This window comes from Pleurodeles waltl, chromosome 6 (genome assembly GCF_031143425.1).
Source record: "Pleurodeles waltl isolate 20211129_DDA chromosome 6, aPleWal1.hap1.20221129, whole genome shotgun sequence".
Classification (NCBI taxonomy): Eukaryota; Metazoa; Chordata; class Amphibia; order Caudata; family Salamandridae; genus Pleurodeles; species Pleurodeles waltl.
This window is the reverse complement of record NC_090445.1, coordinates 213,724,371-214,012,728: the sequence shown is the minus strand read 5'-3', so window position 1 is coordinate 214,012,728 and position 288,358 is coordinate 213,724,371. Positions and strand designations below refer to the sequence as shown.

General features: G+C 45.8%; 2 protein-coding genes across 4 annotated transcripts; one reads left to right on the top strand and one right to left on the bottom strand.

Annotated features, from left to right (window-relative positions):
- Window positions 1-1,319: 1,319 nt before the first annotated feature.
- SLC25A39 (solute carrier family 25 member 39) lies at window positions 1,320-84,945 on the top strand. 3 transcript variants are annotated; one of them, XM_069237886.1, is made up of 13 exons: window positions 1,320-1,670; window positions 45,605-45,751; window positions 50,537-50,642; window positions 62,439-62,498; window positions 63,736-63,786; window positions 63,966-64,075; window positions 64,964-65,031; window positions 65,682-65,806; window positions 67,748-67,921; window positions 69,402-69,511; window positions 73,867-73,948; window positions 79,200-79,283; window positions 80,966-84,945. In XM_069237886.1, the coding sequence occupies exons 2-13, from the start codon at window positions 45,740-45,742 to the stop codon at window positions 81,082-81,084; spliced, it is 1,101 nt and encodes a 366-aa protein (XP_069093987.1). In that variant the 5' UTR covers window positions 1,320-1,670; window positions 45,605-45,739; the 3' UTR covers window positions 81,085-84,945. The 3 variants fall into 3 exon arrangements, with proteins under 3 accessions (XP_069093987.1, XP_069093985.1, XP_069093988.1); XM_069237884.1 differs by lacking the exon at window positions 1,320-1,670 and adding an exon at window positions 41,479-41,607; XM_069237887.1 differs by lacking the exons at window positions 1,320-1,670; window positions 63,736-63,786 and adding an exon at window positions 41,479-41,607.
- Window positions 84,946-116,150: 31,205 nt separating this feature from the next.
- RUNDC3A (RUN domain containing 3A) lies at window positions 116,151-234,665 on the bottom strand. The gene is made up of 11 exons (XM_069237883.1): window positions 234,272-234,665; window positions 180,343-180,458; window positions 161,392-161,525; window positions 160,517-160,602; window positions 159,545-159,634; window positions 157,913-157,993; window positions 152,418-152,583; window positions 147,321-147,478; window positions 145,081-145,218; window positions 127,115-127,221; window positions 116,151-122,730 (listed from the first exon to the last, which is right to left on the bottom strand). Exons 1-11 carry the CDS (start codon window positions 234,376-234,378, stop codon window positions 122,588-122,590), a joined length of 1,326 nt encoding a protein of 441 aa, XP_069093984.1. The 5' UTR covers window positions 234,379-234,665; the 3' UTR covers window positions 116,151-122,587.
- Between the last annotated feature and the right edge of the window lie 53,693 nt (window positions 234,666-288,358).

The window sequence follows — 288,358 nt, the reverse complement described above, 5'->3', positions numbered from 1 at the left end:
AGTAGATTCTCCCAGAAGGGAAGCAGAATCGGATGATCGCAACTCAACTCCATCGCCAACGGAAACCATGCCTGTGACCTCCAAAGAGGCGTCACCAGAACCAGATCCGCTTGCTGACGTCTGACCTGGGCCAATACCCTGGGGATCATCAAGAAGGGGGGGAAAGGCGTACCCCTGTTCTTGAGACCAGTTCTGAAGAAAAGCATCTGTGTTCGCTGCTTCCGGATCCGGCCTCCAACTGATAAAACGTTTGATCTACCGATTGAGGCAAGACGCAAACAAGTCTATCGAGAAGGGGCCCCACCGAGCAGAGAGTGCCCGGAAAATTCTAGGGTGTAGTCTCCAATCGCTGTAATCACTCAGGTGTTGCGATTTCCATTCCGCCACCAGATTGCTGGTCCCTGGAAGGTACTCTGTGACTATTGAAATCCTGTGCTGAAGGCAAAAGTGCCAAAATTCCTTGGCGATCCCCGCTAAAATGCGGGAACGAGTTCCCCCCAACTTGTTGACATATCTCACGGCCGAGATATTGTCCATGCGTGGAAGGATACAACAGTTCGCCTTGAGGGGGGAAGAGTCTCTTGATCGCAAATGAGCCGGCTAGGAGCTCCAAACAATTGATGTGAAGGTTCAGCTCCGTGTGGGACCATCTGCCTCCCTTGGAGACTGATCCGCAATGGGCTCCCCAGCCCCAATGACTGGCATCGAGCTCTATCACTACATCCGGGGATGAGCTGAAAATAGCTCTGCCGTTCCAAGCCTCCATATGCTCTAACCACCAAATCATCCCTGCACGAGATTCCTCCGAGAGGAGAACTTGGTCCGCATAACTGAGAAACATAATCCTCGCCTCAGTGTCCTTAATAGAATTGAAAACATTTTAACACGAATGCTAGAATTTTTTTTATTCTGTGTCAGCCAACAATAGGTCTTTTATATGTTTGGTAACAGCCCTGCTATGTTTTCTAGATCCATGTGTGATTTGCTTCTCCAGTCCAGGTTTCCCTATGAATTCTGGGGTTTGTAGTCTTGTTTAGTCCACTATAACGCATCACTCCAAGTCCCAGAATTCAATACAAAAAAGCCTGGACTGGAACAGAATGTAACGCATGGACCTGGGAAGCTTGGCAGCTATGTTGTAATGCTCGACCTAAAAACGAGCCAAATGCAACAAAACGCAAAGTGCTTTTAAGCTACGAAGCTTGGAATGACTAAAGGTACCACGAAACTTCAGGGCTAAGCTTACAAGCTTTCTTGTGTTTCAGACGGATTCGTCCAATAAACGTTCAGTTTAGCTCTCCAGCCCTTGAAGGGACGTTGTCCTTTTTTTGTCGACGTGAACGTGATGACGAATTGGCGGTTCTCCTCCTGCACAAACAAACTGTTTCCCAAGTCAAGGTGGTCGCTAAGTTTCTCAAACAGGGGGCGGTGGGTTGTAACTTCTGTCGAAAAGTATAGTGTTTTTTAAAAGAGTACATACAAACATACGAATGGGCACTATTAGCGTTTGTTATTTTTTAAGAAAAAAAAAATGCGGTGGCCATCTTCGATTGGGTTTACTGGGACGACACGAGGCGGTGCTAGTCCTTCGTCCTTGGTGGTGACACATCCCTCACTACTGCCCCTGGCGGCGGTGATTTGTTTCTCTGTGCTGCAGGAACGCTCTCAGGGTAAGATCATGGTCGGCCCTTCTTCCTCGTGGGTTCATGCGTGGTGGTGGGTTTAAGTGTGTGTTTTAATCGGGTGGGGGGAGGGAGGTGTTAATAGGGAGGAGGAAGTAATCGCAGGTTGCATTACCTTCTGAATGTGAGGGTGGTCGTGTGGTCAAAGTAGGTTAAGTGTTTCTAGGAGACTTCAGCCGGTTAAATCAAAAAGGTCAGGCAGGGAGTAGGGGAATCAAGCAACAGGCTGCATGCTGGTTGTACGGTGCAGATCTCTTACACAGAAACCTAGAGCCCGTCATTTGTATTTTGTCTTTGTTCCTAATAAAATCGAGAATACTCGTGGTCTTTTTAAACTCTTATAGTTTGGTATTGTCCGAAAAGGTCAGGACATCTGGAGAAACTTGGATATTACAGTCATGATATAACCAGAAGTACGTGCCAGTTCTCCATATTTTTTTTATCAAAATGTTTTTTGTGTGTTTAACACCTTTTCGCTTCAGTATGTAAATACGAAGTTAAACTCCCCCATTTTATATTTCCAAATCTAGATGGATGGAAAGGAGTTGAGATGAAGAATTGGGAGGTGTAGGAAAATGGGACTAGTTTAAATTAATTAAGTGGAGGGAGTGGAAGGGCAATATATGGAGTAAAAAAGTGACTGCTTAAACGAAGACCACAAAGTACCACCATGTCAGAAATCTTTATATCTGGGTCAAATCTTACAAAGTAATCGACTCCGTACCCGTGGCTAGATGTTTGGGGAAGGAGAGTAACACCAGAGAGACAGAAATTAAGTTAAGATATCATGTCTGATGGAGATCATAGGCTACTGAAAAATCCCCTTTTTTGTTTGCTCTTGCCTGGAACGTTGAATAGTACACAACTTTTCGGTGGAGTCCCATCGGAAATGCAGACTACACATTTTTACTGATCTACCTGAATTTCCCACGCATGGTATGGCATTTGAATAAGGTAATTTGTAATATAAACAGGAAACAGCTGGTCTCTGTTTAGCAGAACCTTACATTCTTAGGTAAAATGAATGTGCGATTTCACGACTCAATTGAAATACTTGCTAGAGATGTTGAAAACTATAGAGTAGTGTTTCATAAAGGTTCACAATGAGAAAAATATACATTGATATATCAATTTGAGAATGAATTTTCCTTGTGCTCTCGAAACACTCCTCATTCTTCCCTTAGTGAAAACGCCTTTTTCTGAAATAAGGACCCTGGAATTTACTGCCCACTCAGCTAACCTGCTGCTTGCCAAACCCAGTGAAACAGCACTGGCCTTCCAACTTAATCCCCACGTGGAACATTGTCATCTCTTCATACCTTATTGATCAGGTTTTAGGCCTAAACCTGGAATTGCCTTCCTTGAGGTTTGGAGTAAAGCTGTTGAGGAACCCGATTTGGGATAATCTACCCTAAAACATCTGCTTGCTGTATTCTCTACATGGTGGAATGTAATGTACTAGAGAGGTTAGTCACTGTCGGAGGCACAGATTTCCGCCATTACATGGTTTCAGACCTTCTTGAAAGGGAGCCCCGAGTACATTCGTTATGGTTCCTTCAGGTCTGTCTGCCCTTTAACTTGCACAGAGGTCACCACTGTTGCCTCTCCGCTTTACTATTTTTCTTTACCCTCTTTTTATGGCCGTCCCCAAACACCGGGTGCAATTTCATATGCCAAGGAAACCCAGGGTAGATCACCTTCCAGGCAAGGCACATCAGCTTGTAGCCGTAGGCCAATGTCATCAAGAGGTTATAAAATAAATAGTAAATTACCACCTTCTATCAAACCAGAGTAAGACTGAACTCCTAATATGGGTCAATAGCAACATCTTTGAAGCGTTACCTTTTTTAGTCCTTGATTCACGCACCCTAGGTGTCCTCCATGGTTCAGTTCTGAAATTGATTTCTCGGATCAAGCAGCTGTCAAACCAGTCTTCTTCAGGTATCCTTGTTAAAACCTAATTTTTACCTTGAGCCCCAAAATACCATTGTTGTGTAGTTGGAGCACTGGTGAGCTCACACCTTCATTACCCATTCATCGGGAGCGAGGCTTCATCAAAAACGTTTCCAGAAATTCAGTTAGAAAGCAGCCATCTAGTGATTAGTCTGCTAAAAGGGGCCATGTGAGGAAGAGATCTGTACATTGGTTGGTAGTAATGACTAGAGTTAATTTTGGTGCTCTATTTCTCATTTATAAAGGTGTATTCTGAATGATCTTCCAACTGTCCTCACCCAAATGACAGTCCATTATCGACCTATTAGGTCTTTTATGCTCCTTCAGAGTAAACTTACTGTGTATTCATGAAAGATGGTGGCAAACTATTCTACGTATGGGGATCTCAATTGAATTGCTTTTTTAGTGCATCTGGGTGCAAAAGTAGCAGCAAAAATTTATGAAAGCAATAAAAGATGTCCTGTTTTGTTAATCCAATGTGTATATGTAATAGATAGGCAGGCTAGTGATCAGTGGCAACAAGACAGTTTGGTCCTTGGTATGCGCTAAATAAATCTTCTCACTCTCTAGCTGAATCCTTTGTGGCACAGTTATCAATACTATTGTTAGTACAGAGAAATTCTCATGTCTCTGCTTCCTGATCACACCTTTAAATCGAGGGTCGCAGTTGCTGTATCACTCTTGGGTCTTTCCTTACGTTGGCAACTGGTCACTGTTCTCGTGCCGGAATTACACCCCTTAGTCATTGTAGGGCCTTCAAGGTTGTCCACTTGGTGCCTTTTTATTCTGTCTCACTGCACCACTTCCCCTGTGAGCCACACACACATTAGGTTTTTTCATGCCACATATTTGAAAGTGACCAAGCACTTTTGTCTTTCTTGAATCTCATCCCCCAAAGAGAGAGTAACAAACTGTCTTGATGCTTTACAACACTGCATTTTTTTTAAACTAGTTAATGTAGGCCCATTCTAAAGTGCGAAGTCACCAGTTTCTCTCTTCTATAGTTGCCACTGCCATCCACACCATTTTATTCACAGCCATGTCTCTTCAATTGTCTTCCATGCACATCTACAAAGTTTGTCATACTCTTCCTTCACAACCTGTCCTTCCTGGTTACTCCTTTTCAATATATACACGATCCATCTGACCTTCTTTTTCTCTTTGCACACTCAGCTTCTGTGACAGTCCCCTCCTGTGGGCCTCCTTTTTCCGTATACTATTGCCCATCAGATTGCAGAGGTTAATGAGAATGCCCTACACAACATCAACCTCCAAAACTCTTTGCGTTGGCCTTCCATTAAGAACCTTGAATAAGCTCTACCAAACCAAACCATTTGGTGGGCCTCATTTTCAGTCTGAATTATTTTGACCACATCACCCCAGTGGTGAAACTGCTCTTTTGACTTCTGGTGAAGAAGAAAGTTGAATTCAGCACACTTAAACACATAAAGCTCCACATGTCTGCACCCAAGGAAAAATCTTGCTACCATACCTTCCAGTGAGACACCTATGGCCAGCCTTTCACAATTAGCTATTACATTCTCTGGGGTGATGCAGACATTTTTGGGGATTGTTACACTCCAGGGCTCATCCCCGTCAACTCCACCCCTTTCCCTCTTCTTTATCAAACCGACTTTGAAGAGTTTCATAATAGCCTGCAAACGTAGCACTTGGTCAAAAATTCGAACCTTTAAGAGATCACTTCTTGGGCCGTCATAAATAATTTCCAAATTGTGCAATAATGCCTGTTGCCACACATAACAAAATTTGTTTTTTGTGACTTCATTGCACCAGATACATACCATGTGTAATAAAAACCACAACCCCAGTAACTGTTTGGCATATTAAACCTGCTGGAATTTTGAATATGAGATAAATGGCTAGTAATTAGGGATATTGATATCTGGTGCTTACAGCATCAAAATTAGAGTTTTGGCAGAACTCATAGAGTTTCACTTTGCGGAGTTACATGAAAACTCCGTGAGATGCGGCGGAGTTCTGCAAAAGGGCGGAAAAAATCACTCTGTGCTGAGTTTTTAAATTTTTTATTTTTTAAGCACCAGGAGCTCGTTCTGCGCTGAAAAATCAACATTAACAGCACTATGCTGTGAGCCAAATGGTGCTGCTTCTCAAGTTGAGTTTACTGCAGCTCAGGTAGATTTTCTATTCAAGCTGCAGCTTTCTGACTAATAACATACAGGACTATCTGTGTTGTGGAAATTTCATGGGGTGCCCTCCCAGTGACTGAAAATTGCTCTAGGGGGTGCCAAATCTCACTCGCCACCTTACCATTGGCGAGTTGCGTGTGAGAAGAAACCACCACAAGCATAATGCGGCGTGGCCAAAAATCTGCCAACTCCACTGGCAGAGTGAAATTTATCACCCACCCCTAATTAAAATCTTTGTTAGGCTTTATTTCATGGGCAGAACTCTCGATAGTTAATCATCATGGCAGGTAAATGCCAAACTCCTTGGTGGATTTCATAGTTGCAAAAATTCAGCTACCTTACCTTATTGGCCCTGTGCCAACCCCTTCATTGTAAGTTTGCTGAAGCCAATGTCTGACCATTTCACAGCTATACAAAAAACAATGGATAAAACAAATCGATCGCCTGTATAGCATTCAATATTCCATTCTAAAATGTCTAGAAAGACCTACTGGTTTGTAAGTTGCATTTATTTTTAATTTGATGTTGAAGAATTTTCTTGCACCGAGCTACCGATGTCCTGCTGCATTAGCCAACAACCTCATAAATTTTGTATTTGTTGTATGTTGTTTACAAATAAACAAAATCGAATTTACTAGGACGTCGGAGTGCTGCATGGCATTTTCTAATTTTCATGGGACATTTAGTCTCTTATCACGGTCCAGCCTTTATTTTTGCATTTGTTTATATTTATTTACGCAAGTCTTTGTAGACCGTGCCCCCAACGCACTTTTTTTTGCCCCACCTTATTTTTTTTAAATTTAAATCAGGGCTCATTCAACTGGTTGGAACACATCCTATCGCTTGCAAGGCACACTAACAAAACAAAAAAAGTCTCGCATCCAACACTTTGTTGTAAAATAGTGCTACATACAGAACTTCTGCTGTTTCTAAACATATAAGAGATGCGTTTACCCGTGTTGTGATAGTCAGATTACAGTTCGTGGGAGGATGAAGGTTGAGTTTGTCTTGCTGTATGTTTTGAACTTTGACCCCCCCCAGAACACTGCATTTTGTCACCTGCGAGAATATCATGCTGATATCGACATATAATTATTTTGTAATCCCTCTGGCATATCACTTGTCCATCTGTTGTGTTTTTGTGTCTGCCATTACAACCATTTTTTAGGTCGAGCGTGCAAGCGCTTTGACCTGTCGTAAGTATTGTGGGCTTTTAACCACACCCATCACTTGCACTCGTTTGTGGGCCTGCCTTTCAAAAATCACTTGATGTCATCCGTAAATGCTTTACGTTTGTCCCGCCTTGAGGCTGTTTTTGTCACGTCTTGCAGACTGCCATTACATGGATTATTGCACGATTGCTGATATATTTCAGTGTGGGTGAACTATTTTTTTCTTTTGTCTCTCCACCGTGCTGCATGGCGGCCATGGCTCTCACAGTACGAACAGGCACAACAGCGTGAACTCGATCAGCAGTATTGGAGTGCTGGTCGGATTGTTCAGTTAACTAATTAGAGCCATTTCTTGTGGCTCTCCCCTTAAAACACTTGAAATTGGTAAATGCTGTAAGTAAAAGAGAAACCCTCAAAGTGAAAGCGGCTCTCCTGGCACTGCGGGAGAGCTGATACTACAATATTCATTGCACTAAGGAAACTCGCCCCTTAATGATTTGCATGGCATTACTTCTACAAAACAGTTTGGCACACTCTTTCTGTCTAGGTCATCTCTGGGTCCCCACACTAGGTTAGTGGTGACCCCAAAATAATAACCCCTCCCACCAGTTCGTGTCTTTTAAGCTTTCTCATGGCTAGAACTTTTGTTTTACAGCTGGGAGAAGTTTTGTTTTAAAGGCCTCATTTGTAATATCATTAAAGTAGGCCTGCTAGCCTCAAAATGCCACCTAGGGGCTAAGTATATGGTTACACTGCATTACTTTCTCCTGTTTTTTCATGAGGTTGTGCCCTCTAGGGTCTAACAATATGGTTACAGGACCATGTTCCTTACAAATTATATTTTTGTTATGGTGCCCGAGGGGTGTGGGATTTAATAAAATATCTACTTGTCCATGGGACAGGTTGCTTCTTAAATCTACTTGTAAAAAAACGACTTGTCCCTTTGGTGCCATGTAGTAGGATGACAAATTATGGCAGCAATCTCATTATGTAAGAGCTCTGATAATAGCCTCTCTGATTGTGCCAGGTTCACTACTATAGTAGGGATTGAATATTTACAATTTAAATAATCCCTACTATAGCAATTTCCTTATTTTGCCACCTTACCGCAGATCTACATACTGGGACTGGAGGAAGCAGTAAGCAATAGTTCCAACGCTGGAATGCCCTTGAGTCTGCAAACCTACTATCTTGCATGTTTTAAGGATTTTCACCAGCTTTTCTCTTTCTTTTCCCATAATGACAAAGGTTGGGAATTACTCCTGACAATGGCTGAAGTAGAAGTTATTCCATGGTTGGTAAAAAAAAAAAAAAAAGTGGTTGGAGGGAAAGTGAACTTGTAAACGCTCAATAGATTTTCACATGAGCAGATCTACAAATGCGTATTTGCTCGTGCTAAACTACAGTTCACAGGTATTTTCTATGAGTACAATTTCCTGGTCTACTTCTGTAAGTTCTTGTGAATTAATGGAAGCGACAAATTCAGAGACATTTACCATGGGTGCACTTTTGTGACAGCCTTTAAGAATTTGGTCCCTAATCAGGCCTGGCATTAACAAAGACATTTGGTTGTTATTACATTTCTATTTCTCTCTCTGTCGGCTGGCTTTACTGTGAGTGCTAACATTCTGCTCTTCCACAAGGAGCATATTGGCACACAAAGTAGTTTTGTTCATTGCCAGGAACTACTGTGGCAATCTGTGGCATAACAAAACTGAAGGGAGCCCTCCTGCAAAGAACATGGATTCCTTCCCCTCCTGACTCAGGGCAGGTGCTGTGCTGAGGGGGACCTGTTGGGCGAACATGGGCTACGGGGCCTTTGTTACGCCACTGTGTGCTTTTTGAGACTAAAAATGTTTTTTCTTTTTTGCCAGTCTTTGTTACAGTGGTGAGGTCCTTGCAGCTCCCACAACAATAAAGTGTTACTAAAGCCGTGTCAAAACAAGACATGCATTGACTAAACTAAAAGACTCAAAAATGTCGTATCGGTTGGCTTTGCCAGTGCTTGTTTATGTTCATGCTGCCCATAATCTTGTTGAAAATGGGTGATCTCATTTTTCTATTAGGAATATTTTTTGGAAATATTAGCATGCATCAACACATTTACTAATGACGCTTCGAAGAAAAAGCACCTAAAATTTCATAGTAGCAAAATGTTTTTTTTTGGTACTTGTATTTTCTTCTGAATATTTTATTTTGAAAGCAAATGATCATCACTCTTGCTTACAATCTTCTGCAAACAATTGTATCCAATCAAAGAGCATTCTGGGAGCAATATACTTGGCCTCATATTGTTAAACTTCAAACGTGTGTACACTTTTTTTTTCCTTCTCTGTAAACTGGCAGCTTAAGGGTTTTAGCTGTAGGGGGTTAGGCCTACTAGTCCCAAGGACAAAATAAACATGAAAACTTGTTGCCCTTGACCCCAAACAATATGTCCCGGGCACTGGGCAATAGGACTTCCACATCCCTGGTGCCCTCTAGGGGCTGCTTTGAACATTACAGTCTAATGCCAAAAGTTTATTTCTGATAAAGGATTGTATATGTTTTACTAATCTTTCCCTATTACAGTTATGACAGTGGTTCAGGCCTTATTTCACTATACCTGTTTGAACAGTCCTGATATGTTTGGGTGACCCTTGTAGTTTATTTTTCCTCTGTGGCTGGTCTTGTGTCTGTTTTGGGGGAATTGTGTTAGCCAACCAGCAACTCTGATGGTGGTGAAAGTGGTTTTATATTGGAATTAGCATGGCAGATTCAAATTAGGATGCTAAATGGCAACATTTTCTTTTTTGTTGCAGATAGAGGAAGAAAGTAAATGGAAGTGCTTTAGTTATATGCAGGGGCACTGGAATTATATGGCAATTATGAGGCAGGGTTGACCAATTTATGTGGCAAGAGAAGTCCAGTTATACATTTACAATGCCAATAGGTCTAACTCAAGCGAATGTGGGACCTATTGCATTGCAAATGCTTGTTATAATATGCAGTCTGAAAACATGTTAGCAGGGCTCAAAGTGGGATGCAAAAAGTGGGGTGGGGCCTGAAAGGGGCAGGGCCTAAACATATACACTAAAATTCGCTTTACATTTGCATAGAATCCAAGCTGCAGATGACATTCGTAACCATTACTCTGTGCTTTACAGAGAGGTCAAGGATTTGATGAACTTATATTTAAAACATCTTTTTGCCACTGACGAACTGTGAAATGGTACCCCCTGTAAATACCAAGATGCAACTCAAATTAAGCACTAGGCACAAAATTAACCCAACATCCTGGCAAAAGTAAACATTCATAGGGAATGCAAGATTAAGTAAAGTATTTGAAATATAAACAGGAAAAATATGGATTACCTAAACAGTTTTAGCACTCAATTAATTAATATCTTTATTTTGGGCTATATGACCATAAAAGCACAAATAGTTGAGCACAATAAATGTAATAACAAGCAGCCATATACACAGCGATAATTAGTTAAAACCACCATTTGCAAAAAGGACGCTTGATTCAAGGAAGTGTGTAAAAAGGTAGAAATGACATACAATTTATTAAAACAACATTGAATTGTGATGTTTGACAGCTGATCAAAAAGAAAAGGGCCCATTCTAGACCATATTTCTCCTACCTAGGTAGAAACTGAAATTAAATTAAGACAGCTCTGCAATTTTTTCTGTGCCTTTTGGATCATTGGCATAAGCAGGTTCTTAGTCGAATCTTTATATAATCTACAGAAAATGCAGCAGGCTTTGATCAGATGTTTCATCAAAGGGACAGCGGCTGATGTTGACATCATACTGACCAAGTGTCAAACACAGTTTCCATCTGACTGAGCTCAGACGGATTCTAGTGAGGAGTGGCCTCTTCCAGGAGTAGTTAATCCACTCCAAATACAGTTCAATCCCAGGGCACATTTGAATCATCGTATAACTTCTGATGGTATCCAAAATGGACATTGCAGCTCTTCATCCCTGACCTGCTTTGTCAGAAATGTGTCCTTTACCCACAGCTTGACCTCCTTAATGGAAATTGGGTCTTCCTAGGTTTTCCTGTATATTAGCCCATGGCACGTGCCAAGCAATCTTCAGTTACATCTCTAAGGGAGGCCCGAGCATTATACCAGATGGAACACTAGAGTAAAAGAGGATTCCATTTTATACGATCTTACACATAATATAAACCGAGATCCTCGTACACCATAAAGTTATGGCTGCTCGGGGCAACCCCCAATAATCTGTGAAGTTCCCTATTTCTTCCGCCTGTAAGTTATCCTTTTTACTGCAGCACCATATACTAAAACAGGGATACACCTGCGCTTATAAATCTCCACAAGCGGGCGAATGGGCTTATTCCCTATGTAAGCTGAGGCTTTAAAAGTAGAGCTAATGAATGGCACATTAAAAACTGGTACTCCTAGTAACCACATATATACACCATCTGAAGTTTTGCACTTTGTCGATACGCTCAGCCTTAATGCTGAGTGTTCGAGTCTTCACGATCTTGGGACTGCAAACGATAAAAGGTTTGGACCTTTTAGTTTCCTGGTTACGATCTCCATGAAAGCCACAAAGTTATCAATTATGGCCTTAAGTCCATTGGGGGTTGTGCTTAGCAAAACAGCATTGCTGGCATGGAGAAGAACTGGCACGGTCAATGGTTGATTATTGGGACTTCAGTTCCTCTACCTTGCAAGACAGACTCTAACTTGTTAATAAATAGCAAGAAGAGAATCGGCGCCAGCACACATCTCACTGGAAGCTAAAGGGGTCTGAGCATTCGCCATTGTTCCTATATCTTACTGTGGCAGAGAGAATAAAATCCAATGGTCTTAGGAACTGTACTAGATGCTTATCCACCCCCATAGAAGTCATAAGATCCCAAAGTTTGGACTGTTAATGCTGTCAAATGTGCTAGACAGATCCATAAGTACGAGGAGGATGGTACTCCACTTAAGCAATTTATACTTGCTAATAAGGTGCAAGTTGAGACATTGTTCAATGGTGCCCAACCCAGGCTGGAAACCATACTGAACCCCCGAAAGGACATTATTATCATTAATCCAGATTCAAACCTGTCCAAAGTTATGGGTCCTACAGTCCTAACAGAGGAACCTAGGAGAGAAATAGGATGGTAACAGGCTGGGTTCTGCCTGTTCCCTTTTTCAAAAACTGGGCAATAGTTGCAGACCTCCAGGACTCTGGGAACCCAACCACATAAGACTGGTGGGAGAGGCAATTTTCTCCTTGTACAGGTCCATTAGGACGCCACTGGGGCCAGGGGCTTCGTTGGCTGTGCTTTGCAGGTTAGACTATATAACTTCTGCCCGGGGGAAGGAGATTTTGATGGGGAAATTTGGTTGGGCAGAGTCGGCCCCACTATGCTCGCACCCCTTCAGGTCGGTAATATGTGGAAAGAGATTCACCCATTCCTCTGGAGCAGTATTGCAGTTAAGTGCCTGCTTAGGTGAGTCAGCCAAGGTAATTTTGTCAGAGCAAGATGTAGTTTCCTACTAGGTCGACCTATAAGCTTTGTTAAACTAAGGGGAAGCCTTTTTCATAAGAATTGTTTTCATGGCAGATCCCAGGGACACACAGGATTCAACTACTAATTGTCTATCAGCTTCTAAGGAGAGACAATTTAAAATGATGATCTGATTGCACAAGTTTTTGCCAAGCTTATGGTTGGCAATGTCAGTGTCCTTAACCACTATCAATGATATACCCAAGATAACCTCCTTTTGCCTTTTACAGGATGACTAATAGAGAGTTGTGGGGGGGGGGGGTGGGGTGGTCACTTACTACTGTTGAGATGACCCCACCATTAACAATTCTAGTGGACAGGTTTTGTTTAATGAAAACATAGTCCATAATTGAACACTGACCTTTACCAATGAATGTGGCTGCCTTTGCAATATCGTGGTCTAGGGCAGTGGTCTTCAAACTTTTTAATGTTGCACCCCCAAGTGAAAACAAATAGCATTGGGCCCCCTCCCAATTTTTTATAATTATTGTATTCAATTGGCAATTTTTAAATATGTCTAGACTTATTTAAACATTGCAGTTAAGTCCTGATACTGTTTTAAAAATGCATTCAAATACATGATGCCAAACATACTATTCTGATCAGGCAGGCCTTACTAACGAGTAAAAGTATCCACGGTGTGAATATTAAAGGTATGGGCGGGGTTTTGGAGAGTATTTGGAGCCCCTCCCCTTTAGATACATATTACCAGCTTGGCTATGAATGACAAAACATGTTATTTATGGCCCCTTACAGAGTTGTTGCTAATGATTACTTGAGGCCCCCCAGCTTGAAGGCCCCTGAACTAGGGACTCAAAGACATTGCACAAGTTATGATTCACAAGCACAGGAAGGAGCTTAGTACCCCCTGACACTGTGATATTTCAAGGGGTTGGACCTCCGAGAGGCACAAGGTATCCCCCAACTTCACTTTAAAATCTCCTGATACCAGCAAATTAAGATTTTCACCTTTATGCAGAGAGCTGGTATACAAGGAATCAATAAAGGAAAAATAGCAATTAAATTATTATTGTTCCTAACAGGCAATACATTGTTATAAACATTCACAACAAAGAGATCAATATTCTTTGACCATTTTAATTTAAAAAAAAGCCTGAAAAAGTCTACTTTTCTGTGTTTATACTTGGTGTAGAGCATTCAAGGGTGACCCTAAACCAGTCTAGGAGGCCTGCACTAACCCACCCTAAAGGTGATGGCAAGGCATGCTAGACAAAGCCTACAAAAAGTCACATGGCCGTGGCCCATGTCTCCTGCAACAAGACACTATCAAACTGCTGGAACAGATCCAACCAAACCTGAGACCCCATCTTGACATTAACCCCTGCAATATTCCAGCTAAGAACATTGAAGTTGTGGATGCTGGCGTCAACTTTATCGAGGGGTTTAATACCACTGGGGCAACCCAGCATGGGCTGAGGAACAATTGTGTAAATTGATGAGCCAGTCTGAAATCTCTCTAGGCCCTAAGGAGTGTTCATAGGAAGGGGGACATCAAGCTTAATTTTTACTACCCACAGGTTCTTGAAGTCAGTCTACCACAGGCAAATTGGAGAGTGGCTCAAAATGATTATGAAATGGGGAACCCAGGGTATTGTGGCACATTTGTTATGCCATACTGGGGGCCAGATTGGTTTAAAAAAAAAAAAAAACGGAGACGAGAGCTTAATCATATTCGACTTGATCATACCTTTTTTAGCCGGGCAGATCAAACCATCAACAATCTTGGGCTGTTTAAATTTGACAACAGTGCAGTCCCTGTCAAAGCATTTAAGTTGGTGAGCCTACCCACCCAACTCTATGCACCATTAAGATGCCACCAGAAAAGCAAACAGGAAAATTACTGTTAAAGCTTAGTCATTGAGTAATTGTGTTTCTTAATTTGGTGCTAGACTCAGCAGATCCAGGTATCAGCGTAGGGACATTAGCCAAGATAATCACTTAAGGGCATGATGCAGGTGCAATACGGGCTCCCCCTCCAGAGTTTGTTGCACCCTTGGTTCCTGTATCTGGGAGTTGCCTAGTGAAGCAGTGTACCTATCCCTTCGAGATCTGCCCTCTGAGGCCACGGGTCAAAAAGAGGTTCTTTCAGCAGAAACACTACAACCTGCTATGGCGTCAACAGGGCACCCAGAGTCAAAAGTGGGGTTAATCTGACTTCCCATTTTGTCCTGCCCAGGTGCAGCAAAATTGCTAGGCCTTACTCCATCACCTGCCAGAATTTTGTTAAATCTGGCTTCAGTGGATGCCAATCTTGAGATGATGGAGTCAAGCTTAACACTTAATACGGCATCGAGCTCAGCCCTTACTAGATACACCAAGTCATCCATTGATTTCAGGCCTTTCTGTGGGGCACTCATTGTTCAGAACTCAATTAGTGTTTTTGGATGAGAAGTTAAGAAAATGGACATAAGCCACAAAAAGGACTCATTTCAATGTCTATTTTAAATTATTACCAGGGCTGACTCCCGGAGGGACCCAGCTTACTTGAAGCCCTACTTGTTGGGGATGAGAGAAACTTTGAGATGTGCTGGTTGAGGACATAAGTTTGCTTTTGGGAGAAAAACAAGTTGCACTTTTTGACTTGCTCTACTAGTGGAGCAATTACACAATACATGTCTAATTGAATCAAACTGCAAAAATGCTTGTACCAAGCTGGATTCTGGTTGTAGTACCCCCTACTTTTTTGCCTGGTGTTAGTATGTTTTGGACTGTAGTGCACTGGAATCCTGCTAACCAGGACCCCAGTGCTCTCTTCCCTAAATGTAGTTACTACTAACCTTGTTACACCCACAGTTGGCATACTGGTGCACCCTTGTAAGTCCCTAGTATAAGGTACTTAGGTACCCAGGGCATTGGTACACCAGGGATACCCCATAGGCTGTAGCATATATTATGCCATCCATGGGAGCTCATGCAAACAGGGACTGCAGGCCTGCCATTGCAGCCTGCGTGAAAGGGTGCATGCACCCTTTCACTGCCAAACCAAACCACTGCACTTAAGCATTATAAGTCACCCCTCTGGTAGGCCCTTCGGCCCAAGGGCACGGTGCATGTCTCTAAGTGTGAGGGTTCCCCTGCATGAGCAGGGTACCCCTATATATCCCAGGCCAATTCCTGGACTCTGTAATTGCGGGGAAGACATCTTAAAGTATATAGTGGACACTGATCAACACAAGTGGTCCAACTACATAAGGGCGACTCCGAACCGAGGCATGTTTGGTATCAAACATGTTGGAATCATGCAACTACACCAATTCCAGTATTAGTTGCATGATACCATGTACACTGGGGGTTCCCTAGGGGATCTCCCAGTTCTGCCTGTGCAGCCTTACGGGGTCTAACTGCCAGCCTGCACTGCTGCTGATCCCAGACACTGTTCTGCCCTCCTGCTGGTGAGCCAGGCTCAGGTCGGGGAGCAGAACAAAGGATTTCCTGAAAGGGAGAGGTGTGACCACCTCTCCCTGTGTATTTGGTTTCTAAGGGATGGGGTGGAGTGGAGTGGCCTCTGAGCGCCACCAGACCGCTTTGAAGGGCAGATTTGATGCCCTTCCTGCATAATCTGTTTTGCACCAGTTCAGGAACCACCGGTTCCTGCTCTGGTGTGAAACTGCACAAAGGACAGGAAAGTGACCACCCTCCTGCCAAGCTCCTCCCCTAGGGAGGTGCACAGTGCTCTGCCAGGTGACCACTTGATTCTGCCATCTTGGAAATATGATGTGCAGAGGCTCCTGGGAGCATCTGATTGGTTAGGCCAGGTAGATGACGTTACTGACCCCTTGTGATGCCCCACTCTAATATGCTCCAATCCAAAACAATCTGCTCCCATCCAAAACAATCTGCTCAGATCCAAAACATTCTGGCCCACTCCTTTCTGCCACAGTCTTATCCAAAACAATCTGCCACGCTCTTATCCAAAACAATCTCCCCCTATCTAATCCAAATCAGCCTGGCCCTCTCTAATCCAAATCAGTTTGCCCCTCTCTAATCCAAAAGAATCTTCCTCACTCAATATGCTCCACTCCAACCAAAAACAATCTGCTCCAACCTACTTCAGTCTGCCCTACTCCAACCTGCCTCACTCCAACCCAAAACACTCTGCCCCCACTCCAGTCTGACCCACTCCAATCCAAAACAATCTGCTCCAATCTGAAACAACCCATTCCAGTCCAACCTGTCCCACTCTAATCAAAAGCAATCTCCCCACTCCAGCTCCAGTCTGCCCCACACCTATCCAAATCACTCACCTCAATCCACCACACTCAAGTACTCAAAACACATCCCACTCCAGTCTTCCCCACTCCAATCCACAACAATCTCCCCCACTCCACTCTGCCCCACTCCAGTCTGCCCCTCTCCAGTCTAGAACGGTCTGCCCCTCTCCAATTTGCCCCACTACAAAACAGTCAGCCCAACACCAGTCCAAAACATTCCGCCCCAAACCAAAAAATCTGCTGCACTCAAATCCCAAAAAATCTACCCTACTCCACCTGTCCCACTAATCCAAAACAATCTGCCCCATTCCAATCCAAACCACTCACCTCAATCCACTAAACCCCAGTCCCCCAAACACATCTGACTCCAGTCCAAAACAATCTGCCCACTCCAATCTAAAACAGTCTGCCCCACGCCAGTCTTTCCCACTCGAATCTAATACAATTTGCCTCACTCCAATTTGTCCCACTCCAGTCTAAAACAGTCTGCCCCACTCCAGTCTAAAACAATCTGCCCCTACTCTAATCCAATCCACCTCGCCCCAGTCCAATCCACACCACTCTACCACATTCTATCCAACTCCGATCCAAAACAATCGGCTCCACTCCAAACAAATCTGCCCCACTCTAGTCCAAAACAATCTGCTCCACTACAACCTACCAAACTCTAATCCAAAACACTCTGCCTCACTCGAATCCAAAACAATCTGCCCCACACCAATCCATCCAACTCCAATCTGCCATACTCCAGTCCAATCCATCTCACTCCAATCAATCCACCTGAATACATCCCAATTCACCTCACTCAAATACACCCCACACCAATCCAGTCTACTCCGCTCCATTCCAGTCCTCCTCACACCAGTTCAATCACCCCACTCCAATCCACCCCACTCCTGTCCACCCCATTCAAATCAAAGCCACCGCAACCCAGTCCACCCACTCCTGTCCACCCGCCCCACTCCAATCCAGCTTAATCCACCACAATCCAATCTAGCCCACAAGCTACTTCAAATCCACCCTCTCCAGTCCAATCCACCCCACACCACTTCAGTTCATCCGTCACCAATTCAGTTCACCCCATTCCAATCCAATTCACCCCACTCCAATACATCCTACTCCAAAAACCCACCCACTCCAAAATGTCCACTCCTCTCCACTCCAGTCCAGTCCACATAAATCCAATCCATCCCAATCCAGTCCACTCAACTCCATTCAACCCCAGTCTAATCTAATCCACCTAACTCCAATCCATTCCATCCTACCCCGCCCTATTACAGTTCACCCCACCCAACCCCACTCCTATCCAATCAACCCCTCCCCAATCCAGTCCTCCCCTCCCAATCCATTACACCCCACCCCAATCCAGCCTGCTCCACTCAAATCCACCCCACCCCACCCCAGTCCACCCACTCCAGTCCCCCACACCATCCTTGCCTCCCCATTTCAATCCAATGCACACCATTCAGTCTACCCTGCTCCATTCCAGTGCGGTCTACTCCAGTCTAGTGCAATCCACCCCACTCTAGTTCAGTCCACCCCAATCAATTCAATCCAGTTCTCTCCAGCGCAATCCATCCCACTCCAATCCACGCCACTGTAGTCCATTGCACCCCACTCCAGTTCTGTCCCCCCAATCCAATAAATCCAATCCAGCCTACTTCAATTCATTCCACCCCACCCTAGTCCTATCACTCCAATTTAGTCCACCTACCCTGGTCTCCTCTAACCTACCCCACCAAATTCCACTCCAGTCCACCTCACCCCATTTCAGTCTACCCCATTCCACTCAATCCACCACACTCTACTCCAGTCCAGGCCACTACCTCAATCCACTCCCACCCTATTGCACCCCATACCACTTTACACCACTCCGTTCCACGACACTGCACTCTATAACACTGCCACTGAACCTCTGAACTATGTTCCCCTCTACAGCATTCTACTTCCACTCTACCACACTTTACTCCAACAAATCCAGTCCAGAACACTACTTCAAGACACTCCATGCCGCTATTTTTTTTTAGCCATGCTGAACAGCAGCCACGCTGATGTACAGAATGGCAAAAACCGAGTTGAGACCCACTGGCTTTGTCAATTCTTTTTTTTAGGTCGATGGTTAAGTCCCACAGTTTGCAAAAGCGGTGTTAAGTTGGATAAAATTCGTAAAGTTTTTCTGTCCGTTGATAGATCATTTTTAATAGCAGCAAAAATCCTCTGCCTCTGTTTTTGTGCTAATTTAGGGATAGGATGCATTTCTAGTGTTGCTGTAAACTGCACATTAATGCCCGGTGCCCACGTTGCGGATTTTTCTTATTGATCAGAGTCGAAGGGTCCAGGGCACACACTCTTTGGTTGGCCCCAGACCTGCATCATTCTGCTGGGCCTCGGCACACACCGAGCCCTCCCCATCTGTCATTCCCCGAGCAGTCAAGGTCTCTCCGGCAAATCAATATCCTTCAGCCTATCCGAGGGAAGATTAATATCGACCAGTGTAAATAATGTCCACGTGCAGGGCACTGGTTTCAGCATAAATATTATGTTGTAAAGAGGTATCAGGGGACATTTCTAGCCGGGCTGATAGCTATGTTGCCTGCCAGATCAGGCGCTTATGTTGGCTAAATGACTGAAGCATTCGTTACTGTGCTGACTGTATACGCCAGCTCTGTGTACTCATTTGCCTCATCTAAATGCAGTGTTAAACAACTATTTAGTCAAGTTTATGGCGACAGAGGTTTGTTCAACACAGGATCGGGCTGGCCGAATCCATGCCAGAGTTCAGGAAATCTCATGAGATCAGTTTGCTTTCAGTGACTGAGTATGAAAATGTGGCATGCATCTGCCCTCCAGGAGGTACTAGGACACCTCGTGAGGATTATAGTTTATCGGTTTTTAAGCTTCACGTGGCATAGGGGGAAACCGCTAGCTTTTGCTCCAAAACTAAAAGTCCTGGTTGCAAAAATTGGCAGAACTAAAATAAGAAGGGCTTTATATTGCATTTTGACCGGCGGGCTTTACTGTCTTTCCTTCCTGTGTTCGCTTCTCAAAAATGTGATACACGTTGTTATGTTTATTTGTTGGTACAGAGAAGAAAAAGCAAAGTACTGAATCTGACCATCTCACTACATGTCAACACGGAGCTGTTTCTAGTCCTGGGCTTTTACGTGACAACCTAATACATTGTAGTCTTGTTTTGCTTCCATTAAAATAATCAGAGTAACACGCTGCGGCAAAGTCTTGTGGGTGAAAAGCCCTAGACTTGAAAGATTGTCCCATATGACATGGAGTGAGGTGCCCCACCCACATGCCAGCCATGCTGGCAGAGATTATCCCATGGCCTGCCTACCATTACTGTTCCCACAGCTTCCCACTGCTGCAACAAACCTCAATTCACACTGTTCCATCTTCCCCCTCCTGATGGTTCTTTTGTGCCCCTGTGAGGCCACTCTCATCAACATGGATAAAACATTGGAATTGCCACTCCACGGAGTGCCCTAGCCTTCCTTTTTATCGCTTACGCATTCATTATTTCATTATGTCTTAAAGTATTGCTGCTTACGCTTTTTTCACGTAGTTCCTGGTTCCTGATAACATTGTAACATGGTAAATTTGTTTTTAATTTTCCCTTACTGTATATCATGCAAGGTTTAAATTTGCTGTCCTAATTCAAATTAAATTAGAAGCTTGTGATTGTAAATTGTCCTCTTTAGGTTGCAGTCTACCAGAGAGTGCAGCTGTCTGGTTTGCTAAAGACATCTCAATGACTTTCAGAAAGCTGACCACGGAATGCATTCTTCTAGCTAATTACCATTGGCTTTGTAGTTTGTAACTCAGACTTTCTGGCTTTCTATTTGCTGGCTTTATTTGATTTAGGCTCTAAAGAATCAGTTTGCCTCTGCTATCTTTAAACAGCCTTTTAAATCTTGTTCTTGTCACATTTATTGTGCATTTAGAGTCAGCGGTCCAATGTCAAGCTGTGTCTTTGAGAGAGCTTGGTGTTTATTTTTCTTTCTTTGACTTCAAAGTGAGAGAATTTATGTGACAACCATGCTGAGTATCCATGTAAGATGAGAAGGATGTTCATTTTATTTTAGCACTCTACAAAAAAATAACTGTGCTGCTGTTTCATAATATATCAGAATTATTTCAAATGAAGCACATTTTCTTTGTAATTCTAAAGTGTGGTGGAAACAAATATTTGTCTACAATCAAAAAAACACGTCAATACCCTAGGTGATGACATTTGCACACATTAGCTCTTATGTGCAGCAAAACCATATTTCCGTGCAAATGTAATAGTAATTTCAATTGAAATGTGCTTCTGTAATGGCTGTGCACTACCACACCATGTATACTCCACCCTACGCCACTTAACTCAATCTCAGTCAACGATACCCCACTCAAATCTACCCCACTCTGCTCCTATCTACCCCAGTCTACTCCACTCTGCTACAATCCACCCGATTCCAATGTACCTCTGTCCAACCTACTCTAATCTACCCAAATCCACTCCAGTCTACTCCACTCAACCCCACTCCACTTTCCACTACAATCTATCCAACTCCTCTCCACTCTATTCTACCCCACTCCAATTTAGCCCACACCGCTCTCACACTCCACTGCACCCAAATCTACCGCACTTCTATCTACCCCACTCAGGTCTAACCCATTCCACTCCAATCTACCTCTCCCCAATCTACTCCACTCTCACCCTTCCAACCTACCCCACTCCAATCATCCCTCTCCAGTCTACCCCACTCCAAAATACCCTACTCTAATCCCCCAGTCTACTTCACTGTACCACACCCCAATCTACCCTACTACAATCAACTACAGTATACCCCACGTCTCTCCCTTCATACCAGTCTATCCAGCTCCGCTTCACCCCACTTCACCCACTCCAATCCACCCAACTATTCGACTCCACTGTTATTCAGTCTACCACACTCCATTCCACTCTACTCACTCTACCCCCTATTTGACTCTAATCTACCACATACCACTCCAATCTATCCCACTCCAGTCTAACCCACTCCACCTCAGTCAACCCTTCTGCAATCTACCCTGCTCCACTCCACCCCAAACTACCCATCCAATCCACCCTGCTCCAATCTATCCCACTCCACTCTACTCCAATCCACCCCACACAGTCCCACTCCTCCCTGTCTCACGTCAGTCTGCGCCACTCCACTCCAATCTACCTAATATATTTCTGCCACTCTACCCCACTCCACCCCAGTATACGCCACTCCACTACAATCTCATCTACCCAACTCCACCTGAGTCTACCTAAATTCAATCAACTCCACCCCAATCTACCCATCCCCTCTGGTGTACAACATACCTAAAACACAATAGCATAGACCATTTTATCAGTTTAGTTTGTAATGTGGTCTAAATTAACGATCTTGTTTGAATGCATTAAAAGTCTGATGGCAAAGGGCATTGAAATAAAACTTCTCTGGGGGCCCCAATTAAAACACTCTCATCTCTGCCTTTACTGGTTTGTCTAGCCTCAGCTATATCAATCTAAAATACTATTCTCTTACTGAGAATTGATTATCTTTTATAAACCGGGCTCTAGGCCAACTCGTACATGTAAGCAAACACTTGATGCAATATTTGCCTCTCTTCTCAAAGACTGACAAGTATACTGTCACACATACCAACCATCCTATGATTTGGGGTAACATCTCCATCCCCGAGGAGGTGGCTGCGTGCCTGTCTGCTTACCAAGTTGGCTGCCTAAACTGGGAGCTTCAGTCCCTGGCCATGTGAAAACCTGCATCCATCTGCAATCCTGCATAACAAAAAATGGCAAGATGCAACGGGCAGCTGTCTGTCGGCGACAGTGCTGCTTGGCTTTTTCTGGTCTAGGGATCTCCGCGCCCTGCTGTGAGCATCACTGCTGACTGACACTGCGGCCTGCGAGGTGTGAGGCACGCCAGGCCAAGAGACTGCTCCGGGCGAGGCTGTGGGTTAGGCGGTCAGCAGTGGGGGGAACTGAGTGCTGGTGGGACCAGCGGACGACTGCTATACTGCTGGTATCCTTCTGTGCCCAGTGAGAGCGCTCCAGACCTGGAGACGCTTCAGGTGAGCTGGATCCCTGCAGGCGGTGTGAGGTGGGCAGGCACTCTGAGAGTCATTTAAGGGTAAGGGTTATTGTAGTATTTAAGGGTGGACGGAGGTAGAGGTGCTATGGATGAATTTAAAGTAAAAGAATGGATAAAGGGATGAAAAGATACTTTAGGATTTTAAGGGTGGGTAGAGGTAAAGGGACGTAAGGTTATTTTAAGCATTTAGGGGTAGGTAGAGGTAAAGGAAGGTAAGGGAGATTTTTGGGTTTAGTTTGGGTTCAACATAAAGATGCAATGTAGGGTAAAAGAATGGGTAGAAGTAAAGGGATTGTTAGGGTTTAGGGGTCGGTAAAGGGAGACAAGTGGGTTTAAAGAAAGGAGGTTCGTTGGGGAGGTCAACCCTCCAAAACAATACCCCCCCACCCCCCCCCCACCCCCGTAAAAGGTGCGCGCTAGCAGGGTCCTAAAAGAGAGAAGAGAAAATCATATAACAAGTGTTGTAACGGCCATGGAGTAATGGCATGTGGAGTAAAGCCCAGCATTGTAAAGACTGATATACCCTTGTGGCTCACTGTCTGAGCGTCATGATGAAAACATTATAGGGGGTGGGGACTTAAACTTAGTTTTAGATCCCTCATGGACAGACAGCCGGATGCCCTGATGCTGTTGAACAATCCGTCACACTGGTGGCATGGCAGATGTAGGGAGTGAATTAAAGTTCTGTTCCTCAGCCACAACACTCATTACCCATTCCGTATAGACCTGTGGCTCATTCGAGCGAGGTACTAACCTGGGTGGACAAGATTGTATATTTCCCTGATACCTTGTTGGACTGTACCCTGGACTTTCTTAGTGTTAAACTGCTTGGCTTATTGGCGCAGAAGAGAGTGGTGCTTCCCCTCGAAAGCGCTTTAGGAGCCATTCTTAGCAACAGTTCTGCAGTAACGGATATTATTTTTTTTATCTAAGTATGGGGTCTGTTCCTGCCTGCTTGACCATTTGTAAAACCTTTAAAGTTTACAATAGAGGCATTTCGGTGAGCAAGCTGCAGGCGTATTAAAGGCCAGCCAAACTCGGTTAGCTAACCTTGAAAGTTCCTGTGGGAAGCAGAGGCGAAACATGAGGCTGGACATGATTCTAAGGCTCTTCCGGAGTTTACTGACCTTCACTTTTAATTTAAAGAGGTGGCAGAGCAAGAGATTGCATATGCCAGCAAAAATGCAAGGGCATGGGCGAAAGGCCTAGCAGGACCCTCTCCTGGTTAGTTAGCCGTCCACATTTACGGGTCAAAGCTGCAGAGAGAGTATCTGGTAATGAAAAAGGTTTTCGTAGCTTTGCTGAGTACTACAGAGATTGATATAAATCTAAACTGTCCAATGAAGAGGAGCAAACTGAGGAATATTTGACAGATATTGAGATAGCATGGATCGAAGGGGTGTGCAAGAGTACATGCTAGAACTTATATCAGTGAATAATATTAAATAAATGTGTAACAGATAACATTGCTCGGAATAAGGCCTCGGGCATGGGTGGGATGACTGTTGAGTTCTTTAAAAAAACTTTAAAGACCCTTCGGCATCACCATTGCTAGAGTTCTGCCACGAGTCCCTGGAACAGGGCCCTCAGCACCTAACTACATGGGTAGCTCTCATCAAAACCATCTTAGGCAACGATGCTATAGAGTCATATCTTATTGGCCGCTCTCACTGTTGAAAAATGACAAAAAAATTATTGCTCAAGATCACAAGTATGCTGAACCCGTAAATTTGGGAGATTGATCTAGCTTGATTTTGTGGGTTTCATCCCTCGTAGGACAACCCAGAATAACCTGCGTCCACTATTTGTGCTACTGCTCAGGATCCATCTTGACATCCAGGCTGTGGCAATATATTTGGACGCTGAAAAGACATTCAGCTCCCTCAAAATGGCATTTTTTATGCGTGATAATCCGCAGGATGGTATTGGACAGAACTTAGAAAAGCTTGTTGATCTACTATATACTGTACCTCTAGTGCCAGGACTTGTTATTAACAGGTATGTCCTCATTTGAGGACTTTAGAGCGTTCCTCCTGTCACCGCCAACTATTTCCTTTCACTGTGGAATCTCTAGCCTCTTTATTACGAGAGAAACCTATGGAAAGCCGAAAACCTCCCACACATTATACAAGATGCAGTTCAATTTTGGGAATATTCTGGTATGTTGATGAATTGGAACTAGTCAGATTTTTTTTTTTTTTTTTGTTTGCAGGTTTATATAGCGCCAAATCGATCCAAAGGTATTTGAGTCATTTACATGCATGAGCACCAGTTACATTGCACAAGGACACGTACATTTTGCCACACAGTTAACCTGGGCTATACACTGGCTACAGGCCGGATAAAACAGCACCACACTTTCCCATTGAGTGGGACGTTGCCAGTTACCAGTGCTGGTTGGGACGTTGTGTACTGTGCTGGAGTCTAGGATATCTAGACTGGGCCACCTCCGAGGAACAGTCAGCTACACGCCCCGAGCATGCTGGACTGCAGCTAACAGTAGGGAGGGAGAAGGTGTACTCCCCAGAAACGCCCATTGCTGACAATCCTGCACTGCCCCAACAACTGACGCGTCAGGCGAGTTATAAAACCACAACTGCGTAAATGAAGGCAACTGTTGCCTAACGGCAGGCTTCTATTCCTAGAACAATTTTGTGATGTGGGCCCGGTCAACACCCTTCTCATATTTGCATATTTCTTCCTTTGGCAGCCTGCCATGGCCTACTGGGAGTCCTTCCACCTTGAGCCGGAGGACTTCTAGCAGATAACTAAATATATTGCATCATGACTACTAGAGGGTGGATTGCCAGGCTCTACAAGTACGTGGGGCAGGTGTCACCCACTGGTTGTATCGCCAAAGCATACCAGGAGGGCGATCTGCATGAGGCGATTTCCCCCACTATTTGTACATTTTGCTGTAAGCAAATTAAGTTGGAGTCTTTCAATAATAGGCACAAACTTATACATTTGAATTTCTTAAGTAGACTTTACTACTCCCTGGCCATGCTGCATAGGACTAGTCCCATTTGACCATCTAATTGCCCCAGATGCTCCACTGATCCTGCTGACGCCTTGCACATGGTATGGTTTTGACACATGGCTGTTAATTGCTTCTGGGTGGAAGTTACATGCACACTTGACGACAACCTTCTTTCCGATGGCGCGCAGACTGCTTGTCATGGTGCTAGTTGGTATGTGAATGTGTCTAGTAATGTTAGTAGACAGGTAGCTCTCTTGTTTGTCCTGGCGAAATGCAGAATTTCCTGGCCTTGGACAAGGCCCCAAAAACAGGCCTGCTTAAGGATGCAGCGCTGTGTAACAATCTTGCGCTATCCTGTTGTGTGGGCGCAGTCTATAAATAATCAAAAACCTGAGGCATGCATGTAGTACCTACTGGTGGTAATATGTAACATGCCTGCATGTGCATGGGGGAGGGGATAGACTTATGATGCATTAGCTCAATCATCTTGTGTCTTGGATGTCTTACGAGGACTCAAGCTGGTGATTCTCTATAAAATGTCATTGACAATACCCATGATGTTTTGCCCCACCACTGGCTAACTGAGTGTGAAAGTATTTACTTATGTGTGTTGTATTCGGTGCTAATAATATGTACCCAGGGACAGACATAGCTAATCCTTGGCAGGATAGCTTCAAAACTATGGCTTTGATTAGCGTTTTGTGCTCCCATGCTATATGCCAGTGCTCTGCCATGATGTTGTTAAACTCTTAATAAACAGATAATAAAATAAAATCTCGATTTCATCAACACAGAAATTTAGCAATGCCACAGACCATGTAATGAGTGAGGACGTGGGAGAAACTTGGAAACTTGGCCTACCCTTCTTGTGCTCCCCACTGTCTGCTTACTTACCAGCCCAGTAGTAACATTTAGCAGGTCTGAAGATATATATGAGCTAACGAATTGAATAATTGGGGTTTGAGTGTATTTTCCAGATGTAAAATAGTCTGCCGGGCCTTGCAGTGGAAGCACTCCATAGAAGATTTAAGAATACAGCAAACCGCCAATGATATGTTGAAAGGGTAATTGTCCTCGTAGGCCATTGTATGTAATTTTTTAAAGAATTAGTTGTAAAATGTTCACAGCCATACCTAAAGAAAAAAAAAAAGAGATCCTGAAAGGTATGCACACGTTTATTGTAAGTGTCCACAATACCTTCTTGTTTGCAGTATATCTTTGAACCTCTCTCGCTTCAGCCAGCACCTCACATCTTCAACAACTTACATCCAACATCATTTTAACAATGCATGCTAAAGGGAGGCCAGGAAGCCAGTGGGAATCGGAGTCAATCAAAGCCTCATCGAGGGGTATGAAGCGCTATATAAATTTTGCAGCACAATGATAGTCAGTGTAAGAGGCTCACTCTTCCAGGTGTAGGCAGTGGGGAAGCTGGTACTCAGTGGGCAGAGCGAGAAGGACACTGCGTGATGAAAATCAGCTTTGATGCAATGAACTGGCACCTTCAGCTTGAACCAGGTTCACATACTTCCACCTCCCTAGTACATGGAGGACATCTGGCTCACGTCAGTAGTGCAAAAATAAACCCTTTCATGAGGAATCACCGATGGTGGCCGATGTGGGTCAACGATAAGTGCTGAAGCGAAAACTGTGGCAGCACACTGTCACATATAAGTCAAAAGAAGAGCTAAATAATGGATAATAGGCAGCACGCTGCCATGAAAAAGACAAGTGACTCATTAACTGGCTGAAAAGGTTGCTAGAAAGTTAGGTGAGCGGTTGCGAGTAACTGTTTGTTGAAGGCGTCAAGTGACTGCTTCAGAAGCTGGACTCCTCCATGAATCAACAAACCCAGTAAATCACCACAGCAGCAGCAAGAGTGGATAGGAGTCACACGATTGATGCAAAGATTCACCTGCATGCGCGACTATCCTGTCTGTCCTCCATATCCGCTGAGATGATTCTAAAAGGAACAGTTCCTTGGGAGCCTGCAATGCTGCTAGTCTGGTAATAGCCACCACTGCAGCACCAGCACTTTGGTCACAGCCATTTCTCTTTCCCTTCTAATATTTCTGTTTCTACTGAGATTAAATCTGCTGGTAATTTCCAAAATGTCTGACATCTGCAGAAAATTAGCAAAATGTCAAAATCTATGGGGAAGTAATAAGTATAGGATTTCTGCAGAATATTTTGTGGCACGTTAGGACTGTTCATAGAAAAGAGTCTTCTCTCAACCGCCCTGAAATGTCAGAAACTCACTCCTAACTCTGAAGTGATATTTCAGGCTCCATTCTCATTTAATGCTTGCCCTCTGCTCAGATGGTCGAATAGGGATGGCAGAAGGTGGAAGTCTAGCATGTACACACTCGCTAGAATTGAACTGAGGCTGGCAACTTAAGAAATGTCAAAGGACAAAAGTTTGAGCAGCAACCTCCAAGTTAAAAGTTCCTTTGTAAGCACAAGCCAAGCTCCTTCCTTCTACTCTGCCTTGGCCCCACTGGAAAAGGGTCAGAATTTCTTCTCCATCGTGGCATAAAGACTTGGGTTTTGGGGGTGCTGGTGTTGTGAACAATGTTCCCCTCCAGGGCAGTCCCTCAATATTGTAGATAAGATGCCTAGGCAAGACCTAGGTAAAACACCACTAAAACCACCTCTCCAAGTTTTGGTTAGTGGCCACACTGTCTGAGAGTTGTTAATTGAAATTTTACACCTTTGCGCGGACACTAGATTATATAGGTCTTGAAAGCCCATATAATTTACTGCAACTTTCAATTACTTAAATCTAGTTAGAGGATCTGCTTTACTGCGACGAAAACACAGTGCTTAATTTGTAAAAATGGAAGTGCCGGGGCTCTTGTCAGGAGGCCACTGCTACTTGTACCGCCCATTGCCCCTACCATCGCTGCCACTGACAACAGTATCAACAAAGCTGCTAACCACAACTCTCTTGCAAGTGTGACAATCCAGACTATTCCAGGCCCCCACTGCTATAAGAATTGCTTAGATGGCAGGTGTTAGTCAGTTTTAATTTAGATTGAATTAATAAACAAATTTTGTTGTGTTCATCTCTAAATAAAACAGATAGTGTTGAGAATTAAGACCCGGGGCCAAGCACCGTAAACCAGCGGCTCAAAATATGCACGGTGAAAACAATTTGCCTTCCTTGTAGTGCAGCCAAGCAGGAAGTGGCTCCTAAGATGTCTTGGAAAACTGTGCATTACGTTAGCATAAAGTTAAAGGGAAAGTTTCACCAAACCCATTTTAGGGCATTGGATGAGCCACAGTGCAAAATTTCCAGACTCCTCCAGTCATGTCTGGGGTAACAGTTAAGTGGTCACCAGACCTTATTTAGGTGATCACCATTAAGAGAGCTTTCAGAGTCCGTACAGAGAGAGGGGCTTGCTGATGTTCCTTTCTATAAAAATTTTGTTTGGGTGGAAGGTCTGTCCTTTCACAGTAGAACTGGGCTACTTTGGCCTTTTGAGTGACAAGCCAATAATGAAAGCAACAGGCCTGGTTGGTTTATTTTAGGAAAATGTATGTTGGATACCATAGTTCTAATTCATTGTGAAAAGCATATATTAGAGTCAACAAGCCTTTCCTTGTGGGTTGTTATTGTGTTTTACCTCTTTCTACAGGTTATTTTATTGCATAGAAGGTGAGAGATTACAGTAGCAGACAATGGTTTTGGACACCCCTCTAACAAACCCTGGGTGTAAAAAATTACGCATGGCTCAGTGGGACCGTCCACCTCAGGCACTGGCTATGTTGCCCTGTAGGTGGCAGCATTTCTCATTATCGCAAGTGTACATCCTCCTGAAAATGAGGATTTTTGCTTGTTCCCGTTTCTCCTTTTGTAGATCTTCGTTGATTTCTTTCACTCTACGTTATTATTGGGATTTGTTGGGGCGCAGAGCAGCTCCAGAGACAGTACTACAAAGCCTTGTTGCTTATTTCCTCTGTGGTGCGCCTCATCCAGCATGGCTCCTGCTTCTTAACAGTATAAGTGACTAAACTCACCAATCACTGGCAACCCACTTTCAGTTATAAGCCAGGGATATTGGCATTGCCAGTGCTTGTTTTATTTTACCGTTTGAAACGTCAGTCACACTAGCTGAAAGTTAACACTTGGGTAACATTTAGAAGTCCCCATCTGTCTCTCCCCTTGCTATCCTCGGATACATTGTGGAAGAGAGACACGTGTTACTTTATGTGGACGCCCACGTCAATTCATTCACACAAAGGAACACAGTAACATGTACTCCCTTCTGCTTTAAATCTTTCAAAGGAGTCTGGGATGGAGAAAATACTTTCTGTGTTAACCTTCATGTGTTAAAGTTTGAAAAGAGGTAGACATTGCATTACAGAAAAAATCAAAGGACTGGATAATTGTTTGTGTTTTGGGCCATTCAATGTCCAAAGCATTGTGTTGGGTGAAACTTTCCCTTAAAGTGAAAACGAAATGATGGATTTTCCAAATTACTACGTTGACGTGAACAAAATGTATCCTAGAGATGTGCATTTCTGTGAGAAGAGTGGCTAAATTAGTTCACAAATTTCTATCTCTTCTGGGGAAAAGGTTTTGGTGCCCTTAGTTGTTTGTTCCCTGGTTGTGCTAGAAGTCAAGTGTTTTCAATATCCACAGAAACCGTATCTTTCCACATGAGAGTCGGTCACTGCACAGGGGCCAAGAAAATAACCTAAGCAAAGGCTTTCATGTCAGAGCCCAAAAGCATGTTAAAAAGCTGTCATGCCAGCTAAGCCGTAGTTGTCCTGGCTGCATCCGACTCCTGTAGGCATCGGGAATACCTGGTGCTGGATGTGGGGTGTGGCAGATGCCATAAAGTCCTTTCAGATTGCTCCTCCTTCTCTGACCAAGATCACAAGGCCAACAACAAATGGTTTAAGCGTGTTTACACCTCTCCATGCAGATGAAAATGCATTTTCATTTGTATGTTTGTAGTATTTGCATAGTGCAACCTTTAAGAAAAGGCAGCAGAGCACTGTACAAGGGTCAAAGGCAAAGCTTCCAGGTGACAAGTGATAGGAAGAGTAGCTGTTTACTGGATTGTTACTGCTTTACGATGTAGTGTTCTTTAAAGAAGTGTGCTTTCAGGTATTTTCTAAATTGGAGCAGTATTGGTGTGATACTGATGAATACAGGGATGTTGTTCCACTTCTGGGAGCATAGAAAGAAAAGATCTGCTCCCTTGTTCTTTCTTGTTCATACTTCTTAGTCTCCAGTCGGACAGTGTCCTGGCAGCGGGTGTGCTGTTAGGCACCAGAGATGGTTGGCCTGTGTGCCAGAAAAGTGGGGGTGCTGGCCATGATTGCCTTGTAAATTATACTGCTTGTTTTGAAGGTGTGTGGGCTGACAAGGAGAGCCATTGGAGTTCCATCAGTAGATCAACAATGCAGAGGCCAGGATGGAGGCCGTTCTTTAACAGAGCTCCGCATCGCAATCCCTATCCTCCACGCCGCCTGCCATCGACCTCATTCGAGGTAACCCCGCTATCCACAGAGCGTGCTGCAGCAGTACCTGTATTCCCGAGGCTTCAGCTTTATAGGGGACTCCCGTGTGAAGTATGCTACCGTTGTGGCATGTCACCTAAAGTGGAGGCCTAGGACTAACGCTGGCAGCTGTTGCCTGCTGCGCTGAAAGCGTTCTCCCCCTGGTCTGCTGCCTACATGGGAGAAGGTGCGGGGGGCCTTCCAGCTGCTGCTGAGGCAATTTAGCAGCAGCGTACTCCTGTCTCTGCCCCCCGCTGCCCGGCCCTGTGTTATCTTATAGGGCACTGATATGCGTCGTGTACTTGCCTGATGCTGCTACCTACGTGCCATACTTGGCGCTAGAGCCTGGTGAGGCGTCTGCACTGGAGGCGAGTCCAGCGCGAACCCTATGTTGTTGTGCTGCCTGGCAGCGAGGACACCGTGGATGGCCACATCAGTGTGGCGGACTGTAGCCGGAGCGCAGCTCTGACTCTACATTAGGCACTGGGCTGTGGCACCAGGAGGACATAAGAGTATGGCTTACCCCTGCTAGGTTTCAGGCCTCTTGGGACTAATCAGCAGGGAGGGGGAGACGCTGGGCCCTCAAGCTGCTTCAGGCCTCTGTCTAACTTGAAGACACTTCACATTCCTGGTGTAGTGGATTATCTCCTGCGTCGGATTTGATCCTGCAAACACCGACGAGGGATACGTTACTCATAGTGGGGCCCCACCTTGACTTACGAGGCCTGGGATCCTGATCCATTGCGACTGAGACCCCGTCAAACTAGGGGTGTTTCAACAGTTGCTCTTCTTCCCCTCCCTTCATATTCCCCCCTTTGGTTTGGATAGACTGCTCTTGAGCGGCAACTCAAATGCGTCTGCTTATATATAAATAGAGCATGGGCACACTGTGTCTGCGGTTTTGGAGACTACCATATGCATCTGGGTGATGCCCTCTCTGGGCTGTTGCATTACCTCTACACCACCGTTTTGCGGTGGTCTGGACATCCACAGTGTCTAAAAGTTCTTGTGGTGGAGGTGCACTGCTGTTACGACCACCACCTCCTGAAGCTGCACATGCTGGACAGCTTGTATTGTGGCAACTGAGAGTGGGCCCCAGAAACCACTGACCTTTCTGCTGGATCTATTGTTCCCCGGGCTTGTGATGCTCGATTTTTGGGCCAGTACATAATGACTTTAACACTACCACTACCCCGAGGATAGGCGTCCTGCATGTCCACACAGCAGTAGTTGCCTAGCAGAACTGGAGTCTGGGCTGCCTGTGCTGCTGTGTTGTGCTGTACCTCTTGACACGCAAGTGGGCCCACTTCCATATAGACTGAGTTCTGCCTCCTTGGCTTGCTATGGCAAGTCATATTTTATCATGTTGAGCTATTTTTAGGACCTACTTCCCTTCTGGAGAGTTGACAAATAACACCTGTTCTGCCTTTAAATCTTGTTTGTCACATTTGCTCTGTGTTCAGACAGAGGCCAAAAGTCAGTTTGTCTTACAATTAATTTTCCTTCTGACTGTAGAGTTCCAGGATTATGTCAGTTTCTTTCCTAACACACAACATTTAAATAGCTAAGTCAACTGTACAAATATTTCAAAATACATTTCAGTAGTTGTGGAGGTCCATTGTTTGCACTTCTGTGTGTTTCATCCTATTACAAATATTTTAATAGGATGAAAACAAATCAGAACACTTTACTTGGTGTTGTGCAAAGAATAAATGTTTTCTGAAAAAATGTTTTTCACAGATTAATACATATATTGTGTTCTCAGTAAAGCTGCAAGTTAGTGGGAAGGTTTTTGGACATTTCTTGGAATTTTTCTGTCTGTAAATGACAGTGTGCGACCACATCATGCTTTAGTGATATATTTATTAAACGTTAGTGTTTAAACATAAACCTAGAAACACTCCTGCCATGGTAGCATTGCTATTAGTAAACTAAGAGGCAAGTAATGCATCATGTGTCCCCTGTATATGGGTAGATTGTTTTAATACGTGGAACAAAAGTTTAGTCTATTTAATCAAACATATGTTTTTTTTGTACAGCAGAAAGGCTGAGCTCACATATTTGAAGGTATACCCATGTTGGAGAGTAAAGAAAAAGAACGACTCTGTAAAGTGAAATATTTTCCTACCATCACGCGTATGGGACGGGTCAAATACATTACAGTTATGGTTGAGTAGATCATTCAAGTTACTTGAACTGCAGGCCTAGTAACATTTTTATGATTTTTCAAGGCCTGTGTATGGTTTGGACGGACACCTGTTGTCACTCTGCCCCAATGGGGTTATCAGTTTGGTTTTCAGTGTTCTTACTTTTTATTTTAGTTCTCCAATCCATATCCCACACCCACCCCAAACGCACTTTGTTCAGGAGTTAGCTCTTTGCTTCTTGGGCAGTAACTGGTCATTGCACACGTCCCAGTTAGAGGTATGGCCTATGCTAATAGTTTGATGTGGAAAGTGCAAGGCATGCATGCTTCTTGATGTAGATACGCTGTCTTCTCCTGTTTGTGCCGTCCCACTACGCACTTTACATATCTGCAGGAATCGCATTTAATTAGAAAGGAAGCTGAGAAATTGCAACCACATTGGAGAGGCCAGGTTTTCCTTACTAATTATTCTACATATGCATGTGGCATACTAGTATAGATCAAGGCAGGTGTCCCTTTGCAGGCAGACACTACAAGCATTGATCTGGATGGCAGATACATTTTTATTAAAGGCAGGTTGGATGGCCTTCATGTTGTGGTAGGGAGCATATATGCCTCTAATACTGACCAAGCGGCCTTCCCTACTAAGTTGTCTGTGGTGCTCTCAGGTTGGAGCGGCTTATCCTGGCTTCTGGGAGGAGACTTTATTAGCATATTATGCCTCGATTTGAATCACTCGTTCCCTCCTCTTCCCTGCACAGTTGCCTTATCTAGTGCCCAGAATTTGACTGACTGACTAGGACACTGACGCGTACACAAGGCTAACACCAGGATCTACTTCATTTATTCCTGTTTGCATGATCTTTATATCCACATTGATCGCCCTGTTGGTTTACGTGACATACTCCCACGTATCACTCATATTGATTGATTATTTAGGACGTACACGCTCCAATCATAATTCCCAATTATTACATTTCAGTTATGAATAAAACCCTCCTCCCATCTCCACATGACAACTACAGCCAAAGACATTGGGAGACCCCCCACCCTTTTCTTCATTTTTAGGTATGGTTATTGCAGAGTATTTTGACATCAACCCCAACACGGCATAGTCTAGGCTGATTGAATGGGATGCTTTTAAAGTGGTCATTGGGGACTGCTTAGGCACCACTTGGAACATGCGCCGACAGTTAGACAGGGACATTGCTCTGGTTGAGTGTGACCTGCTGGGTCATGAGACCCCAGCCTTGCATAATCATGCCCTTAGAATTCACCTGGTAAGCGTGCAAAAAGAACTTGCTGCTTTGCTGGAGAGGCTGCGATGTCTCAACTATGCAGCTCACTTAGCTTGGACGCATGCTGACACAGATAGAGCAGGATCATTGTTCACGCGGCTTATTCGTCAGGAGCAGCCATGACACCTCATTATGGAAGTACCAGCTACTACTGGGACTCTTCTCCACACACACACCAATATTCATGCAGAAAGGAGTCTTTTTATCACTAAGGTGGTTTACTACCTATGGACCAGAGCTCCCACTGGTTGGCATGCCGCAGGCGGGATCAACTCACTTCTCTTCCGGAACTGGCTCCCTGGTAAGGGGTGGGGGTACACACGTTGGGTGGTATGTGTCAGGATGGAGTTCTTCTCCCTCTAGTGTCCCTGACTGACAATGAAGGATTGCCTCCGGCTCAATTCCTTCTGTACAATTCTTTGATTGGAGTGTTGGGAAATCAATGGGGTGATATGCACCTCACTATTCAATATCTCTACGTCATGGGTTTGGGGAAACAAATGACACGCTGGCTCTCTGCGAAATCATGCAGCTGTGATGCTCTTCCCCCTTCTGTAGACATTGGGGAGCAGACTTTGGTCACCCCTGCACGGATCGGGAGTGGTGCTCAATAATGGAATGCCCTGTCTGAATCCCACGCATTGCCTGCTTTCATTCAATATAATATCCTTCACCGGGCCTATCTTATCCCATAAAAAATTAACAGTTACTTTATATGCACAGATTCGACTTGCCCCCCTTGTTATCTCTCCAGAACTGATTGGTTAAATTTGTTGTGGTCCTGTCCATCACTTCACCAGTGCTGGCATGGCGTTACTTTACATTCAGTGAATGGTTCATTGCACACCTGGGAAGTATGTGAATTAGATCTACGCTGCCGCGGCAAGAAACACAGGGCCACGGATAGGTTCCTTGATCTGGGTCTTTTGCTCTCCAAGCACCTGCTCACGCACAAATGGAAGTCACCTACCCCTCTTCTAATTACTGCTTGGGAACAATCCATGTCTGTGACATATCTACGTGACTAATCAGCAGTGCAGAGGCCTGCCTGAGCCAAGGAAAAACAACCTATGATAGTTTCGAACTGCAAACGAGGAGCAATAGGGCGAACATTCACATATGGACAAGTGCAGGCTGCAAGGGGAAAGATGTTGGAGGAAGAGTACAAGCACAATTTACAAATCAACATACAAAGAACTAAAAGGAAAGTCTATATATACAATATAATCATCCACATATTATTTACACAGACAGAATAATTTGCTTATTAGGTGAAGAACATCAGATATGGAAATTTAAGAAGTTGGCTTAAGTTAGATGTGATATCATGAACACAAGGATCCGTACTTAGTTGGGGAGAGGTATTTTTTGGAGGAAAAAATAAATTTTCGGTGAGAAAAAGATGCTGCAGTCAATATTGCATTGCTGGGTCCCTCAACGTGAGATTTTCCTCAACGCCACCAAAGCTTGACTGCCCCTGGCCTTCACAGTCTGGCACCAGGAGTAATGCAGAATGCTTGGACCTCTGCCATTCTATGCTGTGGGTTATTAAAACCAAATCTGCCAAGGGGCCGCATTCCAGTCCTGCCTTGTTAGCCAGTAAAAAGTTGCATGCTGGGAAATTTAAGCCCATGCTTATAATTTGGAAAAAGGGAAACTAGCTTGCAAATCGCTGTTCAAAATCCAGTGCTGTGTGGTGGTGTAACACATGACATGGACCTACTGTGCAGCTATGTTTCAAGACAAGGCTGACAGTTGTCACCGTGTGCCCCAGCACTGCAGCTGTTTGCCTTTCCAAACAATAGATGTGTGTAAACTGACTCAGATGTTTGTAAACTGTCATAACGGCAGTAAACAAACAAAAAAAGCTAAAATGGTCTTAAAGCCCGCTCATTACTTACCATTGGTTGGCTTCCACTTCACTCATGTTTCCTTGCTTCTTACTTGTAATGCATCTTGCTTCCTGCCGGGTGCTCGTCTACTCCTAGATTCTTCTTGTTGCTTCTGTGCCTGCCTAAGAGCATGGACTCAGCACTGCTTGCTGTTTACGGCCAGTGTCCTTCCACTGGCTGTGTGCTGATCCAATTTTTTAAAACTTTTGCCCATGGCACATGTACCGCCTCCTCATTGCTCCCCACCACTGCTGTCCTTTCTTCTACCACCCCTCCGTCGACCATTTTAGCCCCAGTGCCCCCCTGCTCTCAGTTTCACCCACTTGCCGTCTGGTTTCTCCCACTCCCAATGCTTTCCATTTTCACCCCACCACCCCCTGCTGTCTTCCTTGTGTTGCTTAATCACCCCTCTCCCAAAACACTGTTTTGACACATATTGCACAACAGCATGAGCTGCTGTGAACATGTCTTAAATGAAAAAAAAAGAAGAAAAAAAAACATTGACCCGATCAGTGCTGGCCTGATGGTGCTTATTTTTTTATTTTTATTTTTTACATTTTTTCTACTTTAAGTGTTGTCTTAACGGGTCTTAAAAACCACTGACAAAACTAGTAGATTTCTTTGCGGCGAAACCGATTGGCTTTGCCAATGTTTGTTTGTGACAGGAAGGCTCTTACGAAGGGTGTAGGCATGCCCACTCACCACCTCCTAACAGCTTGGAGGTCTGATCCATCACATTTCGTACTGGGGCTGAACTGTTTCTTATAAGGTAAGCAGACTGCCCAGGTTTTGTACAGAACTTTCAGGAAGAAGAGGGATCTACTATGCATTTATTTATCTTGTTATTAATTTTTTTCACATTTCAGACAGTTCTACCTATTGGAAGGAAATTCACAATTATATACCTGTTCTGCATGTATTTATTTCAAGAATATCTGCAGTTAAACATGGCTCTAAAAGCTTAGTGTGTAGTCACATTGACTTCCTGTTGTTCATGGAGATGTGGTATTCCTCAGGACTGCGCCAGCAGGGCAGCAGAATGATCTTTCCTGGGTGGTTGATTCTGATAGTGTAAGTACGCCGTATGTTGCCAAGGGCCACAGCATCACCTGAGAACCCCAGGGAAAGCAAAGAGCTCAAAGCAGGGGCCTTAAGAATGACCAGCATGGACATCAAATGTGGTCTGTGTAAGGAAATGCCTCCTTGGCATGGTTACCCCCTGACATTTTGCCTTTGCTGATGCCAAGTTATGATTTGAAAGTGCGCTGAGGCCTGCTAACCAGGCCCCAGCACCACTGTTCTTTCCCTAAAACTGTACCTTTGTCTCCACAATTGGCACACCCTGGCATCCAGGTAAGTCCCTTGTAACTGGTACCCCTGGTACCAAGGGTCCTGATGCCAGGGAAGGTCTCTAAGGGCTGCAGCATGTCTTATGCCACCCTGGGGACTCCTCACTCAGCACAGACACGCTGCTTGCCAGCTTGTGTGTGCTGGTGGGGAGAAAATGACTAAGTCGACATGGCACTCCCCTCAGGGTGCCATGCCAACCTCACACTGCCCATGGCATAGATAAGTCACCCCTCTAGAAGGCCTTACAGCCCTAAGGCAGGGTTCACTATACCATAGGTGAGGGCATAGGTGCATGAGCACTATGCCCCTACAGTGTCTAAGCAAAACCTTAGACATTGTAAGTGCAGGGTAGCCATAAGAGTATATGGTCTGGGAGTCTGTCATACATAGGAACTATAACACCTGGCGGTGAGCCTCAAAGGCTCACCCTCTTTGTTACAGCGCCACAGGGCATCCTAGCTAGTGGAGATGCCCGCTCCCTCCGGCCACGGCCCCGCGTTTGGCGGCAAGGCCGGAGGAGATAATGAGAAAAACAAGGAGTCGTCACTGGCCAGTCAGGACAACCCCTAAGGTGTCCTGAGCTGAGGTGACTCTGACTTTTAGAAATCCTCCATCTTGCAGATGGAGGATTCCTCCAATAAAATTAGGGATGTGCCCCCCACCCCTCAGGGAGGAGGCACAAAGAGGGTGTAGCCACCCTCAGGGCTAGTAGCCATTGGCTACTAACCCCCCAGACCTGAACACACCCCTAAATTGAGTATTTAGGTGCTCCCAGAACCGAGGAAGATAGATTCCTGCAACCTAAGACGAAGAAGGACTGCTGACCTGAAGCCATGCAGGGAAGACGGAAACACCAACTGCTTTGGCCCCAGCCCTACCGGCGTGTCTCCCCACTTCGAGAGAAACTGCAACAGCGACGCGCTCCCCAGGGTCCAGCGACCTCTGAAGCCTCAGAGGACTACCCTGCATCTAAAAGGACCAAGAACTCCCGAGGACAGCGGCCCTGTTCCAAAGAAACTACAACTGGCAACAAAGAAACAACTTTTAAAGGACTGCACGTTTCCCGACGGAAGCATGAGACTTTCCACTCTGCACCCGATGCCCCCGGCTCGACCTGCGGAGAAACAACACTACAGGGAGGACTCCCCGGTGACTGCGACCCTGTAAGTAGCCAGAGTTGACCCCCTGAGCCCTCCCAGCGACGCCTGCAGAGGAAATCCAGAGGCTCCCCCTGACCGCGACTGCCTGCTTCAAAGAACCAGACGCCTGGTAAAGACACTGCACCCGCAGCCCCCAGGTCGTGAAGGATCCGACCTCCAGTGCAGAAGCGACCCCCAGGTGGCCCTCTCCCTTGCCCAGGTGGTGGCTACCCCGAGGAGCCCCCCCCACCCCTTGCCTGCCTGCTTCGCTGAAGAGACCCCTGGGTCTCCCAATGACATCTATTGCAAACCCGACGCCTGTTTGCACTCTGCACCCGGCCGCCCCCGTGCCGTTGAGGGTGTACTTTTGGTGCTGACTTGTGTCCCCCCCCCCCCCGGTGCCCTACAAAACCCCCCTGATCTGCCCTCTGAAGTCGCGGGTACTTACCTGCTGGCAGACTGGAACCGGGGCACCCCCTTCTACATTGAAACCTATGCGTTTTGGGCACCAATTTGACCTCTGCTCCTGACCGGCCCTGAGCTGCTGGTGTGGTAACTTTGGGGTTGCCCTGAAACCCCAACGGTGGGCTACTTTGGACCCAACTTTGAACCCTGTAGGTGGTTTACTTACCTGCAAAACTAACAAATACTTACCTCCCCCAGGAACTGTTGAAATTTGCACTGTCTAGTTTTAAAATAGCTTATTGCCATTTTTGCCAAAACTGTACATGCTATTTTGCTGATTCAAAGTTCCTAAGATACCTGAGTGAAATACCTTTCATTTAAAGTATTGTTTGTAAATCTTGAACCTGTGGTTCTTAAAATAAACTAAGAAAAGATAGTTTTCTATATAAAAACCTATTGGCCTGGAATTATCTTTGAGTGTGTGTTCCTCACGTATTGCCTGTGTGTGTACAACAAATGCTTAACACTACCCTCTGATAAGCCTACTGCTCGACCACACTACCACAATATAGAGCATTAGAATTATCTCTTTTTGCCACTATCTTACCTCTAAGGGGAACCCTTGGACTCTGTGCATGCTATTTCTTACTTTGAAATAGTACATACAGAGCCAACTTCCTACAAGCACATATTCCTATGTTTCTACCCGCCACTTTGTGCGTTTTGTATTGATTGCAACTAGCAACTGTTAGTAACTTTATATCTCTTGTAATAAAATCCGTTATTGTAAAGCGCTCTAACACCTTTGGGTAATGTCTGCACTTTACAAAAATGCAAAATAAATATATATCTTTGGGAGCGGTTTGAGAGAATTTCAGAGAGAGGTGGGTATTAGTATAGCGCGAGATGGGGAGTTCCATGTAAAGAATGAAAAGCATAGATAGCATCCACGTTTCTCAGGTCTATGTGATGTGCTACTCCAGTTCAAGATTTTTTTCCCCTGTGTGTGTTCTGGGACTTGTAGTCATGCTCTATAATGGCATAAAGAGGGCTCAAAGTCTCAGAATTCAAAGAAAGAAAACTGAACTGGACCAGTAGCCTATAAAACTTGACAAGCCTGAAAACGGGCCGAGAAGGGGCGTAATGGTGAGAGCTGCCGAAGTTTGATTGCGCCGGCTCAGCATCCTGTGATTCTAGCCAAATCCGGTGCCCAAAGCCCTCCTCAAACACGCGGTTGCTGCTATTAAATGTGTGAACACGGAATACTCAGGCAGCGTAATCCTGAAGCCATCTCCAGCCTCTTCAATCCATATAAAGCCACTCCCTGCCCATTCAGCTCACTGTTGCAGCTTTCTACTTTCTCTCTTTGTGACGCTTTTTCCTTTTTCCCTCTTTCCCATGTGTGTCTTCATCCCACAGCAAATGCTTGAGGCAGAATAATAAGCACTGGCCCTGCTCAGCACCGGAAACAACGAGCACAAAGTAAGCACTGGCCAAATCACTTAATCTCCCCGTGTCTACCTAAAATGTATGTGTCCTCGTGTAATGGTAACTCGTGCTCCGGTAAAGCGCTCCAATACCTTATGGCCGAGTTCGCGCTATATAAAACTTGAGAAAAATGTATACTGGCAGAAGGCGTTGTGAAGTGTCAGGAGAGAGGCGGTTTTACGACTTGGCGGCGGTAATACGACGAGCACGCATCACCCTGTATCTCTTGCCCAGACATGCCAGTCTGGCGAGCGCCCACCCCTCGGGCCTAGGCCCCGCCACACTCGGCTGCTGCTCCGCCTCTCCAGCCGGGATAAGCCCAGCCTCCTTCCCCGCTGCAAAACAACCGCCGTCCCTCCCCGTCGGGCGTGGGCTGGCGCCGGGAGGCGGGGCCGGGCCCTCGGAGGAGCGCGCCCAGGGTTCCCTCCTGCTCGGCCCTGGCGGAGTGACATGTTTTTGTGCTGAGCGCCGCAGTTCCAGTTGAAGCTGGATCCAGCAGCGGCAGCAGGGCCGGTAGCCTCATGGGGTCGGGGACCCGGAGGCCGCCGCCGCCGCGGCAGGTACACGCTCGGGCAGAACAGGGGAAGTGGGGGGGACCGGGACCTGGGGGGCGAGGGGGGAGGTTAAAGATACCTTGTGACCTATCACCCACTCGGCGGGCTGCCAGTCCGACTTCTTTCATCGGCCAGGGAGTACCAGCGTATTTGCCTTTGACCCAAAAATACACGAGGACGTGTTAGTCTCCTCTTTTGTAATAGCATTGTTTCTTCTGTTCTGTGCTTTTTGTTACCCTAGCGTTTTATCCCCCCCCTGTGTTATCTCTGAGGATTTGATTTTTGTTAACACCCGTCAGACTCGAACCACTGTTACGGAAACGTGGAATTTGTTGGCAGCAAAATACAATCGTCCAAATAGAGGAGGGGTGTTCACCCCATTACTGAGCGCTCCTAATCTCGGATACGCGTGTTTGTCAATACGCCCCTTATCTGCAAGGTCTCACTGTCCTTTTCACTCGTCTTCCACCGTCTTCTTCAAATGCTCAGTTCGCCTCCGTTGTTTTCGATGGCATCACCCCCCAAAAACTCCCCCGCCTTTTTTCTTGGAGACTCCAGGTTGAAAGCCTTGGTATGGTGTGCAGAGATTTTCCGGAGTCCCAGAACACTTCCTGTTTTCCTGGAAATGAAGGAGATCGGTTTTTGAAATCTCCTTGTGGATAAACAACAAGCCCAGCATCTGGCAGTCCCGTGCAGCTGTGAGCTAGGTGGGGGGAGGGAATCTTCTAGTTTCAAAACAACTTTGAGCGGTGAATTGTCAACGGTGGACAGTGTTGGCGGCTCCCGGTATTACTATGTCTTCTAAGTAATTATTTAGAGAACTTAGATACTTGATTTTGTTAATATATGGTTATATTGCATTGACTAGATCTGGAGGGAAATCTCATGATTTAGAACGGAGAGTTGGCATATTAAGCGCTACAGTAATCGGGAATGCACGGTTTAATTTTACCAAGAAAGTTACATTTTCTATAAAGCGCTTCCTGTAGTGCCAGTTGCCTTCTCTTCACAACATATCAGTTTGAACATAATTAAACCATTCTATTTAATTGCTTCGATGTCAACAGGTTTCTTGTCCGTCCAGTGCATGTACCTTTATAAAAACCAGAGCGGACTGCCAGGTTTGTCAAGTTTTTAATATCGCCAACGTCATGAAGTAAACTCACTTATAATTGTCATACGTATTTATATGTTGCATAACGACTGTACCAGTCTGTCTGAAGGTATGTTGTAAATTAATCGAATCTAAGATTGTAGTTTTGCGGTTAGGTTTTAGTTTTTTACTAGTGTAATAGAATGGTAAGATTCGAGTCAACATACAAGTGTGGAAAGTGTTTATCTGTTGACCATCATTCCCGGCATTGGTGGTGAATAAGTAGTGCTTTTCGTCCATATTTTCGTGGCTTCTCTCTGCCTTCTCACATTCTGTGTGTCATTCTTTGTGGTAGTTACTCCTTTCGCTGCCTCTTGTGCCAGATGTTAAGGACCTCGTGTCTTTTTCCAGATGTGCTGGGCTCCCTGTAGTGTCTTGTGGCCCAGTGAGTTCCCACCCCGCCTCTTGTCCATGCTTCTGCCCCTGTGTTGGCTCTCTGATGTGTAGTCCGTCTAACTTGTGTACTTGGTGCTAAGTCCTTGAACACCACAATATTTTTCAAAGCGATAGCCCTCGCTTGCCCTGTGCCTTGTCCCCTGGCACCTGGTTAGGTACTCTGTGTACCTAAGCTTTGTTATCGCTGCTCCCCAGTGGGTCTGTTCCTGTACAGGCTCCACCCGTAGCTCCCGCAGGGAGTTACAGCATCTCTACTTCTCTTATGCTGCCTTTGCGGCCTGTCTTCTATTTGAAACTGTTTCTTTCATCTTTATATTTTACTGTTCTTGAGTTTTTCTCTGTTGGTCGAGCTTCTTTCCTAGCATTCCCTTTCTCTTTATCTGTTCACAGGTTCCTGCAATGCTTGCTTTAACTGTCTCCCTGCCATTTTATCATTCGGCCTTGGCAGCACCTCTTGCTTTCCTTTTTTTCTGATCCTCGAAAGTAGTTATTGTTTTCCATCTGCACACTAGTTATCCTTCATCTGCTTATTTCTAGAATGGGAAACCCTTCTAGTCCTGTAATCTGGTTAGTAGCTAGTGGTGAACGGCCATTGATCACCTGTGTGTTGTAGTGAGGTGAAGTGTTAGGTACTGGGCAGGAGGTGTTCACAGCCTGGCTGTAGAGGTGGTGCTCTTCTAAGACTCGTTTACATGTGTTTAGGGAATTGTCATACCGAGAAAGATTCCCTTGTCTGATGGGTTGACAAGTTGCTTCATAGACTTCTTAAGTCAGTTTAGGAGTCGCCCTTGATTATTGTACTTAGTTTGGTTGGGAGTTTACGTGCAGGTTGACATAGTAAGGTGGATTTATGAATTTCCACGTGGAAGAAGAATCTATGCAGTTAGGGAATCTTTGTATTAAGAAGGATTTTCACCCTTGCGTGGCAGTTGCAGCATTACCGTAAAAAGCTGCTGTATAGTTGTTGCTGTTTTTTCGGGTGGGATAACCTGTAGCCATACAGTGAGGAATTCTAATTATTAGGTGAGTTTGAAAGTTGCAGTACAGTGAATGGTTCTCTTCTTTGGGTGAGGTGCCATGTATGGGTGCTGTAGAATTGCCATGCTGTAAGTGATTCTCTTGCTAAGAGGTGGTGGGAAGTTGTTTTACATCGCACAGTTCTCCTCTTTGACGACTTAGTTGTGTGTGTGTGTGTGTGTGTGTGTATGTATGTATGTATGTATATATATATATATATATATACATACACACACACACACAATCAGTCACATATGGTAGTATATGGTGTATTAATCTATTTTAAGAGAACTGCCTGCTATATAGCACTTCCACCAACTATCACTCTCTAAGCAACAGGCAATACCACCCTAAGTGAAACACTCGTGAAAATTCTCAAACCGACCCAAACAAATGATTTGCTAAATAGATCATTTGTCTGGGTGGGTTGAGAATAGTCACTCAAGTGGTTTGTTTAGGTAGGTATGCCAGTTGATTTTTAGAGAGTGAAGTGCACTACCACATGCGATTGCTGGCATTAATGGGTTTGGGAATAGTCATATTGTTAATGTCTGCCTTCTTAAGGCGGTTTAACCATTTTCAAGACAAGGAGTTGCTACAGTGTGTGTGTTCTAAGGGTGAGTTCAAGGTTTTGTTAACCAGTGAGGAGTTCTCTTCTTAGGGTGGCTTGGTTTCTGGTGTTACTTAGCATCATGTGTTTTTTTTCTCATTAGGGTGGGTTGTGTAGTTGCCGTAGGTAGTGTGGTTCTCCCCTTTGGTTGAATCGGAGTTGCCATGTACAGTGAGTAGTTCCCTTTGGATGAGTAGTTCAGTTAATTGGCTGGGTTATGAAGTAGCCTTGCATTTTGTGGCTCTTTATTTTACAGTTTGTGAAGTTACTTTGCAGTGTGTGGTTTTCCATTGGATAGATTGTGAAGTTGCCTGCCAGTGACTCATGTGATTCCCTCCTTTTGGATTGGTTAAGGAGTTGCCAAACAGCGAGTGTGATTTCTAATTTTTCTCTTTACGTGGGGTAGGCAGTCAGCATCTAGCCAGTTATTGATTATTTTAGGTTGGGTATGAGTTGCCTTGCAACTAATGAACATGGTTTAGTTTTGGGTGGGTCGTTAAATTATTGTCAGTAGTTTGAATGTCCTGGATGCGTTTAGTGATGGTCTTCCGTTCCCTGTCACCCCGAGGCTGGCCGTGTCTCGTGCCTTCGGCAGGCGGCACAGTAGATGTTTTAAGGAAGTGTTGTAATAGTTAACTTGGCGCCAGAGGTGCCTCGTGCAGTGATGGCCGCCTCTCGCTTCAGTACAGCAGCCCATGCTTTCTCTGTGGGTAGGGAGGGAACGGGAGGAGGGGCGCTTTCCATGAAATACTCAGTGCCGCTGGTACCTGCGGCGTTACTCTCAGCGTGGACCCCCGAGCGCCTTCACTGTGTTTTTGTTCCCTCAGGAGCCCGCAGGGGAGTGCGGTGGGAGTACAAGATGTATGCTGCGTGTGGCCGTGACAGCAAGGAGAGCGGCGCAGGAGGGCGAGGCGTGAGGGGGGAAGGCCGGAGCACTGCCGAGGGCACGGGAAGGCTCGCCAATGCTGCTTAAGGTAAGCGTCGTGTCGTGCTGTGTTCACGTATGTCCCTCATGTCTCCGGTGGGGGTCAGAGGGTGTGTGTTTTGGGGGGGGGGGGGAGGCGGAGTAGTGAGATAAAGGCGTCTTCACTGGGTGGAGACCTGGTCTTAAACCCCACTGGGGGCTAATGTTTCCGGCGTGCTCCACAGAGCAATGACCTCTGCTTTCCCGCCTACACCCGTAAACCTCTGGCACACCCGGTCCTGCGAGGCACCTGTCTGGCGTGCCAAGTGTACTCTGTCTAAAGTCCGACCTGAGTACATAGCCTGCAGTGCCAGTGCGTTCCTAGTGTCCCTCACCCTAGAAGCCATGACGTGCAGCGCCAGTGCTTTCGCGGTGCCCTCAGATGCTTTGTATTTGTAGGGGAGAACTGGGCCCCCTGGCCTAAGTCGCGGCGCATTCGTGGTGTTTTATTGCCCTAATATCTTTTGTGTGTGGAGGGAAACTCATGAGAAGAACTGTGTGGTTCGTTTCACAATAACCCAGCCTAATCTTAAATCAGCCCTCGGGACCCGCAAACTGAGATCAACCCTGGAGACTACGCGGCACAAACCCTGCAGAGTTTGCCCCTGTGCCACACTTATCCTGCCTAGTCGGAGAATCCATGCGCAGTGAGCCCTGTGCAGCTGGGTGTTTTCTTTGGTGCCCATGCTCACTGATCCCTTTCCAGTCACATCTAGCTGTGGTTTACGCCCCATACGTTTAATGCAAGCATCCCAAATATTCTCCTCGAACCCATGACCTGCACAAGCATTTAGTGTGGATGACCTCTCCTGATGCTTTTGTTATTTCTGCCTGATGGCGCGTTTGGAGTATTCAAATCATTAACATTTATAAAGCGCGCTACTCACCCGTGCGGGTCTCAAGGCGCTAGGGGAAAAAGGGGGGGGGTTATCGCTGTTCGAACAGCCAGGTTTTTAGGAGTCTCCGGAAAGCGGAGTGGTCCTGAGGCTGGTGGGGAGGGAGTTCCAGGTCTTGGCCGCCAGGAAGGAGAAAGATCTCCCACCGCCGTGGAGCGGCGGATGCGAGGGACAGCAGCGAGTATTGTGTAGCCACGTAGCGCATTGAAGTCTGCGACGTTCTTATAATGAAAGTAGGGGGGTAGTTTTGCCGTCTTTGTGCTGCCTTTCCAGCCCTTTGACCTAGAGAGCTGTCTAGTGCGCTGTTGACCACCTGCCATTTAGCCCCTTGAGAGCCGATGTTCCTGCAGGACCCTCCCAGCCCTTAGGTCTGTGCCGCTGGCCGTAGTTGAGTTGCTCTGCCTGTTCGTGTCATGTCAGCCATCTGTATAGCTGTGCTGCCTGGTTCCCTGCTAGCGTCTTTCTCTATGGTGCCCTGCCGGTCTTTTACTTCGCCGTGCTGTGTCCATTTGCCATCTCTTTCAAACTTCTTGCCAGCTGGTTCCATGGCCTGTGCCTGGGCAGCCGAATGCCCAGGAAGCTAGCCTTTTATCAGTAGGCCGCAGTTCTCCGCCACGATCCTGCACTTGAAAGATTGCACACGTCCTACGGTGACACGCAGAGCGGGATCCAGGCTTGCATAAGGAGGGTTCTGTGGGACACGCCCAGGCAGCCATGCACCGATAAGGCCCTTAGCTATTCAGAGCTGCCTGTGCTACATAGACCTGCAGCGAAGGAGACCCCCGCAGAGCTCTCTTGGGGCTTTGGAGAAGTTGGTAGCAAAAGAAGGACATAGGTACAGAGAAAGTTAGAGAGCAGAATGAGAAGGTCTCCCGGGTAATGATAAAACAGCAGTGAGAGAGTAAAGGGGCCCGCGCAGGGTTCTAAGTGTGAGAAGCGGGACACATGAGGCTGTGAGGGAGAACGGAGGCTCGGGCCCGAGGGGCTGGAGGCCCTTGCAGATCTTTGTGAGAGGGGGAAGATGCTTACATGTCTTTGGGTGGGGGGCATGGGGGGGGTGAGTCACACCCAGAGCTTAGATAGAGCAAGGGGGAGGTCACATATGGGGCAAAGATGTGAATCAGAATTGTGAGTCAGGTACAGAGCATAGCAAGCGGAGGGAGTTGTTAGGGGGCTTAACGGGCATATTATGGCGCAGGGAGAGGCTCGGCGAGATCTGAGCTCGGACTGACTACTGCAAAGCTTTGAGAGTGCAAGGCGAGACACATCTCGCGGTACGAAACCTCATCTAGAGCTCCGAGGAACCAAGGTGATGCGAACAGAGCATCAAGGGAACTAAGAAAAAGTTAAAACAAATCTCAGTGCGAGCAAGCAGACGGACACAGAGCTCCGCGAGACCTATGAGAGAACCTCGCAGAGCTTGGGAGCCCCTGTGGGTGCAGTGGAACTAAGGGGTGGGATTCAGAGCTCTGAGGAAGTAAGCAATTCAAATACAGCCCTGTGGGGGCACGGGGGCGCATACGCAGCTAAATGGGAGTGAGTGGCATATACAGAGCTCAGAGAGTGCGGAAACCCACCCAGAGTTGGGAATAAGCGAGGTGGCACTGATGGGGGAGGAAGGAACTGTTAGCAGAGGTTTAAGGGCAGCACCATTCCGGCGGAGCTAGCAACGGAACATAGCTCTAGAAGAAAAGGAAATGGAACTTTGAGAAGAAAGTACGGTTCAATAGGGCAACGAAGACGGAATTCTGAGGGTGGAATGAGAGCAAAGAATTTTGAAAGTAAAGGAACATTATTCTGAAATCTCAGATGGTCTTTGTCGAACAATGCTTGTAAAAAGCTTTCAGAAGTTTGAGCAAGTGTAAGACCTCCTGGAATCCACATCTGAGGTATCCGATGGCATACAATCTCACGGCCAATTTATTACCGCCCGAATTCAGAATAGATTGTAAACAATGTTTTGTCTATGGCGCAGCAAATAATTTTATGTGCATAAACTTCTGCATTTGTTACTTTGAAAATCTTGATTTGACCCCTGAAATAATATGGTTTTCCCTCTAAGGTGGTACAGGAGAGTGCCACTAGGGAGCATAAGTGCTGGACAAAAACTAATAAGCATCAGTAGTATTCTCTGGAGTGTACAATACAAAGCTTCTTGGTCAGATGCACAGAAGTGCTTTATTACAAGTGCTTTTCTTGGTGATTTAATTTTGCAGTCCGTTATTGAATATGGTACATTTCTGTTTGTAGGGGCACATAATACAACTGTCTGACCCTTCCCTGGCCCCATTTCAGCAGTGACAGGTTTCTGGTGCTTTATAGTACCTTAAGCCACCTTAACGAGCAGCGTGCTGGCCGAGCTTACTCCTGCACCCAGAATGTTTCATCGCCCCCCCCCCCCCCCTCGTGTAGTCTCTCTAGCCTGCAAAAGCGTACTATATATGCCCCTCACTCAAGCAAAATGATACTGCCAGTAATCTTGTCCTTAAACATGTAGTGCCCTATTGAGAAATAAATCAATAAATATAAACAAACACGAGTGGCGATTTAGATCTTCGCCTAAGTGCACTTTTTTGAAGGGTGGGAGGCTGTTTCCACATAGATTCTGATTATGCTTGGAAAGCAACTTCAAGCGCACCTCACCCATTCCCATGTAGTGCAGGTGACCTCCATTTCGGAGTAGGGATAGGAACGTGCACCTTCTTAGCACTGCGTAGCCCTTTTGCTTTTGAGAGGGTCCTAGGTCCCGTTTTTCCCATGTTTACAGTCTCTTCTTTGTGGGTGGTGCAGTGTAATGTATCTGTCTGGTCCCCTCCCCTCCCCAGCGTATGATGCCTGAACTCTGCATTATGCAGTATCATTTGGACAGACACGCCCCCCGAAGCTACTCCCCTGTGTGGTGTTCATGTTTTTATTTCGCCCTCTACTGCATACAGCATGGGGCAGTGGGTCAGCCTACAGCACTAACCATTGGCTTACTTCACTGGGAGTGCCATTTTACTGCTCTTTGACAAGGTGTACATCCGCGCACTGAGTAGTTGACTTTATTGCCAGGAACTACTATGTGGGTTTTTTGAGGCTAAAGAATATTTTTGCTCCTCGTCCCCCTCCCCCATTTTTTGTTTTACGTATTGGCAGGGGCCCAGCAACTCCCACAAAAATGTTTTATAACAACCATAACAAAACAAGCATTGACAAGTGCTTGTGACTTAAGTTAATTATGTCTCGCCTTTCTTGTCTTCATCCAATCAACCCCCCCAACTTTGTTTTTCTTTTCTCCTATTTCAGTGTCTTTTTCCGGTTATCCTTCCTATCTGTATTTGTCTTGTGCATTCCTTAATGAGTTCATGTCTATTTTTTTTCACCTTCCCCGCCTCACTTATCACCTTTTCCTCAGCCTCCCTTATCACTTTTTCCTGCACTCATTAATCAACCCATTCCTCTGTCCTTCCACTTTACTCTGCCTTTTCTTGCTCCTTTGTCACTCCCTCCTACCATTTTCTGTTTTTCTTAAGAAGTATGCCCCGTTCTATCCGCTTCTGCCCCCAGACTTCCTGCTTGCAGCTCCTAGGTTGCTATCACCCGTTTTTGCTGCCTGCCCCTTTTTGCATCACATTTCCATTCCTTCTGCAACCGCATGGTCCTGCCCCTCCTCCTCCCCATACCTCATAGTTTTCACCTTTATTTCCCACATTGTTCCCTTTCTTTGCCATATCCCTTTTACCCCAACTTGCATTTCATCCCTCGCCTCGTTTTTCCTCTGTGCAATATTCCTCTCCTTCTGCCATAATCCCCTCACTCATGCCCTGTCGGTCTTCTTCCTGCCACATCCCTTGGTGTCATCTTATGTCATACACTCCTGTATCTGCTTAATCACGCGCCTTCTCTGTCCCCTGCAGTTTAACACCATGATGGAGAAGGGACAGCAAAGCCCGGATGGGGCGATCACGCCCGTGCAGCAGATGTTGGCTTCTGGGACTGGAGCCCTTCTCACCTCTCTGTTTGGTAAGTCTGCCAGTCTTTTTTTGTGTGGTGTATGTTTTTTTTTCCCCCAGAAAAAGAAATGATTGTGAAAAATGTCTGTTTTTAACAACTACATTTGTAAAGTCACTGAGCGAGCGGAAGAGAAGCGGAGGGACACAGGTGGGAGGGAGTATAAAACGGGATCGGGGTCATACTGTAAGGGCAGAGCTAATAGAAAGGGAGATGAGGGGACCCTTAAAGTAATTAGTGGCAGAAATGGGCATGTGATGAGAGACATAAATTCATGAGCCTAAGAGTGCAGTGGAGATGAGTGCGAGAGTCAAATTGTTTGCCGAAGCTTGCTCCTCTCTCATTAATGTTCCTTCCTCATTTCACTCCAGCTCTGTTGTGCTGTCATGTAAAAAAATGTTCTGGAATAGCCTGCAGTAGTGACATTGACTCGTTTTTTGTGTCTGGATTGTGGCGGTACAGCTGTCACACAGACCTAGTCTTAACAATATACGTAGAGGGGGCTTTGGGTCGTTCTTTCCTGCCATTGGCTTTCTTGACCAACCTTGTTCAGTCATTGGCTTTACGTTTTGTCAATCACATTTTTGCTTAGCCCTGCATAGTATTCATCTCTCACCTAAAGCTGTTGGCTGTTTGGGTGTATCCATGCACCTCCGCTCCAGTGCTTACATTGAACTGCACGAGGTACTGCTTTGCAACTGGAGCCTGCTGGCTTCCTCCCATGTGTCTCTCTAAGGTGCTGGATGCGTAAGCACATGAAATCCAGACCTATTGGCTTTGAGGTTCTACTTTGCAACTAGAGCCTGCTGGCTTCCTCCCTTGTGTCTCACTCTAATGTGCTGGATGGGTAGCACGTTAAATCCAGACCTATTGGCTTTGCCAATGCTTTTCTTTAACAGGGGTGTATTTAGCAGCGCTAGTGTTGTTTTACCGAGAGTATTGTTTAATAAAAAATATAAGGTTGAAAAAGTTTAGGGCGGCTAGCGGGCATAAAGTAGTAAAGCTAAGGTATTGGTAACATGCAAATTATTGTGAAGAAATAATGCTTGGGAGAAACTATGAGCGAGGCATGATGAGACCGAATATGCCTCTGCCAGGGTGCCACGAGGAGCCCGGTGAATGAGGTAATTGGAGCTGGCACAGAGGAGCAGTTGGGGGAAGACGAGATTGAGAGGTGAGGCTCGGGCAGTGCATTGCGTGCTTGGAAGGACTCAAGGCTCTCTCTCTAGCTTGTGCCCAATGCTTCTGACGCAGCTTGTTTGTTTTTCCATTATGTTGTCTCCAAGGCTTCAACTTCCTCATGAGATTTATTAAAACTTGCAAAATACCTACTGTGTGAACACTTACAAGGGCGGCTGTGCTGCTCATGTGCTGGACTCGATGTCCAAGGACATAACAGCATTTGCGTTCTAGGGGCCTTTGAGAGATAACTGGCAAAAGAGCTTACACTCAACAACAGGACATGTTTATGAATGGCACACCCATCCTTGAATAACGTTTTTATATTATGTTATTTCACTGCAGAGCATTCCCCATTGCATGTTTTGTGCTGGTGTATGTCCTACAGTGAAAACCCTCGTGCATGCATTAAGTTATGTATGGTGTGCATGTCACCTAGCCAGGGGTGTGGAATTTATTAAAATATCTACTTGTCCAGGGGACCGGTTGCTTCTCAAATCTACTTGTCCTGTAAAAAGATCTACTTGTCCCTTTAGTGCCATGAGGTGTGGCGACAAATTATGGCAGCAATTAATAGCCTCTCTGATTATGCCAGGGCTACTACCATAGTAGGGCTTGAATACTTGGAATTTCAATCCCTACTGTAGCAATTTCCTTATTTTGCCACTTTTCTGCAGATCTGCATACTGGGGCTGGAGGAAGCAGTAAGCAATAGTTCCAGGGCTGGAATGCCTTTGAGTCTGCAAACCTACTAACCTGCATGTTTTAAAGATTTTTGCCAGCTTCTCTCTAATATTTTCCCATAATAAGAAAGGTTGGACATTTACTCCTGACAATGGCAGAATTAGAACTTCTTCCAGGGTTGGGAAGAAAGTGGCTGGAGGGAAAATGAACTTGCAAATGCTCAATAGATTTTCACATGAGCAAATCTACACATCGTATTTACCCATGCTAAAATACAGTTCACAAATATTTTATAGGGGTACGACATATACCATGGGTGCACTTTTGTGACTTTCTTTAAGAATTTGGGGCCACATTTAGGTAGGTTCAGATTTGTGACCTGCAAATTGCGAGTCGCAAATCCAAATGTAGGATGGTGTCCTTGACACCATCTGTGATTCGCAAGGGCTTCGCAAATGCCCACCTCATGAATAATCATGAGGTGGGTTGCAATTTGCGACCCCCTCGCGAATGGTGGCCTGCTGGAGACAGCAGACCACCATGTCTGTGACTGCTTTTCAATAAAGCAGTTTTTTTGGTTTGTTTTTGTAATGCAGCCCGTTTTCCTTAAAGGAAAACGAGATGCATAACAAAAACGAAAAATTAAACGTTTTCGTTTCATTTTTTCAGAGCAAGCAGTGGTCCGGCCTACTCTGAAAAAAAGTTTACATGGACATTCACAATGTGGAAGGGGTCCCATGGGGATTCCTTCCCTTTTGTGAAAGAGTTAGCACCCATTTGAAATGGGTGCAAACTGCGATTGGTTTGCGCCCGCGTTCACGGTCACAAAACAATCCTACTTTGCACTGCGAGTTGCACTAAGGAAGGGAGCACCCCTTACTAATTGCGAGTCGCAAACCCGTTTTGTGATTCGGTAACCAGGTTACTGAATCGCAAAACTGGGTTTGTGCATCGCAATGTGCTTTTTGCATGTCGCAAACAGCGAAAGTCGCTGTTTGCGACATGCAAAAAGCTACCTACATGTGGGTCTTGGTCCCTAATTAGGTCTGGTGTTAACAAAGACATTTTGTTTTTATTAAACTTCTATTTCTCTCTCTTTCGGCTGGCTTTACTGTGAGTGATCGCATTCTGCCCTTCCACAAGGAGCATATTGCCACACAAAGTAGTTTTGTTCAGTGTCAGGAACTACAGTGGCAATCAGTGACGTAACGAAACTGGAGGGTGCCCCTTTGCAAAGAACATGGAGGAGTCCCCTCTCCAGACTCACTCAGGGCAGGTGCTGTGCTGGAGGGGCCCCCTGGAGGGCGGCTGCAGGGCCTTTGTTATGCCGCTGGTGGCAACGTGTGCTTTAAGAGTTCAAAAACTTTTGGGGGGGGGGGTTTTGCAAATGTTTGTTACAATGTTGAGGGCCTGGTAGCTCCCACAACAATAAAGTGTTACAAAAGCCATGTCAAAACAAGACACGCATTGATGAAACTAAAAGACTTATAAAAATATGTCAGATCAGTTGGCTTGGTCAGTGTATGTTTATTTTCATGCTTCCCATAATCGTGTTGAAAATGGTTACACTGATTTTCCATTAGAAAAATATTTTTGGGAAATACTAGCATGCATCAACACATTTTACTAAATGACACTTCATTTGCATATAATCAGAGAGCATTCTGGGAGCATTATACTTAGCCTCTTAGCCTAAACTTTTCCAACATGTGTGTACACGTTTTTTTTTTTTTGTACTGGAACCAACGTCAGTAGTGAAGTGTGACCTTAAAACATTTATTTACAGCACTCACCCTAATAATGGAGGCTTTCAAATAATGAACCATAAATACAAGTTCAAACAGCATTATCTTTTGGAAACACATTACCTCAACTGCAGAGAATTCCACTCTCTGTAAACAGGCAGCCAAAGGGTTTGTGCTGCAGGGGGTTGGGCCTACTTGTCCTAAGGACAAAGTAAACATAAAATCTTGTTGCCCTTGACCCCAAACAAGATGTCCCGGGCGTCGGGCGATAGGAATTCCACATCCCTGCCTAGCGGTGGTAGGGTGCCCTTGCGCCTGTTTTAGGGAGACAGTTGCCCTGTCTAGCCCCCAATTGGTAGAGCCATGATTTCAGTTTCTTGCTCTATTTGAAGATGGTGTTGGTAGCTCTTATGTGGTAGGGGAGGTTGCTCCAGGCTTTCGGGGCGCAGGAAGGAAAAGGTGCAACTCCCTGTTCTGGCTGAGCAGAGGATGTGGGTGAGGACACGCCTGGCCAAGCGGATGAGCCTTGTTATGTGGTACTGGGAGTGCTACTGAGATACGCTGGGCCTTGATTGTGTGGTAGTATGAGGAGCTTGAAAAGGGCACATTTGTGGCTAGGGAGCCAGGGGTGGTCCTTGAGGTGTTCGCATATGCAGTTATAATTTGAGAGTGAGTCTGGCTGCTGTGTTCTGTATGACTTGGGTCTCTTGGTGATTTGAGCGGTGATGCCGATGTAGGGGGTGTTGCCTTAATCAAGTCTGCTGGTGATTAGAACTTGTGTGACATCTTCAGGTGTCCAGCAGGAGCCATCAGAAGACCATCTTAATAGTATGAAAACATTAGGATGTGACTGAGTTGACTTTGGTGGACATCGAGATTTAATTGCCTGTCATGATCCCCAGGCTCCTGGTAGCATTGGGTAGGCTCGGTCCAAATCCAGACTGCGAGGGCCCCCAGGACCGGAGAACGTTTTTTCCGAATATGACCACTTCTGTATTGTTGGTGTTGAGCTACAGGCTGTTGGAGTTCGATCTCAGAAATGCAGCTGATGAAGTTTGTTTGGGGTTTGGCGTAGAAGATGCTGAACCTGTGAGCGCAGATAATGGCGAGAGAGGTCATGTAAATTTTGGGCTAAGTGATGATCCTCAAGGGAACACCATGGGTCAGGTCGAAAGCAGTAAATAAGTAGGGGCAAAGCTAATCATTTGGTTGTGACCTGAGAAGGAGGAACAGCATTAGGATTGTGTGGGAAATTGTGTTGAAAGCAGCCAAGAGGTCGAGAAGGATGAGAGCCACTGTGTGCGCTTTGTTTATGTTGCGGTAGATAACGCCCGAGGTAGCGATGACGTACACTCTTTCTGCCTCACTCAAGTTTCCTTTTCTTTTTTTTATTTTTTTTATGCTGCGGCCACTCTTTTCTTTTTCCCTGCTGTTTGTGAGGAGAGTGGCATGATAACTGGAAGTCCTTGTCTTTATGGCCCACTTCTCTGTTACCCCTTTTTTGGTTTCAAGGGGAGCCATACCCATGTGTGTTTTTATTTATTTTTTTTATTTTATTTTTTTAGATAAGGTGACGTGCCTCTGAATATCTTTTTGTTTAACCACCTGCAGCTGCTGCAGGTGGGGACACCATCTTGCACTCTAGGCAGTGAAAAGTCTGGTTGAGTGTTGTAAGGGGTGTACTCCATTTTTTTTGAGAGATCTATCTTTTAACGAGATCATTATATTTATTATTGGAGAACCTATTTTTAGGCAGACAATGCTTCCCATGGGACAGCGCTCACCTGGTAGAGACTGATTATTGTGGTTGTCAGAACCCCATTTAGAGGGCCATGGGGCACGCACGGGTTAAGGGGCTTAACCGTGGTGGTTGAGTCCTTTTACTCCTTTTACACCTGACCTACTATGGGTCCTGATCAACTGGGCTAAGTACCCCTTCTGTACTTGACACTCCATGGTAGCTGTAGTAGAGCAGTCAAGGCTCCCTCTGGGAGCTGTAGATACAGGTCAGTGATCACAACTTAGGACTCAAACAGTATAAACAAAAAATCCATGTCCAGCCAAATTCTTCTTTTATAAGAAAAAAATAGTACTTTATTTCTAACTCTACACTGGCATTGAAATGCAATATTCAAATTGAACACCACAATCCCCTTGAGGTAGGGGCTCTAGTTGTTGTCAGGCGAATTCCTGCCCCGCCCTCCATGTAAGTGCTGAGGGTTATTTCTCATTTACTGGTGGCTGCATCAAGAAATGCAAACTTTTAGGCTGTATTCAAGAGTTCTCCCTTGTGACTTTTTAGAAACGTAGTCAAAGCACCATTTGCAGTGAGTTTCCCCCGGGGCCCAACTGGCCCAGTTCTGGTCTTATCCACTCTACCAGTACGGAAGAGTTCAGTGATGCAGCGTATGCCTTCAAATGCCCACCTGCCATTCCAGCTCAGTTTGGAGAGGCTGTCATTGACCTGAGTTTACACCTGGATGTCAGCCACAGTGATATGTGCATGAAAAGGGTTAATCCCAGCACCGAGCCCTACTCTTTATAATTGTCTTACCAGCCACATCTCTTCCTGGGATGTGTTCAGGCCCGTTCCTTGTGACCCATCACTGAATCAAAGAGCAGTCTTTTGAAATGTAGAAGGGAGTCTTGCTACTTTTTTCTCTCCAGTGTGTCCACATCCAGCTCACAGATTTCAAGAAAAAAACCATAGCGTCTACAGATAAAACATTGCAATAGCAGTTGCCTATTAACCTTAATTAGACATGCTATTACTACTCATCAATTACAGAAGTGTATTTATTGGTGTTTTTTTTTTTTTTAATGGAGCATGGACCAGACTCCAACCATGATATCGGAGCTCTTTTAGTCGTGGATCACAAAATATAGATTGTAAAATCTAATGTCTAAAAGACAACATTATAAATATACAAATCAGATAGTTCTTTTTGGAGGTGAATCAGTGGTCGTATTGATCATGGGGGTGATCGAAGTTTGGTGGTTCAAGGATGGAGGAATTTAGTGAAGATGAATTGTGTTTTTTCTTGAGTGAGGTGTTTTACAGGGGTTGGTTATTATTGCTGTTGGAATGGAATTCCAGATTTTGGGAGTGTTGCCACTGGATTGGTTCAATGTACGGATGTTTTTGAATTGAGGATTTCAAGGCATATGGAGTTGAGATTCATGAGTGTTCGGGATCCTCCTGTTCCAAGTTAACTTTTAATAGTGATTATAGACTGATTCTGTTGATTCTGTTAATTCTGTTGATTGCCAGGCATGGGTTACGAGTATACGCTCAAAATAGTGATCACAGTAAACTATATTGATTATAGGTGAATTCGCCTGGCAAGCTTAAACTTTATACATTACCAATGGCAAATGAATGAAACCTGTTATTTATTTCAAATAACCCATTGGCATTATTAACTAATCGGTAATAACCAATACAGATTATCCTATCTGTTGCAGCTAGCTTGGATGCATTTGAAGCCCTCCAATGTCTGGCTGGTGCCGTCACAGGCTGTTACAAAGCAGCCCTACATTTCCTTTGACAAGGTGTGATTGTACACCCCTTGGATGAGTGAGGAGAAAAAACCTTGCTAACATAGTTATGTCAGTGGATAACTATTTCAATCCCCCATTTTCAGTATGAAATAACAGCACCAGTATAGGAAATACAACAGGAAAGAAAACTTGTGCTGGTCCCTCAGTGAGCAATGGCCATTGTAACTCAAACGTTTACCTAAAGTTGGGTCATGTCCTGTCTTAACATTAATGGATTTACATCACCTTAACGTTGGCTGCCCGAGGCACTAGTCTTATGTTGTCAGTGTGACAAGTTACACTATAAGATCTTAGACAGCAGTTGCAGTGGGAATGCTTACAATTTTCCCTCGCAAGCAATACTGGGCAGTCATGCGAGGTTAAATTACAGAGTCTCCCAACATCCATGACAGGCATCCATAGTGCACAGCAGACCTCACGAACTTTCCAGTTGCAATTTTAGGTTTTGTTGTCTAATTGGATTATTGAAAGTGTAAATTAAATTTCTGCTCTTATCAGATGCACTCTAAACCTCGATGGTCCTTCTTTTAGCTGTGACTTTTAAGAATAAATTCTGTTGACTTATTGAGAAAAAAAATTGAAAAAATGATTGAATAAAAAAAAAAAAGATGCGAATATTGAATCTGTATTCAATTATGTGAAGTCTAAAACCAGAGTCGTTTAATGTAAACGAGATTTAGTTGAGTCCTTATTGAGATGCATGTCCAGTTTTCTAGATTTAGGAGTTCATTTACAGTTTGGCAGCATGTGCATCCCCATAAAATTGCACAGGCACTATGCCACCAGACTCCTGGCTCCCTGCCCCATTTAGAACTGAACTACAGAGTCTGCCTGTGTAAAATAAACCAATAACAAGCGGGTCCAAAACAGCATGGTGATCGCAGGTATTTCACTGAGCCTGCAGTGGAGATGAGCCTCCTATGCTGTGGGCTTCACCCCAGTCATGTAGGTACCTCTGAATTGGATGGGAAATTGTCCACTAAGGGAGCAGAGGCCATTGCCTCTGCTGATCTGGCGGGCCTAGAGACCTCTTGGTTTCTTGGTCTTTCTTGAGCACTCAGCTCTCTGAATCCTGTATTGTTACCAATTCTTTGGAGTATACCTAGAGTGGAGTTTGTCCCATTTTGAAGGGTAACTCTCTCTCTCATCTAAATAGGCCATGAATCTTTCTGCTGTTCAGGAAGTGCTCCCATTGGAATGCATGAAAGGCTGTTTTTTCCACATCAGAAAAAATACACCCAGTCATCATCACGTTGTTGTTCCGTGAACTTGTGTAGCACCTAAGGATTTTGAAAATCTGTTGTTCTCTTAGGTTTGCAGCTCTGCGCTCACCATTACCCTCTACCCTACTCTTTTCCAACTCTCGGTTCATTACCAAACATGAATCAACATGTCTCCGAAAAACTGCAAAACATGCTTCGTTCCCGGAAGCGTGGAATGAACATTAATTTAAGCATTTCCATTGAAGACACTCCCGCGTCATATCTAAGGGGTGGAGAGGGGAGCGTGTTTTTTCCGCCAATTATCTTTTTGCAAATGAGTCCACTGACTCAGCTTGTTAGCTAACCTACCTGCAGCTCAGTTACAGGAAACCAGACAGGGAGTAGGATTTTCCCACCGGATCAGCCCTTGTAGACCTAGGTTGGTTCATCGCTGCACCTTCTCAGTTGCAGCGCTATATTAAAGATCACAATTAAACGTTGCCTATAATAGGGCCTAGGCGTGGTAATGGATGCTCCTGTATGATCTAGAGTGAAATTTAAAGTACTTGAAATGTTGGTGATAAAAACGAGAAAATAGTAGAAGCAAATATGTCCCCATTCATGGGAGAAAATATTTCTGAACATCATAAAACAGAGGTGGAGTAACTCTAAAATCTTCAGTGAAATTTATTGTTAGATTAATAAATATGCTGTTCCGACTTCTGACCATTGGGAACCGGACTGGGTCGCAGTATGCAAAGCAATGCTGATTCCGCCTTGTTTGCGCGCTCGGTGTGATCCACCAGCGTTCGCAGCTTCTGCATATGGGAGGTTTTTGTGACATCTTGTATGTGTGTGGATTTTCTGCAACATCTGAACATAAAGCAGCCCGGGGCGAGCGAGCACCTAGACTGTTGGGAGGTTGAGGCTGGGATAGTGGAAGGTCTGGGGAAGAATGCAAGCAGATGGAAAAAGGGGAGGAACTCTGGGGTGACCTGGTGGGGTCAGAAAAAGTAGTGGGTTGAGAAATTGATGATCCTTTGAGAGTAATGCGAAACGTGTGCTTAGATTCGTGTGATATTTTCTAACTTGTTTCATGACCATGCTCTACAGATCTGTTCTCAACTCAAGTGCTGAAGGACAATGATACATTTTATTATTATTCTTTTTTAAATGCCTGCTCAGAAATTGTTGGTGTCTTGGCACTATTGAGAGTGAAAGATGATGGTTGCAAACATGGTTTCTTAGAGGGCCTTAAACAACCAGGTTTGAAGCAGTTTGGGAAATATGCACTCTCAAGGAAAGTCTGCAAGGATTTCCAGGATACAGCGTTTAACACGTGGAAATTCCGGCAGACAAATTTACCGCTGTAAAAATGGGAACATCAGGAGGGTCATAGAATAGAAAAAAAATGCTACAATCGTTTGATTAAAACGTATTCTATTGGAACTATTGCCAAGAGGCGTTGACAGAACGGTGCACACTCAAGGGAATCCACTGTAGGTAGTTGTTCAGAGGAGATGTAATTGCAGATCCCTAAACCAAAGAGCAATCCAGCTTGCATGTTCTGGTCTCTTTGCAGACTGATAACGTCAGTCTGGAAGACACGTGTTGACAGCTATTGCTGTGTGCAATATGATAAGGAGGGCCCGAAATATCATATGTTTCAGTTGAAACTGTGCCACCTGAACGGCAGATAACAGAGAACACAGTCAGTTCAGAGTAGTTGCAAGCCTAACTTCTCTTAAGTTGGCACCGGTGAAGTATTACGAGCCCAACACAGTAGGTAAAAATGCAGAATCCCAATGGAAGCTTTACTGGGATGAGGGACACCTCTGATTTAGAGGACTTTAGCGTGAGATGGCTGATGGTCATCCAGCGCCTGACCGCAGTCAGCACTGGGCCAAACCTTTTTGTTGACCTCCGACCTGGTTTTTAAGATTTGAGATTAGCCGGGTGTCCTCAGAATCCATAAAAGCGTGCCAAAGGTAGCAGTAGAGGTGCTCAGTGCCTTTGATACAGATTATAATTGGCCGGATTGGAGGGCTGCCCATTAGGTGGTAGTGCGGTGCACTGAAACCAAAACTGTAGGACGAAGGCCACACACGTGCACAGCCGTAGACTGACTCCTTGCAGATGGTGATGAAGAGGTGGTTGTTGGGGTTGAACTCTGGTGACAGATCCAACAACATTAAGGCACTGGCAGCGCCACCAATTGCATCACATCTCGTTTCACCCAGAATAGAGATGACTATACCTTCTTTGCTCCCTTCCGGCCTAAAGCCTGCTTGTAGGGATACTGCAGTTTGATGTTACTCAATCTAGGGCCCAAGGTGGTGGATAATTGCTCTCTCTAGCATCCTGGAACCATAGTGATGAAGTTGGCCTCAAATTGACAGGGTCCCCAGAGTCCAAAGAAGTGTTTTTTTCCATGAATTGCGGCTTTGGTACTTTCATTACATGCTCCTGTAGGAGCACGGTTTTTAGGGGCTAATTTGGGTGCTCAAAAAGAACATAAGTGTGAAGAAAAGTGACCTTGCATTAAAACCCGTTTGCGCCTGCTGACAGTTTATTGCTGTGGAAATCAGACTCTTTCCATTGATTGTCTCGAAGATGATTGTGTCTTCAGTGAAGTGCAGGCCGGAGAGGCATTCTTCAGTGTGTGGGTGATGTGGTTGTATTTCTTAAAACTTCTGGCTAGTAGTAGATGAGGAAGTGTGGTGGCTATTGACTTGTTGGAGTGCATACCGGAACAGTATATGGGAGTTAAAGGTACGTCAGAAAGGATTGATTTTCCTGAAGAACGCATCCCTGGCACCCGGCCGTGTAAATTTTCTTGGGCAGGGTATTTTAAAAGGATAGTCTAGAAAGATAGGAACAGGGTGCATTGATAGGGAAAGAGCCATGTTGGAGAGAGGGGTGCAAGGTGTATTTATCGAGCAGAACAAACCTGCTTTTGGAAGGGTGTAATTTTTTGTAGATGGCCAACCTCCAGTGTTAGTTTTCTCCAGGCAGGTATCCAGCCAGTGGGTACGGTTAACTTGGGACACTTTAAACAGAGTTGCTTATCGTTTTCCCTCTGTGTAGAGATTCCTGGGCCAGCAAGTAGAACCCAAAGATTCCATAAACGGATTAAAGATTGCTGGGTCAGTGGACATGTGTCAGTTGCCACAGTTCACCCGAGGAGGGGCAGATCGGCATATCTCCTGAGTGCAAACTGCTGCCTGCTGGAGAGGAACGGTGCAAACCAGTTGGGTAAAGTGCAAGCACCTGATGGAGAGAAGGGGGCCCACTGGTGAGCTAGTTTTAGTAGAGAGGTTAAGTTTTTTTCTGTGTTGATCTGCTCTTTGACACATAAGTTATTATTGTTAGATAGCTGGATCTTGAGCATTGTAAATTGGCGTGATTGCAAGATAATTCCATTGTTTCTCTTTTAGTCACTCCCCTGGATGTGGTGAAGATACGGCTTCAGTCTCAGAAAACACCCTTCACCAAAGGTAATGTATCTTTTCTCACCCCTCCCAAGTGGGGATTCCCTGAGTGGTTCTGAGGAGAAATCCTTCCAGTTTCTTGCAGTGAGAACCCCCCTCTCTCTGCATTGTCCTGGTGGCAGCTTCGGTTTTCCAGGGCTTAGTGGAAAGATGTAGGAGCTTCCTTTTATGTTACTGGGAATTCTGGACTTCAGAGTACATAGAAGAAAGGGACCAGCAGCATAATTATCTTTCTGACGGTATCATTCTGGCATTATCGTCGAGATCTAGAGTGCAGGTCTTGCATAACGTGCATGTTTTTACCAGTCATAGCCAGCTTGCTATATGCTTGCACGAACCCGGAAAACTGATGTTTGGCAAGAGTGTAGGCGGAGCTCATGTCGAATCTGTGCCAGCCCTTCAGGGGTTTCAGAATCTCTGCCAGGGCTTTGTATGCAAAGAAACCCACGGCTACATGGCCTACGATAAATTGGTCTTGGCATCTTGTGGCTCAGCTGTCATGGATTTGCATAGCTAGGCTATCGTGCCACTGGGCATAGAATGAGCCAGTCCGGCTGCTGTGCATGGGACACGATTTGTCAAGGGTGGGCTGCCATGCGGCGAGCATGGTGGGGGCAATTATGCCCTCATGCTGTTGACATAAGTGGGTGTATTTGGGCTGACATGTATTGGCCTCTCAGTATCGTAGACAGTTAGGCTGGCATTCACTGACCATGGGCTGATGTAAGTGACCTGCCAAGCAGTGGAAAGCGGTCCATACAGAGACTTGCAGTGGGCATGGGTTTGGGGTGTCATGTACTGGTCAGTGCAGTCTGAGTTCCATGCAGAGAGGCATGGTAGACTGCTATGTACAGCGCTTGGGTGGGTACAGTTACTCACTAGTGTGAGCATTGAGTGTGCTCGGTGGGCCAAGGCCATGTTTGCGTAAGTCGGGTTTCCAAGTGTATATTGCTTCCTTTTGGCTCTGTTTGTTGTAGCATCTAACGTCTCTGCTTCCTCGGGCTGAACTAACTATTTCTGTAGGGCTGCCACAGGGGCTCGATGTGTCCGTGTAGGCAGAGGGAGATGCACCCCCAAAGCATGGCTTGCACAAGTGAAGGGGCCTGCATGAAGCTTGCCACCTACGCCCTTGCCTCCGTCACTAACACCCTGTCCTGACGTTCCCTTTCTGTGTGAGGAGGGGATTTAACCTCTTGACGGCCACCCCCTGCTGCTTGCTAACGTGTTCTCTTGTATGTTGCAGTGTTGTCTGCGCGGTCACTTCCCTGGACCCATCCTATAAGGCAGTCGAAAGGTGAGTATATCTGCATGAGCATCTCCCGCCGTACAGCGTGTGTGATAGGAACGAGGTAGATCAGGCCTTCCGTGGGGGTGATGTGTGGTTTGGGGAGGTGAGGGGTTGTTGCAGACCCTTGCAGCGGGACCTGTCGGTGACCTTTTCCCTTGATTGGGGTTTTTCCTGCCTTTTTCCAGGGCGCTGTTTCTTGTACTGTAACGGGCTGATGGATCACCTGTACGTGTGTCAGCATGGGACCAGCTGCTCGGAGTGGTACAAGACGTCCTCGCATTTCAGCGGAACTGTGGTAAGGGTTCCTGCTCGCCCTATCAGAAGTTCACCGACACTTCCCAGAATCACTGTGCCCTGCTGCTGCTGCCCGAGTTATTTCGCTTTATCCAGCCCTGCATTCTTTTTGTAGCGCCCAGCCACAGACCCATCTCCCTCTCACAGACAAGCCCACACTACTATCACAGGGTCCCTTGTTTTCTTTTCAGGCTTGCTGCTTTCATCTCCAGAATCCTTGTTCTCTTCCATTTCTGACCCCGAAATCTCTTTTGCCATAGTGCAAGTTCGAGGTTGCCCCCCCCCCCCTAAAGTCCAGCGCTACCGCCTGAAATAATTGGTTTATGTTCAGCAAGCTCTTGCCTACCCCAGAATCTTCTGCATCCAGTTGTGAACCCCTTTGAGCCTCCAGTAGGAGGGATTAGTTGGAGAAGATCATAGGTTTATTGTAACCAAGTGTGAGGTAGTTGGACTCGGTCGGGCAGTACAGCGCATGTTCGTGTTCTCCAGGGAGCCTGCGGGTGCTGTAGCCCTGCAGGGGTGCAGTAAAGCACTGCATCGAGTCTGTGCTCCAGTAGAGGCCCCGTGGCCACACAGCAGAGAAGTCTGTGTGCCTTACCAGAGGCTTGTGGGGGGGGCTACTGAGAGCCTTTCGCAGATGTGGTCCGCAGAAACCACCATAGATCGGTGCTGAGCCTCTCCCAGCTTCGGCTCTGCCCAGGGCTTGTAGTGCACAAACCATCGCCCCCCAGAGAGCCCTGATGCTGTGCGAGGATGGGCGGGCAGACCCAAGAGAGTCCCTTGAGCTGTGCACTCACTGCAGAGAGCCCGCACCAGCATCTCAGGGTCTGTGCAGCCCTGGGGGGGGGGGGGGGAACCTTTATAACACTTTCTTTTTTTTCTCTTTCAGGACGCCTTCGTGAAAATTACGCGCCGAGAAGGGTTAAAATCCTTGTGGAGCGGCCTACCACCAACCCTGTGAGTAACACATGGGGGGAATGGCAACAGATACATAAAGGGCGTTAGCCCGACGGCCCAGAGAGACGCTGCCCAGAGCAGGATGAACATTGCATCTCCTCTCCTCGCAGGCACGGTGCCTTCACTCATCCCAGTCCACCTGTGAAGTGTACACCCCTCCCTGTGCTCTCCCCACCCCAAAGAAAACACACACAAGTATAGAATTTACTCACTTCTCTCCCAGTTCCCTGTGCTTGGGTTGGGGCTTATAAGTGGCCGCCTCTGCCTCCCTAGCGTTGGGGAATCGTCACTTCCTCCCCCAACAGAGAGCTCTGGAGCCTCGATCGCGGACCCCATCGGAGCAGGTTTCATGCACACTCCAGTACCCCCACCCTCCAAGCACCCCAGGGTGGAGCAGACGGACAGCGTTGCCCCTATCCACCCTCACCCACCCAGTCTGCTGGGGTTATTGTACACAAACCCGGGCTCTGGGTCCGATCCTCCCTCCCAGTAGTGCCAGATTCACATAGCTGACCCCTTCCGTGCCTATCCCATGGCTGCTGGGTTACCCCGGTTTGCCTCAGAGTGCCAGGTCCGCACACCCGTAAACAGTAACATGCAGGTATGAAGGGATCCGCCTCTCACCCATCTCTCCTCTCTCCCGCCCGCAGGGTGATGTCCGTACCAGCTACAATCATCTACTTCACCTGCTATGATCAGCTGCGGGACTTTCTAAGGTTCGGGATGGGGTACCAAGGCGCGCACATACCTCTGATCGCTGGCGCAATAGCAAGACGTGAGTAAAACTCGTGCAGAACGGTCTCCTTATCCATGTGTCTGTGTACCACACGACATGAAACGTGTAAGATACAGAAAAGAAAGTAACGTCTGTGTGAGCAACATCAGCAGTGCGGATCATTTAGAACTGAGGTAAAGACGTTTGAAGGTTAACGGTTCAGAAGGATGTTATGGATTACAAAATGAATTCAAAAGCAAGGACGCTTCACGCCCTTGTTGTTCTCTACTCGTTAAGGTTTGAAGTCGCTGCAGTCCGTGTGCCCGCAGTTGTTACTATGGGTCCACACCCGAGCCGTGGCCTGCCCTGAATCCGTGTCTTGGTTTACAGAGAGCGATGTCGCAGCCCGGGTTTCTCGCCCGTCTTAGGGTGTCAGCTGTTTGTGGGTTTCCTACAGGACTTACAAGACATTTCTGACAGGCGACGTCCTACAAGGGGATCTAACAGTGCTGACTCCCACTCACGAACTACGTAAAATTTAGCAGAACAAAATGCGGGTAACCCCCAACCGCATGGTTTTTGCCGCTTGAGTTCGGAGTGGTTTGAAGTTTGCCTCTGAGGCAGAGTTGTAGAAACTTTCACCTCTTGCTCACACAGGAAACACATCCTCGCTGAGAAATGCGGCTGCAGACTGTGATGTCAATCAACAGGATATTGGTAAGTCCATATTTCAAATTAATAGTCCGTGTCTTCACATCAAGGCCATATTTGAATAAGCAGGTTCAGCCAAGTCCGTGAATCCAGTGAACATTTCTTATGAAGAACATAAATGAGAAACAATCGCGCCAGTACTTGTTTCGCCCCCTAGTGGTCTGTAAACCTGGGGCTTTCTCAAGGCTATTCAGTGATGATTAAGGTAAGTTCACTATTTTTTGGACACAAATATATATTATATATATATATATACACACACACACAATACTCGGTCCCCCGTTTCCTCTCAGGACTCATGTTATGTATTGGAGGTATACTCTATCATAATGGCCTCTTGGACTATCTTTCTTCATATTTCCTATTGTCAGGAGTTAGTTGAATCCATACTTACCTGTATAAGATCTGTATAATACATGAATGATAATATGGGGACATAAACGTATGTGACTTTTGTATACTTTTCATTGGTGCAGATATGTTTCTTGATCAACATAATGATGATGAACTTTAACAAGAACTTACCTTAAGAATCACTGAATAGCCTTGAGAAAGCTTCAGGTTTACAGACCACTAGGGGGCGAAACACGTGGCAGCGTTTGTTTCTCATCTATGTACTTCATAATAAATCTTCACTGGATTCACTGACTTGGCTGAACGTGCTTATTCAAATATGACCTTGATGTGAAGACATGGACTAATAATTTGAAATATGGGCTTACCAATATCCTGTTGTTGATTTGATATACCTAGACTGAGGTCAATATAAGGGGCCCATACCCCTTTTAAAAAATAGGGCATTTATGAAGAGAGTGCTGGACCTTTCTGGAGTGTGTTTCTAATGCAGACTATGATGTGACCGCCTTGAATGTGCGCACAGATGTATTTCTTTTACAGGGAGCCTTCTTGGGTGGTCGTGATTTGCTACAGGGATTGCCGGCTCTGCAGACACAAAGAATTCACAGTGACCTTCACCTTCCACTGGTCTGAAAGTTGCACCTTTCTTTAGAACTAAACTTACAGGAGCATAACAACATAGGGAGTGTACAAAAGCTATTTTCAAAGGACTTGTATCGATGTACCATCCCCAGGCGGATTTCTCATCGTATTAGTTTATCCAATCTAGTTTTCCTACTGGCAAAATGCATTCTCTCAACTCTGAAATTCGTGTTTCAAACCTAACACAAGCTTTCTGTGGTTGTGCAGTTGGCGTGTAAAAGGCCTCTCTCCCTCGCGGCAGTCCTGCTTCTCCTGTCTAATTGTCTTTGCTTTTGTTTCTTCCCTCTCTAGTTGGAGCAGTCTCCGTGATCAGTCCTTTGGAGCTCATCCGCACCAAGATGCAGTCCAGGCAGCTGACGTACCGTGAACTGTGTGTCTGCATCCGCTCATCCATTGCACAGGATGGCTGGCTATCCCTCTGGAGAGGCTGGGGACCCACTGTGCTGCGCGATGTGCCTTTTTCAGGTAATTTGGCCCTTGAGCAATATTAGTTTAGTTGGAAAAGGAAAGGAGGCTAAGTGTACCCTTGTACTTTCCCATACTTTCGCTTTCTGCCTGCATCTCAGCCTGTAGCGATACGTGGCAATAATACCAACACTGTCTGAGTCCTTTCAAATTCTGTGCTATCTCAAAACCTGGAGGCATTTCAGGTTCTTGTGCAGAGTGTACTGCCTTGTGTTGTGTCCAAGTCCCACAGTCTGTGTTGCCTCAAATCCTTTCATAGTATGCCATGTCAGGGTTCTGCGGCTGAATACTCAGATCTGCGTGTCCACACCCTAACAGCTCTTCGTACGATGTGTAGCCTCAGATCCTTTGTAAAGCTGTACACCCCTTATTCTCTCCTGCATTGTTTCTGTTTCTGAGGCCCTTTACCCTTCATGCATAGATTCTTTGTCTCCAATGTTTGGGCGCCATCTTTAGTCTTGTCTTTGGTGTTTCCGCAGCATGTTGTGTCTCATAGAACATCTGCGACCACAGTTGGGGCTGGCTTGGGTTCTAGTACACTGCAGAGTTTCTTTCATGGGTTATGCGACCTCCCAGACAGAGCCTGGATCCCAAGTGGGGATTGCAATATCTGAGCCCACTCTGTGCGGCCCAGGCTCATGTGAGAATCAGAGGATTTGTAGTGTCTGCTTTAATGTTGTCTCAAGCCACTCCTTTGCCATCAGTGCTGTTCTGACACGATATACATAGTCTTGAATTTCTCAGTAGAAGCCACAGGAGCGGCTCGTGGTGCTCAATGGGGGCGGGCGGTGCACAGTTTGGGAAGGGGGTGCACATGAGAAATTAACATTTAAATAAAGCAACAAAAAAAAAAGTACCTTGTTCCTCACTGCACCCACGCTGCTCCTCTCCTGCTGCTGCAGGCACAGGCTCCCAGTCTGGCCTGTGGCCAATCCTGATGCTGCACAAAGCAGCGTCAGGATTGTCTGGAAGCGCCCAGCCAGGGCTCTCCCAGACAGACTGGGAGCCTGTGCAGGCTCTCGCCGAAACAGCAACTGTGTTGCCGGGCTGGAGACAGCCTTCTGCACAAACATACATGCGCTGAGAGCACTCATCACCCATGTGGCCCTGCCCCGTCAAAAAAATAAGAATAAACACAGTTTATTATCCTTTTCTTTCAAAGGTTTGCAGCTGCTGTTACTGGTGGGGGCATGACGCTGCTCCACCCTAAAGGTGGAGCTGCCCCTGCAGTCTTGAATTTTCACGTAATTGCGCTCATCACTTAGTAAACTGTGAGCTCTTTCTGGAGTAATCAAAAATTGCTAGATATGGTGAAGACGTAACTTGTTTTTCCCCTGTATGTAAGCTTGTTTCATTTTAACTTGGGCTCAGGAAATACATATTTGACGGTGTGCCATAAGGACAGCTTAGTATGCTGTAACCAGAGGGCGTCCCGTGACACTCCAGCTGATGTCCTGTGCTCTCTTTCTCTTCTCCACAGCTCTCTACTGGTTTAACTATGAGCTTGTCAAGCAGAAACTGTGGGAGCGCTCGTGCACTGAGGAAGCCACTTTCATGACCAGCTTCACTGCTGGAGCCATCTCAGGGACTGTAAGTACCCACCAGAGGGCAGGGGGTTGGATTCATAAGTACTTGGGTGGGTGCAAGGAATGAAAGTGAAAGAACCCCCCCTCCCCCTAAAATGGCACTATAAGTGCTCTTTTGAGGCCTGGAGATCTGACTGGGTGCTACTCGCAGGTACCTGGCATGGGTATAAAGGCGAGGAATCCCTCTCAGTAGCCCGTGGTTGGGAGTGGAGCAGTGCTCTGTTTTTAGCAGTACCGCTGAGATCTGGGATGAAAGATGTTTAGGAGGCGCTTGGGTGAGACTTGCGAGTATTAAGGAGGTCTGTTGCACTGGGGCTTGTTGTGGGAGACTTTATGGGCCAAAGAAGCTCTCACAATTACTTAGAAGTCTGCAGGTTTAGGAAGGCTGTCTGTGGTCCATGGGTACTTGGTGATGCCTGCGTTTTGGGCTTGAGATGCCGTCCTTCTCACTATTAATGGAGTGAAGGTAACTTGTGCAGGGATAAAGTGGCCCTATAGTCTTAGGCGGTGAGGGGCTCAGTAACACCCCCACCCCCCAAAAAAATCATTGTGAAGTCTGCAGACGGGAGAAGGCACTTTGAGTACTCCGATAAAGGGTACTGCGAGTACTCAGCTACAACCTTGTTATGGGGATAAAGGGTACTGCGAGTACTCTGCTACGACCTTGGGATGGGGATAAAGGGTACTGCGAGTACTCTGCTACGACCTTGGGATGGGGATAAAGGGTACTGCAAGTACTCTGCTACTACCTTGGGATGGGGATAAAGGGTACTGTGAGTATTCCGCTACAACCTTGGGATGGGATAAAGGGTACTGGGCGTACTCTGCTACAACCTTGGGATGGGATAAAGGGTACTGCGAGTACTCTGCTACAACGTTGGGATGGGGATAAAGGGTACTGTGAGTATTCCGCTACAACCTTGGGATGGGATAAAGGGTGCTGGGAGTACTCTGCTACAACCTTGGGATGGGATAAAGGGTACTGCGAGTACTCTGCTACAACGTTGGGATGGGGATGAAGGGTACTGTGAGTATTCCGCTACAACCTTGGGATGGGATAAAGGGTGCTGGGAGTACTCTGCTACAACCTTGGGATGGGATAAAGGGTACTGCGAGTACTCTGCTACGACCTTGGGATGGGGATAAAGGGTACTGGGAGTACTCTGCAACTACCTTGAAAGGGGGATAAAGCGTACTGAGTACTCTGCTACAACCTTGGGTTGAGATAAAGGGTATTGAGAGTACTCAGCTTCGACCTTTGGAAGGGGATAAAGGGTACTGCAAGTACTCTGCTACTACCTTGGGATGAGGATAAAGGGTACTGTGAGTACTCTGCTACAACCTTGGGTTGGGATATAGGGTACTGCGAGTACTCTGCTACAACCTTGGGTTGGGATAAAGGGTACTGTGAGTACTCCATTACGATCTTGGGATGGGGATAAAGGGTATTGTGAGTACTCTGCTACAACCTTGGTTGGGATATAGGGTACTACGAGTACTCTGCTACAACCTTGAGTTTGGATAAAGGGTAGTATGAGTACTCTACTACGACCTTGGGATGGGGATAAAGGGTATTGCAAGTACTCTGCTTCTACCTTGGGATGGGGATAAAGGGTACTCTGAGTACTCTGCTACAACCTTGGGTGGGGATAAAGGGAACTGCGAGTATTTTGCTACAACCTTGGGTTGGGATAAAGGGAACTGCGAGTACTTTGCTACAACCTTGGGTTGGGATAAAGGGAACTGTGGGTACTCTACTATGACCTTGGGTGGAGATAAAGGGTATTGCGAGTACTGAGCTACGACCTTTGGATGGGATAAAGAATACTGCAAGTACTCTGCTACTACCTTGGGATGAGGATAAAGGGTACTGTGAGTACTCTGCTACAACCTTGGGTTGGGATATAGGGTACTACAAGTACTCTGCTACAACCTTGAGTTGGGATAAAGGGTACTTTGAGTACTCTACTACGGCCTTGGGATGGGGATAAAGAGTACTGCGAGTACTTTCCTACAAGCTTGGGTTGGGATAAAGGGTATTGCAAGTACTCTGCTACTATCTTGGGATGGGGATAAAGGGTACTATGAGTACTCTGCTACGACCTTTGGTTGGGATAAAGGGTACTGGGAGTACTCTGCTACAACCTTGGGTTGGGATAAAGGGTACGGAGTACTCTGCTACGACCTTGGGATGGGGATAAAGGGTATTTCAAGTCCTCTGCTACGACCTTCTGTTGGGGATAAATTGTTCCATGAGTACTCTACTACGACCTTGGGTTGAGGATAAAGGGTTCTGGGAGTACTCTGTATGACCTTGGGTTGAGGATAAAGGGTACTTTGAGTACTCTGTATGACCTTCGGGTGGGGATAAAGGGTACTGCGAGTTCTCTGAACTTGGGTTGGGGCTAAAGGTTATTGAGTACTCTGAACTTCTTGGTTGGGATAAAGGGTACTGTGAGTACTCTGCTGCGACCTTGTGTTGGAGATACATTGTTCCATGAGTACTTTACTACGACCTTGGGTTGAGGATAAAGGGTACTGCTGAGTACTCTGTATGACCTTCGGATGGAGATAAAGGGTACTGCGAGTTCTCTGAACTTGGGTTGGGGCTAAAGGGTATTGAGTACTCTGAACTTCTTGGTGGGGACAAAGGGAACTGTGAGTACTCTGATGCGACCTTGTGTTGGGGATACATTGTTCCATGAGTACTTTACTACGACCTTGAGTTGAGGATAAAGGGTACTGTGAGTACTCTGTATGACCTTGGGTTTAGGATAAAGGGTTCTGTGAGTAACCTGCTACGACCTTGGGATGGGGATAAAGGGTATTTCATGTCCTCTGCTCGACCTTGTGTTGGGGATAAATTGTTCCGTGAGTACTCTACTACGACCTTGGGTTGAGGAGAAAGGGTTCTGGGAGTACTCTGTATGACCTTGGGTTGAGGATAAAGGGTACTGTGAGTACTCTGTATGACCGTCGGGTGGGGATAAAGGGTACTGCGAGTTCTCCGAACTTGAGTTGGGGCTAAAGGGTATTGAGTACTCTGAACTTCTTGGTGGGGATAAAGGGTACTGTGAGTACTCTGCTGCGACCTTGGGTTGGGGATAAATGGTACTGTGAGTACTTTGTGACCTGGGGATGGGAATAAAGTGTACTGTGAGTACTCGGCTACAACGCTGGCTTGGGAATAAAGGGTACTGCGAATACTCCGCTACGGCCCCGGTTCGGGATAAGGAAATAGCACTGTGGTTTTGCGTGTGGGAGAAGTGTCTGCCGCTGAGAAGTTAGCGCTCCGAGTCCAGGCGAGGCGCAGGTTGTGCTGAGACACGCGGTCCTGCCGCCGAGTGCTCGTAGAGTCCCAGGCATTTCCTCGGGGGCTGCGTAGAGGTGGGCAAGCTGCACACTTCAATCCAGATGAAGCCAGGGGCACTGAAAGCCAGAGTAAAGTCCAGCCGCCCTAGGACTTGTCAGGTGAGCCCTGCTACAGGTTGCTGCAACAGATTACAACAAAATCCTTTAAAATTCGAAAATGCTCCTTTGCTTTGTAACGGTTTCCTTTAAATTAAATTACCACACTTGGGTATTCTTTTTACAAGTAACTGAGAGATGCGAACGAAGAACAGTTACATTGATGTGTTCATTCTACATCCAATATCTGTATGATGGAGCAATCTGTAGTTGATTAAACAATATAACATTTTACTTGTCCAATTTTCCCTCTAAATGTTTGAACATTTTGAAATTAACGAGATAGAGAGACAGTTAAATAATTGGTTTGTAAATGAGCACAGAATATGGCCAAGGAAGAAAATACGTTTTCTTTACTCAGCCTGCAATCTTTCTAGTTTTAAAGGGACAGAGATTGGGCGGTATTTTCTAGTAAATAATGTATTCGGTTCATTAAAGCGACATGCTGACAGCTACATGGCAGGTCAGTGTGGTGCTATATACAAATTAATTTAGAGTAAACCTATGGTTAATCAATAACACAAGGGGCAAGAGTACAAGGGAACTCGATTCCTTTTACTTGGAATCGGGATGTGGTGACATCTATGCCACTAGAGGGCGCTATAATACCGTTGTTATGAAAATGTTTGGGAGCTGCGCACTGTGCCTCAGACCGCCCCACCTGTGCATAGGAGACTCTGACATTGCGTTTATTTATTCTGGAACTGAGGTGCCGATGAGTCCGATATTTCCGGAAACGTTGTCTGCCTCCGCTAGAGATTATCTATGTCGCCAGGCACCAGCCTCTTATGCTAACTACACGCAAGCAGATGTGATGATTGTTCGGCACAGCAGTGCCCTCTGAAAATCGTAAGGAGCTAATTCACAGAACTGTTCAACTCTCCTTTCCAGATTGCTGCAGTTCTCACCCTTCCCTTCGACGTGGTGAAAACCCACCGGCAGATTGCGCTGGGCGAGCTGGAGACCTTAAGAGGTGAGACAAGAGGCCGAATCTCCACCGACCAATTGTTGCCATTCTGTCCAAACACAATAAAGCCCACTAAGGCGCAGTGCTGGCAAAGCATTCGGAGTTCTTGTAAAATATGGAGCCCTTAGCAGGATAGCAGTGGAGAGAGCAGTCCCGGGCACTGGCTGGAAGGTTGAACCCATAGATAGCATCTAGGGAGCCCTCCTCCTTGGACCATTGAGGGTATGACAGGTAGGTGGACATGGCACGCTTGGGAGGCAGTGGTTCACGGCCACGCAGCTTTCCACCCCCCACGGGTACCTAATTTGTAGCGATTACCATTAAAGGAGCATATGCATCCAGTGCAGTTCAAAAGCAAAAAACACTCCGTGCAACATTGAGGTTCTGTACATCATGGTTCATCGGGACGTTAGCCAGGAAGGCAGCCCCTTAACATCAGCAAGAGTCCGCAGCTCAGCAATGGACAAATATGAACTGTATAGCGCACACTACTAACTCAATGGCCTCGAGTCATCCCCAGTATTTTGGCAGACGGCAACTGTCTGCAGGGACCTAAAGTGTTTTGTTCACGATCACAGAATTTGATGAATGTTATTGAATTGTAGGTATGTTTGTTGCGACTATGAGACTGTCCCGCTAAATTGCATCTATTTAATAATTACAAGTAAACTTTCCCAGTCACTAAAACCAATCTTGAGCTTTTAGTAATAAATGTTCCAGAAACAAATCGTGTCAGCTTAAATGGGAAAGAAGGTCCCAGAAAACAGAAGTGAACCTATTGGAGTGGCCAGAAGCATTTGTACTATCATAATATTGAATGCTTTTTTCTAAATGCATGTATTGACAAGCGTTATATTTAAAATTGGGCACACATTTCATTGTTGGTACATTCTTCCGCTCCAGGAAGGTTTATTAAGTGCTGCAGAGACGCATTATGGATTCAGAGGTTAAGGCAGAGAAAGGTCAACCTTTAGGCCTCGACCTCTGAATCAAGAACTTGGTCTTTGCTGCATCCCAGAGGTATGAAGTACCGTTGACGGGGCTCATGCCTGCTGCCACCAGTGGGGAAACAGTAATGACGAAGACGACGAACCTCTGAAACTGTTTTCCGGTAGTAGAACTTGACTTCCATAAATATACTTTAGCAATTGATCGGGATTTATAAGGAGCACCAAATCACCCGTGAGGGTCTCAAGGTGCTGGAGTTGCTGCCTGCTTTGCGGTGCTCTGTTATTTGGAACATTCGAATCATCGTTCTGCAAGTAAATTAAGAGGTTGAAAGTGACCTTCAGTAAGGTCACCCGAGATACAGCAAAAAATATGCAAGCTCTGACACCGGCTGCCTGCTACTGGGGCAGCAATAACTCTAGCTGCAGGTTCGTCTGTGTCTGCCAAAGGCCTTGGGATAAGATTAGCAATTAGCATTAACCTCCCATTGTGAAATAGGTGCAGAGCCTCCTAACATTGTTGTTTGTTGAGAAATTGCTTCTGGTGCCTCATTTTTAACTCTCAAGGTCCAGTTATCTATGCCCTAAATTAACAAATAATATGCTGCTTGTAAGAGAAGACTTCTGTCCCCCTCAAACGTACTCTCATCCTTACAAACCCCCGATGATACTGACGTTCTGTCTACTGTGTCTAGTCAGCCTGTGTTGAACCGCAAGCCTGAGCCTTAATTTTGAATAGCTTATCTTCTTCCTCATGTTGGCCCATGCCTCTCTCAATGTCTATTGGTGACGAGATCTTGGTTTTGACGTCAACATTTGGAAGATGTTGTAGGAAGTTGGCTCTGTATATACTATTTCAAAGTAAGAAATAGTGTGCACTAAGTCCAAGGGTTCTCCTTAGAGGTAAGATAGTGGCAAAATTAGATAATTCTAATGCTCTATTTTGTGGTAGGGTGGTCGAGCAGTAGGCTTATCAGAGGGTAGTGTTAAGCATTTGTTGTCCACATACAGGCAATAAATGAGGAACACATACTCACTCACTCCAGGCCAATAGGTATTTATATAGAAAATATATTTTCTAAGTTTATTTTTGAACCACAGGTTCAAGATTTGAAGTAAACACTTTAAATGCAAGGTACTTCACTTAGATACTTTAGGAACTTTGAATAAAAGCAATATCATATACAGTCTTTGTAAAAATGGCAATAAGCTATTTTAAAAGTGGACACAGTGCAAAAATCAACAGTTCCTGGGGGAGGTAAGTAAAGATTAGTTTGTGAGGTAAGTAAGGCACTTACAAGTCTCAGTTCCTGGGCATAGGCAGCCCACTGTTGGTGGTTCAAGGCAACCCCAAAGTGACCAGACCAGCAGCTCAGGGCCGGTCAGGTGCAGAGGTCAGAGGTGCCCAAAACACATAGGCACCTATGTAGAACAGGGGTGCTCCGGTTCCAGTCTGCCAGCAGGTAAGTACCGTGTCCTCTGGTCAGACCAGGGGGGTTTTGTAGAGCGGGGGGGGGGGGGGGGGGAGACATGTAGGATCACAACACAACCTCAGCGGCGGCCAGGTGCAGTGTGCCAAGCAGGCATTGGGTTTCAGGTAGGAATCAATGGAGGGACCCGGGGGTCACTCTAGCAGTGCAAGCAGGCACGGGGGGGCTTCTCCGGACAGCCACCACCTGGGCTAGGGAGAGGGTCGCCTGGGGGGTCACTACTGCGCTGAGATTCGGTTCCATCAGGTCCTGGGGGCTGTGGGTGCATTGCTGGTTCCAGGTGTCGGGTCCCTTGTTACAGGCAGTCGCGGTCAGGGGGAGTCTTTGGATTCTCTCTGCAGGTGTCGCTATGAGGGGCTCAGGGGGGTTGTCTCAGGCTACTCACTGGCTCGCAGTCGCTGGGGAGTCCTCCCTGTGGTGTTTATTCTCTGGATCTCGAGCCGGGGGCGTCGGGTGCAGAGTGTGAAGTCTCAGGCTTCCGGCGGGAAACGTGAAGTCTTTGAAAGTTGCTTCTTTGTTGCAAAGAAGTTGCTGTTGTTGAGCAGAGTCGCTGCTCACGGAAGTTTCTTGGCCCTTTAGTCCAGGGTTGTTCTCTGAGGCTTCAGAGCTCGCTGGTCCCTGTCGGATGCGTCGCTGGTTGCAGGTTTTCGAATCAGGAGACAGGCCGGTAGGGCTGCGGCCAAAGCAGTTGTCGTCTTCCGTCTTCTCTGCAGGACTTGTAGGTCAGCAGTCCTTCTTGTTTCTTCAGGTTGCAGGAATCTAGTTTCCTAGGTTCCGGGGTGCTCCTAAGTACTAGATTTAGGGGTGTGTTTAGGTCTGGGAGCGCAGTAGCCAATAGCTACTGTCCTGGGGGTGGCTACACTCTTTGTGCCTCCTCCCTGTGGGGAGGGTGGCACATCCCTAATCCTATTGGGGGAATCCTCCAAACTTAAGATGGAGGATTTCTAAAGGCAGGGGTCACCTCATCTCAGGACACTTTAAGGGCTGTCCTGACTGGTGGGTGACTCCTCCTTATTTTTCTCATTATCTCCTCTAGCCTTGCTGCCAAAAGTGGGGGCAGTGGCCGTAGGGGTGGGCATCTCCATTAGCTGGGATGCCCTGGGGCGCTGTAACAAAAGGGGTGACACAGGCACTCTCCCCATGTGGCCAGCAACATGTCTGGTGTGTGGCAGGCTGGCAGAAACTGGTCAGCCTACACTAGAAGTCTGATTGGTATTCAGGGGGCATCTCTAAGATGCCCTCTGGGTGTATGTTACAATACATTGCACACTGGCATCAGTGTGCATTTATTGTACTGAGAAGTTTGATACCAAACTTCCCAGTTTTCAGTGTAGCCATTTTGGAACTGTGGAGTTCGTGTTTGACAGACTCTCAGACCATATACTCTTGCACTTACAATGTCTAAGGTTTTGCTTAGACATTGTAGGGGCATAGTGCTCATGCACATATGCCCTCACCTGTGGTATAGTGCACCCTGCCTTAGGGCTGTAAGGCCTGCTAGAGGGGTGACTTACCTATGCCATAGGCAGTGTGAGGTTGGCATGGCACTCTGAGGGGAGTGTCATGTCGACTTAGTCATTTTCTCCCCACCAGCACACACAAGCTGAGAGGCAGTGTGCATGTGCTGAGTGAGGGGTCCCCAGGGTGGCATAAGACATGCTGCAGCCCTTAGAGACCTTCCCTGGCATCAGGGCCCTTCGTACCAGGGGTACCAGTTACAAGGGACTTATCTGAGTGCCAGGGCTGTGCCAATTGTGGAAACAAAGGTACAGTTTAGGGAAAGAACACTGGTGCTGGGGCCTGGTTAGCAGGGTCCCAGCACACTTTCAATCAAAACTTAGCATCAACAAAGGCAAAAAGTTAGGGGGGTAACCATGCCAAAGAGGCATTTCCTTACAGATGCGCTACAAATCGCCTTCTAGTAACTTCATATTTGCATCGTCTTCAAATTGGCATTCTGCTAGGTCACTTTCGACACTTCCTGAAACTGGGCAGGCAGCAGGAGAGGAATGTTGGCCTGATAGAGTTAGAGGACCCCAAAGCATTATTTTCTAAGCCAAATCTAAAAGAAGCTTGGTTGGGTTGGGAGCCCCCCTCTCTCCTTACGAGCAGGACGCACGTAACGCCATATAATGTGGAAGGAGTCCATGCTTCTACTGCATTAATACGAGACATGAAAGTGCAAATATGATTTTTTTTTTGTTTTTATCCATCTGTGACATGCATCACATCCTTTTCCATAAACCGCTATACCCAGGGTGCTGGAATATGTGACCGGGGTTATGTGCAGCACATTTGACTTAACTATTGCTTGAGGAAAGGCAAAGTACGCAGCATAAAGTGGCACGTTTTGTCATACATTAACACTATTAGGGAAAAAGCTTCACCTCACTAGTGCCGGAATACACCTGAAGGGTGATCATCTTACCACACCATTCTTTTTCCACAGTTTGCGGTAGAAGCTTTGTTAGCATGTGTGGCTGTAGATACACGTGCTTTGCATACTCCCTCCAAATAGTGTTGGACTTGGACGTTGTCATTTGTTTTTGTTCTATGCTGAGCCTGTGCATCCACAGCAATACAAGCCACAAGCATATGCTTACAGGGTAGGTAATATTTTCCTTTTCTGTTGCATTTTGCAGCAGATGGGTTATTTATCAATTGCTGAAAGTCCGTGTTTATTTGTAAAACGCAGCTGCTGTAAAATCACATAAATCAGTGGCCGTGATTACAGGTAAATGTAAAAACCGATTAATGGACTCATCAGTTTTCTTTTACGCTTCCATTATTAATTCATTCCTATGTTTCTTTTTGTTTCAGCCTCTGCTAGGAAACCTCACACTTCTACGTGGTTGCTGATGCAGAAGATTCAGGCAGAATCCGGGGTCCGCGGGCTGTTTGCAGGTAAATTACACAGATAAGAGTTTGTAGGACCGCCATCTTGGTTGAGGTTATAAGTTTACCTCACTGCCACGCTTTCACATTCCGGGCGCCCTTTACAGTTTTAGGATTCACGTTGACCACAGTCAGTACTGTGTACATGGAAACGTGTGCCGAAGGCTTTGCCATTTGTATTTTTTTTGGCAGGGGAATCAAGTGGTTATGTTTAGAGGTGTATTTTTCCATATCGATGTTTTATGTTGCTACGGATGTTAATTGATGGGCAGTTTGGGTGTAAACACTTACCCGATAGGATGCTTTAAAGCCATTTTGTGTGCATGGTTGTGCTGGAAGTGTGTAGTCTCTTTTTGCAGGGTGAAGTGTGGAGGATGTTTGTTTCTGGATGTGCTGATAAAATCACAAATGCATGGCCACCAAGACGGATTGGAGACGTATTGCAAACCAGAAGTAAAGCATTAAACCTTTCAAAATAAATCCATCATGACTCGTAGAACAGTTCCTTCCTAATCAGCAACAACAGGCTTATCTACCTATCTAGATAATGTGGAAGCAGCTGATAAAGCATGCCTGCCCACACCCTTCCATAACTAGTGGTCGGACCAGAGCACAATGCTTCCAAGGCCCCCATCTCAAGCTGTATTCCCCTACAGAGTATAGAGACTACAGTTAAAAAGTCAGAGCCGAAAGCGGCCTGAAGCCCAGCGGTTCCCAAACTGTGGCTCCTGACACATTATACTGTTGTTGGGCAGTGCATTAACTCTGTTATCAGTGTCAGACTGAGTTAGGATGTCTAGTCCCCAGGGGCTCCGTAGTGGCACCCCACATTCAGAAGCATTGTAATGATCCTATTAACCATTAGGCCCATTGATCAATGCCCCTTTGGCCTTCTGCTCATTCATTCTACGTGCATCACTCATGGTGGCTGTTCATGGTCATGCAGTACCAGGCACTGCTCACGTGCATTAATGTAGATCACACCATCGGATAACCTCTTATGCAGACACCTGGCATAGTGTGTTTTAATGTGTAATAGATTTGCACTGGTTGTATCTTCTAAAAGATAATAATTAAAGCGCATAAAAACCGTAAGAAACTTCTCAGTGTTGACTAAATTTCCACAAGTGCTGGACCTTCTCTCTTGCGCTATAAGTGACATTTCTGAATGTACATAACAGTGAACCTGCATGGAATACATTTTGTGCCAAGAAGGGATAGAACTAAAAGATTAGTGAAATGCTATTATTTATAGGTTTGTAGATGCCTTTGAGTGCATCTCGGCAATCTGTAGGCCAACAGATCTTGGGATATCAGAAGTGCCTAGCAGGATCATTACCCAACTGTTGGATATTACTCACAGTACATTTTAATTTGCCACCCATGTGAGATGGCTTTTTCCTGCATTATAGCCTTATAACTTGCGGTGTATGCTTCCTTAATAACATAAAATGGTCCAGCAATCCGTTGCCCTTTCACTAGATTCACACTACAGAAATACCACAAAGATGGCTAGATAAATCCATCCAGTAGCACTTGCAAAGGATCACTTGTACCCCAAGAAATGCTGTGTGGGTGTCCGTTTGTTAAAGAGATAAGATACCATGAGTATGGTCCTCAGTTTCGTTGTGGCTTGCCTGATGCCTGGTGTGACGTGTCTTGGTGTTGACTGGAATCTTTCTCTCTTGCAGGCTTCCTGCCACGTGTGTTCAGGGTAGCTCCTGCCTGCGCCATCATGATCAGCTCCTATGAATTTGGAAAGACTTTTTTCCAAAAGCTGAACCAGGAGAGAAGGATGCGGAGCCTGTGAAGAGATGTACAGAGAGCAGTGTCCGGCATTCACCAAAGCCGTGAATGGGAAGGGATCAAGCTAGATTAAGGCCCTCTGAATCTTCTTCATGCATCAAACAGAGCAAAATCTTGCAACTTCACCTCTGTCTTTCTGCAACATGAAACGCAAGTAACTAATGCATCACAATCTGGGCCTCTTCACTGTCTGAAGACTGAACCTCATGCAGCACCTATTGACATTTACCTCTGGAGCCCTGCACACCATCAAGAGCAAGTAACTAATGCATCAAAAGGTCACATCTGGGGCCCTTTGCAAAATCAAAAGCAAGTAACTAAAGATTCACACAGCAGCTGGGGCACAAAGCTACACCTGAAGACCTCTAGTCTGGGCCTGATCCTCCTTTGACACCCAGGGGCGGTGGCATGCCTTTACATCTGGAGTCCTGTGCAGCATCAAGAATCTGCAAGAGGTTGAGGACCATACCCACATCTGGAGTTCTGTGCAGCACCGAGAGCCAGTGACTGTTCTTCTTATCAACCAGTTGCAGATACTAATGTAGGACCAGAGGTAGAGCAGACAGTCACGTGGAGCCATTGCGCAGTCATGGATTGCTAACTGACTCGCCGAGATGTAAGATGCCACATAGCAATCCTGGTGTAATATCAAGGTCCTACATCATTGAGAGGCGAGCGGAATGGAATGACCCCACTGGAGCGCTCTGTGCAACATCAAGAGCCAGCTATGTACCATCCAGAAGCAGACGTCTCCTTCAACCTCTGGAGGCCTGTGCCGCATTAGGGAGCAGTAACTCGTCCCTTCCTACCATTCGGAGGCATGAGTCCCCTGCTGCTTACATAGCCTTGTACATGAAGAGCCAGTTACTAATCGTAATGAAGGGCCTAAAGGTAGGAGCACAGCCCCGCATCTGGTCTCCTGTAGAACCTCAGTAGAGGTGACTGTACCACCTAAAGACAGGAGCCTCCTGCAACATCTGGAATCCTGTACCGCATCAAGGAGCAAAAGACCTTCATGTTCTACCACTCGGAGGCAGGAGTCACAAGCCTTGACTTGTCCTTTTCTACCATTCGGAGGCAGGAGTCCTCTGCTGCATGCTCCATTCCTGCATACTTGAAGAGCTAGTTACTAGTAGTAATGTATGGCCCAGGAGGAGGCGATTGAACCCCATTTGATCTCTTGTAGAACATCAAGAAACAAAGGCTAAAATTAAGGCACCATCCAGAGTCAAGTATCCTAGACCGCATCAAGGAGCATCTCCTGTATACTCCAGAGGCCGCAGCATACAGCCACACCTAGGAACTGTTGTCCGCTTCCTAGTGCATGATCTAGAACTAAACATCCAGTTACGTTGTTCTAATTGAGGGAGGGTTCCAACATATACTTGGAGCATTGTGCCTCATCCATGGATAATGACCACTGCACCACCCCCCTCCAGGGTTTCCTCTGGGTCCACTCTTCCTCACATCTACTGGAAGAGTCTGGAAAGGCTATATCTTATTTCGTGCACTTAGAATTGCCATAATCCTCAATCCAGTCATGCACTCTACCCCCTACCCACATGCCCCGTCTAAATGGCATCGCTACCTTCAGGACCCTCTCCAGAGTCGTCCTCTACCTCCATGAACCTTGGGCCCCTTCTGCAGGAGATTGTGGAGACAAGCTGTTAGGAACAGTGCCGGAACAGTTCTGGGTCTCTTGCTCTTGTCCAAACAAGAGGATTGGGATCCTGGCAGTGGTAGTTTGTGTATGAGTGCATTGCAGTCAGCCGGGCACATGCTACCTGTACTTAGTCTTGGCATCTATGAGGCGAAGCATGTGCATCGGGTGACCATTCACAGCACTCATTAGAATCTCCATCATGGCACGCTGGATCCTCAAATTACTCCTACACAAGTGCCTTCTGATTGACTGTATTGCAACCTCTCGCTCTATCATGAATTTCTGGGTTCAGGTGTTGTTAGTCGACTTCTTCCCCACAGAAAACCACACATTACATTGTCTGGGTCCTGTAACTGCCTAGTAATGAACCGCAATTAACTACAATGTGAAAACCTTTGGACCACCAACGGGCAGAAGTATAAAGGACATTCCCGGGCTTTTGGTGCAAAGGAGACTTTCAGTTAAATGATGGATGCTGAGCTGCAGTCGTGCAGTTTGATGGTACTTTGTGGGACCTGTGGAACTAGATGAGGAGGGCAGTACTGACGGGACTAGTCGCATGTAGCTCTGTGGCTCTTATGACTGGTTACATAAGCTGAAGAACATTTGCATTCCTGGAGGGGGAGTGAGAAGCTTCCCGAACACCTTACTTAGCTGCAGAGTAATCCTAAGTGGCAAGACGTGCACTGATGCATGGACTCGCAGAATGTTAAATAGACAGTCATTGCATGTTATGCTGGCAGGTGCATACATTGGTGACATTGGGTTAGTGTGGTAGGAATGGGTGTCGACGGGATGTCCCACCTGGTTACACACGCGCGCACGCTCTTGCTTTCTTTCGGGGTGGGGCCAGGCTGCTTTGATCTGAACACTCACACGGAGGGGGGGGAAACATAGAAACACGCATACACTGCTTCGACGCGGGAACCCTCGCAGACCCAGGTCTCTGCTGGTTAGACTTGCGAGCACCCCCCGGAGCATCGTCTCCTTAGACTTGGACATCCACATCCTAGTCAAGTACACTGGCATGGGAAACCTGTCGCGGATCAACTGTCTGCTCGTGCTGGGCTCACATTGTCATACAATCGCATGCAGTCATCCGCACTCATCACAATTGCGAGCACACGTACGTCTGTGTAAACTAGTGAGCACGCGCGTTGTCTTTGTAGATCCAGAATACACACTCGCATCACGGCTGTTGCTCAGACTTCTGAGCACTCAGTCTCAGCTACTTAGGCTCTCATTACAAGTTGGCCAATTAACGCCACATGCAGGTCAAACCTGCCGATATTGATTGTGGGAAAAATGCCCGTTAAATACCGTGACATGCGGATTTGGTGCGACAGGCGCCAAAACCTGGATGTTGTTCCTTGTCATTTGATGGCATTTATTGTACTGATAAATCGCAAGTCACTGGAATCAGATTGTATCATGTGCAGTAGCAGACCACTTGTAATGAGGACCTCTGATGACCTGCGTTCAGCTACATCCGTTGAGTGGATCCACAAACACGAGTGTGCTAACAAACTGCTTCTCCCTTTGCGTCTAAGGTTCCTCTTAATCCTTGCCTGCTAAATATCTCTTGCATGTGGGTTGAACCTGGGTGCTTTAGGGGGCTGGCTTCCTCTTAACCATTCCACCTTCTCATGTCTCTGCTCATTATTTGGTGGAACAAGGCCACTTCTCATGGTGCTACCATGCGCGTGTTCTCTCTTTATGTCACACTTTACAATCTAGATTTTTTTTTTTTTTTTTTTTTACACTTCTAAGCATTGATCAGAAACCTCAACGATGGAAGAGGACACAAAGATTTCTCCTATTTCTCCTTGCTTTCCTATTTCTCCTTGCTTTCCTATTTCTCCTTGCTTTCCTATTTTGGTAAAATGGCTTGAAAATGGGAGCCACAAAGCCTGACAACCAGAGATTGTCATTTGTGGAAAGGAAAAGTGGGGGGTCTGCTCTCACAAAAAAAAAAAAAAAGTCTGATGTTCCTTCTCTTTTTGCACCGCTCAAACGCAGGGGTGGGTGTAAACAATGTACACTGTAATACTGACACCTGTGACAGATCGATTACAGCATTAGGGCCCTGCAGTGCCCAACCAGGGTGCAGGGAATGGGTAAGGCTGTTTTTTCTTTTTTTCTTTTTTATAGCGATCTTGTATATTTTAATGTTGAAAACCTCAAGAACTGAGTTTTGCTTTGTTTATCGTTCCTGTCTTGTTTTTGGTAGGGTTTTGGGGAGAGGAGGAGGTGGCAGTAATGGTATGAGCTAAGCATCATTTTCTGCCGGCGTATTTACAGAGATGCTTTTCAGTATCTAGAACGAGAGAGTTGAGGCACACAAAGACGTATTAAAAGAAGTTCATTGCTCCTGCTGAGAGGTTGAGGAAAGTATACCCCCTGCCTCTAAACCTAGTAGGGTCATCAGTGGATTGGTTCCATACACCTTACAATACAAAAAGGGTCCAGCCCTATTTTCACCCCTTACAATACATCTCTTGCTTTCCCCAACTTCAAAGGGGAGACACTCCCTCACCCTCTGACATCACTGCAGGCGCCTCGTAAGACCTAGCAGCACAGCTCCTTATAGCAGTAGAATAGCATTTCAGTGCAGAAAGAAAAACGGACCAAGCCTACGGTCCTCCAATGGGGAAGGAGTACCGAATACTACAAGCCGTCGCTCAGCATGCAATATACAGGCTTCCATTTCACCTCGTAGAGTAGGTGTGTGCCATTCATATTCTTTTTCAACTGTTCCATCGCTAAAATAGACCCAAGTCTGTCTGTTTGACCTGTCTGTAATGCAGGTTTTTCAAACAAGGATTTGTTCTTCGTACCTCGTAATCAACTATATCTTGTGATGTCTAATCTTGTTTTCATTTGATACCTTTGAGTCTCATTTTTCTAAATTCAGTTATTTTTGTGATAGTTTGAGCATCTAGGGGAGCTAAATTGCCACAACAAAACTAAATTGATGTTACACTGAGCAGGCGGAGAACTGCTTTCTTCCAGGTATGATAGTTAGTTCGGCAGCTCACAGACATTGCAGTACCCATGGTGCCACTTGTGATTCCTTTTTGCATTCAGGTCTGTGGGTTTCAGACCTAGTAGCATCACCTCAGGCGTGGAGGTAACAGAAAATCCCAGTATGATTTTTGTTATCCTTGCCACCCCTCACAACGTCAGCAGCGTCTAGGAGAAGCACTGTGGCACATGTGGTGTAGTCAGGAGGGATTATAATGCCACTCATACCGCACTTTATAATGAATTTTCGTTCCCACAGTTGATGTGGGTCATGAATGAATCTCTCACTAGTTGTTCCCAGTGTTTTGGTGTGAACTGTTCCAAAGGCCAAGTTCTCGTTTCTCATTATGTTTTCATGCAGTTGGTGCCTCTTGTACTGATAGCACTCAATAGAGACTAGTGTGCCTCCTTTATGTGAAACCTAAAGGAGGAGGCGGGTAAGAATTTTAACTGCATTACTTCTGCCAGTCTAGGAAAGAATAAGGTAACCCCAGGGTTCCAGGTCTTTTTTTTTTTTTGTGGCCAACTTCAAATGGAGGTAATTAGTGGAAAAAAGTTCATCAAGGGGTCCAGGAATGGTAACTCTAAAGTATTTAATGGATTGCTTGGCCTATCTAAAGGGAAGCGAGGAACTCTGCATTGCTACCTCCGCGTCCCCAAAGGTTATGGTCAGTGCTTCAGATTTGCCGGCATTTATTTTATAAACTGAGACAGACTCAGATTTAAGAAGGTCTAGTACTGCTGGCATAGGCCACACTTCCCTACCCGGTGCTTCTTTGAAGCTGAAGCGGGAATGACACTGAGGTGTGACCGTATAGTGTAAACATCTCTATCTCTCTGTAGTCGAAAAAAATGTTTGAGGCATTTTTTGCGGTAGATACACATGCTGTGCATACTCCTGTCATCTAGTGTTGGGCAAGTGCAGGAGGAGCTCGACAAACATCTGGTCGTCCACCACTAGGTGTGACGGATCCTTACCTGCCCTTTTGGCCCTGCTGTTCCACCCTTGAAACATCAGCTGTCCTTCGTTTAAAACTTGGACATTCCGATTCCAACAAAGTAATGCAAGCAAGTAGATAAGGCTACCATCCCCTCGCCCTATTTCTTGGCCTTCACCCTCTTCTCATGCTTCTCCAGGGGACCCACTTAACGTTATACCTCTGGTGTCCCTGTACACTGACACAAGTGGGGGGGGGGGGGGTGGAGGGGTGACAGTTGATATCAGGGACTCCTTAATAGGACCACCTTCTTCCATAAGGTAGAGCTTCACACAGAGCCCCTAGAGGAGGACGTCCTCTTTGAAATCCTCGCCTCCACTCAGTATCTCCCCAGGCTCAAGAGCATGCTTTGTCACACGCCTGACAATTACAAAGACCCCACTCGAGGTAGGTCCTGGTTCCTATGATGGATACCAATATATATTTGTGGTCAACTCCTGCCTGACTCTCTAGTGGTCACTACTGCTACTACATGATCCAATTCCCATGCCAGTGGGAATGCTTTGCCACCAGAGAAGGAAAGTAAACCCTTACATTTGTAGGGAAAGGCTGGCCGCTCAATTCACCTACCAAGGGGTATAGCGAATTCTTGGGGGCCTTTCGACAAAACATGATCATTGTTGAACGTTTACATGGCTCCACTCGCAAACATAGTCTGATCACACAACCTCAACATCGTCTCATACGCCGATGACACCCAGCTGATACTATCCCTCACCAAGGACCCCGCCACCGCCAAAACCAACCTCCAAGAAGGAATGAAAGCCTGTCGCCGAATGGATGAAGAAAAACTGCCTGAAACTAAACCCTGACAAGGCTGCAGTTCTTATCCTCGGCTCCACCTCCTCCGCCTGGGACGACTCCTGGTGGCCTGCTTCACTGGGAACCTCACCAACACCCACGGACCGCGCACGCAACCTGGGGTTCATCCTGGACTCATCACTATCAGTGACCCAGCAAGTCAACACCGTTTCTTCCTTTTTCCTCCTGCTTCAACATCCTCCGCATGCTTTGGAAGATCTACAAATGGATCCCCACCGGAACCAGAAGGATGGTCACCCAAGCCCTCTTAAGCAGCAGACTGGACTGCGGCAACGCCCTCTACGCAGGAACCATGGCCAAGCTCCAGAAAAGACTGCAATGCATACAGGACGTCTCCGCACGCCTCATCCTGGACATCCACAGCCACATCACAGCCCACCTGAACTGGCTCCCAGTCAACAAGAGAATCACGTACAAGCTCCTCACCCACGCTCGCAAATTACTGCACAACACCAGACTAGAATACTTCAACAGATGACTCTTTCTACACCCTGACCCGCCAGCTTTGCTCCGCTGAGCTCGACCCCTCTGCCGTTTCACGCATCCACAGAATGACCGCCAGTGGCAGATCGTTCTCCCACCTCGCCGCCAAGACATGGAACACACTTCCTATCCACCTGCGACACACAGGACCTGATTACCTTCAGGGGACACCTCAAGACCTGGCTGTTGGAGCAGTAGCAGCACCGTTCTCCCCCCCCCCCCCGCAGTGCCTTGAGATCCTCACGGGTGAGTAGTGCACTTTACAAATACTATGATGATTGATGAGATGTAGGCCAATACTTCCTGGCGGAGCACAGAAAAAGGGGACATAAAATAGTTTCTTAGGGCAAGAAGATATCCAACACCTAATCACTGTGCCCTTGATGTAGCAGATAACACTGAAAGGGTGGTACATTCCATTGTCATGCTACACAGACGCGCTTGGCTCATATGTATGACTCAAAGCAGTAACTCAGCAGAACCTGTTGAACGCTCCCTTTGATGGCATTATCTCTTTGGTCCACAAGTGGACCAAACGTTAGAAAGGATTAAAAAAAAAGATAGGCCAACAGCTAAAGTGATGTGGGCATTTCAAACGTCTGCTCCTTGCGGTTCCTTTCACATGCACACCTTAATGTGAAGGCTCAAACCACCTTTCCCGAAGCCTCCCTGCCTACCAGCACCCTGAGGTTAAAATAAAGGGTTCTACAGGGGCCAGTTTCCAGAAGCTACTTTGTAGTTCAGAGCACTTCTCCTCAAAAGGGCTATATAGCCTGTCCACTGCCATCAGCACAGCACAGGACCTGATAGGTGAAAGAGACAGGTACATTAGACCTAGTGTTGTATCCCTCTAGTTCTGCAAGTTTAAGGAGCCTGGTTTTCATCCTCGCCTTGCATACTGTGGAGCAGAGTTCCACAGAGTACAGGTTGGATTAGAAGCGACTACATTTGTTAATCTTGACAGAATTGTCAGTAAATTTATCGCCAGAACTGTTGTGAACTTATTTAATGTATTCCTTTTCCCATTTCCCTGTAAAATTTTAAGTAGCTGGCTGCCTGCTTTGTTTCCTCCAGTATAATAACTTTCTGTTTGTAGTATATGTGACTATGTACACAAACTGCGTACTCTTGCCATCTAGAGTTGGGCTTGGGCAATTGCAACTTAGTTTTCTTTGAAGAAGTGTTTCGAGTTACAAGGTCTTGATTGACTGCTCTTATGGGCATGGATGCTCATTGGCACTGACTCAGTTGTCAGATTGTTTTTCTCTGCCATCAGGCCTGGACATCAATGAGTTTGTCAAGACCTGTGGTGACCCTGGATTATTTTGACTTCAATTCCATTTCAAGAAACCTCTTGAACACAGTGCTTCCTTCTTAAGGTGCCTGCTTCACTCCTTGAGCAGTCATAGTAAAGCAGACCCTTTGGGCCACCAGGTGCTCTAGACCACCTTTTGGAGAGTGAAGACACACTTGAGGTTGTGAAACAGATGCCCTTTAAAAGATGTCCAGTGTGACATTCTGAAACCCCTATGGGCCGATCTCTATGCTTTATGAAATATCTCCCTATCACTGGAGTACAAGACTAGCCAGTGCGCCTCCTGTATGGCATTCCGCAGCAATAAAACTGTGCCAGCAATGAGATAGACAGTAGCCCACAGCAGAATGTCCTTGCCTGTTCAGAAATGGTGGGTATTTTCGGTGAGGCTGACCTGCTCGTTGACAAAGAGAAGGAATTGGGTGAGTGACCCAACCTTCTAGCATGCCAGCACCGTCCCAAGAATTTTGACTTGGATATCTTGAAGCCAGAGGAAGACGAATGCTAGAACAAGAGGCACCTAAGGATGTTCCAGCTGCTTTGTTTGGCACTGGTCCTCATTTGAAAGCAATGCCTCACATGAACACTATTGATACTCAAGCCTCTCTGATCCCTGAAATGGCTGCATGTCAGAAGCAAGTACTGCCCCTCCTTGGGGGTGGGGAGCAGCTTGGAAACCGGATGTCGAGCCCAGTGCCTCTGCTGCCGCTGCTTGCAGGTGCATCATAGCCCTCAAGCGCTGATCAACATCGAAGCACGCTTCGGTCTCTGAGCTGAGGAAAGACTTTCATGGATCCTTGACCCTCAGCAAGCCTAGAGTCCAAGAATTCTGTCAGTGACAAAACCTCAAAGCCCAGCCCACCATCGAGGTTGAAAGCACTATCTGTGCCGAAGCCCCCCCCACTCACAAGATTGAAGAAAGTCCAATCCTTGAGAGACTGCAGCAAGAGCTGGACGAAAGACAAAGGAGCATCATCATCCATCCAAACACATGCAGGATCTCTGTCTCAGAAAATACCTTGCCAAAGAATTGAAGGCTTGTTTTTGAATAAGTTCAGCCATTGGCCACCATCGATTAACCTGAAGTCCATCAGGGCAAGCAAGGTGAAACTTTATGTCCCCAAGCATAAGAAGACTCTGCATCATGAATGTTCCTGGAGTCAAGGGAGCCACTCCAGATGTCGGTGTTTGTCATGTTCCAAATCCTCAGGTCAGTCTAAGAAACACAAGAAGCTGAAGTGAGGTTACTCTCCCTGCCGCAACTCACATTCACCTTAACAAGTGTGGGGGTGTCTCCGTGTAGGAAGTTGGCTCTGTATGCACTATTTCAAAGTAAGGAATAGTATGCACAGAGTCTAAGGGTTCCCCTTACAGGGAAGATAGTGGCAAAAAGAGATAATTCTAATGCTCTATTTTGTGGTAGTGTGGTCGAGCAAATAGGCTTATCAAAGGAGTAGTGTTAAGCATTTGTTGTGTACACACAGGCAATAAATGAGGAACACACACTCAGAGACAATTCCAGGCCAATAGGTTTATGTATAGAAAAATATATTTTCTTAGTTTATTTTAAGAACCACAGGTTCAAGATTTACATGTGATACTTCAAATGAAAGGTATTGCAGGTAGGTACTTTAGGAACTTTGAATTAGCAAAATAGCATATACAGTTTTCACATAAATGACATATAGCTATTTTAAAAGTAGACAGTGCAATTTTCAACAGTTCCTGGGGGGAGTAAGAGTTTTAGTTTTTGCAGGTAAGTAAACCACCTACGGGGTTCAAGTTTGGGTCCAAGATAGCCCACCGTTGGGGGTTCAGAGCAACCCCAAAGTTACCACACCAGCAGCTCAGGGCCGGTCAGGTGCAGAGGTCAAAGTGGTGCCCAAAACGCATAGGCTTCAATGGAGCAGGGGGTGCCCCGGTTCCAGTCTGCCAGCAGGTAAGTACCCGCGTCTTCGGAGGGCAGACCAGGGGGGTTTTGTAGGACACCGGGGGGACACAAGTCCACACAGAAAGTACACCCTCAGCGGCGCGGGGTGGCCCGGTGCAGTGTGCAAACAAGCATCGGGTTTTCAATAGAAATCAATGGGAGACCAAGGGGTCTCTTCAGCGATGCAGGCAAGGGGGGGCTCCTTGGGGTAGCCACCACCTGGGCAAGGGAGAGGGCCACCTGGGGGTTGCTCCTGCACTGGAGGTCGGATCCGTCAGGTCCTGGGGGCTGCGGGTGCAGAGTCTTTACCAGGCGTCGGGTCTTTGAAGCAGGCAGTCGCGGTCAGGGGGAGCCTCGGGATTCCCTCTGCAGGCGTCGCTGTGGGGGCTCAGGGGGATCAACTCTGGCTACTCACGGTCTCGTAGTCGCCGGGGAGTCCTCTCTGAAGTGGTTGTTCTCCACAAGTCGAGCCGGGGGTGTCTGGTGCAGAGTGTCAAGTCTCACGCTTCCGACGGGAAACGCAAGTTGTTTCAAAGTTGCTTCTTTGTTGCAAAGTTGCAGTCTTTGGTGAACAGAGCCGCTGTCCTCGGGAGTTCTTGGTCCGTCTAGATGCAGGGCAGTCCTCTGAGGCTTGAGGTCGCTGGTCCCTGTGGAAAGAGCAGCTGGAGCAGTGTCTTTAGAAGTGGGGAGACAGGCCGGTAGAGCAGGGGCCAAAGCAGTTAGTTTCTCTGTCTTCTCTGCAGGGTTTTTCAGCTTAGCAGTCCTCTTCTTCTTAGGTTGCAGGAATCTGCGTTCCTAGGTTCTGGGGAGCCCCTAAATACTAAATTTAGGGGTGTGTTTAGGTCTAGGGGGTTAGTAGCCAATGGCTACTAGCCCTGAGGGTGGCTACACCCTCTTTGTGCCTCCTCCCTGAGGGGAGGGGGGCACATTCCCATCCCCATTGGGAGAATCTCCATCTACAAGATGGAGGATTTCTAAAAGTCAGTCACCTCAGCTCAGGATGCCTTAGGGGCTGTCCTGACTGGCCAGTGACTCCTTGTTTTTCTCATTATCTCCTCCGGCCTTGCCGCCAAAAGTGGGGCCGTGGCCGGAGGGGGCGGGCAACTCCACTAGCTGGAGTGCCCTGGGGTGCTGTAACAAAGGGGGTGAGCCTTTGAGGCTCACCGGCAGGTGTTACAGTTCCTGCAGGGGGAGGTGTGAAGCACCTCCACCCAGTAAAGGCTTTGTTACTAGCCACAGAGTGACAAAGGCACTCTCCCCATGTGGCCAGCAACATTTCTGGCATGTGACAGGCTGCTAAAACCAGTCGGCCTACACGGGTAGTCTGTTAAGGCTTCAGGGGGCACCTCTAAGGTGCCCTCTGGGGTGTATGTTACAATAAAATGTACACTGGCATCAGTGTGCATTTATTGTGCTGAGAAGTTTGATACCAAACTTCACAGTTTTCAGTGTAGCCATTATGGTGCTGTGGAGTTCGTGCATGACAGACTCCCAGACCATATACTCTTATGGCTACCCTGCACTTACAATGTCTAAGGTTTTGCTTAGACCCTGTAGGGGCATAGTGCTCATGCACTTATGCCCTCACCTATGGTATAGTGCACCCTGCCTTAGGGCTGTAAGGCCTGCTAGAGGGGTGACTTATCTATATCTGTAGGCAGTGTGAGGTTGGCATGGCACCCTGAGGAGAGTGCCATGTCGACTTAGTCTTTTTATCCCCACTAGCCCACACAAGCTGGCAAGCAGTGTGTCTGCGCTGAGTGAGGGGTCCCCAGGGTGGCATAAGATATGCTGCAGCCCTTAGAGGCCTTCCCTGGCATCAGGGCCCTTGGTACCAGGGGTACCAGTTACAAGGGACTTACCTGGATGCCAGGGTGTGCCAATTGTGGAAACAAAAGTACAGGTTAGGGAAAGAACACTGGTGCTGGGGCCTGGTTAGCAGGCCTCAGCACACTTTCAAATCTAAACTTAGCATCAGCAAAGGCAAAAAGTCAGGGGGTAACCATGCCAAGGAGGCATTTCCTTACACTCCGCCTCTCTCAATCCTGCACCCGAAGTCTGCTGATGTCGAAGCCGTTTCAGTAGCTGGGTCCAGTACAACCATAGGCTTTTTGGATCCTTGCAGACTCCCTCTGGTGTTCCTTTGGGGCCCAAGGACCAAGAGGCCTTCCACCTGGGATACTGCTGGTTCGTTCGCCCTTGGCACCAGCTTTACCCTCCACACTTGTTTTACCTCTGATGCCAGTGTCATAACCCATGCCAGGCACATCAATGCCACCTGAAGAAGCAGCTCCGATTGTGTCTAACACAGTTGACACTGGTCTGCCTTCGCACCCGAATCTGCCAGACCCCCCCCTACCTTAATTACCACAGGCTCAACAACACTCTGCATTCCTATTTTGGGGCTGATTCAGATAATGACTGTGGCTCAAGTGATGAATTTGTTCAGCCCTACCAGGATGACAATGCTACGAGGACTTACAGAAGGTTAGTGATCATGACGCCTCCCCTAAGACACGGTTTTCCTCAAATCCCCCTTCTCTCTGGCCAGCCACAGGGGAATCCGCTGCCTACACTATGGTAATGTGCAGGGCAACTGAAGTCCTTGGCCTCCAGCTCCCCACCTTGTAGGTGAAAACTGTCTTGACAGAGATCCTTCATCTGAGGAAAATGTCTTCTGAACCCTTCCTATCCTTTAATGAAGCACCCAGTCAGTAGACAAATCACCAGGAATAATTCACAGCACTGCTTGACAGAAGGCCTAATGATGCAAGCTTTGATCAGTTACTCTAATCTCAACACATTTCGCACCACTCTCTGTAATAAGTGAGAAACATTCGGCAACTGGCGCTTTTTTTTTTTCTTTTTTCTTTTCTACCAACCTGGCCTTCTGATCTGTTAACACCAGCTGTTTGTTGGTATGCAACTCCCTTTCCCTTGGGCTTTTGGAAGCACAAGTCCTCCCTGTTGTGCTTGAAGACTCTGGCGATTCAAGATTGCTGTGATCGTGCCCCCATTCGCCACTCCGTCCCGCCTCCCAGCTGCTCCTCCCTCCCACCTCCCCTTAATGGCTGCCGCTGCGCGCTGCCTAGAATGACCCCTGACCTGATCTAAGGCCAGGAACCACTCTGTGTGACGAGCAGCTCCACCGGACTGCCCTTGTGCTGCTGACCCCGCCCTCGATGCTGCCACCGCCGGAAGTTCAAGGCCCCCCACCACCCGCACGCACCTCATGCGCCTCATCCCTGCTGTCTAGTGGTAGGCGTAGTATCGTGTTCAATCTTGTTTTCTTGTGTTTTTGTGTGTCTGCTTTATTGTGCCCTTTTACTGTTTTTACTCCGTTTTGGCTCCGCTTTGCTCCGTTTTGCCCTTTTTCTCCTTTGCTGCTTGTCTTTGCCTTTTTTTCCGGCTCTTGACGGTTTCCCCGTCCCGCGGCTGCGTCCCCTTCGGCCCCGCCCCCCTCACACCCACATTTGCCACTTCCTCCCAGCTGCTCCTCCCTCCCACCTCCCCTTCTTAATGGTGGCCGCTGCGCATTGCCCAGAGTGACCCCTGACCTGATCGAAGGCCAGGAACCACTCTGCGCGACAAGCAGCTCCACCGGACTGCCCTCGTGCTGCTGACCCCGCCCTCGCTGCTGCCACGAGTTCGAGGCCCTCCACCACACACAGGCACCCGCCTGCACCTCATCCCTGGTGTCTAGTAATAGGCGTATTATCGTGTTCAATCTTGTTTTCCTGTGTTTTTGTGTTTCTGCTTTATTGTGCCCTTTTACTGTTTTTACTCCGTTTTGGCTCCGCTTTGCTCCGTTTTGCCCTTTTTCTCCTTTGTCGCTTGTCTTTGCCTTTTTTCCGGCTCTTGCGTTTTCCCTGTCCCGCCGCTGCATCCCCTGCGGCCCTCCCCTCCTCACGCCCCCATTCGCCATTCCCTCCTGCCTCCCAGCTGCTCCTCCCTCCCACCTCCCCGTCTTAATGGCGGCCGCTGCACAGTTGTGCGCAGCTGGCACGCCATAAGCAAGCCCATCTGCGCCCGTCCCCCTGCCCCGCGCACCTCTTGCACCTCAAAACACCACTACAGCACCGCAGAGCTCCAAGCTCTCAACCCAAGGCGGCCCTGCGCCCAGGGTGATCCCAGGGGCACCCATGGACCTTTCAGCTGCTACTCATGCTGCTTCTCCTGCAACCAAGCAAACAAACACCACAACATCACCAGACACCCCAACCATCTCTGCTGCATCTTCCTCAACACCCGCTCCATCCACAAGCATGCCTTTGAGCTCTGGGGCCTATTCATGACAGCCTCACCTGACATCGCCTTCCTCACTGAAACATGGATGAACCCTTCATCCGAACCTGGTATTGCCATAGCCATCCCAGAGGGATACAAGATCACCCGAAGAGACCATGTCAACAAACCAGGAGGAGGAATCGCCATAGTACACAGAAGTTCCATCAAGACCTCCATCAACACCAATGACACCCTGGATACCGCAGAGCACCTACACTTTCAGATACACATCAACGCCAATACCACCTTGAGAGGATCCCTAGTCTACAGACCACCAGGCCCGCCCCCAATTCTGCGACACCATCGCTGATGCCATCAGCGCCCACGTCCTCGCCTCCCCGGACTTCCTGCTCCTCGGCGACCTAAATTTCCACCTGGAAAACAGCAACGACTAAAAACTCCACTGCCCTGCTGGACAACGTCTCTAACCTCGGCCTCAAGCAACTGGTCACCTCGACCACCCACTCAGCTGGACACACGCTTGATGCCATATTCTCCTCCAGCAACCACATAACCTTCACCCACACCACCGAACTCCATTGGACTGACCACTACTGCGTTCACTTGTCCTTCCTGAAGCCCACCACCAACAACATCCCATCCCTCACAGCAAGTGGAACAAGATCTCCAAAGAACAGCTGATCTCCAACCGCCGCCCCCAACCTGAAACGATGGCTCAACGACTGCGCCAACACCCTTGCTCCACTCAAGAAAACAAACAGCACCGGCATCAACAAGAAAGCTCCATGGTTCACCGCTGAACTCCAGGCCTCCAAACAAGAATGCCGGAAATCTGAGAAAACCTGGCGCCAAGAACAATCAATGAGCAACTTCACTGCCCTCCCTCAAATTAACCATGCGCAAACACCAACTCACCCGGACCACCAAAAGATCCTTCTACAAAGAGCGGATGACGGCAATGCACACAACAACAAGGAACTATTCAACATCATCAAGGAACTCGCCAAACCCAAATCCTGCTCCGTCGACCCTCCACAAGACCTCTCCATCTACTTCCACCGCAAGATCGCAGACATACATGGAAGCTTCGCAACACCGTCCCCTCACCACCACTGACACGGCCAACCCCATTGCACCCTGCCGCACCAACACACTGAGCACCTGGACCCCCCACCAACGATGAAGAAACAAACAAAAACATGAGCACCATCCACTCAGGCTCTCAAACAGACCCCTGCCCTCACCACGTTTTCAACGAGGCCAGCCAAATCATTGCTCACCAGCTCCGATCCATCATCAGCTCCTTCGAGACCGCTACTTTTCTAGAAAGCTGGAAACACGCCTTAGTCAACGCCTTACTCAAAAAACCCCAAAGCCGAACCTGAAGATCTCACAAACTACCGACCTATCTCTCTACTCCCCTTCCCCGCGAAGGTCATAGAGAAGATAGTCCTCAACCAATTCTCCCGCTTCCTGGAGGACAACATACTCAATGTCTCCCAGTCTGGATTCTGCAAAAACCACAGTACGGAGACCCCCCGCCCCCCCTGGTCCCCCTCATCACCTGCACCGAGGACATCAGGACCATGCTGGATAACGGTGAAACAGCTGCCCTCATCCTTCTCGACCTTTCCGCTGCCTTTGACACTGTATGCCACCAAACCCTTCGCACACGCCTCTTCGACGCCAGAATCCGCCACAAGGCCCTGGACTGGCTCACCACCTTCCTCTCTGAGAGAACAGAGTTCACCTCCCCCCCCGTTCCGGTCAAAGGCCACCAAGACCATATGCAGAGTCCCCAGGGATCCTCACTCAGCCCCACCCTCTTCAATATATACATGGCTCCACTCGCCAACATCGTTCGACCCCCCCCCCCCCCCCACGTCCTTAACATAATTTCCTACTCTGACGACACCCAGCTCATCCTCTCCCTTACGAGGAACCCTGCAACCGGCAAGATCAACCTCTACACCAGACTTCTCGCTATCACTACCTGGATGACAGCAAGCCACCTCAAGCTGAACTCAGAAAAAATCAAGATCATTCTCTTCGGACCCAACAAGTCGGCATGGGACGACTCCTGGTGGCCGCCCACCCTGGGGCCACTCCCGACACCCACCACCCACCCACGCACGCGACCTCGGCTTCTTACTAGACTTCTCCCTCTCCATGACCCAGCAAGTCAACGCCATCTCATCCGCATGCTTCAACACCCTTCGTATGCTCTTCAAGACCTTCAAGTGGATTCCTGTAGAAAACAGGAAAACTGTCACCCATGCCCTCGTCAGCAGCAGAATGGACTACGGCAACGCCCTCTACGCGGGAACCACAGCCAAGGTCCAGAGAACTCCAGAGCGCCTCAGCACGTCTCATCCTCAACCTCCATCGACACGAACACATCTCTGCCCACCTCAGAACCCTACACTGGCTACCCGCCAACAAAATGATAATCTTCAAAATCCTAATCCAGGCTCACAAGGCCCTCCACGACACTGGACCCGCCTACCTCAACGATCGATTTAACTTTCACATCCCGACATGCCAACTCCGCTCCGCCGCCCTCGAAACAGTCCCTAGCATTCATTGCACCACATCTGGCTGCAGGTCCTTCTCCCACCTCGCCGCCAAAGCCTGGAACTGCCTCCCCACCAACTTATGCAAGACCCAGAACCTCCTGTCCATCAGAAAGCGCCTCAAGACCTGGCTCTTAGAGCAGTAGCACCCCTCCCACCCACCCCAGCGCCTTGAGACCCTACTGAGTGAGTAGCACACAACAAATTTTTGATTGATTGGTGCAGTCAAGCTCATGATTCATTGTGGTTTGGACACCACTGATTTCATCAGGCATGCCATCAGCAACAGCGTTCCAGTTGCCCGCAATATGTTGCTGCAGTCGACTGGGTTCTCAGGCAATGTCCGTTCCTTCTTGCTGGACATACTCTTTAATGAGATTTGCCTATTTAGGGGATAAAAGCTGGTTCAGCTTGAACGCTTTAATGGAGAGTATGGCTCACGCATGTTCTCTTGGCCCTTCTGCCCCGCTTTACCAATGGCAAGAATTCCACCACATCTTTCATGGCTTTTATTTAGGCTTCTCTAACCTCCGACCCATCCAGCCCCCAATGAGGGAACCCAGAAGTTTTGCACTAGAAGTGGCAGTGGCCAACGTCCGCATGTTGCCTGACCCACTGCCCCCTTGTGTCCACTGCTGCCAAACAGTTTTAGTTGCCCTTTCAGGGACTCTGCCACCCAGAGAGAGGCAGCAGCCACTGATTCTTAATAAGCTGGCAAGCTACAACGTCGGACAGGTGAGTCTTACAGAGTATTTGTAAGGTATGCATCTTGCCTTCTCTCTCTTTTCCACTGCATAAGAGGGTGCAGGTGCCAAAATTAGGAGGTGGTGGTTATCCCCACTACGTTCTGGTACCAAAAAAAAGGATGGCCTTCTTAGGCCTATTCTAGATCTGCACCATCTCAATGCCCAGGCCTTGTTTGCTCTTGGCCCTGGAGTCACACCCGACTCAGACGCACCCCTTCATCAGTGCTATACTGGACACTATTTGGTTTTGGATCTTCCTCTGGGAAAGAGTCCAGTACATTGCCATGCTCCTGATCTTTAAGCCCAGGCCCTTAATTTCAATGAAGTCGACTCTGAGGCTGCAGGGACTGATGGCCCCCTGCATCCTGCTGGTCAAGCACGCCAAGTGGCATAAGTGGGCTCTGCAGTGGGATCTGAAGTCCCAGTGGGTCCAAGATCAAGTGGATGTCCCCAACCACGTTTAGATTTCGGCGGAGGATGTGGAAAATCTGCAGTGGTTGTAACTGGATCGTGATTGGGTCGGCGAGAGGCTCATTTTCCCCTAGCTGACAGTGGTGACTGATGCTTTTCTTCTGGGTTGGACCACCTTGGGAGAGGTAGAGATAGTGGCCTCTGCCTCTGCTACAGATAGTGGAAATGGAGGCAGGACTCAGCCGGAGACCAATCAGCTTGGCGTTGAAAATCGCCTTCTGTCCATTAGGGGGAGGCTGGTACAGGGACTCACGGACAACACCACTGCCATGTGGTATTGCAACTAACCAGGGTGGGGTTGGATCACGGACACTGTGCCAAGAGGCCTTGCGCCTCTGGAAATGGCTAGACTCCCCAAGAAAAATTATTTGTGGTGAACGACCTGGCAGGTTAATTAACTGCCAGGATGTACAAGCTCAGCCATCTGCCTAGCTGATCACTAATGGCAGATACACCTGGAGGTGGTGCAAGGTCTATTTTGCGAATGGGGATAACCTTAGCTTGATCTTTTTGCCACTGCTGAGAACCTGCACTATCAGCACTTCTGCATGTTGGAGTTTCCAAGGCATCTCCTGCACAGAGAGGAGTTCTGCCTCGAGTGGGACTCTGGGCTCCTGTATGCCTTTCCGCCAATACCACTCCTGCTCGAATTCTCAAGAAGATCAGGACAGACTGGGTCCAAGTCATTCTAGTGGTTCTGGCTTGCACTTGGGAGAGTATAGTATCCAGAATTCCTGGGTTTGAGCATGTCCCCTCCGATCAGGCTGCCCCTCTGGCAGGACCTGCTGTAGCAGCAACAGGGTGGTGTTCTGCACTTGGGCCTTCTCATTCTCCACCTTAATGCTTGGAGTTTGAGTGGTGGCAGTTAAACACCTTTGACCTTTCCCAGAAGTGGTCAATATCATCTTGCCGTCCCTTGACGAAAACTGTAGACGCCTGTTGAAAGAGATTTGTGGCTTGATGTGGCTTACGCCAGAATAATCCCCCTGCAGGCCAAGTTATGTTGTTAGTTCTGTCTCTTTTCCGGCAAGGCTATGGGTCTAATTAAGGATCATCTTTCACCCTTCTTACTGTTAACAGATCAGACCTTGTTTAAGTGACTAGTTATGATGCAGTTTTTTTAAGTAGGTACAAGTTATGTTTTCCCCATTTCCCTTTGTCGTGCTCCAGTGGAACCTTAATCCTGTCATGACTTATCTTATGGGCACACCTCTTCAATGCTTTATCGCTCATTAATATTAAGACAGTTCCTTGTCACCATCATCTCGCTGTGCCTGTGAGCTTTAGGCTCTTTGTATCATTCCACCATACACTTTCCTCTTCCCAGATAAACTGCTTCTGCTGACTCTGGCACCCTTCCTGCCAAAAGTTGTGAGGCCATTCCATGTCAGGCAAACCATCATACTGCCAGCGCCTAATACTCCACCTCATCCATTCTAAGAAGACTACATCGCTTGCACTCCAGAGCTTCTACATTGATCTTACAAAGGAACACTGGGTGAATGCATGATAAGCTGTTTGTGGGGGGTTCTCTGGAGTGGAAAAGGGCAAGGCATTACAGAAGAAACCCATCTCCTGCTAGATTGTAGGAATTTCTGGTTTGAGTCCACTCACAGACCCACCTTCCAATAGGTATTGTTCTGGTTTATCTATTCAAGAGGTGAGGAAACTACAGCTAGACGTCTGTCTCAGAAGGACAAGTTACTTACCTAAAGAAATGCTCTTTCTGATGGAAACTAGCTGTAGATTTCCTTTCTGTTGTGTGATTGCACTCTATCCTTTAATGAGAGCCTAAGTCTAGGAATCTGCACACTGTTTACCAATTTGCGTTTGGGAATCTGCACACTGTTTACCAATTTGCGTTTGGGACTCTGCGTCTTGGGTGGGGTGCAGTCTCAAAAGGAACTGCTGTCAGCGTGCAGGAGTGATGTTTGTATGCATGCCATTTCCGAAGCAGAGTGGTGATAGTCCTGATCCAAAAGGTGCGACCTTCTGATGAGCAGAGACAATGCTGAAAGGCTTCTAAATCCAGTGTTACACCTGGGGAACATTAAAAAGCTGAGAAAACTGCAGCGAGGTAGTCCTCACCAGAAAGTGTGTTACCGAAGGTAACTTGTTCTTCTAGGTATGATGACCTCAGGCATTACCATAGTGCCCCATGCCAGACTGCATATTCTCCTGCTTCAGGGGTGCCTGTCAAGCCAGTGGTCACAAGTACATGGTCAGTTGGAGGATCTAGTCTTGATATAGGGCCAGCACCAATCGCTTTGCAGTGGCAGAACAGCAACAATCTGTTGTGAGGAATGCCCTTCGGGGACCTGGTTTTGCAAGTACCATCACCACAGATGGATCGATAGTCGACAGGGAGGGAGGGGCACACTTCAACATCACAGTCCAGGTTCTGTGGCTAATTCACCGTTGTGGCCTCCACATCAAGCACCTGGAACTGTTCGTCATTCACCAAGCCCTCAAAGCCTTTAACCACCAGATTCAAGGCCAGGTAGCCCTTGTGTACACAGACATAACCTCCATGTTTTGTCTACAAAAACAAGCAGGCACAGATGCTGTCTGCCATATTGCAGCGAATCAGGTGCTGGGCCATTCAGAGTATCTTCTGGGAGTGGACACCAACTTTGCAGAACTGCTCAGCAGGATTCGGCCCACGCTCATGAATGGGAAGTGCCCCAACAAGTCATGTGCCCTTAATTTCTGAAATAGGGCACCCCAAACAGACATTTTCATCACCTATGAAAACACTAAATGCCCAAACTTTGTCACTAGGCTTTCATACCCAGAGTCTATAGGCAGTACTCTGTGGATGAACTGGTTGCGTATCTTTGCGTGTGAATGCTGTTCCTCCTCACCTGACACCATATTCAGTCAGGAAGCTGAGGCAAATGACCATAACCCTCATTCTGGAGGCTCCATAGTCAGCCAGGAAACCATGGGTCTCAACTCTTAAAAATGTCGATTGTCCCTCATGAGAAACGCACCAGCAGACCAGAATTCACAGAGAACCACAGCAAGGTAAGATACCCAAATTCTGAGCAGCTCAACCTAGCGATCTGGCTCCTAAGGTCCTGGAGTTTGGTTGCCTTGGTCTATTTCGAGTGTACGGGCATACTTTGTGAAGCCTATAGACCCACTAAATGCACCTGCTATGCCTCAAGTGGAGGCATTTTGTTTACTATTGCAGACCCAATCACATAAACCCTCTTTGCCTATTGTGAAAGACATTTGTTACGTTCTAAATTTTAAAAAGTAAAGGTTAGATTATATGCAGAACGGGTAATGCTCTTCCCAAAGCTTTTATAGAGGGCCATAAAGATATATTATTCCAAACTAGACTGGAGTATCAACCTTGTTCTTACCAGACTCCTGGGGAACCTTTTAGAGCCACTGTGTTCATGTGCATAGCAGTTTGTTCTCGAAACGTACCTGCCCGGTAGCCATCACTTCTTAGGCATATCCATCAGCGAATTGCAGGCACTACTGGAACCCCTTTTCCACGTCCATAGTGGCAGGGTTGTATTAAAAACCAACCCCAAATTCTTTTCAAAAGGGTTACCTCATTTCACTTTAAACTATCAGGCTCCCAGACGGTTTATTTTTTAACTAGAGCCCAACTCTTTATCTGAAAGAACATTTCATACACTGGATGTCAAGTGTGCTCTTATGTATTATATTGACAGGACCAAATCTTTCTCCAAACCCCAACCACTGTTTGCTGCTTTTTTGCATCCTCACAAGGGACTGGCCATTTCTAAGGCGGGGATCGCCAGGTGGATTGCTGAATGCATCCAATCATGTTATACTAAAGCTAAAAGAACCCTACCTTCCCCACCCCAGACCATGCTCTAACCATAAACAGGGCATAACTATGGCTTTTCTGGGGAGCACCCCCATTGTGGATATTTGTAAAGTTGCTAGATGGTCCACTCCACACACACTTGCAAAGTATTAGTGTTTGGGGATTCTTGCGAAGCAGAAAGTTAGTTGGTTATACTATCCTTAGTACCCTGTTTCAGACCATCCACTTGCTTGCCACCTCTTAGGGGAATACTGCTTCACAGTTGATGCAGAGTATCTGTCTCAACAGCCACACATGCTACAAATGGATTGTTACTTCGCCATTGGACAAAAGAAAAAAAGCAATATAACAATGGAGTCAGTGTCTCTCCATATCCTCATCCAGAGGAGGAGTCACCGAGGCCTTGTGACTTGAAACGCTTCTTTAAAGAACAATTTGCAATCCTTCGAGCCCAACACTAGATGGCAGGAGTATGTAGATGTGAATGTACGGTTCACATGCAAAAAACAGGTACTCACAGGGTAAGTAACCTAATCATTAAGGTGGTGAGCTCTGCTTATTGGTGTAATTCATGTAGCATTGGCCTCTGGCTGTAGTATGTTTACGTGTGTTCTGGAGCGAGGGATGTTGTATTCTGTCTTTCTTTAAGTCTCAAATTTCTTGTTCTAATTTCTGCACCTCTAGCTTGTAGAGGCAGCCATTGAGTCATCCCAGCTATAAGGTGTCCCCTGATCACTGCTTTAAATGCTTCTATGACTCAGATTATCAAAACTTCCTCTCCCTCATTAATTTTGAAATATTCAACTATTTGTAGGTTTATTTCTTCCTTCAGGGCCAGGTTGCGCAACAGCGAGGGGTGACATCTTCAACCACCTGGTTGTTTGAGAATTATCTGGTCTACCCAGCCCCCCACCAATGCATAGTTGGAAACCGCAATCGTTCGGATGTTCACAGAACCGACCTTAATAATGTCTGAGGAGTGCATCTTGATGGATGTGGAAATAGTGTAGCTGCACCAAGGGCATGCAGTTCTTGTCAAGCACTTCAAAGGCCTTGGTTTGCCAAGGACCCCTTCTGCTGCTTGGAACAAGCCTCTGTGATTTACACTGTCCCCCTCTCTGCAGGTATCCCATGCAGCATTAAAATTCACTGCCTGGACAATATCCTCGCATGCAACCTCTGCCAGTTCTTCCAGAAATTGCAGTAGGTATTTTGCGTCACAGTGGTATAAACTGTGACCAAATTGATAAGATGACCCTGTAAGGTCCGAAACAAGATTAAATGTCTGCCATCCATATCTACCTCAGTATGTGAGACAGAAGGGTATATTTTGGTTGAGATATATCACAGCACCCTTTTGTTTAGTAAGAGGTGAGGAATGGTAGGATGCTGGAGATGTGCTAGGTTTAAATTTCCCCTGGTCCTCCTGCAGTGGGCGTGTTTCTGGGAAGTATAATATACCTGGGACATATCCCTGATGTGCTTTCATATGGCCCCTCTTTAGATACATTTAGGCATTTTACATTGAGAGTGACTGTTAGCCACTTACATTCACTGAGAATGTGTAATCTGATGAAGTGATGGTGGGTGATCAGATTTTGAGTGTTGTGCTGCGAGGTGGGCCATATGAAGGTTCCACAGTTTTCCCTGAAGTACTGGGGGCTTTCATATTGGCATTCTCAGGGGAAGGTCCTCTCTCTCCATTTGCATGTGAGACTGAGGATGAAAATGCCATGAGGGCCCTTGGCAGTTGTCATTAGTGAAGGCTCATGGAATATTCTTAAAGATCAGCTGTGGCCCCCTTTAGTCCCATAACTTAAGTTCTTGCATGGGTAGAATTGTACAACTGTTACTGTTCTGTCAGTGCATGCCATTATGGTCCGAGTCAGCTCAGGTGAATTAAGAAATATAGGCTGCTACCAAAGGATTTGGGAAGCTCGATACATGTGCATATGGTAAGGCCTTGATTTCAGTCCTCTTCGATGTTGCCTGCGGGACCTGCAAACTGCATGTCCAATCTTCCCCAAGCATAAGTTGCGTAATGTCTAGCCAATCCAGCCAAATATGGTCACTTACCAACTGGAGTCATCACCGCTGTGTGCGTATAATTCTTTCCACTACTTATGCAGTGTGCCAGCATTGGACAAACAACATGATTTCCATGTACTATATAAAGAAGCAGGGTGTCTCTCATTCCCCTCAGTTCTCCCACCTATCACAGACAACCCGATGCTGGGTACTTCACCAGTGTGCATTTCATGACAGAACATCTCCTGGGGTTGGGCAGCGACTTTGCAAACCTACTTAGCAGGGTGCAGCAACAAGTCCACGAGTGGGAATGCCACCTCCAGGTTCACTGATCATTCTTTCAATGTTGGGAAACCCAACAGATACACCTCTTTGCTACACATGAGAGCACAAAATGCTCGGCCTCGCCACCAGATATGCAGTGTCGCAGATCTTTGCCCATGTTTTTCCACTTCTGCTGCTGCTTCTCTTCACGCTGAAGAAGCTCAAATGAATGGTCTTTGCCCCCTTTCTAGTAGCGTCAACTTGGCCAAGTAGCCTTAGTATTCCACTTCTTTGGAGTTGTCAGTCAGGCCAGACCTTCTCACACAGAGGCAAGGTTGAGTCACATCCAGTTACCAGGCAAGTCAGTCTTGCATCTGGTATGTGGGAGCCTAGAGTTAGGGTACTTGTACCTTCCGCAAGAGATTGTGTCTATCTTGAAGGAGGCCTGATGGCCCACAACATGGACCTAATATGCAGAAAATTTAAAGAGGTTTGTGTTACTCCATTAAAACAAAATGCTATATTTTAAACCCCACAGCCCAGGAGTCTATTACACCTGCACTTTCCACCTACAAGAGGCAGGTCTGGCATATCTGTTTTTGGTTACACCTAGGTCCCATTCCTACCTGCATGCTGAACAGAGACCGCATGCCTCTCTTTAGAAGAGCAGTGGTTAAGGTTTTAATGAAGATCTTCAAAACGGTCATAATCACCAGAGTTCCTCCTTATCTAATTCTTACCAAACTCATGGGTCCACCTTTTGAGCTTGTGCATTCATGCACTTTGCAGTGCCTAACCTGAAACGTAGCATTGCTCCTGGCTGTAACTTTTTTTTTTCTTTTTTAGAAGAATCAGTGAGATATGAGTTCTCACCTTATAGGAGCCATTCGTTCAGGTCGACAAGATTAAGGTTGTCCTTAGAACCTACTTGAGGTTCCACCCTAAAGTTCCATCTTCTTTTTACTTTAATCGAAACCATATAGCTCATGTATTCTTCTTGCAACCAGACTCTTTTGCAGAGAGATCACTGCACCTACTAAATGAAATGTCACTTGTGTACTACATAGACAAGATCAAGTTATTCCATAGGTCAGACCAAATCTTTGAGAACCTTGTTTCAGGTCTCTGCATCACCTACATGCTAGCCACTGCAGTGGGGAGTGTGCTGCAATACAGTCTGCTATGCATGTGTACCTGCAGACATGCAAATGGTTCCCTATAAGCATGTGTTTGTAGTGTGTAGTGCTTAAGATTCATATGCATCTGCCCTGGCAGCATGTGACTTATGCAGATTGCCTTCCCCCTGTATCACTATCATACTGTATATGGCACCTTTTGCACCAGACTTTTCACTTGCATTCATAATACTGTCGCCAGATGTGTGAAAACGAATCTAAGATGGAGTTGCTTCCCTTAAGTAATGCACACCGAGAGGACGCTATAAACAGGTGCGATCTTGATAAGCAGCATTTTGCTTCCTTACAGATTAGTGTGACGTTTCACTGACCACCCATCTACTAATCTGTGATAACCTGCACCTCTTTAATGTATGACCTTGCTGAGTGTGACAAACCCGCCCCTTTGAGAATATTATCTTTATACTTTACGAATTAATTTAAAAAAAATGAAAATGCATCCTTTTTTCATACATACACAAATGAAAAGGCTTAGTTAGCTGTTTATAGTGGAAGGGAAGCATTTCCGTTTTACGTCAGCTCATGTCCTTTGCAAAGCACTTCTGAAACCCTCTTTCTGTACCCCCAAGTCACACTCGTGGATGGCCAACTTTCCAGATTACTTAACTGAAAAAGGTACGATAATAAACAAAATGTTTTGTTGACTTTCACATGAGCACCATGGGAAGCACTCTGCAGTCAACTTTTCTTTGTCTGGAGTGGCTGCTCTTTGCTTATAGACCATCTTGCTTCAGCTTTGATCTTTTATGATGACTAACATTTCCCACTGTGTCGGTACGCTTGTCCTGGAGAATGCTGGATACCATCTTTAAGGAAAACCTTGGAGTGTCCTTTGGACCATACCCTATGATTTTAGATTGCACACTGTGGCATAGATTCCTTCTTGCAGTGGTGCAGGTGTGAGAAATGAGCGCTTACACACAGCTTTGTAAACAGAAGCCAATAAAGATACTGATCTATTGTTTATATAAATGATATCACAGATCTGGATTCCCAAACAGCAATCTACCTAGAAGTATTGTCCCAAAACAATTTCTGACGTTTAAGAGAGAAGGCGAAAGGTGATGGAAAAGTAATTAGCCAGGAATAAAATACCTTTGCACTTAGGTACATGTTGAATAAACACGAAACAGAGTGCTTTCTACTTAAAGGTAGTTAAGGCCCCGTTCAGCAGTGAAATACAAATGCACCAGAATGGAAAGTATTCTCGTAGCTTCCTACGATAATGTCCACAGGGCTTATTAGTGCTCGTCAAATATCGAAGTAATTCTATGTGGTTGTGTGTCCAGTTAACAGTATCCCTCATTCCCGTTTGTTGAGCATGCTTATTTAGAACACTAGCCTTTCATAGGATGTCTTGCTGGGAGTTCCATCAGGATTGCTTTCAGAGTACACAGGGCCACAGTTGTCTGGCTGGAGTACTGCAATAGTCTAAATCCTTCAGATCAGAGCAGACTTCTAAAAACCAGAACTATAATAGTGGCTGGCCTCTGCTTTTAATGATGAAACTCTGATTATAATTAAATTAAACCCTCTAATTGTCTCCATTCTTCACCCTCAGTTCTTTGAAAATGAGTTTTTCAATAACAGTGGGAGGTATGTGAACCGGTGTACTAGATGTTTTTAGAAAAAGGGATACCTGAATGTGGTTGGGTCCACACCCACTTCTCTTTCTTCAGTCCTCTTTTCTTCGCCCAGTGAAGGTGTTGTGTACTAATTGCTTTTGGAGTTTCTTTGCAAATTGTGTTTCTTTTTCACCTCCCTTTGTATGTCCCATCTTCTTGGCCACCACAAGCACATCTCCAAAACTTTTCAGACTTGCTATATGATGTATTCAACACTGCAGACATTGTTTTTGTCAGTCACTACCTTAGACCCACATCACCATTATAGCCTTGTTAAGATACTTCTGTTTAAATTAGTGCGCAAACTTAACCTTGGAATCAGACAGATTCTCCCTACTGTGTTGTGCCTCATGAGTGGTATTTGCTTCTGGAGGTAAAGTTGTTGATTTTTTTTTTTCTTTTTTAACACAAGAGTTCTACTCGATGCAACACCTTGCTTCCAGGGATCCAGAGTAGTAAGTCCCAGATTAGCCTTATGGATGCAGAAGCATGCTGCACTTTAGAGTAAGATCTACATCTTTGAAATTTCTGTGTGCTTTCACTCTTCTCTCTGTGCGGGTCACTGAGTTCATAGTTTTACAGCAACCACCTGCAAGATTAATCTGTATTCCCAGTTGTGACCTAATTAAATCTGTTTTGAGGCAGCTCTCAGATTGGACCTACTGCAGTGCTTAATTTGTAAAAGTATAAGGGCCGGGGTCCAAAGTTTTGATCTTAGCAGATAGCCCTATTAAAGGTAGAGGTGCTGAATACCAAGGCCGCATAGTTGCGATTACACCTCATGCCTTTTTAATCCACCAACAGATACTCTGCCTCTTTTTCCCCAATGTTGCAGGTTCTTTATGATCCCTATGTTTTCCTTTTTCTCAGTTTTTCTGTCTTTCTCTTCCCCCCCCCCCCCCCCCCCCCTCCTTTTGTGTTTTATTATCTTGTTTGCTCTGGATGAAAGCATGTTAAAGAAAAATATATATATATTTTTTTTGTATTATTGATTATTTGTAAAAGCACATTCAGACCAGAGGTATTGAAGCGCTGAGCAGGTGAGAAGGCTGAAGCGAAGCAGCCACCCATAATTCTAAAAGCCAAGTCTTTAGATGCTTTTGAAATGGCAGGAGGGACGATATCTCTCATTTTTGGAGGGAGCGAGTTCCAGAGCCCAACAGCTGCCACTGAGAAGGCTTTGCCTCCCCATTTAGCTTATTTACTTCTTCCTGTCTGGGCCAGCCTAGGCCCAGCCGATCTTAAAGGATGGTTGGGAGTGTACCAATTGTAGGTGCCCTGATCCTTGAGAGTGGAGGGCCTTATGGGTCTGTCACAGTGCCTTAAAGGTAATGCGTTTTCTGATGGGAAGCCAGTGCAGTTTCTTCAGACCTTCTGTAATGGAGGAGAATTTTGGTAGCTGAAAGGATGTTGAGCTGTAGTCACCACAGCTGTCATTGTCCTGTTTTGGAGGAAAGACTCCAGCCCTGCCTCATGTAGGTGGTGTAGCAAAATGTGGGGCGAAATAGTGTTGAATGCCGCTGACAGGTCCAATAGTTTGAGGATGGCACTGCCTCCCTCGTCAACCTGTCTCCTAATAGATTCAGTGGTGGCGATCAGAGCGGATTCCGTGCTGTGGTTTTTCCAGAACCCATGCTGCGAGACATCCAAACAGTCGTGATTAAGCAAGAAAGTGGCCAGCTCTTGGTTGATATGTTTTTCCAGAATTTTTGCAGGAGTAGGCAGAAGGGCAATGGGGCGTAGGCTTTTAAGATCATCTGGTTTGCCTCCAGGTTTTTTCTTAATGGGCATGATTGTTTCCTTCCAAGTGGGTGAAACATCCCTCAGTCCAGAACTTCTGCAAACATTGTCTACAGTGGCACAGGAATAAAGTTGCTTACTAATTTAAGTACTCTTGGGGAGGTAGGGGGGGGGTGGTGTCTTTGGGGGATCCAGAGTGAATTCTAGCTAGAAGGGAATTAATTTTGCTGGGACCTAGAGGAGCAGATTTATGACAGTATAGGGCCTCCATCAGTTTCATTGCAGGTGCTGGGGCAAAAGGTCCCCTGATCTATGCTTGGGGGAGAAAATTCAGAATACATTTTTAGGATTTTTACATTGAAAGAATTTGGCCACTCTATTGCAGAAAATCTGTGAGTTGTCTAGTTCCTGAGAGGAAGGGGGAGCAGCAAGTGCCTTAACCACTTTAAATAATTATTTAGGGGTGTTGGAAGCACATCTTATTTTCTGGGAATAAAAACATGATTTGGCGGATCTAATGGCCCCTTTGTAAGTTCTCCAAAGCTCCCTAAGCTTCGCTTTTTCCAACGGCCCAGTATCTAATTTCCATTTTCTTTCTTGGTTCCTACATTGCCTATGAAGGGCCTTGAGATCATCTGTGCACCGGGGGCTGATGCTTTTTTCTCGCTCTTTATTTTAATCTCCCTTAGAGGTGCAATTTCCTCAATAGCTTCCCTTATCCGGGAGTCAAAGTTATGTTCCTGAGAACCCTGTCCCCTTTCAAACCTCTCCTGACGCCTCAGTAAGGCGAGACGCAAGTCTTCCTTTTTGACTCGTCCCCAATTACGACTCAAAATATTAGATTTGTTCTTGGGGTGAGGACGACTTCTATGTAAAATTCTGAAGGGGATCAGACTATGATCTGACCATTCTAGCTGCGGACAATAGCCCGCTGTGACCAGTTCCTGTACGGAGACTATCCCATCCAGTCCATGACCTGCCGCTTGTGTGCACGAGGTGACCAATTGACTCCAGCCAAAACAAGAGTGTGTCCTTATCCTCTCTATCCTCCAGGTGGAAGCTAAAATCTCCAAGTATCAAACACCGTTCATGCGGGATGAGGGGCTCAGTGATTTGAGACCAGTTCTCTAGGCAAGTCTTCTTGGGACCTGGTGGGTGGTAGACTAGGAGTCCTTCTAGCCTTATCAGATTGCCTTCTTTTAGTTTAAAATGGGCTCCTTCACAAATATCTGTGGGGGAGGAGGGAAGTACCTAGGGGGTCAAAACTACAACAGAGGCTATCTCTAAATATAGCTGCCCACCCTCTGCCCCTCTTGTATTGTCTATCTAGCCTTTCCACTTCATATCCCACTGGAAGGGCAGTGACAAAGTCGGGATCGGAGTGCTCTTGAGCCCAGGTTTCTGTCAGGAAGAGATGGTCAAGCCTAAGATCCAAAATGGTTTCTCATATCGCGAGACTGTGTTTAAGGAGTAGGCCTTTAACAGCCCACATCCAAGGGTGTTCTGTGAGTCTGGCAGTTTTAACTGGAAGGATACTTCCCAAGGGACATTCTTTAGGCCTAAATAAGGGGCATGTGTAGGTCTTTTCCCTGGGGCTCCAGACACCAGCACAGTACTCGCATCTCAAGGACCTATTGGGGGAAGGGGGAACACATCCTGTGTCTCGCAGGCGGTTCATGAGTTGTTTCCTTGTGTATTGTACCCGGGGAGGTGTCCCTTCCCACTGGCAGCGTCCCTGGGCCCGAACGGTCTTGCCTTTGGCACACCAGTGGCACACCCCCTGTGCGCGTCTGTGTCCTGACCTGCTTAAATGCTGTCTGTCGGTACATGAGGAAGTTTGGGACGTGCCCACAAAAAAAAAGGCTGGTCTGCTCCCTCCCCACCTCACCAGTACACCTAAAATGGTGACAACAGAAATAGAAGACAGGGCTCTAACTGGCCCAATAACCCCCCCCCCCCAATGAGCAAGCACAAGAGTAAAACACACAGGTTAAACTTCTATAACGTTCTCAAGAACTGTAAGCAATGTAAAGTATTTTTAAACAGTAATAAGAAGGATAAAAAAATTAAATAGTAAAATGAGCGACCGTGTTCTCACCCACTGCACGTCTACGGCCCTACCGACCTAAATGTCTTCTGTCGGTACATGAGGAGGTAAGGGGGCGTGCCCACACCCAAAGAGGCTGGTCTGCTCACTCCCCACCCCACCCCACCAGTACACCTAAAATGGCGGCAATAGAAGACAGGGCTTTAACTGGCCCATTAACCCCCCCCCCCCCCCCATGAGCAAGCACAACAGTAAAACAAACAGGTTAATATTCTGTAATGTTCTTTAAAGTTCTCAAGAACTGTAAGCATTGTAAAGTATTTTTAAACATTGCTAATAAGGATAAAATGGTAAATAGTAAAATGAATAAATAGTAAAATAAGGGTCAAGTGGGCCCCATCTCCAATCACCAGCTCAAATTAAGCAGTTATTTTGTCACAACAGATGGTTTGTAATCACGTCCTCCAATCACTGAACTAGTGTCTACATGCAAATCCTTAAAGCAGCATTCGTATTGCCACCATTGAAGATGGTAGGACAATTTCAAGTGGCTCTATTCAGCCATTGAGCTTTATGGAACAAGGTTAATGATGTAAAAGTACAGGTAGACAGCCTTGTAAGGCTCTCTATGAATGATAGTGGCCTAGATAAATTCTCCAGAAACGTCTTTGTTGCAAAAAGACATTAGGTAGCATTTTATTGGCCTTCTCTCACTGTTTCCGCTATGCAGTAAACCAAATTCTGTGAGAGATTTTTATATCTTTGTGCACTGGACCAAACACTTGAGATCACAACTTCGGATCTCATTAAACTGCAGAGCAGAAAGATAGCCTTTTAGGTTTTACCTCAGCAGGTAGGATCAGCAAGCAGCAGACTCTGAGAGTTAAAAGGATCCTTCACAATCTGGATATTGGGATAACCTGTGATGACATTGGACTGTGCAAGTAGTTGGTCCTCCTTGAAGCTGTCCTCACCTCCACTATTTCTGATCATTGCAAGGATGTGACTGTAGATCATCTGGAAAGCTGAATTTTATCATTTGTTCTTTATCTCTGGATCTTCCTAAATGTAGAATCTTTGGGATATTCCTGTGTGTGCAGGTGGATTGAGGAATAGATTTAAAGATATTTTTTGATGGGAACTTCTGACCGCAGATTCTTCACTTTATAATACTCCCCGGGGTAACAAATTGGATCCATATTTTGTTTTTCTAGCAGTGCACCTGTGTGCCACCAAGTGGCGCTGTGCTCCACTGACTAAGTATTACCCTGAAAATGACAGAGTGGAGCCTCATATAAGCGCCACTACTGAGTGCTGACATCAGTTCCTTTCTTTCTGTGCCATCCACCGCGCACCCAGGGCTTCTTTCGCACATTCATTAGTCTTCCAGCGACTCCTGAAAAGACAACAAACCTGTGTGCTAGGGAACAATGTCACTTCCCAAGACGACAGGTTCCAAACCATACTGTGACTGTAGAAAACAGAAGTTGGTCACAGACCTACAAGAGGTGTGTCTTGGGGTTGTTGTTCCAAGTGTGGTACAAGTGTTCACTCATGCACCCACAAACAACAAAGTGATGGATAAAATGCTTGAATTAATCTCCGTCACTGCCAATCATTGTGGGCCGCATTTCAGTTAATTGTTTTTTGAGACCATGGAACTCTAGACAAATGCTCGCCTTATGCAAATTAGAAGCTCCCCTGCTCCCCATGTAAACAGCCTGTCCCTAATTGTCGGCAAGATCAGCTCAGGAAGAAACCACAAGCAACCCAAGACTGGTTTTGGGGCTTATCAGTAGAGTGCAACTTGAATTCTATGGCACAGTGAGCACGGGATCCATGCCTGCGCATACACGTCACACAGTGTGTCAACTGCAAGAACAACAAAGCAATGGATGGAATGCTTGAATTAATCTAAGCCACTGATAATCACTGTGGATAACATTCCTGTCTATCAGTTCATGCCCACTATGCCACTCTAGTAGAAGACCTGCTTTATGCAAATCAGTATGGACCCTGCTCCTCGTGGGAATAGTCCATCCTGCACTGTCAAACAAGACCCCCCTCCAGAAGCCACAACAAGCAACCCATGACCAGATTCACCCTATTGGCCTTTCAAATGTCTTCCCACGTCTGGGTATACTCTTTTGGACTTAGGGCATCAACTGTAGCAACTGAATGCTTCAATTAATCGCAGCCACTGGGAATCGATCTGGGATGCAATCCATCCAGTCCATCATTTTTCACCCACCATGTCACTCTAGACAGAGGCCTACCTTATGCGAATCAGTACCGACCCTGTTTCTCAAGGGAACAGTCTGTCCCAAACTGCTAGGCCAGACCACCTCCAAAAGGCACCACAAGGAATCCCAGACTTGTTTCGCCCTACTTGGGCACGTCAGTAGAATGTAGTTTGTCTTGTGGCACAATATGCACGTGGCCCACGTCTCTGCATACCCATTGCACTTAGGTCTTCAACTGCAACAACAATAAAGTGATGGATGGATTGCTTGAATTAACAATATTGTTACTTTTGAAGATTTATTTTAAGGGTAAGCTGCCACAGCTGGTTTAGACACCACGTAAGTTCTTTAGATGGAAGGATGCCAACAATCTGAGGAACTCCAGTCTCCTCCCATTTTTCTGCTGGGTTTGGCTCTTCAAGGATGCATTAATTTGGTCTTTCTTCCACCAACAGATTCTTCGGGGGTGGGGGCGCATAAGAGTCATTCATTTTGTGGCTAATTGTGTGTGGGGCATAACAGCCCATGGCAGGCTGCTCCAGTTTGTCTGCAAGGGCTCCGTAATTAATTTCTGTCCACTTCCCTCACTGCCCACCTTCAACAGGTAAGTGCTCTCTGACACGTCTTGACCTTGGAAGCAGATGTTCTCCCTCAAAAAGACATTGGAGGAGAGGGGTGTAAGTGTTTACTTCCTATAGTTATTTGTTCTCAAGAATAATTTGTGGGGAGGGGAGTACCTAGCCCATTCAGTACCTGAAACTCTTGACCATTTTTGTTTGTCACAATAAGATCAAAATGGTGTCCAGCAGTAAGGTAATTCTGGCCATGAATGCGCACGTCTGGATGGTGTCCTTGGATCTCCATACACCTCCTTTCATCTTCAATTCTGTTGGTTCATAGGAATGTGCTCTGATTGTAGTATGCATTTATCTGTGTTGTATTTCTGTAGTGCGAACCTAGCCAAAGGGCATCAGAGTGCTGTACAAGGTCAAAGACCAGCATAAAGTCAACAAGTAATGGGAGAGGAAACTCGGTTGTGGATGGTAAATAGATTGGTGTCTGGTTTTCTTTAAGGCGGTGAGAATTCAGCTCTTTCCCAAATTGGAGCAGCTTTGAGACAGTCCTTATAGATTTGAGGTTGTTGTTGCAGATCCTGTGTACATATATGGGAAAGGCATGCTAATTTTTCTTTGTTTTTTTTTTACACTTCTTAATCTGCAGTCTGACACTGTCCTGACCGCAGATGTACCTAGAACCACCAAATATGGGGAACTTATCTGCATGGTAAGTAGGGATACTGATTGTGATGGCATTATAAATGATACACCCAGTTTTTAATATGATGCAGACTCGCAAAGGGAGCCAGTGTGCCTGCAAGAGGAGCCAATGGTCTTCCATCAAGACGTGGGGACTCAGCACTAATACTTTTATAGTTCTGCCTTTTGGCTTTGTGACCACTGTGAGTCTACACCAACATGCTGGCTGTGGTGATAGTTTCCATGATGAGTCCATATATTTATGCACTTGTATGACTGCATACTGAAAGTTGTGTTCCTTGTATTTGACCATCTGCCACATTCCATGACACCTTCAGCGCCTACTCTTCTCCATCATCCTATAAAACTCCCACCTTGCACTTGCTTAGATGTTGACCTTTATAGGAATGCGGCACCATGACTTTACACTACTGTCTGTACTTCTCCATTAATAAACAAAGGGTCCTGTCTTACTCCTCAGATGACAATCTTCTCGACTTCAACAGTGCTTTTTAAGCCCCACCCACCCTCCTCAGTATCTTTTAGGCCGAAATTCTCACAGCAAAAATGTTACACGAGAAACTGCTGCCTTTTATTGTGTCCAAGTTTATTCTCCAAGACCTGAATCCCCATAATGTCACATTTATTTAAAGTATACTTGAGTAATGTAATGCTAGGTAGCACTGGTCATTCTTCCAAAGCCTGAGAAGGACCACCTTGACGACATCCTCTATCTCAAATTGGTGCTGCTTACTGGACAAGCCTCATAATCAAATGTGCTGCAAAAACACAGGCAATGGATCCCGTGTGTAATCCACGGATGACCATTGCTTGTCTGTGAACATAAATGTAGAGAGGTCCGTAGTGCAGCAGAAATTCATCTTCTCTGACACTTGAACCTCAGAATGTTTAAGGAGGCACTGGACTCCTTAATCAACAGTCGGCTGGACAGAGCATTTGCTTAAAGGCTTGGTACCTGAGCCAAGAGGAAAGGAAGGGGACTCTACTCTGCCCTGAGTAAGCGTTCCTTCCAAGGTCTTGCATGAAACGATCAGCCTTCTCTCACAGACCTGTTTAGAGGCTAAATGAATTGTGTCTCCCATATGTGAGATGATACAGGTTACAGCTTGGAGGTTGTCTTACAGCTAAGAAACCTTTTCTCAGTATTTAGCATGTCATATGAAGATGGTGCACCCGGGGTATGGTCCTTTGAGGTCACTACTGTTTGGGAAGGCAACCTTCAGTCATAAATCGTAACACAGGATGCCTAGAACATGGAGACTGACCACTCCACCATGAGGTTTTCTTATAGTCTTTCTGCTGATAAAATATTTACTCATGTTGAGTCAGGGTTAAAGTGGGTATTCGATGCTAGTCATTTTGATGAGTTCAGGGTAAGATATCTTAAAGATGTCCCTCAACATTTTTGTCGGTCAGTGACCGATATATCAACAGTTTGCTTAGAGCTGATGCAAGTCATACTGTTACTTTGGTGGATGAAGGAAAAACTCCAGAAGTACTAATCAGTTTGCTTTATAGTTTAAACAAAAAGCACAACTATCCCTGGTTATTAGGTTTGCCCCATATACTAATTCTGCAGCATTTGATGTAATTGGGTTCATGGTGTCTTCGCATTTGGATCAAACAAAGCCATTGACCTGCAACTGTGCCTTTGTAGCCCTGATAAGTTCTTAGTAGATTCCCAAGTGACCTACCGAATCTTATCTGCACTTGGAGAGCAATGCTCTTTATTTTATTTTTAAATAAACTTTAATGTATTTTTCAATCAACAGAAAACATCACAATCACAATGAATAACCGGTTCCATCTATTGAGCTGTAACTGCCTAGGTACAATTACATCTCAAGCATCATCTATGTAGCACTTAGTCAGATGAGGCTTCCACCTAATATTGCCACATGCTCCCCTTACACCACATGCATGTGTGCACAGTATGTGTGTAGAGTGTAGTGTGCTTGCCTCCATCTCCAGATACCGTCCACAATCCTCAGCATGCAAAGTACTGAGCAAACTCATTGAAACAACTGAATATTTGTCAGGGGAGAGGAAGCATCTATCCAAGTCCTCCAGGAAAGCATATGCCGTTGTCTTTTATGTGTATGCCTAGCAAGTGTAGTCTGCCAGGTTGCAGCTGAGTTGATGGGATTCAACTGAGGCAGAAGACCATCTAGGCGATTAGGGTGAACAAGCGTCTGAGTTTGGCTGAGGAGCTACAGCCAAGGAATAAATTATTTTGGTTGTGGTGTACCATGTTCACTCTGATGGCTAGAATTTATCAAGGATTTTGTAGACCAAGTTCAGCATAGAAAGGATGGTGCAAGGAATTATCAAGTGTCTCTATCAGCTTCGGTGATCTACCACAACAGTGGCAGGCCTTGTCTGGGGAAGTATCCCATTTACCTGAGCAAAGTTCTACAGGTCCAGGTGGTGTGGACTGGGTGATCCTTTGTGCTTATCAGAAGTTTATCAGGAATACATCAGAGCCTCCCTAGTAACTTGTTGGGAGGCCTGAATTAATTGCGAGTGATCGGTCCATCAAGGTAATAGCCTAGGAAAGTGTGCCTCTCCCAGAAAGTCTGCAAACTGGTCAGCATGCAGAGTGGGTGGTACAAGTATATTAAGTAATATTATTTTACAAATATAGTGCATATTCAAGTCTAGGTTTGAGATAACATCTCGTTATTTCTCATCAATGCAGTTAACTCTAGCCCTGAGTCTGTGTGAAGATGCAATGCAACAAGTCTCCTCACCCTTCCCATCCTAAACATGCAGTCTGGCTCAGTCTGCATGGACCTTGAGACCCCTCAATCTTTCCATGAGATTCACATGTGCAGCACTGCATTCCAAAGGATGAATATCAAGATTACGGTCCTTCACTTTTCCATTGTCCAGCTCATGCACAAGGAACTGAAGTAGGGCCAACCTCTCAATATCACCCCAGTTGGGACCTACCCTGATGTACCCGCTCTCCCCTTTCACCTTCACTGCTCCTTTGCAAATGAGACCTCTCACCAGGCCCATTTCGGCACCCTTTAAGCACAGCAAAATAAAAGTTGCTGATAGATCCATCCTGGAATGAGGTCCTCTGCGTGACCACTTGCGGGTGGAAGATTGCACTGCTGGAGCTAGGCATTGCCACTGTAAAGACTCTGTGCTGGAGCATAACTAGCTTCTAATTAGAGGAGAGACTCCACTTGGTAGTTCATTGATGGGCTACTAATTATAGATGCCTGTTGCTGCTCTGAGGAGTTGCCTATGACATGGGCAAGGCACTATTGGGTGAACACTTACTGTTGTGTTTCAGGGGTGAAGTTCATGCTACTATGTAGATGCTGCCTTTGCTGAAAACCACTGATGGTAAGATCATGTGGTGCCAGGATATACCATGGATGAAGCTGACCCTACTAGAATACTGATGAGATACAACTGTAAATAAATAATGCCCGGAAAGAGTGGCAACAACCAATGACAATACTCTGACATGACTTTGAATTGAAGAGAACGTTTATTCAAATCACAAAGGAAGCTCTTCCTCTACATTTGGCAGTATGTATTAATTGGTTGGTCTTTCACCAAGCAGTAGTGGCAAATCCTCAACACAAAAGGATCCCTTGTACATCCCAGTTCCTTGTGTGCCTGTAAGATCAGTGTTTGACCCTGGAGATGTGTTTATCCATGATTTCAGTCCATCAAGATGAGAGTTAGAGGGAGAAATATCCACGTATAGAAAGAGCAGCTTAAGAAGGGGGTATGCCGATATCACCCTGGCCGGTTACAGTTCAGGTGAAACAATGTGTCTACAGATACTGTATAGTTTAAAGAAACATGCAGAATCCGGGGATGTTACAAAACACCAAGCAGGTTTTTTTTTTTTTTGGGCTGCAGAAATTATGGTGTATTCTTGGAAGAAAAAAATGAGAATGTCAACAAGCTGCACTTCAATGATGAGGCTCAACGAGGGCAACACCGGTCATGTGTTAGATTGGAACCAAGAGACCTTTCACTGAGGTAGTGTGTGCCTTAAAAAATGTTTTACAAAAAATCAATCGAAAAAGTGCACGAATCTGGTTAAAAACAAATTGTGAAATTAGCTAAATGTTATAAACACTGCACTGAGACCACAAGGATACATATAAGGAGCTGGCAATGCCCATGCATATTTGGACATCAAAAATGTTGCAGCAGTATGTACTGGTGGCTAATGAACACTAAACTTTTCAAGTTATGGTTCCTGTGCCAAAGGTGTGAGGGGGACATTAAACACAAATACAGGTCACTGCTAAGATCTGGTATAATTTTATGGAATTAAAAGGAATGCCTTTGCCACCATTCAGGTCGTTCTTTCTGTGAGCGAAGTGCTTTCTGTTTAAATGAGACACAGTGCTGCATTTAGACACAGATGTGCACTAGAGTGGTTGTGGCATTGTAAGTGTTGCCTGGGTTTTCTAATGACCATAAAATGCAGAATTGTCTGTTTTTCATGTATGTACCAGAGTCTTATACTTGTGTCTGTGATTGGCTTATACTTGTGGTGGTGCTTCACATTAGAGCCTCCTCCTCACTTCTTGGGTTCCGCAAGAAGCTGAAGACCTGGCTCTTCCAGTAAGCATCTTGGGCAGCGCACACCTCCACACCAGCCTAGGTGCCTGGATACCCTCTTGGGTGATTACTGCGCTACACAAATCAGTATAACATAACATTGGCTGGGACTCACTGAATGTTCCACACCATTCTACAACAGCTTCAAATTGGAATGTGTTATCTCAGAATAGATATCTATAGTCTGTTCTTGGTACCAACAGTTCACAGTCCGCATATGATTATCAAATCTCATGCACAATGGGCTATCACACTGCTTTCATATTCCCCTTAAACCATCAAATCAAAATCATTTTTCGGAAGCAGTTATCGGATAGGCCTATTTTACACAATTAACCTTTCTATCTAATTTGCATAGCAGATGATGAAACGGCATTACATTAGTACTACATGGAAGGGCTACAAAATTGCAGCTAATTATTCCCTTATATATTTGTATTTCTTTTCTGCATAGTGCACACTGAAAACTGAATCTTCTCTAGGAACCAATGGGAATCCAGTGGCCGAAAAAAGAAAACTGGTTTGACCATACTGGAGTCTTTGGTCTCCCAGAGCAGTAAGCGATTTCTCACAATGCACTTGAGTTGGCATCAGAACTAATCAAGAGAGGGAAGTTTAGACTCCAGGCCTATTTAGTCCTTGATCTCAAGGGGGCTAAAATATGGTGATGGCGGTTTTTGCATAATATGGACAATGGCCCGAGGAGGACAATACTGAGACCTTCAACTATTTTGATTAGAACACCGCAGACCCTCTGTCAGATGGTAATTGAGATACATTTTCAGGTTTACCGGATTGGCCTACTTTAAATGAAATTGGCTGCTTCAAGTGTAGTCTTCCTGGTGGAAACCAACAACATGTCATGCTTTGTAGTCATAGAATCAGATAGAATCTAAGTGAAAGAGCTTTGGAACAGCAGATTTGGAAGGCATTGGTGATGAGTTGGTTGATTCATATTACTGGCAGTGTCATTCAGAAGATAAAGTCCTTGCAGTTTGGCCGCTTCAACTTAGGCTGTGTGTGTGTGATGCCACCTATAGAGTGTTAGCTACTGTTGTTGGATGGTCCAGCTGTGCAACTGTGGTCTTTGTGATATTGGTCATGAGATAGACAGTGTGGGGTTGTCACAGACTCTCCCTTGCTCAATGGGAAGACATCCATGTCTCTCTGATTTTAATGGCGATATACTTTACATTTTTTGTCCAGATGTCCCTCTTTGCTGGAAATGCGGAGTTAGCAATGAGATTTTCTGACACCTGGTAGACATTCTAGAACTAATTCATTTGTTTGTTGCCTATCTGCAGGTGGAATAATTCTTGTTTTTAGAGTGTAATGCAGTTGGCAGAGAGTCGAGCACTGACACAATCTGGGCACAATAAAAACAGCAAAATTAAACATTGCTGCATTTTGGTGTCTGTTAATTAGCTATATCATTTGTCGATTTAGTGATTACATAATCCATATTTGTTTTATGAAGCCCTTTCTGGAACAAGCAGTTTGCTCTTTGTGGTAGTAGCCAGCTTGCCACTATGATTTTGCTTGCGTCATGGATGTTTTTTGAAGAATATTAAATCAAGTAAATCAGTCCCCATCCAATAAGATGATACCAGAACTCATCTTTTCTTTCACTGAAGGTTTCTTACACTCTGGATGTAAGTTGCATCATCAGTGTACTGAGGTGGGACTGTCTCCTCAAGTTTGGCTAATCTTTTCGCATCCATTTCAGCTTGACTTCTGAGCCCCTGAGAAGCCAACAAGTAACAAATACCATGAGATGATGAAAAGCTTCATATTCACTTTGATAATTTATCTAGCGCGTTAACAGTTGAAGGAAAAAAATCCCTGCTCCAGTAAGAGACCAGGAATATCATGTGTCCTCTTTGTCTTGTTCCAGATTCTGTCTTCTAGTTATCAATGGTCTTGTTCAAAGAGGATAAAGTGGAATGTCACAACAGATTTTCATGGGGCGACACCTCTGCCAACTCCGACCAAGCAGATTTTTACATTATACTCTCTCTTCTCTCTCCATGGGCTATTTAAAAGTGGATATGGACTAATGAATTGTGTTGCCTCTTGTTTTGCAACACTTCCTTATCTCCTTCACAGTTGTAGCTTGTCTTTGCCACTCACCCGTACCACTTAGAGCTTCTGTGTGGGGCGGGCATACTTCCTTTCTATTGCTTGCACTGCTCTCCAGTCTTTCTTCGATGTGATCAACCCTGGAGTTCTGGACGGGGCATTGCCTTTTGCTCAGTAGGTCTGGTTGGCATCTCCTGCCTCATATTTGAGTGCAGAGAATGTCTACTTTATTGGCTTCCGTTGACTTAAGGCCAGTTTCTCTAGCCTCTGCTACAGAGTCCCTGGTGAACAAAGGCGCCTCCCCCTTGCATGGTTCTTCAGGATCTCAGCTGGGGCTGAGGGCAGGGCTGGCTTCATTGCTATCATTCATCAGACACTCGCTTGACTTCAGGCTGGCCAAAGACTTGCAACTGGGCAGGGAAGCCAGGGAGCCACAAAGGCCCAGCATGGAGGGTGTTGGATCTTTCCCTATGTGGGGAAAAGAAGAAATAGAAAATGTTACAAAAGTGCTGGCCCATATGTATCAATATCTCAGCCACTTGCCTTGGATGGAGAACTTGACAACATGCACAGATATTAGTCTTAGACATGAGAACTCCCACCACACCCCCGCTTCCATAAGACTTTTATCAGCAAGAAACATGTTTGAGTAAAGTATTTAACAGGTACCTAATCCCTCCAACTAACTAGATTATTAATCTTCTGTCTCTACAGATCATGTGAATGTTTTTGAGCATTGGTACTGAGAACTTCCATTTGGAGCCCACTACTGCTGTGCTTATTAAGTGCACCTTACTATCAATCAATCAAAAAACGTATTAAGCGCACTACTTGCCCATTAGGGTCTAAAAGCGCTGGGGGGGAGGGTTACAGTTTACTGCTCAAAAAGCCATGTCTTGAGGTGCTTTCTGAAAGTTAGGAGGTCCTGGGTCTTGCGTAGGTGGGTGGGGAGGGAGTTCTAGGTCTTGGTGTTGAGGTGGGAGAAGGATCTGCCGCCAGAGGTGGTGCGTTGGATGCGGGGGACTCGGGCGAGGTCAGCGGAGTGAAGAAGTCGAAGTAGGTGTGTGGAAGTATATTCGTTCGTTAAGGTAGGCTGGTCCAGTGTCGTGGAGGGATTTATGAGCGTGGATAAGGACTTTGAAGATGATCCTTTTGTTGATGGGCAGCCAGTGTAGGGATCTGAGGTGAGCGGAGATGTGTTTGTGGCAGGGGAGGTTGAGGATGAGACGTGCAGCTGCGTTCTGGATTCGCTGGAGTTTTTTCTGAAGCTTGGTTGTGGTACCGGGGTAGAGGGCGTTGCCGTAGTCCAGTCTGCTGCTGATGAGGGCATGGGTGACCGTTTTTCTTGTTTCTAAAGGAATCCATTTGAAAGTCTTCTGTAGCATGTGAAGGGTGTTGAAGCAGGAGGGCGATATGGTGTTGATTTGCTGGGCTATGGAGAGAGATGAGTCCAAGACGATGACGAGGTTGCGTGCGTGTGTGGGGGCTGGGGGTGGTCCGAGGGCGGTGGGCCACCAGGAGTCATCCCATGCTGTCTTGTTGGGGCCGAAGATGATGATTTCTGTTTTGTTGGAGTTAAGTTTGAGGTGGCTTGCTGTCATCCTTTTGGCGATGTCAAGGAGTCTGGTGTGCAGTTTTGTCTTAGCGGTGGAAGGATTCCTGGTGAGGGAGATGATGAGCTGGGTGTCGTCTGCGTAAGAGATGATGGTGATTCCGTGGGGGCGGAAGATGTTGGCAAGGGAGGCCATGTATATGCTGAAAAGGGTGGGGCTGAGGGAGGATCCTTAGGGGACCCCGCAGATGATCTTGGTGGCTGGAGATTGGAAGGGAGGGAGGCAAACTTTTTGGGTTCTTTCAGCGAGGAAGGAGGTGAGCCAGTCTAGTGGGCCTTGTGTTGGATTCCTGTGTCAAAAAGGAGTGCGCGGAGGGTTTGGTGGCATACAGTGTTGAACGCTGCAGAGAGGTCCAGGAGGATGAGAGCAACGGTCTCGCCCTTGTCCACTCAGTTTCAGTGCTGTGGTTCTTGCGGAATCCAGACTGGGAGGCATCGAGTGTGTTGTTTTTCTCTAAGAAGTGAGACAGTTGGGCGTTCACTATCTTCTCAGCGACCTTGACGGGGAAGGGGAGAAGGGAGATGGGACGGTAGTTTGTGAGGCATTCTGGGTTTGCTTTGGGTTTTTTGATGAGCGCGTTGACTTCGGCGTGCTTCCAAATGTCTGGGAAGGTTGCGGTGTCGAAGGAGCTGTTGATTACGTCACGGAGCTGGGGAGCGATGATTTGGGTGGCCATGTTGAAAATGTGGTGGGGGGCAGGGGTCTGTGGGGGAGCCTGAGTGGATGGAGTTCGTGTTTTTTTTGGTTGCTTTGCCGTTGGTTGGGGTCCAGCTGTGTAGTTGGTTGGTGTGGGGGAGCTTTGTGTTGTTGGTCGTGTCGGTGGTGTTGATGGTGGTGGTGGTGATGGTGGGTGCTGATGCTGTGAAACTGTTGTGTATGTCTACGATTTTGAGGTGAAAGTAGTTGGAGAGGGAGTTGCAAAGGTTTTGTGTGTGAGGGGGGTCGATGGTGCTGGATTTGGGTTTGGTGAGCTCTTTGATGAGGCAAAGAGTTCCTTGCTGTTGTGTGAGTTATTGTCTATGCGTTCTTTGTAGAAGGACCATTTGGTGGTCCTGATGAGTAAGGGTGTTTGCGTATGGCTGTTTTGAGGGAGGAGAAATTACTCATTAAGGGTTTTTGGCGCCATGCTTTCTCAATTTTGCGGCATTCACGTTTGGAGGCTTGGAGTTCTGTGGTGAACCAGGGGCGGTCTTGATAGTGCGGGTGTTGTTGTTTCTTTTCAATGGGGCGAGGGAGTCTGCGCAGGTTGTTAACAATTGAGTGAGGTTGTGGGCGGCAGTGTTGGGGTCGTTGTTGATGCGGGTTGGAGCATGTGTGAGCTTGGCGATCATGTGTTTTTTGAAGATCTTGTTCCACTTTCGGTAGGGTAGGGGAGGGTGCGGTGCGCTGTGTTGTTGTTGGTGGTGGTGGTGGGTGGGGGGGTTTCATGAAGGAGAAATGGACGCAGTGGTGGTCATTCCAGTGGAGTTCGGTGGTGTGGGAAAAGGTGACGTGGCTGCTGGACGTGAGGATTGCGTCAAGCGGGTGTCCTGCTGAGTGAGTGGGTGAGGTGACCAGTTGCTTGAGGCAGAGGTTCGTGAGGTTGTCCAGCAGGGCTGTGGAGTTGTGGTCGTGTGTGCTTACCAAGTGAAAGTTGAGGTCACCAAGGAGTATGTAGTCTGTGGAGGTGAGGGCATGGGAACTGATAGTATCTGCAATGGCGTCGCAGAATAGTAGGTGGGGTCCTGGTGGTCTGTAAATGAGGGTTCCTCTAAGGGTGATGTTGGCGTTGATGTGTATTAAAAAATGTAGGTATTCTGCACTGTCTAGGGTATCGTTGGTGTTGGTGGAGATTTTGATGGTGTTTTTGTGTATGATGGTGATACCTCCTCCTGGCTTGTTTATGCGGTCTCTACGGGAGATTTTGTAACCTTCTGGGATGGCTATGCCGGGTTCTGATGAGGGGTTCAGCCGTGTTTCCGTGAGGAAGGCGAAGTCAGGGGAGTATGTTGTGATCAGGTCCCAGAGCTCGATGGTGTGCTTGTGGACGGAGCAGGTGTTAAGGAGTATGCAGTTAAGGTGGTTGCGGGGGTTGGTGGTGTTGTGGTGCTTGTTGGTGTTGTTGGAGTTTGTGTAAAGTGCAGGAAAAACGGCATGATTTGCATGTGAAAGGTCCATGTGTTTGCTTGGGGTTGGCCTGGGCACAGGCGGGATGCTGTCCTGGGTTGAGGGTGTGGAGTTTAGTGGAAGATTAGTGCTGCCTTCGGGGGTCGGAGCAGCAAGGGCCAGGGGGACCGGCGCTAGGCGCGGACGGGCGCAGACGGGCGGCCACCATTAAGAAGGAGAGAGGTGGGAGGGAGCAGGCTGGTGGAGCGGCAGACGGCGGGGTCAAGGGCACGGAGGCAGGCTGGTGGAGCCAAGTGGACTCCTGGCCAGAAACAGGTCAGGGGGGCACACAGGGCTCTGCGCAGCGACCGTCATTAAGAAGGGGAGGTGGGAGAGTGGAGCAACTGGGAGGTGGGAGGGAAGGACCAATGGGGTTGCGAGTGGGTGAGGGAACTATCAATTCTAATTCACTACGAGTAAAAAAAAAAAAAATCCTGGATTTCCACATAGTGACGCGATCATGCTTTGTTCAATTGCATAGTCTGGCCATGTGAAATCAGTTGATCCCTTTTGGTTCTGAAATATATTGAACACTACAACCATTTGATGAGGATGGGAAACTTTAAAGTGTTTAGAATCTGGAGGAATCCCTCCTGCACACTGGTAACCCCCATTGCCTTCATGCTTCATCTGTTTTTTTGTTTTTTTTTGCATTCTGAGGATGATTGTGTGACTTATTTTCACCAGGACATTTTAAATGATTTCAAGTTATAAATCTCAGTCCCAGCAAGTCAACTCAGTCTTCTCGAGTCATTGAATCAAGCGCTATTAAATTGGCAACACCTTTCTCTGGCAAAACAGACAAGGGCCTGTCAAACATCTGCACATCCAAACCTCCCCTCACAACGAAGGAAATCAGAGACAGTGATCACGTTTCCTGAAACAGATCATATTTAGTTATCTATCACAACAGAGAGAAAGACCGCAATACAGTCACCCTGCAACCCCAAGGAATGGGAGAAAGTCTTGCACAGGTTGGAAACAAATGACCAGAGTAACTCATTGCCACAAAGGAATACAATTCCTAAATCTGATTATTGTACACCCCTTTATAAAACAAACACTATTAACTGTAATGTGGAAGATGAACTCACCAAGGGGACCCCAGGGTTCGCTGTCCTGCTTCCCATCACCCTGCCTCTGTGAGTCGGAACTGAGGCTCATCTCAGCTGACAACTGTTCCGTGCTGGCAAAACTGTGCCTGAGTGAAAGGGTGAGAAGGTGTTACTGGACAGAGCCTTCTTACCACAGCAGGGAGAGCGAGGGATGGATTGGAGAAGCACGTGTATACCCTCTCTGTGTATTTATGTACCTGTATATTTATAACTTTGCTCCTACTGTAGAAGAAAAAAACACTGACTCTCTACAGTGCACCACTCTCTTACCCTATACCTCTCTTACCCAGTACCTCTCTTAATATATCCTCTGCCTCCATTCTCTAACTCATCCCAAACCTCATTCTACTACTATGATCGCCTTCTAGATTCTTTCTTCCTCTATCCCTCCTTGGATTCTTGGATCACAGCAAACCTCATTTTACTACTATGATCACCCAAAAAACCCTTCTAAATTCTTCCCTCATATGATCTCCCTAATGCATTTCTAGAGACTGTTCCTCCTATATCTCTCCTTATCCCAAACCGCATCTTACTACTATGATCGCCCAAATAAAACTTTCTAGACTCCTTCCTCTTCTAACCCTCTATTATCCTATTCAATCCAGCTAAAAGACACCGCTCAAATTAATTCATATTTCCCTATACTAAGCCAGCACTAATACTTTTTGGGTTTGGGAGTAGCGTGCTACTCGCCGAAAATGCTTTGATTTCAATAAAAGTTACATGGCTCAAAGGCATCATTGTGTTATATTGTAAGGAGTAAAATGTTACTTGTGAGTTTAACTACCTTGTCTGATAGACTTTAGATCTTAAAATCTGCAGCCTAGGGAATTAATTTTGTCTATTTATTCCAGGTTACTGTTTAATTTTACGGTTTTACAGCTGTAAGTCTGAATGTAGTCCCATCAACTTGGGCAACCTAAATAAATATATTAATCTTCTTAGGTGTAGAAGTATCTCCTTATAAGAGGCAATTTCACCTTAGAGGCTTCAGAGAGGATTTAAACAAGAACACCTTGAATAAAGAAATCAAACAAGTTATGTCTCAAAATGTCTCATAAGTGAACTTTAATTAAAGAATACTGATAAAATTAATTTGCATAAATGAAAATAAGGTAAGGCACCAAATGCAAAAAATATTCCCTAATGGGTCAGAAATACATTGAACAAACACAGTAAACACTCTTCTAGATACTCTATATCCTGTGCACCATTGCTTGAGCTTAACTATTAGTTCATTCCTGGAATCATAGTAGAAGCACAGGGCTCACTTTTGCAGTTTCTGCGGAGCACAGCCCTGTTTCAGCATTAGTGCTTCAAAAGCTAAAGCAGAAATAATGGCACAATCAAAAGATGGTGTCACTGCATCTGTGAAAGCTGAAAGATTGCCAGACGTGTCTATTGCATGTGACTCTTGTCCAAAAAAAGAAATAGGATCCAAAATTACTTTTCTAGATTTTATTACAAGACCCAGGGTTCATATTATGCTTTTATTTTCTTGCTTTAATAAACACCAGCCAAATAATGAAAAAAACTACGTTACCCTGAAACCCTGAGAATCGAACTACCAACATAACAATACCCCGACCAATGGGATGTCATGTATTGAGATCATCATCCTGACGGAGAGCAACAAACCCTCTTTTCTCGCTGCTCGCAGACATGATAAGGGCATTTTACATTCTCTTTAAAAAGAATGATATTATTGTTCTATAACACTGCAATTTTATTGTGTGATTGTGCTTGTTTTTCCCTTGTCACTGGTCTCCCCTGCCACAAGGCTTACCCCGTGTTCTACCCTGCATGCTCCTTTAGCGCATTCTTCCCTTCAATGGTGCCACATCAGGTACTATCTCCTGTGTATTGCCGCCTCTGTCCTTGGCTAGTTTCAAGCCTCCTATCTTCAAGAGGGATTTCAGCATTCATGCTTTTTCCTCTTAAACACTGCCTTCTTAGGACTCGGCTGCATTCAGGTTAACCCTTGAGGATTATAGCATTTTTTCCTATTTTGTTCCACATTGCTTACATTCTCTGTTCTTAAAGGGATCCTGCCTGCTTTTTCTCATTGGCATTAGTTCTCTTTAATTTAGGATAGTGTAATTAAGTTTATTTTGTTTTAGCACTGATTACTTCTTACATTATGACTGAAGAAGAGGAAAAACAATAGGTAAAAGATAATTTAAAGTCATTTTATTAAGGACTCTGCTTAACACGCTGCTTCCATGTCCATGTTGGAGATTTCGAAAAATCTAGAAGCCGCTATGGCTAAGTTGTTGGTTAATACTGTTGAGATTCCCTCTAAAAAGGAAAAGAAATGTATAGCATCTCAAGATGTTTTTTCCAAAGGTGTTTCTCTCAATACTGGCCCTCCCATCCGAGAGTAGTCAAATTTGGGGTGGAGGGGTGTTCGTTCTTCTGTACACATTTGCTGAATTACTTGACACTGGTGATAATGTTGGTGATGCCATTGTGGATGAATTTAATAACTCTTCAGGCTCCATGCTTATGCATGGACCTAAAAATGCATGGGTGTAAAATTTCTATATCGGTTGGGGGTGGGTACTTAAGACACCCTCTAGATAAATCCATTAGGAACAAATTATGCTCAGAGTGCCCACATCTTTCACTCCTAATAAGGTGACTGCTACTCCAGTCATAGACCCCAATATGCTGGTGTTCTTTACATAGTTTATCAACAATCCCAAAAATTGCCTTGGCAATTTGACTAGGCCCTGTTGATACCAGAGGGTCGATTCCCCTGACTACAATCTTTGATTTAGCCTGAGAGGCAAAAATGGATGGTTCTTAAGTAGACCCTGAAACTTTATCCTACGGGGCATAAAGGATTATTTGCATGCTAGGCAATGCTAACACTGCCATTTTTCAAGAGACACACAAGTTTACTATTAAACAATTGACCCTGGGCTCAATACTATCTCTTCCAAAGAGGAAGCCAATGGACTGCTATTTGGGGACTGTTTTATCAAAGAGATGAGTAAATATGTTCTACCTTTGCCTCCACTGACAACGCTCAGTTCTTTTTAACCCCTTCGCTGCCAAGCGTTTTCCCCCTCACGTGCCAGGCCTTTTTTTTTTGGCTATTTGGGGCAGTTTGCGCTTAGGCCCTCATAATTTTTTGTCCACAAAAGCTACCCACGCCAAATTTGTGTCCTTTTTTTCCAACATCCTAGGGATTCTAGAGGTACCCAGACTTTGTGGGTTCCCCTTAAGGAGACCAAGAAATTAGCCAAAATACAGCGAAAAGTTTGTTTAAAAAAATAAAATGGGAAAAAGGGCTGCAGAAGAAGGCTTGTGGGGTTTTCCCTGAAAATGGCATCAGCAATGGGTTTGCGTTGCTAAAATCACCAGCTTCCCAGTTTTCAGGAACAGGCAGACTTGAATCAGAAAACCCAATTTTTCAACACAATTTTGGCATTTTACTGGGACATACCCCATTTTTACTATTTTGTGTGCTTTCAGCCTTCTTCCAGTTAGTGACAGAAAAGGGTGTGAAACTAATGCTGGATCCCAGAAAGCTAAACATTTCTGAAGTGCAGACAGAATTCTGAATACAGCAAGGGGCAATTTGTGTAGATCCTACAAGGTGTTCCTATAGAAAATAAGAGCTGAAATGAATAATTATTGAAATTGAGGTAAAAAAAAAAAAAACAGCCATTCTTCTCAATGTTTTACTCTGTAACTTTAGCAATATACCATTACGTCTGCTGGACTCTTCTGGTAGCGGGACATATAGGGCTTGTAGGTTCATCAAGAACCCTAGGTACCCAGAGCCAATAAATAAGGTGCACCTTGCAATGGGTTTTCATTCTATACCGGGTATACAACAATTCATTTGCTGAAATATAAAGAGTGAAAAATAGGTATCAAGAAAACCTTAGCATTTCCAAAATGGGCACAAGCTAAGGTGTTGAGAAGCAGTGGTTATTTGCACATCTCTGAATTCCAGGGTGCCCATACTAGCGTGTGAATTACAGGGCATTTGTCAAATAGATGTCTTTTTTACACACTGTCTTACATTTAGAAGAAAGAAATCTAGAGAAAGACAAGGGGCAATAACACTTGTTTTGCTATTCTGTGTTCCCCCAAGTCTCCCAATACAAATGGTACCTCATGGGTGGGCCTAATGCTCGCGACAGGAAACGCAACATGGACACATCACATTTTTACATTGAAATTTGACGTGTTTTTTGCAAAGTGCCTAGCTGTAGATTTTGGCCTCTAGCTCAGCCGGCATCTAGGGAAACCTACTAAACCTGCACATTTTTGAAAACTAGACACCTAGGGGAATCGAAGATGGGGTGACTTGTGGGGCTCTCACCAGGTTCTGTTACCCAGAATCGTTTGCAAACCTCAAAATTTGGCCCAAAAAAAAAAACACTTTTTCCTCACATTTCGGTCAAATACAAAACTACCTGTTTTTACTGGGGGGGGGGGGGGTTCTGAAAACTAGACACCTGAGGGAGTCCAGGAAGGTGTGACATGCGTGGATCCCCCAATATTTTCTTGCCCAGAATCCTAAGCAAACCTCAAATTTAGCTAAAAAATAACTAACATTTTTCCCACATTTCTGTGTGGGATCACCACACCGGGACACATTTTTACCACCCAACGTTCCCCTCAGTCTCCTGGTAAAAATGATACCTCACTTCTGTAGGTGGGCCAAGTGCCTGTGACAGGCAAGAGCCAAAAACATGTTGAAATTAAGTGGGAACCAAAGTGGGTCCAAAAGGGCAGTTTGAAAAAAACAAAACATTTTTAGGCTGACAAGTGCAGCAGAATGTTTATCGGTATAGATGAGACAATGCTGGGTGGTAAGAATTTTTTGGATTCCTGCAGATTCCGGAAGGATCCATCACATAAATGTGTGATTTCCAGCAAAGTTGGAGGTTTGCAGGGCATTGTGGATAAAAAAAAATGGTGTGGGGTGCATGTGAAGCACACCACGCTGGAATCACCCAGATGTTTAGTTTTCAGATGTGTCTAGGTCTTGTGGATTTTTCTACATGGCAGTGTCCCAAAGTCCAAAAAGTGCAGCCCTCACCATTCCAAGTGGGACGATTTTGAGAGTTAGCCAAGCACTCATGGCCCATATGTAAAACCAAAACCCCAAATAATCAAATGTCCTCTTGCTTGCCATGGGATAAGGTGTTTTAGTGTGCAGGGGAGAGCTGAAAGACTGTTACCCCCTTCAGTTAGGGTGGGGGCATAACCAGACCCATACTGGTTGGTAGCCACCACCCCACTAGTTTTTTTTTTAATTCCCTGGCATCTAGTAGACTCTGCCCCCTGGATCGGGGTAATTTCCAAAATAAGACGGTGGGGGTAGATGGGGCAAACAATGGTCTCTGGTAGGCTGATCTGCCCCCAAGGGGGCAGATATGGCCAATTCTAATGTGGCCCCATGGGGAGTGACCTTTGCCCAAGGGGCTACCCCCTCCCCCCCAACAAAACACACACATACACACACACCAGTCACTGGTGCCTAAGTGGTTTCTGCCCCCCCAGGGGCAGATTGGCCTAACAGAAATAGGCCGATCTGCCCCCAAGGGGAGCAGAAATGGCCTAAAATAAATTTGCCCCTCAGGGAAGCGACCCTTGCCTAAGGAGTTGCTCCCCTTGCGTGAAATTGATGCAAAAAAAAAAAAATCCCTGATGTCTAGTGGTTTCTGCCCCTCTTGGGGGCAGACTGGCCTAACAAAAAGGCAGAAATGGCATAAAGACAATTTGCCGCCCATGGGAGCGTCCCTTTGTCTAAGGAGTCGCTCCCCACATATAAAAAAATAAGATAAACAACAAAAAATCTCTGGTGTCTAGGGTTTTCAGCCCCCTCCCCAGGGAAGATCAGCTCCCTGGTGTCTAGTGGTTTCTGCCCCCCTTGGGGGCAGATTGACCTAAAAAAAATAGGCCGATCTGCCCCCAAGGGGGGCAGAAATGGCCTAAAAGTAAATTTGTCCCAAGGGAGCGACCCTTGCCTAAGGGGATACTCCCCTTATTAAATTACAAAAAAATATATAATTCCCTGGTGTCTAGTGGGCATTTCTGCTGCCAGATCGCATTGCGATCGGGCAGCAGAAATGCTGAGAAAGACATCAAAGGAAAGGAAAGACCTTTCCTTTCCTTTGATGCCTTTCTCGGCCCCTCCACGTGATCGAAGGAGAAATGCAAAAGCATTTCTCCTTCGATCGGCGCTGGAAGCTGAGCTTCCAGTGCGGAGGGGCAGGCCTCTGATGAGGTCAGCGCGCAACCGTGCGCTGATGCCATCAGATACCACAGGGGGGCCTGGGGGTGGAAAGGGAAGCAATTCCCCTTCCATCCCTGCCAAGGGGAAGAGGGTGCCAGGCGCCCAGGGGGAGCCCTAGCACTTGCCCCGTGGGACCCTATCGGACGTAACGGTTACGTACAGGGCACCCAAGGGGTTAAAGATATTTTTTTCGTCTTGTTTTTGGCAGGCCCGGCAAAGGAAGGAGTCGCTTTGCCAGCCATTACTCCTCTCTGAGAAATTTCAATATTAGAGGCTCCTTTCAATCAGGATATACAGCAAGACTATTAACAGAGCTATAGCCCACATTTCTACCCCCCTCGCCAATGAGGATTCCGAAACCAGGGATATAGTAAAAAAGGAGACCAATATTCAGGTGAGTCCTTTAAGTTCTGGCCTTCCTCCTGTAGGAGGCCTATTGTCTCTGTCTAAATGTCTGCTTTTCCCTCACCCCAGATACCTGTGAACTTCTACCGATTCAAGGTTATTGTATAGAAATTTATTAGGAGCCCGTTCAATTGCATTTACCTCCACCTCTCCACTTTTCACAGCAACAAGCCACCCACGAAGAAGTTCAGTTTCTTCTAAAGCAAGCTATAGAGTACACCTCTTTCAATCTGACGGGCTTTCTAAGCACTGTGTTTTTAGTTCAGAAAAAGAACAAGAAGTTTCATCCTGTGATCAATTGAAAAATGTCCAACAATTTCATAATTTATCACCACTTCCAAATGGAGACTATAGTTCATCACAGAGACACTCTCCTCCAGTTGACTGGTCAGTAAGGTTGGCCCTCCAAGATGCTTATCTGATGATTTCTGATCATCAACATTACAGTATCATTAAGTATCATTCATTTCAAAACCCTCCTGTTCATTCTATCCTAAGCCCCTTGGTGCTTTACCAAGAATCTGAAACCAGTAGCAGCTGTCCTAAGAGCTCAAGGTGTCAGACTCATTGTGTATCTGGACGATATTCTGGTTTTGGTACAAGACAGTGTCTTCTCTCTCATCTAAATTTATGTCAAAATCTCCTCCTAGACTTCTGTTTTCTTATTAACGTTCAAAAGTCTTCTCTCCTGCCTTCAAAATGTCTGGAATTCCTAAGTTTCTTTATAAACACAACAGAGTCCATATTACAAATCTTTCAACAAAATGTGTCCCTAAAAAAGGAAGATCAATCACACGTTGACCCTTTTTCTTTTTTGTCTCAGAACGCTGGCTTGTCTGGTGGGTCTTTTGGCATCTTCCATCAAGCCTATTTACTTGGCCGTCATCACTATTGAGAATTTCAAAGACTGAAGATGTAATCTTTGCAAGAGCTTGGCTTATTCAGATCTTGTAACTTCAGATCAAGATTCTAAAGACGAACTTCAATGTCGGCTGACTCACTTAGATCTGGCCAGTTCTCGACATGGCGGTACATGGTTGTCTCAGGAGTTAAACTTTGCATCAACTGCTTAAAGATGATGGTTCCCTTACCATCAGGACCTTCGCAAACAACAGGATAAAATGCACAATTATTTTAAGAATGGACAACCTGTCTGCACTTACTTATATAAACCATATTAGAGGTACAAAATTAAAACCTCTGGCAGATCTGGCCAAACGTCTATGGGAATTCTGTCTGCACAGAAATCTTTCTGTCAAAGAGAGTATCTTCCAGGCAATTTGAATCTTGTTGCAGATTAGTGTTCAAGACACCTTCAGGGTTCCAGCGATTGGTGTCTTCATCCTTCAATATTCAATTAGATTTCTTCTATATTTGGCACAGTGGCAATTAATCTTTATGCTTTCCGCTTCAATTCTCCGCTTCCTTCCTTTTTCAGTTGGACATGTGATCTGGTAGCACTGGCACATTTGCTTTGCTCCAGATATGGCCCCAACAACGTCTTTATGCCTTCCCTTCCTTTGTAATGATTTCTTGTGTGTTAGCTCATGCTCATAGACAGGTTTTGTCTCTAGTCTTCACCCTCGGTACCCAACTCTTCTGGAAATGTCCTCAGACTATCCAGTACAAATTCCCCATCTTCCCAATCTCCTCCTCAATCCTGAAGGTTTTGCCACAATCTAATTCTGAACTGCTGTCTATCTCTCATTGCTTGGAGAATTTCAGGTCTTCCTAGAGAATCCCAGGAAATTTGAAAGAAACTGTCTACTTCATTCAACATTCCTGGGCTCCTGGTACAGAAAATCTTTACAAATCAGTCTGACTGGTGTGGTGTAGCTGGTGTTTGGACAGCGATCAGGATCCCCTTTCAGCAAATGTAACCTTAGTAGTCAAATTTCTGGCTTCGTTGGCGGCTCAAGGGAAAGCCTACCCAAGGATCAAGTCCAACAGATCAGCTATTTCCGACAAGCATATCAGAGTGGATGGAAAAACAATTGGAGACCCATTGGTCTGTCGTCTCTTAAAGGGATTAAGAGTTTCTAAACCTCCTGCTCCTAAGTACAGTGCTATGTGAGGTGAAACCTGGTTTCAAATGTGTTTATTTCTTGACAAGATAACATGGATCTTTCTCTAAAACATTTTTTCTGCAAAGTTAACAATGTTATTGTGTTTGATTTGCCTGAAAATTATTTCAGATGTCGAAGCTCTCGATCCTTTTTTCAGTTGTTTTTTCCCCTCAGAATTTCTTTTCAGGTTCATAGACACAATAAAACCAATTTGTCTGTTCATTACTCTTTTCTCTCTTCCCAACCCAAGTTGTGCGTAGGAAGTTGTTTGAAATCTTATATTCTAGGGACTGCAGATTTGAGATTGTCTTTTCCCTCTCAGTTGCTTATTTCCTTCAACCTGTTTCATCCCCTTCCTTGGCCCAGTGGGATTATGTCCTTAGCTGGCATTGATACTGCTTGTTTTGGTGCCCATTCTGTCTCGGGGGCTATGGCCTCTAAGGCGTTTTGGTTGGGATCAGGTTTACATGACATTCTCATATCTGCAGACTGGACAAATGACAATATGTTTAGAACATTTTATTGCAAACCTATTTCTCATTTGTCTGACTCTGTGATGTCAATGCTTTAAACAAGGTAATATGAGCCTCTGGTCTTGTAATAACATTGAGCTTTTCCTAGCCTTGGTGTCAGAAAGGCTAGATTTTATTAAAGACATGGAGGTAAGTCTCACCACTATTTATTAACCCTCCCTGTTTTTTTCTTGATATTTCCACTTCCATCAACCAGTATTCTGGCATCAACCTAACGCCATCTGCTCCTGTCTGTCTTTTGACCTATAAGGATGATTTGGCAAGCCTTCTCCAGCCTTCCAGAACTTCATTGTCACTCAGTTTCTCTTGGACTTTAATACGGACCTTTTGATATTTTTGTCTCTTATCTCTAGTTTTGATATTTTGTTCCTATGTTTTACTCTGACTTGTTTGCAACAAAAGAGGATTTGCTGCTCTCAGTCAGGATAATTATCTCGATACATAACATCCCATTGAAGGGGGTATTGTAATGTCATATGGGTAGTTCAGTCCACAGGTTTTCTGGGTGATCTAGGTTTCTCCTTTGTTTGCTGTTTATTAACCCCTTCTGTGCCATGGACGTAATGGTTACGTCCAACGGCACAGTGCTCATGTGCCGAGGATGTAACCATTACGTCCTCGGCACTGAGCTCAGAAGGAGCGCTAGCGCTCCTTCTGTGGGCTTCCCTCTCTCCCACCAAGGCAGGGATGGAAGGGGAAGCCCCCCCCCCCAAATGACGTCAGCACACAATTGCGTGCTGACATCATTACAGGATGCCGGTCTCACTGGAAGCCATTTGCTTCCAGTGCGATCGAGGAGAAAGAGGCGAGTTTCTCCTCCGGTGGGTGGGGGGTTTCAAACAAAGAGGCACCGGGGGAAAGGAAAGGGTTTTCCTGTCCCCCAGTGTCCCTTTGAGCATTCCTGCTGCCCGCTCGCAATGCAGGAATGCCCACTAGACGCCAGGGATTTTTTGTTGTTGTTTATATCTAATGTTTTTGTGTCAGGGAGCGGCCCCTTGGGCAAGGCTCGCTCCCATTTGGGGGGGGCATGTTTGCTGTGGCCATTTCTGCCCCCCTTGGAGCCAGATCAGCCAATTATTTTTAGGCTGATTTGCCCCCAAGGGGGGCAGAAACCACCAGAACACCAGGGATTTTTGTCAAAATGTATATTTACGTGGGGAGGTGTCCCCTTGGGCAAGGGGTGCCCCCCCCCCCCCCCTTAGGCATTAAACTGTTGGCCATTTCTGCCCTCCTTGGGGACAGATGGGCCTATTTTATTTAGGCCCTTATGACCCCAAGGGCGGCAGAAGCCACTTAGAGACCAGGGATAGTGTGTGTGTTTGTGCGTTAGTGGATAAGGGGGGGCTGCCCCTTGGGCAAGGGTTTGCCCCCTTTGGGGGTGCGTGTACCAAGGCCATTTCTGCCCCCCTTGGGGGCAGATCAGCCTATTATTTTTAGGCTGACCTGTCCCCAAGGGGGGCAGCAACGACTTAACGTCAGGGATTTTTGGTATATGTTTATTTATGTGGGGGCGTCCCCTTGGGCAAGGGGGGTATTGAACTGTTTGCCATTTATGGGCCTATGTGTTTTAGGCCCATTGCCCCCAAGGAGGGGCAGAAGCCACTTAGGCACCAGGGGAGTAGTGTGTGTGTGGTTTTTTTTGTTTGGGGGGTGGCCTCTTGGGCAAGGGTCACTCCCCATGGGGACACACTACTAAAGGTATTTTCTGCCCCGCTTGGGGCAGATAGATCTATTTTTTAGTAGGCCAATCTGCCCCTATGGGGGGCAGAATCCACTTAGGCACCAATTTCTAAATGCTTGATGGTGGGGTGTTTGTCAAATGACAAAGTATTTGCATTTGTGATAAAAACAAATTCTCCTTTTTGTTCTAGTTCAAAGCTTTTGCTTTCTTTGCTGTAGCTCCTTGCGATTTTGGTGGTGGTTGACCTGTGGTTTGCATAGTTGCATGTTTTAGGTAAGTAAAAACAATTTACTCCAAAGGAGTATTGTTGCCATGCATTAATTACATGTTTGTAGGTGGTGTACTAAATGCAGGATTGTGTGAAATTGTCCTTAGATTTGTACACAATGATATTTGTGTTGTCTTATTTCTAATTTGATTTTTTTATTTATTTCTTTTTAGTGGGATATCATTGGTGATTGCTGTGTCTGTGCAGAGTAGTTGCTGGTGAGTCAAGCTTTTTCAGGCAAGTGAGCAGTATTCTTGAGTTTATAACTCTTACTGATAAAGCTACACTTTATTACTTATGTTACACATTGCTGGTTGTTGGTGGTGCATTTGTCCTAGCCACAGGATGACCGCTCATCAGGTGGTTGGTATGCTTTTTGAGTCATTGTCTGATCATGATTATGAGGCGGAGTCTGCATCTGAGGCAGAGGAGGAAGTGAGAGATTCTGGCAGTGAAATTTCTGTCTGAGAGGAATCTTCTGATGAGGAATCCACACTCAGTGCAGGTAAAGGGCTTGTTTTAGAGGAGGACACTGATATGCCGTTAGTGCAGCAACCTGGGGCTGAAAGGTTTCCCGTTAGAAGACCAGAACTCTGGGTTGCCCCAAACATGGAGCAGCCAGTGTTGCCTGCCTTTACTGGTCTCCCGGGGTGTAGAGTGAATACAGAGAACTTTTTGCCTGTCAATTTCTTTGAGTTATTTGTGGATGATGTGTTTTTGGAAGAGATTGTTGAGCAGACTAATTTGTATGTGGAGCAGTATTTGAGGGACAACGCTGCTAGACTTAGGCCACACTGTAGAGCTACCCAGTGGATTCCCACAAATTTGGAGGAGATGAAAAGGTTTTTGGGTTTGACTCTTTTGATGGGGTTGATAAGGAAGCCGTCAATGGCTTCTTATTGATCTACTAGTCCCTTGATGGCAACAGCTATATATACTGCAACCATGAGTCGTAATCGGTATTTGCTTCTTCTTAGGATGCTGCATTTTGTTGACAATACATTAGCCTTGCCACGAGATCACCCTGATTCTGACCGATTTTTTTTAAGATTAGGCCTGTCCTTGACCATTTTGTAAATCGGTTTTCAGAGGTCTATGTTCCAGGCAAAGAAATAGCTGTGGACGAGTCTTTGGTCCTCTTCTAGGGTCGTTTGGTTTTTAGGCAGTACATTCCTAGCAAGAGGGTACGATGTGGAATTAAATTGTATATGCTGTTTGAAAGTAGTACAGGATATGTGTATAGTTTCCATGTTTACACTGGTAGGGATTCTATTATTGACCCCCCTGGTTGTCCTCCCACTTTTGGAGTTACCGAGAAAATTGGGTGGGGACTTGGTAGACGTCTGTTCAACAAAGGTCACCATTTGTATGTAGATAACTTCTACACTGGAGTGCAGTTGTTCAAGGAATTATTCAGAGTGGACACTGTTGCTTGTGGCACAATTCGTTGTAACCGGAAAGGCTATCCAAGGGAGCTTGTCTGTAAAAAAAAAAAAAAAAAAACTTGAGAGGGGACAGTGCAGTGCCTTGCGGAATGATGAGCTGCTACCTTTGAAATTTTCAGTCAAGAGGGACGTCTACATGCTAAGTACCATCCATGATGAGAGTACTTCTCCCGTGACTGTTTGGGGCCAGGTTGCTGAAGTGTGCAAACCTGTGTGCATTTTAGATTATAATAAGCACATGGGAGGTGGATATAAAGCTGATGAGAGGTTGGAACCTTATACTGCTATTGGTAAGTCTTACGTTTGGTGTAAGAAGTTAGCAATTCACCTCTTCCACTTAGCAACTTTTAATGCTTTTATTGTGTTTAAGGATAGGTCTCCAGAGTCAAAGATGACATTTGTGAAATTTCAGGAGAGACTTATTGTGGTGGAACAGAGTTCCTAAAGGAGCAGTGGTGGAGGATGTGGCTAGATTGAAAGATCGCCACTTTGCTGAGAACATTCCTCCCACGCCCAAAAAAGACTTTCCAGCTAAGAAATGTAGAGTGTGTGCTCGAAGAGGTGTCCGGGGGGAGACTCAAATGTACTGCCCAGATTGTCCTTCAAAGCCTGGGCTGTGTATGGGTGGTTGTGTCAAGAATTATCACACCCAGAAGAAGTACTGGGAACTACCATGAGTGTAAACTACCTGTTTATATTTTCATGTGTTCAGTTTCATGGTTGGCATTTGTCATGTACTTAGTTAGAGCTTTTGTGTTTGTAGTTTTGTAATTATTTCTAATTAGTTAGTGGTTTCTTTGTTTTTAAAACAAACAAAAAAGTGATGACATTGTGTGTCGAGTGGCGCTTGGCTGACGGTGTACATATTGACTTGCTGTTGGCTACTGCAACACACTGCCTGCCAAACGCCAGTCCACACACTCCCATCAGCTGGTGTCATTGCTGTATCAGGCATGTGGGCGTATGTAAGTGATGGGCCCTTGAGTGGCGCTGTCTTTCAATGTGAGTGTTGTAATGTACTAGGCCCGTGGCTGGCAGCGCGAATGGTCTTGTGCATGTCATGTAGAAAAGGTGTGTGAATGGACTGTAAAGCGGTTGGTGCCTTGCCATGGCTTTACAGCTCACGAGCTGTGAGTCATTGGTTCAGGTTTTTGGCCTTTCAGTTATTAACAGTGCATTTCATTTTTGTGAAATCTCTTGTTAATAAAATTTTATCAACTGAACAATCAGTCACCCTCGTGCCAAATCCAATCAGTATGTGTGGTAAAAATGACAAAACCTGCTCCGCTGTAATCAGGCGTCGCAGCACACCTGTGACCCGCTAGGTGTCTCGGGTGGGATCCCGATGATGAAGCATGCCACCAACTTGGTTGGTGGGTGAGGGGTCTTTTTAACATAACCTAAGTGTGTTTCTTTTCACAATTTTAGTGTTTGGAACATCACATAAGTATGTGGACATACCAAAATGATCTATTGCAAAACTACCTGTGTTTCAAGGGGGGGGGGGGGCACCTATGTTTTTGGTCCTGGCTGTGGCTTTCATCTAGGGAAACCTACCAAACCCATACATTTTTTAAAAAGAGACACCCCAAGGAGTCCAAAGAGGTGTTTCTTGCCTGAATCCCCCAACATTTTCTTACCCGCACTGCTCGGCAAACCTCAAAATTTGCTTAAAAAATCATATTTTCCTCACTTTTCTTTGTAGCATCACTGCTGCGGCACAAATTTCCTACCACCCAGCGTTCCCCTCAGTCTCCCAAGTAAAATGATAACTCACTTGCATGGGTCCCCAAAGCAGAGTCAGCCTAAAAGATGTATAAAAGAAAAATATGTGCTTATCAACTCGCTGTGCTATCCCTTTAATCTCTACAGGTTGTTGGCACTTTTCTGTTGCAGGCACCTGGTCCACCCACAGAAATGGGGTATCATTTTTATCTGGAGACTTGGGGGAACGCTGGGTGGCAGGACATTTGTGGCTCCTCTCAGATTCCAGAACTTTCTGTCACCGGAATGAGAGGAAAAAGTGTTTTTTTGGCCAAATTTTGAGGTTTGCAAAGGATCCTGGGTAACAAAAAATGTTCAGAGCACCACAAGTCAACCCATCTTGGATTCCCCTAGGTGTCTAGTTTTCAAAACTGCGCAGGTTTGCTAGGTTTCCCTAGGTGCCGGCTGAGATAGAGGCCAAAATCCACAGCTAGGCACTTTGCAAAAAACTGCTCTGTTTTCTTCCTGAAAATGTGGTGTGTCCACGTTGTGTTTTGGGGCGTTTCCTGTCTCGGGCGCTAGGCCTACCCACACAAGTGAGGTACCATTTTTATTGGGAGACTTGGGTGGAAGGAAGTTCGTGGCTCCTCTCAGATTCCAGAACTTTCTGTCACCAATATGAGAGGAAAAAGTGTTTTTGGGCCACTTTTTGAGGTTTGCAAAGAATTCTGGGTAACAGAACCTGTTCAGAGCCCCACAAGCCACCCCATCTTGGATTCCCCTAGGTGTCTAGTTTTCAAAAATGCGCAGGTTTGCTAGGTTTCCCCAGGTGCCGGCTGAGCTAGAGGCCAAAATCCACAGCTAGGCACTTTGTAAAAAAAAAAACAGCTCTGTTTTCTTTGTGAAAATGTGGTGGGTCCACGTTGTGTTTTGGGGCATTTCCTGTAGCTGGCGCTAGGCCTACCCACATAAGTGAGGTACCATTTTTATCGGGATACTTTGGGGAACGTTGGGTGGAAGGAAATTTGTGGCTCCTCTCAGATTCCATAACTTTCTGTCACCGAAATTAGAGAAAAAAATGTGATGTGTCCATTTTGTGTTTCCTGTCGCGGGCGCTAGGGCTACCCACCCAAGTGAGGTACCATTTTTATCGGGAGACTTGGGGGAACACAGAATAGCAAAACAAGTGTTATTTCCCCTTGTCTTGCTCTACATTTTTTTCTTTCAAATGTAAGACAGCGTGTAAAAAAGACGTCTTTTTGAGAAATGCCCTGTAATTCACATACTAGTATGGGCACCCCGGAGTTCAAATATGTGCAAATAACCACTTCTACTCAACACCTTATCTTGTGGCTATTTCGGAAATACAAAGTTTTTCTTGATACCTATTTTTTATTTTTTATATTTCAACAAATGAATTGCTGTATGCCCGGTATAGAATGAAAACCCATTGCCAGGTGCAGCTCATTTATTGGCTCTGGGTACCTAGGGTTCTTGATTAACTTACAAGCCCTATATATCCACACAACCAGAAGAGTCCAGCTGACGGAACGGTATATTTCTTTCAAAAATCTGACATCGCAGGAAAAAATTTGAGTAAAACGTGGAGAAAAATGGCTGTTTTTTTCACCTCAATTTCAATATTCTTTTATTTCAGCTGTTATTTTCTGTAGGAAACACTTATAGGATCTACACAAATGACCCCTTGCTAAATTCAGAATTGTGTCTACTTTTCAGAAATGTTTAGCTTTCTGGGCTCCAGCATTGGTTTCTCACCCATTTTGGTCACTAACTGGAAGGAGGCTGAAAGCACAAAAAAATAGTAAAAATGGGGTATGTCCCAGTAAAATGTCAAAATTATGTTGAAAAATTGGGTTTTCTAATTCAAGTCTGTCTGTTCCTGAAAGCTGGGAAGATGGTGATGTTACCACCACAAACTCTTTGTTGATGCCATTTACAGGGAAAAAAACACGAGCCTTCTTCTGCATCCCTTTTTCCCATTTTTTTTTTTTTTAAACTACATTTTCGCTGTATTTTGGCTATTTTCTTGGTCTCCTTCAGGGGAACCCACAAAGTCTGGGTACCTCTAGAATCCCTAGATGTTGGAAAAAAAGGACGCAAATTTGGCGTGGGTAGCTTATGTGAACAAAAAGTTATGAGGGCCTAAGCGCGAACTGCCCGAAATAGCCAAAAAAAGGCTTGGCACAGGAGGGGAAAAGGCCTGGCAGCAAAGGGGTTAAAGCAAAAAAAGAAAAGAATAGTTGCCTTCGTGCCTGTAGTAAAATATAGCCTTTCTGACACCACGGCTAGGAAAATCTCAATTCTATTTATCCTGGTAATTTTTGCTTATGGCATTTGCTTAATCTCTCTTCAGTCCCAAAAGGTCACTCATGGGTAGCAAACATCAATACACAAGTGTTTATTTCAGCAAAAGCTGTCATTACAGTGATAGTGTTCTTGGTCTCTCTGGTGATAGAAAAAAATACAAATAGTTTAAAAGCTGATAGCAAGAAGAAAATAAAATGCAATGACAAAAGATGATTATGATTATGAGTGGCCATTATTTCCGATACAGAATTTTAAGTTGTGTGGTAATCATAGCACCTCTGTAACTTTCCCCATGTCAATTTCAGCAGGTCAAATGTGGCGATGTTTAATGGGAGGAGTGGGGGGGCTGAAGGAGCAGGTAAATACAGAGAAAAGCAGAATTTGGTACGGAAACCACAAAATTCAACACATAATTCACAATTCTCAAGGGGAATACAAAGCATTTATCACGCCTGGTAAAATGCCTCACAATGCAATATCAGGTGTTGAAAATACCGCACTCCAATCTGGAGACTGAAATAGGGTCCAAATGGTAATAAAGAAAGAAATATGTAATGCCTGAAAAAAATACTAATTGATGTTACCAAGATCTACTTAGGTATCATGTAAAAAGAAGAAGGTGCCCACAAATGTTCATGAAAAGGGTAAAAGAAAACACCTTTGTAGGAAAATGCTCTTGATGGAGGCATCTATGTTCCTGGATGCTCTGACAGTACTAAAAAGGAAACTAAAATTGCAACTGGGGGGCAGGTGTTGCGACTTCTACTGCTCTCTAACTTCTCATGGAATGGCTACAACATCTAGAGAAAATATCAGTAATGATAAGGAGAGGCCACTAAATAGGGTCTTCTGAGCCTGTCAAGGGACAAGGGAATAATTTACCCAGGAATGTGATTGTGTGCTCAAACCATTCCTGGAGAACATACATTCTCTATAGATTCCTGGAGAACATACATTCTCTACAGATTTTAACTTCCTTAATGCTTTCAATACTCAGCAATTGTGTCTTTTGTTGATGGTCTGTAGTTTGTGGGTGCAGCAAAAGCCCTATCCACTGAGTTTTTTTGTGCTCACAAATATTTTCAGAGGGGCCAAAACTTAAGTCTATAGTGTGACTAAGGGCGGCACTGATACCAGCAGTCTGACAGTCAGGGGTGGGGAAGGTGTAAGGTAGATGCTTAGCAGTAGAGATTCACAAACCAAGTTTGGTTAAAACAACATGCTTTCCTTGTTCAAAGTCAAAAATGTACCTTCGAAACAGCTTTGGATTGAGGATCGATTTGTGGTCATTGAGATTCCCGAGCGATGGCCACTGGGTCACTAAAGGAGTCACCATTTCCTTGCACTGGTTGGACAGGTTAGGGTTGTCACATGGAATCAAACCAGTCCTGAAATCAAAGAACATAGTGTAAAAGGAAAAAGAAGTGAGCAGACAAAAAAGATAAAGGAGAGAAACAAGGACTTTTATTTTTTTACTCATGAGTTGGTATTCCCCAATGTTTAACCTGGAAAAAAATAAATAGGTGTAGGGATGCAAAGTTCTGCTCGGAGGCCTGTGGCTAGTGCTACAGAATGTCTGGGGACCTGATACCAAGTCTGCATAGTCTTGACTCCACCTCTTGCCTCTTTCATCCACCACCAGACAATCCTTTGCCCTTTATCAGACTCTAATACGTTCTTTTTTTTATCCCTCCTTTCTATCTGACCGTGTTTCTGTCTTTCTATCCCCCTTTTGTGTTTTTATTTTATTTCCCCTGCTCTGGGTTAAAGCCTTAGAAGAAAAATAAGTGCTGTTCTCCAAAACTGAGTACTGGTGGGCCCTACTTGCAAGCACAGGCTCAAATTAAGAACTGGTCATCCCTCTTCAGGAATACTGCTAGACTGTAACTGAGCCAGCGAAGTACAGCACTGATGATTATTGTCTGCCCTTTTTGAGGAGTTTAACGTGAATATGGAGACAGCTAGCATACTTTTTGGTGTGGGAGAGTGTACTTTCCAAGACACAAAAAAATATATAGTTCTCCCACATTGGCTCTAGTGCAAAGAGGTAGAGATGGCGTAGCCATGCCCCTCCCACTGTAGTGCTTAGAGTTTGGAACTGAGAGAAATAGCACACAATAGGTATAGAAGACTTTTCAAATGAGAGTGGGACCAAAGAAGATGGGTGCTGGGGTAGGATTGGCCTCTGAGTGGCGGTGACATTGATGACAACTGGTGAAGTGTTGCGTAAAGGGAGCAGTGGAATAAGCTTGATGGTAATAACGCTGACCCGGGTGGTAAGCAGTGCTGTACTGGAAGGAGGAACAGACACTGCCCTGTGTAGTAATGATAAGTCCTTCAAGTGAAGGACACCGGTGGTGAAATAGAGAGAGAGAGCTGCCAGTGCGGAAGGAACTAAAGAACTTAGATGTAATCTGCCTCCTGCTGTGGAGCTGGGTGTTTTCTAAGACTTTAGAGGAAGACATGGAAGGAACGAGTACTGCAAGACTGCTTCATGCTCTAAACACCAGTACTTCAGATAGAACTGGTGGAGACAACCTGTGACCAGTGTTGAGGTTCCCTGGGTTGGTAGGGTGCAGTCTGTCCCATCTTCGGATGGAACAAATGAATTTCTGGGTTATTTATGAAAAGGTGATAATCGCTACCCTACAGATGACGGACAAATGTGAAGTTGACAATGAAACGGATGGAAGTCCACCCAGTTTGGGGTAAAAGAAGCTCCAGGGATGAAGAGAACTAGGGCAGATGCATTTTCAGGTAGGATCTAGGGAGCACCTGACCTGCAAATATTTGGAGCTAGGCCTCCACTCCTCACAGTGCGGTACAGAGGAAGCATTGAAGGTCAAACACTTGAAGGACGTGAGGCAGGCAGAAGGCAATAGTGTTACATTCTCGAAGGCACGTCTCCTCAGTGTGGTGGACAGGGAACACTAGAGATGTAGTAGATGGATGTAGGTCCACATCTGTAGGACACAGGACATGTTGAAAGTGAAATAGATGGATGCAGCCCCCTTCAGGGTGTGAGACAGGATGCTGAAGGTGGAATAGAGAAAGCAGCCACCCTTCATTGTGGGGCACAGGGATCACGGAGATTCAATAGATGGAGGCAGGTCTCCTCTCATCAGTGCAGGACACAGGAAGCACAGAAGGTGGGATGAAAGCATGCAGGCCCTCTCTCCTCGTTATAGTACAGAGTAAGCACTGGAGGTGAAATAGATGGAGGCAACTCTCCTTCAGTGCAGTGCACAGGATGAACTGGTGGTGAAACAGATGGAGGCAAGCCACGCCCACTGTGGGACATGGAGCGCCAGAAGTGAAATAGATGAAGGCAGGCCACGCCTGCTGCGGGGCATAGGAAGCTGTGGGCCTGAAAAAAAAATTAAAGCAGTGCCTATTTAGTGAGCTCCTAGGGAGGGCTCTAGCTGAGCCGCTGTGGTACTTTAAGGGATTACCCCTGCCCTTCATTTGGGAACAGACGAGGCAGACGTACAGCTGTTCTTGCAACTCTAGGATGACTCCTTCAAGTTCCCTTTTCTCCAGCTGATTCTGTATTTTCACTTCTTCCAATCGCAACTGCAATCGCTTGTTTTCTGCCTCCAAGTCCTTTAGTTGAGATTCCCGGAGACGCACCAATTCCTCCAGGTACCCCTGCAGCACACAAAAACACGAAAATGACATCTTTAGAGTTTCCTTGGCAATGATTTGTAAAAACCTCAAAGTGTAAGCAGGAAGGTCGTGGCCGGGGTCTATTGCAGCGGTTCTTAACATTTTGGCTTCTGTGGACCTCCCACTAAATCAGTGCTGGAAGCTGGGGACTCCCACCTGAGCAATTTCTACGATTTAAACCTAAAAGTAATATACACAAATACAGAAACAAGAACATAACAAACAAATACACAAATTATGAAACATTTTATTTAATTCAATAGAAAAATAATGCAAAAAAAATAAATGGTAAATGCTAGCATATCACCTTGCCTTTTATTTTTTTTGCTCGTAATGCATACTCTCCTTTTATCAGCGCATATCAGTGCTGCGTCAATCCAGGCCATCAATCTCAAGACTAGATTCCATTTGCTGTAGGTGGGCTGATCCCAATTATCAAGATAAGTATTACAATTTAGTTTTTAGCTTCCTCCTTCAAGTTCCTTTGCATTTACAGAAAGCTTTAAAACTTTCAGTTTTGTGCCTTTGTGTATATGTACTTTAATGATCTGTTAATAATATTCAATCTTCTAAGCAGTCGCGGGCCCTCTTGAGCAGAAGTCATGGACCTCCAGGGGTCCTCGGACCACAGGTTGAGAACCACTTGTCTAGAGGACACTGCAGTTGAGGAGAACGATAATGCAAGAGGACCACGTTTTCGTGACCTATGTAGAGGCCACAAAATTTGCAAAGATCATGGATGTGGTTACTCTGAGGGGGCTCTGTCTTCGTGGTACCCACGTTCATTTACAAAACTCACAAACTCACCTTTCCCTGCTGATCTCAAGGGACTTTAGTGCCGAATTCTATGACCACTTGCAAATAATTTCAACTTGTATTATTGTTTTACAGACAGCCAATGTCATGTTTCTATAAGGGGCTTAAAAATGACTGTGAGTAGTACTGATGGCATGTTCATGAAAAACTGTTAATGCTTTCGTAAATCCAGTTTCAGTAGTTTAATGTGGTTCACATAATCCACTTGGCCAAAGTCTCGACCATGGCTATTGCCTTGAAATCACTACAAATGGACAAATATATTTTTAGAACTCTAGACCTACACCTTAGTCATGGTAAGCTGCGATAATGTCATAAAAATTGAATTCCGAACTACTTTTCAAAGTAAATATTTCCTGCTATATGCATTTTCATACTATGTACCTTCTATGACCCAAACATAATTGAGGACAGATACTGCCTTTTCATGTCAGACCAATGTTGCGGTGACTAGTTGTGGCGGCAAAGTTACAGGCATTGTTACCACCTGGTAGTGAGGATGATACACGCCCTCACTTGTAATGTCTTTCCAGTATGTTTGGGGCTCGATGAGCCCAGTGTGATGGGCTGGAGGGAATCATTCTTCCTAGTTTATAGAGCAGACTTCTCGTGGGCTATGTGTAACTAACTCCCCATCCTTCCCTGTGTTGCTTCCTGCCAACTGGTTAGAATAAGTACCACCTATGCCATTTTCTTACCTGCCTCTTCTCAGGACAGACACTCTTTTTATCCCAAATGAAGGAAGAATTTTTCAGAACGCTAGTATTTGGCTTGGTTTTGGGTTTCAGCCAGGGGCGGCTCATCCGCTAAGGCAGAGGAGCGTCACCCAGCTGCTTTTAAGCAGAAGGGGAAGGAATAATAAAATGATGATAATAAAGCATTATTATCATTTTATTTTTCCTGGGAGCCGGGTCGGGGTGGGGCGTGGCTGGGCTGGAGGGTGCCGGAGGAGGGCTGGAGGGAGGAGAGGAGTGCACAATATGTTTGCATGTCTGTTTGGCCGGCAGTGTTGGGCCGGCTAAACAGACATGCGCACTTTGCATTTCTCAACCAGGCTGTATTGAACAGATGGGTGGGAAAAGTACACAGGCTCTCAGTCCCCGTGTGAGCACTGAAGCAGGCCGCTCACACCGATCATGACACTGCTGTCATGCTGGTGACAGCAGCGTCGTGATTGGCTGGGAGCCTGTATGCTGCCGGGAAGAGGACGGAGGAACACATCTCCAGAAGAATGGTAAGGATTTTTTTTTTTTTTTCCTATATTTTTTGTTATCCCCTCCCCCGCCACCCACGTTTAGTGGCAGCCGCCATGGGTTTCAGCCAGTGTCCTCAAAGTCCCCTAAATATTTGCTGCCAAGGAACACTAAATTGTGCTTCACCTGTACTTCACGCCAGGGTGATCAGATGTTTGCCAAAGACAGATGCTCTGTTCCATGTGAGACCTGGAAAACCCCCTCATCCCTGCAGCATCTCGCTTCTGTGACTGGACCAGAAGAAGGGAGTGTAAGCTGACTGAGAATATATGTGAGTAAGTCTCCTCAAGCACATACCTCTTGCAGCCGGCTGGGTAGAATCATCACCCCCAGCATCACAGAGGTTATGAATCTGCAGATGCATCCGGAAAATATATCTGTGGTGAACCTGCATCGTCACCGCATCTGCATGCCTCAACCTTATTGTGTCCTTTTTTACTACCATTTATCTACACAAAAGCACACTGTCTCATTGATTGTAGTCTGTCACCCTGACTCTAATCCTAATGCCCAGCTTCCTCTGAGAAAAGGTTGAGCCATCAGATTCAGTGACAGGTTCAGTGGGAGCCTGAGATATAAGGAACCCTCTCTCCAAAAACATTTACTTCAGTCTGCTTTCAGATCGGGCTCCTAACGTTTGTTAGCCGAGAGGGGGCTAATATTGGTTGCAGACACAATTCTACTTTTTGTTCCTCTCATCCTCTAAAAACTTGTGAACATAAAATATTTGCAAGTCCAGTTTGCCCTAGCTGGTTTTAGGACTCCACAAGAACAGTGCCACCCAGCACATCTTATGGGGTTCTTCGTGCACAGAAACAAAACTAAAGAGACTTGGTATTGGCAATCGAAAAACATCACCAAATATGGCGTTGGAACTCTTGCTTCAACTTTGGGTGGTGAGTGTTTCAGTTTGTTTGGCTGAAAAATCAGCTTCAGGTGTGAAACCCATTGTGCTGTTCAGCTTTGCATCAAGTGCTAATGACAAAAGCCAGACATCAGGCAGAGCATATGCTACTGGACACCTTGAATCTCCCTCTCGGGCACTTCTTCTCCATTGAATGAGACTTGTCAAACCTGTATTAAAGTCTCTAGAACCAGATCTCAAGCCTTGATTAATAGATGTTGGTATAATGAACCAGTCCAATGATTCGCCTATGGGATAACACTGGCCACAGGGCCTTATGTCATTTATTTTTGGGGTATAAATACGTTTGTGGTCTTATCTTTAGACTTAGCTGGCACCTTCTATTTTTTAGTGTTTGAGTGCCATATTTTACTTTTTCCATCTGTGTTGTGGACCGTCAAAATGTGGCGCTGCTTACTGACTTCCAGCAGAACAGAGCTGTTCCACATTTCAGAAGACACTAGAAAGGTGGCTTGGTTGTTTAGTCACAGCTGTGATTGTTAATCACTGCTGTGGTGTCATAGGTACCACTATGGACACATATAGTAAATGCAAGAGAGAACAAATCTGTAGAATTCTTTTATTTTTGTGTCAGGAGGTAGCCAGAATACTTTTGTGAAAACGGAGTCTTCCAAAGATTTTGATGTACCTTAGAGCAACGGTCCACCCAAGAGGGCATCTTGATGTCAAGTACCATAGAAAGACGCCAGATGGAACACATACAGCCTAGAAGATAGAATCAGCAGTTTGGGGAAATTCTAGGCACTTTACGGAAGGATTTTGTAATTCTGAATTAAACATAGACAAAGTCAGATCATTCCACCATTTGGAACCCAAATACGAAAATCAGTTGACCACCTTGACGTTTGAAATGAGAGATATGTAAAAGCAAAAGAGAGAAGGAAAAGCATGGGAACATTGATGAGTTAAATTATTGTTACTTAGACATGATCATTTAGTACCAGAAATTATATGCATTATGCAAGCAGCTTTAAACTAAATCCTTTGCAACTGGCAGTCAATGAAGATGCCTCCATACAGCAAACATATCGTGTTTTCTCAGCCGGCGAATCTTGCAGACAACAGAGTTTCAAATTCTTTGCAACTTCTTAGTAGTGGATTCTAGCAGACAATACACATTTGCAGTAAGCTAACCATGACAAGACACAGGCTGAGACCATCTGGGGATGTACATGAGAAGGCAACAAAGGAAGCACTTTACCAAGGATGTTTAAGATGAAGGAGCAGAAACACTGATCTCCTTAAAAGAGAGATATACTTCAATTTACTTCACTTGGGGTGACATTTGTAATGGAGCTCCTAGGACCACATGCCTAAGTGTGTCACGCCACCTATATGTATAGTTACCCACATTTAGCAGCTCTCTTGTTGGGAATTAGCGCTCATCCTCTCTTGAACACCCAGAGATCATGTGCTCAGTGATGCTGGAGAGGATAGTGTTTGATTTTCCAAGCCAGCAATCGGCTGTGTATTGTTGTCCCAAAAAACTGCTTTATAGATGAGACATAATGTGATGAGCCAGGGGTCTGACGTACATGTTAAAGAGAACGAGGGAACAGGGTACAGCTCTGTGGGAACCCACGCTCTATCTTGAAACGGTTATACTGAAAAAGGAGCACACTAAGGGATAGGAACTGGTTCAGGAGAAATGAAAAGAGCCAGGCATCAGCTGATCCAGACATCTTGTTCAACAAGATTTTGTGATCAGCCGCGTTAAAAGTCAAAGAGGTCAACTAAGATGGATCCAGTCACGTTTTCCTTATACATTTAGCTTAAATCTCATCAACCACTGGTAGCAGCTCTAATTCTGTGCCTGTCCTAGGCTGAAAACCGAGCTGTCACTGATCTAAAAGGCCTTATCTACTAAATCGTCTGGCCATTGTCTTTTCCTATAAAGTAATAAGGTTATGCGCAAGACTCAAGTTACCTTTTGTGCATAGACAATCCGAAACTTTTGCTCCATCTTCCTGCATTTGTTGTACCAGCTGTCATCATCTGTAACCAAGGGCATGTACGGGTGCTCGGGTGTGCTCTCCTCACTTGTGCTGCTGTCAACACTTCTCCGGTCCTCCTCATCACTTAGGTAATCGTAGCTGGTAAAAGAGAAGTCAGAGATGGAGAGGTTTAAATGCACTGCTATCTGCAGTTAGCAGTGCCACAAACAATAGGCAGATTATTTTCCCACTTCCTCAGTTTAAACAAAAACATGGCTGCCCCATGTAAGATTTTTTGCCTTGTCTTTTTTTTTTATCTTAGATCCCTCCTCGAGCCAATGTATTCACCTTATTCCATTGCTTTACAAATGCACTTTACTACATGCACAAAGTTTCTAGCAAATCCTTAGTAACGTTCAATGCATCATCTGTCTACCCATATAGCTCTCCTTCGTCCATACACTCTACCTTAACCCTCTCTACATCCATCTAACCCCCATTCCGTCATTCCAATCAGTGTCATGCTGCCTCTCAACTTGTAGTTATACTTTATATCATTCCGAAGTGCATCCATAAAGCAACCACTTGTATGAACACTATTTCTGCATGATTTGGAGCTGTTCTGTAACAGTAATTGGAACCCGTGATTGACGTGAGAGCATCTCAGTTCATTACATACCCTTCCTTTCAACATTCCCACACCTCAAAGTAAGATCAGATTTCAATCTTTCTATTTTTAGTCCAGGAAGCAGGGAGGTGGGTAGATCACATTGATTCATAATTTTGTCCTTTACGGCATATGCTGACCTGCTTTCCACCTGTACATTAACTTTAATCCCATCAACCATCTTTGGTTCACAGCATTGCTTCTCCTATTCGATCTCTTTGGTTCCTTCTACCTTTCCCCTTGAGTTTTTCTGCCCTTAGACTTGGTTGAGTTTGACACTTAGTTATGTTCTCAGATATGCATTTATGAGTCCGTGAGGGGTCATGTAGCAAAGTACTCTCTTTTTTGGCATGGCTACCCCCTTTTCTGCCTGTTGTCAGTTGACTGTGTTCACTGGGATCCTGCTAACCAGGACCCCAGTGATTATGTTCTCTCCCTTCAAACTTGGATGCTTGAACCCCTTACATCCCACATTTGGCATACTGGTACCCGCTGTAAGTCCCTACTATATGGTACCTAGGTACCCAAGGCATCGGGGTACCAGGGGATCCCCAGGGGCTGCAGCATGTATGATGCCACCCATGGGGAGCCCATGCAAACTGTACCTGCAGGCCTGCCATTGCAGCCTGCATGAAAGGGTGCATGCAACCTTTTCAATACAGGTCACTGTAAATCACCCTTATGGTAGGCCCTCCTAGTCCAGAGGGCAAGGTTCAAGTACCTGTGGGTGAGGGCACCCCTGCACTAACAGAGGTGCCCCCCACAAACTCCAGTTCCATTTTCCTGGACTTTGTGAGTGCAGGGATGCCTTTTTATGCATGTACTGGACATAGGTCACTACCAATGTCCAGCTACATACTGGTAACACCGAACCTAGGCATGTTTGGTATCGAACATTTCAGAATCATACCATAATACTGTTGTCAGCATTGGAAGTATGATTCCATGCACTCTGGGGGCTCCTTAGAGGAACCCCCCCGGGATTGCTCCTAACAGCCTTATGGGGGTTTCTGGGCAGCCCAAGCTGCTGGCACCACTCTGACAGGTTTCTTAAGCCCAGCAAGACAGAACAAAGGATTTCCTTTGGGAGAGGGGGCTAAGACCCTCTTCCCACCCTCTCTCTTTGGAAATAGGTGTTACATGGCTTGGGAGGGGTAGCCTCCCCAAGCCACTGGTATGCTTTAAAGGGCACATTTGGTGCCCTCAGTGCATAAACCAGTCTACAACGGTTCAGGGACCCCAAGTCCCTGCTCTGGCGCGAACTGGACAATGGAAAGGGGAGTGACCACTCCCCTGTCCATCACCATCCCAGTGGTGGTGCCCAGAGCTCCTCCAGAGGGTCCCTGGGTTCTGACGTCTTCAATCCAAGGGGGCAGGGACCTCTGGGAGCATCTGAGTGGCCAGGTCGGGCAGGTGACATCAGAGCCTCCTCCTGATAGGTGGTCACCTGGCTAGTTGACCAATCCCCCTTTCAAGGCTATTTAGGGTCTTTATCTTCTGTGGTTGCTTAGATTCAGCTTGAAAGATTCCAGCAGGACTCCTCTGCAACCTCTACTTTGACTTCTAGCCACTGGAACTGTGACTGGACCCTCCAGGAACCGACAATCTGCATCCACGACGAAGACTCAGCTTGCAACATTATTTCCACGTCCCTTCCAGCTTCTGAAACATTTTCCGCTGTACATCCTCTGAAGGTGGCAAGTCTTCAGTCTGCATGAGAAGGAAGAAGGAATCTCCCTTTGAGTGAAGGAGTCACTCCCCTGCATCCGCAGGCACAAACTGCAACGATGACCGGCTGCGTGGATTTCCTCTCATCCTGAGCTGCGTGGATCCTGCATCATGGATGGTGTTCCGGAGAAGCCCTCTTGGTCCTCTCTGCGACCTGTCTGACATTGGTGGAGGTGAGCCCTTGCCTTCCCATGCAGGACAGTACCCCTGTGCACTGCGTCTCTTGCAGCTGTGAAGGCTTGTTGGCATCTCCTCCATGGGATCTTCAGGCTCTGTGTAGCTACAGGCCCCAGCACTCTTCCCTGTGACGCACAGCGCTCTGTGTGCTTCTCCTGCAGCGTAGGACCCTTCTCCAGTTGTGCTGCGAGGGCTCCTTTGCGACTCCTGGTTCCTCTTCCAGTGGGTCTCCTGTGGGGACTGCCTTTTCTTCTGTGGACTCTTTGCCTTGCTGAGGGTCCCCTCAGGACCCCCTAACCCTGTGGGATGAGTCCTCCTTGACCTTGCAGGTCAGCGGCAGCTCCACTTTGGCTTCACTGTGACTTCTGCCTTTGCCAAGGCTTGTTGGTGGCCTGTCCACGCCACTGACTGCAATCTTCCATCCGGCATGGGACATTGACTGCATAATCCAGAAACTCTTCACCTGTTCCAGGGCTGCATTCCTGACCGTCTTCGTCCTACCATCGACCAACTCCTGCAACCACAGCTGGGTTTGTAGAGGCTCCTGCTCCCACTGGACTCTTCTGTGACTTCTGGACTTGGTCCCCTTCTTCCACAGACCTCTTCATGAATCCACCGCTGTTTTTTTGCAGACTTGTCTGGGTGTTGCGTTATCTTTTTTTCTTTCTTTTGGGTGGTCTGGGGGAAAATCCAGTAACTTACTCCTTTCTTCCTGGTCGCTGGGGGCACTGTGGTACTTACCTTTGGGGTTTCCTAGAAACCCCAGCATTTCTCTACACATTCCACTTTCCTAAGTGGGGGTCCTGCATTCACATTCTATTTCTTTAGTATATGGTTTGGGCTCCCTGGAGGTCACTATTGTCTATTGCATTTGCACTGTTTTCTACTGCTTTCAATGCCTATTTCTAATTACTAGTGTACATATCTAGTGTATTACTTACCTCCCATTGCAGGGTTGCCTAGCTAGTACTTTTTGGTAATTGTGTCACTAAAATGAAGTACCTTTATTTTTGCAACACTGAGTGTTTTCATTCATGTGTGTGTAAGTTCTGTGTAACTACAGTGGTTTTGCATGAGCTTTGCATGTCACCTAGATTCGCCTTGGCTGCTCATCCACAGCTACCTCTAGAGAGCCTGGTTTCTAGACACTGTTGACACTACACTAATATGGAATACCTGGTCCTGGTATAAGGTGTAAGTATGTTAAGTACCCACCACACACAAAGCCAGCTCCCTACAGGTCACTTCCCACATAGAGAACTCAGCTGGATAATTAGCCAAAGATCTGTTCATACCATGGTTAAACTGGGAGGTTAGTCAGCGGATACTTTCCTGCATTAATGAAAAAGCTAAGGAATCAGCTCAAGCACTTTGATGCAATGGCAAAATGCTAGATAATTATTTTCTAATACAATGCTGAAAAATAACTTGAGGTCACACAGCTGTATCACCATGCAATCGTACTACCACTTCAACCATTTCATGCCTCTGGAACACAGCTTGAAGATGTGCTGGGTGATACTTCATGCTAGAATGGTGCTGAGAGATCCACCAGTGGGTTTGCTTTATGTCCTCTTACTACAGTTCGGAGTTTGCCTAGTGTGTCATTTCATGCACTAATTGTGCAACTGAGGTTTAGTAAGTGGCAACCTGATAAAGACACAACCGAGATCTATGATTTGGTTGCCTTCACTTTATTCAAGATACACACAATAGGGCAACCCATTAATCCCTCAAGAGACTCAGTGCAAGAAAATATAAACACAAAATGTCTCCTTGTGGTTGCCTTCACTTTATTCAAGATACACACAATAGGGCAACCCAGTAATCACTCATGAGACGCGGTGCAAAAAAATATAACCACAAAATGTCTCCTGGAGGAGTAATTCCACATACAATCACTCAGTTGGAAGATTGGTAGAAATTATATCCAATCGCTAGTACAAATGAAAGCATACTAAATATTTGATTAACATCTCACATATCTAATCCAGGTTGTAAATCTTGCAATAAAATACAGTATGCGTAATTTTGTGATATATCATTGTGAGAAGAACACATTTATGTAACATGAATAAGGGCCAGATGTATCAAAGGATTTTACCCATTCTATGTCTATGGGAAACTGTATTTGTACAAATGGCCCTAAATCTTTTGTAGGGTCAAATACAGCAGCACTCCCCGGCTATCATAAATAAACTCACAGATTCCAACAAGATTCAATGGTGAATGTAGTCAGCATTGGCCAGCACTCAACAGAATGTGCAAGTCCTTGTAACCCACTTGGTATCCTTTTCTGTAGTATGGGTTCAGAGTCCATTAAGGAGAAATTGTAGCAGCCAGTATGTCAGTTGGTTGGTCTCTGGATTTCTAATTAGTACTTGAGACCATCTTCCAGACAGAGTCTAAATTAGCAGCAAATAAGGAACCTTAAGTAAAACCTGCTTACCTTCAAATCCTAAGTAAGTGAATTTAATCAAATGGCAAAAGAATAGAAGCTTATGTCCAAGTCACAAAAAATGTTCCACACGCCACTAACACGTCAAGAGTGGGAGCGCCAATGATTGCAGCTGTCCGAGCGAATCAGGAACTGACTGGTCACCAGTGAAACTTGTAACAATTTATGTGACTATTTGTGACAGCAGGGGAATGGACCCTTGGACTGGGTATATGACATTTTAATGAAAAAATGTGGTATACTTTAGTTTGTGTTAGTAATTAGAAATAGTTTCTATCAATCGTCTAACAGAGTGATGTTATGAAAAAGTATGCCTTTCGGAGTCACTTTTTGTTTGTAATGACTTGCTTCAATGCAATACTAACAGCAGATCACTTCTCCTACGGCAACAGCAGGAAGATGGGTTATGAATCCTTTCATTGACTGGTAGAGTGGTTTGGAAATCTGTAAGCCATTACCTTTGTGTGAATTTCAGGTATGGAGTGTAGTCTATCACAACAGGTGTCTTTCCATCCATCACCTCACCTTTCAGACAGAAACTGAGGAAATATCAACAGAGAAAAAAACAGAGAGATAAACTCCCAGAAAAGCTGGATCTTCTCATTGAGAGTGCACATAGATTCAATTTTCCAACCTTGCCCTTTTCACTGTGGAGTTTCCTGTGGGGAATGGTGTGTGAGTGCAAGGAACAAATGATCGATAACATGATAGTGTTGGTTAAACTTTGTATTACTGGCTTCAAGACAACAGTGTAAAGTTGACCGTCGGGAACAGAAGCGAGTGGTGAAACCATGACAAAATATATGCGAGCAGTGAATGTAGTGGAGCTAATGGAATAGTCTACAAGCATTGACTTGGGGGAAATTACAGAAATGGTCAAGGAACACTGGCTGTGCAGAATAAGAAGGAATGGGTGTAAGAACATTGGTTGTAATTGGGCCATGGAATGTTTGCATGAGCATCATCTGTGATGGATATATATGGGTGTGTGAGTTCTAGTCTTCATAGAGTCACAGGGACCTACGAGTAAGAAATTAGTTGTATTAGAACTACAGAGAATACTATGTAATCATTAGCTATGATGGGTTATAGAAAGTGGTGCATGAACACATGATTGTGGTGGTGCTATAGAGAATGACACATGAGCATTAGCCGTGATGGTGACAAAGTATGCGGGCCTGGGTCTGATAGCACCAACAAGGGCACTACATGAGCATTAGCTGTGATGGTGACAAAGTACATGGGCCTGACTCTGATAGCCCCAAAGATGATACTACATAAACTTTAGCTAGGCAGGATATATATGTAATGATCAGGGTTGGACTGGAACAAAAAATAGGCTCATGCACCAAATTAAATGTAGCCCTCATTTGCGAATAAGATAGCTAAAAAAGTAGCCCATGTTTGAAAAGCAGACCGTTTTCCACATGTAAAGACGCTGTATGGATGTTTTTCTGGGTATGCAAGACTGCATGCATTTGTGCTTGCTGCAGGCAATGTTTGTGGTAATAGCAAAGAAATCAACAATAAAAACAGTACCACCATAGCATAAAGCAGGCCCACACGCTTACCTGTCAGACCTGTCCTTCGGGCGCTGCGTGATTGCCCTGTATGGCTATAGACCAGTCCAACCCTGGTAATGATGAATGCACATGCTTTGGGTCTGAGGGAACAATGTCAAATTGCGACACAGCTTTACCAGGCTTTTAACAGTCATGGAGTGTGAGTTACGGCTGTGCAGGAGTTTCACAAAACAGAGATGAGCAGTGGCTGGGAGGGAGCTGTAGGGACTGGTGTAAAATCATTGGTTGCTAGGGAGTTATACAAATTACTTCAAGTGCTTTGGTTGTGTGATCTTTAGCCATCAATTCACGAGTGCTGCTGTGGAACTCCCAATGCTGCTATGTATCAGGACCGCCCATGGACTTTAGAAAGAAACTTAAAATGTAAACTGCATTTTAGGCTGTACAGTTTGTATTAGTATGGCTAATTCTCTGCAGTGGGCCTACGGGTGCTGAATACAAGTGGCCAGCATCTCAGAACACTCGCTATGGAATGTTCTGGGACCTGCTGATGCTGTGCGCCCCTACCTGAAGTCAATGGCACTAAGTCCAATCAGCATCCCTGTTAACACCGTGGACTCTTCGCGCAGCATGATCGCACCGTCGTCGTAAAACCTTCTGAGGGTGGAAACAGAGGCTGTTATTCCTGCGATGGGAAACTATCACGCAAAATATTACTCACCAATACAAAGACAGGTGATGTGGAGAAGTGGCGTGAAAAGAGCTTTTCCAGTAACTTCAACCACAGAAAGTGACTACAAATGTATTGAATCAAATTACAAATTCAGTTTGCGGCTCCTCATAATTAAACATTTAAGCGGTAAATAAACCTTGATTGCAGGACAGATATTTAAAAAGAAGTGTTTAAAAGTAGGAAGAGAACTGGACAACCTTTGCCTTGCAATAAGTATCATAAATGTATAGCTCACCTTTGCATCCTTGAAAGCATCTATCGTTTGTTATTCAGCTGAATCAAAGAAAACTGCTAGCGAGGTGACAGGAGGTGGTGTGGTAGGGTGACCAGATCATGAGAACGAAAAAACGGGGACGTTTTGAAAAAATAGAAGGACTACAATTTTACGTCAACGGAGCACCCCTGAATGACATCTCTCAAGCCTCTTATCAACTGAAGAACACAGAAGAGGCACTATGAAAATAAATAATTTTTAATTTTGAAAACCAGCATCATACCTGTTAATTACGTTGCTTACTTATAACATCTGTTAAGTATCACATCTTTAGAACATCGAAAAAAGTGTATTTCACTGTTTTCAGTCGACTGCCTCTAAAAACCGGGACATAAGCCAAATTTGCCAAAATCTGCAGGGACAGCAAGTGAAAAACCGGGACTGTCCTCGCAAATCCGGGACGCCTGGTCACCCTAGGGTGACCTTGTACGCATGCAGACGATACTGGGCAGGTTCAGGAGAGGCTCGCCAGTGCTATGACAGGTGTGGATGTAATTCTGCGTGTCTATGTGGTATGAGGTTGCTGTCTCACCTGGTCGTCCGTGTGTCCCGCAGCGCGGTTGCTATATATTCCGACAACCGTTTTTCCATCAGCGCCAGACGTATCCATGCTCGACCCTGAAACACACAGAAGTTATCATACATCTGCGTCCATGGTAACCTGAGAGCAGAGCAGTACTTGTACCGCATATCCGTGCCCCATGACAGATGCACCACTGAAAGAAGACTAAGTGGGGTGTGGAGTTCTAAACAATTTATTTTATTATGTTTTTGGTTTTTTAAGTGCCCCTAAGCACCTTGCAGTGGCCACATGACACAAAGAACATATTTGTTTACAACGAGAAAATACACTGAGTGATGCTAGGCAGTGTGTGGGTTTGATATGGGAAGTGCTTCTGTGCGTGTGTGTGTGGGGGGATGTTCTTTGTAAATGAGGATACTCTTTGTAAGTGAAGAATGTCTTTGTACATCATGATGCCCTTTGTGGGTGGGGTGCTTTTTTTTATAAGTGGATAACATGCTGTAAATATTTTTCACGTGAAGTATGGCCTTTGTAGATGGCACACGACTCTCTAGTTGAGTTGTGAGCTTGTCAAAGACTGCTAAATTCTCTGCCCATCTCGGTACACAAATAATAAGTAGAGATAGGAACTATCACAATTCTGCCTGGTTGATTGTCAGTCACCCTGATCCTGAGAGATCACGAAAATCCATAAACCTGATGGGGCAACACAAACATTCTCTGAAACTGTTCAACATAAAGGGAGATAATCTTCACCATTTGTGTATTAGTTGTAACCGCAAGTAAAATAGAACTCTTCACTATAACTTACTTCCCATAGCCATTTTTTACATATCCTGTAAGTAAAACATTCTTTTAAATCCAATAAGAGAACTGCCACTGACCTTTGCCCTGGAAGTACTAATGTTCTCCATGTTTTCAATGCTGCTGATACAGTTGTTTGGAACTTTGCTGCAGGCAACCCGGATGTAATCCCAGAATCCTCTCTGTCCATCAGAGCTGAACCAGCTTACAGGGCCTGCAAGCAATAGGAAGAGGTGAAAGAAATGCAATAGAAGCATGAGAGACGGGTGAACTAGGGTGTGTGTGTGAAAATATACGGAAGAAAGATAAGGGTGAGTAAAGGAGAAGAAGCAAGAGAGTGAGACCAGTCTAATATCCTGCACGTCAAAGCCCATCTCAGCCAGAATTCCAAACATATAGGACCACTCCAGTGAGTCAAACGCCTTGTTGGCGTCCAGCGATACAGTGATCATTTCCTCTAGCATTGCCTCCGCCGCAGCCATGTTGGTGTGGAGCCGTCTCAGGTTCAGTCATATCAAGCCTTCCATGTCTGCATCTGTGCCACAGCGAGCGCCGCCACCTCCTCTGAGACATCGGCTTCCAAGTCCCACACCAGTTCTGGCCTCTGGTGCCGCCATGGGCAGTCACCAACAAAAGCCAGTAAGTCCTCATCCGAGGTCTGCAGGTTTCCATGCACTGTACAAATTTGTCTACTATTTACTCACTATCTCTCACTGTTTCCCAGGGTGCCACTTCTATATCTTGAATGTGCATCTCTGCCCGTTCCCTGCTACCTATCCATGCCTGCAGTTTCCCTGCGCCGACCCATGCTTCGTAAATATGTTTCTACCTAGCCAGATAAGCCACTTCCTCTCCGGTTACCGTTTGGTACACTGCCCACTTCAGCTCTATTTCGGCAGTCAGAAGGAGTGTAGGGGAGGTAGCATGGTCCCTCTCCAGCTGTGCCAGTTCCCAGTCTAGAGTGGTCGGCCTATGGAGTTGTTCTCTCCGATCCTCTATCTCCCCAGTGATAATTTCACCGCTGATCGTGGCTTTATAGGCTTCCCACAGTGTGATAGTGCTCCGCACCATACCCTTATTCCCCTCAAAGTAGAGTTTGATGGATCTATCTAGTCTTTGGACCTCCTGTTCATTCACTAGGTGCCAGGTCTCCCTACTCCATTCCGTGTGTGTCTGTTTTCCTCTATTATTCACAATAACGCTCACGGGGAGTGGTTGCTTATGCCTCAGGCTAGATAGATGGCCTCTGTGAATCTAGCTAGTGTGGTCCAGGTGTGAGAAAATAGTCAAGCCTAGATTGCATGTTCTGTACGTTTGAGTGGTATGAGTATTCCCTCGCACGACAGTGTATAGCCTTCCAAATATCACTTAATCCCAGAGCCTGCGCACACCCCACCAGCTTGCTTCCGGTTGTCTCCTCATGCTCTTCCTGTCCAATTGTGTATCCAGCACCAGTTCCCACCAATGATTGTGAGTGCTGGGGGGCGGGGAGGGGCTCAGTCAGAATGTGCTCCAGTTTATGGAGTGTTGCACTTTGGATCCCCGTCGGAGCATACACATTAACCAACAGCATGGTCTCAACCTCACATTTGCCCAATATTGCCACATAGCACCCGTTAGTGTCTGTGGAACGGTAGAGTCCTCTTAAGGAGAACCATCACACCTTGTGATCCCGAGTTGTAATGTGCATGGCATGCCGGTTTGTATTTACTTCTCCCAGCAGTGTTGGCCCCCTATTAGGTAGGTTTCATGCAGGAACACTATGTCCTACTCATATCTACTAAGCGCCCTGGTTACCAGGCCCCTTATTACCTAATTTGTTGACGTTCCAATTTAACAATGTCACCGTCTGATGTTGTGTCTTGGTGTCTAAGTACCTTTATCCCCCCGCCTGCGTCCTACTCTGTAATGTGCATATCTCGTCATTCCCTTGGTTTATTTGTTTCCTGTTGGGCTCTAGACTACCCCTGTAACTGCCCGCCACCCTACCTTACCTGCTGTGATCATAAAACTGATCAACCCACCCCAATTCACAGTACGTCTGAATCCCAAACAATAACAACATATCAACGTTCTGCACTTTCTTTGCCGGGGCACAACCTTAGGCCTCACAGGAGCAATCGTCAATTGTTTGTACCTCTCTCACCAGGGTTACCATGGGCTATTTTGGCTTCCTTGCCCATCCCCGCCGCCGAGGCCCCAGAGTAAGTTCCAAATCTTACTGCGTCTTACAGTCTCCTTTGGTTCATAGGTTAAGTTCTTATATAGGCTACCCAGTGAGTGTCCCCGAGGGGCAGCATCCTTCCGCCCAGTGGAAACCCTTCATTTAATGTCCTCTGCCGTCATTGGCGTAACCTTTGGTAATTGCTCTTCTTCAGTGTCCGTCTCTGTCTCCACTCGCTCTCATGCACCGCTCTCCTCCCCGGAAGCCAGCGCTCCCCATTTAGTGTTGCCCAGAGTGTCGCTTCATTGCCCGATTTGCATCAGCGTTTTCTCTTGTTTTGTTCTCATTTGTTCTTTTGTCGGGGAGGCCTTCGCGCTTGTTATTCCTTCACATTGAGGGCGCTTGTTTCCAGCCGGCAGCTTTTTGTGAGAGTGACGGTGGGCCCAGCCAATATCAGGCCTTCGGTGCCGTCGCGTGGGTGAGCCTTGTCTTTGTACACAGTCCGTAGCTTTGCCATGAAAAGGAGTGCGTATTTCAGCTTCAGCTTGTGGAGAACTTTTTTAACCGATAAGAACGCCCCTCTCTGTCTCTCGACAAGGGGATGGGGGGTAAAATCTGGGCACTGGTTGATCTTCAGGTCCGGTTCTAGCAGAGGGGCCTGGGTGGGTCAGGCCCACCCACACATGACCTTTGGCCCACCCAGTCATGGCAGAAGAGGCCACGGAGAAGGCACCTGTTAAGTGTTTCCTCTCTCTCAACACCAGGACGTTGTAATCTTTTTCACTGTCTTTAAAACTGCAATTGGAGTGTCTCTTTTGGAGGTAGAGTTGGGCGAGGCAATAAGTTAACAGGGAGAGCCGAGCTAAGGGTCTGCCTTGGTACTTAGAGCCCATTTATGTGACAAGGCCTCAAAGTGTTTGCTATGTAAAACATGCAACAATCATCACGTTAAATATGATCAAGTCTCTTCACACTTTAAAAAAGTGTATTTCATTAACACATAGCTTTGACATTGATGTCACAATGTAGCGCTGCACTGAGAAGTACTTAGTAAAAGTGATAGTCTTTAAACATGAGTTTAGAGTCATTCCTGTCCCCGTCCTCACAGTGGTGACTGTGCCATAAGGTAACCAACAGCCAAGACAGATGTCACAGACTTTGTATGTGACCCATATTATTATACAGCAACATTAATCTATTAAATCAGACACAATAAAGTTTACCTTTGTGAATAAGGCTCGAAACGTGTTTGTCGGTGTTGTGCCACATGCTGAGGTGAAGTATATAACTGTTATCTTGAGTAAGATATTGTGTTGGGCTGGATTTGTTCTCATCAGTATGGAAGCTATAAATGTGAGCATTTCATCTTCTGATCTCTTGTTACTGTACATTGCACGTTTCCAGGTTATAGTCATGAGGGATGATATACACACAGTGGCATTAATGCTAATCATCTAGAACTACCTCAGAACTAAATAACCCAAGCCAAGGAGTTTTGGATCTTCCTCAACTGCAAACTCAACATCAAAGTCCAAGTCAATGCCATCATTGTCTTGTGCTTCCAAATACTGAAGACGGGGAGGAAGATTTTCAAATGGCTCCAAGTCAACATATGGAAAATTATCACCAACACTCTTGTCACCAGTAACCTAAACTACAGAAACACCCTCTCCACAGGATAAGCAAGCATCTGAGCAGGAGGCTGCAGAACTTCCAGAACTCTGCAACCAGAATCACTCCCAACCTCCTATGACACTCACACATCCCATCCCATCTCAAGGAGCTACACTAGCTACTCATACCCAAATCAGCACATTTCAAACATCTCACCCAAACTTTAAAGGCACTCTGGCACAGTATATCTCAACAATACAATCTGCTTTCACAAACCTTCCAGGCACCTCAGCTCAGCGTGACTTCGATTTGTGCCCAACTTACACATATGGAAAGCCAGATCCAGTGGTTGAGCATTCTCCTACATCACTCCTAAAGTGTGAAATGGCATGCCATTACACATCCAAGTCTTCGCATCACTTCTTAAAACCACAAGAAGCTGAAGACCTGGCTTTTTGAGTGACCACATTAGGTCCTAGGCTTGGCTAATCTCACACCTGCTTAGCACCAGGATACCCTGCTGGGTGAGAGTGGGCTTTACAAACCAACATAACATGACATGACCCAAGTGAATCAAATGAACTTTATTGAGCATCAGTTCAGACTGGAACAAAACCCAACCATCCTCAAGTATTCTGTTAGCCTGGATGACTGCTTGTTTGTGTGGGGTCATGCCCCATGCAAATGAGGGAACAGCCCCTGAATATACCTCTGGCTAAACATGCAGCAGTATTGCAGAAGGAGCTGCACAAGCATCTGCAGCCCCTTCTGTAACTCAGCACTCTGTAATACAGCCCCAGAAGGTTACCTGTATGACTGTAATTAACGGTTTTACACTTGTCAGGCATGAACCCTGCTATTATTTGTCAACAATGCTGCTTTTTCCCAAATGTGTTGCTGGTTTTTAAAACTTTTGTATCAATCAAAGTACACCGCAAAAGAATGAAATGAAAATAAACAGTTACAAAGTTCAGTGTATGCAAAGAAATAGGTGTTGGGCACATTGCAAGGAGTAAGTAGTTAGTCTTAATAATGCAAAACATCAAGGCTTAGGTGTGGTAACAGGGAACTCCTTAACCTTGAACAACTATTACAGTCTGCTTGTGGTGAAGCCTGGCCTTCTTGAAATTATAAGAGTTGAGGCTGCTGAGTACAGACAACAGCTCATAATCTCAAATAACTTTCTACATGCGCTGTATGCCTATTTGGAAGAATATATTTTGTAGCTCTTGGGCTGATAAGCTACCTCCAGAACTGACAAAATTGGGCCCACATTGGCCCACCTGAATTTACCCTTGGCCAATCTAGATGAAAATTCCTGGAACCGGACCTGTTGACCTTGGGTCCGTCTTTCGCACAGAATTTTCGTGATGCCCGTAATATGATGTCCCTGACTCTGAAGTTCATCAGATGAGCTATAATCAGTCGGGGGTGTGGGAGGAATCGCCGGTATTCTGTGAGTCCGTTTGACAAAAAAAAAAAACATGATGGTCGGCCCTGCAAGAGAGTCGTAGCCAGCCACTCCTCCACAAGCAGTTCTGTGTTTGGGCCCTCCACCTTGAGTCCACCTGACTGCGTCCGTGCCCTCTACCCTGTCCTCGCTGCTGCTGCGAGTTTGAGGCCCTCCACCACCCGCAGGCACCCGCCTGTGCCTCATCCCTGGTATCTAGTGGTTGCCGTAAGTATTGTGTGTCTGTCTTGTAACTGTCTTTCTTTTGTGCCTTTTTTACTGCTTTATCTCAGTTTTTCCGCCTCTTTTTCCTTTTCTGTTAGACTTTTTTGCCTTTTTTTCTCTCTGGGACCTACTCACCTCATCATCCCCGGACATCACTTTCCTCACTGAAACCTGGATGAACCCCTCCTCGGAACCAGACATCGCCATAGCCATCCATGAAGGCTATAAGATCAGCTGCAGAGACCGCACCAACAGACCGGGTGGAGGGATCGCCATAGTCCACAAGAACACCGTCAGAATCTCCGATGACGCCCTTGACGCCGCCGAACACTTACATTTCCAGATTCACATCAACGCCAACACCACCCTCAGAGGAACCCTCGTCTACAGACCCCCCCAGCCACAGTTCAGTGACTCTATTGCCGTTATAATCAGCACCCACGCCCTGGCCTCTACAGACTACATCCTCCTCGGCGACCTGAATTTTCACCTTGAGAACACCAACAACAGCAACTCCACAGCCCTGATCGACAACCTTGCCAACCTCGGTCTCAAACAACTTGTCACGACGGCCACCCACTCTGCCGGCCACGCACTCGACCCAGTCTTCTCCGCCAGCAGCCATGTAACCTTCAGCCATACCACCGAACTCCACTGGACCGACCACCGTTGCGTCCACTTCACCTTCCAGAAACCTGCCACACACCACCACACACAACAGATCCCCCGCCGCAGCTGGAACAAGATCACTGAAGACCAGCTGATCTCCACCCTCATCTGAGCCCGGCCACCCATCACCACCGACCCCAACACAGCCGCCCTCATCCTCAGACAATAGATAGATGACTGTGCCAACACCCTCGCTCCAATCAGGAAACCCTCCAACAACCACACCAGCACTAAGGCCATCTGGTTCACCGTCGACCTTCAGGCCTCCAAGCAGGAGTGCCGAAAAATCGAGAAGTGGCGCCACGAACAAACAGAGAGCAACCACACCGCCCTCAAGATAGCCATCCGCAAGCACCACCAGCTCATCTGGACCACCAAGAGATCCTGCTACAAGGAACGCATCGACAACAACGCTCACGACAGCAGAGAGCTTTTCAACATCATTAAGGAACTTGCCAACCCCAGGTCCTGTTCCAACGACACCCCTCCTTCGCAAGACCTCTGCGACTCCCTCTCCACCTTCTTTCACCACATGATCACGGACGTCCACGACAGCTTCAACACCTCGACACCCACGACCGCCGCGGCCACCACAAACCCCGACGCACCAGACCCCAGCCACACTAACCTCCTGCTCTCCTGGACCCACATCAACGACGAGGACACCATCAAAACCATGAGCATCATCCACTCCGGTTCACCCTCCGACCTCTGCCCCCACCACGTCTTCAACAAAGCAAGCCCCATCATTGCCCCCCAACTCCGTATGATCGTCAGCAGCTCCTTTGAGACTGCCACCTTCCCAGAGAGCTGGAAGCACGTCTAAGTCAACGCTCTGCTTAAGAAACCCAAAGCAGACCCTAGAGATCTCAAGAACTACCGGCCCATCTCCCTCCTCCCCTTACCGGCGAAGGTCATCGAGAAGATCGTCAACGGCCAACTGACGCGCTTCCTAGAAGACAACAACATGCTGGACACCTCTCAATCCGGATTACGTAGCAATCACAGCACTGAGACCGCCCTCATCGCCGCAATTTTCGACATTAGGACCATGCTCGACAAAGGCAAAACTGCTGCCCTTATCCTCCTAGACCTCTCGGCTGCCTTCGACACCGTCTGCCACCACACCCTTCGCACACGCCTCCAAGAGGCAGGGATCCACCACAAAGCCCTGGACTTGATCACATCCTTCCTCTCTGGCAGAACCCAGAGAGTCCGCCTCCCTCCCTTCCTTTCTGAAGCCACCAAAACCATCTGCGGCGTTCCCCAAGGATCCTCACTCAGCCCGACCCCTTTTAACATCTACATGGCACGGCTCACCAACATCGTCCGATCCCACAACCTCAACATCATATCCTACACCGATGACACCCAGCTGATCCTCGCACTCACCAAGGAACCCGCCACCGCCAAAACCAACCTCCACGACGGAATAAAGGCCCTCGCCAACTGGATGGAGAGGAGCCGCCTGAAACTGAACCTCACCGACGCCCACCAACCACGCACGCAACTTAGGGTTCATCCTAGACTCATCGCTCACCATGACCCAGCAAGTCAATGCCGTCTCATCTTCCTGCTTCAACACCCTCCGCATGCTCCACAAGATCTTCAGGTGGATACCCACCAAAACCAGAAGGACGATCACCCAGGCCCCTGTCAGCAGCAGACTGGACTACGGCAATGCCCTCTACGTGGGAACTACGGCTAAGCTCCAGAAAAAACTGCAATGTATACAGAATGCCTCCGCACGCCTCATCCTCGACATGCGATGCCGCAACCACATCGCAGCCCACCTGAAAGATCTACACTGGCTCCCCGTCAACAAGAGGATCACCTTTAAACTCCTCATCCACACTCTCAAAGCACTCCACAACGCCGGCCCTGCCTACCTCAACGAGCGACTCACCTTCTACGCTCCCAACCGTCAACTCCATTCCGCCAACCTCGCCCTTGCCACCGTTCCTCGCATTCACCGAACTACAGCCGGCAGCAGATCTTTCTCCCACCTCACCACCAAGACCTGGAACTCCCTCCCCGTCCACCTACGACAGACCCAGGACCTGCTGACCTTCAGGAAACATCTCAAGACCTGGCTGTTCGAGCAGTAGCACCTTCCCCGCGCCCACTATCCCCTCAGCACCTTGAGACCCTAGCGGGTGAGTAGCACGCTCTACAAATGACTGATTGATGCTCGGTAGGGCTGCCCCAGCGGATCCTTCGTCTCCTTCACACGGTCTGCTAGCTTTTTGTGATCCTCACATGAAAAGCTTACCTAGTGTACCACGGTAGCGATTTGTGACTCCAATGACACTTGGTGTCTCTAATGGCCTCCAGGATGGTTGCTGTGTGCATGGCTAAGAATTTGTCCTATCCCTCCAGTGTTGTCCTCTCTCCCTCTGCCACAGCCTCTCACAGGGTCCTGTCCTTCACTGCTCGGATCTTCCCCAACTTTCCGTGGAAGTCTCCCCGATAGTGTGAGCCGCCGGCCATGGGGGTAGCATGGGATGGTGGGGCTGGGATGTGCAGTCTGGGTCTCCTGTAGATGTCTGGCCCCTACGGCTGCAATTTTTGGAGCTTCTCCTTTTCCACCCCTGCACGGAACTACATTCCTCTCTGATCGCTCTTACAATCTCCACTCGGATCCTGCTGCCCCAGTGGTATCCCCTCTAGTGTCACTCTCTGGAGGCGAGGTCGGGCACAGCCCACGTTGCAGTCTCCCTTCGGTATCTGGTGGGGGGTCTTCTTGGAGCCCCTGTTTCGACTCTGTCTCAGTTCCCATCACAGCCACGGCAAGGTGTTCTCTGCATCCGGCATCGCTGTTCACCTCTATATCCTTCTTGAGGCTGCACAGTGTTTAGCACTGGTCTATAGTTTGGACCCCAGCACATCCTCCCGGCAGGGGCCGGTGATGATGTTTAGAGGGGGGAGGTCAATGCCCTGACTGTAGCTGCCACTAAATTGCGTCCAACGATCGCTCACTGCCTGTGCTCCAGGATTCCGAGGCTCCCTGCCAGGCCTCAGTGCCATTGACCCTCTTTTTCACAGCGAGGCTTGCCCTCGGTTGTTCTTTGGCCTCACTGCTGCTCCGCTAGGGTGCTACAGTATCCACAGGTCACCCCATTCCTCGCAGGGGTCTGGGTCCGCAATCCGCTGCAGTGTTTTGCTTGTTGGTTGGTTGGGTCCCGGTCCCGGCCCCGGACTTGCCTCGCCGTTATTTCACAGCTCACAAACTCCACCTTAAATTTTAGAGGGGTCATCTTGGTTGCAACGCTGCTTCACCGCTCCACAGCTCTCAATCTGGCTGCATCCCAGGAGGCATCCAGGCACTCCACAACAGCATTAATGCCCCCCTCGGGGTGTCCGGGTCTTCCCCCGCACCTTCCAGGGGTCAGATCTTAGCACCTCTCAGGATAAGTGCCTCCCTGTCTGCTGCGTGAGCTCCGCTAGGTGTGTCTCACAGCATGGCCGATCATGCCACTCCCCTACCACCAATTTTTAATTGTATTGCTGCCCTTACTATGTTCATTTACATCGTGGTCCACTATGGTGCTGGTCAGGAATCTTCCTGTTTGTACCTTGTGTTCCATTTCTGAAAGACAATTCTGGGACTCTTTGTGCAAGTCAGTATTAGCTAGATTTCTCCTGCTCCAAGTTCAACCAGCACTTTAACACCTATCCCCAACAACAAATCTAGCATCCCAACGTGAAGTTCAGTTTGAATATGTGCTGTATTGTTCTGGTCATGGCAATAGATTTGCCTCTATGTTTACTTACTAAGGGTGACTAACTTTCACTCCTAAGCAGCTTCAGCTTGTGATTCATTTTGCAGTAAGACCCATACTTAAAGATTAATCTACTTGCTTACAGTAAGTGTATAAGGACTTTTCTAGCTCCAGCCCATACACCCACCAAATAATTTGAGAACCAGTCACCAGGGTCCATCCGTAGTCCCTCCAGGACAGGTCACCATTTACCAAAATGTGGGTCAGCTTTACAGAAGTCTTCAGGTTCTGTGGTGGGGTTGGGGGATTGATGGCTTTTTGACCCGAATCCAAGCTTGCAATTGAGAGTATGGAGGAGGCACCACAGTCTCCTTATACCTTACAGACGATTGCCAAGCTCCTGTCAGTGGAATCAAAGCATTGGGGCCTATTGTAAGAGCCCCCTCTGCTCTGTTGTTTGTTCCTGGAGACCCAACAGGGCTGCGTTGCCATGTGCATCTGGGCTGTAACAGAAGTGCAATGTCAGATTGATGGGTTCCTGCCAAAAGCACCTCATGCATGCAGATGTTGGAGGTAGCACCTGAAATCCAACTCTGTAAGAGACGAGTAGCCTCAGATTCTGCGTCTTTGTAACTAATTCCAGGAGGATATTTTGGATGCCCTTTTTGGACTACGAGTCAATACATTCAACCACTTTGCTTATCGACCAGCGCTTAATTTGTGAAAGTTTTAGGGACAAGGACTTCATTTTCATCATCAGACTTAATCAGGAGCAAAAGAAAGAAATGTCCACAAGGAAGAAAGGAGGAGAAACATGGGCAAAGGGAGAAATCAGGGATGAAAAAGAAAATTCAGGAGTTAGCTAATGAGACAGGAAGTTTTGGCTGTTGGAAGAAGGCCTAATTATTCGGTAACCTCAGCATTCAGTAGCATCTGTAAAAAAAAAAAAAATCCTTTGGGCTCCTGCACTTTTTAGGGTAGAGCACACAAATGATCCGTCTCTCTTTGGACTTTTAACCATGCCCATTGCACGCCTGTCACTTTCATTGGTTCGTGGGCTTGCCTTTTAAAATCCGCTTGATTTCATTAGTAAAAGGCATGCATATGTCATGCCTTTTCCGGTGTTTAGCCCTCCTCGAGTGCACCGGCCAACTACTGAAAACATACGAGGCTCCATGTTTTCAGCATGATTTCCGGACTACTTTATCTTTTTATTTTCCACGCAGCGTGATCGTGCTGGGCTTTACATAGCGCGATCACGCTCGTTTTTTTGTTTTTTAATTTCAGTGCGGTTGCTTTGTGTTTTACATAGCGTGATTGCACTTGTTTTTTTCTTTTAATTTGTGTGGCAAGAAGAGTCCGGTTAGGAGTTTACGACGCTAATAGCTCTAACTCGAGCAAATGCGAGACCCGTTGCATTGCAAATGCTTGTTCTGTTTTGCAAACAGCACCAGCATTGATAAGCTTGTTTCAGGACGTGCATCAGGAATTCCTTCAGGAACTAGCTTCAGACTAGTGTACTTTAATGATAACAGTCTTGTGCCTGATGGGGTCAACAGTTTTTAAGGAAACAATGGGAGAGCTATGCCGTACTATGGCCCATATTTATACTTTTTGACGCAAACCTGTGCTAGCGCAGGTTTGCGCCAAAACTTTTACCGCCGGCTAGCACCATTCTTGGACGCTGGCTGGTCGCCATTATTATGGAATGGCGTTAGCCGGCGCAAATGGTGGGCTAACATCATGGAAAATGATGTTAGCCAGGTGGAGGTGGCGGTATGGGAGATGGGTGTTTAGCACCAAAAAATGACGCTAGGCTGGTTAGAGTAAAAAAAGATGATTCTAACCAGATTAGCGTCATTTCATGGCGCTAAACCTACCATGACCGTTAGCTCCTGTCTTAGAAAAGGCAGGATTCATGCCCACCACTTCAATGGCCAGCACAGGGGACAAGGGCCCCCTGACATGGCCAGTGCACCCAGTGCCATGGAGGGGTGCCCATATCAGGACCCCTATGGCACTTAAAAAAAAAAAAAAAAAAACTACCCTGTACTTACCTCCACTTACCTGGGATGGGGGTCCCACATCCTCCGCTGTCCCTCTGGTGGGGGTGAGGGTTTCCCTGGGGCTTAGGGAGGACACCTGTGGGCTCTTTCCATGGTGTCACCGTGGAAATGGGCCTACAGGTCCCCTAATGCCTGCCCTGACCAAAGCGTTAAATAATGGCGCTAAGCAGGCTTAGCGCCATTATTTAGGCCCGCCTACCTCCAGTCTGCCATTTGTGCACAGGAGGATAAATAAGGCGTTAAGGCCTTTGAGTCATTTTTTGCCCAGGAACACCTACCTTGCATCTCATTCATGGTAAAAAAATTATGCTAACTACATAACTTTGGCACTAGACGGGTCTAGCGGCAAAGTATAAATATGGAGTTAGGTTTGCGTCAAATTAACGTAAAAAAATAAATTACACAAATTTGATGCAGAGTATAAATATGGGCCTATGTCTGCCAGAGTGATGCTAATAGTTACACATTTCCAAAGGGAGGTGGGTGTGCAAATTAATTACTTGCAAGCATAGGGAAACCCATCTGATCCCAAAAGGCAAGTGACATTTCAAAACATAAAAAAACAATGCAGATTCTTTATTGACCAGTGTTAATATGTTTAATCTGTATTTAATTTGTGGCAGTGGTTCATGGTGCAGGACACCGGCACTTATCTTTGAGGGCCGGCACTTATTGTTCTGCCTCAAGCATTTTCCTGCGAGCAAAAGACATATATGGGAAGGACGGAGGAAGAGAAAAATGAAAAAGCGTCTTAAAGGGAGAAAACAGAAAGCTGCAAGAGTGAGCTAACGGGGGAGGGGATGGAGGTAAATGAATTAAAGAGGCCCGAGATGGATTCAGGATTACGCTGCCTCAGTAGTCCGTGCTCGCATATTTAATTACAGCAGCTGTTAGTTTCAGAGAAAGGCTTTGGGCACAGGCACGTTTTTATTAACAAATTAAGCACTGGGTTTAATTTTTCAAAAGAATAAATACAATTCAAAATATGTGATGAAAAATCATGAAAAGGTGCAGGTGATGCGGTGTTCACTGCAAGGAAGGCTACAACAAAAAATGCTCAACACCAACCCAGACTTCTCAGAAATGTCAAACCTTTCATTCCAAAATAAGATTTCGTCAAACATTGGCAACCTCAGTAGATCTGTTGATGGAAGCTGCCCTTTTGGCTTTGCAAATGTTTATTTTGTTTGTGCTTTCTTTCAATGAGGCATACATTGCATTCTCTAAAAGCCAACACACAAACACACACATATATATATATATATATATATATATATTTTTTATGTAAAAGTATACATTGCACCCTGACATCCCTAGCACTAAAGGAGACTACCTTGCGTGCAGATGGGGACACTGAAAGAGGAGAATATCGTCACTTACAGTCAGGTAAGCTAGTGGCTGAAGTGGGCTGACCCTGAACCCCATGCTGTATGCATGAGAATGGCACTAGAGCAGAGCAATGGATGAAGATGGGTGACTGAAATTCCCTGTAAGTATGTTTAGTATGTATATTATTGCTAAATATAACAAGTCTTGGCTAACAGCAGTTCTAAAAAAAAATTATGATAAAAGCTTTTTAGCTCGACTATAGTGGAATCCCCAAAATGCACTTAGCTGCAATAAAGATGAACCTAAATGCGGAACCGAGGCTGATCTCGAGGGTGAAATGCTGCAACCACATTACTCCAGAAGTCCTCACTCTCAACGGACTTCCAATTGAAGCTGATTAGTATGCATTATACCCAAAGCTTAACATTGTGGCACCCTGGACTACCTTGCTCAAAAACTCACCTTATCTGGGGTAGCTGTTCTCTTAATTCTAGAACCTCCCTCTAGAAGCAGAGAACCAGCTCCCTGGCCTTCTCTAGAAGTGCAGTCACCGGATGGAACTCAGACCCTCCAGAGATATGCACACACTCGCTCATGCAATGCTTTCAAGAAGAAATCACAAATTATACTGATTCTGAGATACATAGGTAATGAACCCTCTTACTCTCTCTTGCCTCGTAAATATAATCTAGTTTGTTGCCCTCTAGATTTTGTACACTTATGGTACACTAGCTGCTAAGATACTTCTGTTATCTATTATATGTTTATTTTTTGTCTCTTTCCAACTAAGATTGGAAAGTGCTATGACAGCTGGTGCTCTGGGTGGATGGATGGATAAACAGATAGATACTTTTTACTTACCTGCAAATACTCACATTTTCTTTGTAAAGGCATGCGTGTGTGTGCTTCCCGCCTGCCCCCCTCCCTCCTAAAGCTGCCGGCCGCCACTGGTCTAGCGATATATCGCTATTCGTGTGCCTTGCGGTGTGGTTGGAGTTCGGCTGTCTTCACACACTGGTCTTTGGGACTGCATCAGAGATGGCATCTGGTGGTTGTTAGATCGGGGTCATCGGTGGTGTGCCCGTGGTTAATATGCTTCATTGGTGTGTATGTTTACTTGTTGTTCTTTTGTGTGTCTTCGGAGGACGGTACCAGTCAGGGTGTGCCACTTGGGAGGATTTGCATCTGCATCACTTGAGTGTGTTTCTAAAGAGCTTGACTACGGTATCTTGTAGGGTTCGTGGTGTCCCTTCACATCAGAGTGGCTTTGCCTCTCGGCAGTTTTGAAAATGCGGTATTTACAGAAAGATCATTGCCTGATAACTAAATGTATCATACTTTACTCTGCAACGTGAAAATTAAACGACTTTTTTACGTTTAATTGGCAGTAAAGGCATGCTCTTTCATGGGTGCAGAGAAAATGTCAGCCCTGCCAACCACAATCTCCACCTCGGAGAGTTTGATGCAGTTTTAGGGGTGGCAGAGAGGGGGCAGCGCATTCACAGCACTTGTGAATATGTGTTGGTGGCTGTTAAGTCCACATCTGCTGCCTTCCCCTTCCAATCGCATCTCTATGTTTCTGTGCAGCGGCTCATGATGTGCAGATCCCCTTTACTTTCATTCCTGTTGCTCTTCCTCCTGATGTTTTTTTTACTCCAGGGCATTGTCTGGCACCGGTCTAGTTGCCACTTGATAAGTGGTATAAGGACTGACAGGGGGTGCTAAACTGGGCTTCGTGGAAGCACAACAGCACTGTTGAGTGGACTAATGAAAAAATGGCTTTTTACACTGAGTACTGAATGCTCAGCTTCTCTCCATCATATGAACATGGCATGTATCCTATATGATATGCCATGCTTTATGTATTAAATGTGGAGAGCATGGTAGCGCAAGTGGTTATGTCAATAACCAGGGAAATTAACTATGGTTATACTGGGTAATCAACTACCTACCTCACTATCATATTAAATCTCTTTATTGATGTCATAGCTACACTTTCACAATTTTGCCTTATCAAATTTGCTTGGAAATGCACAATTTGCCCACTGTGTTTTCACAATATTCTTCGGGGAGAGAACCCCCGAACCACTCGTATAATGGTCAGGCTCGCTCGCTGCACTCGCTTGCCATAGGACCCTCATCATGAATTTATAAGCCCCAGCACTTTCAAATGTCACCAGCCGCCCCTGACAGATAGCGCACAGAAAGCCTGCTGCTGTCCCGCTTGTACAACAGAGTGAGTCACTTGTCTTTCCCAGCATCTCGTAGCCCAATGAGCCAAGAGCCCTGCAGGCTATCTCGTCTCTCTTCTAAGGGGTTGTGTCTCATGACTTCATTCTCCCTACCCAACATCAAAATCGAGATATTCCCTTTGCCCTGTGATTGTATTGTTTCTACAGGCACAATGCCCACCTTCGTACTGGCCGCTGCCCACCCTGTCTCTTCCTGTCCACCAAGTGCTCTATCTCCAGCGCGGCTTTCGAGCAGGCAGATGTAGGCGCGCTCTCCTGCTTTTCCACTCTTGCTGAGAATGCCCATGCTCCTTTCCTGCAGCACCGGGAACATATCCACAACCGCACCCTCGGCCGCCCCTGCTGTGGCCATCATCTGGAGGGACCGCTTCAGCTGCATCCATGCCTGCCTCATGGAGACGCAGGCCAGAGGTCCCGTAGCTGCACCTTTTCAGCCGCTGCTTTTGGATTCCTTGTTGAGGTGCCCGAGAGCGGAGTGTACCCAGCCCGCCTCACAAGCAGCATCCACACCCAAGTGTGCTGGTCTCTGCCTCGTCTCCCCCTCACCATCATCCACAGAGCATTCTTTGAGGACACAGTGTGCAGGCAATCTGGGACCAGGCGTCACTGGCACCTCAGCTGTTCACCCCAATAAGTAAAGCATTGACATAGGTCAGGGAAAGCAACACCATACATCAAACACAAGAAGGATTCTGACATGGGATATGTTCTTTGTTCAATGGTGCAGGTCACATGATCTAACTTCTCCTTCGAGAAATAACTTTCATTAGTACCATATCCACCTCCAATGCATCAGTTTCCTTGGCAAATGCAGCCGGTATTTTACAGATCAAACTACCCTACATCACCTGCAGGCTGCTCACATATCACTGCAGTTGGCGCTAGATCGTCTTAGCTATCTCACTGGGAATGGATGCTGTAACTTACAGGTGTCAATGTGCCACATTCTGTGCATGCAGTGATATGCTCAGCTCATCCGTGCACCAGCTTTCCGTGAGCTATTACACCTAAAATTTGGATGGGTTTGAAGGGCTTCTGCATTGCGGTTTATTTTCAGAATATTTTTCCCCCTCTCTTGGCACGCCTATTCCCTGCACAAGTACTAGTTCTCTTCTTGGCACCCGCTCCCCTTCTCATCATGAGCCCCTCACTCAGTGCTTAATTTGTAAATAAAAAGGTGCCGGTGCCCAAAGCCCTCCTCTTAAACATGCAGCTGCCTCAATTAAATGTGCGAACACAGAATACTGACGCGGCGTAATCCTGAAGCCATCTCGGGCCTCTTCACTCCATATAAAGCCACTCCCTGCCCCTTCAGCTCACTCTTGCAGATTTCTACTTTCTCCCTTTGTGACGCTTTATCGTTTTTCCTTTCCTCCGTCTTTCTCATATGTGTCTTTTGCTCGCAGCAAATGCTTGAGGCAGAAGAATAAGCCCCGGCCCTCAAAAATAAGTGCCGCTGCTCAGCACCGGAAACAACGAGCACAAATTAAGCACTGCCTTCACTGGCTGCATCCATGGAGAGAAACAAAGCATTTTTGGTTCCAGGGTGATCTTTTAGTGTTCAAGAGTTTGCCATGTATGTAAGTACCTGAGCACACAAACGTTCTCAGAAAATGTCTACATTAACTAGTGTATCCTTAGGAGTACACACACGAGGACATTACAGTAACATTTTGGGACAGAGCGAAAGGCAACCTTTCATCTGTGGCATTAGGAGTGTGGGGAGAGAAAGTTACTGTATGTGGTTAGGGTGTCATGCCACGCATTCTCTCATGCACACACGTGCTTCCTAGGTGGTAAGAGTGTCAAGCTACACACATTCGCTCATACGTATCCATACTTTTCCCATGTGATTACGATGGCATGATACATACACTCTCACATGCACAGGATGTCATGCTGCACACACACACACACACACACACGCACAGAGGCACACACACACAGGCACACATACACGTTTGCCTGGTGGGTAGGATGCCATGCTACACACACTCACACACATTTTCTTAGTGGTTAGTTAGGATGCCATGTTACACACTCTTACAAATACACACACACACACACACTTTTCCCAGGCAGTTTGAATCATAAGCTACACACACTTGCTCACACACACGTTTCCCTGGTGGTTAGGATGCCATTCTAAACACACCCTCTTATGCGCAGACACATTTCCTATGTGTTTAGGATGTCATGTCAAGCGCACTCTATCACACGCATACACACGTTCCCTAGGTAGCTCAGATGTCAAGCTACACAGACTCACACAAATGCAACACACATTCCCTAGGTGATTAGGGTGTCATGCTACACTCAACCCTATATAGTGTGCACAGTCTCAGACACGTATGTTGTTGGTAATCTAGATTTTATCATGCACATGCCTTTAAACTGTTCACACCGGAACATGCACTCATCCTGTTTCCCTAGTAGTTAGATTGCACCATGATACATACGCATGCTTAGGAGGTGTATATAGTCACATGTTGCGTATGTGCTCAGGATACCATACTACACATACCCAGATAGTAAAATACACAATCACACACACTAGTTTCCTGGGTGATCAGCATCTTACACTACACACAGCTATGTTGAACATACAATCACAGGCACAAAGATCTCCTCATGACCAGGTCATTATATATAACAAACGCTTAATGATCATATGAACAACACAACACCCACAGATGTCAAAGCTAATTGGGTGCTATGATGCAATGATCACTCGATCTCTCTCTCTCTCTTTCTCACACACACGATTCTATGACAGTACCACACATGCCATTACCACGGATGCCTTTACAACACGTCTATTACAATGCATATGCTATTACCACGTATGCCTTTACCACACAAACTTTTACCACACACGCCTTTACAACAAAAATGTGAGTATATTGCAGGTAAGTAAAAAGCATCTATCTATCCATCTATCCATCTATCTATCTATCTATCTATCTATCTATCTATCTATCTATCTATCTATCTATCTATCTATCTATCTATCCTATGACATTATCGACCCTAACCCCTAAACCCTACCCACCCTAAAACCTATAACCTAAAAATACCCTCACCACCCAAATACCCCTATCCACCCTACAACCTAAAATACCCTTGCCACCCAAATAGCCCTAACCACCCTAAACCCTAAAAGTACCCTTCACCCACCCTAGAGACAAAAAATGCCCGTGCCACTCAAATACTCCTTCTCACCCCAAACCCTAAAAATACCATTGCCAGCCAAATACCCTTACCCACCCTAAAACATAAAAATACTTTTGCCACCCAAGAACCCCTACCCAAACAACCCTAAAAATAGTCTTGCCACCTAACACCATAACCCACCCTAAATCTTAAAGAAAAACCCTTCCACCCAAAACTTTCACCCACACCTAATTAAACCCTAAAAATGTATTATTATGATAGATGCGTGGTAAAGGTATTGCGTGATAATGGGCACGTTGTGTAATCTGTTTCATCCCCCCAACACACGCAGAATTAGTGAGGATTGTAAAAGTTGCTGCTCCTTACCTTTGAAACGATGGCTCAAGATGTGCTCCAAAATGGCTGCAAAGTTGATGAACTCCTCGGACGATTCATCAATGGGATCTGCTGTGTACTTCTCCAACAGAGTCTTCACAGAGAACCTGCAGAGAACAAGCACATGCAACCAGTGTATGAGGACATGGAGGAATCAGTTTACATGTATCGCACGTATTCTAGAACATGGAAACCTTAGGAGCCACAAGCGGGTATGTACTATGATATTGCTGCCTAAATGTCTTGTGACATTATACATCATTTACAAAAATATCACCCATTTGGACTTAACAACAGAAAATTTACACCCAAAGCAGCATTTTTGTAAACAATATTTAGGTCATAATATTTATGTTAGACAATATTTTTTAACGAATTTCTTACATACACATACCAAACATGCAAATCACATGTATGTAAAAGAGCAGAGAAAGCATAACACAACTATGGAACAGAGTAGGTGAAACAGATATATAATATTCATCACAACTGTGTAAGAGCTTAAATGAACCTCATACACCACAGATATGTCAAAGAGCAAGAAATACATAGACTGCAAGCATGTAAGAAAGCAGGTAAAAGGGGTATTAGACAGATGCGTAGTTGAAGCAGTGGCAAAGCTAATAGATCCGATGTTGTCCGACAAACTTTTTTTGTTTTGGTAATACTTTTTTTTGGTTTGTAAAGGTGTTTATAACTTTATTGTTAGGGGACTGCCAATATTAAAAGAAAATTTGCTGAAAGCTAATCATTTTTTGGTCTCAAAAAGCACACATTGCCTTAATAGTTCCTGTCACTAGAGGGAGCTTCTTGGTTTCAAGCTGTACTTCTTGTGAAAACGCAGAATACTGTCACTCAGAGTGAAGTTAGCCAATGGCTGAAGTGGATTGATCCATTGCCCCATGGTATGCTGCAGTGGGCGGAATCAAAAGTGACTGACACAACAACAGACCCATGGATGAAGAAGGCTGACAGAGACACACATTAAGTAAGTATATAAGGTAGATCATTGTAGAGAAATGTTAAGGTCTTTGCAAATTCCATGGCTAAATAAGCATTACATTTGTAATGCCTATAAAACTGGGATTAGCCATCAGCCTTTTGGATTTGTTGATTTGTTTTTGTTTTGTCATGTTTTTTGTAAAACTTTATTGTTAAGCAGATGCTGGATCCTCGGTAAAATAAAAATAAAAAACTAGCTAAAAGCATAATATACTTTTTGTTCTCGAAACGCACACACAGTAGTTTCTTGCACTGAAGGTAATTACTTAGTGTGTGGGGGGGATTATTGTGAAAGAGCAGAATGGTGTCAATTGCAGTTACGTTAGACAATGGCTGAAGTGGGATGACCAGTTCCACATGCAGTAGTGTGTTAAAGAAAAATTTTAGTGGCACAACAATAGATTAATGGATGAAGTGGGCTGGCTGAAAGCCCTAATACTGTTTTTCTAACTGTGGGTTGCAGCCCATTCGTGTGCTGTTTGCCGATTTTTGGTGGGTCGCCTATGTCCTGGCAGTCAAAAAGATGCCTTTAAATTTTGTATTTATAATTTTACATTTGGTTTGCTTCAAAGACAGAGGTCAAATGTCAGGGTATGGCTTTTGCTGCTGATTTTTTAAACACTGAGGGGCATATTTATACTCTGTTTGCGCCGGACTTGCGTCGTTTTTTTTTACGCAAATCCGACGCAAAACTAACTCCATATTTATACTTTGGCGTTAGACCCGTCTAGCGCCAAAGATCTTGGAGTTTGCGTCATTTTTTAGCGTGGACACCTTCCTTGCGTTAATGATATGCAAGGTAGGCGTTCCCTTCTAAAAAATGACTCCGAGGCATGTGCGCCGTATTTACACTCCCGGGCAAAAATGACGCCCGGGAGTGGGCGGGTCAAAAAAAATGACATCCAGCCGCTTTAGCATCATTTTTTAACGCCTGGTCAGGGCAGGCGTTAAGGGACCTGTGGGCTCGGAAGGAGCCCAGAGGTGCCCTCCCATGCCCCCAGGGACACCCCAGCCACCCTTGCCCACCCCAGGAGGACGGCCAAGGATGGAGGGACCCATCCAAGGGAACTTAAGGTAAGTTCAGGTAAGTATTTTTTTTTTGGGTGGCATAGGGGGGCCTGATTTGTGCCCCCCTACATGCCACTATGCCCAATGACCATGCCCAGGGGACATAAGTCCCCTGGGCATGGCCATTGGGCAAGGGGGCATGACTCCTGTCTTTGCTAAGACAGGAGTCATTTCAATGGGGGTTGGGAGTAAAAAAAAATGGCGCAAATCGGGTTGAGGCGAAAATTTTGCCTCAGCCTGACTTGCCCCATTTTTTGACGCCCAAGCTCCATTTTCCCCTACGCCGGCGCTGCCTGGTGTAAGTCATTTTTTTTGACGCACACCAGGCAGCTCCGCCGGCTATCGTCATTCCATAAATAAGGCGCCCGCATGGAGCTTTGGAATGGCGTTAGCCGGCGTTAAATATTTTGACGCACAACTGCGTTGGCGCAGTTGTGCGCCAAAAAGTATAAATACGGCCCTGAGACTGGTGCTTAGGAACTCCTCACACTTTGTAGTCAGAGAAAAAAAAATTAAGAGAATTATGTGACAGTCCTGCTGGGGTACATGTAGTGTAAAAGGAAAGCTGGAGGATGTTTTTGTTTTTGCTAACACACAACAAAATGTAAATATCTGTAAATGAACTCTACCCATTCAGCAAATAGGAAAGCAAAATGAAGCCCATTTTTTGTAATTCGGAAGTGTGATGGAAACAAAACATTTTAATAGGGTCACAACAAATCAAGACACTGTACTTGGTGGTGCACAGATAATAAATATACTCTTAAATCTGATTTCCATACATTGTCGTTTGTGTGCAATAAAGTATCATCTATAAAACTCGGTTGAAATTTAGTGACCATTTCAATGGAAAATACCAATATGCTACCACATGATGCTTTATTACATTAAACAATCGCCTGCCTCGTGCCCATTAAAGGTAGGTGGGTCAGGAATGTTTGTTGCTCTTAAAAGCTTAAAAGCAGGTCATGGTTCTAAAAGGTTTGGGATGCACTGCCCAGTGGGTGCGGGGTGTGATTGTGTGTGTGTGTGTGTGTGTGTACACACACCTATGGTGTTGGCATCTTATACCAGGTCCAGGCAACCCCTAATAGTCAATTGTAGGCAGTGTCTAGGAAGCCAGGTCTCTTTGTATGCAGTCCCCCAACTGGAGATAAGTATACACTAATTATAGCACATTAGCATATAAACAATAAGCATTGGCAATACTTAGTGAAAATAGCAAGGGCCCTAAGGAGGGGCCAACCATATTCTAAGAAAGTGGAATGCAAGATGCAGTCCCCTACCCAAGGATATGGAGTTGTTAGAGGGGAGCTGGAAGAACTAGGAACCCCAAGAGATGAGTACCTGAGTGACCCCCAGCGACCAGGAGAGCAAAGGTAAATACCTGGTCTTCCCAAGGACTAACAGGAGGACATAGAAAAATGATTGTGCAAGAACAGGACCAGTCTAGAAGAAACCAATGGTGGATTCTGAAAGAAGAGGACCTGCAAAAAAAGGGGACAGAGTCCAGTCTACAATGGAGTGTTTAGTGGGGTCAGGAGGTACTCCCCATCCTTTTGTGGATAAGAACCAGGTTTACAGGGGTAAGAAGAAGACCAGCTGTGGAGCCCAGGAGCTGAAGAGGAGTCCTCGGAGCAATACAGATGGTGTCCCACATCAGTAGTCGGGTTTCAGTTAGTCAGTGGTGTTGGAGAACAACCAACAAGCCTTGGCAAATGCAAGAGGAGCAAAAGAAGAGTTTCAAGGATGAAGAGGACCAGCAAGGCCCAGGGGACTCAACCTTTGGAGGTGAGTCTGGGGTGACCCTCAGCAGTCGGGAGAGCCAACAGAAGAAGCCACAGCCCCCATAGGCTACCCACTGACAACAGGCACAGTAAGTCGCAGTGAGGACCAGTCAGCACACCTGAAGAGGAGACCCATGTCACTGGAGCAGCAGAGAGGAGACTGTGTTTGGCAGGAAGAAGTGCTGGGGGCCGGGGCTACTCGGAGCCTGAAGATCCCTTGGAGCAGGAGACAAGCCTTGATAGCTGCAAGAGTCGCGGCACACAGGGTTACTGTCCTGCAGGGAGAGGCAAGGGCTTACCGTCTCCCAAGTTGGGCAGAGAGGATTAAGGGGACCACTGCAGACCACCACCTGTGATGCAGGATCCATGCAGTTCTAGAGGAGAGCAGATCCATGCAGCCGGGCGTTGTTGCAGTTGGTGGAGGGGAGTGACTCCTTCACTCCAAGGGAGATTCCTTCTTGCTTCTTGGTGCAGGCTGAAGTCTCGCTGACCTCAGAGGATGCACAGCTGGGGAAATGATGCAGTTGCTGGAAGGAGCCGGAGAAACAGTGTTGCAAAGCAAAGTTGTTGCTGCTTTGTTGGTTCCTGAAGAGTCCAGTTGCGGTTCCAGTGGCCAGAAGTTGAAGTAGGTGATGCAGAGGAGTCCTGGTGGCGTCTTGCATGTCAAATCTGGGCACCCACCCTCAAGGGAGTCCCTAAATAGCCCTAGAAGGGAATTTGGTCACCTAGTAAGGTGATCACCTATCAGGAGGGGTCTGTGACATCACCTGCCTGACCTGGCCTTGGTTTGAAGATGGCAGAATCAAGTGGCCACCTGTAGGAGTTCTGGGCACCACCCCTGGGGTGGTGATGGACAGGGGAGTGGTCACTCCCCTTTCCATTGTCCAGTTTCCTGCCAGAGCAGGGACCCCCTACTGCCTTCACGTGTGCACCGTATTTAAAATACAGTGCCATCATGTGAGAGCCGTATTTAAAATGCAGTGCACTATGCCGGTAGTCAGGGGGACTAGCATCATCATTTTTTACGCTAGTCCGGTGCTTTGCAGGATTAGCGTAAAAAATGATGATGCTAATCCTGCAAAGCATCCAGAGGCCCGTTGTAACCAATGGGAGCCTCTTTTTAATGCCTGCACTTAACAGGCGTTAAAAAATGCAGATAAAAATGACGCAAAGGAATCTCATAGATTCCTTTGCACCATTTTTACGTCCCCCTACCACCGGAACACCCCTTTGCATACATTATACCTGACAAAGGCATTATGTGGCGCAAGGGGATACAAAGTGGCTCAGGTCAAGCATTGCACCACTTTGTAAATATGGCATGGCGTTTTGGCCCTGTAAAAAAAATTATGCCAATGTGGCATTCGAATGTCTCAAGGCCTCCATAAATCTGGGTTCATCTTTCCATAGGAAAAGCTTTTTTTGGCTTGCCTATATCTTTAGTGGGGTTTGCTGGATCTTCACCAAATTTTCCTTAAAAAGTGCGCCAGTAATTCTGGTTGTACATACACAGTTTCGGAGTGATCCATCAAGCGGGGGCCAAGAAAAAGGGGGGTCAAAAAAAGTATGCTTCCTATGTTAATTCCCATAGGAGTTTTGAACAGGACTACACCAAATTTGGAAGAAAGGCCGATTTTGTTCTGCAATGGTGCTTTCTGTTATTTGGTGTAAATCAGTCCAGTAATTGTTGAGAAATTCAAGGAAATCCATATTTGTACATCCAGCGCCACGGTTCCCCTGCAGCGACTTCATGAAGAATAAAAAGCTTGTGCAGGGAAATGCAGAGCTCTGATTGGCTGCCAACACCTCAACCAGGAAGTGTTGGCAGCCATCTTGGGATGCAGCTTCAGTTGAGACCACAAAAGAAACAGAAAAAAAGAAAAGGGGCAGGGTAGGAATACCCTGACCCCCAAGCCTCGTTCTTGAGGTCCCAGAGGGACTCCGGCAGGGAAAAAAAGCATTTATTAAAAAACAATTTTGCAAATGTAAGAATTTGTGGCAACCCCCCCAAACAAAAAACAAGCACAAGCTGTTGCACTTGTTTTAATTGGAGCCCAAGGGACGGGTAAGTCCAGGGTTCAATTAAAAAATGGAGGGGCACTAGGGGACCCCTTCAAGGGGTTAAAAATGCCCCGGGAACACCACCTCTCCAGGGCTAATTGTAATATAAGCGGGGGGATTGCCCAGACACCCATGGGCCCTGGGGACTACCACCTACATGGGGCTACCAATTTTAAATGATAAAAGGGCCCCACAGAAACCCACCTCCGAGTCCTGAGGACCACCACACATCAGGGCTATAAATAAAATGCTTAGGGGGTGTTTGGCCCCCCGAACTCCAGGGGCCATGACCTCCCAAGGGCTAAGTTAGATGTGGAGCGGAGGAGCTGCGTGGACCCCCACTCCAGGGATCACCATCTGCCAGGGATTTCTTTTTTTTAAAGAAGGAGTGGGTCATGTGGCCTTCCTCCCGTGCCGTTCTTGCCCCAGAGAACACTGGGATAGATAGACCATGCAAATAGAAGGAGGGGCTGCATGGCTGCCTCCTGGAGCCATACATGGCTCTGGGGACCGCCATCCCCCAGGGCCAATTCCTGCTATGTCCCGGGACATGGAGGTTTGGTTTTGCTTGGTGGCAGCTGACAGCTCCCACCAAGCGAAAGCAAACACTTCAGCTCCAGCTGGAAGCAGAGGTTTCTTCTCCTTCTCTGCACACAAACATGTGGGCAGGGAAACAGATGAAATGATTGCTCTTGCACACAGGGAGCTGCATGTTTAGCAGCTCTCTGTGTGCAATAGCAATGTCGGCTCCCGCAGGAGGCGGGGAACTGGATGGGACTGCGACGACCTTGAAGCTCTCCCCGTGGTCTCCATAATGCACATTGGGTGCCCAGGGCACCCAGGCGACATAGCATGGGCCTTGGAAGATGGGGTCCCAGGGGCCACAATTGGCCTAGGGAGGGGGGGGCACCCAGCCCTCTCCCCATTTGTTTATGACTGGGCCCCAAGTGGTGGGGCCCCCAGAGCCACGATCAGCCCGGAGAGAGATGTTTACATGGCCTCCCTCCCCCATTAAGTTGTGACAGGGCCATGGGGGATGGTGTCTCCGTGCCTGTTCTGACCATGATGGTCATTTCTCAGAAATGAATCCTCAACAGGAAGCGCTTACAAATTTAAACATATCAGGTGCCTCTGTTGAAGCTCCACTTCTGTAAAGAACAAATGATCCTAACTTCTGTGCTTGGTAAAGGCAAAGCAAATGTGTTTTCTCAGCGATTCCATATTGAAAAATGATCTGAAACCTTTTGTGGAGGTGACTGCATTGTTGATCTATTGGAGCGTAATTTGTATGTGACTGTGACCATTGGGTTCTTTGTTTTCCTGTCCTGGTGAGAGCAGAGTCCCTGTTTGGCCCCACCCACCTTAGTAGTATCTAAAGGTCTTCCTGGATTTTGCCAGGATGATGGTAGTGGTGGTAGTAGTAGTAAATTGTATTGCCTATTAACTTAAAACCATGGCAAAGCACAAACAATCATAAGTTCAAATTGTAGAAAGGTAAGATAAAGTTTCATACATGGCTTTAAAGTGCTGATATATTCGTCACAGCCAGCCAGAATGTGCAATGTGCTGAGCAGAGATTATGTAAGGGTCAAAGTGACTTGTGCAAAACCTTAGTGGCAAGGGCTTGAACAGCTTAGGCCAAGATGTTATGCGCATATGTGACAGTAGCAGTAGAGAAACAGGCAAACTGTGGACGACTGGAGGCTCCCCATGTCCACCTTAGGCATTTTTTTGGAGACCTGTATAAGAAATTTTACAAATCAGCAGATCAGTTTGGGGTCACCAGGGGCAAAGCAGGCCATCGCCGCCTGCCTCCGAGAGCGATTTCCACTTTGATTGAAGGGGATTTTTAGCAGGAGTCATCTTTCCTCTGACAGACCCTTACAGCTACACAATAAGTGTGGCATGTCTTCCGGAACCGTGCCGCATAGTCTGCAGGTTGTTGTCACATTAGCTCCTCTCTGTCATTGAGGGAGGTGGTGAAAGCAGGGCAGCAAGCCCAGACAGTGTTTCAAACATTTCTCTTTTGTCCCTCTCGAAAAACCCAAGCTTAGGTATTTCTGGGATGCTGGCATGATGCAGTTGTGCAGGACCATCCAGGCATGAGTTCTGGCAGAGAAGGCCACCTTGTCTTCCACCAATGTTTACATAGACATAATGGTCTTTCACACTACTTTAACGTGGTTGACTTGTCGGGACTTCCCACAGCTCAGTTAGCCCAGTCTTGAACAGGGATTCTTTATGATAGGTTCCAGCTGGAGATGATTCCCTGTTGTAGCTCCTGCCATAGGAAGTGATTAAGTGAGCCGGGCGGTGCCTTGTTTTGTCCAAGAAGCTGATGAAAGCTCCTTGCCAGGGACTGTTTTGTCAGGCCAAACTCTAGTCTGATTTGTGCCAGAGAGGTATGCTTTGGCAGGCTAAAGCTTATTCTTTAGGCTTTTACTTCTGTGCTGTCCAGGCTTTTTGCATCCATGTATCATTGGAGTTCATTGCCATATGTTAATGTTGGTAGGAGTTTAGCTTGTAATACCTGGAGAAGTGGGGACAGCGTTGGCCCATTCAGCTTTGCTTTCAGGGTCCTTAGTGACACTGCCAGTGACAGCCCTTTGCATTTTATTGCTTCCCTTTGACGTATGACGGTTCCTCTCTTATCAACTAATACTCCTAGATATTCGTATTCTGTTGCTGACTCAATAGCTGTGTTTCGTCAATACCAGGTCGGCATCTTTTTCTAGGTGTAATGTAAAGACAAGGGGGCGTGTTTTGTTGGAGTTGATGCGTAGGCCGTTTTCCTCAGAATCTTTCTGTGCTGTGTGAAGAAGGTGTTGCATACCCACTGAGGTGTGGCTAACTAGGACTATGCTATCAACATACAGGAGGCTCGACAGCAGCAGACCACCCAACCTCGGGACATGGGAATTACAGTTTTCAAGTGCCAGGGTCAGGTCAGCCAGAAATAGGTTGAAACGTGTGAGAGCCAGGACCCACCCCTGCTTTAACCCTTTGGTTGTTGGTATGCGCCTTGAGAGGTGTGGCCCTTTACCCCAGCTTCACCTGCATCCATGAATCTGTGTGGAGCACAATTAGCATCTCTAAGACAGGATGTGGGATCCCCTATCTTGCCAACTTGTTCCAAAGCCTGGCACGAGCCACATGGTCGAAGGCTGCCCTGAAATCGATGAAACAAAGATGGAGTAATTGTCTTAGAGCTTTGGCCCTGTCAACAACACCCCAGAGATTTTTGAGAAGCCAGTTTGATTAAGTGGAATTATTTCATTTCCCACTGCCCAGGCCAGCAAGTCATCGAACAGAGTCCCCGCAAAATATTTAGCCTTGTTATCAATTATGGCAATTAGACGATCATTTTTTGGTAATGACTTTCATATATTGGGGATACCAATGAGCCTCTCCAAGAATCCAGGATTGTGCCTGTGAGCCTTATTTCTGAAAAGAGCAGTTTTAAAGCCTCTGCCCACAAATCTGCACTCGGTTAAAAAATTGCTGGGGGAATACTGTTGGGGCCCGGTGCCCCTTCCTTTCTGCCTTTGCCTTTTTGCCATCTGATTAAATTTATGTATGTAGACCTGAGGGAAGGACTGGGCCCATTTGCTGGCCATGATAGGTGTGTTGGGGAATTCCCCTTGCTTGAAGAAAAGTTGCACGCCATATTAGTTACTCTCATGCTGATTACTCAATGTGTATTGGAGGCAGTGTCGCTTTGTTTGAAATGTCCCCATAGGAATTTTTCCCACTCTTCTTCAGCTATGTGCGATGATATGCCCCCGTGTGATGGGCACGCCAGATGGTTTATTGTTTTCCTTAAACGAGCCCCATCGTTATACTTGATGTCGACAAACAATTTTGCCCAGACATCATCCTCACATGCTCTGTTAGCAGACCACTGAAGCTTTTTTAATGTTGTTTTGTGCTAACATAAGGCTGCTCGCAGATTGGTGTACTCTGGGTGAAGTTGAAAGGATCTTAGGGTGCTATTTATGGATCTTTTGAGTGACCTTATCTCTCCAGTATGCCGTAGAAATGTGCCCTGTTTGGTCCATTCCATTGCGAGTCTTGGCACTCACCCACCCACTCACAGACCCAATCAGAGACTCACTCACCCACTCACAGGCCTATTCACACTCTCACACCCACTCACAGACCCACTCAGACACTCTCACAGACCTACTGAGACACTTATGCACTCACTCACACACTAACTGTCAAAGGTTAGTGAATACAGTTAGGAAATTAAATTTAAAAAACCTTAGAAATTCACTTAAAAGGGACGTCATGGTTAGGAAATGAAGGTTTAAAATGTATGTATACGTAGATAATCTGCAGACCCAACAGATCTGTAGACCTGATAAGATCTGATTGGCTGCCACAACAATAACAAAGATGTTGCAGCAGCCATTTGAGGACTTGGAGACTCAGTACCCTCTTCTCAAAAAAGATTTAAAAACTCTGTAGGGGACAGAATAGGGATTTACTGACCCCACTGGCCTGGTGTGGTGGTCAAAAATGTTTTTTTTTTTTTAATGGTAAGTGGAGGTGTGGAGAATCATTGGATTTGTGGTAAAAAAGTTGTTTAAAGTGCAGATGCCTGCCATTTTCCTCCCCAAAAAGCCCCCTGGGGTAGGTCAGGGCCTGAGTGGTCTATGCATTGTTTTTTTTTTTTTTTTAGCGAGTATGGTGTGCGGCTGACCTCTTAAAGGCAACTGGAACCCATCCCCTGGGGACATTATATTTTTAATAGGGGGCGTGCGGTCTGCCTCCTCAAACCTTTTGAAGGCCCTAGGGACTCGCCTGGGGCCAAAGTCTGTTTGTATGGGAAGGGGGCATGCGGCCCTATTCTCCGAGCCATTTGAAGGGCCTGCTACATTCCACGGTGCTAATCTCTTTTTCATGGCGAGCGGGTGTGAGGCCTCCTCCCCGGCCTATTGGATGGCCTGAGGACCCAACACGTGGCTCGATTGTGGTAGAGTCTGGGGGACACCACCCAGAGACAGGGTTGTTCTCTGCCCAGGAGGGTGCGGGTAGGGAATATAAACCTAAGTTCTTGCCTGTACTTTCCCGGGTACGGAACATAGAGTTGCTCCCGCCTGGCTGGAGCAGAAAGGAAAAGCCGGGCGAGAGCTAACTACTGAATCCGGCTTCTTCTGGCACCCAGAAAATTAACTGTATGTTTCCTGGCGTGTGCAGAACATGACGCCAGAAAAAGTGTGTAATGTTTTCAAGCATTTCTAGAGCTTTTGATCTTTAGCTCTGCGATGCAAGGACCCCTTATGGCTGCATAATGTAGCCTGAGAAATGTAAAAGAAACACTGTGACACGTTAAATGTTTTTTCAAATAAAAATGCCTTATTTAAATGTTTAATGATAAGCACTGCAATACATATGATTTAGGAATGTTATAGTTTTAATGATGATTCCTAACATGTCAAAGTTGTATTATAAAGTGGTTGCCCTGCTTGACTTTATATATTGATGTCCTTACTCCTTGACAAAGGCAATAGACTTGCCTTTATATATTAAAATGCTTATCCCTTGACAAACCCAACTAGCTTGTCTTGTATATTATTGTAGCCACCCCTAGACAAGGCTATAGGCCTAGTTTTTATACATTGGCGGTGACTCATATAAAAAATCCCTAGAAATTCAATGAAAAAACACAAAGGTTAAATCAATGTTAGTTAAGTAAAAATGTCAGTTAAAACGTAACATTTTAAACTCAAAAAGTCACTAAAATTCACCAGCTATCTCAATAAGCTATAACTCACGCTGTAAAGTAACTATAACTTGTGACCTTGCTGTGCAGTGCTTGTATCCTCACATATCACAACACTCATGACATGCTCAATGACTGCATTAATAACATCCTAATCACATTTGAAATGACATTGTTGATAACAACACTGTGCATGGCAAGGGCGCAAGTTATAATTACTTTTACAAAGCTATAGTTCATTGAGATAACCATAACTAGTGAATTTCATTGTTTTTTAGTTTAAAATGTTATGTTGTTAGGTGTTATTTTTACATAACTAAAGAATCAATTTAACAGTGAATATATATAAGCGGTGGTCCCCACTGTGTAGATATAGTTAGGACCTAGTTACTATAGAAAATAGATTTTTTGGTTTTGTAATAACTTTAGCACTATTTGACCAACCTTCACAAAACCTTCCATAAATAAAGTTCATCCACTTCAGCTCCTTCCTGGAAGGTTTTGGAGTGATCTGTGAAATAGGAGCCCAGAAAAAAGGGGGTCCCAAAACGCAAATACCCTATGCAATTTCCTAAGGGAATTTTAGACACATTTATAACCTAAATGGCTAAATGTAATCACACAAAATTTGGTAGAAAGCTAGGGCCAGATGTACCAAAGGATTTTACCCATTCTGTGTCTATGGGAAAAAGCTTTCGTACATATGGCCCCTAGCTCCTTACCCAGAAAGTATGCTTTTTTATGTAGTGTAAATCTTTTCAGTAGTTGTTGAGGAATTAAGGTTCAAAATGTATAGATATGTAGACGATTGGATTTGCAGGACTCTCGCTGTAGTCCCACGGGCATGTAACTTCAAATAATAGTGTGATCTGATTGGCTGAAGTGGCTTTTTTCCCTGACAGCTGCCTCTCTCTCCAGCAGGAGCAAGAAGCTTCTGCAAGTCCCAGGGGAGCTTGCGGCTGGGGCTTGGCCACCCATTGGGGGGGCTGGGTGCGGGCCATATAGCTATGTGTGGCAGGCGTTGACATAGTTAGGTATGGTAATAAAATACTATTTTATGTTTACAAAAACCCTAGATCTTCACTGGAAAAAAACAATAGTTTAAGTGATATTAGGTATGATAATAATATCTTACTTTACATGGAAAAAAACTCTTACAAATTCACTGAAAAAACAAAGGTTAAAGCAACGTAATAGTTAGGTGAAAATGTCAGTTATAAAATAACATTTTAAACTAAAGACAACACTGAAATTCAAACATTAGAGGTACCTGCATTTACTATAACTCGCACCCTTACCATACACTCCTTATGACCACATATTACATCACTGTTATGTTATGCAGATTTGTAGAGTGCAATATCACCTAGGAGGGTATCGTGGCCCTGAGCAGGTGTGAATCTAACCTAGGGCCTAGTGGGACTACTCGAAAAGCCAGGTCTTCAGCTTCTTGCAGAATTCAAGAAGTGATGAAGAGGCTCAGATGTAGTGGGAGGTTGTTCCATGCTTTAGGGGCGATGTAGAATACTTGACAGATGGATATGGTTTTCCATATGCATGGGCTTTGTGCAAGTAGGAGTCTGGACGAGTGGAGATGTCTGGAAGATGAGATAATTGAGGAATGCTGGGCAATGTTATGTAGTTCCTTGAATGTGTGGGTGAGGAGTTTGAATTGTTTGTGAATGGGTGCCAGTGGAACTTTTTTACTGGGGTGTGGTGGGAGTGCGGCGTTGGAGATTGTGAGTGATTCAGTCTGATGAGTTCTGAATGGTCTGCAGCCTTCTGGTGAGTTTTTGGTGGATTCGGGCATAGAGGATGTTCCCATAGTTTTGCTTGCTTGTGACCGGGACATGAATGACATGTTCTATGATATCACTGATAACATCTGAAATGACATCTGAAATTATAACACTGTGAATGGGGGACACAAATTAGTTACTTCAGTTATTTACTTGTGAATATGTTTTTAAAATGTTTCGTTTAAACTGACATTTTCACCTAATGAAACTTTAACCTATTTTTTTTCGGTGAATTTCTAATTTTTTTAATGTAAAGTAAGATGTTATTACTGCATAGCATTAGCCAATATCTTTTGGTTTTAATAAAACCAAAAAGTCTTGGCTAATGCTTGACCTAAAATATATAATTTAAAGCCATTCTTGACACTACTCCATGGGATGTGGCATTGTACTGAAGTAATAAGATAACTAGACGAGAAAGGTCATCCGGCAGGGCTCTCCCTATGCTCTTCAAAAGCTCCATCACACTGGGCTTCCTTGGGGAGGGACTGCACAGCGATGAAAGGGAAATCCAGCAACCAATCTATTGTCGTGCCGCCCAGTCATAATGAAGGTCATGGGGGTGGATATTGCATTCAAAAGACTCTATTGATCAATAGTTCTGAAGTAGGCAACCCAGCCGCTGCTGTACTTTCTTCCACACGTTTTGTACGATTTACACCACCAGGTTCAGTTGTTAATGCTTCGCCTAGAGTTGCATCTTATTTAGGGTCGAGCCTGCGTAGCATGCGCTTGCGCATGCGTATCGCCTGCGAGACGCTGTAGGAGTTAGAAAAGGGCTCAGAGCCCCACCCATGTCACAACAATGTTTTTCATTGGTTCGTGGGCTTGCCTTTTAAAATCTGCTTGCTTTCATTAGTGGAAGGCATGCAAACGTCATGCCTTTTCCGGTGGTTAGCCCTCCTTGAGCACAGCAACCAAGTATTGAAAACATACGAGCTGTTTTCTGTCCGGTTTGTGGACTACTTTTTGTCTTTTTTCGCAACGCGATCTCGCTTGTTTAGCAGCGCGATCACGCTTGGTTTTTTCCATTTACTGAGGCAAGAAAAGTCTGGTTGGGAGTTTACAACTGCTAATAGCTCTAACTCGGAGAAATGGGGTAATGAGTTAACTAGACGAGAAAGGGCATCCCGCAGGGCTCTCCCTATGCTCTTCAAAAGCTCCTTCACACTGGGCTCCCCCCGGGGAGGGGCCGCACAGCGATGAAAGGGAAATTCAGCAACCAATCTATTGTTGTGCCACCCAGTCATAATGGAGGTCATGTGGGGGATATTGCAGTCAAAAAACACTTTTGATCAATAGTTCTAAAGTAGGCAACCCAGCCGCTGCTGTACTTTCTTCCATGCGTTTTGTACGATTTACACAGTTGTTAAAGCGTCGCCTAGAGGTGCATCTTATTTAGGGTTAAACCTGCGTATCGCTTGCGAGACGCTGTAGTAGTTAGAAAAGGGCTTGGAGCCCCACCCATGTCATGTCAGTGTCTTTCATTGGTTCGTGGGCTTGCCTTTTAAAATCTGCTTGCTTTCATTAGTGGAAGGCATGTATAGGTCATGCCTTTTCCGGTGGTTAGCCCTCCTCGAGCGCAGCGACCAAGTACTGAAAACATATGAGGCTCGCTATTTTCTGTCCAGTTTGTAGACTACTTTTTCTCTTTTTTCGCAGCGCGATCTCGCTTATTTAGCAGCGTCATCGCGTTCGTTTTTTTCCATTTAATAAGGCAAGAAAAGTCCGGTTGGGAGCTTACAACTGCTAATAGCTCTAACTCGGAGAAATGCGAGGCCCGTTGCATTGCAAATGCTTGTTTTAAATGTCCCCTGTCACTAGGCGTTGAGCTCACCCCGGCAACGCATAGGTCAGGAACAGGAAGTACGTCACTTACGCTGAACCACCTCTCAGGGGGCACAGCTGTCAGCAAACCGAGCCAGTTCTGCGTAGGTCACCAGTCCACTGCTTACACTAAGAAAAGGGCTCATTCAAATTTGTGTTTAAGGTCTGGTTAATTGGACAGAGTGTAGCAGTTCTCACCACATCATGACATGTTATGTTTTTATTACAGAAAAATTGCACTAGTGCAACTTTTGAGCAAACAGTAATGCAGCAAACAGAGTTAGTAGTAGTCCACTCTCCGTGTCAACCACAGTAAACGTTAAAACAAATATTCTTCACCTTGGGAATAGGAAAGATGAAGATGAATTCGAGGGAAAACCAGTTTGCTCTAGTTTGACAACGAATGCATTGCAAAATCAATTTTGTTGATTTTGTTTAACCACGGGTATTTATTGATCCGGATTTTCTTTTCGTTTACATCTGTATTATAGAAGATGATTGACACATAACTAACAAGTATCGTACATTTTTACTGTTTTCAAATTCCTTTTTTTCATTGTAAACTAATACAATTTTTTATGTAACACAGACTTCTGAAAAATCCACAATTTCTTGCTTCCCTACTATCGCAGCAGGGGAAAAAGAACAAAAAACTCTTGGAACCAGGAACGACGCGAAGATCTGCAGAGTTCTAAAGTTCTGTGCATGAACAGAATATAATATATTTTCGTCTCTTTAGTCCACGACTGTTGTCTTAATTCACCTTATCGAAGTACTGGCCACGTTTAGATCTCCCCTCTCTTCTCTCACGAGGTGCCTCTGCGAATTCTCTCTAGTCTTTCGTTCGGTGTTCACACTTCAATAAATACACATTTCGGCTCCTTAATTAGTTCTGGTTGCAGCGCAAGATAAATGTATCTTTCATTGAATTGCTGCAGAGATAAACATTTGACAATGGAACATGATAACAATGCCTGGTCGAGATGGCGCATACCGAGGCTCCTCTCCACCTTAAAAGTGAAGGAATCACGTGTACCCCAGATCTGCACAATAATCCCCACCTTCTCTGTGATACCCTCTTTCTGCCTCCAGGGTTGCTCTTGTTGATGCAGCTGCCCGTTCGCACAGTGATTAATTACTGTGACACCCACGCAGAGTGGTATAGTCCATCCTTTATTTTTAGGCTCTAAACCCACGCACTCATGCAGTCTTAAGTCTAGAAAAGCAGAAGGCTTGAAGTGAGGCAATAAGAGGCTACCCCAGCCTGTCACTTTTTATGGTCTCAGAAAGCAGAGGTAATAACAAGCATTAGCAAAGCCAATAGGTCTCGCATATCCGAGAGCAATTGCCTTTGCTAATGTAAGGCTTCATCTGTTTAACACTTAAATTAAGCAATCAGCAATTGAAAATGTGACCAGTTAACCTTTGCAAAGAGCGTTCTACTACGATGGGAAACGTGCAGTAGCGTTGTTAGTAAATTTATATCCATCTGAGTTTTTTTTTAAATAAAAACTGCATATGCAGATGGTGGATTATGTAACAATTGCAGCAAATTCATTTTTAATGTGGAAAATGTTGGAACAGAAGAAACAAAATTGCGCTATCCATGACCATAATTCAATTCTCCTGAGTGACAATGTACCACAATAGTGTACAGGAAGCGGTTTCACAATAGATTCAGTAAACACACAGACAATGCCAGCTCACTGTGCCCGCACAGGGCCCGAAGAAGCCTCACGCTCTTTACATATGTGATGAAAATTGCTTTTGTTTCGGCCCTGTTGAAAATTACACTAAGTTGTTGCATACGGTGCAAGCCTGTTTTCTCCCTGTTCATTTGGACTAGACCCAAGTGAACGTTGAGTTTACAGAACTAAAAAATGAACAAAGAGCACTTCTGGGCTATGCATACACTGAAGATTATTAAACATTACGATGTCATGTTATACTGGTGTTTGTATACTGACTGGGTATCATTTCTTTGCACTTAGGTGGTCTAGGCATGTTTTCTGCTCAGCTCTGAATACTGTATGAAAAAGATTTGACTAAAGTTTCAAACTAAAATGGATCGATTAGTTGACTCAGGTGAAAAAAAATACAAAAAACACCCTCAACCAAACCTATGGAAAGAATTACAAAAATATATTTTCTCTGAAAAAGTGAATGTGCATTCCTAAAATCACAGGCTTGCAAAAAGTGTAAGTTTCCTACTTAACGCCATAACCGTGTACAGAGTGTAGTGTTTGGCCTTTCATTCTGGAAATATTGGGCTATATGTATGAACACAATTTCCCATAGATACAGAATGGGTAAAACCCTTTGATACATCTAGCCCATGGATTCCCTCAAAGTTGACGTCATAATGAGCATGCAGCAATAAGCTAACGTTCTTTATGATCAAATTAACTTGGGTTTTTGTTAAAATGTGAGAATACCCACTTTACAATGTTTAAACCGAAGGCAAAAACAAAAGGCAACAAACTTTACCTTTACAATTGACCACTGACCGAGGCAACAAAATCGAAATAATTACGGCAGCGGGGGAGAGGGGTGTAGGGAAAATAAAACAAGGGAGGCGTGGGGGGAGGAGGACTGTTAATCTGTGCTTGGTCCCTGTTCTACAGAAATGAATGGAAGTGATGTTTGGCCAGCCCTTTACTGAAAACAATAATGCCCTGCACGCGACCACATGCGCTAGAGCATGCTGTTACAGGCACGACCGTTAAAAGGGGCTGTACACGGTATGCCCCTCTAGACCCCAAAGCTCCACCCTTGGTCACAGCTCATGTTGCAGGGCAATACTCCATGCCCACCCATGGTTGATGTGTGTGCTGCAGCTAAACAAACATGCATTTGCAATGCAACGGGTCAGTGTTTGCTTGAGCTAGAGCAATTAGCATTGTAAACACCTAACCAGACTTTTCTTGCCACATAAATTGAAAATGAAAATAAAAGTTTCACATAACCAACTGGACTTTTCTCGCCATATAAACTGAAAAGCAAAAGTTTCACATAAGCGAGCTGACGGCCGCCATCAGTGCAAAGCAGACACACAAAGGGAAATAAAAGTTCACTCGTAGTGAAACCTATCGGCAAAAGTGCAATTATCCATGTAACCGGCAAAAGTGCAATTATCCATGTAACCGGCAAAAGTGCAATTATCTAAGTAACAGGGTCAATGTCATGCAAAGTGCTCGACTTCTGCCCAGCGAGATTGGGCTGCGAAAAAAGAGAAAAAGTAGTCCAGAAACTGGACAGAAAATGTGGAGCCTCGTATGTTTTCAGTACTTAGTCACTGGGCTCGAGGTGGGCTAAACACCGGAAAAGGCATAACTTATGCATGCCTTTCACTATTGAAAGCAAGCAGATTTTAAAAGGCAAGCTCACAAACCAATAAAATAAACTGTCGTGACATGGGCGTGGTTTGAAGTCCAAAGAGAGATTACAACACAGGATGGAGTGCTTTGCGCTTGCCCGTAAAAAAAACCCAAATCAACAGAAGCTCACTATGGGAACACACAGCAGGGGCATGCGCTATCCAGAGCCATGTAGGGGCTCTTTTCTATCCTAAAAGAAACACATTCTGCATACATGTAATGGCCACTTGGAGCATTACCGACATATTAGAGCATGAAAATCACCATTTGCCTATCTAGACTCCTGCAAATGCTAACGTCGCTTTATAGCACCAAAAGCGCTCTGAGGCAACTCCTGGCTGAATGATGCACTGTATGAATGCTGTACGTATTTTCCCTTGTTCCCCTGCCCACAGAACTTTCAAGGTGGCATTGTATGTTGCTATTGCCTTGCATCAAGTATATCAGCAGAGCTGAGGGAATTGATATTTAAACCAGATAGGCTTCACAAACATCTTCACATTCAAGAAGCTAGGGCACATGTTATAGGGCATAGTGGGTGGCGGATGCAAGTATAGTTAGTGCAGCTGCATCAGTTCGCGACAGAGGAGTCAAGTGACTCCAGAACACTGTATTTCTCAGAAACCTAAACCATACCATTCCGATTTCACACAAATGCTTCTGCACGCACCAGATCCCATGTTGGAATATATTAAAGCTGCTATCTCTTTGTACCATTGCAGAATGCAGTCTAGGGCTACAATGAGCTTGCACCGGACCCAAAGTAAAGACTTCCCCCACAGCCAGATTACTGAGACAGAGAATCCAACCACAGAACCTGCTCATGCCTTTATGGAGATTATAACACACTGCAGTGCTGACAGTTGAGTGGTTTTTAAGAAGGGGGTGAAAAAACTACACAAAAATAAAAATAACTGTAGTAAAGTTTCCTTTCACATTAACTGCAGACACATGGATGCAAAACAGATCCATGGTTCATAGCTCCGTTAAACAATCTGTAAACATGATATTTTAAAGGAACACAGAGGAAAAGATAATGGCTAATTCTAGGTTTCAACAGTGTGGAACCTTTCCTCTTACCCAGTGTCTCCTGCTAGCAGCACTGGCTATAGAGGGAACATCAGACTCACCTTGTGCTCGTTCTACTCTTGGCCCCTCTAATGAGACAGGCACTGCATTGGAATCATTGGTGGCAGCTCTGATGATGGTGTTTTCAGAAAGAACTGCCTTCAGCCTGGGAACTGCTACTGGGCCACAAGACAGTGCAAGCATTACTAATAAACAGTAATGAAAAACACTCAACTCCTATCAAGTGGCTAGAGGTGATTTGGTTTTCAGTGTACCCAAAGCCAAATAATTCACCCAAAAATCAATTCCCCCACTCTGAAAAAAGCCCAAACATAGAAAGGTATATATCTGGAAGTGTAACTTGAAAGTCATGGGTTTGAATTCCTGCAGAGACCATTAACCCTACCGTCATGCTGCGGTCTAAAAAAAACCAGAAGTATTGCTGACATGGCTAATTGCAGTGTTTGTCATTACAGCAAATGAATAACAAGAGGTTACGGCTTGTGTGACGTGGTATTCCTACTAGAGATTTGTGCATACGTAAGTAGCTGCACTTTAAGGCACTATGCACAGAGTTTAACGTCTCCTGACAGTGGCATGGCACTTCTTATGAGTGCTTAGGAACGTGTGTCGAGTGTTCTCGGATAATGTCTGAACCCTTTGCAATGGAGACGCGGCCTTCAGCAAGATACTAAACACCTAGCATGTTGACACTGCTAAATAACTGAGTGTACAGTGTAGTAGGTTTTCAATCATGAAATATGGATTCCCTTAACATTAAAGTCATATTTAAAGTTCCTTATGGGCAAATCTCCTTGGCTTTTTGTTGAAATATGAGACTACTGACAGTACTGCTTTTAACCCAAAGGAGGAAAGAAAAGCCAACAAACTACCTTTGCACTCGAGCGCTGGCAGAGGTAACAGAAACAAAACAATTACTTAAGAAACCTACCGCTGACCCTAGGGAGCTGAAAAACTACAGACCCATCTCCCTGGTCCCCTTCCCAGCCAAGGTAACAGGGAAAGCTGTCAATCAGCAACTCACCAAGTTCCTCAAGACACACCGTATCGTAGACCCTTTCCAGGCCGGATTCAGAAGCAACCACAGCACCAAAACCGCACTCTTAGCAGCTACCGATGACATACACATCATACTGGACCACGGAGGCACCGCCGAACTCATCCTCCTCGACCTCTCCACTGCATTTGACACCGTCTCCCACTCCACCCTCTGCGACAGACTGCCCGACGCTGGCATCCAAGACAGAGCCCTGAACTGGATCAGGTCCTTCTTCACCGGAAGAACACAGAGGGTCAGACTCCACTGTTCACATCAGAACCTAAAGACACTTGCTGGGGAGTGCCCCAATCGCTTTTCAACATCTACATGGACTCATTCACTAAGATCACCAAACAACAATAGCTAAACATAGTCTTCTACGTTAACAACACCCAACTGATCCTCTCCCTGTCCAAGGACTCTGTGCATGCCAAGAGGAATTTCCACACCGGGATGGGAGCAGTCGCCTCCTGGATGGAGGCCAGCTCACCTTGGACAAGACAGAGATCCTCATGATCGGCTCCACCCCTTCTGCCTGGAATGACTTTTGGTGGCCCACCGCTCTGGGTAACGCCCCTGCCTCCACTGACCATTCACGCAACCTGGGCATTCTCCTGGATATCGATGGCCTGCCAAGTTAACGCCGACTCCTCATCTAGCTTCCTCACTCTCTGTCTCCTGCAGAAGATTTTCAAATGGATTCCCTCTGACACGAGGAAGACAGTCACCCACGCATTCATCACCAGAAAACTGGACTAAGGCAAAGCACTCTATGCCGGCATTACCAAGAAACTTCAATCAAGATTACAAAGAGTCCTGAATGCAGCAGCCAGACTCATCCTGGACAACCCCCGACACAGCCGAATCTCCTCCCACCTCAGAGTCCTACACTGGCTCCCAGTCAACAAGTGCATCACATACAAACTCCTGATCCACACCTTCATGGCACTGCACAACATAGGACCAGCATACCTCAACCACCGCCTCATCTTCTTCGTACCCAAAATACGTCTCCGTTCCCTGCTCGCCCTTGGAGCCGTCCCCAAGATGAGGAAAAGTACCTCAGGAGGAAGATCCTTCTACTACTTAGCAGCCCGGACATGGAACACACTGCCCCTCAAGCTCAGGCAGACCGCATCTCTGAAGCAGTTCAGGAAGGACCTCAAACCCTGGATGGTCGACTGAGCAGCACGCCTACGTTTAGCACCTTGAGACCCTATTGGTGATTAGCCGTGCTTTACAAATCCATGATTGATTTGATTGATTGATTGATTGATTATGGACAGCAGGAGGTGTAGGGAAAATAACACGAGGGAGAGTGGGGAGGAAGGAAGGAGTACTAGATAGGGCATGGGGGCTTGAAAAGTGGAGAAAAAGTACCTCAATTGAGTTGGAGCTGCGGACGAGCACTGATTTAATTGAATTAATCTGTGCTTGCTCCATGCTCCACAGAGACAAACGGAAGTGACGGATGGCCAGTGCTGGCCAATTAAGAGACTGCTAAAAAGAGTGAAATTGAATACAACAAATGAAAGCAACAGGCGGGCTTCAAGCCCTTTACTGATAACAACAGTGGTCGTATGCGAGCACATGTACTAGCACATGCACGCGCAGGCTAGACCCTAAAAACGAGTACTATGAAGCCCCCAGCCAGCTCCTCTAAAAGAGCTGGCTTCTTATAGCTGACTGTTCATTGTGCCATTCATTACTCAGGATCCATCTTTTCCAACGAAATGTCCAGACCCACGAGCAAGTTAGACAGCTTTGATCCAGACTGGCTTCTTTCCTATCTGTTCCTGCCTTATACCAGTCTCCTACCAAGGGGCAACCCTCTGTAATTCAAACAAGGAAGATCTGGAACTCTCCACTGACAAGAATAAGTGTAATAAGTAACCACCATGAATCCCCAAGAGTACTAAAAATCTGTCTCTTCTCACGTCTTTTAACTATTATATAAAAACATATTAATGGGAGGTGTCTGCGTGCCCAAAGCTTTTCTTGTGCTATTTCTCAACACATGTATGGTTAAGCGCACCCGTGCCACCACACTATGCTTAGAACATTTCAGCTGACTCTTGGCAGATTGATCATTCCACAACTAACATTGTTTTAAACTGCACAAAGGCGCCCAGGATCCTGATGTAAATAGAAGCACTTGGAAGCCATTCGGAGGCACGTGGGTGCTAAATAAATTATTCAATAAAAACAGTATGTTATTCCATGTGCATCGAATGCAATCACTTTGTGTTTCACTGTCCAATATACACATACAAAGAACTCAACCAAAATGGTCTGGAAACTGTGAGCAGACAGTGTAGGCATGAGAGTTAAATAGGCTGCACAGGTAAGCTGGAAGGTTGGTGCATGAACCAATGGATGTTCAGCAATAATCTCAGATCTGTCTCCTTAATCATCAGAGACATTAAAAGTGGTGAAGTCTATGGCTAGACCCAGGATGGGGCGAAATCTGATCACGTTAACAGAAAAGTAACTAGAGATGCTGTGTGGTCTAGTGTGGCAATTCCAAAGCCTGTAAACATCTAAAAAGTATGGCAGATTAGATGATACAACAACCTTTCAAAATAGACTGCCCAAAGCTTTAAGTGTCTGAGTAGATACAACGAAATATAATCAAGTAAATGATTCACAGTGTCAGACCTTAACCTCTAAAATCCACCAAAAAGATTCACTCTGAATAAAGAAAATGAAGGAGCACGAGGTGCTGAATACAGAAAGCGGGAGAACCGCAGATTGACAAGGAAGTTCAGGCTGATGGGGCTCCCAGACCGAGCCAATGCTCCTGTGTCTATGGCAGGTTAGGAGGCCTGGTTTTCCTGCATGGGTAAAGTAAGATGGTGGAGATTCCCAATATGTCATCTGCAGCTGTGAAATCTTGATATTCAGAGTTACTCGAGAATTCAAACCCTTGACTGGATGTGATGCTGCCAAAATGAGGAATCATTTATACTCTTGCAGTTTACTAAAATGAACTGATGTTCTATTTTTTTGCAGTAGCTTAACTTTATAAATGAGTTAGTAGAGTAGTTATACCTAATTGAGATCTGTAAACAACACTATTTTCTCCATTGGGAAAACCAGTTTGCTCTATTTTTAGAGCAAATGCACTGCAAAATCAATTTTGTTCATTTTTTTTTAGCTATGGGTATTATTTCTCTAGTCTAACTACTGGAGTTTTTGCGCCAGAAAAAATCTTTTGCCAAATGAAGCACAATATTATGGTCTCAATATTGCGGTACCATACACCCTTTGGTAAAATACTCCAAATTATTATAACTGTGCCACTGAAGTCAGCGGTTAACCTGCAGGTTGCATGTTTTCAATCTTGGTCTGATGAATTGCTCATGCGTTATCCTTACGAGATCAATAAAATGAGTACTGTTGCACTGGGTAAAAGCAACATGTGATTAACATCACTGCAAAACTGTGGAGCACCTACTGTGATTAAAAAAAGTTAATTATCCTGTTTTCCTCTCTTTTTCTCTCCGTTGCTCCCATTTCTCATTCTCTCATTTTGTCACTCACACTTCCTTTTTTTCTACTTATCAATATTTTGTGCCCAAAAAGAATTAGGATTTATTAGTTTTCAAAAACACAATTTAGCTAATGATAACATCACCAGAAATTACATCACGCGGCCCACTTTAACCCCATTAAAAAAAAAATTACCAGCAAAAACACCAAATGTAGTGTTGTACTATCAGTCATTAACTTCAGCAGTGGCTGCGCTGCAAGGCATTCCTTTCAAGGTACTGTCCAGCCTTCAGATGGCGCTGTAAGTATCTTTCCACTCCGGGAGCTGGTTTTTGATCTTATAACAGGTTCAGTACACACGTTCCCAAACACAGTAGGATAACTCCAATAAATATGTGGGCTGTAGTTTTCCAGATAGAATGGCATCTGGTGGTTTCTAAATGAGCAGGAGTGGCGAGTATGTTTTCTCCTTCGTTCCTTTCTACATCCTCTCTTATTGTCCCTCTGTCAGCGGGGGATAGGATGGACAGTGCTTAATTTGTAAATAAAAATGTGCCGGTGCTCAAAGCCCTCCTCTTAAACACGTGGCTGCTGCAATTAAATGTGCGAACACGGAATACTACGGCAGCGTAATCCTGAAGCCACCCCAGGCCTCTTCAATCCATTTAAAGCCACTCCCTGGCCCTTCAGCTCACTTTTGCAGCTTTCTGCTTTCTCTAATTGTGACGCTTCTATGTTTTTCTCTTCCTCCGTCTTTCCCATATGCGTCTTTCACTCGCAGCAAATGCTTGGGGCAGAAAAATAAGTGCCGTCCCTCAAAAATATGAGCTGGTGTTGCGTAGTCATTTTAGCTATAGCTCCACGCACGTTATTTTAACACACTAGGCCTGCCGCTGTGCACTCTAACCTAGATATATTTTATTCAGCTTCATTTTATTATTGTTACAATAGCCACTTTTACGGTCTTGTTTTATTTTCTGTTTATCTAACTGTTTTTGCCTAGGCCAGCACTCTATTCTCAAACAAGACATTCTTGCTCACTCTGTGCTTCTTCCAAGGCTACAGCACAATAGGTTACCAATGAAGTTTAGTCTCCAATATTCGTAGAAAACATGCATCTTTACGCAGGGACATTTTCTTAGAACATCAGTTGTTTTATTATAAAAACACTTCCTTGTCCCTTACACGTTAGAAGGAGATTCCAGCCAGAGAACCACGGCTGTATGCTGACTGCTGAATGCTTGGCTACAAATGCTAATGCAGACTTCAGGCCCTTGCTCGGGTATGGGGGATGATGTCTTCCTAGGGGAACCTAAAGGGCAGAATTAGAGCTTAACACGCTGTGCTCTATTATAGCCTAGGTAGGAATTAGTCTATTGATTCTGGTGACAATACGGTAGCGTTATTTTTATGCTTCACTCTCCTTATCACAATTTTAATACTGTCATGTTGTGTCGTCCTGGTTATTGCTGCTCACGCTTTGCTACCTAAGATGCAGTTGCTTCATTAAAATCATTAAAATCATTATTGAAACATATACTGCTTCTGTTTATCATTGTATAAATAAGACTAATGTAATTGAGAGAAACGGATGAGACCTGAGTGACCACGGCTTCCCTGAGAAACCAATTATGTCATGCGCTCGTCTGCCCAGTCATCCCTGCCCTGGGTAGAGGTGAGGTACTGCTAGTTAGCCAGAGCAAAACACAGACTGGTGCGACAGGTGTCACCTGCAGTGGGTCAGACTTAGTCTTCCACACCGCAGGCGATTCTGCAGCTCAAAATCCAGTAGATTCATTAGAATAATGAGAGCCTACGCGACACCGGTGCCCTGCACCGGAAACAACAAGCACAAATTAAGCACTGGGGGAGGAATCGCTAAGGTCATCTGTCACCATTCTGCTGTAGTTTGCATTCCACAAGTCAGTGGAGCCCTGCTTACTGGCTACCCTATTACTAAGGTTACACAGAGCCTCAGCTGTTGCTAGGAGACAAGTATTGATACATCCCATTCCCCTATTTCCATGCACAGCACTGAGCCCCGCAGCACTTGATCAGGGCAAGGGCAGGGAGGAGCATAACCATGCCCAAAATCAAATCCAAGGTTATACTGCTCTTTTTAGTTTTTGTACAGAAGGCCTCTCAAAACTCTGCCTTCCATATGGCCCTATGTGGTGCCAGAGAGGCACATGGAGGCATAAGCCGGGCAGGGTCAGGTTAGCGAAGCCACTAACGACGTATTTAACAATACAACATATGAATGATCTGCGGGCTCCCTCTTCTTAGGTGAGCATCTGAACTGTCACAGTGGAGTTGAAGTTTTATGTTAGTTGGAGGGATATGTGGATTATTCATAGTCCCTAATTAGGTTTTTATGTCAATTTGATACATTTTGTCATAAACAACCTCCTGCAGAGAACAACAAATTATTTTTATGAGTTTTTTTCTTTTTCTGATAGCTGACTTAACACAAAGGATTTTTTTTATTTTTTTATTAACAGTTTCATTTGACTGTAAAAATGTGATATACATTTGGAACCTAAGTGTGGTATGTACACACGTTATGTAGGAATCAAAAAATTACAATGTGATAATGAAGGCTTTTGTTTTCAGTCCATTAATAATTGATTTGCAATTGCAATCATAAGTCTCGCCTAGTCTACCCTACTCGCAATCCAACTCTCTCCCCAAGGCCAGAGCAATCACTTGAGCAGCTAAGAGAGCAGGCCCCCTTAATCCCAATGTTTTCATCCTCTCCGGCGTATTCATATAGAGTGATGAGCACTCTCTTGTACTCCATCATTGAATACCGAACCTCCTGGCTGACCCCACAACCATTTATTTATGCCCCTCCCTTAATGAAGAAGAGTGTCAAAATCTATGACCTACCACTATCTGACTTCAGCTTGGACCACCACATCCTTACAACATGCTGGCCAGGGGACGACAGTGCTTCCAGAACTCATGAAGTCGGGGATAACAAACCCTGTTTAGGAACTGCCCAAGCGAAGTTATTGTTGAGACACTACCAGTGGCAAACAAAAACACCTTCCCAACTTCAATAAAAAAAGAATACTCACCTTTAGAGAGTGAATTCTTACTATTCAATTTGTTTACTCTCCTCGACCTTCTCTGCCCCTTCACTGTTTGTTATCTATCACCCAACTCTTAACAAAGCAGCCCTGCCAGGTGTCGTCATGGAATGGATCTTATGTTAATCAATCAATCAGGTGTTACTTGTATAGCGCTGCTTGTCACCCGATTGGGTATCCAGGCACTTGCTGCAGGTGTATATTTGAAAAGCAGGTTTTCAGTCCTTTTCTGAAGTGGGTCTGCAAGGGTGCAGTGCGAGGGTGAAAGGGGAGAACGTTCCAGGCTTTGGTGGCGAGGTGGGAGAAGGAGCATCCTCTGGCGCAGCAGTGGCATATGCGTGGTATCTTTGCGGGGACGATGTGTGCCGAGATGATGTTCCTGGTCGGTTGGTGGAGGTAAAGGCGGTGGGTCAGGTGGGCGGGTCCTTCGTTATGGAGGGCTTTATAGGCATGGGTCAGGAGCTTGAAGTGGCATCTTTTCTGGACCGAGAGCTAATGGAGGTCCTTCAGGTGCTGGGTGATGTGGGTTCTCTTGGGCAAATTGAGGATGAGTCTGGCAGCTGTTTTCTGGATCGTCTGGAGCCTTTGCATGACTTTGATGGTGGTGCCTGCGTATAGTGTGCTGCCATAGTCCAGTCAACTGGTGATGAGGGCCTGCATCATTGTCTTCCTCGTGTTGATGGGGAGCCACCTAAAGATCTTGTTGAGCATGTGGAAGCAGGCCGAGGAAACAATGTTGACCTAGTGTTTCATGGAGACTTTGCTGTAGAGAATGATGCTGAGGTTGTGGGAGTGATCTTTCAGTGAGGGGGTGGTTCCGAGCTCTGCTGGCCACCAGGAGTTGTTCCAGAGGGTTGAGTGTCCGCCGAAGATCAGAACCTCCGTTTTGTCCATGTTGAGCTTCAGGCAGTTGTCCTTCATCGAGGTGGACACCTTCTTCATACAGTTGTGGAAGTTGATCTTCGTCTTGGTGAGATCTGTTGAGAGAGAGAGGGCAAGCTGCGTGTCGTCAGGATAGGAGGTGATGTTGATGTTGTGAGATCTCACAATGTCTGCGAGTGGTGTCATGTAGTCGATGAAGAGTTTTAGTCTTGGGGTAGGGGGAGCCTTAAGGGACACCGCAGATGTTGTGCTTGACCTGTGAGGTGAAAAGGGGTAGGCGGGAATTCTCTGGGTGCATCCCGTAAGGAAGGATGCAATCCACCTGAGTGCATCGTCTGTGATCCCAGTCTGGCATAGTCGGTTGATTTGTGTGTGGTGGGAGACGGGTCTGGAAAAGCGGCTGTGCTTAATGAGGCATTGATGATGGTGGTGAGCTGGTGGCTGATTTAATTTCTTCCGAGGTTGAAGATCTTGTGGAGGCAGGAGGCAGTCGGTGCTCCTAAGTGGATTGAGCTCATGAGTGTGATTGCGTTCGGTGTGCTGAGTTGTCCCCATGGTGGGAGCGGGTGGTCAGTGGTGGAGGTTCATGGGATGCTGGGTAGGTCAGAGTTTGTAAGTAACTAACCAAACCTATATATTTTGGTTATTTCAATACGTAGGTCAGCACATCTAATTATCACTTTTTAGAGTTTTGTGGTGTGGTACTTTGTCGCAAATGATTGCAAGCTCTATTTAGGGCCAGCTGAATCATTATGTTAGACTGATGTCCCCACAGACATTGGGCTGTCGAATTAAGTACCTCAAAATGTCAGTCCAGTTTAGGGCAGAGGTTCTTATGTGCTTTTTTCCTGTTTTGGACAGCCAGGGAAAGCCTGGAGGACTCAAACATAGAAATGACCCACACACTAGGAAAATCTCCTAGCATGTCAAGGACATTTGCTTTACTAAAAAACCTCCTGATTGAGGAGTTTCTGTATGTAAAACAAGAAAGTTTGCTGTGCGGGTGCACTGAAAATGGAAGCAGTTACCATGAAAGCACAGAGCTCAGCACTATGGGGATGGAGATTTCTAATAATGGCAACTAAAACTTCCCATTTGGCACTAATGGAGTTTGGCTATGGCTGCAACCACCATCATGTTTGTATTTAGGCCTGGTTTAAATCCTTACTTAGCATTCAGTAGAGGATTGTATTTCTATATCTACATATTCCTGCAAATGATTCTAGTTCGATCACTCTGGTTGACTAGATGTATGTGAAAAGAGGGCTACAACGAAGGGACTCTATTACAAATGAAAGTGATTCTGGCACCACAATGGTGGTAAGTGTGCATTGCACTGTTGTGGGAGAAGGGCCCCATAAATGGTGCACTGTTAGGTACAGGGAAATACAATCAGGTATCATAAGTGGAGGGCCTCTTTCTCACAGTGGCCTAGTTTTCTCTGGTTTACTTCACCTGATCAGTCATCACTCACGTACTCGCTTCTTGTTGAGAGCATCTGTTCCTTTGATATCTAGGTCAGCCAACTTTGGATGTATGACATGAATAATTAAGGGTGCATAGTTTAAAAAGGCACTGGTATGATATCTGCTTTTATAAGTGAGGTCACACATTTTTTTACTGGCAGTGGTCAATAGTTCTCATTACAAAACAATGGAATAAAGTCTGCTGAGCTACCATCAGTGTTAAATGACCTCTAGTGGTAAATACAATACAACTGGTGGTAATTCCATTGCTGTTATAGTCCCAGTTCAAAATTAAATACTGCCCAGAACACTACAGCCTGACACAAATCAAGGAGTGCTATGCTCTCCAGGTGCCCTGTGGCTGTCCCTGAAACTGAGAGGCAGTATTTGTATGTCCTGGCGATAAATTTCCCATATGGTATGACAACAAAATCCTGGGAGATTATGTTCTGGGATAGACCTATTGAACAATGTGCAGGCCTTAGGTTTCCTCCAGGTAGTAAGTAGACCAACAAACACAGCAGGCACATGTTGAATCTAATACCCACTTACAATCTTAAAACCTCGACCATAACCATACATCTTCAGATGTGGCTGGACTACTGTTTCGTGTCCAACAAACGGCAACAACTTAATTTACAAATCCATTACCCACACCGCAGTGCCACCCAAAGCCAGAATGCCCCAGCTAGCAATCCAATTGACTAACAAAGTGGTTCTCTGGAGAAGTTGCTGAACTGAATTATGCAAACAATAATCTGGAATAGAAATAGAAAAGTGACAGTATGATGGGGGCAAAACCTGCCAATCATAATCTGGATTGGAAATGTCAAAGGTTTCAGTTTGATGGGGAGAAAACTTGCTACATGAGGCCCAAGAGAAGCTACAAGAACACAATTGGAGACCTACTTCACTAAGTACATTAATCAGACACGTAATCAAATGACGTCAACTTTTAGTATCTAGCCATACCTGTTTCATTCAGATGCTCAGAAAAGTAAATCATACATATCTTAACAACATGGTGAAGACCTACTTTAATTTTTTGAGTCCAAAGGTCTAAACTCCACAACCTTCATCAGCATATGTTTTCACTGAATTAAAACCCTTGGAGGTGGCTGGGGGTCTAAATCTGGCTCTAACAATAAAAGCATCCAACTCACCCAGGCTCCCCTTCTCTTTAGCCTGCATTAAACATATTTCTCCTACTCTAGCGGACTAAAACACACATAAAGGTTTCCCTCGTCTCTGGAGTAATCCTAGTCCTAATCTCTTCCTCAATAAACCTTCTTCAGAGGAAACACACTACCACATTACAGGGTTCTCTCTTCCACAGAAAGACAATGGAAAAGGTGACAACTTCAAGAGCACATAAATGCTAGCATGCAAGAGGCAATAAATAATTTCAAGATGCTGTTAGCAAAGTGCTCTTCCTCTCCATGGAAAGGAGAAGAAAACAGCTCTCCCACTATTCCACGTTCTTCCTTCTTTTGACACTGCTGACCACACAATAATGCTGGAAAGTATTGCGAAAGGGGCAAGAATTCATGGACTTGCTTTATTATTGATTCCAATATTTCTCACCAACTGCAGTCAAGAGGATAGGATAATTGGAGTCATCAATGAACCCAGTGGATTGCCGCGTTAAATATAAAAGGTCCGTATTCCTGTCTACTATTCATTAGTATTGTTCATCCTCTGGCCCAGCTTCTTCAGCAGTAACAGCTGAACTTCCACAAGTGTGCAGAAGATACACAAATCTATTGCCAGTAGTGCAGCAGATCAGAACATTTATCCAACATTACCTAACCACTTAAGCATGTGTTCAACTGAATAAAGGAAAGTTTCATCTGTATGAAAGATGTGAACATAAAGTTCTTAATAATGGGAGAATTCGTAACTGGCTGACTATCCTCTGACGGGCACTGAAGCCATGAAACTCTTCCACCCATCATCTTAACAATACAGGATCTGGGGATACTTTGCACCCCTGAACTTCTTCACGCCCCTCCCTCTCCCCCAAATAAACACAGTTACAAAAGGTGTCAATCTGCAGATGCCTCTACCCTAAAAGCTCCTTCTGTTTCTCCAAAATGGCCACCGAGCAGGGCTGACTAAAGCCATTGCTCTGGCAAACCTTAACTAATACATTATCTAAGCACTGACTTTCCAAGAAGCTCATCACCAGGCTCCAAAGCCAGAATCTGCTTAAAGCCATGTAATGAGACGCACATCAAAGTCACCCAGAAAGCAGCTCACTGGCTTCCAGCTGACTCCAGCATCGCATTCAATTGTCACTGCATCGTTCATAAGTTGCCAAAGGCCCATAGTACCTATAGAAACTAACTCCTCACTAGACATGAACCAGAGACCTCCATACAGCAATCGTCCATCTGATGAGACTGCAGAGGACATTATTATAGTACAATGAATATGCAGCACATATAATGGCATGGTAAGTGTGGCCCAGTGGAAACCAGAATGCAGAAATCGGATTGTGATGTGGAGGGAGGACAGTGGAACATAGAACTGAACAGGGCTAGGAACTGCATATTTACATTTTAAAGTGCCAAAGTCAGAATTAGTGCTGATGTCTCTAGATGCAGCCTTATCAATGTCGAGCATGCAGTAAAATGTAACAAAAATGGCAGCCATTTCATAACTATTTTAAACATGTTTGTAAATTTGGGGGAATAAATTATCATTATCGCAAACTTCCTGTGGCAACAAAAGGCTGGAGACATCCCTGGAAATCAAGAGCAGTTGAGCGGTATTGGCATCACAGCCGACAGTAATTTCCAGAGGGGGAGAAGAAATCCAGATTACGTCAAGTTTTCCTCTCCATAGCAGTGATTCTTAACCTTTTGCTTCTATGGACCCCTACTTAATTATTACTGGAGCCCAGTGACCCCCACTGAATCATTATTTGAATCCTGGGACATTACTGGAAGCTGCGAACCCCAGCCTAAGCATTTTTGATGATTTGAGCAGCAAAACAATGCACAAACAAAATACAGAAACACGCATTCATCAAACAAGCAAATACATAAAAGATAAACATTTGATACATTTCACAAATGAATATAATTTTTTTTATTTTAATTTTAATAGGAATGTTGGAGCTTTTCTAAATTTATTTGAGGTCACTCATCGTCCAGTATATATACGCTTTCATTCATTTGCACTGCTCCAACGAATCAATCTAAGGATACTAATTAACTTTTATCCTCCAATTTCAAATTCCTTCACATTACATTTAACATTTTCAGTGGTTCATTTTGCTTCTTTATTTAGATACACTTACATACACTTCGTTAATCTATTAATATTTATTTTCTAAGCAGTCGAGGACCCCCTGAGTAGCCTTGCAGACACTACTCCCCGGACCACAGGTTAAGATTCACTTCTCTATTGCATTACACACTTAGCTATGTGCAAGAAATATGGATACCTCAATTCACGTCATGACCCAGATACACTTATAGCGTGCTAGTGCAGCTGGGGGTATGGAGACTGTAGTGTCTGATGTCAGACCTAGGGCTGGTCCATATCACCCATACTCCACGGGGGAGCTTGCAGACCTCCCCTGGTGTAAACAGGATTGATGGACACACCCTGGGTGAGTAGGAAAAGGTTTTAAATGGGAATGCGGGAAGCGGGAAAAAGGTCAGTCCCTGCGGCCCCGAGAGCCAGCAATAAAGAAGTTAATGTTGCCACCCCAAAAGCAGTGTCAGCGTTTCATTTGCCGACCCGACAGAGACCAACACCAGTGAGAGTTTTCCAGTACATGGGCTCACTTCTTTGCACTTGGGAGGACTCAAGGTCAAGAAAGATGATAATGGCTCAGACATAAAACAGACCACCAGAAGTTTTGGTATAAAACTAGAGTCTACAGTAAGGAAAACCTTTTGTACATTTGTCCAGTTTTCTCAAATTGTGAGTAATACCATAGACTGCGGCATTACAGCATGAATAGTCCGCACCCCCTCATCACCAGCAATAGGTTTCAAACAAATAAAGAAAACATGTACGAATGGCTTTACCTCACTTTATTCTCAACTTATTTGAGCCAAACACAAATTCTGAAGGTGTACCTAAGCAATAAAACATTCAGCCTCCTAGAACAGTGCTTCCCAAACGTTTTAGAATCATGACCCAATTTTTAAAACAACAAGCTGTTGCAACCGACTTAGCTTTCATGGACATGAAGAGGCAAATTTTTTAATGTAACTAAAGCATCATGTGGTAGCACACTTTCATTTACAGGCAGCACATTTTCCACTGAACTAGACACTACATTTTTACAGACATACCGTTTTACTGATAAAACTATATTGCACACAATGATAATGTGTGGAAATCGGGTTCAGTGAATATTTATCATTACCAAGAATCTTGATTTGTTTTGAGCCTATTAAAATCTTCGTTTCCATCACACTTTCAAATTACAAAAAAAGCTTAATTTGTTCTTTCTTAACTGCTGAATGTGTACAGTTTCTTTACAGGTATTTACATCCTACTGTCTTTCCTTTCAAACTCCTTGTACCCCAACAAGATTGTCACAAAACTCAACTTACTTTTCTTTCTGTGACTAAAAAGTGAGAGGAGTTTGTAAACACGGATTCCCATGATAAAAAAACACATACGCAGTCATTTGGCAGAAGACACAGCCTGACATTTAGCCTCCATCTTTGAAGCACAAAAAATGTGACAAGAGAAATAATAATTTGAAGTCATCATTATTTTTTATTTGGATTTTCCACCAAACGACTGTCACCGCGGCTATCAGCCGTCTGCCATATTATGACTACAACCGGATTTCCGCCACAAGAATGGCAGAAATCCGGCAGTGGTCATGCCGGCAGATGGGGGTAAGGTGGTGCTGCTACCACAAGTGTTGCCATGCCAGTAGACCGCTGCCAGCCGTAATATGAAAAATAATATGGCCTAGTGGTGTTCTGCAGGCGGGCGCTGCCGGCGGTAGCAGCGCCCAGTCCCTACTCCTGCCGGAGGATCCCCTGGATCCAGGTAAGTCGGGTCCCCGACAGGGGAGGGGTGGGGGGTGTTGTGTGTGTGTGTGGGGGTGTGTGAATGTGTATGTGTCGGTGAATGCGGGTGTATGGAAGTGTGATTGCATGTATGTTGTGAAATGTGAATGCGTGCCTGGCGGTGTTCTGCAGGCGGGTGCTGCTGACGGTAGCAGCGCCCAGTCCCGTCTCCTGCTGGAGGACCCCCTGGATCCAGGTAAATCGGGTCCCCGACAGGGGAGGGGTGGGGGGTGTTGTGTGTGTGTGTGGGGGTGGGGGTGTGTGAATGTATATGTGTGCGTGAATGCGGGTGTGTGTTGAGTGTTGAATGGGTGTGTGCATATATGGATATCTAGGTCAGCTTGACATGTAGCCTCCATCTTTGAAGCACAAAAAATGTGACAAGAGAAATAATAATTTGAAGTCATCATTATTTTTTATTTGGATTTTCGTGACCCAACAAAAATCGGCTCACAACCCACTAGTGGTTTGCGGCCCACAACTTAGGAAACACTGCCCTAGAAGGTGTTACCTCCTTGCACAAAAATGTAAAAGAGCCTGTAAGTAGGGCCACCATGTGCTACAATAAGAACTTCATCTGTCTCCATACATGGTCTGCAGTGGTTGTAATAACCAAGGGTACCCGTGTGTCACTAAAAAGTGCTGGTACTCTCCCATTTAAAGTATTGAACCTCCACTGAGAAGTGCAGGTACTCTTCCTTTCACATTAAGTGCAAGTACTTAGTACTACTGTGAGTAGCAGTCCATTTAAAGGAATGCTGACCAGCTGAAGTACTTGTGCATTAAATGGCAGGGAGTGAGGAAGTGATGAAACACAGAGGTTCATGACTGAACTGTTATTAACTATCAAAATTAATTTGGGGAATATGATGAACTAAGGAAAGCAACAAATGATGAATACATCGTTCACGCTATTCATGACGGCGTTGGACCCATTACAAATAGGTCTTCAAAAGCACCAAGGTATGACGCACGGCTTGGTGGGATACAGCAGCACTTTCTTAGACACCATGATTTCTTCCTGCTCTGTCTCGCATTAGTGAAACAAGGCTCAGGAGACTGATGATGTTCCTTCATTCATAACCAGTAGAGCAAGCGGAAATTCCCTTAAGTGCTCCATCACAGTTGTAAAATAAAGAAAGGAAGGAAGGAAAGAAAGGAAGAAGTGAATTGTGTTTGTAAATTGGCAATACAGAAAATGGAGTTAAATCATTATAGGCCTCAGTTAGGCCTTCGTTGGCCAGCCACCTAGCTGCTGGGGCAGTACTCGCAGGGCCCCACATCGACTGTCCCAGTGGCGACCAAAGTATAGTTCTCGACAGGTGGAGTTTATTTTTGAAAATACCCCAGCCGAAAGGGTTTGAGCACTGTAAAGCCCACGTTGTGGCATGGCAGCCCGAGCAACATCACTTTAAAAAAAAAAAAAAAACACGAACTCCCAAAATGTGAGTTTGTTACTGGAAAAAAATGCACATGAAACGCTGGTTGAAAGGCCACATTGTTACAAGGCATGGCAATCCAAGGCAGGAAAAGAAACAGTGAGATGGGCATCAACAGGGTGTGCAATCCCTGAAATATAATTTGCGCTGGTTGATCTCTAAGGGTCCTGGGGATCTACCCGAGGCAATGCCATCACAACCTCCAAATTTGTCAGGGGAAAACAAGAGGTAGGCAGTTGGGAAATCAGAAGACATTTGTGGCCTGATTTAAGGTTTGGAGAAAGGAACTCCACCTGTAAGGGTGGTGAAGGACATTACCTCTTCCACCCTGACGGACTAACATTTCACAAATTCAGAGAAGACTGCTGGATCAGCAGTCACCTCTGTATATTGAGAGGTGGCTCCTTTCAATGTGCAAAATGTTTGGTGGACAGCTGCTGTCAGTCTGGATCGCCATTCGATGTTTATTTTAATAAAAAATATAGGACCAAATTAAAAAATCAAAAATATGCACCAAGATTTTGGGACAATGTTTGACAATTCGAAAGGTTTGTGGAAGGACTCCTGGAAATCTATGATAGATGTAGGTTTCCATAAGTAGTCCTTAAAAACTAGGCAAATTCCTCACTATGTCCCTGCAACGGCAGTCCCACTTGCATACGTGTACTAACAGCAGATAATTGTATACATAAAAGTATTTCAGCGTTAGTGATACTGCACCTTAATGATTATTTCTCCATCTTCTGTAATGAGAAGGCATGTTTTGCCTTGGAGAAACCCCTTTCTTAATTTCCAAATATTTAGGGGATTTTCCCTGTTCATTCCCACACTGGAAAAGGATTTAGGCCCACATTTTAACTTTGGCGGTAAAATCCACCTACCGCTGCGGCGACGGCCACCAAAAGACCGTCACCGCGGCTATCAGCCGTCTGCCATATTATGACTACAACCGGATTTCCGCCACAAGAATGGCAGAAATCCGGCAGTGGTCATGCCGGCAGATGGGGGTAAGGTGGCGCTGCTACCACAAGCGTTGCCACGCCAGTAGACCGCTGCCAGCCGTAATATGAGAAATAATATGGCCTAGTGGTGTTCTGCAGGCGGGCGCTGCCGGCGGTAGCAGCGCCCAGTCCCTACTCCTGCCAGAGGATCCCCTGGATCCAGGTAAGTCGGGTCCCCAACAGGGGAGGGGGGGGGTGTTGTGTGTGTGTGTGTGTGTGTGGGTGTGTGAATGTGTATGTGTCGGTGAATGCGGGTGTATGGAAGTGTGATTGCGTGTATGTTGTGAAATGTGAATGCGTGCCTGGCGGTGTTCTGCAGGCGGGCGCTGCTGACGGTAGCAGCGCCCAGTCCCGTCTCCTGCTGGAGGACCCCCTGGATCCAGGTAAATCGGGTCCCCGACAGGGGAGGGGTGGGGGGTGTTGTGTGTGTGTGGGGGTGTGTGAATGTATATGTGTGCGTGAATGCGGGTGTGTGTTGAGTGTTGAATGGGTGTGTGCATGTATGGAAGTGTGCGTGCGTGTATGTTGTAAAATGTGAATGCTTGTCTGCATATATGTTTGGAAGTGTGTGCGGATGTGTGTGTGACTGGATGTATGCATGTGTGTATGTATGTGTGAATGAGTGTGTGCATGCGTGTGTGTGTGTGAGGTGGGGGGTAACTGGAAAGGTAGCGGGAGTGGGGGGGGTAACTGGAGGAGTGGGGGGGAGACCCCTATCAGTAACAGGGAAGAAATTCCCTGCCACTGATATGGCCTACTGACATGGTTTTTGTAGTGTTACAAATGCCACGAAAACCATGGCGGTAGGCGGGGTCATAATCCCGGAGGCAGACCAATGGCCGCCGTGGCAGTCGGACTGGTACATTGGCGGGTTAGCTTTAGCCAACCTGCCAATTTCATAATGTGGCGGTAAGTACCACCAGCCTGTTGGTGGTACTTACCGCCACATTATTGCCAACTGCCGGGGTAGTAATGACCCCCTTACAATTCCTGGGCTAAGGAAGGACGGGCTCCCCAATAAACAGATCGTAAGCAAACTATATATCCTCTTTCACGGATTATAAACACAGTTATCGATATGTGTATATCTATTTCTGGGAACATGTCCTTTCGCCCATGAGGTTTTAGAAAGGTTTTAGAAATTAAAAATGGAAAGAGTCCCAGGCAGGACTCTTGTATAGGAAGGACTGCACCTTTATAACAGTACATAGGACCTTATTATGACTTCGGCGGTCAAAACAGTTGACCGCTGAAGACACACCCGCCATATGACCGCCAACACCATCTTCAGACCGCCATATTATAACTCCTGGCAGCCCTCCGACATAAATTTGGCGGAGAGCCGCCAGCAGCCACACTGCCGGTTGATGGTCTAGTGGAGGTTGCTCCGCTGGCACCGCCACGTCTTCACAACAATGCCCGACGTATTACAACTTTCCGTGGCGGTGTTGTGGTGACAGGTCGGTGCAGGCCCCATTGACCCCGTTCCCTCCCAGACGACCACCGCGAGCAGGTAAGGTGATCGTCCGACAGGGCGGGGGTGGGGTAGGCAGGGTGCTGAGTGTTGTGTGCATGAATGGGGGTGTGAGTGTGTGTATGTGGAGGGAAGGGTGTTTGCGTTGTGTGTGTGTGTGCATGTATCTCTGTGAATGTGTGCATGCATGTCAGCAGGGGGTGGGGGTGTGTTATGGATGCATGAATGTGTGCGTGGGTGTGTGAGTGTGTGTGTGGTGTGTGCATGCGTGGATGGGGTGGAGGTATGTATGGGGTTTGGAGGGTGGGGGAGGGTGGTGTCTATGAGGTGAGGGGGGTGTGAGGGGGGCCGTGGCTGTTTTGGGGGGGGTGGGAGAGTTGTATACTGGTGAAAGGAATGTTAATTCCTGTTGCCAGTATCCTTTCCGCCAGGGATTTCTTGGCGGGGTTGCTGCCAGAAAATCCCTGGCGGAAAGGAGACTCATAATACCATTGGTCATATAAGGAGGACCGACAGGCTCACTGGCCTGGCGGTACAAGCGTTGAACTGGCTGCTTTACAGCCCATTCACCACTGTGGTCATAATTTGGCGCTCCTGCTCCGCCACGCTGTTGGCAGTGTTAATGACACAGCCGGCGTAGCGGATCAGAACCGCCAAACTCATAATGACCACCATAGTGTCTAATATGAAACTTGCCTACTGTTCTTCCTTGTATGGGAAATTCTGAGTCTGCTGGTACACAAACCAATGTAACAATCAATGGGTTTAACCAGTGTTCCTCGGACCCTAGCTTCTTACATTACAGAAAAACAAATGCTTCTATTGGATTAATTAATGGTATTTTACACATTCAAATGGGGAGTGTACAACAATCCCCTCAGAAACACATTAATTTGATTAAAAAAATTCCAAACACACATCTCAGAAATTGTTCCATATTGGGAGTGCATATTGTTTCACAATAGTTTACATCACTTCAGAAACAATATAACTCAAATAAGGTGCTCCAAGCTCAGTAAAAGGAAATGCTGTTTATGCAATAGGTGAATGAACAAGCTACAAAAAGCTTTATACAATTAATCAGTCCAGGTTGGTCTTGACCTGGCTACAGAGTCTCACAGAATATTTCAGTTGGGCAGGTAGGAAAGGGCTCCCAGCATCCGTGTGTTTGCAGTTTTTAGGTCCAGCATAGCAGCGCGCAAGCACTGCTTTTCCAACGTGTTTGTATAATCTGGGCTTTTAACCACGTCCACCACACGCCCATCACTAACACTCGTTCGTGGGCTTGCCTTTCAAAAATCCTTTCTTTTCGTTGACGATAACTTTCTTTTCGTTGACGATAACTTTGACTGCGAGCGAACTTCTTTTTCCTTTTGTGTGTCATCTTCACGCTCACGGCGGCACTTTGAATTGGCTTGCTTATGTCAACTGTTTTACTTTTTATTTTCAGTTTGTGTGGCAAGAAAAGTACTGTTAGTAATTTTCAACACAAATAGCTCTAACTCGAGCAAACACAAGGCCCATTGCATTGCAAATGCTCGTTATATAGTGCGAACTACTTTACGTGAGTACCAGATTACTTTATGCAAGGACACATGTTTTTAAGGTGCAAAGAGATTAAGTAATTTGCCCAGACTAATAGGGTGTTGAGCGGACACTGGGACCACAACCTGGTTTTCCAGTTACTAAGTTGGCAGCTCTCACCATTAGGCCACAATCGCCTCCTTGTCACACATTTATGAGTTGTTTTTGCCTCACCTGATTCTGATCTTCAAATTCCACTTAATTGATCCTTATCTTTTCACCCAATTTGCTTAACCCTCAGCCCCTGACTGGAGACACTTTTGGGAACGCATCCTGGAGCAGCTGGGACTACACTGCTCAACTACATAAAAGAGACAGTTAGAGCCCAGGCTCTTGCAGACCCTTAAAAACAAAGATACTATTTTAGATAACTACCCTCCTACCCATATGATCTCAGCATGCTGCCCTCATTTGAGTAGAGGCAGCTCATTTTTGCTATGATCAATGGTATTTTACCAGAATATCGTAGACTAAATATCATCTGATAAAAATATTGTGTCCTAAATATCATTTACAAAAAATTTGCCCTGTAGGAGTTAATAATACAGAATCTACATCTAATTAAATAAATGATGTTTAAAAGATGCTATTGATGTCACACGATATTTTTGACAATATTCTGACATACAGTTGATCTAAAACAGCCTCCACTGTAGATCTTAGTGTTGTGTCTTCACTATCAGCACTCAGGAGTAAGATACCCCAAAATACTGGCTTGACCTAAGTTTACCCTTAAGGTCATTGTAGATTTGGCCACATTTGCTCTATGTTTGGACGTTTAATTTGTGATTTGAAATAAGCTGAGCAAATGAGCAATCCTGTACATAAAATAGTAGTCGGGAAATGATGAACGATGAGGCACCCCTCTTTCTAGCTAGTTTGATAAATTGGTTTCCACCTTCTGAACTGATCCTGTAGAAAGAGTTAAAACTACTCATACCCAGTGCCAGAAGCATCCCATGCCCATACTGTCCATCAATCTTAATATGTGAAAATATACTTTATAAACTCACAATCTGCCACAAACCTAGTGGGATAATAGCTCGCTGTCCTTCCTCGTCCCGGATAATAAGCAGGTGATCCTTCTGTTGCTTCTGTCGTTTGCCTGCCGGCCCCCACTCCTCCTTGACAATTTTGTAAGGAGCCTTTCATTTGACCCCAGGTTGAGCACTTTCCCTGCTAAACCCTACCCTCTTTTTAAGAAGCAGGCTCCAGACTGCCCACTGTTGGCACCCCTGGCCGGACAGCCCATTTATTGCATACTGCAGTTCCATGGGGGGCTGAGGCCATTGGAGTTCAGGGGTGCTGGAACCAGGGGAGCAGCAGGTGCTGCAGCACCCCCAGACCTGGAGATGGTTTAGCAAGATAATGGAAATGAATGAGGTCTTTCAACCAGTTTTCATTTAACTGTTTGGTTAGATGCAATGAAAGGTTTGTGGTAATTAAGGAGAGCCCAGAGAACAACTTTAAACAAACTACTGCACATTAGTTGTCATGTAAAATCTAAGTTTACATTATGTGGCTTCAAAGAGATGGCATTTGCTAACAACCGTCTGTCACTCTTGTGAACAGGATGAAATAACGAGGTACTTTAAAATCACCAATGTCAAAAAAGCTATTTTTTTAAAGTTTACAGATATAAAAAATGAGGCTCATTTGGACATTTGAATTGTGCTGGGGTGGCAGGCAACTCCACAAAGTGGTGCCTTCATAGAGAGGCTATGACTGGAACGAACTACACGAATGTGGGAAACGCCTGTATAGATGCCACGAGGGCGCCCTGGGTACAGGCGATTCGTCACCACACAGGCTCAAGAATTGCTACAGAGGTAATATGATGCGTGGGGGCTGCAACGGCCTAGACCGGAGGCAGATATAGGATAGGTAATATGCTGCACGAGAACGATGATACAGTCATCATGTAACAATCATATTATGAAATGCTCTGAGGCAGACTCGTCTGAAATAATATTAATAATGAATGACAAAATGCATAACGCGTTCTACCCTGGTTTAAAATATCAATGCATAAAAACCCCCGCAAATTACTATCCACAAATGCCACATAATCATGTATGTCAACGGCATAGCATATTGTCCACGAATGCCGTTCATGCCGTGAATGCCAACATTTTGGAAGTGGCTTTCGCAAATGGGAACAGGAGACAACGGATGAGAGGTGAGGCACTTGTGCGGCACGGTGGCGTAACAAAGGCCCCCGCAGTCCCCGCGGTGTGGGGATGCCCCCGAGGCCCAGGGGCCCCCTCAGCACAATACACTGTGGCAGGCCCCTGACTGTGTCCAGGGAGAGGGGCCACCTCCAGGTAGCTTGCAGGGCCCCCCCTCAAGTTTCGTTATGCCACTGGTTCTGCAGTCCCGATCTCCAGGCCTCAGTCTAGGAGCCGGGACCATTTGTAATTGTGTATGGGGACGTTTTTAAGTAAAGTTTTCAATTTTTGAAAAAAAAAGTTTCAATAATGTGGTCAGAACCTGTTGTGACCTGCTGAATTTGGACTGCACCGTGCACTGTTTCGAATAGCCCCGGGTGCTCAGTTATAACTGTTGGTTGCATCCATGTTCTGCTAAAGTAGTACAACCTGTGTTTCACTTCTCCCGAATGCCCTCCAACTGGCCACATGATCCTCTCTGGCTTCCTCCTCCTTTTTTTATCTCTTCTCCTAGGACATCAGGCCAAGTTACCCAAGAAAACGGAGAATGGTGAAGAGTGTATTCCTGTGGCATAGTCCCTGTTTGGCCGAGCTAGGAAGTGCCTTGAGCCGGCCCACCCTCCCTGATCACCCAGTGGAATCCTTCCCTTTAAACTGCTTCCCTGATACTCCTCATCTTCCTACATCGAACTACATTCTTTCCACTGCATTACTCAATCCACACTACTCACTTTCGGTTTCCTAGAAGCACCATTCCCTCTAGGTTGCACCATCAACACTTTGGGGGTCATACATTAAATTTAAACGTGACCCACATGCTGTGGTGCTGTTGATTCCTTTGGGTTGCACCATCACTGGTAACAATGAGTAACAATGAGGGGGTAGTGCTCCCATCGTGTGGCGATTGTTTGATTAGATCACTATAATAAATACTGCATGACGCAGGTTCATCTGCTTCCAGTAATAACTCAGTGAGGGTCTCCAATACCAATAATAACTTACTGGGGGGGGGGGGCGTTTTCCAGTAATGATTAAGTAGGGGTCCTCAGAAGTCAAAATGTTATGAACCACTGAACTAGAGGATGAATGCTGGTGCGATTTGGTTTTGGGCGTTCCCAAAAATTGACACAAAATGAGGATCTAGAAGTAATGTATTAACTACACAATCACAGAGTCCTTCCTTGCCACAAAAAAACAAGCATTTGCAATGCAATAGTTCTCGCGTATTCTTGAGTTAGAGCTATTGGCATTGCAAATTCAGAACTGGACTTTTCTTGCCATATAAATTGCTCAGCCCTGACTTATAATTTTGTCTTTTCCTACCATGTTTTGGTGGTCACTGGCGGCTACTGACATCAGAAATCACAAGCCCTTGAGGATAGACAAGAAGATGACTGCACTACCCTGAGTTGTCTAAACATGTTATATTAAGTTTTTTGTTGTGCGTATGGCTACCCAAAGGCCTCCCAGCGCTGAGGACGGACTCTGAGGGAAAGTCTGAGGGGTTATGCTCTGAATAGCCAGGTTTTTAACATTCGCCGAAAGGAACGTTCATGACTAGTATGCCGAAGGCTGAGAGGTAGAGAGTTTCATAACTTGACTCCGAGATAAAACAGGGAGCCTCCACTCCATCTCAACTTCTTTAATCCAGGGATGAAGGCTAAAGCTGCTGAAGAGGACCTAAGCTGTCTAACGGATATATGGAAGGAAGCTAGTGTCCTTAGCAAAGGAGGAACTCTATTATGCAGAGACCTGTGAACATAACACAAAGCTTTAAACTTTATGCGATGCTCAAATGGGAGCAAGTGGAGTGAAGAAATAGCTGATACATGTCTTGGTATATTTAGGAACCGGGGGGCAGAAGCATTCTGCACCACCTGCAACTTCCTGATCACATATTTCGGGACCCCAAAGTACAATGCACTACCATAATCCAGGCGCGAAATGATAAGGGACTAGACAGTAAGCCTCTTTGCAACAAATGGGAGGATTTTAAAAACCTTCCTCCGAAGCCTGAGCAGACCAAAAGATGTGGCGGAAACCTTTTTGGCATGAAATGCCATGGTATGCTGAGGGTCCAACCATACTCCCAAGCTCTTAATAAATTCCTTAGACGGTGGGAGATTTCCCAAGGGTTCCAGAATAGAAGTATTATAACCCAGACGGGGATGGTGTCCTAGTATCATTACCTCAGTCTTGTCATCGTTGAGCTTGAGCCTACATTGAGACATCCATCCGGCTACCGTTTGAAGGCAAGAAGTAAGTGACGAACAGTTTGTATTGGTGTTTGCGGTTAGTGAGACTACCAACTCATCTGCATACGACACCAGCGAGAGACCGTAAGGCTTGACAGTCTCTGCTAAAGGAGATATATAGATGTTAAACAATGTAGGGCTAAATAAGGAGCCCTGTGGCACTCCACAGCTGTTCTTATAAGAGCTAGAGAGAAAAGATCTGTCGAGGACCTGAAACGATCTCCCCTCCAAATAAGTAGGAGAGCCATCTCAGGGCACTACCTGAGATTCCGACCTCTCTCATTCTCAGAAGTAATATGTCATAATCAACGGTGTCGAAGGCAGCACTGAGGCCCAGCAGGATAATAGCCGTCACAGTACCCTGATCAAGACGCCTTCTAGCCTATTCCGTGACTGCAACCAGAGCTGATTCTGTGCTGTGAAGAGGTCTGAAACCCATCTGGGTGGGATGTATGATGTTATTATCTTCCAGAAAGCGTGAAAGTTGGACATTAACATGCTTTTCAATTATTTTAGATAGGGCATGCAGCAGAGAGATTGGCCTATAATTACTAAACAGGGTGGTGTCCAGATTAGGATTTTTCAACAAGGGTCTGACAATGGCATGTTTCCACTGGTCTGGAACAGAGCTAGAAAGTGAGGCGTTCAGAAGATTAGCAACAATAGGTGCGATAACGGGGGCACCTAAAGACAGCATGTGAGGAGGTGCTGGGTCAAAGGGAGAGCCTGACTTAAGAGTAGCAAGTGAATTCATTACAATGTCCTCGGAGAGGGGAGAAAATTGCAAAAGGTAGATGGGGTATGATGTCTGCTGACCTCTGAACAGAAACTGGAAAAGTGTTTTTCTTTTTATGCTAACAGAATGAAGAGTCTTACATGCATTTTTGCATCACATTTCAACAAAGCTTTAATGCAGCTAACAATAGCAGAACAGCCTGAAAAGAGTTGTGGCCCAAATAAAGGAGATAAGCAATGCCAGGTGTGCGGATGTCTCTGATGGCTGACAGGGCGAGGGCCTGGAGAGAGACTGCAGATGAGGCTCTGTAAGTTTCACATCATTGCTTCAAGGTTTAGTTATATTCTACCAAAAAGGGCATATTGTGGCTTTCGTGAGCAGTGAGCTAAATGTTGTAGGCACCCGGTGTTTCTTTTGTAAAATAAACTTATTTTAGGAGCCACAGGTAAATGAAGGCAGCACTGGAATGAAGCCAAAACAAATGCCAGCTATATGGGAGGAGGTGGGAGGAATGGAATGCTGTAATAAAACACAGGCAGCTACTAGCCTAAAACACCCACAGTGAAAAGTGAGCAACTGAGAAATGACAAAAGTAGTCTGTCACAGCAACAGATAAAGAAACCAAAGTGGAATAATACAGTAGTTGGTCACCGCTCTGAAACAGAAAAAGGAGGGAGAAAAAGGCAGAACTGACCACTAGTGAGCAAGATTTTTTAAAGAACACTGCAACCAACAAATAAAATAGCTTTAAGCCATACGAAGTATACTAACATTATACATGAGGTCAAACGCTTACATTCGACCTAATGACAAAGCCTTTTTCCAATGAAAACTGTGTGAAACAAACTATAGTGTTTTGTTAGGAAAAGCCTGGGATGATAAAACAAATACACTGAAACGTCTGCCATGATAAGGAATTTTTATACTCTCTCCACCAGGACAATCGCACACATCAGAAATAAAAATCAAGAGGAAAGATGCCTATATTGCTAGGTAAGATATAAACTCCTTCACTTAAAGAGCTGGAAAACAAAATGGTATGTTTACACACAAACCAATGTAGCTGCAGTATAGGGCAGGGAAAAGTCATATGTTTGTTCTTCTGCAATGGTACCGAGATATGAGGAAAACATTTTACTCAACACCTGTGAAGACAAAGGCATCAGAAGTTACAAGCAAACAACACCATTCCCATTGAGTAACGTTGCAGGTGCCATGTCAGTCAAAGTTGCAAATATTTGAATCAAGCCATGAAAGAAGGAAAAAGGTGAATAGCAGCTGAGGTATAAGAGGAACTCAATGCCGAACATGCACTGGTAAAGCTAATAGGTCCCACCTTAAGGATGTACTGGTTTTGCCAATTTCATTTGGCTGTGATGTACAACATTGTCTCAATAAAACAAAATGCAAAAAGGCATTCCACTGACACACACATACATCAGAATGTGTGCAGTTGTCCTTTGCTTTAAGTTTTTACATTACGATCCAAGGTGGCAAACGCCACTTGGATTAGTAAATAAAACATACACTTTTGGTTAGCACAAAATCACCAATCAAAAACACAATAAGAGCTGCAGGAGTGTGGGGGTCATAGAGGAGCGTGTAAGGGGAAGGGGGAAAGCAGTACACAGAAGGTGGGGCAGCATCACAAGATGGAGAGAACACCACATAAGCACATGACCAAGAAAGAGCAACACAGAACACAGAGTGGGGGGTGGAAGCGCAACGATGAGAAAGAGCAGAACTTGGGGGAAGAGAAGTATAGGATGAAAGACAGCTTCTTGAAGTGGGCAGGGGATAGAAGCACACAAGTCAGACAGATGGAAACCACATGCTCCTGAGGAGCACTTACGCAAACAAAAAAGTAAAGAGAGAGCAGGGCTGGGGGAGCACAGCAGACAGACAAGAGCAGCACGGTGCAGAAGAGAGTGAGAGAAGCACATTAGGGAGACAGCTGGAAAACCCATCCACTTTCATGGAGTTGGATTACTAAAGCAAAAGGAGAAAAGTACTTTCCTAAAACTTAGCAGTGGATGGAGACAAGTAAAGAAGCTATGCTCCAGGGGAGGGACAAAGACAAGAAGAAGAATTCAAGCCATTAAATAAGAAGCAAGCAAAAAAGAGTGATAATGAAACAAACCAATGTTAAACCATATGTGGGCTTCAAGCCCACTGTAAGATTTGGTAAGCTAATAATAGGTCTTTTGCAACTAGACAGCATGCTCTGTCTGGTGGGCTCAACATAAAGATGTGAAAAACATAAGCTCTATCTGCAGGTTTTTTTTACAGACTAACCAAGAAGTTTGAAGATACACGATGGAGGATCAGAAATTAGAGAATCTAATAAAAAGGAGTCCCCAGACAATCTCTAGAAATGTGTGGACAGTCACCAAATAGAATTTTGCTATCCTTTTACTAATATTGAAATAATTTTTAACTTGGATGAAAGGTGAAGGTTTAGGGTAGTTTTGAGTAGGTGGGTGTTGGGATGAAAAAGTCATCTGTATCGTAATAGGCTTGTACCCCTGTCCTGAGTGCCCAACTGTACTGGATCCCTAATGCTGTTTTTTGTTGTCATAGGCAAACATGGATCAAGTGTGTGCACCATGACACAGGCCTGTCTTCAGGATTGTGGTCTTGTTGTACTGGAAGGGATGCCCAAAGCACTACCCTCATAGTGGTATAAGGCTACTGCCTTCACCAAGAGTTAAGCAGCACGAGCAAGGTTGTTGCAGCATACCATGTAGTGATCAGTAGGAGTACACAGGTCCCTCTTAACGTGTCACTGGAGTGAGGCCTACAGGCTCATTCACCTTTTTTTAAGTTCTGCTGATGTGTGCGTAACATACTCTTGGCCTACATCATTTAGATGTAAAGTGCTGGGCAGGAGTGGTGACTGCGCTGGATATATGTGTGCCTGGGAAGGGTACAGTACAGGGAAACAGCAGTGCTGTGCAGTGCATGCATTGTGAGGGTTTGTACTGTGTGTATGTATACCTGCAAGGGACACATTACATAAGAGGCGTAGTGTTGTGCAGTGCATGTGTGGTGAAAGCATGTGATGGATGAAATTGTGCATGCGCAAAGTTCACTACTTAAAGGGTGATGTGTTGTGCAGCATGCGTATGGTGAATGTATGTGCTGGTGTTTGCAAGTAGCACACCATGGCATAATACAGAATGCTACAGAACTGAACAGTGCACAGATTGAATGTGTGTGCTGAATGTATGTGTGTTGGTGATGGTACAATACATGGAGGTAACAGTAATGGACAGAATGCTCTGTATATACATTCAATGCAAGAGTCCCTGAAAAGGTAAATTACATGGAGGACTGTCAATTCCATTTTGGGAAACCCAGGCCTGCCTGGTAAAGACAGTAGAGGAGGAATCAGACAGATTTGTGTATTGCTGCATTCCTGTGAGCTGGCTGGAGCACACTGGAGAAAAGAGAGAGACTCCCCCAGTACACTTCAAACGTTGCTCTTTGATTCAGTGAGAGATCACAAGGAAGGGGCCTAGACACGTCCCAGGAAGGAAATGGGGCTCATAAGAAAATCATAAACAGTAGGACTGGGAAACGGGAATTAATCTTTTGATGCACATATCACTGTGGCACAAAAAACAAGAGAGCCCATAAATAAGCAGGGACCTTGGGTAAGGTAACTCTAAAGAAACAGTGGTACTTGAATTAAATAAGATGAATGTAATAATCATAGAGTTGCAATGAATTCTATAAAAACAGGTGAATAAACTGTTTCAAAATGGTATTTGCATTTATTAAATCGACAAATAACAGGGGAAACTAAAAGCAACCGTCCTCAGACAAGTTCATTGTGACATGACAGAATCTCCTGTCCTCTCTCTCTCTCTCTCTCCCCCTCTCTTTCCTCCTGATATTTATACAGGTCTTGGCTGCTTGTGCAGCATTCCTCTGTCTCTCAGGCACATCCCATGTCCTGATGATGATCCTGGTACTAATTGTGGGATTGAAACGTCGTTGACTAATGTACTCTGACTCACAGTGTTCTAACTAAGTTAACATGTATGCGCATGGGCAACGTATGTTTGTGACTCATTCTGTATTTCTGGCACGTCACAATGAGCTTGTCTGAGGACGGGACGGTTGCTCTTATTGCTTTTTGTTTCTCACGTTATTTGTTGATTTAATAAATGCAAATAGCATTTTGAAACAAGATATTCACTTATTTTCATAGATTTCATTACAACTCTATGATTATAAGGTCCATCTTATTTTATTCAGGGACCATTGTTCCTTTAGAGTTATCACTGTAGTTGACATCAACATGTGAACTCTAGTCACTCCAATGGCCTTCCTTGTGGGACTATTAGTTTTGGAGTTTCCTGCTGTGACAGACAGCCTTTTAAGAGGAAGGGAGCGAAAGGAAGGGTACACTTCAAAGGAAGCAGAACCCCAACATAAAGCTTCAAAGACCCAGACCCTAAATCACATTTTGGGCCAGATGTATGACAATTTTTAGCTGTCGCAAATGGCGATTCAGCCTGTTTGTGACCTCTAAATCGTACAAACCCTATTTTACAAGTCGGTAACCTATTACTGACTCGCAAAATAGGGTTTGCGAGTTGCTATTAGGAAGGGACGTGCCAAGGGGGTTCCTTCCTAATAGCGAGTTGCAGGGGATTGTACGATTGTTTTGTGACCAGAAAACAATTGCAATTTACCTCCTACTTGGTGGTAAGCCAGTTGCAAATGGGAAGGGTTCTCCGGGGGACCTCTTCCCTTTGTGAATGGTAGCGAAAATATTTTTAAGAGCACCCTTAAAAAAATAAACAGAAACGTTTCATTTTTATTTTTTGACATGCATCCTGTTCCCCTTTAAGGAAAACGGGCTGCATTTTTAAAAAAAATGCTTTATTTAAAAAGCAGTCACAGACATGGTGATCTGCTGACCCCAGCAGGCCACCATCCCTGTGAGTACCGGCCATTCCCAGTGGGTCGCCAATTGAGACCTGACTCATGAATATTAATGAGGCAGGTCCTTTTTGATCCATTTGGCAATCTCAAACAGCATCTCAGACAATGTTGTACATCAGCTTTTGCGATTCGCAAATTGAAAGTCGCTAAAAAAAGCAATTTGTGAGTCTCAAAAGCTGACGGCTGTACATCTGATCCTTGATGTCTGGAATTGGACTATAAGAAGGAGAAGCTGAGACCCCAAACATTATCATCTTCCAGGCAGCCAAATGGGCTGTATGAGAAGGGGAAGCTCTGCAAGACTTCTGCTGAACCTGTGACCATTACTGGGGGCCAATGCCTGCACGTTTCCCTGCTGGGTGAGGGGACATCACCCAGGGAAAGCAAGACCACCCGTTCCGGAGCCTGGAGCACCAGTGCCTGCTTGCTTGCCAAGACTAGTGTGCCCTCTAAGGGAGAAGAGAGTGTTTGAGGGAGAGAGGTCTGTGGAGGGAGTGCTGTCGAGAGGACGCTCAGTGCAAGGTGTGAGGAGACATCTGCTACACCAAATGGGTTGTTGCCCACGTGCAGAAACAGGTCATTGACCCCAGTATGTCAGGAGAGGGCTACTGTGAAGATAGCGATGAGTGAACTGCCATGCTGGGAGCTTGAGGCCCGTACCACACCATTGCGGCAATCATGCATGCCAGGACCGCTGTGGAAGTGAACTCTGCAAACAAGTGCCAAGACTGTTTCCGGTGCTAGCAGGGTCCTGGTATGCCAGGAGGCGTTGCCATGGTGTGGATTGCCATGCAGGAAGGACCAATGTCTTCTGTGAGGTACCACCACAACCCTGTATACCAGAAGGAGCTGCCAGCACTAATTAACTTTTGGAGTTCGGGCCGTGGATCGACATCAAGCACCAAGGAAATTGCCCCCAAACTGCCCTGTAGATACAGGAAGACGCCATGAGTGCATCAACCTCACTCGGACCAAATCAGGAGCACCAGGTTCAACCTCACCAAACCCAGGTGGGGAGTGCTGAAATTTTCCTGGATGAAGAAGCACCAGAGCACCTCCGAGCACAGCTGGGGCGTCCATGCATGCCATGTCCTGCTGCACGTCTTGAGTGCGGCCCGACTTGATCAAGCAGCACTCGGGCAACATGAGTGCCCATTGTTGGGGCACCCACTGAGACACTGAAGACGTCCTTGCTGCTGGAGCGGGTAAGACTTGATATGGGCCTACAGGGCCCTGGGAGACTCACTGCTATAGGTGCTACAGCACTATAGACACTTTTAACTACTTCCTAAGAATCAGAGTAGACTCTTGGGTAAGGCCCGCTAGTGAGTATTTCCTGGAGGTGGCCACCAGTGAATGGGGAAAAACCCTGAACAGGCTACGAGGAGCAGGTAGGACAGGGATATGCCAGAGGAACATTAGAGCCCCGACCTCAAGAGGATTGTGTTATTGTTTGTGAATGTGTAGAGTTAAAAATAAAATACATTTCTTTAATATAAAAATAAGTGATTGACTGGTTATTGATTTTTTGTCATTACTGTATGCTTTATGAGTTATGAGTAGTGCTCACTAACCTGTAACCTGTATCCACACTTCCCCTTGAGGGAGCCTTGGACTGCTTGACCATAGCTACCACTAAGAGTAGCTTAGTACTTGGCCCCGTTTCTCAGGATCCATAGTAGGTGGAGCCCTGGGACATCAGGAGTAAAAGGCCTCAATTGCCAGGTTAGGCCCCCTAGCTCCTGTGTGCCCTCTATAGGGGTTCTTATAGTGGATAAGCAAATGTGAGCATCTGTGCAGGGTAAAGGAAGCACATTTTTGTGAAATTTCAACAAAGGCCAGCTAACTAGGCGACAAGTGCCCTGCAGTTGACAGAGCAAATGTAGAGATATTTATCATTTGATGCCACACAGTCCAAAAGTCTGAGTTATGACAGAAGCGTGCCTTGAACACTCACGGAGTGTCCTTGTCTTTTCTCATACCGCTAGTTATACTAACATCACTCACATTAAACATACTACCATTCCCCTGTAACTTGAATTTTTAATATGTAAATGTATATATTGGGTTTTTTTCTGGCGTTTTTTATATTTTGAATGCAAAGGCCTAAACTAGGCTTAATACAAGTAAATTTTTGGCATTTATTGTGTTTTAATTACTATAGATATTTGTTTTTGACAGAAAGAACACTTGCAGTGTTAAACCCTGCCTGGGTTCAGATCCTGAGAAAAGACAAGTTTGTTATAGCATATAGAGGTCTGGGGTGACCACTTACCTTTCGAGGCGATGTCATTAGCACTTAGTCTAGGAGCCTCTTACTGGAGCTGGTAAGTGGTATTTAGAGGCTCTTTCTTGAGCCATGATGTGGTGTTTTCCAGTCTACTTTTCCCACGGTCATTATCTATTTATCAATGGTGGTAATTCTGGGGAGGCGGGTTGCTGGCTGGCTGGCTGTTAAACTGTGGTATTAGGAGCCTAAAAATGGGAAAGTGCCCTACAACCCAAATCCTAGGAGACGACCCCGGTGCCCTTCCTTGTCGTAGAAAGGTTGTTGCCATGGAAACGAGGACGTCCTGCAGGGCCCTGTCCTGCTCTGGCATCACTTCCTGCCTGTGTCCAGGTTAGTGATGCATAGCCCCGGAGGCGGCAGGAGACGCTCTCTACACGCTTCTGTCCACGTCCCCGGTTGGATGCCAAATGGAAAAAAAACATGGGAGGAACCTCTTTCACTCGGCATTCGAGCCCATTTCAGCAGCCGGGTTCCTGGGTTCAGAGCTACGATTGTGCGAACTGGATGCGAAAAGGACACAGAAGGTGCCCAGAAAAACTGAAGCATCACAACCACCGCCCCCATCATACGAAAATACGTCTACCACCATCCCCCACTCAAAAGCATCTTCACTGTGTACCCTCCTCACTCCTCTTATTGGACTGTCGCATTTTGGAAGTGTAAACCGCACTCACAATATGCCGCCATATCAAAGACGAGCGTAAGTGATCACTGCACGACGCAAGGGAGACAAGTCCACGAACCTTTACACACAAACAATCATATTTGTACTGCTAAGGTACTAAATATTGTCCCTTAGAAGAGTCCTGTGTATTATATTTTAGGAAGATATGTAGACTCACAAATGGATGGAGGGGCAGATACATGTATAGTGCATTCACATTTAAGAGCTGGTGTTGTGGGGGGTTGTACATTTTCGAAGAGCTGGGCTGGAATTCCTAAAACCCAATAATGGGCGTTGTTTGATTAATATATCACCCCTAGCAAGAGTTTCTGTCTGTAATTCGGAGAAGAGATCCGCCCATAAAGGGCCGTTGACTTTTGTGCTGAGTGTCAGAGGAAATACATTATTCTAATCTATACTGTATGATGAGTGTGTTCATAATCTACTAAGATTTAGCCTGAAGGATGGATCCAGCCACCAATTCCACCTATCTTCGCCCCACCACCTTTCGTCTCTTTCCTTACACGCTACCCTTTACCCCCGCGTCCATGCCACCCCCGCCCCGCTGCGGGGTGTGATGAGACCCCGGGCCTGACCTGCACACGGTGAGCAGGTTCTTCCTCTCCACGCCGATGTTCCTGGACGATGCTTTCTTGGACGAGAGCCCCAGCGCCATGGCAGACTGGATACAGCTCGATTCCATCCAGAGTACAGAGAGTCTGGCGGGGAGACCCAGGAACCAGAGCTCCCTCCTGGCCGGGTCCAGCACCGCCGTCGGCTCCTCTGGGCAGCGCCCAGAGCCTCGGAGCGCTGGGATTCCGCCTCTCCGGGGAGATGGCGCTTTTGGTGTCTCGCAGACGGGCCAAGCAAGCCTGCACTGGGAGCCGGCGTGAGGATGGGAGGCCGGGAGCTGGTCCTGGTGCTGATGCTGGCCCCGGTCCTGATGCTGCTGATGCTGTTCCTGGATCCCAGGCAGGGAGCGGCCCGCCCTCTCCCGTGACGTCACTGCTGCCGCCTCACAGGCCTGGCTGGTGGAGCAGAACAAGGAGGAGACCCGTTCGATGAGGTCACCTTCTTCCCACAAAAAGCTGAGCACACGGCAGGCGCTGCCATGATTCAGCCCCTAGGAGTCATGGGATCTGAAACGCCTCCGGTGTGTCTCCTCCTACACAGATCACTAGTCCCTCTGAACAGAGAGCACCGTGGGGCCTGCTTATGGCAAAGAGCAGGCTAATCGGCGTATTTTAACAGCAAATCAGTTTGCAGTTCATACATGATCTCTTGTTCTAGCTAGATAAAGCCCCCCTCTTACGGTGAAACGGGGCCATTAGGGTGTTCAGGGCTCTTTATATCCCTTGCACAATCACCACTCAAGTTGAACCCATATCACGCGCTAAAGCCCCGTGTAGTATGTTGAATGCAGAAATGGCAGAACATGCGATATAATTAGTATAGGCAGTCGAATACCTGACAGGCTGGAAAAATGGTTCAGACTAGCTGCTGACAACTGCTTCCTTCTACGTGTGGTATGGGGCCCTAGGCCCTCATGCTGGGAAGTAACGTGACGCAGACGGTGGTAGGGTATTACTAACTGGCCTCAGGCACGTGCGCCTGGCCCCTTTTATTGGCAGGGTCACCTGAGCGGGAATCGCCAGCTGAACCTTTCCGATTTCTTTACATTAAGTACCATTACATTCTTTAACAGCCCTGTCTCTTATTTGTAGTGCTTGGAAACAGTAGTACAGCACGAAGTGGCATACAATAAAACATCACATATCAAATAATATATAAAGATAGCATATAGCATACGTTAACACAGAATACAGAACAACATAAACTATGCCAGACTGATATGTAATAACACAACGGCAATTTAAACATAACACAGCATATAGCATAACTTTATGCAAGAGAGCAGAACATAGTGTAAGGTTTACATACATTGAATAGTATTATATACAACCTTGTGGCATTAGAATGCGTTCTACCAGGGGCAAACATAAATGAGAAGGTCCCTACACACACAATCTGCCTCTTCCTCTCATAACAACCTGTAAAGACCTACTGACGATGAAACAAGAAGCATAAACCCGCTCAGATGCACACGCCCCCACAGACCACCTAGCTCCCCTTGAACTTACATACCATCCACAGTGAGTAGAACAGCTAGTTCTAGCCAGACCTAATCAGTCTAGAGTAGGGCCGGCATTAGCGTTGGTGGCGCCCGGTGCGACGATCTTTTTTGCCCCCCAGTTACATTCTCCTCGGATTCCCTCACTACCTCCCAGCAAAAGTGCCCCTCACCTCTCCATAGCCCCTCCCTTGCATACATTTAATTTGATTTAAAGTACTGGTAAAGTCTGGCTTTACTTATCTACTTAGATATCCACATAAAATACACATCTGTTCTTTGCAGCAGGCATACTAACCCTCTGTGATACGTTATGGCACATCTGAACTGCCACTAGACAAAACTCTGATCTCTCTCCTAGCAGAAACATTAATTACAAGAGTTATCTTGAAATTTATTTTTGTTGCCTGAAAGCCGGACTCAGAAAGAAGTCTGAAGCAGGGACTTTTAAATGTAAGTTATTGCTAAACACAGTGCCTTCCCTGAGGTCAGTGGCGTCCCTCCAGGTCAGCGCCCAGTGCAGCCACAGGGGTCGCATTACCCTAAAGCCGGCTGTGATCTAGAGACAAATACAGCTAGGCTTTGATCAGCTATTCGGCCTGTGGCTCTGTGGTCTCTTCCCCTCAAGCTTCTCAGCTTCACCCTCTCACACACCCAGTGCACTCTCCACCAGGTCCTCCATGAGACACTACAGGTAGGCGTTTATTAGCCAGGGAAGCCAGGCTTGATGTGCCAAAACAACCTTTTTGGTGGTTCTGCACTGATTTTTAAAGCTCCCCAAACAGTGCTTAATTTGTGCTTGTTGTTTCTGGTGCTGAGCACTGGCACTTATTTTTCAGGGCCGACGCTTATTTTTCTGCCTCAAGCATTTGCTGCGAGCAAAAGACTCATATGGGAAAGATGGAGGAAGGGAAAAATGAAAAAGCTGCACAAAGGGAGAAAACAGAAAGCTGCAAGAGTGAGCTAAAGGGGCAGGGAGTGGCTGTAAATGAATTATAGGGGCCCAAGATGGCTTCAGGATTATGCTGCCTCAGTATTCCGTGTTCGCACATTTAAATGCAGCAGCCACAAGTTTAAGAGGAGGGCTTTGGGCACTGGTACATTTTTATTTACAAATTAAGCACTGCCCCAAAAGATGCAACAATATATGTCTCACACTGAATCGAACTTAAATTTATATAGCGCTTACTGCCCCTTCTGAAGCTTTGAAAATATTTTTTTCCACAAGGCATTGAACCACACGTATCCTCCACTTGATGCAACTAACCATGGACCCGATAGGACCTGGGGTCATTATCCTCACTGAAACTCCACCAAGCCAGCCTGTAGCTGCCCTCCTGGGCTGTGTGGTGATCATATGTTCACCACTCACAATGTGTCTCAATTCAGCCATCCGACCACTAAGAGGTTCCATCTGCAGACTAATTAGGAAATGGGATTCACCGGCGGCCTCAGTTGTGAACTGGCCTCTGGCCTCCACATGAGTTCCCAAACAGGCCTTCCTGAAATACTACCACAGGATAGTCATGGCCCCACCCAACACTCTGAAGTCAGTCCTCCGCTACATTTTCAATACAAATACAAACCCTTGGTCACAATATTTAACTACAGCTTTAAACAATCTCCAAATTGATCAAGCAGAGCTGATCAGGCTGGCCCAATCGCACACTGCAATCAAACCTGTGATCAAAAGACAGATAAAAACGCTTTCCTGGGCATGTGATCTTGAAAGAACGAACAAGACCCCACGCAAGAAGCACTGGTTGCTTCTTATAAAAACACCACACAGCTCTTGGCACCACAGCCATATTTCACTCACCCCATTAAGAAAACCTGTGTGACACAAATTGCTTTAGAGAGTCTTGGGCCTGATGACAAAAGAGCTAAACCCGGAATGGAGCTCACTTACCATCATCTGGGATTGCAGGCTATGTGAATATAAATCTTAAACCTTTATCCACCTATTGTGCTGCTGTCTGGCCCTAATGAACGCACGTCGCTCACTCCTAAGACCTCTCTTTCTTCATCATAACCTAAGAACGTCCACGGATGCAATGTCCCTGATGTTCGCTTTAAATGAACCTACTGACCCGGCCAAATTTGGGAAGTTCACCAAGCTGGTTCAAGCTGAACTGATGGCCCACACAAAGGGCCCTTAGGTTTTGACTCTGTCTGTGAAAGGTAACCAGTCTAGGTTTTTATTATTTTTTAATGAAAAATATTGTACTTAATGTAACCTATATGTGACCACTAATAACATAATCTAATCAGAACTTGAGAAAGCATGCATTCTAATGCTTCAGCATAAGCCAACAAAGGTGAATATATCAACATGAGTAGCAGAGTTCAGCAAATCAGTCCGTAAATCATTTGTCAATGTATATGGCAAAGTCTCAGAATAGGAACCCTACCTAACCCAGATTAGCATCAGCATGTGGGACTTCATGTGAACACAGTTTAGAAGATGAATTTGGAAAAACGTCTAACTTAAGAGAAAAACTATTTAGACAGCGCAGTTGGTACCTAGAAAGAAAAGGCAAAAAAGGTAATTCAGTCACATTATCATAGCTATCTATCCACGGTATGGATCAGCAACAAAGTCAGTGTTCGTCTTCAGGTCATCAATCGATCAGCATCGCATCAGGCTCTCAAGAGCATGAGCCCAATGACAAAGTCTTGAATCTCCTTGAGCTCACGTCTAACATCTCTCCATCAATTCTGTCTCCAGACTTCTGCATGTTGTAGAGAGTATGCGGGGAGCCATTCGGGCTCTCCTTGTTTGTATAACGTGCTCTGCGTGTCCGGGAGGGGCGCAGAGCACGGGTATAAATAAAGAACGAACTGCGGTGACGCAATTCCGAGTGTGCCAGCAAGCAAGCATGATCTCCGTGTCTTTATTATAGTGGCTCCCTAGCAGAAACTACATTGGGGACGAGCGGGAGACAGATATACCACGCAATTGATGTGAAATATAACACATCAATAACGAGGTGAAGCCCTTCCCCACCCTCGGCGAGAACGTACCGGTGCGGATGAGGTGTGGCGTCGACTGCTGCAACGGTGGAGGCGCTGCGTGGCCTCGGTGACGAGGGCGATAGTTGGTCCTGGCTCGGTGGAGCCCGACCGCCTCGTGTCCTACCTGACGAGTGTGCGGCCCAATATGCGGCCTGGCTTCCTGCCCGGGGAAGTCGGAGACGGTGAGCCACGCCCACGCCCCAAGGGAAACATTGCGCGGAGCGAAGCGCTCCGACGAGCGCTCTGCATATATGCGTCCTGTTGCTACGGGAGAGCAACAGTGAATGGCGATTGCTTTCCCGAGGCCGGAGACTCTCTCTGCGGGGGCTCGGAGAGGGCGTGTCTCCTTTATGTAAAACCGGAGACTGGTGCAAGCGGAAAGCTCCAATCCGAGCTGGCAGGCAGAGACCTGTGTTCAAATAAAGAAGCACAAACGAATAGGGAGTCTTCTGCAAGTGACCACAGAGTACACTCTACAATAAACAGAATAAAAAAGGAAAATAACACTGAACACATAACAGAAAAAAAAAAGGGTGAAGTTCAAAGAAAAGAAATAATAATAAATAAGAATAAAATGTTAGCCTCTTTAAACCAGTGGGGTGTGAGAGTGCAAATATGAGTGCCCCGCCCCAAGATAATGCCAATCCACCACCACCACCACCAGGAAATCCACAGCTCCCGGCACAGTTAAATAACAGTGTTCACTCCTCAATCACATCATTACCACCGTTTAGCCAACTGATTGGTCCGGCCACTGCCGCGCCCAGATGGCGTTTGTGGATAAATCGCCTAGAAAACTATTTTTGCACTACAAGAGAAACGGATGGGGCAGTATGAAGGTCTGTAATGCTGTTGATGGGCGGAGATGAACTACAAGAACTGTTTGATTCCCTTCCTGATACAGGGGACAAATCTGATTTTGATGCGGCGGTAACCACTTTAAATAGACACTTTGATCCTCAACTTAACTCCGATTATGAACGTTTCAAACTGAGACAGGCGCAACAAACAGAAGTCGAGTCAATGGACATGTTTTACACCAGGTTGAGAAAGCTAGTGAGTTCGTGCACAGGACTCAACCAGCAAGAAGAGATCTGAGCTCAGATTATTCAAGGCTGCAGGTCCAATGCCTTAAGAAAGCTTATTCTTCGACAGCAGGGTATGTCCCTTGACGATATTTTGATTCTTGCACGGTCGCATGAACTGTCTGCGGTACGGGCAGACGCAATGGCGGCTGTGAGAGGTCAGTCGTTGGCTGCAGCGTCATCGACCCGTGCTGTCCAAGTAAAAGAGGAGCAGGTGGACATTGTCCAGACACGCCAGGCAGCACCGCGCAAGCCGAACATTGCCAGATCCAGTGATAGAGCCTGTGGAAGCTGTGGCTACGAACACAGAGCTAATATGGGGTGCCCGGCAAAAGGACAGTCGTGCAACCGCTGTGGTAAAGCAAATCATTTTTGCAAAAGTGTGCAGGTCCAGGAGGAATAAGCCAGGGGACCAGAAGGGAAAGGATGCTAATGTCAGAGCGGTATCCAAAATTGCTGAAGAGGTAAGAGACCACGCAGCGGCGAGTGGCCCTGTTTTTGAGGAAGATGAGGAAGAGGAAATTTTTGTAATTTCTTTCACGGGAGGGAGGCAACAAAAAAAGAGACCGCCTCCCATGAGCGATGTACACGTCAATGGTATGCTGGTATCAGTACTTATTGACACAGGGGCGTCAGTCAATGTCATGGATGAAACCCTCTTCCAGCAATTGACTCCTACTCCGCCACTTACCCCTACGGCTACCAAGATATACAACTATGGAGGACGAGACCCCCTTCCTCTCAAAGGAACTGTGGAAGTGTCTGTAACCAGTGGGGACAGATCAACAGAGGCAAAGTTCTATGTGGTGGCTGGGGATCGCAGCACTCTGTTAGGGTGCCACACGGCAGAAGATTTAGAACTGGTATTCTTTGCACGTCAAGTTTATGACACTCAGGTGGAACGCCTCCTTAATGAGTTTCCGCAGCTCTTTGAGGGGCTGGGACGTTTGAAAGGAAAACGCATTAAATTGCATATAGACCCCAGTGTGGTTCCTGTGGCGCTAAGGCATCATCGGGTGCCGTTCCATTTGCGCCCTGCCGTCGAAAAAGAGTTGCAACTGCTTGAAGACCAAGGAGTCATTGAAAAGGTAGATGGGCCTACGTCTTGGGTCTCACCGTTGGTGATCGCGCCAAAACCCAAACAACCTGGAGCTATTCGCCTCTGTGTTGACATGCAGTTGCCTAATAAAGCCATTCGAAGGGAGCGACACATAACATCCACAATGGATGACATCATTGCAGATCTGAATGGGACGCAGTGGTTCTCAAAACTGGATCTTAACGCTGGGTATCATCAACTGGAACTAGATCCTAAGCGTAGGAACATCACCACTTTCTCGACGCATGTAGGGTTAAGAAGATAAAAAAGACTAAGTTTCGGGGTGTCCTCGGCCGCCGAGGTGTTTCAGAATGCGATCAGAGAGACTTTGTCTGGATTACCAGGAGTAATCAACTTGAGTGATGACATTTTGATACACTCCAGGATGAGAGAGGAGCATCATCGTCATCTAAGAGCGACGTTGCAAAGACTAGCAGAAGCAGGATTAACACTTCACAAAAAGAAGTGTGCCTTTTATCAAACATCTGTAGATTTTTTTGGTTACATCTTTTCGAAAGATGGTCTGCAAGTGGATCCATGAAAGGCTGAAGCAATCCGTCAAGCCCCTATTCCACAAAATCCCACAGAAGTGCGCAGTTTCCTGGGGATGGCCACGTATTGTGGAAGGTTCATACCACAGCTTGCCAGCATGTCTGAACCTCTTCGACAGCTCACAAAAGGGAAACACCGCTGGGAGTGGACTCCAGATGCACACAAGGCGTTCGAAGACATTAAGGCCGCGTTGCTGGATAGGTCAACTATGGCTTATTTTAACCCTAGCAGGCGAACAGAAGTGGTGGTGGATGCGAACCCTGTTGGGCTTGGGGCTGTTCTTCTTCAAGAGCAGAGACATCAAGAGTGGATCCCTGTTGCATATGCCAGCCGGACTTTGTCGGCGGTTGAAACAAGGTATGTGCAGATTGAGCGCGAAGCTCTAGCTATTCGATGGGCATGCCGGCACTTTCATTTGTATCTGTATGGGCATGAGTTTCAAGTAGTAACTGATCACAAGCCTTTGGTTTCGTTGTTTGCGGGTAGCCCACGTCTTGCACCTCTGAGAATTGAACGATGGACTGTTCTGCTTCAACCTTATCGATTTACAGTCATTTATCGACCTGGGGCGAACAATCCAGCAGACTATTTGTCTCGCCACCCTTCTCCTAAGGTACTTGATGCTCACCAAGAGCAGGATGAAGAGAGCACTGAGGTTTTTGTCAGCATGGTCGTGCAGTCGGCATGTCCTAATGCTCTTCTCGTAACTGACATTGTAAGTGCTACCCAGGATGACGTGATGCTGAGTCATGTTAAAGAGGCGTTGAACTATAAGAAATGGAAACATTTTCTAGAGAAGACAAATGTGTCCTGCCAGACCAGAAGTTAGTCATGCAAAGCATATGGAAGGTGTGTGATGAATTGTCTACAGATAATGCTGGGCTGATCCTGAGGGGAAGGAGAATTGTGCTTCCTCAGTGTCTATGGTCTTGAGTGATTGAGTTGGCTCATCAAGGGCATCAAGGTGCTGCCAAAACCAAAGCGAGGTTACGTGCCAAAGTGTGGTTCCCTGGCATGGACAGTCAAGTTGATGAAATGGTAGGGAAGTGTAACTCCTGTATCATCACATCGGTGGAACCTCCGAGTTGCCTAGTGGTGACTGAACCTGCTACTTTGAAACCGTGGGCCAAGGTGAGCATGGACTTTGGGAGTTTTCCAGATGGAAGGCTGACCGCTGTTTTGATCGATTCCTACACAAAATTTCCTGTGGTCGAGGTTGTAGCGTCCACGGCGTTTGAAAATTTACGGCCAGTTCTTCAGAAGACATTTGCATTGTTTGGGTTGCCCGACGAAATTAGAACAGACAATGGTCCCCCGTTCCAGGGACAAGAGTTTTGCTCGTATCTTGATGGGTTGGCGATTCATCATCGTAAGATAATGCCTTACTGGCCTCAGGCAAATGGGGACGTTGAAAGATTTATGCAAACTTTGAATAGGGCTCTCAGGATTGGAGTTTTATCAAAGAGAAGACAGTGAACCGTGTTTGTACCAGTTCTTGAGTGCTTACCGTCAAACACCCCATAGCACCACTGGGTGCGCCCCCTCCGTTTTGATGTTCAAGGTGTCTCCACGTGACTGTATTCCATCAGGTCCTAAGTGGAAACCTCCTGTGTTGATGTTAAGGCCACTCAAAGACGACGGGAAATTACTAATCAGAAGGCCAGTGTAAAATGAAGAGCCAAGTATCGAGGGTTTCAAGAAGGTGATCGAGTGGTGGTGAGATGTCGGTGAGGAGGAGGAAAGTTTAGGACACCGTTTGAGCCTGAGGTGTGGGAGGTTATTGGTGTAAAAGGAGCGATGATAACTGCGGCCAAAGGAAGACAGAGAGTGACACGAAACGTGTCACATTTTCGTAGAGCTGGCGTTAGGGCATCGGCTGAAGAAGAAGGAGAAATGGATGACATAACATGTGGTTCACCAATGATGTCTGAAGAGACCGAGAGTGTCACAGGGCCTGTACTGGCTGAACAAACCAGGCCTGGTTGTGCTCCTGAGCATGGAGGTTTGCGCACTAGAAGTGCGAGGTATGACTTACGCCCCAATTCCGTCCCAAGTAGTCAGCTGAAAGATTTTGTCTGTCAAGCAGGCTGTTCGTGAATTGTGTTTCGATACCATCTTTCAGCGACTGAACACTATTGAAGCCTGATGTTGACAGTACGAGAAGATGTCCAGATGTCTAAAGTGGACAGTGTTTGTGGGGATGGGGAACGTAGGTTGTTCTGGGATTACAGTATTTTGGTTTATTTGTTATTTCTCTTATCTTCCTTCACTCATTCCCCTTTTTGGGGTCTGTAGGGTAATGTTCAATTATTTGTTTAAGTTCATCGGTTAATCCTTGTCCAGGTGGAGTAAAACATGGGGGGGATGTAGAGAGTATGCGGGGAGCCATTCGGGCTCTCCTTGTTTGTATAACGTGCTCTGCGTGTCCGGGAGGGGCGCAGAGCACGGGTATAAATAAAGAACGAACTGCAGTGACGCAGTTCCAATTGTGCCAGCAAGCAAGCATGATCTCTGTGTCTTTATTATAGTGGCTCCCTAGCAGAAACTACACACGTAACTTCGGAACTCTCCCCTTCTGTCACGTCATTGTATCAAAGACACCCAGACTAACCCTTAATTCCTAATTGGTCAGTTAATCATCAGTTATGACTCTATGCAAAAATCTTAGTTTTTCAAATCTATGAATTCTAATATTACACAGTTCTCAAGGTGTCGATTGGTTCACTGTATGATGTCCTCATCATCCGGATCGTCAGGTATCAAAAATGTTGCATCTTTTCCTCCAGTCAGTGTCTCCATTGTTCGAGTCCTGGGAAAGTACATCCAGTCTGCTTTACACAGTTCTTGACGCAAAATTGATTCCATCGTCTCCTGTTCGGTGGTTCATCACAGAGAATTTTAGCTAAGCAGATTTTATTACCAACGAGCGGTTCATGGTAATTTCAGCTTTTCTACATTGCGCGTTAATATTCAGCTTCTGCACGAGGCCTGGCAAAACTAGGCCACATCTTCGGCTAAATTAGCTCTACAATATAATGCAAAACATATATATATATATATCTCAATATGTCATATTACTACATTATTTTAATACATTTTCAATATTACACATACGTTAGTTGCTCTTTTAATATAATTTGTGACTCTTAGTGACCACTCTCCGTGGGCACATTTTCAAATGTGCACATTAATTCTCTACGTTATTTATTTCTTCATTTTTTTATTATTCAAAATGCATAAATACTCATTGATATTTTCTAATTAACATATCTGTGTTATCACTTGCTTCCTTTGCAACAGCAGGAATCTAGCGCTGGCCATCCGAACCAGCAAGCTATGATTCCCAACGAGTGGCCAGACAGGGCAGCAAGGGCAGGTTTGAAAAGGGAAAGACCCATAACAATTCCTCTCCCAGGTTGTTGATAGGACAGGATGCACAGCCCTATAAGAAGCTAGGACAGAGCTGGTAATCCTGCCACTGCTGCTCTGTGTGGCTTCTCATTAGCGTCAAGGATACACTGATGTCCGCCTTGACAGCCACATTTTAGCAGGTATGCTTTGCTGCCTGAGGCATGAGCAGTATGTCTGCTAAACTAAAAGAATTGTGCCTGTGTGAGGGGGTTGTAGTTGAAGTACATACCCCAGGCATGCCCAATCCAGACACCCACCTACAGAGTGCTGTTTTCATAGCACTTTGTAGCTGGATCGTGCCATAGCCCCCTGTGTCCCCTCCCCTCCTGTGCTCAGGAGCCTGGAAAGGAAGCCCAGAGGGCTGACCTGCGCACTGGCAGTGTACATGAAAGTGTTCATTTAAACACAAAGGTTGGGTTTTCACGAACCCTGCTAAGTAACAGGACTTTGAGAGGCAAGGTGCAGAATGTGGGGCCCCTGGCAAGGAGTGGCTTCTGCCTCTTGATAAAGCAGCTAGTGCTAGTGTGTTAAAGTGAGTGCCGTCAGGAGACTGCTGATTCCTTGCTGTCAAGGGGACTACATCCCCCACAACATCAGGGGCATTGAGGCCTGAAGCCGCGCTCCAACAATGTGCTCTCTAGTGTGCACGCTGGTCGTGCCCGGGCCGCGCTCGGAAATGCCCACACCTGTCGGAGCCAGGAGGAGGCTGGGCCTCCCCTCTCGGTTTTACATTCTAAAAGGTACTGTGTACTGTTATTGTGACTGCCTTGTAAGAGACTTCTGTGACTTTGTATTGACTGCCAGTGCCAGGCCACTGCTGCCAGTTGCTTGCCCCTCAGTGTAGCAGGATGGCCAAGTGTAATCAATGCCCTAATATGGAGGGGGCAGCTTCTAAAAACATTGGTACACTTGACAGGTATTTTGAAAAGGCAGTAGGGCCTTGGACAAAGAAAGTCTCATTGCTAAAAAGCAGCTATTAGCACCCATCCTGCCTAATGACTGCGGCGCATGACTCAGCTCACTAGGTCAGGAGTGTGCGTGGGGCCCTGCTGATAAATGTGTTTCTCCCTCTTTATACGCAGGCTTTTAAGCACGTTTCACCGCCTTGCATTAAAAAGAAATGAGGGGCAACTCACAAAAAACAGCTAATTTAAGCAAACTAACACCCCCTGGGAATCTAATGCCTGATATCACCTTTAATAATAAAGAGGTTATTGGGGATATATTTGCCAGTTTAGCAAGGAGGAAGCTGACCTCGAGTCCAAGTTATCAGGGCTGTATGGACGTTTGGGTCGTGTAGAGGCGAAACTAAGTGAGTAGGATGTTAGGCCGGCACAGTGTGCATCTAGAGGCGGTGGCACCATAACTGGGCAGAGGTCATTAAGTCTTGTTCAGGAGCCTCGGCCCCAGGATGGGGGTTGGGGCAGTTATCTATCTGTGTGCCTGGTGCAGCCCATGTGCCTGGTTCAGCCACTTCTAGTTGCCTGAGGGAATCTAAGGAGCCCAGAACACAAGTTGGAGGCCTCAGGACCGTGGGAAAGTCTCATTTACCTCCTAAGCAGGTGGGGCCGGCTCTAGAATGTGTCTCTAGTTGCGATCTCTGGCCAGCAGCACCCCCATATCACAGTCATGGCAAATGTCCCGATGGGAAGTCCTGCAGCAATTGACTCTGCTGTCAAGATAAATAACAGGACTACCGGTTGGATCCATGGGAGCATCAGGCTACACATATTGACTGGATTCTTATGGCGAGAAGGGTGGGTTATGTTGAAAAGACGCACAAAGAATTTATGGCGGACTGTGTTATTGTTACCTTTAGAAGCCGTGGGGATGCAGGTGACCTTATTCGGTCTCTTAGCAAGGTCAAAACAAATCTGGTAATGCTAAAATCTTCCCCCTCGGTTACTTCTATAGAGTCTTGGTCAAAAATATTCAAACACGGGTGAGTTTTCCTTGTCCCATGCTTGCCCAGTTATTTTCTTTCCATATTCCCATTCAAAATCGCTTTTTCCCTTTGGGCGATTTATCAGAAAACAACTGACTTGGTGTTTGTAACGTGATTGAGATGAGCACTCTTCGGGATGTTAGCCGTGAAGCGGGCCCTTCTGTTGTCCAGCCGTGCCCACCTCATGACTCGGCAAATAGCGGGAATTTGACAGTCATCAATCTTAAATCAGTCTTAAAGAATAATCCTTGCCAACCAGTGGGGTGAATCTAGCCATCCCAGCTGATTCTGCTCAAGAGGTTCATATTCTCTTTTGGAATATTGCTGGCCTAGCCAGCAAAGTGGGCTGTGAAAATTGGGGTAACTTCATACATAAATATGATTCTGGGCCACTGAGACTATCAGAATGGATGGTTATTATTTCCTCACGGTTTTAGCAGTCCCATCTTTGTTGGGCAGGGCAAAGGCAGGATTAATAGCGTGGTTTAAAATCACCATGGAGTGCAAAATTAGCCTGGTATCTTCTAGTAGCAACTTATTCCAAGCTTTTTTATCCACGTTGCCTTATGGTTTGAATATTGTCTTAATTAACTTTAATAATGGGTATTTGAGTCTGATCATATTGTTAATTTTAATATGTTGTCTGATGTTATTCTTGGCCTTGAAGTCCAACTTGCTTTTTTGCACAAAGGGTATCAAAGTATTTTAAGTGGGGATTTGTGGGTTAACACAAGGGGAAAATGAGGGTACCATGCTTGATCGCTTTAGAAGATGGTGTGATAACAAATCCAAAGACAAGAAGGGCCATGCTTTCTTCCAACTTATCAAAACGTTTGATCTAACCAAAGTCAGTGAATGTTGTGACCCGTCCTATTTTGCCAAAGCTAATTTTAAAAGGGGAGAGTGCTATTCTGTCATTGACTATATATTTGCCACTCATGATGTGATGGCTAGAGTTTCTAGGGCTGCAATCGACAAAAACCTATATAGTGACCATAATCACTTAAGCCTCAGTTTATGTCTATCCACAAGGGGGGGATGCAAATAGAGTGTGGTCACACAATCCTTAACAGTTAAGACCCAACACCTGTGTCTGGCATGAAGAAATGATGATTTGAAAATCCTTTTGTCAAAACTTTGGGCCAGATTTATAAGGCCCTTACGCCCCTTAGCGCCACATTTGCAGCAACATTTTTCCAGCAAATGTTATGCTAACGGGTCATTACCATAACGCCATATTTACAAGGCAGCACATAACTACCCTTTGCACCACATCTTGCATACTGTATGCATGATGTATGCAAAGGGGGTGTTCCCTCGTTAGAGGGTCGCTAAAATGGCACAATGGAATCTATGAGATTCCATTGCACCATTTCTAGTGTCATTTTTAACACTTGCTTAAAGCAGGCGTTAAAATGAGGCTCCCATTGATTTCAATGAGACTCTTAACACTATACTGGATAAGCGTTATTTTTTTTTAACGCTAATCCAGTATAGCGTTACAATAGCGTAAAAAAATACGCTATTGCCCCTAACATGCATCATGGTGCACTGTATTGTAAATACAGCGCTACCATGGTGGTGTTACTGGACGCAAGGGGGCCAAAATGAAAAGTTGTGCATCACTAGTGATGCACCACTTTCTTGTAAATATGGTCCTTTGTTTGAATCATCTACACTTGGTGTCTTGGTGTCAAATTGTGTTACTCTCACCAATAATCACTGGGCCGTGGTTAATCAATTTGTCCAATTGACTTCAGTCATGAGCAGTTTGCTCACGAAACCCAGTATACCAGGGATCCATGAGGCCAAATGGTTTGACCAACTTTGTAGGAAGGTCATCTCGTATTTACACGAGGCACTGCAGGAAATACCCAGGGATACCTGCAAAATCCAATGATGCAGAGTAGAGTATAAGGCAGACCAATGGACCAGGAGTAAAGTAGTGCAGAATGAATCCTGGGCCAAGTTGGTTATGGCATGTAGGATGAAAGATAGCAGGGCCTTTTGTGTGGTGGCTAATAACATCAAAACTGTGAGTCTAAATTCCAATACTATTATCACTACCATCAGCCTGGAGGCTTGTGTTAACCCTTTTAAAGAAGTCTATGCATCTAATATTTGTATCCACCATATTGAGGATTAGGTGGCTATTCCATTACCCAGGAACTTACTCTCAGTGAAGTTATGGAGGTTATCCTGCTTGTGCCCTGTCTCAACAGAAATGATGACCTTTGGGGGTATGAGGTCTCTGGCATGATTATACCCCCAACATTGTTTCCTGGAAACCTTCTTCGCTGGGCTTGGGGTGGGGGTGGACCCGCATACCAACGAGGGGGCAGCAGGCAGAGGTAGTGTGAACATGATCACTTGCCATAGTGTTGTAAAGCATTGTCAAGGTAAATTTAGCTTACAGGCTGCTTATTGGACTCAGACTAAGTAAGTAAGTACAAGACTTACAAAGCACACAAATGCCTGAAGGTGTCTTGGCACTAGCATCAGAACACGCCCAATAAAAGAACCTAATGTGAGGGGGAGCACATGAAGAGCCAGGTCTTTAGCTGTTTCCTAAAATGTTGTAGATGTCTAGGTTTGCAGGGCAGAGAATGCCACAGTTTACATATGGAGAAGGAAATGCTTCTACTACCACAATTATCTTGTTAAATCTGGGGATGGCCACTGTTTCGGCTGCATGAGATTTAGCATCTCCATGTTTTGCTTCCTTGAGCCTGGAAAAAAAGGATTCTACTACGCAAATGTGCGTAAAGAGCTTATTTACTACACATTCACAGACTTTTAGTTTCAGGACATGGGTTGGGAGTTGGTTTTGGTGGTCCACAAGAGTTACTTAAACTGCACAGGGTGTCTATTGAGCACATACAATTGGAAATACTGGACAGTTCTGGGTGAAAAGAAGAAAAACAGTACCCCTCAACATTAGGCTTCACCAGATACCTCCAGCCCAAGAGAGCATGCAGTCCCACTCATTGGTGTCCTGCCCTTCCCCCAAAGCAAGCCCAGGAAAGAAGGTTTCCAGGAAACAGTGCTGGAGATATAACCATCTCAGAGACCTCCTACCCCCAGATGTCCTCATTTCTGTGGAGACAGAGCACAAGCAGGATGATGCTGGGAACACAAGACAGAGGCAGTGAGGAAGAAGAGAGTCTAAGAAAGAAGGATCATTCTTGAAATATTGGAGGATCTGAAGAACAAAAAAGGCACATTCTTCTAGTAAGACACCCAAGGAATATGGAATGTTATATCTAGTGTGTCATACTCAGAGAAGAGCGAAGAATCTATACTGCCTGGGACCAGAGAGACAAGTGCATTACTCTACTATGATTTGTGGCACACCTATGTCTGTTAGAGAATGTGGAGAATACAAGCTTGAGATGGTACATGTTGACTCTGTGGTGCCAGCCTTTTTGGTACATCATCAATGGCAGAAGAAAACATTTAGAAAGATCCACCAGAGAACAATGTGAATTCAATCTTGAAAAGGGTGTATTCTAGGTCGCTTTTAGCACTTCATAAGGTATCTATGGCACTTGCATTGACCAGTCTTTGATCACATATTTGAAGGCTTTATTCAAAGCAGTTCAAGAGGGAAAATAATGTTCAGAATTAGTAGAAGGAACAGGACAGCAAGTACGATTCTTATCTGACATTTCTCCAGTGGATGGATCTAGTACAGCATGGATAAACCTGCCCCTTAAAAGATTGGACCGCTGATGCAGCACAGAGGTCAGCAGCCCTTAAGTTGCCTTATGAAGGAAATAGGCTTTTAGAGCAGAGTTTGATGACAAACTAAATTGCATCTTCAAGGAAAGGAAACAGTCTTCTTCTTTCATGAAGCAACAGAGCAAGCCTTCTGGCTCCTTCAAACAAAAGCCTTCTTTTAGACAGCCACCCACAAGACAACAGCCCGAGAACAGTCGCCAAAGTTTCAAGAAAAATCCTTTTCTGGTGAATTTCCAATGAGAGAGAAACCAGCTCCTGACTATGCTGAGTATCAAAAAAGCGACTGCTAAGAAATTGCAGGTTGGCACTTAGATTGACCACTTTCTTAAAAAATGGACAAAATCATCTTCAGATGTGTGGGTACTGGACATTGCCTCGAGAGTAGACACAATGCAATTTCTGCATAGGTATGATCACCAGGACTCAGGCATCATACTTACTCCTTGGCCAAAATGGCCACTGAAGAGGAAAGGTCCAAAGGGAGATTGGTGTTTACACTAATGAAAAAGAAGGCAATTATTCCTTTAGCAGAAACGGAACGAGGGAAGGAAGTATATATGATTGTATTTCTAGCTTTAATGAAAGTGAATGAAAAATGGAAACACTCCAAAGAATCATTCCATTGATTCAAATGAATCATTTTATGGTCCCAGTAGTTTTCATGGATGCCTACTTGCACGTACATACTGAGAAAGATTACCAGATGTTTCTTAGGTTCTTCTTCAAAGTCCAGCATAGGAAATTCAGGTCCTACAGTTCGGACTTTGGTCACCTCCAAGAGTCTTTATGAAAGTGGTGGCACATCTTTATCTCCAGAGAATACCCATTTTCCAATATCAACACAATTGTATAATTCAAGCCTCATAAAAAGAGAAGATTCTTCAAATGTTGAAAATAATCGTCCCTGAGTCTTCATGGATTTCTGTTGAATATTCAGAGATGGTGACTGAATCCATCAAGGTGCCAGGTTCAGGACAGATGTGGGTAAAGTATTTCTTCCAGAAGAAAGAGCTGTCTATCTTCATCTCGTGCTGCCCACTTTACTGCCTCTTCAGGAAGCCTTTGCAAGGAAATGGATAGAGGTACAATGGCACATGGTAGGATTTTACATTTGCCCATTGTAATGGCACAGAGAGTAGATATGGTCTTCAACTTCTCAGTCCATGGAGAAACTAATTACAGAAATTCCAGAGATCGCAACACAGATACTGCAGTGGTTGGATTCATCAAACTTATCCAAACAGATAGTGATGGGACCACAGTCTCCTAAAGTACTAGTAATGGATGGTAGTGTTGTGATTGGGGGCAACATTAGAGTGCCATTCAGTTCAAGCTAAGTGGTCAATAGCAGAGAGTCAGAGATCTTTGAATTGGAAGAGTTTACAGAGGTGTTGCAAGTGTGTAGGAAGCTGGCTCTGTATATAGTATATCAAAATGAGAGATAGTGTGCACAGAGTCCAGGGGTTCCCCCAGAGGCTTGACAAGGCAATAATAGATAATACTAATGCTCTATTTGTGGTATTGTGGTCGAGCAGTTAGGCTTATCAGAGGGTAGTGTTAAGCATTTGTTTTACACACACAGATAATAAGGGAAACATACACCCAATGACTTAACTCCAGACCAATAGGTTTTTATATAGAAAAATACTATTTTGTTACTTTATTACTAGAACCACAAGACTCAGTTCAGAAGTAAATACTGTTGCAGGTAAGTACTTAGCATAGACATCAATGTAACTTTGTTTCACTTTAGTCAAGTAAACAGTTTTTAAGAAAACAGACAATATCTATTTTAAAAGTGGACACTGTTCTTTTTCAGAACAGTTCCTGGGGGAAGAAAATAAAGTAGTTTTAGAGGTAAGTACACGACTTACAGTTCCAGTCTCCGGGTTCTGGTAGTCCACCATTGGGGGGTAAAGTCAACCCCAAACACCCACCACCAGCAACACGGGGCCGGCTGGGTGCAGAGGTCAAAGTTGAGTAATTTTAACATGGGCTCCTATGGAGACAGGGGGTACTCGGAATTCCGTCTGCCAGTGGGTAAGTACCCATGGCTCGGAGGGCAGACCAGAGGAAATTAGAGGAGCACTGGAGGGGCCCCAAGTAGGCATGAATCCCACACCCTCAGCGGCACTGGGGGGGCTGGGTGCAGGGTGCAAACAGAGCATCGGGTTTCCAATGAAACTCTATGAGGGGACTCCCGGGGTCATTCAGGCGCTGCAGGCAAGGTCCGGGGAGGGGAGTGTCTCAAGCACACCACCAGTGAGACAGGGAAGAGGGCGGCCCATTGATCCTTGCTCCACTGGGAGTTGATTTCTCCAAGGCATGGGGGCTGGGAGTGCAGTTGGTACTTTGACGTCAGTTATCTTCGTCCAGGTCAGTTGCGGTCAGGGGGGTCCTCGGGATTCTCCCTGCAGGCATCGTCGTAGAGGGGTGGAGAGGTCAACCCAGGGTGGGCACTTGGTCACCATTGCCTGGTGGTCCTCTCTGGTTCTGGTCGGTTGGGCCACCTGGACTCGGGCCGTGGGCGTCAGGTGCAGAGTGGTTAGGACACACGCTTCTGGAGTGAGATGGGAGTCCTTCAGAAGAGGTTTCTTCTTCTGTTCTTCTTTGGACAGGGCCACTGTCCACGGGAGTTCTTGATCCTCTGTGATGCAGGCAGTCCTCTGGAGGTTTTTTTAGAGGTCGCTGGACTTGCAGGACGCGTCGCCTTTCTTCTGAATGTTCTTTGAAGCAGGAGACAGGCCGGTAGGGCTGGGGCCAAGTCTGTTGTCTTCTTTCGTTCTTTGCTGGGGATTCCGCTAAGCAGTCCTTCTTCTTCTTGTGAGGTTGTCAGGAATCTAACTAGAACTCGTTCAGGGAGCCCTTAAGTACAACATTAAGTGGCATTTTGTAGGGGTCAGATGGCAGTAGCCAGTGGCTACTGTCCTTGAGGGTGGCTACGCCCTTCCTGTGCCCACTCCCTTTGGGGAGCGGGCACATTCCTAACCGTATGGTCCCTGTCCTCCAAACCAAGATGGAGGATTCTGCAACAAGGGGGTCACTTCAGCTCTGGACACCTTAGGGGTGGTCCTGAATGAGGTGGTGACTCTGCCTTGTTTTTCCTAATTATCCCTCTGGACTTGCTGCCAAAAGTGGGGCTTTGTCCGGGGGCTGAGCATCTCCACTAGCTGGCGTTTCCTGGGGCATTGTAACACAAAGCCCGAGCCTTTGAGGCTTACCGCTAGGTGTTACAGTTCCTGCAGGGGGGGAGGTGTGAAGCGCCTCCACCCAGTGCAGGCTTTGTTTCTGGCCCCAGAGAGCACAAAGGCTCTCACCCCAGGGGGTCAGAACCTCGTCTCTCAGTGGCAGGCTGGCACAGACAAGTCAGTCCTGCACTGAAGGATTGGGTAAAATACAGGGGGCATCTCTAAGATGCTCTCTGTGTGTATTTTTTAATAAATCCAACACTGGCATCAGTGTGGGTTTATTATGCTGAGAAGTTTGATACCAAACTTCCCAGTATTCAGGGTAGCTATTATGGAACTGTGGAGTTCGTTTTGACAAACTCACAGACCATATACTTAATATTGCCACACTGTACTTACAATGTCTAAGAAAGGACTTAGACACTGTAGGGGCATATTGCTCATGCAGCTATGCCCTCACCTGTGTTATAGTGCACCCTGCCTTAGGGCTTTAATGCCTGCTAGAGGGGTGACTTACCTATGCTACAGGCAGTGCTTTATGTGCATGGCACCCTGAGAGGGATGCCATGTCGACCTTGCCTTTTTCTCCCCACAACCACACACAATCTGCAATGGCAGTGTGCATGTGTTAGGTGAGGGGTCCCTTTGGGTGGCACAACACATGCTGCAGCCTTTAAGGACCTTCCCTGGTCACAGGGCCCTTGATACCACTGGTACCTTTTACAAGGGAATTATCTGTGTGACAGGGGTGTGCCAATTGTGGAAACAATGGTACATTTTTAGTGAAAGAACACTGGTGCTGGAGCCTGGTTAGCAGGGTCCCAGCACACTCTCAGTCAAGTCAGCATCAATATCAGGCAAAAAGTGTGTGGGGGAGCAACTGCAACAAGGGCCATTTTCCTACAAAGTGTTACATCGTTTTCAACAACAGATACTTCAATGCAATGTTCTTGTCAGATCTGACAGATCTGGGTCTTTGTCTACACTGAAAACTTAATAGTTTGCAATCAAGCATTCTAGGAGTTTTTTTTAAACAGATCTGTAATAGCGCACAGCTACCCCTAGACGATTCCTGGTGCAATGCGGCAGAAACTGAGAAGTTATGGATACATCAGCCTAGAAAAGACAGGTCTTCAAGCCCTTATGGAAAGCAAGTAGTAATGTACAAGCTCTTAGGTGCTCTGGAGGGGAGTTCCATAATTTCAGACCAATTAGGAGAAGGAGCGCCCTTTCATGTGGGACAAGTGGAATCTAGCACAGTAAATAGAGTGCCTTTCGAAGGTCCCAATGTATAAGAGGATTGGTGGGGCATCACCAGATTTGAATGCAGCAGGCTCCTGAACCAGCTTTAGCTTTTAACATGTTGCACAAGGCTTTAAACGTAATGCGTTTGGGACTTGTAAGCCAGTGCAGCTCATGAAAAAGATGGGAAACTGAGGCAGATTTCAGCAAACTGTAGAGAAGCCTAGCAGCCGCATTCTGCACTAATTGCACACAATGCATAGATGCCTTGTCTATGCCCAAGTAAAGCACATTTCTATAATCCAACCTAGACAACACTAAGGCCGAGATCACAGTCCTTAAGGCTGAAGCATGGATCATCCAAATGATCTTCCTGACGTCATTTAAGCACAATGGAACACACGGTGGTCACTTTAGACACTTGAGGTTGCATAGATAATGTATCATCCAGCAAAAATCCTAGATTTTTGACTTTTGCAGAAGGAGTCGTTAGAGCCGCAAGAGAAACCGGACAGTGTTGAGGGTCCCAAAATGAGGGGTGGTTGCCCAGAATCATGACCTCCATCTTATCTCTACAGAGCGAGAGCGAGACTTTATTCATCCATGAGAAAATCCAACTCAAGCCCAGGTTAATAACAGAATGTGCATGACAGTGAAAAAAGTGATCTGTGTGTCATCTGCATAGCTAAACAAGATCAAACCACAGCTCTCCACTAAGTCCGCCAAAGGGCAGATGTACAAATTGAACAGTAGGGGACTTTGATGAGTCTTTTCAGGATACTGAGGTCTTAGAGTCTAGAGGGTGTAAAAGTTTTACTATCATTAGACCATTCTCCCACCATATTTTTCACTGTGGGATCTTCCTTTAGTTCTTAAATATTTGCAATCTCATCTGAACCCCTGGCAGACTTGGCATTTCTTTCATACAAAGTGGTCTTCTTTGTAGCCATCACAACAGCCTTATTATGTCAATCCCCCCTTGCTTATAGTTACGGAGAATGGACTGATTTTTAAGTCTGACTCTGTCTTTATGCTAAAAGAGAAGTCCTCTGTTCATTCACCTCAAGAGATTATTCCACTTACTTTCTTTCTCCTTCTTTTGAGGGAGAATGTTTCTTTGCATTGTCTTGATGTTAAAAGAGTGGTGCCAGTTTATATCCACATGACTAGTTCATTCAGGAAAAACAATCATTTATTTGTATCTTTTATGTAAAGTAGAGGTGATAAAGCATGTAAAATGATGATCAGTGAAAGGATTAAAGTGGCCATTGCTTTTGCGTATACTTAACAGAATCTGAATGGAGATCTACAGGAAGAAAATGTGCTTCTTGGGCTGAATTCATGAGGGTTCATTGCAAGAGATAAGCAGAGCTGGGACATTGTCCTCAGAACATAGGTTTGGGAAACATTATCATTTTCAGAAGATTTGGAATATTGATGAGAAGTTTGGTTCAGGAGCTTTTAATTCAGCAAAAGTATTGGGATATTTTGTTTGCCTGGTTGAGAATTCAATACGTTTCATAAGCTTGATTGTTTGAAAATGTGATTTTACATGATGCATCAAAAGATTTCACATTTTTAATGCAGATAGATCCAAGGGGTTTTGTATGCATTATTTGTCAAAGGCCTTTAAAGCTTTGGTATACCTATACCAAAATGTCCCGGGACAAGGAGAAGGGACATAGGCCCTCATTCCAACCCTGGCGGTCTATGACCGCCAGGATGGAGGTCGCCGGAAGCACCGCCAACAGGCTGGCGGTGCTTCATCTGGCATTCCGACCGCGGCTGTAAAGCCGCGGTCGCCCAGCCGGGTCCGGCGGTTTCCCGCCAGATTACCTCCGTCTGGGAGAATCCTCCATGGCGGCGCTGCAAGCAGCGCCGCCATGGGGATTCCGACCCCCTTCCCGCCAGCCTGTTTCTGGCGGTTTTCACCGCCAGAAACAGGATGGCGGGAACGGGTGTCGTGGGCCCCTTGGGGGCCCCTGCACTGCCCATGCCGCTGGCATGGGCAGTGCAGGGGCCCCCTAACAGGGCCCCAGCATGATTTTCACTGTCTGCATAGCAGACAGTGAAAATCGCGACGGGTGCAACTGCACCCGTCGCACCCCTGCAACACCGCTGGCTCCATTCGGAGCTGGCTTCAATGTTGCAGGGCCTTTCCTGCTGGGCCGGCGGGTGCTCCCTTGGCGGGCGCCCGCCGGCCCAGCGGGAAAGTCTGAATGGCCTCCGCGGTCTTTTGACCGCGGAGCGGCCAATTGGCGGTTCCCGCTTGGCGGGCGGCGCCTGCCGCCCGCCAATGTTGGAATGATCCCCATAGAGTTAAAGGCCCTATCACTGATAATCGTCTTTAATCCTTGTCTAACCTGGCCTTGTCCCATTCACTACGACCTGCCCATCCTCCCTCTTGTCTAGGCCTTTGACAGTACTTAGAATATTTAGAAGGATGTTGGGATTGCCAGCCCTATTATGTAACCCAGCTCAGGGCTGATGAGGCTTGCTTTGCAGCCCTCTTGTTTGTTTCCTGTTTCAAGAGAAAGGGTTCACCTAACAAGTAATGACTGTCATGAAGACACATTTGACTAGTAGTAATGAAGACTGACGATCAGTAATCGGGCCATTCTCACCTGTGATGCTCCAGGTGCAAGCCCGATGCATATTTTTGCCAGGGTATTTCCTTTTAGGTGAGTGCATTTGAGCAGCAATGTTCAAGAATTTTCTTTTGCTACACTGAGCACGTTCATGGACCATTACCTGCTTGCTAAGCTTTGCTGTCTCGCCAGTCTAGTGGATCCGATTTAGTTTTCATGGGACTCAGGAGTTTAGCTTAGCATTCTGGCATGCAGGATTGTGTCCCCATCACCTAGTGACTTTTAAACTACTTAGCTTGCTCTGTTTTAGCACATTTTTAAAATTATTTCTTCCAAGATGGCTGCCCATGTTTATAGTTAGGAAGATGTTTTAGTTTTATGTTATTAGTGCCACTCTGTAAAGGCGTCACTATCAGCGTCAAAGATAAATAAGATATGTAGGTATTCACATCATGTACTTTCCCACTTTTATGTGACAGTAACATAATGTACCTTTTCAGGGAATTGTTTATATAATTGCCGCCCCAAGCATGCCTTCTTATCTATTGTTTGGGAACATACCTGCATCAGGGGTCCTACAAGATCTGTGTAAATACATCTCACACAGGAATGATTATCAGAGGGACTCCTACCAGATGCCATCAACGCTATCTATGCTGCACGCAGATCCAGCCTTCATGTAACCACTGAGTCTGATCTAGAGACCTAATTCCAAGGTAATGATGATTGGGGGGGCTCTTCTCATGGACATAGTACTGGCAGATTAGGTTTAACACACTTAGCTCTCTTTAAGCCAGAGATTAGGTTCATCATGCTAGAGTATTAGGGCCTATTTCACATCTATTTTACATCTCATGTTATTGCAAGATGGTGGGGGTCTTTGAATTAATGACTCTTGTTTTTACAATTCTGTTCCTTGCATTATTCATTATCCTAATCATTGCAGCCCATGCAATTTACAGTAGATTGCAGTCTTGTTAATAAAACCTATTGAATACTTTACTGCATCGCCCTCATTGCCTGTGTATGACTGAGACATGTTGCTCATGTGAGAAGAGGGTCATTTCCGTTTAACCACGACTCCCCTGAGATGTCGCACTCTTGAGTCCATGCATAAAGGCTGCCACAAATCACCTTCTATTGTTTGGGTTTTGGTGAGGTTCTGCTTGCGAGCCAGGAGGGTTGGGATGACAACTGTGACTTGTTGTAGGATTGACCTAGTCGCCTACAAACAAAAGTGCTGTCATCCCTAAACCAGCCGTCTTGCCTAGAGCAAGAGTCAAACTACGACATGGCACCACCAACAATGGTGTTTAGACACTAATTTACGGACACATTGAGCATCACTGTCTCACACAGAACAATTACCCTAAGTACCATTATAGGGAGACGTCCGTGGTCTTGGGGATGATCCTCTGCAGCTGAACAGGGAACACCTAACTTGGCTGTCGAGCTTGAACTCTTAAAAGGACTGTCTCCCCACTTGTTGTTCTATCCTTTTACCCATTTCATAAATATGGCTAATGCCATAGACATTCCTGAGAATGCCAGACAAGCATTAACACTACACCTAGTAGAGGGTGTGGATGTCATATTCATCGTAGAAGCTAGTGAAGCTTACTAAACAGAAACATTCTACTCTTGGGTTAACTTTCCTCAGGTAGACCCTAGATCATTCACATTCCACACATACAGAATTGTAAACGTACCACAATGGTATCACACATACCAGTGTCTCGAGATTCCGATTACTTATCAAGAACATCACAACTGGTTTAATGGCGCCCTACCACATGTAATACAACCTGTGAGATTAGGTCCCTTAGGTAACAAAGCATCAATGTGGCCTATATTTGCCACATATACACCTCACCCTGGTGTACAAAACATGCGGGCAGCTGATCTGTGCAATCTATACATTGAGCTAGTAACACTATATAGACGACTTTTTCAGATCGTAATGCGAACTCTGAACAAAACACCAGTGCATCCAGCACCACCAGCACCTGCTGGATACCAATTGGCCACTACTGGGATTAATCCACAAACAGTACATTCTATCATGGGCAAAGTGCCCACAGAAAGAGAGAAGATCCCATTCTGGATAGCCCAGAAAGCTAATCAGCTGGAAGCTGTGTTTCCCCATATGGAACCACAGGAAAAACATAGAATTCTCACAATGTGCTTGCCTTTTGGGATGGTTCCCTCGGTGGATGACTGCGCCATGTGGGATACAGACTTCACTGCAATTTATTCTACCACACATGGTACCTCAACACTTGCCAATTTACCGGATGTGTTAAAACAAATTCATAATGAACACGGGGCTGCACCAGCCCTAGACTTGGGGATGAAGTTAATGTGTAACTTTGACGCAGTCTCCTAAATAATACTTAGTAACATTAAAGGGGAAATTGTAGTGTTTGCTATACACCAGCGGCTCCGAGAGATTCCACACCTGGAACAGGAGAAACAGCTACTGAAAATTATTTTCAATACCTATACTTATCAGTATAGGGCAGGATAGTTTGGGAGCCAAGACAAAAAAGACTGAAATACAGAGTACCACCCCTAAGGAAGGTACTAACCAAGGACAGGAGGGTTCTAACGTCATCAGAGAGCAGATTCTCCACACCTGGAGAACTCCAAAAGGAAATGTATTCTCAGAAATAGAGAAAATATAAAAGCTCCTAACGGATATACTGAGTCACATCCGTTTCGTTCCTTTCAGGATGCACCTGATAGATGTAGCAAGAGAGAGGGCCAGTCAGAGCGATGTCCTGACTACGTGAAACGGAAGAAAGACTCACCACAGTCTTCAGACAAAAAAGATGAGAAGTCCCCACAACAAAATCCACAGCTTAAAAAGAAAAAGGTGGCAGCACAGTCAATTAAAAATGGCAGCACACTTGGGAACATTGCTGAAGAACACGATGTTGGCAGTGACACTGCTAGACAGCGCGGCGGAAGTCACGATTTGTCGCCAGAGTCTGAAAGATCATCTGGATGCAACAGCAACTAGTGACTTTATTGCAGTGGAAACTGTGGACAGGCACTTTCTCCCACCCAACAGGGTTTATGATTTAAGCATCCAAATTGAGGTGCACCATTGAGTGCACCATTAGTGTGATATTCTGGGATGAACTTATTTTTTATATCTTGCTGGCCTAGAGGGACTGGCCACCTGAGCACGTCCGTAAGCTCCCACATTGGGAAGATGTAATTTTGCCTTCTTTCTCTGATCTTGTTCTAGAAGCAGTAAAACAAGCCTACACTGTCAACTGGGCTTTAGCATCTACGTTATACCACAACCATGTAGGCTGGGACAAGGATTCTCCTTGCCATGTAATACCTATTAGGTCTACACCCCAGCCTCAGTCACAATATCCTGTTAAACACAAAGCAAAAGCTCCAGTGAGGGAGATCCTCACTCAATTTGAGTACCAGGGAGTAATTGAGCCTTGTGTCTCTGCAATGAATAACCCGTTATTCCCCGTTGCAAAACCCGACCATTCATACAAAATAGTCTTAGATTACAGACACTTAAACAGTCATACACGCACATACACAATACAAAATTCACACAGCGCAGCACTAATTAACAACATAGGCCCTCATTGCAACCCTGGCGGTGAGTAATAAAGTGGCGGTAATACCGCGATTAGGCTGGTGGTACGTCCTGCCAAATTATGACCATGGCGGTGATAACTCCCATAGACAGTCAATGTACCACACCAACCGCCAGGGTGGAAACAACAGCCAGGCGGGAGACAAACTACCGCCCACCATATTATGACACAGGAAACCGCCACCTTTTCGCTGCGGTACCAACGTCATCAAAAGCCTGGCGGAAACACATCACAGAAGAGAAAGGACTTACTATCGGAGACACAGGGAAGAACAACGCCGCAATGGAACCCGAACTGCATGTTTTCCCAATGATCTTCTACGTTATATTCCACCTGGAACACCAACGCCGACGACAACGGTGAGTACAGCCACCTAGTACACAAGGGAGGGTGGGAGGACAATGAGAGTGCCACACACACGCACAACACACACCCGACACAGACCATACACACAACCAGCTGCACACGAAAAACAATTTATCCCCGAAAAATGGCAGAATAATGTAACGACAACAGGAATGGACGAAAGTGATTGTAATCAGATCAAATTCAAAATCAATAATCCGATTTGTCAATGAAACAGATATGTACACATGTACACAAAGGTACACTGGCCAGTTCAATGTTCAAAGGGTCCACATGGCCACAGGGCACAGTCTAAAGCCCAACTCGAAACCTGACCACATTCGAATAGTACACTGCAGGGGCATCAATTTGCAAATAGACAGGCACCTCAGGGGGTGGGGGAGTCCTCAGCCAGATGCGGGAATAAGCCCACTGGTTCTGAAGGAGGCTCCATGCCCATTGCTCTGTCCTGGGGAGTGCAAGGCCTCAGTCTCTCAGGTGGGTAACTTTCCCACTGCTTCTAGAGGGGGGCTCCATGCCCATTGCTCTGTCCTGGGGAGTGCAAGGCCACAGTCTCTCAGGTGGGTGACTTTCCCACTGGTTCTGGAGGGGGCTCCATGCCCATTTCTCTTTGCTGGGAAGTGCAAGGCCACAGGTTCTCAGGTGGGTGACTTTCCCACTGGTTCTGGAGGGGGCTCCATGCTCATTGCTCTGTCCTGGGGAGTGCAAGGCCACAGTATCTGGAGTGGGTGACTTTCCCACTGGTTCTGGAGGGGGCAACTCGCACAGCAGCCCCTGGAATGTGGCCTACATGGCATTCGCTGGCGTTGATGGCTGCAGTGTGGTGGTGAATAGAAGAGCCTCCTGGGCAGCCCTGCACTGTCTGATGGCTGCAGTGTGGTGGTGGATGGAGGAGCCTCCTGGGCTGCCTCTGCACTGTCTGATGGCTGCAGTGTAGCGGTGGATGGAGGAGCCTCCTTGGCAGCCTCTGTACTGTCCGATGGCTGCCATTAATCAGCTCGCGTTGAGGGCCCCATGACAGCTGGTGGTGGTTGAGGTGTCACCCTGACAGCCTCCGCTGGAGTAGAGGGCTTTGTCTCCTCAAGTACATGGGGCGTGGATCCCTTACCCTTCCTGGCAGGGGTGGATGGGCTCTTCCCCTTCTTTCCTGGTGGTGTAGGCTACTTCCCCTTCTTTCCTGGTGGTGCAGACTCCTTCCCTTTCTTTCCTGGTGGTGCAGGTTCCTTCCCCTTCTTGCCAGGTGGTGCTGGCTCCTTCCCCTTCTTTGATGGAGGAATGGTATCCTTACCACCACAAGTAAGTGGTGCTACCACTGTCCCCGTGGACCGTGTGGCTGAGGTGCTGGGCTGTGTCAGTGGTACCCTGATCATATGGGCAGGACCAGGGGGTAGGGAAGAGGTCAATTTGGGAAAGGAAAAGCTTTTTTTTAGGGACGTTGGGGTGGGAGGAGGGAGGAGTAATGGGAGTGGAGGTTGAGGGTGTGGTTGTTGGAGGTGTATGTCTGCTGAACGTGGATGAAGGTGCATGGGCTGTATCCTAATGTGAGGTGGATGGCTGTTGGGTGTGTGAGTGCTTGCGTCTGTGTTCTTTAGGAGGGGAGACAGGCAGGGTGGGAGAGGACAGAGGGGACGCATGCATGGCTGTTGTGGAGTTGTCTGCCAGTGAGGTGCATGTCCTGCTTGGTGTGGTGATGCTGGTAGTGGATGTTGATGTAATGCATGCAGGTGTGAGTGTGGACGTGACTAGGAGAGAGGTGGAGGAGAAGGAGGAGGGGGACACAGTGGAGGCAGTGGATGTTGTTGTGTCTGCAACTGTATGGTGTTTGCGTGAGTGCCTGTGTGATGAAGTGTGGTGCTTGTGTTTGCCTCTGCCACTCTTGGGTGTTGTCTTGTGTGCATGCTCGTCTGTATGTGTGCTTGGGATGCGTTGGGGTTGAGGAGAATGGGACTGGGAAGTGGTAGTTGGAGGGAGGACGGTAGAAACAGGGACAATGGCTGCCAAAAGAGAGGAGACCAGAGCCTGAATCGATCTCTGTGTGCCGCCAATCCACTGTGGATACCCTCCAGAAATGCGTTGCATTGCTGCATCTGGGATGCCAGCCCCTGAATGGCATTTACAATGGTTGACTGCCCTACAGAGATGGATCTCAGGAAGTCAATCGCCTCCTCACTTAGGGCAGCAGGGCTCAGTGGGGCAGGGCCTGACTTGCCTGGGGCGAAGGAGATGCCCACCCTCCTGGGTGAGCGGGCACTGGAAACTCAGTGAGGGGGTGCTGGGAAGGCGGTGCTGGTACAGGGGTGGTGGCTGTACCTGCAGCTGGGGTGGTCACAGAGGTGTCCAACACCACCAGTAGCACCCATCGGAGGAGGTATCTGAGTCTGTGTTGTTCCTCCAGTCTCCGCTGTGGTGCTCCCCTCGCCCTCTGTCCCACTGGTTCCCTCGGCATCCGTGGATTCTGCCTCCTGGGTCATGTGGGATGCAGCTCCCTCTGTCGCTGGTGCCCCTGCTCCTCCGCCAGATGATGCTAATGCACACAAGGACAGGATGACAAAACAAGAAAGGAGGGGAGAGAGACAAAGGATACACTGGGTCAATGACTGCACCAACACCACAGTTGGCATACACATCACCGTCACACACAGGGAACAGGCTTAAGCACTATGCATTGCACTACCAGGGATATGGCTAGTGAATAAGGCACGAAGAGGACCACACACTGCCAACTGCAGCACTTCTGGGAGCCACGATGCCCTGCCTGAAATGGACTGCAAACAAGCTAGGTCACCTGTATTTGCCATACACCCATTACCCTTGAGATGACCCACGCTGCAATGTCTGGCCTGGCCTTACAGGCATCCACTGACGCACATCCACCACCCGGATACCATCCCACCAGCCGAAATATGTATTGATACCCACTGTGCTTACCCCCTTGTGGCTGCTGGGAATCCCTCAAGCGCTCATCCAGCTCAGGATAGGCCACCGCCAGTATGCGGGCCATCAGAGGGGTCAGGGTCTGATGGACACCCCTTCCTCATTGGGAGGCCATCCCCCACAAACAGTCCAGCCTGTCACACAAGAGGCCCACCATACCCCTTTCCATCACCATGGGCACACACATAGCTCAGCGCACAACATGTACACCGCCAACAGACAATCCCTCCACCCCCCACCCACCCTTACACAATGCTTGCACACACATCTTCATGCATCTTTGACACATGCATTGTGGCCAAAGTGTACTCACCTGTAGGTCTGGAGGCCCATACAGCTGTCCGTACTGGGGTAGAACCCCATCCACCAGTCGCTCCAACTGCTTTGAAGTGAAGGCAGGGGCCCTTTCCCCGGTCACACTGGCCATGGTGGGTTCTAGACACAGGTCACAGCAGCACACGCAGTGTAGGACTTCTCCTGTTGAAGGTCAGGAAACAAGTGAGGATTGAGTTAGAAAATGGCAGTCATGTCCGTGGCGGTGTACACCGTCACCACCGGCGTAGGTCCCCATTGGCCACTGTACTCCATAGAGCCCATATTATCAAATGAGGAATTGCACAGCAGTGCAAGACCGCCTTCCGCCATAACGCCCAACTTTGGCGGAGTTACCTCACTTCCACCTGTCCCTACATACAGGACAGGCGGTCGCCATTTCAGGGGGGGACAGGCATATCGACATTAACTGCGTCACAGCATAGATTAGCACATACCTTGCCATTAACACTGTCCCAATACATAAGTGCACCATGTGGACTGCTGTTGTGGTTTTGTTGTTCCAATTGTGACAGCCTACTCACTCTTGCGCCCCTTAGATACCTACCACTGCGGATGAATAGGAGTTGGAGACATACTCCTGTGTACAGACCACTGGTGGACGTAGGTACACTGGAGGACAGGCACATTATATTCACCTATAGACTGGACAGGGCCACAATCACAGAGCTGTGTGCCCTGTTGGAGTTTCACCTGATCTCATCTATCCGTCATCCGACTGGGATCCCCCCTCTTGTGCAAGTGCTATCATTGCTCCATTTCCTGGCGACAGGTTCTTTCCAAGTGACAGTGGGCTTGGCAGCAGGAATGTCACAGCCAATGCTCTCAATCGTGCTGGCAAGAGTGTTGTCTGCCCTGGTAAAACACATGTGTAGCTACGTAGCTTTCCCCTAGGTGGAAGATTTGGCCATTGTGCAGGCCGGATTTTATGCAATGGGACATATCACCAATATTATTGGGGCAATTGGTGGGACACATATTGCATTTGTCCCCCCCGCCAGAATGAACAGGTGTACAGGAATCGTAAGAGTTTCCACTCCATGAATGTTCAGATGGCGTGCCTGGCGAACCAGTACATCTTGCACGTCAATGCTAAGTATCCTGAGTCGGTGCATGATGCTTTTGTCCTGAGGAATAGCAACATCCCAAATGTGATGGCCCAACTACAGAGGCACAGGGTGATGCTAATATGTGAGCTTAGGTCCCCAACCACTGTATGTTAGTGTATGCCTTTAGGTGTCATCCCTATAGCATTGTGTGAGGTTAAATGTTGTCCCTCAATACCTGCAGGTGACTCTGGCTATCCAAACCTATTGTGGCTGCTAACCCCAGTGAGGAATGCCAGGACAAGGGCTGAAGAACGTTATAATGAGGCACATGGGCGAACCAGATGGATCATCGAGAGAACCTTCGGCCTCTTGAAGGCCAGGTTCAGGTGCCTCCATCTGACAGGTGGATCCCTGTGCTACTCACCAGAGAAGGCCTGCCAGATAGTAGTAGTATGCTGCATGTTGCACAACCTGGCCCTCAGATGCCATGTACCTTTTCTGCGGGAGGAGGAGACAGGAGATGCCCCTGTTGCTGCAGTAGACCCTGATGACAGTGAGGATGAAGAGGCTGAAGGTGAGGATGAGGACAACAGAACCACAGTTATCCGTCAGTACTTCCAATGACACACAGGTGAGACAGTGCAACTTCACATTTCTATGACTATTGTTGTATTCTGTGTGCCTGTGACATGATGGTCTTAACCCCTTTTTACCTCTACTTACTGTCACCTATGGATTATCATTTTACAGATGTTGGTGCAATGACAACTGTGTACTGATCTGCTGACTACAGCCAGCTACAGGTCATTATTTCTATGCTCTCACAATGTACAGTTAATTTGCAATGGATGTAAGTGTTTCCATAAATACACTGTTTCAACACATGACATACAAGTATTTGAGTTGTGTTCAAGGGTGTTTATTTTTGTGATAAGAAATTGAGGAGGAAAGTGCAATGGAAAGGGGTGATGATGAAGGAAAGTCCAGGGTATTGTTCCAGTCTGTTTGTAGCACAGGTGCAGTGTCCAAGTGTCCATAGGAAGGAGATCTACGGCAGTTCAAGGTGGACAAGGTGACTGAGTGGACACAAGAGGGACAATCGGGAGAGTCTCATTTCCTGGCGGTGGTCTTGGCAAGTGTCTCTGGCTTCTGTCTGGTTCGCAGGGAATGTTTGTGGGGTGGTTCACCTTCTGCGGAGGGAGGGGTGATGGTGGCCTGTGGGTCCTGTGGCAGGGCCTCCTGCCCATTAGTGGCAGCGGAAGCGCAGGGCTGGTCAATGGATTGGCTAGTGGTAGGGACCCGCTGGTGTGCTGTTGCCTCCCTCATGATATTGGCCATGTCTGCCAGCACCCCTGCTATGGAGATCAGAGTGGTGTTAATGGCCTGCAAGTCCTCCCTGATCCCCTGATACTGTCCCTCCTGCAGCCACCTGTTCTCCTGCACGTTGTCAAGGATCTGGCCCATCGTGTCCTGGGAATGTTGGTAGGCTCCCAGGATCTCAGAAAGTGCCTCCTGGAGAGTCGGTTCCCTGGTCCTGTCCTCCCCCTGGTGCACAGCAGTCCTCCCAGTGTCCCTGTTGGCCTGTGCCCCTGTCCCCTAAACGGTGTGCCCACTACCACTGACCCCAGGTACCTGATTGTCTTGGGAGCGAGGTGTGGACTGGGGTCCCTGTACAGGTGGGCACACTGCTGATTGACATGTCCTGGGGACAGAGGTGTTGGTACGCTGGGTGGGTGCTGTGGTGTTAGATCCTGAGGAGGGAGGCTCTGTGGTGGTCTGTGGATGGGCTTGAGTGACCCGCTATCCAGTGGTCCCTGATGGGCCAGGTAGGTCCTACAGATCCAGAAGTCCAGAGTTACTGTCATCACTGGGGGCATCTTCTGTTGGGGGACTGGATATTCGTGGCACCTCCTCTCCACTGACATTGGCTGGGGTACCTATGGTGATGTAAGTGATGTATTATGCTTTATGTGTGAGACATTTGTACATCCCTGACTTCCTCTCTATCATTGGTGTTGCCCTGCCACCTTTTGCTTGTGTATAGTGATGTATTGCGGGATTGTTAGTTTCCCTATGGTGTGCATGCTTTAGTGATGGGTGTCCATGCAGGGCTGGGAGGGCTGTCCATGCATTGATATAGCATGCAGGGCTTTGCATTGTGGTTAGTCATATGTGTAGGTGCAGTGTTTGGGATGGAGTGGAGTGATAGGAGTGAGAATGAGGGTGTGTGGCATGCAGGTATGGGGGTGATAAGTAGTAAATGTTGACTTACCAGTGTCCAGTCCTCCGGCTACTCCAGCGAGTCCCTCAGGATGCAGTAATGCGAGTACTTGCTCCTCCCATGCTGTGAGCTGTGGGGGAGGAGGTGGGGGTGAACCACCAGTCCTCTGTATGGCGGGCTGGTGCCTTGTTGCAATGGAACGTACCTTCCCCCGTAGGTCGTTCCACCTCTTCCTGATGTCGTCCCTTGTTCTTGGGTGCTGACCATGTCGACAATTCTCTGCCATAGCTCCATCTTCCTGGCAATGGATATCTGCTGTACCTGTGCTCCAAACAGCTGTGGCTCTACACTGACAATTTCCTCCCCCATGACCCCTAACTCCTCCTCAGTGAAACAGGTGTGCCTTTGTGGTGCCATGGGTGTTGTGTGGTGTGTGTTGGTGAGAGTGTGTTGAGTAATGTGGTGGGGTGTGTGATGTGGGGTGCGTGAGGGATGTATGGGTGTATGTGGTGTGTGTGTATAGTTGTCTCTGTGCTGTTCGTGTCAATCTCCTGACAGTAATTGTTGTTCGTAAAGGGTTGTGGATAATGTGGGTGTGTGTTTTATAGTGCTGTGGGTGGGTGGGTGTGTGTTTGAGTTTCAGGTATGTGTTTTTAGTATTGACCAATGTAGTCTTGTTTTGTATGTAGGTGTCCATTCTGAACCCAGCGGTATGTACTGCCAATGATTTACCGTCATTGAATGTCTGCCGTGGTAAATCATGGGTCGTAATGTGGTGGGCGTTGTTCTGTTGACGTAACAGTATGGGTGTTGGGTCTGCCACTTTTGCACTGACCTTTGGTCTGGCGGATTTGTGTATGTGGCTGTGTTCTGTCAGATTAGTGTGTGTGTGTCATAATATGGTGAACAGATATTCGCCACCGCAGCGGTATGTTGGCGGCCGTCAGCATGGCCGTAGGCAGAATTTACCGCCAATGTCTTAATGAGGGCCATAGTATGTACAAAATACAAAACAACCTTGGATATCTCCAATGTTTTTTTGTGCCAGAACTTAGCTCACAAAAGTTGAGACCTGAGAGCATTCTCATTTTGCTCACAAAAACGCTTCTGTTGTTTGCCCCAAGGCTACAAGAACAGCCCAGGGCTGTTCTCAGCCCGTGTAACATCAATATTGCATGATATTGATCCCGAGGCGTTGTCTTATGTGGATGACATGTATCTTACAGATGACGACCTCAACATTCATCTTGCCAGGGTCGATAGGATCGTTCTAGGATTCGCAGCCCTTGATTACAAATTCAATTTTAGGAAAACTAAAATAGCCTTTCTCAGTGTATTGTTCCTGGGATATGAGCTCTCAAACGAGGGCAAAAGCCTGGCCCCACACTTTTTCGAGAAGTGTTCTCAACTCCAGCCACCAAATACAATCAAGAAACTACAGTCTTTACTTGGTTTCTTTAGCTTTGGCAGGACTTACATTCCTGACTATGGACAACATATCAAGCCACTCTATGACTTGATACACCCTGATTTCTCTAGCAGACACTGAACAGTAGAACACACAAACATCCTTAGAGGACTAAAAAAGGACATACTAGAAGCAAAACACTTAAACACCCATTAAAACCATGACCATTTGGTCATCAGAATAATTGCTGGTGCCACTGGGTTCACTTATGTCACCTTTAATGAAGGTGACACAGTGCCCATAGCATATAAATCTTATTTATATTTCAATGCAGAACAATGCTTTGCACCCACATAAAACATTCTGACTGCTGTACAGATGGCTGTCATCAAGGAGAGACCACTTCTCCAAGGGAAATGCATTATTGTTGTTACCACGGTGCCAGCCTTAGAGGTCGTCACCAAAGCAAGTGTTCCCAACGCTAAATCATTACATCCATGCTGGATTCAATGGGAAAATTCCCTGACTGCCAGCGATGTTGATTACATCTTTCCTCCAAAACTTCAGACACAAGAATTTCTCCAATATGAACAGGAGTACCCCACACCTCTAGACATCGTGCCACTTGACAGATACCATACTGTCATTTATACCGAAGGTTCAGCACAATCAGCCATATGTACCAAACATCAATACTCAGCTGCTTGCGCAGCCGTGAGTGGAGTGATGAAGGATGGTATATTCCACCCTCACAATACCTACATGCAGACCCTGGGGGACTGCACAGCTCAGCTGGCTGAACTCAAAGCCTATATCCTAGCACTAGAACATACGGATACAGGACAATTCACTTTAATTGTCTGTGATTCGAACTACTTTGTCCAGTTCTACAATGATTATCCTATGAACTTCTTCAGAGACTCTAAAGGGTACACCATAAAACATGGGACTATGTGGGGGAGGGTGGCTGATCTCAAGTATAAGCTACCTAGTGCTCATGTAGTCCATACATTGGGTCACCAACATGTAGGTGTACACGTTATTGGCAACACTTTGGCTGATGTCTGTTGCTGCAGTGACTCGTTCCAAGACAAGATTGGATATTTACCATATCAGTGCACAGAATGTTGCTTATGCAACACTTCCTGGGGTTGGAGACTGAGTGATCCCCAACCAAAACCAGAGATTAGATCTCATAAAAGCAGGCCATTAGGGTGTCACCTCTGCACATGCTGGTATTGTGGCCACAATAACACTCTTACAGAAACGCTTCTGGTGTCCAGGTCTATACAAATAGACCAAGCAAAATGTCCTTTGCTGTGACATTTGCCAGCAGATAAAGGGCTCAAACATCAAGCACCCTCTGCAGACATCCCTCTTTATGTCCAACAGGCCACTACAATATGTGTACCTGGACCATTGTGGTCCCCCTCTACCAGATGGTGCATGCAAATACATCTTAGTTGCTGTTGATTCTTGTTTTAGATTCCTGGGGGTATGGCCTCAGTGGTCGGCTGAAGCTCAAACTGTTATAAAAGACTTTCTGATCTTTACCGGTAAATATGCAGTTGCAGCATTCTATTTGGACCATGGCCCTGCCTTTGCCTCTAAGGCATTCAGGGACACCATGGGGATGATGGGTGTTGAACTTCATTACTTCTTACCCTACCATCCCGAGGGAAATTTGGTTGTGGGGAGAAGGAATCAAAAACTAAAGCAGTCCTTAACAGCTAGAGTATTAGGTTCTGGCCCCAGCTGGCTTCTTCACCTGTACAGGGTCCAAAGAGCACTGAATAATCTGCCAAGAAGGTCCTTGGGAGGATGCACTCCTTATGAGGTTCTCTTTGGGATACCTATGTATGTCTCACATCTAGATGGCCCTGGTTTGGGGGCAGCATGAGCACCTTTTGACATAAATGAATGTCTCACTGTCTTACAGGAGCTTCAGCAATTTCGTGACAATAAGTCATCCGCCAGTGCTACCACCTTAGGAATAAGGGATTTGCCAACAACTTCTACTGGCTGGATTCCTAGAGTTGGGGATCTGGTTTGTTAAAATATCGATGTGAAGAAGGAATTTGGCCCATCCTACAGAGCTCCGGTCCAAGTCCTGGGAATACAAGGTACCAGAACTGTCATTTTACCACCGCTGCCTGGTTCCAAAGCAAACAGATTTGTCTCCATTGACAACATCAAACTTCATCATGTGGCTGAATCTGCACTGTAGACCCAGAGGTCCCTTGGGTAGTTCGTGGTTCCCTCTCACTACCCATCAAGGGAAATGTTCTGTTATAATAATTGGGGACATGCACCGTACCACTAGACACAGATCAGTATTCGATTAGATCCAATGGGAACATTGTTCAACTCCGCCTGTGGGGAGCCCAAAACAGTATTCAGATAAATTCACATAATTTTCTGGGCATAAGATTAAGAACGCAGAATCATACTATTTCAAGTTAATGCCTTCTAAAATTAGGAAACTTTTGCTAACAAACACAAAATTAATTTATTCAGATTCCTTTGTTTCCCAACTTGCAGTTGAAGGCTACGAATACTGGAAGAACACTAGTGATGTAAAGAGTGATTGGGGAACACAAGATTGGCAAATTGAGGGTAGGGAAGCTTTATTTAGAGCAGGCCTTATTCCTGTGCAAATCATTGTTTTAAATGATACAATTCAACAGGCATCTTGTCTAGGTTTAACGAACAAATAAAAGAAATGAATGTGCCCAGTATCCCAACATCAGCGAAATTCACCAATTGGCAGTCCTTTATGAATATTACCGAGGAAGAATTAGGTGCAAAGGTTCAAGCTGGTACCTATAATTCTTCACTTTCCAATCCCAGCGGGTTGTTATTGTAGCCAGTACACACTAATGGGTGTCAGGCATGTTTTGTGAAATCCTCAGGGGGTTTCAAGATTTGCTGTCCGGATCCTCGCTTTGTCTCAGGTTAACATTCGAGTATAGTTACTACATACAGTGTGGGTAAACTGTGCAAACAATGGTTGCAGACTAACCCATTAGCAGCAGTTAAATAACATCTTAATACTCTTTCTGAAGGTATAGACTTGCAGGACTTCTTGTGAGGTCCAAGAAAGCCACGCTTTAAAAGATTCATCTATGCCACACATAATGAGATCTGCAAGCTTTCTCAAATGGAAGCTGCTGCATGTTTAAGGCAGATTGGTAAAGAGCAAGAACACTCTGGCCAACAGGGTTTATTCCTCTAATAGTGTAGTGTAATCTGTGATAGACATCATTCAGAATGGCATGTCCTTTTCAGCTGCGTTCCATAATGGAGTTAGGTTGGACACTACAGATTTTTGAAAAAGGGTTTTGGAAATACGTTAACAGTAGTGACCTGTTTGCTGCTTTTAATTTATCCAGGGAACAAAATGCAATGGCTAAAAGAGAAGGGAGTATCACCATGCTTCATATAGAAAAGTTGCCTTTCACAGCTGCAGAAAGTCCATCGACAGTAAGGCTCGTACATGGCAATATAAGTCTGCCCATTTCCACTTTTTGTGTTTTTAAATGCTTAAAACATCTTGCCGTAGGCAGATATGAGCGGCTAGGCGATAGCTATACTAAAGAAGAGTGGCAGTTGCCCTTTGAATTTAAATGTCTGAACAGCGAAACAGAGGTCTCTCTTAGCGGAAGCGAATGTGAGACTACTGTTAGTCATTTAATGATTTGTAAACAGATATCGGACTCCCGTTCATTTGATTCGTCCAGCATTTCATGTACTTTCAAATGGAAGTTATGTGGTCCTGAACGAATAAGGCTGTTGCGGTATGAGACCTGGAATTGTCTACGCAATTTCCGTCTCTAAGATTGTAACGTGTTGCGGACATATTTTATTCCCCCCACACAAGAGATAAGAGTAGCAGACATGTGGCCTCACATTGATACTACTAATGTAAATTATGACAAGTTGAGCAGACTTAAGGCGCTACTGTTCCAGAAACAAGTTGCGTTAATATCGGCTAGAGAGGCGTATGCTCTCCAGATAGCGAGATCCTCAGCCTTGTGCCCATCTTCCAGGCTGTCTTCTGAGTCATTCCTTCAGCTATCCATTCACTCTTTTCCAGTGTGTTTGATGGCTTTCCTGTGACTTGGCATTGATCGGTGGTGTACTGCTGCTGCTGTTCCTGGTACGCAGTGGTTGTGCCTTCAGCTAAGCGGAGTGATGGAGCTACTACCACCAGCCCAGCTGTGTCATGATCGCATGGCACAGTTCTTTGGTGCTCCGTTGCTGAAAAAATTGGAGCATGATTGGTCATTGGTCATTGTCATTATGACCAGTCCTATGGTGTGTGCATCCAGTGTTTCATTGCACATAATCTCTGTTTGAACATCTACCTTCAGTGTGCTTTGCTGATCTGCCAGTGCCTCTTGTGGACAAAGAATTGCTGATGTTCCCGATGAGGGTTAATTCACGGTCATGCCCCATGAGACTGAGGCTGATTCGCGAAGCCACTTACGAGCCGCCCTTGGTGGACTGTCTGGCTCCTTTGGTCACTTTGGAAGGTGCTGCTTTTGCGGGAGATCCTGCGCCTGAGACTGCTGCGCACTACTGCTCCGTAGGTTCGTCTGCCAATCCATAGATCTAACATCTGAAGATGTGGCTTCTTTCCTGAATGTCTTTCCTTTTGATGGCTTCAAAGACATTCTTCAAAATCATGACTACTGAATAAATTTGACCATCGGCCTATTCTAAAGTTTCAAAGTTTGCCAACATTGCCTTTGTATGTTTTAGCTATTTTAACAAGTTTTTAATTATATTTTAGTTATGTCTTATTATGATTTTGGCTTGTTTTAGTCCAGAGTATTTTTAGCTTGCGTTCATTCACTTTCTCTGGCATCATCATTATGGTGTCATACTTGTTCTAGCAATGCGGAGGGTGGAGTGGATCCTATTTAGTCTTAATGTGAATCAGGAGTTTAGCTAAGCCTTCTGGCTTGCAGGCCTGTGCCCTCATCACCTAGTAACTTTTAAGCTACTTAGCTTGCTCTGTTTTAGCACATTTAATTATTTCTTCCAAGATGGCTTTCCATGTTTGTAGTTAGGAAGATGTTTTAGTTTCACGTTATCAGTGCCACTCTGTAAAGGCGTCACTATCAGCTTAAAAGATAAATGAGATATGTAGGTATTCACATCATGTACTTTCCCACTTTCGTGTGACAGTAACATAATGGAGCTTTTCAGGGAACCGTTTATATAATTGCCGCCCCAAGCATGGCTTCTTATCTATTGTTTGGGAACATACCTGCATCAGGGGTCTTACAAGATCTGTATAAATACATCTCACACAGACATGATGATCAGAGGGATTCATACCAGATGCCATTGATGTTATCTATGCCATACGTCACCTTGATGTAGATCCAGCCTTCGTGTCACCACGGAGTTTCATCTAGAGACCTCATTCCAAGGTAACAAGGGTTGGGGGGCTCTTCTCATGGACATGTTACTGGCAGATTAACACCTAGCTGTCTTTAGGTTAGAGATAAGGTTCATCATATAAGGGTAGTAGGGCCTATTTCACATCTATTTTACATCTCATGTTTTTGCAAGAAGGTGGGTGTACTTGTATTCCTGACTCTCATTTTTACAATTCTGTTCCTTGCATTGTTCATTATCCTAATCATTGCAGCCCTTGCAATTTACTGTAGATTGCAGTCTTGTTAATACAACCTATTGAACACTTTACTGTATATCCTTCATTGCCTGTATATGACTGAGACATGTTGCTCATGTGAGAAGAGGGTAATCTCCGTTTAACCACAACTCCCCTGAGATGTCGCACTCTTGAGTCCATGCGTAAAGGCTGCCACAAATCACCTTCTACTGTTTGGGTTTTGGTGGGGTACTGCTTGCGAGCCGGTAGGGTTGGGATGACAGTTGTAACTTGTTGTAGGATTGGCCTAGTTGCCTACAAACAAAAGTGCTGCCATCCCTAAACCAGCAGTCTTGCCTAGAGCAAGAGTCAAACTACGACACCAGTGTATGTTCCTGTGCTCCTTCTGCAAGCTAGGGTCGTTGCCATCTTTCAGCACAACTGGTACAATTTGCTTCTGCTCCCTCTTTTTAGGACACTTTCAAATTCATTGTTTACGGTGCTTTTGTTGAAACTCAGCCCCCTTTGTGCCCTGCTGCTGATCTCTCTATCACAATCATTTTGTCACCTTATCAAGAGTTTGCTGCTACATTGTGTGCCTTTCCAAAGTCTCCTCCTGTTCACCTGTTTACCACCCTAGTTCCTAGCTGCTTTAGCTTTCAGTTACATAGTGTTATCAGCATTTCAATCTGTAGTGGCCTCAGAAAACCTGTACACAGCTGCATCAGCATTGCAGTTTTTATCATTCCTTTCTAGTGACCTTTGCATTCCAGTCTATCGCTTCCTTCGTACTTAAGTCCATTATATTTATACCTTATGCCTCTTTTCCTCCAGCTGTGACAGTCCTGCTCTTACTTTGACATTTCATCTGTGGGTCTATGTTTCTTTTTTATCATTACTTGCACTATCTGCCAGTGGTTTTCAACCTTTTGATTTCTGTGGACCCCCACTTTATCGTAATCATTATTGGAATCTGGGGACCCCCCACTGAGTCAGTACTGAAAGCTGGGGACCTAATCTGTTAATATTATTTAATTTTCTAAGCAGTCACTGACACCCTGAGGAGGCTTTGCCGACCCCTAGGGGTCCCCGGACCGCAGGATGGGAACCACTGCTGTATGCTTTTCCCTTTATTTAGAGTTGGTTGGGTTGCTGATTTAGCCTGTAGCCAACAGTTGCCTTTTTTCTTTTTTTCCTTGTTTGTGTCACAGGGCCCAGTGATGGCTGTATGCTTCTGCTATCTATGACCTAGTCGATCAGGCAAATTTAACTGGAAGTTGCTGAAAAGAATTTAGATTTTTCCAATGAATCCTATGAAATACTAAAACCATTCCATTACAGCTTCAGTCGGGCCTCAGTATGTCTTTCATAGAATCAATACCTTGCCATTTTCTTTTGCCTAAAGGACACCCTTAATTCAAAATCTAAAAAAGAAATATTTTTGGTTGCTGTTATCACAGTACCAGCATCTGGTATAGTGGTATACCGTGAAGTACTCCCTTTGGTACTGCAGTACAAACAAAAAAAAGAAAAGGGTCTGGTCATAGACTAGACATTGAGGGCAACCGCCATTGTGCAGGCCATTGGCTGTATGCAGTGGGGGGCTGCCTGTAGTGAGTTGGACGCAGGGCAATGCCTCTGTTTTCCTTAGCTAAAGGTTCTGCTTAGCAATAGGGCTGAGTGCCATGCCTGCCTGGAGGTCAGACCCTTTGGCTAACCTCGGAAATGTCTTACCAGCAGCTGGTACCAGGGGTTCCAAGCAAGGACCCCAGTGAGGAACAATAGTGTCAATCAAAACAAGCATTGACAAAGCCAATAGCCCTTGCCTATGTGAGAGTTAGTGGCTTTGCCAATGTGTTTTAGCTATTACGTACATCAGTGTGGCTGCTGTTTAGCATGGATACAAGTTGGTGGTGTGGAATGAGTTGGGGTGAGGTAGGTTGGAGTGGGGTAGATTGGGGTAGAGTGAAATGGGGTACATTGGGGTAGAGTAGAGTGTGGTAGATTGGCAAAGAGTGGAGTGGGGGTAGAGTAGGGAAGACTAGAGTGGGGTGGATTGGGGTAGATTAGAGTGGGGTGGAGAGAGACAGATTGCAGTGAGGTAGACTGGAGTGGGGGAGTTGGCTAGATTAATGTGGTAAATTGGAGTGGGGTAGGTTAAATTGGAGTAGATTTTGGTGGAGTGAGGTAGATTGGCCTGGAGGAGAGTAGATTGGAGTGGGGTAGATTAGGGTAGATACGAGTGGGGTAGATTGGAGTAGGGTAGATTGGGATAGAGTGCAGTGTGTTTTATTTGGGTAGATTGGAGTGGTGTGGGGCAGACTGGGGAAGGGTGGAGTGGAACTGGGTAGATTGGAGTAGAGTGGGTGGATTATAGTAGGGTAGAATGGAATAGAGTGGGGGTAGATTGGGTAGTTTGGAGTGGTGTAGATTGAGGTACAGTGGAGTGGGGTAGATTGAGAAAGTATGGTAGATTGGTACATGGTGGGGTAGATTGGGATGTGGTGGAGTAGTTTGGAATGGGGTGCAGTGGGGTAGATTGGGGTAGAGTGGGGTAGAATGTGGTAGGTTGGAGTAGCATGGAGTAGATTGGAGATGGGTAGAGTAGACTGGAGTGGAGTAGATTGGAGTGGAGAAGTGGGGTAGATTAGGGTGAAGTGGAGTAGACTAGTGCGGTATGGGGTAGATTGCAGTGGGGTGGAGTGGAATGGAATGGGGCCATTTGGATGGGGTTGATTGGAAAGGAGTGGGTAGATTGGAGTGGAGTTGACTAGAATGGATGGGGGTAGATTAGAGTGGCATAGATTGGAGTGGGATAGATTGACGTAGAGTGGGCTGGGATATATGGGGTAGATTGGAATGGAATGGGTACATTGGGGAAGAATGGGGTGCAGTGGATTGGAGTAGATTGGACTGGAGTAGATTAGGGTTGAGTGCGGTGGAGCGAGGTAGAGTGAAGTGGGGTACACAGGTGGGATTGATTGGATGGATTATGGTAGGGTAGATTTAGGTGATATGGTCTACATTGGAGTGGGATCGTTTGGAGTGGGATAGATTGGAGTGGAGTGCGGTAGGTTGGAGTGGAGTAGATTGGAGTGGAGTTGAATAGAGTGTTGTGGGGTAGATTGGTATGGGGTGGCGTAGATTGGAGTGGGGAAGATTGGGTTAGGGTGGGGTGGATTGGATTGGACTAGATTGGAGTAGAGTTGATTGGGTTAGACTGGAGTAGGGTGGATAAGAGTGGGAAGATTAGATGGGAGTGGATTAGAGTAGGGTAGTTTATGGTCGAATGAGGCAGGTAGATTCTAATGGGATGGCTCTATGCAGTGGGGGTAGGCTGCCTGTAGTGAGTTGGACGCAGGGCAGCCCCACTGTTTTCCTCAGCTAAAGGTTCTGTTTAGCAAGGGGGCTGAATGCCATGCCTGGCTGGAGGTCATACCCTTTCGCCAACCTTGGAAATGTCTCACCAGCACCTGGTATCAGGGCACCCAGTAAGAACCCCAGTGAGGAACAATAGTGTCAATCAAAACAAGCATTGACAAAGCTGATAGCTCTTGCCTATGTGAGAGCTATTGGCTTTGCCAATATCTCTTAGCTATTATGTACATCGGTGTGGCTGTTGTACACCATGGATACAAGTTAGTGGTGTGGAATGAGTTGGGGTGGGGTAGGTTGTAGTGGGGTAGATTAGGATAGAGTGAAATGGGGTACATTGGGGTAGAGTGGTAGAGTGGAGTGTGGTAGATTGGCAAAGGGTGGAGTGGGGGTAGAGTAGGGAAGACTAGAGTTGGGTGGATTGGGGTAGATTGGAGTGGGGTGGAGAGCAGGCGATTGTAGTGAGGTAGATTGGAGTGTGGGAGTTGGCTTGATTAATGTGGTAAATTGGAGTGAAGTAGGTTAAATTGGAGCAGATTTTGGTGGAGTGGGGTATATTGGGCTGGAGTGTAGTAGATTGGAGTGGAGTAGATTGGAGTGGATATGAGAGGGGTAGATTGGAGTTGGGTAGATTGAGGTAGAGTGTAGTGCGTTATATTGGGGTAGATTGGAGTGGTGTGGGGTAGACTGGAGTGGAGTAGGGTTGATTGGAGTGGAGTGGGTTAGACTGGAGTGGAGTTGAGTAGATTGGAGTAGAGTGCGGTAGATTGGAGTGGGGAAGATTGGGTGGATAATAGTATGGTAGAATGGAATAGAGTGTGGTAGTTTGGGTAGTTTGGAGTGGGGTAGATTGAGGTATAGTGGAGTGGGGTTGATTGAGGAAGTATGGTAGATTGGGACGCAGTGGGATAGATTGGGATGAGGTGCCATAGTTTCGAACGGGGTGCAGTGGGGTAGAGTGGGGTAGAAATAAGTAGAATGGAGTAGAATAGATTGGAGATGAGTGGCATAGACTGGAGTGAAGTAGGTTGGAGTAGATTGGAGTTGAGAAGTGGGATAGATTGAATTGGGGTAGATTAGTGTGAAGTGGAGAAGATTGGTGTGGCATGGGGTCCATTGCAGTGGGCAGAGTATAATAGAGTGGGGTAGATTGGAGTGGGATTGATTGGAATGGAGTGGGGTAGATTGGAGTGGGATTGACTAGAGTGGAGTGGGGTAGATTAGAGTGGTAGAGATTGGAGTGGGGTAGATTGGGGTAGAGTGGGCTGGGATATATGGGGTAGATTGGAATGGAATAGGTACATTGGGTAATAGTGGGGTGCAGTGGATTGGGGTAAATTGGAATTGAGCAGAGTAGATTAGGGTGGAGTGGGGTGGAGTGAGGTAGAGTGGAGTGAGGTACACAGGTGTGATTGATTGGATCTTTTATGGTAGGGTAGATTGGAGTGACATAGTTTTCATTGGAGTGGGGTAGAATGGAGTAGGGTAAATTGGAGTGAAGTAGATTGGAGTGGAGCTGAATAGAGTGGTGTGGGGTAGATTGGGATGGGGTGGGGTAAATTGGGTTTGGGTGGGGTAGATTGAATTGAACTAGATTGAAGTAGAGTAGATTGGGGTAGATGGGGTGGGAAAGATAAGATTAGGCGGATTGGAAGGGGTAGATTGGAGTAGGGAAGTTTAAGGTGGAATGGGGTACGTAGATTGGAATGGGATGGCTGTATGCAGTGGGGGTAGGCTGCCTGTAGTGAGTTGGACGCAGGGCAGTCCCACTGTTTTCCTCAGCTACAAGTTCTGCTAGCAAGGGGGCTGAGCGCCATTGCTTGGCTGGAGGTCAGACCCTTTGGCCAACCCTGGAAATGTCTCACCAGCATGTGGTACCAGGGCACACAGTAAGGACCCCAGTGAGGAACAATAGTGTCAATCAAAACAAGCACTGACAAAGCCAATAGTTCTTGCCAATGTGAGAGCTATTGGCTTTAGCAATGTGTTTTAGCTATTACATACATCAGTATGGCTGTTGTTCAGCATGGATACAAATTAGTGGTGTGGAATTAGTTGGGGTGTGGTACGTTGGAGTAGGGTACATTGGGGTAGAGTGGAGTGTGGTAGGTTGGCAAAGAGTGGAGTGGGGTTAGAGTAGGGAAGACGAGAGTAGGGTGATTTGGGGTACATTGGAGTGGGATGGAGAGAGGGAGGTTGCAGTGAGGTAGACTGGAGTGGGGGAGTTGGCTGGATTGATGTGGTAAATTGGAGTGGGGTAGGTTAAATTGGAGTAGATGTGGGTGAAGTGGCATCAATTGGGCTAGAGTGGAGTAGATTGGAGTCAAGTAGATTGGGGTAAATTGGAGTGGTGTGGGGCAGACTGGGGAAGAGTGGAGTGGGGTAGATTGGGGTAGACAGGAGTGGAGTGGGGTAGGCTGATGTGGAGTTTGGTAGATTGGAGTGGAGTGGGTAGATTGGAGTGGGGTAGATTGGATGGATTATGGTAGGGTAGAATGGAATACAGTGGGGTAGACTGGGTAGTTTGGAGTGGGGTAGATTGGGGTAGAGTGGAGTGGGGTAGATTGAGGAAGTATGGTAGATTGTGACCTAGTGGGTAGATTGGGATGTGGTGGAGTAGTTTGGAACGGGGTGCAGTGGGGTAGTTAGGAGTAGAGTGGGGTAGAATGAGGTAGACTGGAGTAGAGTGGAGTAGATTGGAGATGAGTGGAGTAGATTGGAGAGGAGTAGATTGGAGCGTAGAACTGGGGTAGATTGAATTGGGGTAGACTAGGGTGAAGTGGAGTAGATTGGTGCGGCATGGGGTAGATTGCAGTCGTGTAGAGTGGAATGGAGTGGGGTAGATTGGAGTTGGGTTGATTGTAATGGAGTGGGATAGATTGGAGTGGAATTGACTAGGGTAGATTAGAGTGGCATAGACTGGAGTGGGGGAGATTGGGGTACAGTGGGCTGGGATATGTGGGGTAGATTGGAATGGAATGGGTACATTGGGTAAGAGTGGGGTGCAGTGGATTTGGGTAGACTGGAGTGGAGTGGAGTAGATTAGTGTGGAGTGAGGTAGAGTGGAGTGGGGTTCACGGGTGGGATTGATTGGATGGATTATGGTAGGTAGATTGGAGTGACATGATTTACATTGGAGTGGGGTAGATTGGAGTGGGATGGGGTAGATTAAAGTGGAGTAGATTGGAGTGGAGTTGGATAGAGTGGGATGGGGTGGGGTAGACTGGAGTGTGGTGATTGGGGTAGGGTGGGGTAAACTGGATTGGAGTAGATTGGAGTAGAGTAGATTGTGATAGAATTGAGTGGGGTAGATCAGAGTGGGCGAATTAGTTGGGGTAGATTGGAGTAGGGTAGTTTTAAGTGGAATGGGGTAGGTAGATTGGAATGGGGTGGGGTGGATTGGGGTGGAGTGGGTAGCTTGGACTGGAGTGGGTTAAATTTGAGTGGCATGTGGTAGATTGGAGTGAGATAGATTGGGTAGAGTAGAATGGGAGGGATGTAGTAGATTGGGTGGATTGGAGTGGGGCACAATGGAGTAGAGTGCAGTGGGGTGGCATGGAATTGGATAGTTTGGAGTGGAGTCAAGATTGGAGTGGAGTGAGATAGATTGTGGAAGGATGGAGTGATGTCAGATCTCACCTTGATTTTTTCTGCAGGAGTGATAGGAAATTCATGTAGTAAGTTCCCAACTTTCCTCACCACCAGGACATCCCAACAAAGTCAAAGCCAATCTGAGTAAATGAGGGAAGAGGGGATGGAAGAAAAAGAAACACAGGACCAGCGGAGTCAATGCAGGTATGTGCAGGTATGAACGTATTACCCAAGTGTTTTCTATACGCCTTCCTGGGTAAATATAAAGAGAAGTAAATATAAAGAGAAAAAGTAGGAACCAGTGTATCAGCTCTTAACAGATAAGATAGACAACATATGAATAAATATCTAATAACTGCTATGAGAATACCTGGAGGAATCCCCTCTTCCGTTTTTAGTGGACATGTGGGTGAATTCTGGTAGATGAATGGGATTTATAGAGACATAACAGAACCTAAGGTTAAAATGAAAGAACGTGTGTGTGTCATAGGTTTGCCATAGATATTTGTGTAATGTTTTAACATACCTTACAACTTTCTGTTTGGGACACTAAAGCTCAAAGTATACCAATAAATAAGTGTCCTAGAAAGGTCCTTAGCACTTATCTCATCCCAGTTCAAAAATACGTTCTAGTTACTCCTGTTAAAATTCACAGGATCACTTCTTTTGTGGCAAGTAGAAGACCCCAGGGATAGTATGCCAGTATAGTGCAACTAAATGCAGTCAATAAAGAGAAATGTGCACAGTGTGTATATAACTGTATACTTTACAGTTCGGAATGTTCCTTTTTAGGGTTGAGCCTACGTAGCATGCGTATCGCTTGTGAGACGCTGTAGTAGTTAGAAAAGGGCTTGGAGCCCCGTCCATGTCACGTCAGTGTCTTTCATTGGTTTGTGGGCTTGCCTTTTAAAATCTGCTTGCTTTCATTAGTGGAAGGCATGCATACCTCATGCTTTTTCTGGTGGTTAGCCCTCCTCGAGCGCAGCGACCAAGTACTGAAAACATACGAGTCTCGCTGTTTTCCTTCTGGTTTGTGGACTACTTTTTCTCTTTTTTCACAGCGCGATCTCGCTGGTTTAGCAGTGCGATCGCGCTCGTTTTTTTATTTTTTTATTTAATGAGGCAAGAAAAGTGCGGTTGGGAGTTTACAATTGCTAATAGCTCTAACTCGGAGAAATGCGAGACCCGTTGCATAGCAAATGCTTGCTCTATTCAGGAGGGAGTCGGAAGGTTAAGCAGGAAAAGTCGCCCTTAGAAGTCCCTGAAGGCTGACTGTATCAGATAAGAATATGCGATTCATAAACACCAAAGAAGAGCTATGTTGATTTGAAAGAGCGCTATGCTTTAAAGCTCTTTCCTTGTTTGTTTTACAGGTCCGAGGCCAGGAGACAGCAGGAGCGACTTCACAAGAATCCAAAATCCAAAGGAAACTCGTTGAGGCAAGGACAAGGGATGCCTAGAGTGGCGTGTGACCCAGCAAGTGATACAGTTGGTAGGAAACTGCAGACGCGAAAGGCTAGAACACCAAGCAGCTTCCTGCCAGGTGGAGGCAGCTATATGCCTGGTGAGCTCGCCCCCGCTGCATCCAGCATGCAGATCACGGCAGGCACGACAGTACACCCCCCGAAACCACCCAACAGTACACCTCACAGGTTTCGGCTTGTGAGGGAATCGCCTGTGGAATTGACGCAGTGAACGAGGGGCATGAATGTGGCCAGCAGGCTCCCAAGTACAGTCTTCAGGACCATATACTATCCAGTGAACCAGGTATTGGAGTCTCTGTGGCACCCTTCTAGAGTCCAGAATTGCTTCTACTTCAAACTCTGGTTCGTCATTCACCATCACAATCAATGCGGAGCATTGAGTACCAGACCCAACAGGCTTCGATAGAGAAACATGACAAGCAGGGTGTATTAGTAGAGTGGCAGGCAATTCTAATTTTATAGCATTGGAATTGATCTTCTTTAAGACTTTATATGTACCAATAAAACAGAGTTTGAATTTCTGTGAGCCCTTCAAGGTGATGTTGCGAGTGGACAACAATACCATATCGGCGATAGAGTAATCAGGACTTGGGTGATGATGAAGATCTGCATTTCGTTTGCACTGTCCTTTAGCTCTGTCCAGATTGGTCTGAGTGGTTTTCTGTATGTCATGTATGTGATCCACTAAGTCTTGGGCAGCAGGAATAGTTGATGTGGAAGAGGATTGTAAAAGCAAGAAATGAGGGTGAAAGCCATACGTAAAATAGAAAGGGGCAAATGAAGAAGAAGAGTGCATCCAATGATTAAAAGTAAATTCAGCAGCCCCTAGATATATGTCCCAATCAGAAGAGGAATGCAATAATTGGCACCAGAAATACTGCTCAGGGCACTAGTTCACCCTCTTGGTTTGGCCATACGTTTGTGATTTGAGAAGAAACAGATATCAATCTGCAATAAGTTACCCACCCCCTCCAAATCTTTGAAACAAATTGGTAATCACGGTATGAGACAATGGTAGACGGGAGACCATGTAAACGTACAATGTTTTGCAAAAAGAAACTGTCCAGATCTTTAGAGGCAGGTAGACATTTCAGAGATATAAAATGGGTCATTTTTGTCAACAAATCAACCACTACCAGAATAGTAGTGAACCCTCGTTCCATTTTTGGCAGTTCTACTATAAAATCCATTGAGGCTGTATGGCAACGGGTAGGAAGTGTGGGTAGAGGAGATAGTAACCCTGCAGGTGCCTGATGTATACTTTTACTTTTTGCACAGATGTGACATTTTTGTATACAGTGCTTAGTATCTGTGGATGGTGTGGGCCACCAGAATTGTCTTCTAAGGAGATCTATGTTTTTTCCCCAGATGGCCAGTGAGCAAATGAGAGTGACAGTCTTTATCCTGTTGTTGCAATGGTACAGTGGGAATAAATAAAACTCCTTAAACAGATCTTGTACCTTGTGTGCGTTATGTTTTTCTGCAATGAGTTTTGCCTCTTGGACTTGTTGCGTATGCCTAACTTCCTTAGTGATACGTTCCTCAGAATACAAGCCCCCCTCTAAACATGCTCCATAGGAATGAAGACAAGGTGGTTAGTAGGGGGTTTGGGTGAGTCATACCCCTAACGTGAGAGAGCATCTGCCTTCCCATGCTGCCTACCCACCTGCAATTGGATGATTGCAGTGAAGTGGATTGTGGTAGATTGGAGTGGGGTAGAATGTAGTAGATTGGACTTAGTTAGATTGGAGTGGTGTGTGGTAGATTTCAGTGGAGAAGAGTTGGATAGGTTCCAGTGGAGTTTGGAGAGGAGTATGGTTAATTGGAATGGGGTGGGGTAAATTGGACTCGAGTGGAATGGAGTGGAGTGAAGTAGAGAAGATTGGAGAGGAGTAGGGTAGAATGTAGTGGAGTGGGGTGAATTGGGGTACATTTGAGTGGGGTTGATTGTGGTATATTAGAGTTAAGTAGATTGCAGTGGACTGCAGTGGAGTGAGGTAGACTAGGTTAAATTGGAGCAGAGCTAGTTAGATTAGAGTGGAGTGCTGTAGATTGGGGTCGATTGGGGTAGATTTGAGTGGTGTGGGGTTGATTAGGTTAGATTACGTGGAGTACGTAGATTGGCATGGAATAAACTGGAGTCGAGTGGGGTAGATTAGAGTGGAGTGGGGTAGATTGTAGTGGAGTGAAGTAGATTATGTTAGAGTGGGGTAGAATCGAGTGTTGGTTTTGGGGTGAAGTGGGACAGGTCCACTGGGGTGGGTAGATTCGAGTGGGCTACTTGGGAGTGGAGGGGGGTAGATTGACTGGAGTGAGGCAGATTGGGTAGATTCAAGTAGGGTAGATTGAAATAGAGTGGGTTATACTGAAGATGGATGATTGGAGTGGGGTAGTTTGGAGCGGGATATATTGGAGTGAAATGGGTTTGATTGGAGTGGGGTAGAGTGTGACAGGGTAGAGTGGGGTGGGGTAAATTGCAGTGTGGTGGAGTGGGGCAGAGTATGGAAGAATAGGATAGGGTGGAATAGATTGGAGTGTAGTGGAGCAGATGGGGTAGATTGGAGTGGGAAGGGGTAGATTTGCGTAGGGTAGATTGAGGTGGAGTGGGGAGAAGTAGATTGGAGGAGAGGGAGAGTGGAGAGGTATCTCTGGAGTGGGGTAGATTGGAGTGAAGTTGGTTGGATTTGAGTGGAGTTGGTTAGATTTGAGTGGGGTAGATTGGATGAAGTGGATTAGGGTAGTTTTGGGTGGAGTGAAATGGGAAAGGTTGTGGTAAATTGTAGTGGAGTAGAATGTGGTAGATTGGTATAGGTGGATTGGCGTGAGTGGGGAGGGGTAGATTGGAGAGGGGTGGAGTGGAATAGCTTTGGTGGAGTGAGTTAGATTGAAGTGGAGTGCAGTAGGTTAGCCTGGAGTGGGTTATATTTGAGTGGATTGTGGTAGTTTAGAGTGGGGCAGAGTGAATGAGATGAAGTGGGGTAGATTTGGGTAGAGTAGAGTAGATTGTGGAAGAGTGGAGTGAAATAGGGTAGATTGTGGTAGATTGTAGTGGAGTATGTTGTGGTAGATTAGAGTGGGGTAGATTGTGGTAGCAAGGAGTGGGGCTGGTAGAAGTGGAATGGGGTAGATTAGAATGGAAATGGGTTGGATAGATTGCAGTGGAGTTTGGAGTGGAGTAGGGCAAAATGCAATGAAGTGGGGTAAACTGGATTGGGGCAGATTGGAGTGTAGTAGCATAGAGTATGGTACATTGGAGTGCAGTCACGCAGATTGGAGTGGAGTGGGTTGAATTGGGGGTACACTGGAGTGGTGTGAGTAGATTTGAGTGGAGTGCGCTAGATTGCAGTGGAGAGGTAGATTGGGTGGGGTCATTGGGTTAGATTGAGTGGAGTGGGTCGATTGAGTGGAGTGGGTAGAGTGGAGTGGAGTAGAGAGGAGTGAAATTGGATAGATTGGAGTGGAGTGGGGTAGGGCAGATATGAGTGGGATAGATTGTAGTGGATTGGGGTAGATTGGGTTAGAGTGGGGTAAATTGAAGTGGTGTGGATTGGAATGGAATGGGGTAGATTTGAGGGGAGTGGAGTGGGATAGATTGGGTGGAGTAGAGTTGGGTAGTTTGGTGCGGAGTAGATTGGGATAGATTGTAACAAAGTGGGGTGGAGTAGATTGGGGTACATTGGAATGGAGTGCGATATATTGGAGTGGGGTGGATTGAGTGGAGTAGACTGGAGTGGAGTACGTTGTGTGAAGTGGAGAGGCATACAGTGGAGTGCCATGTTGAGTTATGGAGTGAGTGGCGTGGAGTCAAGTGGCGTGTCGCAGAGTGTCTAAGATTAGGGGGACGTACAGTGGAGTGGCATGTTATAGAGTGGAATGGAGTGTCGTAGAATGGAGTGATGTGGCACAGGGAGGAAGGGCATAGAGTAGAGTGGAGTGGCATAGTGTGGTAGAGCACTGACATTACAGACAACACATTTTCAATCGAAATGACCATTACATTTGCACCCAAATTCGGTTTTATTGCACACAAGCAATAATGTGTGCAAATGTCATCACGTAGTGTATTGATGTGTTTTGATCGTAGTGAAATATTTGTTTCCACCACACTTCAGAATTAGAAAAATATGTACTTCATTTGTACTAATTCTGATATATTCTGAAACATCAGCACAGTTCATTTTTTTGTGTGCTAGAAAAAAAATCTTATACCATATCCTTCCTCCACAAATACTCAGCAGGATTGTCATATAAATTCTCTCACTTCGAAGTCAGACAAAGAAAAGTAAACATCAAGCTACATCAGAAGAGAAGGCTTGACATTTGACCCCTGTCCTTGAATGCACAGGAATGTGACAAGATAAGAACAAGATTTAAAGGTCTGTTTACAGAAAGCAAGTTTGTGGAAGGATACAGTAAACAAGGTTTGGGCAATAGGCAAGATGAACTCAAGCTGCACAGCCTAAAACAAACAAAACCAGCCAATAGAAATACATAACATGTGAGTTACAAACCACAAAGCCAATGGTAAGCAATGGACGGAATACATTCCTTGGTCAGCTTTCTGAAAGTTCCTAAGATGTCTTTAGGAAACTAGGCAGCTACGCTGTCTGGTGGGCTTCGAACTACAAAATGAGAGGGCCCTGTGGCGAACTGTCATTGTGTAGGCAAAT

Bases quoted from the DNA above. Each gene is read 5' to 3' on its own strand.
- SLC25A39 (XM_069237886.1), top strand. The intron at 69,512-73,866 runs GTAAGTACCCAC...TCTCCTTTCCAG, and splicing joins CTGGAGCCATCTCAGGGACT to ATTGCTGCAGTTCTCACCCT. The intron at 79,284-80,965 runs GTAAATTACACA...TCTCTCTTGCAG, and splicing joins GGTCCGCGGGCTGTTTGCAG to GCTTCCTGCCACGTGTGTTC.
- RUNDC3A (XM_069237883.1), bottom strand. From the start codon at position 234,378: ATGGAATCGAGCTGTATCCAGTCTGCCATGGCGCTGGGGCTCTCGTCC. The intron at 145,219-147,320 runs GTACGTCTGCCT...CTTTGATTTCAG, and splicing joins CTAGAGTTGCAAGAACAGCT to GACTGGTTTGATTCCATGTG. The intron at 122,731-127,114 runs GTGAGTTCATCT...TTCCCCACATAG, and splicing joins CGAACCCTGGGGTCCCCTTG to GGAAAGATCCAACACCCTCC.